We start from the raw sequence: 288,358 nt of genomic DNA on the forward strand, positions 1-288,358 counted from the left end.
TAAGTGTTGTCTTACTCTTTGTAAGCCTGTCCCTAACTCAAGCTTCCCTTCCCCTTTGAGACTCATATCACAAGGCTCTGCAGAGTTATGCTCTCTCTGCTCAGTCAGGCCCAAGCTGTAAAGATCTTTTCTCTGGCAAAGGTTTACATATTGACAGTGACTTGTTCTTCAGCCCATTGTTTGCTCCTGACAGGTCAAACACTGGAAGACATTGGACTGGGAATAAGCATTCTTGAGTGTCACATCCACTATACCACTTATGAGCTGTTTGGGCAATTCACTGAACCTCATTCACATGAATTCAGCTTTCTTAAGTATTTAATATGAACTTTGCTCATGTGCGTCATTCAAGAAGTAATTATTTAGGGCCTACTTAGTCCAGACATGAACTTGGACACTGGAGACACCCATCTAAATGAGGCTTTGTCTCTGCCCTTGAAAGATTTATAGTTTAGAAGGGGAGAGAGGCATTTGAATTGGAAAGTGGAATACAGAGTAGTAAGTATCAAGTGGGAGGAGGCCCCAGTGACCTTCCTGTAAAGTAAACATTCCCTAGCATAACTGATAAAATATATCCCTTGAACTTAAACTCTGGACAAAACAGATACTAATATGAGTCAACTAACATAGACTCAAAACACATGCAAAGCAAAAAGTGAGATTAAAATTCTTTGTGTACAGCTACTAGAAGGCTATCCCATGGATCAATAAAAAATATGAAAAGTTTTGTGGGTGTGTTCAATTTTGGAGTCAGAATTCTTACCATTGATCTGACTATCAAAAAGTTGAATGAGTCCAAAATGTATATAAATAGACACACACACACACACACACACATACACACACACACATGTGTGTATGTGTGTGTGTGGTGTGTGCATGCAGAGTCACATATATAATCTTCTACCACCAATTTACATGCTCCAAATATTGCTGATGTTTCTGAACTTACCATTATAAACTCTTTAAATATACTACATGTCTAAACTATGTAGAGTGGTCAAATATGTTCTTACAGGTTTCCAAGTAGCTCCCTTTCAAAACAAACTAAGTTAGCTTGTATAATCACTATTTCATTAAAGAGAAGTAAATTCTTATAAATCACTTACTTAAACTGATATGCTTTATATTATGAAGTTGCTACATATGAAGATGTCTGAGAAATTTTTATCTTAAAAGGACATATTCAAAGAAAATGTAACTTCTATTCTTTTCTGTAATTGATTTGATCTTGTTTTCCAGCCACTTAATGCTAGATATCAAGAGAGAAGAACATCATATTTTTCAAATAAATATATCCGATTTCTTTGGGTCTGAAAAAATTGTTACACAAGGTTCATATATTTTAGTGGGAATAGTGAAATGTGTAGAAATTAAAGTGGCATGATATCTTGGATCTGCTTTAAAATATTTTTTAAAAGAAAAGAGAACAGAGAATGGGAGAGTAAAGGGACAGCAGAAAAAGAAATAAAGAGCATTTTTGTCACCAAAACACAGGTGTCATGAAATCAAAGCCAAACTAGAAAAGGGAAAAACTCATTTCAATATGGTTATCATTGAACATGTGGATTGGGGTGAGTTCACCTGTACTGGCCGTCTGATTTACAAATATGGTGAGATCAACAAAAGAACCATCATAAAATATGAGGACACTGCTGTAAAAGGGCACCTTCAAATACACCAGGGTCTTGGATAAATTGAAAGCTGAGCATGAGTGTGGTGTCACCATCAACATTACCCTACAGGACTTCGAGATCAGTAAGCATTATGTGACTATTATCAATTCCTCAGGACACAGAAACTTTATCAGAAACTTGATTACAGGCACTCTCCAGGCATGCTGTGCTGTCCTGTTGTTGCTACTGGTGTCGCTGAACTTGAAGCTGGTATCTTTAGGAATGGGCAAGTCCATGCATGTGCCCTTCTGGCTTATACACTGAGTGTGAAACAAAATGATTTCCATTGATCTACCCTACAGGCAGATAGGGAATAAATCATCATGGAAGTCAGCACCTACATTAAAAAAAAAATGGATATAAACCTGACACAATGGCATTTGAACTAATTTTTGGCTGGAATAACAATGTCCTTAAGCTTAATGCTTGCAGGTCTTAGTTCAAAGAATACGAAGTCACTCATAACCATGGTGGTGCTGGGGAACCAGGGTGCTGTAAATTCTGGACTGCATTCTACCATCATCCATTTGCATCTGCCCCTTCCAGGTGCCTATGAAACAGGTGGTATTGCTACTGTAGGGCTGAGTGGACAATGGTGTTTTCAGACACATCATGGTGGTCACCTTTGCTCCAGTCAAGAGCACAACTAAAGTCTATTGAAAGGTATCATGCTGCTCTGAGTGAAACTTTTCCTAGGAATATTGTGGACCCTCATGTCCAGAATGTGTCTTTTAGGGTTGGGCATAGCTTGGTGTTAGTAAATTTACCTAGAATGCACAAGGCCCTGAGTTCTGTACCCAGATCTTCCAAAAGAATAATAATAAAAATAACAACAATAAGTCTTTCAAAGATATTCATTGGTCCATTGTGTGGTACACAATCATAATCCCAGAAACTCAGGAGACTAGAGCAGAAGGATCACAAGTTCAAGGCCAGCCTCAATGATTAAGTGAGGCCCTGTCTCGATATAAAATTAAAAATGGCTGGGGATGGAGCTTAGGGGTAGAGATTCCCTGGGTTCAGTTCTCGGTACCACAAAAGGAAAAAAAAAAACAGTAAAGAAAAAAAAAAGATGCTGTGCAGGATTCCTGGTGACAGCAAAAATGAGCCATCAATAGAAGCTGCTGTCTTCACTGCTTTGGTGATCATCCTACACCATCCAGGCCCAATTTGGGCCGGCTGTAACCCCGTACTTGTTTTTCATGCAGCTTTCGTAGCTTGCAAGTTTCCTGAGCTGAAAGACAAGCTTGATCACTGTTCTGGTAAGAAATTGGAAGATGGCCTTCAGTTCTTCCAACCTGGTGTTATGGCTCTATTTTAGTCAACCATTTCACTATTGTGACTAAAGGACCCAACCAAAACAATTGTAGAGGAGGAAAAGTTTATTTGGAGGCTATGGTCTCAGAGGTCTCAATCCATTGACAGCAAGCTCCATTCCTCGAGGCTTGTTCATGAGGTTAAACATGGCAAAAAAGAGTGTGGCAGAGGGAAAGAGCTCACATGGTGATCAAGAAGCAGAAAGAGAGTCTCCACTTGCCAGACAAAAATGTACCTGCAAGCCATGCCCCCATTCCCACCTCCTCCAGCCACACTCTACCACTGCCGTACCCCTCAGTTAATCCCCATAAGGGGATTAATTCACTGATTGGCTTAAGACTCCTACAACCCAATCATTTCTCCTCTGAACATTCTTGTATTGTCTCACATGTGAGCTTTTGGCAGACACCACATCTAAACCATAACAGGCTCCCAGCAAACAAAGGTATGTTGAGAGTTTCTCTCATTCTCCTCTGGATGGTTTTGCTCTTCGTGATATTAGACAGTTGCAGTGGAAGTCATCAAAACATGGACAAGAAGGCTACTGCAGCTGAAGGAGGAGTTTTTAAATTTGTTCTCAAGTAGAGAACAAACCAATACAAGTTCCAAATATGAAAATCATAAAGGATCCTTTTTTCCTCGAGTCTTTTTATGTAGGTACATAGCTATGTAAATTACAAATAAATACATATTGCCTTCATACCAATTTTCCTTTTAATATGAGGTAGGCTATCTCTGGCTATATTAAATGTTCTTAAAAACCGAAAATAATATTAGACCTGACAAAGGAATTCAAGCTCAATTATTATCCTTATGTGTTTTCTCAAATGAGCAAATTTTCTCTTGCTCAACATGTCTGAATATATGATTTAAAGGCTTCAGAACTAAACAATTTTAATTTACTAAAAATTCTATAGTTAGTGAATATAAACTGTTTCAGTATGACTTCTGTTTCATCCTTAGAAATGATGTATTTTCCTCTAAGTTTAGCAACTGAGAGTATAAAAGTGCCTTTCCTGTTGTGATATAGTTCTTGGTGGTGTGGGTGCATGTTGCCTTTTTTCCTCTATCTTATTTGACTATATCAACAGATCAGGGGTTTGCAAATCTTTCATTTTCTGTGAGCAGCACATTCCAGAGGATTTCTGAAATATTATTCAAGATACACCCAGGAGTCCACTGGTTTAGTGTTTCACAGTCCATCATTCAGTTTCTGAATGTCATCATGATAGTATCTTCAATCCCCTAGATCTGACCCATGTCCACAAATACGGAAACAACTTTCCCTCTGAATGATCTTAAAAATACATTAGATCCATTAGACCCTCAGATGGGTCTTCCCTCTGGATCTATGCAGTCCTTTCTTGATCTTCTGGCAGACGTGATCTTTCTTGGGTTAGTCCCTCTCCACTGTTCTTCCTGCCATTTTTTACTCTGGGAACAGCAGGTTTCTTCTTCCAGTAGCTCAATCTGCAACCTCTAGAGTCAACTTGGACTCTTCTCTTTCTCTCACAACCCACCTCTAGTCCATCAATTTTCCTTTAAATGGAGCCCAAATCTAATCACCACTCACTACCTTTGCTACTCCCAGCTGGGTCTAAGTCAGCATCTTTGTCACATTAGATTTGTTTCACAACAGACTTCATGCTTCCTTCTTGAACACTCTCCTTCCACTCCAAATGCCCACAATAAATCATGTATACCACAGTCAAAGTGACATTGTCAAAATACTTTTCCTTGTGTATGGACCAAACATCTCCCAAGCATTCAGTACAAATCAGGAACCCACTCAAACACTTCATAAATATTAATTCTTTTGATGCTTATTCTAACTCACGGAGAAGGTGCCATGTTCATCCTATTTTACAGGAAAGTAAATAGAGGCATAAAGAAGAGGAAAAAAAATTGCCCGAAGTCACACAGCTAATGGGTCAGGGATCTGAGTCTCAGGCAGTCATAGTCCCCAGGGCTACTCACTCAGATCATGTCATTTCCCTGCCTGGGAACTACCATTGTCTTCCCATCTCACCCAGTGTGAAGGCCAGGGTTCCCACTGCCAGCAAGCACTCTCCCATCTCAGGGTCTTTGCACAACACTCACCATCTGTAGACACGTTTGTCTTGCTTCATTCATCTTGTCTTTCTTCCTTCAGATTCCTGAGCACATACAGCGAGGCAGGCACTGCCGGGCTTCTCAACTCTTGTCTTCTTTTTCTCCAGAGTGCCTATGGCTGCCTAAATATAACATGTGTATTTGTTGTTGGCTTTTTTTCATCTCCTGCCATGTAAGATATAAGCTCCATGTGGCAAGGGCTTTGTCCCTTGTTCCCTGCTGTTTCTCCACTGCCTACAGAGTAGCAGGCACTCATTTACCATCTGCTGGAAAACCGAATAAAGACAAATGAGTAGCAGACATCACTGGGTAGAAGATGGGAAAGAGGAAGTGGGTAATTTGGACTTGACTTTTTACTACCCACCATATTGACCCCAGTGCTATTTAACCTGACATTTTGGCCCTGTGGTTTGCCTTTTGCTTCAATAGCACCCACATAAAAAAAGTGAATCAAAGTACAGAAAATTGGATTGCAATACCATAAATCAATTCTGGATATATAATAATCCTAAAATATTTGAAAAGGATTATTCACAGATTTCTCATGGTTTTAACAAAATTTAAATATAATGCTTTAAATAATGTATAACTAATAATATTAATAGAAACAATAAACATACATATTCTACGTAATGTAATATTTTTTATAGATAAAAACTGACTAAAACATACATATTATTATAGAGTTAATAGCCACAGGAACAGAGCAAATGACAATTATACTTTGTTTGAATAGCCAATAAAAAATAAAACCAACAGTAGGTAAACCTGTACATTTTACTCACTTAAAATACTTGGATAGCTTTTATAGTCCCAAGCACTCTTCAAAGAGATTTTAATAATCTCCAGGGCAGCAGGAGATATCATTCAATGATAAAATTTGGGCTTAGCATGAACCAGGCCCTGAGTTCAATCCCTACTACTAGTAGTAGTAGTAGTAGTAGTAGTAGTAGTAGTAGTAATAATAATAATAAACAATTTCCATGGATTTTCATGAAAGTGACCATAGTTAAAATCATTTTTGAAAAATAAAATAAAAATTTAAAAAATTAAGTGCCAAAAGGATGCTATAGAAGATAGTTGCATGGAGTTTGCTTTTTACATATTGGGTACCCACTGACCTTTCCTGCAACCTTCACCATCTGGTGTGTCATGGTGAAGCCTTCCTCCCTCATCTTTCATAGATACATGGAGTCACACACCACATCTATCCCTAGGCAGGCTGGCAAGTACCATTCCTCTGTATGTTCAAGAAGAAAGGGCAACCACTTACGAATAAGCAGTTAATTCGATCAAAATTTATCAACATGCAGTTCTTAGAAAAATATACAAAAAACAGTGCTCTAATTACAAGATTAGAGCAGCAGGAACTATCTGTAGGGTGGCCAGCCAACATTTTTTGCCTCCATGAATGCTGGCAATATTAATAATAATAATAATAATAATATGATAATAAAACCAACATTCACTGGGAACTCCCAAAATGTCAGCTGCTGTGCTTCTGGTGCATTTTCTCATTTAATCGCCAAATCCTACAAGGTAAGCACCCTGTTGCTTCTTCTACAGAAAAGATAACTGAAGAAAGAGAAAACAACATGTTGGCTGCTCTTAGATCTAGTAAATGTTGGAGCTGGGATGAGAACCTAAGCATTCTGACCAACAGCCCCACATAGAACTACTCCCCTATTTGCTTCCCTTCTGAATTGCACAAGATTCGGAGTTTTTTAGAGCTTTATCTCTGGATATTGAAGGCTTTGGGACAGTATTCCTCAGCGGATCTTGAGCACAAAATAGAATCTGACCTTGGTGGTTTAGCTGTAACTGAAAAGACAACTTGCTCAAAATTTTCTCATAAAGCTTGTTGCCAAGATCATCGAGAACAGCCTGTGCTCTTCCAGATGATGGTGATAAGAAGTCTGATGTTGCTGTGAGCTGCAGTCTTGCCAGGCAGCATGCCTCCTGGAGAGGGGCCTTTCTTCTGGCCTCCAGGAGAGCTGCTACAGCTTCATGGGGAGGGGCCGTTCTGACTACTGGGAAACCAAATCCAAGGGATTCATGCAGCTGGGAGCCCCATCAACAGGAAATGGTCAACAGTTTGCCCTAAAATCCACTCAGTTTACAAAGGAGCTCCACTGAGCTGTGTCTGGAGAAGCAGGCGACAACTCACTTGAAGGCTAAAAGACCCCTTCCATTCTAACTCAGGAGCAACTGAAGAAAAAGGCAGTCTCTGCCCAACGAGGTTGTGCTAAAATTATTCACCTGCACCTGGAAATCCACACTTGCCAAGCCAAAGAAAGTGTAATGTTTATAATGCCCAATATTGAGCTGCAGATCTCTAGTCATCACCTCAAACACACACGCACACTCTCACATAGTCCATGTCTTCCTTGTGTGTCTTCCATGACTTCAAGTCCATTTGCTTGCACCCTTGCACCCTGTATCTCTCCCCCACCCCGCCCCTGCCTCTCCCTCTCCCCCTCCCCCTCCCTCTTCCCCTTCCTTTCCCTCTACCCCTCCCCTCCCTCTCCCCTTCCTCTCCCCCCCCCTTCCCCTCCCTCTCCCTCTCTCCCTCCCCTCCCTCTCTCCCTCCTCCTCCATCCCCTTTGGGTCCTTTCACTACTGGGATGCACCAGGCTTTGTGAAGAGGTGCTCAGGGATCTTATTTCATGTTCTTTATCCTTCCATGGCTGGTCTGCTGTTTTAGCCCCAAGATAATCAAAAGCATACTGGCAGGTCTCTATTTTCCCCTGCCTATGCCCTGGAGCCTTAAAATGACAACAAATCAATTCTTTTCTCTTTGGGAAGCTGGAGGGTAGAAACAGCTAGGCAGGATTTAACTCTTATACCACCATAGGTTCTGTTGATTTTGGCAAAATCTCCATACCTCGTTACCTTCAAGGTTTTATATTCTGATACCATAGCCAAGCTTTTGAACTTTAAAACACATAATCTGTCTCAAGTATTTGGCTTTTAGGGTTTCTGCTTTGGGTATAAATTAAATCAGTTAATCATTCATCAAGCCAATTGATGTCTCCTTTCCAAGCTGTGGCTACCCTCCCTCTCAGAGCAATGCATGAAGAAAATTATATGGTGAGGAAAAGATAAAGTTCAGAGCTGCCCAGCAGAGGAGCAGGAAAGCAAGGCAAGAACTCTGGCATGTATCTCAAAATAGTATTTGCTAAATTTGTTTTTGGGAATGCTGAGTGTTTTCTTCTATTTTGAGGTTGCTCTAGTAACTGTAATAGCTAGATTTATGCAGCATTTACTATGTACCAGCACTTTAGATGACTTTATCATCTTACAACACCATGAGTTGGCACTCTTATTTCCTTTCACAGATAAGGAAAGGGAGTCTTAGAGACTTACTAGTACAGTACCCAAAGGTAAGTAGGTGGTAGAACCAGGCACTACATTAGCCTCTGATTTACAAAGACGAATGATACAAGATGATTGCATTGACTGGAGCAGATCAAGCATTTAGGTGGGTCCTGGCAGCTGACTTGGCTGAAGACTGTGATTGAGGCTTGTACACAAAGGAGGGGCATTGAACTCATAATTAAGAAAGACTTCTTTCATAGATCCACACCTGAGTTGATTTATAAAGGATAAGCAAGAAAGTTAGACAAGGGAAAGAATGAAAAGAAGCAAGAAGGGTATTTCAGTCCCAAGGTAGAGAGCATCAATAAAAGCACAAAGGCAAGCCAAAATGGAAAGGTTTTCTCTTTTGGGACTATTTCTCCAACTATCTACAAGTGACTCAAAAGCTTAACGCCTCATAACAATAGTGATTTTGCTCATGAACCTGAAATTTGGACAGGATTTGGTAAACTAGGTCATCTATGCTTTGGCTGGCATCATCTGGGAGAGCTTTAAGGCTGGGGTAAGAATCCACTGAAAACCCTGTGTGTGTGAGCTGATATTGGTGGCACGCTGAGACCTTAGCTGATCTGTAGCTGATAAACCTACTTCTGGCCTGTCCATGTGGCTTGGGCTTACTCACATCATGGTGGCTGGGTCCCAAGAGTGAGCATCCTGAGAAAGAATAAACCGGGTAAGAGCTATAATACATTTTTGACTTAGCTTTGTATGTCATGAAATGACACTTACACCACGTTCTGTTTGTTTAGATGGCCACAAAATGCCACCCAATTTCAAGGGGAGGAGGAAAGACCTCATGCCCTGAGGAAATATGTCAGTGTTTTAAAAGAGCCTGTGGTAGAACATGGAACTGGAACAATAGTTTTTTGATCATTTTTGAAATATATAACATAACTCTAAACATGAAAAAAACAATATAAAATGCAAAAAGAGCCATTTCTCGTAACTACATTGTCTGTGCTGATCTAGTCACACTATTAGCTGCACGAGATCTTCAATTGACTCTTTCCTCACTAGAAGGTGGTTACCAGCACAAAGCCAAGAAAGGAATGTTGTTCACAAGACTTCAACATGAGTTCAACCTAAACAGTAGGCAAGGTATAGGGAGATGCTTTCATCACTGCACAAAATTCTTTTTGTGCTATCTTGGCCACAAGGCAAACAACACGTTCGTAGTCTATAGCAAAGACTTAACTAGAAATTTCACCCAAAGACATGAATTCGATCCGTAAAATTGAAAGAGTATTTCAGGCTGCCATAGGGACCTCTTTTTCTATACGTTAATGAGCTTTGACCAAGAACCTCTGATGATTTTACAGAGCCATTTCAAGAAAGGTTCTTATTTTTTTTTGTGGAAATATCCTCAGACTAGTTTGAATTCCTTCAGCTTCAATTATCCAGGTATGACAATCATAATTCCATGACATTTCATTGTAACTGACTATAAGATGCTACTGTTTCACCTCCTACAAGGACCAGAATGGGAGTAGCTCAGTGTTGCACATCCTGCTAATGAACACATAGGTGCTTCTCTTGGGCAACTTGAAGCAACATTAACATGATGACAGGAATCCTCTCAGCTAGAGTTATTTTACTTTGAATTTTCAGCTACTTCACCATCTCCCCTCCTCTTCAAGGGATCATCAGAGACACAGAGTAGAAAAGCAATGATTCTCTTCTGTCTCTCATTTCTCTGATGAGAAAGAAGCAATGGAGAGCAAATACAAATGTGAGCCCTGTTACCACAGAAGATGTAGTAGGAGTGATAGAGGTTAATTGATCACATAAATATAGATAACATTGAAAAGGGTAAAGTCCTATGAAAGAAAAGCACCTGATTCTATGAGAATGCTGACTTACATTTGGTGCCCCTTCAGGTTTCAGGAGTTGCATCTTTGGTCAGGAGAGTAGCAGTTGATATGGAACTTTACCAGGTGGAACCTAGTGGGAGGTCCTTTGGTGAACTAAGGGTCCTGCCCTCTCCCCTACAGCCCTGGGTAGTTCTTGAGAGAAAGGTGTTATGAATGCATGACCTGGCTCTACCCAGCCTCTCTCTGACTTCCTCTGCTTAAGCTGTGATCACGCCCTCATGCATGTGTTCCCACCACTGCCATCTTGCCATGATGTGACCCAGGTAAGAGGGCCCTCACCAGAGCTGAGCCACTGCCAGCTCCGTGTCCTTGAACTCCAAAACTGGGAGCTAAAAGCTACTTTTTTTCTCCATAAGTAGCTGTTGTGGTTTGAATATGAGGTGTCCCACAAGATCTCTTGTTAATGCAGGAATATTTAGAGGTAAAATGATAGATGAAGAGAGCCATTATCTAATCAGTCCAATTTAGTTTGAGTTACTGGGCACAAGTAACTGTAAGCAGATGGGGGCATGACTGGAGGAGGCAGGTCACTGGAGGAGTGCTCCCCAAAAGGCACATCTTCTCTGCACCTCTTTACCCTCCTCTCTGCTCTTTACCCTCCTCTCTGCTTCCTGACTCCATCATAAGCTGAGCAGCTTTGCTCTGCTGGGCTTCCCCCATGATGTGCTAACTCACCAAGGCTCAGCAATCTACGGACTGAGACCCCTGAAACTGGAAACCCCAAATACACTTTTCCTCCTCAAAGTTCTTGAGGGTTATTTTGCTCATAGCAATGCAAAAGCTGATTAAAAGAGTATCCTGTTCCAAATATTTCATTATAGTGGCAAAAACGGATTAATAGAGCTCATTATAAAGAAGCTAGCATATACATAGGAAGGGCTTCCCTGCGGAAGTGACAGAGTGTGAGTTCATCTGGGGTCACAGGGAGAGAGGAGAGAGTGGGGAGATTTCTAGACAGAGGATAACATGAGCAAGGGTTGGGAAGCAGGAGGTGACACCATGAACTCAAAGAACTGAAAACAGGAGAGAGGGCACAACACACAAGGTGCTCGGAAGTGTGGCACCTGGCAATCTGGAGGTCCTTGTCCTGAGAACAATAAAGAGCCATCAATGAGTTTTTTCTTTTTTTAAGTACGTCAACTTTTATTGAGAGTTAAAATGATGATTAAGAGAACATTAAGTGAAAAGCTCTTAGTTTGCTAACTGAAACACATAAAGCCTAATTAATACCATCAATTAGTTTTAAGCCTCTAGGTTCCGAAGTTCCTTCCTCCGGGAGCATGAGACTGTCAACTAGAGAACTTTGAGCCAGAGTGGTATCTCTGCTGTGACAGTGTCACTTGGACACTACAGCTGATCTCTCTTTAGCCAGACAGGTTCTCCCTGTCATGATTCCATCTCCAAGACCCTTCCATCTGCCACTAACAGTTAATCATCCCGAAGAGCAATTTCAATCACATCGATGTTCTCAAACACTTTTATAAACAGATCCAGCATAGAAGGTTAGTTTGAATGTTCCCCTGACTTTTGTGGTCCTCTACACTGCCTCCCACTCTTTCTCAGATATATGTCTTCCACTTCATCCAAACTACATTTACATCCACCTCTATCCAAATTCTTAGATGAATTTGATCTTTTCCTACCCTACTCTTACTTTTTCATTAAAACATCAAACAAGTCTCATTCTGTTGAAGATTCTGTGGTCACTGTAGTTTAAATGTGTTTTTCTCTCTTAGACCTTAGGGAGATTTGCAACTTGTCATAAATTAAGGCACTCTAGTGATGTGCTATTACTGCTCATACAGATTTATCTTGCTTGGGGAAAACACAAGTTTCTTGTGGGCAGGAGCCATGAATTTTACTTCTTTTATATCACTTATATCACTTACAGCTGTCAAAGGTAAACTTCAGAGACCAGGACAGAATCATTCATCAGAAACACCCGAGTTAGCAGGAGACTGACCAGTTCTATTTCCTAAGCAACAGTGACATCCAGTGGTTCGATGTTTGCACGGATTCTAACAGTTGAATAAATAAGGCCATTTATAGAGTTGCAGACGATTTAATGAACCCAGATTATTCCCATTAACTATGCTCTCTTATGAAGGGATTTCAAGTGTGGATTTATGTTCTCTGCCACTCCAGTGGCTTACCCACCCTCCTGTGGTCCAACGGTCCACAAACTCCTGCTTGTGCTTCTTGCAAACCACAACTTCCCTTTCCTGTAGGAAGATCACCAGAAGCTTTTGTGGCAATTATGTGACTTTTAACTTTGTGCTTCCTGTGAAGATAGAAGTTTATGGGAATAAATATTTATCTTGGAAATAAAATATGTAATTGAGGAAGAAACTTGAGATGGTAAATATGATAGCCAGAGTAGAAGCTCCTTTCAAAGCCAAATGTGAGAAAAGCAGGGGTGCAGAGGGAGACTCGTGCACTTTGGCATTTGAGGGACTTAGGATTAGATGGCAGCTCTTCCCACTAAAGTCATCACGTGGAATTTATGATAGACTAATATCTCTGGGGCTCGGTTTTCTCATCCTCATTTCAGTGAGGATGATATACAGCTTCCCAGGCTGCTGTGGTAAGAATTGAATAGAACCCGTACAATGAAAGTCTGGCCTGGAGCAGGCCATCAATATAGATTGCTATTATTGTTATTTTACATTTTATTAGAGATAATTAACCACATCTTTCCCATCTGATGTTTTAAAAGGCGAAACCCCTTGTTTTTAAACTTGGAATTGTCACTGTTTCTGCTCCTAATTTAAATTACCTTATCTCTCCTTGTTTCAGATGTTTATGCTGCAAAATAATGAGTTTGGGTAAACCACCTAAAAATCTCTGAAAATGAAATAGGAATTCTAACCTGCTGTAGACCTCAAAATGTGAATAATAAGGAAGGGTTTAGGGCTGGGGATGTGGCTCAAGAGGTAGCGCGCTTGCCTTGCATGCGTGCGACCCGGGTTCAATCCTCAGCACCACATACCAACAAAGATGTTGTGTCCGCCGAGAACTAAAAAATAAATATTAAAAATTCTCTCTCTCTCTCTCTCTCTCTCCTCTCTAACTCTCTCTTTAAAAAAAAAAATAAGGAAGGGTTTAGAAGAACTAGAATAAACTACAAATATCTTTATAGAGCAGCTGTAAAATGAGCTTTTAAATGCAAGAAACCTAGATTTGAGGAAGAAGAAAACAAGGCTAAGAAAAAATAGATAGTAAACAAGTTTACACAAGAAAACCTGTGAAGTGCTGTGTTGATTTGTGTTGCCCCCCTGTGGGTTAAATGTGAATCACAGTCACCCTTTCAAAATGTATATATTACAAAACATCTGAATCTTTTACGTTTTATCCAAAAGCAGGAGCTTGTTTCCAAAGTTTGCCTTTTTTTTCTTTTTAACCTGGAACTTAGCAAGCTTCCTTTTCATAGAAGGAATATTAGATACAGATTAATGTTATTGATGGGTCTCAACTCTATCACTCCACTAATAGCACTACAATAGAGGTAACGAACCATTTTAACAGAATAATATAATTATTCTATGAGAATGTCAAAGAATAATATAATTTGGGGGCTACACAAATTTTGAGATCTTTATTCTAGATTTCAGCTGAGTATAGTGAAATCACCTTCCCCAATATCAGCTCCAACAATAAGATAATGATCCTCTCCCCACCTAAGACAAATTCAGTGGTCTTGCTCTCTTGATGAGTGACATTATAGAAAAAGCAGGGCATGAGGGGGAAGACCTGGATTCTGACTCTCATTTTTTCATTTATTATCCAAGGTTTTAGCCAGATGCAAATTTCAGGAGATTAATAAGTCAACACAAGCCTACCTTATGCTCACATGAATGATCATGGCAGGTTGGTTGCAGCTAAAGTCCAGGTCCTCTTCATTCTGGGATCCAGGCTGAAGAAGCAATTGCTACTGGGGACATGCTAGTCCAATGATGAGATGAAACTAATGGACAGATGAGAAACTCTTAATGCCTCTTGCTTGGCAGTGACACAGGCCTGATGCACACATACTGAGCAGCCAACGCAAGTTACAGGGCCACACAGATGACAATGGCACAATACATACCCTCCGGTCACGGAGAGGGGCTCTAGATAAGGCAGGAGGAGCATCAAGTATTTTGAACAAATAATGAATGATGCCATATTTTGTGAACTTAAGCAGATCATTTAGGATCTCTTAGTTTAAGACTCAGAGATAATCAACCTCTCCAGTCTCAGCTCAGGTCTGCAGTAGAGTCAATTATGATGACTTAGGCCACCTCTCCAGGAGATCCTGTCCTTAGTCTTGTGAAGTACCCTGTGCCTGTATTTTTCAAATGCTCCAGGTTGAAGAGGCTCTCTGCTAAAGTTCTGGTCAATGGTCTTCAAACACGGCCGCATCTCTCATCAACCGAAAAATCTCTTAGAAAATGCCTGTTCTGGGCCTCATCCCAAAGATTTCTGATTCAGCAGAGCTGGGATGATATTCCAGATTCTGTATTTTAAAAAGTTCCCCCAAGAGATTCTGATTCACAACTAAGTAGGGGATCCCTGAACCCTACAGTCCTTTTGGGCAGTGACATTCTACAGCCAAAAGTCAACAACTTCCCTTTTTTTGTAGAGAAGGAGGAATTTTTGTTCCATCGCTTGTGAAATTTTGTTTGAAACTTTCTTATCTATGTCCAAAGCTAGTGAAAATTTCACTGGCTGTAATAGAAGGGAAAAAATAAAATAAAAAACAGGTACTGACTTGCTCAACTTGTTTGAGTAATAATGAAAGTTTGTCCTGCTGGAGAAAGAGTTAGGTGATAGAAAAGTAAAGGGCAAAGATGCTTAAAGTGACTATACCATACAGACCGCAAGTAACAATGACATGGTAATGAGCAAAGCTCCTGTTTATTCTGTGATCATGTGTTTAATGTGAAATACCATTTTGAGTCCTCAGGACAGCTTTATGAAGTAGAATATTGTACCCAGATTAATGATGAAGGAGCCGAGTTCCAGTAAAGTGAAGTCACAGACAGCCAAGAGGTAAAGCAAGATTCAAACTTCCATCTGTCTATCTTTAAAGCCCAAGGTCTCAGCCCAGACATTAATGCCCCCTGTGCTTTCCATGAAGGTCCGTCGTCAAGGTCACAGGAAAAAGAGAAAAGAAAAGGATGATAGTAATGACAGTGTCAGCAGCATTTCACTCTTCACAACAACTCCCAGTTGGCAATATGTCACTGTCTCCTCACCCCCATTGCTGTGACTAAGCCGACTCTGCCCCCTTGCAGACTTCCCTCTCTGCTGTCCTCCCTGCAAAGGCAAAATCTGGATCGATGACCACAAATGTCACCATACTTTGTCACTTCTTGTGCATTCACAGCTCATCTACTAGCTGAAACAAACAATACTCTCATTTAACTAGTAGAGAGACCAAGCAACATAAAAATTCAGGTGATTTGTCTAAATTAGGGCTCCCCAACCTAGATATTATTGGGCTGGATAATTCTTTCTTGTAGGGTTCTGCCCTGTGATACATGAAAGAGCATCTGGGGATTCTGCCCACTAGGTCCACCTTCCCACGCTCTCCGACCCTGCCAATCGTAACAACCAAAAACACCTCCAGACATTGTCAAGTGTCCTCTGAAGGACAAAATAATCCTTGGTTGAGAACTACTAACCTAAAGTGATATATGAACAAGTAGAAAGTGTGATTTTTCTGACTATACACTAGACTGCACACCATTACACCCCTGAAGTCAACCTAGAATCAGCATTTTAAGTGTCCAGGGTCATCTAGGCAATGGTTTGCTGATGAGCAAACCAAAGCCTAGAGAGGTGACTATGTGAGGTGACTATAACAATTTCATGGTTCAAAATTCCTTAAAACTAATTATAAGCATTCCTAAGATTTTTTTTTGAAAAAGTCATGTGGTTGATATTCATCATGTTAGGTACGGGCACATCTTGTCTTGTGGTCACACCTATTATCCATCACATCTCTCAAGAGAATGCTTCTGGAAAATGCCAGTTTTTGAATCATGAATCATTTTCACCCACCTATCCCCAAACTCTTTGTAAAGTCTGTAGAAGTACAGGATTGAGTTATTAAATTAGAACATCAATTTCTATGAATGACCTTTCATAAACTGAGTTATTTTTTTAATCAACTGTTAAATAGACCATTTCATAACAACAAAATAAAACAGCAAAAAAAAAAAACAAGAGACGTTATCCTGTTCCCACCGTCATTGCCATGCTCAGGGAGTGCCTGCCGTGAAAGGTCATCTAGCCACTCTGTGCCCTTAGAATCACTTTTGGCTCTTTGCCAAGGTCAAGATGCGTTCTCTTCATTTTAATATCTAATGTGGTCTTTATGAGCCTTGGAGCAACTTGGGGGCACTTTCCCTCGTTTGCACAGTACCATATACATCCTCAGTGAATCCCACAAATTAGATGACCCATTAATAGTTATTAACTGAAAAGCAGGTGGAAGTTGGGGATCCCTGGTTGAGTTCCAGGATCCCAAGGTCCACCAAGAAGTGTTTAACTCCTCTGGTCAACTGTCAGAGTTCTACCCTGTTTTTGTGCCCAGAAGAACCTGTAGGGGAGCCATCCCAATGCCAAGAGTGCCTTAGGACTTCTGGCAAGTGCCTTCACCCCCCAGAGCTTGGCATCCTCCAGCAGGTAGTGGGAGATGTGGACAGGTGTAACTCCAGCCTCCACGTCTGGCTGTGTCCAAAGCCAGCAGGCTTCTAAGATTTTGTGTTTTACTTAAGCAAGCCTGTGTTGAAATTCTGTCACTTACGAGCTTCAAAAGTCCTAGCTAATACACTCTCCTCGGGAATACTCAATTTCCTTGTTGTTGTTTAAAATATTAAAAAGTTGAAGGGTAAGCTAGGCTGGAAACCTTGTATAAACTACCAGTGCTAAAACATTCCTTGCCATACCACCGCTACCCTTCGTCTTAAAGCCTTACAGTCACTCACAAAAGCTTCTGCGGTTCTAGAAGCCAGACTTCCAAAAAGACATAAAATCTCCCTAGGTATTTCAGGAAGCTAAATGGAAAACCACTGATCTGACCCAATGAGGCCATTTGGAAAATGAGGTAATTCTGTGCTCAAAGAACTTTCCTTCTAGGCATTCTGTGACTTTCCCTCCAGTGTCTGGAGAAAGGATCACTCCTTACCCTGTGATCACTCCTTACCCTACTCAGCCATCTTTTCTCAGGAGTTCTTCAGACAGCTTTAGATCTGTGTGCAAATGTATCTCTTTCATCAAGAAAGCAACAAAACCTCAGCTAAACCCTCATCCCCAGGACTACACTGGCAAACGTTGAGATGCAGCTCTTGTTCTGATTGACACTTAGGTTCCTCCATCCCTGACTCAAGCCATTCCAGTGGTTGGTGCTCCAGGGAGGGAAAAGCAGTTATACTTCTCTTTGGCCACTCACACAGAATTTCAGACCACATGGACTTGGAATGCCAAATGTTGCTACAGAGTTTAATGCTTTCTCCCTCAACATTAAAAGTGTCATGATAATATTGAGTCTGTTAAGTATTTAAAGCTGCTATTTTAGAATGCTCTTGAACTCTTAGAGAAGTGATGGGACATTAACATCTTATTAACATCAGAATAGAGCTGGTATGTAAGAAACCACATCTACACATGCAAAAAGTCAAACTTATGCAAGCTTGTGCCTTGTTTTTTAGTGATAGTAATAAAAAAAAAAATAAAACTTCCCCTGTATTAACTATATTTTTAGTTTTTGTATTTTCTGAGTGTCCTGTAGGGGCTCAGTTCCTGGGAAACAGGTTCAGGATACCAAAACGTGAAAGAAGATGAGAGTCACAGTTGGGATAGTAGACAGACTTTATTCAGAGGCAGCAGCAGCCCCCTGAGTCTTTCCTTAGGCCTTTTTATACGCAGGCCAAACAAAGCAGGCACATTGTCAACAGGTTACATAATTAGGCACCTGCTCACAAGCAAATGTTTATGACTTTGAATACATTTGCTGAATCAGGGTGTTTATGACTTTCACTATGTACTAAAAACATAGCTGGCCAGAAATCTTGGTCAGGGAGCTTAACTGATAGCAACTTGGGCCTGCCCTAAACTGTGGCTTTGACATCTTGGGAACTTGCTGACACTGAAGGGACTGCCTTTACCAGGGTAGGCTAATTCCCAGAGATTGGAAACAACTCACTCCTCAGGAAACACAGCTTTATATTCAAGCCAGGCATTCCAAAGCCCATGTGCTTAACCACCTTCTTAACCAGGTGCTAACCCTATTCCCCTTCTCTAATCACCCAGGGCCAGGTGCCAGACCTCTAGAAACAATCCTATACCTCAGAGCCCACTGAAATTGTTCAGATTAGCCATTCCTACACCTGCTTACTCTGCCTGTCTTGCCTTGCTTTCCTTTTCTTTTCTTTTTTATTTATATATGACAGCGGAATGCATTACGATTCTTATTGCACATATAGAGCACAATTTTTCATATCTCTGGTTGTATACAAAGCGTATTCACACCAATCCATGTCTTCATACATGTACTTGTATAATGATGTTCATCACATCCCACTATCATTTATAATCCCCTGCCTCCTCCCTTCCCCTCCCACCCCTCTGCCCTATCTAGAGTTTGTCTATCTATTCCCCCCAGGCTCCGTCTCCCTATCCCACTATGAATCAGCCCCCTTATATCAGAGAAAACATTCGTCATTTGGTTTTTTTGGGATTGGCTAACTTCACTTAGCACTATCTTCTCTGACTCCATCCATTTACCTGTAAGTGCCATGATTTTATTCTCTTTTATTGCTGAGTAATATTCCATTGTGTATATATGCCACTTTTTTTTATCCATTCATCTATTGAAGGGCATCTAGGTTGGTTCCACAGTTTAGCTTTTTTGAATTGTGCTGCAATAAACATTGATATGGCTATGTCCCTGTAGTATGCTGTTTTTAAGTCCTTTCTTAAGGAAACCACAATAAAGGTTCTTGTCTAAGTTTTCCGCATTTCCTCTGCCTTTAACTAACCACGCAGCTTCCTAGCATAGCTCTATTTCTAAAGATCTTTGAGTATAAACTTCTGTATTCATGACAGTCATTTTGTGTCTGTGTCCCTTACCATACCTACTTATAATAAATACTGGGTTCATTTTAAAATATCCCCTAATCCTATTATTTACTTAGTAAAACAATAGTTTCTATTAGTAAGTATATTACTACTCTAATGTTTTTTTTTTTTTACAATATTGAAAGGTATCCTCAAGACAAAATACATCTTTCTTTAAGTAGCTCTTCAGGAGAGGAGGAAAAAACTCCATTGAGACTTTTTTAAAATGAACCACTTTCATATTCTTGTGGAAAGACTTAGTAATGATTAAAGTTTAATCCATGGTGTGCAGACATCTCTATAATGTTTTAAATACAGACAAAATATGTCAATCAGCTAAGGAACAGTAACTTTCCCTCTTATATATTAGAAATTATTTCAGAAACTCAAATAGGAAGCATTTTGCTTCTAAAAACTTGCTTAATTGCTCAGGTAGATTCAATGGTTCAACCTTAAAATTTATTTACAGAAGACTATTCACAAGCAAAGGACCCCTGCATGTAACTAGCTAATGTTTCCTTACCTGGATGAAATTAATTTTGTGACCAATTATAACTTTTCTTTTAATTGTTTAATTGAGAATAAAGTTGGTGACCTCCGAGTGTACAAAATATGTCTACGAATGCCTGGCTGGCTGGGAGATTTTACACACTATAGCTATATTAATGTAATTCTTCACAATTCATTTTATGAAATAAAAAACATCACAGTCCCTGAAAAGTTATATTTATTTTCCTCTGAGTATAAGAGGAACTTTAATGACAATAGAAAAATCCATGTTTAGAGGCAGAGTGCCTACTACCTTTAGCAATGGATTTCAAGTTCTGATTTCAATAAAATCACTTGCAGAACTTGTTTTTATTTATTTACTTTTTTAAAAATAGAATCTTTGAGATGAGTTTAATGGGATTCTTTTTTTCCAAAGACTTTTCTAAATATTTTTATTTATTTTATTGTGGTGCTGAGGATCGAACGCAGGGCCTCACACATGCGAGGCAAGCACTCTACCACTGAACCACAGCCCCAGCCCCAGAACTTGTTTTTGAAATACGTATCTATGGACAAACTCTCCAGAGATTTTGTTTCAATGGTCTGATGAGGACTCAATAAATTAATATTTTTTCATGCATCTTGATAAAGCTACAAATTAATAACACAGATAAAGAAACAACAGGCCAATTTGACCTATTCTTAAAGACTCACAGATTCTAGCCCTAAAGTAGCTCCTACTTCAGTAGCAGCTTTCTCTAAACCTTGGGCTGACGAAATGAATTTTAAATATATATGTATATAGTATACATGTATACTGACATTTACATATAGACACACACTTAAATATCTATATTTCTATAGCTGTTTATCCATCTGTGATTAATGACCCCTCTTTCCATTCAGATATACATGGATAAAAGTTCAGCTTGGTTACATACTGACTACCCAAGTTGGGGTAAATTAAAAACTGGAATCCAGTTCCTCATCTTTAAGATGGGGCTACTTGCCACTTCATGAAATCATGAAGACAATTGAATGAACAGGTCTATGTGATGTACTTAGTCCAGTCCAAGGAAACAGTAAGGGTCCTGTACTATTAGTAAGGGATGGGGTGGGGCTGGGGAAACCCCTTGATGTGTTACATTTGTGAAGAAATTGCTATACAGTTTCCAGAGCTCTTTCACACACATCATTTCGTTACAATCTCACAATATTCCTTTGAGGTAGATGATACAGGACATTGTTCTAATTTACAATGAGGTTCAGCCTCAGCCTGTGACCATGAGCCTTTGTCCACAAACTCAGTGGGAATAATAAAACCTCAAAGCAGCTGGAAGGGCGAGTGTTTCCTCTGCCTTTGAAATCAAGGAATGTGTGCCCCTAGAATGCTCCCTTAAATTTAGGAGTTTGTGGTGAGTTTCAAGTTTGTAGAAAGGCAGTGGATCACAGTGGCAAAGAGCTCAGATTTTAGAATAAACGACTTTGGCTCTGCTGTTTTAATGGCTGTGTTAACTAGGCAAAGTCACTTGTATCCTCTAAGTCTCAATTGCCTGTAAAAAAAAAAAAAATGGGGCTAATGAATCAGTGATTAATCACTTTATTAAATATTTATTGAAAATTTCATAAATTTTTTTCACAGTGCACAGTCTAAGTGCCCATAGTGGGAGCTGTTATTACCAGTGCTAACTCTAATAAGAATAAAGCAGTGAACTTTTTCCTAATATAAACATATAGCTAATGGATAAAGGATTAGTCACCAAGATAATTACTTACTTTATTAGGAAACAGAGTAAACATGAAGAGACTATGTAGCTAAGCCCAGATCACAAAATGACTCCATGGCAGGGTCAGATTTCTGCCCTGTCTAAGACCCAACCCTTCTCTAGAGATCACTGAGATTCTTTCATTTCACTTGAAAAAAAAAAATTTTTTTTAATTTTCATTTGGGGAATTCCCTTGTACTTTCATGGTTTTGTCCCAAATTCTCATGGGTATGGAAAATTACTTTGTGTTCTTATGTTTAACATTCTGAGTTTCGGTTAAAGATGGCTTTTTGCTGAGTTCAAGGCCCACACAGGTTCCAATTTGAAACCAACCCTCATCTTCTGTGGTTTTGAGTTAGTCTTGGCAGAAAACTTCCAGGGTGGGAGGATTTTTAATGGACTGCTTTAAAGAGATTCTTTAAAGAGTTCATTTAGGCTCAAACCAAAGTAAACTGACCATTCTATTCCCATGGATTTTGAGAGAGACCAGGGTTAGAATTCTGGGGAAATGTGGTAAGTAAAGCCTGCTGAGAATTTGGTTGACAGTGTGGCCCATGAACTGGTGGCAAGATTACAGTGTCACTAAAAGAAACTTTCTCACAAACACTTTTTTTTCCCCCTTTTTGGAACTGGTGGTTGAACCCAGGGCACTTTGTCACTGAGCTACATCCCCAGACCTGGTTCTTTTTCTTATATTCTTATACATAATCTTATATTCTTTTCTTATTTTTTTTTCTTAGTTGTAGACGGACACACTACCTTTGTTTCATTTTATTATTTATTTTATGTGTTGATGAGGATCAAACCCAGTGCCTCACACATGCTAGGTAAGCGCTCTACCACTGAACCAACAACCCCCCAACCCCTGGTTATTTTTCATGTTGAGATAAAGTCTCTTTAAGTTGTCCACGCTGGCTTCCAGCTTGCTATGCTCCTGCCTCAGCCTCCCAACTTACTGAGATTACAGGTATGGGCCACCAAGCCTGGCAAGACTCTTTTAAAACCTCTTATTCCTCTATGCTCCTGTGATTTCAGAGGTGTTTTGAACACAGCACACAAACACACTGAATAAAATTGATATTGTACTGAATATCAGATCATAAAGATAACTTTCTATGTGAAAGCATATCTATATACTCTTACTGAAATGGTAGAAAAAGTTAAAATTCTAAAATAGAATGAAGAGTCTCAATTTTCCACACACTGTCAGCTGATAATAGCTCCTACGGTCACTGCAGTACATCTCTGTCTTAAATAGACATTTATCTGAGATAAGTGGAAGAGAAAAATAGTTACTCTGATATTTTCTCCTCTTCTTCATAGTTTTTATATTTGTTATTGTGTCTGAAAATGTATATAATTGGGGATGTTTTCATCCTCTGGAATATTTGAAGTAGCAAACTTATACTCTGCTCTTAAGTATTTCTCATAATTGTGAAAAATTCCAAATAGAATTTTTTCTTGAATGAACACTCATGGCGCAAATACAGTTTAAAAATTTAAAATAAAGTATTTTTTATTATGGTGAGATAGTTTACTATCATTTAACCAATGAGTCTATGCAAAATAAAATATCTGTTATTATTATATTTTCTTTCTAATTATGTAACAATTATTTTTAACAATTTTTGTAAATAAATGTGGCTAAAGTAACCTGTTCTCTATTTATACTCTATTTTCTATTTATACTCTAATTCATTTGAGCCCTTTTGAATCATTTAAATGCTTTGTATTGAGAATCACTGTACTTCAGCCTTCTCTGTTCCAATAACAGATTTTAACTGACATTAAAATGGTACAACTACTTTGAAAACACTTTGGTAACTTCTTCTCAGTATTTACCCATGAGAAATGAAAATGTGCATTCAACCTGTACTACCATGTTCATTGTGGTACTACTCACAAAAGCCAAGATATGGAATCAATCTAATTGTTCATCAGTGGACAAATGGATAAAGAAAATCTGCTGCATATATACAATGGAATACTATTCAGCCATGAAAAACTTGAAATTCTGCTATTTGTAACAATTTGGATAAACCTACAGGATATTGAGTGAAATAAACCAGGTACAGAAAGAGAAACACTATAAGACCTCAATCATACATAGAATCTAAACATTTGATATCAGAGAAATTAGAAGTAGAATAGTGGTTCCCAGAGACAGGGGAGAGTGGAATGTGGAGTGTAGGGGGGAAGACAGTGAGACAATAATCAGTGGGTACAACTTTACTAGACAGGGAGAATAAATTCAAGAGTTCTATGGGACAAAAAGGTAAAATAATTCACTATATATGTCAAAAGAGAAGAGAGGAATTCAAATGTACTTACTGTAAAGAAATGACAAAATTTAAGGGGATAAATATGCTAATTAAAGTGGCTAGATCATTATCTAATATATATATATGAATCAAAACATCCCACGGTTCCTCATAAATGTCTGTAAGTATGTGTTGATCTAAAAAGAAAAGGAAAAAAAGAACACAATGTACTAAAAAAAAAAAAAAAAAGGTATACAGGAACTGCACATGATTGCAATCACAGAGACCCAGGAGCCCGAGGACAGAGAATCGCAAATTTGAGGAAACCTCAGTAACTTAGCAAGACCCTGTTTCAAAATAAAAAGGTAAAAGGGACTAGAGATATAGCTTAGTGGTAAAGTGCTGGTTTCAATACCCAGAAGTGCCCCCCCAAAAAAAAATTATACAAAAACATTCAGAGTAGCTTTTATTTATAATAGGAAAAAATAGAAATAACCCAAATGTTCAATAATAGATGATTAAACAAAGTTCAGTAATATTTTACATAAAGGGATATTATTCATCACTAGAAAGGAATGGACCGCTAATACATGCATCAACATAGTGAGCAAAACTGCAAGGTAAAAAGAGAATACACACTAGCTGGGCACAGGGGTACACACCTGTAATCCCAGTGGTCAGGGAAGCTGAGGCAGGAGGACCTTGAGTTCAATGCCAGCCTCAGAAAAAGTTGATCTCTGATCTCTCCATACCCAGACACACCTCAGGTCTCCTAAAAAGGTTGGTTCCTTTGATTCTCTTATCCCTCTACTTTGCTCCTGGGGCTACTGCTGTGGCTGGCGCTGGTGGTAGTGGCAGTGAGGCAGGTGATTTATTCGTTATTTTATTTTATTCAATCTCTTCAGTACTGGATATGTTTTTAATGTCCAGTATTAATTCCCAGTAAAGTCTCCTCCTTTTTATACCTTACTCAGAGGTGCCTATCTGCTTTCTTGGTTTCATGCCATAGAAAAGTCAAGAAAGTGACCTCCTGTATTCCAACATCTTGGTCTCCCTCCTTTATGAAATTATTAAAATACCACCCTGTGTATTATTATAAAAAGCAGGGCAGCAGTTGTCTAGCGCTAAGGGTGAAAGGGACTGACTGGAAAAAAATCATAAGAGGAGTCCTAGGATTGATAAAAGTGCTCCATATCTTAAATGTGGTGACAATATGGAAATGCATGCTTTTCCCAAAACTCAGTAAATAATAGCATTAAAATTGATGTATTTTGTAATATACAGTGTACACGATATTTCAAAGGAACTGATACAAAAAATATTTAATTTTTCCTCCTGAAAAATTAGAATACAATCTAATGAAAGTAGAAGAGAGAAAAGGAAAAGAAAAAATAATGAAGCAGGTAAAAGATGGTAAAGACAAAAGTGGACTCATTAAAAATCAAATAGACTTTGCTTAAAAAGCACTCCTAATTGAGACAGAAAAAGAGACAAAGAATAAGTCATCAATGTTAGAGATAGAATGTGTCCTTCATACATTAAAAAGATAAAAATGGTTATTACCAATAATTTTAGGTAATAAAATTGAAAATTTGGAAGGAATGCACAAATTTCTTTTGAAATGCAACTCACCAAAATTGACACAAGAAGAAAAAAAAATTGAAATAGCCAATGTTATTGAAGAGCTATATTCCATAATTGAAACTTCCACAAAACAAGTCCAGACCAACAGGGCTTTATTAATACATTCTTCCCAATATTTAAGAAAGATTGCTCTGCTTTTCTATAATCTATTTCAAGAAGTTTCTTTAAACTTTTTCAATGAAACAGTGAACAATTCCCAATTCTTTTGTGAAACCACTATAATTTGAAAAAAACCTTATAAGAAAAAGACACATAAATCTCTTTCATTAGCAAAAATTATAAACAAAATAATAGAAAATCAAACATAGCCATATGTAAAAAGAATAAATATTTTGACCATGAACAATTTATTGTAGAAATGCAGGAATAAGTTTATACTCCAAATCAATTGCCCTGATGTTAGATGTTAATAATAGGAAACTGGATAAAGGTTGGTCAGAGTCTAAATTAGTATGGCCTTTATGGAAATCAGTATGGAATTCCCTTTTTTAATTTATTTATTTATTTATTTTAATTAGGTATATATGAGAGCAGAATGCATTTTGATTCATTGTACACAATTGCAGCACAACTTTTCATTTCACTTGTTGTACATGATGTAGCTTTGCGCCATGTGTGCCATCATACATGTACCTAGAATAATGTAATCCATCTCATTCCACCATCTTTCCTGCCCCCAGGCCCATTCCCACCCCACCCTCTCCTTTGCCCCATCAAAGTTCCAGTATGGAGGCTCTTCAAAACCCTAAAAACAGAACTACCTACCATATGATTCAGCAATCTCACCACTGGGTATATATTGTAAGGACTTTAAATTAGTATGTCAAGAAGATATCTGCACCCCCCACAATCATTACAGCATTATTCACAATAGCCAAAATAAGGAATCAACCTGAATGTTCATCAATAGATCAATGAATTAAAAAATGTATAAATGAATAGTGAAATGCTGTTCAGCTTTTAAAGAAGGAAATTCTATCATTTGCAACAACATGGATGAATTTGGAGAACATTTTGCTCAATAAAACAAACCAGATGCAGAAAGCCAAAAACCTCATGTCTTCACATATGGAATCTGAAAAAAATAAACTCATAGTAGTAGAATGGTGGTCACCAAAGACTGGCAAGGGCAGGGGATAGGAGGATGGTCAGTGAATACAATGTTGTATTTAGAGAAGAACAAGAAATTCTGGTATTCTGTTACACAGAAGGGTAACTATAGTTAACAATTTTACACTAGATATTTTTTAAAGCTAGAACATAGGATTATGAATATTTTCACTATAAAGAGATGATACTGTTTGAGGAAATAGAAAATATGTTTACCCTGATTTGAACATTACACAATGTGTGTGTGTGTGTGTGTGTGTGTGTGTGTGTATATATATATATATATATATATATATATATATATATATATATATATATTAAAACCTCACATTGGCACTCCCAAAATATGTACAATTTTCATATATTAGTTAAAAATTTCTAAATAAAATAATTCAAATTAGGAAAAAATTAAAAATAGAACAACTATGTGACCCAGAAACCCACTTCTGGGAATACATCCAAAGGAAACTAACGCAGTATCTCTATACAAGAAGACTCTGTACTCCCATGTTCATGGCAGCATTGTTCATAATAGCCAAGATATGGAAACAACCTAAGTGTGTGTCAACAGATGAATGGGCAGAGAAATTGTGGTATGTGTTGATGTAGAGGAACCCTAAGGGCACTATCTTAAGTTAAATTATTTCACTTATATGTAGAACCTAAAAACATCAAACTCAGAAAAGCAGAGCAGAATGGTGGCTGCCAAGGACTGGAAAGTGGAGGAAAGGGAATGAGGTTGGTCAACCTGTACCAACTCTCAGTTATAAGATGAATAAGTCCTACCGTATTTTCTATTTGCTAAGAGAGTGGATCTTAAGTATTCTCAAGACACACACATACATAAAAGGTAACTATGTCAAGTGACGGATGTGTTAACTAACATAATTGTGGTGATCATTTCTTAATGTGTGTGTGTGTGTATGTGTGTGTGTGTGTGGGTCAAATCATCTTGTTGTATATCTTAAACTTATACAATTATGTCTGTCAATTATATATCAATAAAGATAGAAATTAAATCAATGTTATATAAAAATTCAAAAACAAGTACCACATCTGTGGAAGCTAAAAAGTTTACTCTTACAGAAGAAGAGAATAGAATAGTGATCTGTAAAGGCTAGGAAGGGTAGGAAGGAGATGGGGAAGACAGGGTGGATGATAGGTACCAAAATATAGTTAGATAGGAAGAACAAGATCTATAATGTTTTATAGTACATGAAAGTGAGTCACTCCAGTTTTCAACAATTTATTACATATTTCAAAATAAGTAGAAGTTTTTGAAGTTTCCCAACACAACAAAATGCTAATTATCCTGATTTGATCATTATATGCTATATACATATATTGAAGGATCACACTGTATCCTATAAATATGCATAATTATTGTGTCAGTTTAAAAACAAAACTAGATATTCAATTCTTGGAAGGCACATTGCTAGTGGTTAATAGGCTCATATGCCCAGTGGCTACAATATAGGCCAGTTCAGAGAATATCTCCCCTAACGCAGAAACTTCTCCTGCTGCTCTGGAAGTAATACCTTCAACCATGTGTAACATTACTCCCCTGTGCTTTACATAATAGCATTAGATTAATAAACAAGTTCAGATATTCCTTCTGCACAGATGACCACTGCAAGCATATCTCTAAGTTGGCAATTTTCCTGATTATCAATGCCACATTTCCATCTACGTAGTAGATATTTTCACCTTGACGTTAATATCAACCCAAACTAGAATATTTCAACCATATGTCACCTTTTCCCCAAAATGAATTCTCTCTCCTAATTCCCCACTTTTATCTTTGCTATTCTGTTATTCCAAGTTTCTAAAGTTTAATCATTGAACTTTTTACCTTTTATTCTTTCTTGTCCTCTAAATCTATCCTGTCAGCCTTCCCTTAAAATCTCTCTCAGATATGTCCATCTCACTGCTATTAAACTAGACCATAATGAGTCTACTGGAATCCTATCTTTCCTCTTGTTCTTCAGTCTGCCACTAACATCAGGTTAATTATACCAAATACCATTGGCTCTATCTCTCTCATTCTCAGAAATTATAATAGTTGCTCTAAAAACTGGTTCAATGCTTTCTACAATCTGAATTCATCTGTTTCTGCATGAACTGTTCACTCTAAACAGATGAAGCTCATTCTTCTGCTGTGAGATAATTCACCTTGCATTCCTGAAACTATGCCTCCATTCCTCTTCCATGAATTTCCACTTCTTGAAACCTTAACCATCCTTCAAGGATTAATGTGAGAGCCATCCTCATCCGTAGGCAAAACCATTTTAGGTCTTAATGTTCTTGCTCAGTGTTCTCAGAAGCTAGAATAGTCACTCTTTGTACTATTCATCTCATTATTTCATTTCTTGCCAGGTATATTAGTTAGGTTTCTTTAGAGAAACATAACCAATAGAATGTGAAAGGGGTGGTATTTTAAAGATCTGGCTCATGTAATTGTGGCGGCTGACAAGTTGAAACTTGACTTTGAAGGCTAGAAGTCTGGAAATACTAGTCTTAATATCTTGAACTTGAAAGTAGTCTGGAGGCAGTATCTCTCCCTCTCTGGGAGACCTCAGACTTTTTTTGTATTTTATTTAGAGATACAGTCTCACTGCGTTGCTTAGTGCCTCGAGGTGCTAAGTAACTTAGTGAGATCCTGTCTCTAAATAAAATACAAAATAGGGCTGGGAAAGTGGCTCAGTGGTCAAGTGCTCCTGAGTTCAATCTCTGGTACCAAAAAAAAACTTAGAACAACCAAATGATATAGTGATTCTGCTTATAGATATAACAAGAATTAAATATTACTCAGATACTTATATACCAATATTCACTACAGCACTATTCACAATTTCCCAAAAGTAGAAACATCTAACAATAGGTTAATGGATATACAAAAATGTCATATATATATATATACACAGAGAGAGAGAGAGAATATAATTCAGCCTTAGCAAAGAATTAGATTGTGATAAGTGGCTGAACCTTTGAAAATGTGAAGTAAAAAAAGACACAAAAGGACAAATATTGTATAACTCCAGTTACATGAGGTACCTAAAATAGTCAAATTTGTAGGGACAGAAAATATGATAAAGGTTACAAAGGCTGAAACTGATATGAGAAATTACTGTTTAGTGAATACAGAATTTCACCTTGGAATGGTGTAAAATTCTGGACATGAATAGTTGTAATGGCTGCACAACTTTGTGTTTGAACTTAATGCCACTGCATTTTGGACTTAAAATGATTAAAACTCTTAAGTTTCATATTATAAACATTTTGACAAAATTAAGATACTTTTTTAAAAAAATCTTGCATTTCTAGTAATGACCGGTATAATGACTATGCAGGTGACCCTGAGACCATACTGAATAGTAAGACTGTAGCATAGAGAAGAAAAATAAGATGTAAGTTCCTTAAGAAAAAGAAATATAACTTTTAATTGATATAAACTAATAATTGGTATATCATATAACTCAATACTTTCTCAATTCAAGAAGTGAAGAAATATAGGCAAGTAGGATCTGTAATACAAAGCAGAATGTGTTATAGATGTAGGAAAACAACAAAAGTAAATCAGAGAAAGATGATTTTTTTTTCCAGAGAACAGTAATGAAGCAGTAGAATCAGTGCCTTGCAGAAAGTATTTCTCAATAAATATTTGCTGTGCAAATGTCCCATTGACCTATTAAAGGCATCTATTTTACCCATCTTAATTACTAAGTCAGCTAACCAAAAAGATTTTATGGGACTGAACAATAGAAAACTAGCTATAGAGACACTACCAATTTTTGCAAAAAAGAATGTTTATTTGGTTCAGTGCATTTTCTTTGCTGGTGTTGTTTCCCAAGTTCAGTATGATGTGAAGAACACAGTGTGCTTCACGAGGTAATTCATCAGTGGTTATAATCAGATATGACACCGGTGTGATCAGAAACCAAGTTTGGTAAACCACTGTTACAGAAGTACAGTTGGTTCTTTGTTGAAAGAAAAACTATACATGACTTGATGTAAATGAAAAAAAGATCATGCACTTTCCAAGGTAAGTCTTGTTTTGATTTCTTTTTATAAATTTATGTTGTATTGTAGCATTGTTAATTCCTGTAAGATGCAAATGATTGATATTTACCAATTGTTTTATGACTTCTCTATTTTTTCACTTTTCTTACATATATATCAAATTACTGAGATGGTATAATATCAAATAGTAATAAGAAGTACTTCCTTCCAAAAAAGCAAGAATAAACTGATGGGTAATTATTTGTATCATGCCTTCATTCTGGGCGCTGAAAGCATTTCTGATCCACTGAAATCCTTCATTAAGAAGTTTAGTTCTTGAAAACTGAAATCCACATCTTTAGAATCATCTCAGCATAGGGTAATATATGGCCTAACGAGTAAAATCAAGTCATAGACATTTATATACATCCACAACAAACTAATAATGTCTGAACATAATGGTGATTCTAATATAAACCAATATCCTGAAGTATCATCCAAAGGATGAATGTATTATGCATAATACAGTTTTCATGATAATGGATTTTCAAATTATTCTGGTTTGTAACTACCCACATATCATGAGAATTTTTAACTTGCTTATACTTGATGAACAAGAAAGCTCTACTTCCTCAATCTGCTAGTTAACAGAAACTTACAACATCACTTTATTATTTTATAGAGAAAACTAAATCAGAGGTAGCTGCAAGTATTTTGTCAATTACAATCAAATCAGTGGCAGAAGAGGAGTACAATACAACATCCTAGAAAACCACATAGTTTTCACTTTCATTTTTCTCCTTTTATTCCCATGCCAAAAATTTTGTTAACTCGAATCTAAACCAAGAATGAAGTGAAGAAATTAAAAATTTCAATGAAAAATTTCAATTCTTTTAGAGATATACCTAACTAGAGGAAACTGCCTAACCAGAAACATGGGTTAGAGTGAAAGTGTAGGTAGGTCTTAATTCTGAGCAGCTTGCTTTTTCAGAAACTGGTAGGGATGTTAACAATGTTGTATATCAACCAAGAGAAAAAAATTCCCATGGTCATGCTACATTTGACAACATTTTATTTCAGAACAACTAAATTGTAGATAAGATGGCAAATTATCAAAGAACTGAAGAGATGCAAGAAAATTTCCAGAGAAATGGGTAAGCTGTCCTTAAATCCTACAAAAAAAGTGTTAGTGTGCAACTAAAACTACACTTTATTCTTTTCACATCCATAGCAACAGTGTCATAATTTTTTCAAATATACTAATGCTGCTTACATTTTGCAGTACTTTAATATGGTCAGTATTAAAACTGGTTTAATAGTGATTTTAGGACAGGTAGCAGCAACAGAAATAGCAGATTTATTAAGTAAATGTACAGGAAAGATGTCTGCAAATTTTCATTTCAATTTCTACCATCCTTCCTTCCATGGGGTGCATTAATTTTCTACTGAATAGATGTCTGTGTGTGTATATGTATTTATACAATTTTGTGCACACATAACTTATTTATAGATGTAAAATGAAAATAGTTTAAATCTATTTTGTTTTGACTTTCACAATAACAACAGTGTTACAATATATATACAATTATATATTGGATATACAATCTATAAAACTGGAGAGGACTCCTCTATGTCACATGGTTTATTAATGTAGGAAATAGCCCCCCAGAAAGTTCTCCCTGCATACCATTTTCCTAGGGGTCAGAACAACTGCATCAGAAAACTTTTTTTAAATTATTATTTGTTCTTTTTATATATACATGACAGTATAGTGCATTTTGGCATGTTGTACAACATGGTGCATAACTTGTTCTAAGTAGGAACCTATTCTTGTGGTTATACATGATGTGGAATTACCCTGATCATGTATCATATATAAGAATAGAAAAGTTATGTCCAATTAATTCTATAGTCTTTCCTATACCCATCTCCCCCTCCCTTCCCTTTACTCCCCTTTGTGTAATACAATGGACTTCTATTCTTCCCCTCCCCACCCTCCTTTGTTGTGGGTTAGATTTCACATATCAGAAAGATATGGTTTATTAGGACTGGCTTATTTCACTTAGCACAATATTCTCCAGTTTCATTCATTCACCAACACATGCCATAATTTCATTCTTCTTTAAGGCCGAGTAATATTGCATTGTGTATATATGTCACATTTTCTTTATCCATTCATCAGTTGAAAGATACCTATGTTGATTCCACACCTTGGCTATTGTGAATTGAGCTACTATGAACATTGATGTGGCTACAATACTGTAGTATGCTGCTTTTAAATCCTTTGGGTATAAGCCAAGGAGTGGGATAACTGGATCAAATGATGGTGTTAATCCAAGTTTTCTAAGGAATCTCCATATTGTTTTCCATAGTGCTGGCACCAATTTGCAATCCCACCATCAGTGTATGAGTTTGCCTTTTTCCCCCACATCTTTCCCAATATTTATTGTTGCTTATATTCTTTTTTTTAGAGCTCCCTCGTTTGTTTAATTTTAATTTTAATTTTTATTTCTTACATACATGACAATAGTGGAATGCATTACAATCATAATTATCCATTCACAACACCATTTTTCGTAACTCTGTCTATAAAGTATGTTCTCGACAAATTATGCCATTATACATGAGCTCTCTTATTATTATCATCTTTTTTGCATTAAAATTCTTAATACACCTTTATACTACAATTTATCATATCTTTGATTGTATATAAGGTATGTTGACACCAAATTCACATCTTCATACATGTATTTTGTATAATGATGAGAGTCTCCTTCCACCATCCATGCCATTCCCCTTCTCCCTCACTTTCCCTCCCACCCCTATTCCTTATCTAGAGGTAATCTTTCTCTCCTACTCTCCTTCCCAACCTCATTTTGAGTCGCCTCCCCTTATCTCAGAGAAGACATTCGGCATTTGGGTTTTTTTTTTCCAGGGGGGCAGGGGGAGGATTGGCTAATTCACTTAACATAATCTGCTCTAATGCCATCTATTTCCCTGCAAATGCCATTATCTTATTCTTTTTTTATTGCTGAGTAATATTCCATTGTGTATAAATGCCACATTTTTTTATCCATTCATTCACTGAAGGACATCTAGGTTGGCTCCACATTTTAGCTATTGTGAATTGTGCTGCTATAAACATTGATGTGACTGTGTCCCTGTAGTATGCTGTTTTTAGGTCCTTTGGGTATAGTCCCAGAAGAGGAATAGCTGGGTCAAATGGTGGCTTCATTCCCAGCTTTCCAAGAAATCTCCATACTGCTTTCCAAATTGTCTACACCAATTTGCAGTCCCACCAGCAGTGTATGAGTGTACTTTTTTCCCCCGCATCCTCACCAGCACTTGTTGTTGTTTGTCTTCATAATGGCTGCCACTCTTACTGGAGTGAGATGGTATCTTAGCGTAGTTTTAATTTGCATTTCTCTGATTGCTAGAGATGAAGAGCATTTTTTCATATATTTGTTGATTGATTGTATATCCTCTTCTGAGAAATGTCTATTCAGGTCCTTGGTCCATTTATTGATTGGATTTTTTTTTTTTTTGGTGCTTATCTTGTTGAGCTCTTTATATACCCTAGAGATTAGAGCTCTATCTGATGTGTGAGGGGTAAAAATTTGTTCCCAGGATGTAGGCTCCCTGTTCACCTCACATATTATTTCTTTTGCTGAAAAAAAAAATTTTTAGTTTGGATCCATCCCATTTGTTGATTCTTGGTATTAATTCTTGTGCTATAGGTATTTTATTAAGGAAGTTGGGGCCTAGCCCCACGTGATGGAGATTAGGGCCTATTTTTTCTTCTATTAAACACAGAGTGTCATTCTGACTGGAGTGAGATAAAATCTTAGAGTAGTTTTGATTTGCATTTCTCTAATTGCTAGAGATGTTGAACATTTTTTCATGTATTTGTTGATTGACTGTATTTCTTCTTCTGTGAAGTGTCTGTTCAGTTATGGTGCCCATTTATTGATTGTTTTGTTTGTTCTTTTGGTGTTAAATTTTTTGAGTTCTTTATATATCCTGGACATTAATGCTTTACCTGAGGGACCGGTAGTAAAGATTTTCTCCCATTCTATAGGCTCTCTGTTCACATTCTTGATTGTTTCCTTTGCTGAGAAGGAGCTTTTTCACTTGCTACCATCCCATTTATTCATTCTTGATATTTCTTCTTGTGCTTTAGGAGTCTCTTTGAGGAAGTTGTTTTCTAAGCTGACATGATGAAAGGTTGGGTATATTTTTTTCTGTCAGTAAATGCAGGGTCTCTGGTCTAATGCCTAGGTCCTTGATCCACTTTGAGTTGAGTTTTGAGCAGGATGAGAGATAGGGGTTCAAATTCAAATTCTATGATGTATGGATTTCCAGTTTTCCCAGTACCATTTGTTGAAGAGGCTACCTATTCTCCCACATATGTTTATGATGTCTTTATCTCATGTGAGATAACTGTATTTATGTGGGTGTGTCTCTGTGTCTTCTATACTGTTCCATTGGTCTTCATATTTGTGTTTGTGCCAATACCGTGCCATTTTTGTTACTATAATTACTATAGCTCTATACTTAATTTAATGTCTACTGTTGTGATTCCTCCTGCTTCAATTTTCTCCTTAGGGATTGCTTTGGCTATTCTGGGTCTCTTGTTTTTCCGAATAAATTTCATGACTGCTTTTTCTATTTCCATGAAGAATATAATTGGAATTTTAACAGGAGTTGCATTAAATTTATGTAGTGCTTTTGGTAGTATGGCCCTTTTGACAATATTAATTCTGCCTATTCAAGAACGTGCTAGATCATTTCATTTTCTGAGGTCTTCTTTAATTGCTTTCTTTAGTAGTTTGTAGTTTTTCTTGTAAAGTTCTTTCGCCTCTTTTGTTAGATTGATTCCCCAGTATTGTTTTGCTTTTTTTAAGGATATTGTGAATGGGATAGTTATCCTGATTTCTCTTTTAGATGACTTGTCATTGGTGTATAGGAATGCAACTGATTTATGGTTGTTGATTTTATACCCTGATACTTTCCTGAATTCATTTATGAGTCCTAGAAGCTTTCTGGTAGAGTTGTTATTGTCTTCTAAATATAGAATCTTGTCATTGGCAAATAGGGACAGTTTGAGCTCTTCTTTTCCTATTCATGTTCCTGTAATGTCTTTTTTTTTTTCTCATTGCTCTTGCTAGAGTTTCAAGGATTATGGTGATTAGAAGTGGTGAAAGAGATCATCCCTGTTTTACTCAAGTTTTTAGAGGGAATGCTTTCAATTTTTCTGCATTTAGAATGATGTTGGCCTTAAGGTTATCATATATAGCTTTTATAATGTTGAAGTATGTTCCTACTACTCCTAGTTTTTCTAGTGTTGTAAATATGAATGGATGCTGTATTTTGTCAAATGCTTTTTCTGCATCCATTGACATAATCATGTGATTCTTGTCTTTAAGTCTATTGATGTTTATGTTTATTTATTTCCTTACGTTGAATAAATCTTGCATCCCTGAGAAGAACCCTACTTGATCTTGCTGCACTTTTTAATGTTTTCATATGTGATTTGCCAGTATTTAATTAAGAATGCTCATCAGGAATATTGGTCTGAAGTTTTCTTTCCTTGATGTGTCTTTGCCTAGTTTTGGTATCAGGGTGATACTAGCTTCATAGAATGAAGGGTTCCATTCTTTTACTATTTCATGAAATAATTTGAGGCATATTGGTGTTAGTTCTTTTTTGAAGGTCTGGCAAAACTCAGATGAGAATCTATCCGATCCTGGGCTTCTTTTTCTTGGTAGGCTTTTGATGGCATCTGAATTTTACAACTGTCCATTGTAGTATTTCCATTTTCATCACACATTTTAGTAATTTGAGTTTTGTCTCTCTTTCTCTCTTTTAGCTTGGCTGAATGTTCATCTGTTTCATTGATTTTTTTAGAAAACCAATTTTTGTTTTGTTGATTTAAAATTTTTTTTCTTTTGTTTCAATTTCATTGATTTCAGCTCTGATTTTAATTATTTCCTGTCTTCTATTGCTTTTGGTGTTGATTCATTCTTCTTTTTCCAGGGCTTTGAGATGTGAAAGTTTACTTGGTGGCTTTCTATTTTTTCAATGAGTGATCTCAATGCAATGAACTTTCCTCTTAGAACCTCCTTCATAGTTTCCTAGAGATTTTGATATGTTGTGTTACTATTCTCATTTACCTATAAGTTGTTTTTTTTTAAAAAATTTCACCCCTATTTCTTCAGCTCTTCATTGGTCATTCAATGGCAATAGCATATTATTTAGTCTTCATGTGTTAGAGGGGCTTCTACTTTTTATTTTTATTTTATTATTGATTTCTAATTTCACTCCATTATAGTACGATAAAATGCAACATATTATCTCTATTTTTTTTTGTATTTGCTAACAGTTGCTTTGTGGCCTAAGATATGGTCTATTTTAGAGAATGATCCATGTGTTGCTGAGAAAAAAAGTGTATTTGGTCATTCGATGAAATATTCTGTACATATCTGTTAAGTCTAAATTATTAATTGTATTTTTAGTTCTATAGCTTCTATATTTAGTTTTTGTTTTGAAGATCTATCAATTGGTAAGAGAGGTGTGTTGAAGTCACCAAGTATTATTATTGTGATCTATTTGATTCTTGAGATTGTGAGGAGTTTATTTCATGCCTGTAAATGATAGAACTCAGCTTCATTGTTTGGGGCATAAATATTTAAGATTGTTATGTCTTGCTGATATATAGTTCCCTTAAGCAGTATGAAATGACCTTCTTTGTACCTTCTGATTAATTTGAACTTGAAGTCCACTTTATCAGATATGAGGATATAAATCCCTGTTTATTTATGAGATCCATGTGAATGGTAAGTTTTTTCCACATCCTTCAGTCTGTGAATGTATTTGTCTACGAGGTGAGTCTCTTGGAGACAGTATATTTTGGTTTTTGTTTTTAAATTCAATCTGCCAGTCTATGTCTTTTAGTTGAAGAGTCTAAGCCATTTACATACAATGTTTATAATTCCCTGTCATTTTGAATTATTCTTGGTTTTTAATTTAAATTAGTTTCCCTTTTGATTGACTATTCTGTTAGTGTAGTTCCTCCATTTGCTGGTTTTCAGGGTTTTTTTATTTCTTTTTCATGAAATACTTTGTTGATAAATTTTTGTAGTGCAGATCTTCTCATGAATTCTTTTAACTTTTGTTTATTATGGAAGGTTTTTATTTCATCATCAACTCTGAAGCTTAATTTTGCTGTGTGTAGTATTCTTGGTTAGCATTCATTTTCCTGCACAGTTTGCTATATATTATGCCAAAACCGCATAGCTTGAAGGGTCTGGGTTGAAAAATCAACTGAGATCCAAGTTGGTTTCCCTCTAAATGTGGCTTTTTTTATTTTTTATTTTTTGGCAGCCTTTAGATTCTAAACTTATTCTGTATGTTAGGCATTTTCATCATAATGTGCCTTGGTGTGTGTCTATTGATATTTTGTATATTTGAGTCCTATATGCTTCTTGTATTTGATTTTCCATTTCATTCTTAAGGTATGGAAAATTTTCAGATATTATTTCATTAAAAAAATATTCATTCCTTTGTTTGGTATTCTGAACCTTTATCTGTCTCAATAAATCTTAAGTTTGATCTTTTCATATTATCCTATATTTCTTAGAAGTTTCTGTTCATGGTCTCTTAACATCTTTTCTCCAGAGTTAACTTTATTTTGAAGATTATGAATTTGTCTTAATTGTCTGAAACTCTGCCTTCCCACTGGTCTAGTCTGCTGGTGATACTTCCCAATAACTTTTTAATTTGATTTATGGTTTTCTTCATTTCAAGGATTTTTTCTCATTTTTTTTCAGACTCTCTCTTTATTGAGGTGGTATTTCACTTCCTGTGTTTTCTCTTTGATTTCACTCCTTACATTATCCTTTACCTAACAGATTAGTTTAACTGTGAACTTTTTAAACTTCTCTGACACTTTTTTCACGGTGGCATTATGGATTCTCTTTTTGATGTACTTTGGTTTCTTTGGGATGGATTGTTCCCTTGCTTTTTCGTGTTGTTTATGTGTCTACACATCTAAGAGTTGGTTTTGAGGCAGTAGAGTTTCTACACTGTTGACTTATAGTGTCCCTAAAGGTTTCTCATACCTTACAAAGTTTAGGGGGAGACAGATAATAACAACAACTGATGTAAACAACTTATATCATTAGACCAAATAGCCCTTGCTATGAAATCTACAATGTTTATTGTCACAATAACCAAAAATTATATAACCAGTTATTGCCCACAGTAAAAACAAAAAATTTACAAAAGGTTTTACAATTTCAGTTGGTGACCAGAGATTGAACAGAAGTGACATAGGGTGTGATGATTGTGAGGGAGGAAGAGAAAAAAAGAAATAAAAATTTAAAGGAAGAGTGTAAGAACAATAGAGAGTGGATGTTAGCAGAAAAGAGAGAAAGACAAAATCATGGAATTTGCAGGGAAATGGATGGCACTAGAGCAGATTATGCTAAGTGAAGCTAGCCAATCCCTGAAAAACAAATGCCAAATGTCTTCTTTGATATAATGAGAGCAACTAAGAACAGAGCAGGGAGGAAGAGCAGGAGGAAAAGAATAACATTAAACAGAGACATGAGGTGGGAGGGAAAGGGAGAGAAAAGGGTAATTGCATGGAAATGGAAGGAGACCCTCAGGGTTATACAAAATTACATATAAGAGGTTGTGAGGGGAATGGGAAAAAAACAAGGAGAGAAATGAATTACAGTAGATGGGGTAGAGAGAGAAGATGGGAGGGGAGGGGAGGGGGAATAGTAGGGGATAGGAAAGGTAGCAGAATACAACAGTCACTAATATGGCATTATGTAAAAATGTGGATGTGTAACCGATGTGATTCTGCAATCTGTATTTGGGGTAAAAATGGGAGTTCATAACCCACTTGAATCTAATGTATGAAATATGATATGTCAAGAGCTTTGTAATGTTTTGAACAACCAATAAAAAAATAAAAAATAAAAAAAAAGAAAAGAGAGAAAGAGTTGAGGGAAACTGAGAAGTGAGAGAGAAACATATATAAAATAAAAAGTGAAAAAATATTAAAAATAACTACAAAAAGAAATAAAAGATACAAGAATGTAACCAATATATACTAATCAAACACCTTAGTCTTCAAAGTATTGATCCAAAAAAAACCATCTTGAAATAAAATGGTAAAAATGAAAAAAAAATGATATATGAATAAGTATCCAGTTAAAATAGAATTCTTTTAAAAGAAGAGATGAGGTAGTAAAAATGGGTTTGTAGATTCAATAAGTGAATAGGACAAATGCAGAGGCAATGTAGGATATGTTTATAAGGGGAAAGAACAAAAAAAATGGAAGTAAAGGAGTTAGAGGAAGAGAGAGAGAGAGACAAAGAGAGAAAGAGAGAGAGAGAGAGAAGCACACAATAGGTTTAGCTGTTAGAAACAAAGAGAAATAGAAACAAAGGAAAACAGAGTTGTGAAAGAGACAACAGAAAATCAATCCAAAATATACTAATCAAAAATTCTAATCCTCAAAACACAGAGCACAAAAAACAGCTACCTTCAAGAAATGCTAAAACCGATAAAGCAGAAACAAATATGTCTGCGTACAAAGGTCCACCATGGATCAGTCATTAGTCATTCAAACAAAAACAAAAACAGAACAGTCAGTGAGAGTATTTGCCCACTGCCTGTACCAAACTGTCTTTCTGTTTCTCAACTTTTCTTCTCACTGGGATTGTGTGAGGAGCTGTGGAAGATGCTTTAGGCTTCACTTTCTGGGCGTAGCTGCCTTTGTGTTCTGTGAGATGAATTCCTGCAAGTGAAGCTCCCAGTGGCCGGGGTTCAGTCTGGTATGGCCTCAGGTGTTTTATCATGTGGGGAGTTTTTAGCCACTAATGAATCTAGCACTTTAGTATTGTACCTCACTCCTCTCTTTAGGGCACCACCTGTGGGAAGTGGGAGTGGGTCCTTCACTGTTCTGTGGTTCAGGGATACTGCCTTTGTTTGGCTTCTGAAGGACTCTTTCCCAGCTCTGAGCTCAGGCCCTCCACCCTGTTCAGTTTCTCCCTGCCCTTGTTCAATGGAGTAGGGAAGAGGAGGAGCCAGCTTTCTCAGGCCTCTCTGATCTGTATTTCCCTCAGGCAAAATGGTCTCCCCATGCCAGAAATTCTCTGTGCCAGAGATTCTCCTGATGTGCTTGGTTTACTTTAAATCTCACAGTTGGGGTCTGCTGGTCATGTATTGGTTTCATTCCTGAACTCAAGAATCTAAGTTCCCAGTCTGAGTTCCAGACTTATGGAGGTATTAAAATGTTTCCACCTTGGCCTCCCTGTACCCAGCTGGCAGACCATGACTTTCATGCACCAGTTTATTGGACTAAATAGCTTCTGGGTTGGCCCAGGCCAGGCTGCCCCTTCAATCCTGAGATTTCCCATTCCAAGATCTTCCCACCACTTTTTGATCTTTTTCTGACTTTGTGTATTTTCTGTGCTTCAATTCTATTCCTTAGCTCAGCTCCAATTCTATTCCTATAACCTTAGTCTGATATACCCCAAATTTCCCAGTATCCAAGGCTCTCTGTCCAATATTGAGTATCAGTAGATCAATGGAGTGTTTTATTTTGTTTCTTTTTTTTTCTTTTTTTACTCACTTTCCAGAGAAGTAGTTTTCTTGTTGTTTGCGTCCTGAGTCACCCAGTGGTGAGAAAAGCCACTTCCCACTAATCCGCAATCTTGCCTTCAGAAAACTCTTGAAAATAAAGAAAATTTCTCTTTGGAATTGTTGTTGTTGTTCCATAGGGATTTTTTGTTTTATTATTTTATTTTGAATTGGCTAATAATTGTGTATATTTATGAGGTACAGTGGGATGCTTGATACATGTGTACATTGTGGAATTAGTAAATCAGGCTAATATAACTTATCTGTCACTTCACATTCTTATCATTTCATTGTGGCGACAAAGTATAAAATCCTATGTTTTAGCAATTTTGAAGTATATGATATTATTAATTAAAGTCAATATGCTGTGCAAAAGAACATTGAAACTTACTCCTCCTACCTAACTGAAAATATGCTCCTTTTGTTCAGCATCTCTCTTTCCCCAAATTATCCACCTCCTCGGCCTCTGGTAACCACCCTTTTTCTACTCTATACTCTTTTTTTTAAATATTTATTTATTTTTTTTAGTATTTGGCGGATGCAACATCTTTGTCTGTATGTGGTGCTGAGGATCGAACCTGGGCCGCACGCATGTCAGGCAAGCGCGCTACCGCTTGAGCCACATCCCCAGCCCCATACTCTTGAGAGTTTAATTTCTGAGATTTGAAAAGAAATAAGATCATATAATATTTGTCTTTTGGTGCATTTTTTTTAATTTGTTTTTTTTTTCCAGTTGGATAAGTTTTCTTTTTTTTAAAGGCTGAACAGTATCCCATTGTATATTTACATCACGTCATCAATTCATCCATTATTGGGCACTTAGGATGTCCCCCTATCTTGGTTATTATGAGTAATGCTGAAATAAACATGAAAATGCAAACAACTCATCAACATATTGATTTCAATTCCTTTATATATATGTAACTAGTAGAGGGATTGCTGGATCATATAATTCTATTTCTAGTTTTTTAAGGAATCTCCAAATTATTTCCCACAGTGGCTGCACCTGTGACTATATAAAAAAAAATCAAATATTGGGAACATATGAACATAAAAGAACTACATTTCACACCCTGTACTGCTTCAATTTTGGTTGTGTTGCTATTATTATTTTCCAAAGGTAAACTAAACTTTCCCATAACTTTTTGCCATACAGTCTAAGCACCATTACCTCAAAAATTCAAAGCAGATTCTTTAAATTCTATGCCCTAGAGTGATGGTATGAGGGAGAGATGAGGAGAAAAATTTATTTTAGAATTCATTTGTACATTTGAATATTATTTTTGGACTGAAATTATATCATCAGTATGTATTTCACAAGCAGCATTATAACTCTATAGTTGAGTTTAAGCTCTCGGGCTGGGCAGGTTGGCATAGGCCTGTATCCGGGCAACTCCAGGCTAAGGCAGAAAGATTGTAAGTTCAAGACCAGTCTCAGCACCTTAGCAAGAACCTGTCTCAAAAATAAAAATTTAAAAAGGACTGGAGATATGGTTGGGTGGTTTATCACCCCTGGGTTCAATCCCTAATACCAATAAATAGATAGATAGATAGATAGATAGATAGATAGATAGATAGATAAAGGAAGGAAGTTCAAGCTGTGGATTCAGACCTAAGTTTAACCTGGGTGGTTTACTCTGTGACTAGTTTTCCCATTTTTAAAGTAGTCTACTAGCAACTTCATTATGTTTGTTTAGATACAGTGGTGGACTCCTACCCCCACCCCCAAAAAAAGCTAATAGATCAGTGGGAACACAACTGCCACATCTGCCTTCCCACAGAAAACTAGACTGGGAAGTGGGTAATTTTGCTAGTTACCACGAGGAATTGGGGAAGTACATGCCTGATTTCATTTGAATGATAGACAAAGACTAAAGAGGGGATGACTACCATCCAAAAAGAAAGAAAAGAACAAGTGTTGGTGAGGAGGTTGAAAAACTGGAATTTTTATGCACTGTTGGTAGGAATGTTAAATGAAGTAGATGCTGTGGAAAAGTGTGGTGGTTCCTCAAAAATTACTAGAAATACCATAAGGTTTCACAATTATGCTTCTGGGTACATACTCAAAAGACTTGAAAGCAGGGCTGGGGTTGTGGTTCAGTGGTAGAGTGCTTGCCTAACATGCATGAGGCACTGAGTTTGATCGCCAGCACCATATAAAAATAAACAAATAAAATAAAGGTATTGTGTCCATTTGCAACTAAAAAAATATTTAAAAGAAAGAATTGAAAGCAAGGAGTCAAAGAAATACTTGTATGCCTATATTCATAGCAGCATTATTAGCAGTGGCCAAAATATGGAAGAAATCCTAGTGTCCATCAGTTGATGAATGGATCAACAAAATGTGGCATTGTACATGCAATGGAATAGTATTCAGCCTTGAGAACGGGGAAATTTCAACATGATACAATGTGAATGAAAATTGCAGACAATTTGTTAAGTGAATAATTCAAGAATGATCATTGAAAACATTAAGCCAGTTGCAAAAGGAAAACTATTGTATGATTCCACTTATATGAGATAACTATCATAGTCAGGTTCATGGAGACAGAAAGTAGAATGGTGGCTTCCAGGGGCTGGGGAAGGGGACAATACAGAGTAGCTTAATAGATATAGGGTTTCAGTTTTGCAAGAGGAAAAAAGTGTTGTGGATGAAAATGATAATACAACAATGTGAAGATATTCAGTGCTCTGGTTGTACACTTTAAAGTGATTAAGTAGATAAAGTCTGCTGTTATGGTTTGGATGTATGGTATCCCCCAAAACCTAACATGTGAGACAGTGCAAGAAGGTTCAGAGGACAAAAGATTGGGTTGTAAGAGTCTTAACCCAATCAGTGACCTAATTTCCTGATGGGAATTAACTGTTGCGTGGAGTGATAGGTATGGCTGGAGGAAATGGGAACAGGGGCGTGGCTTTGGGTATATACTTGTATCTGGCCAGTGGAGTATCTCTCTCTGCTTCTGGATCATACGTGAGCTGCTTTCCTCTGCTACACTGCTCCTCTATGATGTCCTGCCTCACCTCGAGCCCTGAAGAATGGAGCCATTCTTCTATGGACTAAGACCTCTGAACTGTGAGCCCTCAAATAAACGTTTTCTCCTCTACAGTTGTTCTGGTCTAATTTTTTAGTCAGAGCAGTGAAAAAGCTGACTAAAACATCTGTTATATAGTTTATGTCACAGTTTTTAAAAATTTTACTACAGATGCATGTCTTTGTCTTTATTTCTACTTAATTAACAAAGTTAGAGACAGCCAGTGACGACTTCTTTTCCCAGTGCCTTTTCAAGAAATATTTGTACTCTATTGTTAAATTTGGTTTCGAAACTTCAGTGTTTGTAAGTGTCTAAAGTTACCACCAAGGGCAATATTTGACATTTAGCAAAATGCTAATTGGAAAATTTTGCAAATTATGTTTATACTGTAACTTTTCTATTTTCTAGAACACTACAAGAACAACTTCCTAAAACAAGAAAGCAAGCTGTTGGAGCTATTGAGATAGTAAGTGATATCAAGTAGAAAGTGCACATATCAGAACATTTTAGGGAATTGTCAGTGGTGCAGAGAAGGATTATATCTGGTGGTTTACATCCATTGGTTAGGGGAAAGAAGAGTTTACAGAGGAATTTATCAGAGTGTTAATTCCAATAAGAAAAATATAAACAAATATAAAGTCCCACATTAAAGGATAAGCAAAAATAGCACAATATCTACACATTTATGAAGATGAAGGATTATGAGAGACTTTTAATTTATTTACATTTAAATATTTCCCAATAATCCCACTTTGATATTGTGAGTTGCAGTTATCATCTCAAAAAATGTTATAAATCTTTTTTTAAATAAAAAATAATTATCTTAGTATTTCATAAAGCTTACATATCAGAAAATGTGTCCGCACATTTCTTTGAAATATGTGCAAGGAACATTTTCATGCATACATTCTCAGACATTCCCTTTACCACTCTCATCTCTAGGCCTGGCTGTCAATGTTATTAGAAACATATAGGAAGCTGTTGTTTTTGAAAAGTTAATTTTTTTAAATATGGGAAGTAGCAGAATATGATAACCTTTATCAAGGAGATAGCATACTATTCTGGGGGACAGCAAGGGAGCAATACCCTGTTATCATAGGTAATATTGACTAAAATGCTGCAGAAGCCACTCATAAATCCTGATTAACTATTGCATGAATGAACAGAAAAACACAACATTTTTTTAAACTCCACCCAAAATAAGAATTAAGTTCCTCTTATTGTTGTTCCAATATAATTGCACTACTATGCTTTTTTATATTCCATTTGATCTCTCACTAAGATAAATAATTCATGTTTCCAAATTTTGTTCCCGGTTTGGTTTTGGAATGGTGTTGTAGGAACCAGTACAGAATAGAATATAATGCATTGAATACTTATCTAAGCTTTCAGGCATTTCTTTTTTATTCTAGTCATGCAAATTATTATAGATCCTTATTCACAGGTTAGACACTGTTCTGGTTACAATGAATCCCAGGAACTAAAAAAGTTAGAAATATAATTTCTTACATTTTCACTAATTGGTTTCTGTTTACTGCATCTAGTGGTGACAATGCTGTCATCCTGATGAGACTAGGGAATTAGAAATTCCTCAGTTAACTTTTCATAAACTAAAATATTTTCACTGCAGTCTTTGAAAATATCTTAACCTATTCCAATATTAACTAAGTAGAAAAAAGCTTCTGATTCATGTCCACATCTTAACTGACTTATGCAATCACCTACAGTTTATACAGATTTAAATGCTGTATTTTTTCAAAGAGTTCCTCAAAATCTATTGTAAAGTCTTAATATTGGATTTTGGGTTTGGTTTGGTTTGGTTTATATATAAATGCATGTCCCTGATTTTATAACTTTTTAATTTCAATCAATTTGTAAAGTTGCATTCACTTGCTGGCAAAAGCTCTGGGTTGTGACGTTTGTTTTACAGCCATCACAGTACCTTGCCTTGTTTTCCTCAGTTCCGCTTTGCTGATGGACTGGACATCGTGCTCATGGTCCTGGGAATATTGGCATCACTGGTAAATGGAGCCTGTCTTCCTTTAATGTCTCTGGTTTTAGGAGAAGTGAGTGATCACCTTACTAGTGAATGTCTAGTCCAAACCAACACAAGTGAGTACAAGATTTATTTTTCGGGATTCCTGGGGACCCAAAATCATATAATAAATAAAACAGGAATTGAGCTCATAGTGCAGATTATTGCATTGTAAACAAACTGTATAATATGTACTTAAATCATTTATTCTTCTATATCACTAGATACTAAAGAACCTAATAGTTCTTGCTAAGTTCTCCAGAGAAACACAATCAATAAGTGTGCATGTGTGTAGATACATCTCTGTGTGTATGTATATGTATACAAAGAGAGAGAGATAGGCCAATGTGCATATGTATACATATGTAGCTACTTGGGGCACTTTAATAGACATAGACAAGCTTGGCACTGTAGAGCACACTTCAACAAGGAAATATCAAAGAATACAGTAGATGGGGTAGAGAGAGAAGATGTGAGGGAAGGGGAGGGGGGATAGTAGGGGATAGGAAAGGTAGCAGAATACAACAATTACTAATAGGGCATTATGTAAAATTGTGGATGTGTAACCAACGTGATTCTGCAATCTGCATTTGGGGTAAAATTGGGAGTTCATAACCCACTTCAATCTAATGTATGAAATATGATATGTCAAGAGCTTTGTAATGTTGTGAACACCCAATAAAAAAACCAAAAAAAAAAAGAATATGCAGAAAATTATAGTACAAGAGACAATATCCTCAATAAAGATAAGGGGGAAACCTACCAATTGAGTATACAAAAAAGGTCTCATTCTACTCATTTATAGGCATTTTAAATATTACTCATATTTGTAGGAATCTTTCTGTATGTGTGTGTGTGTGTGTGTGTGTGTGTGTGTAAAGAGAAAGTGATTTTAAGAAATTTACTTACATGATTATGGAGTTAGGCAAGTCTAAAATATGCCAGATACTGGCCAGTCTGAGCCCCAGGAGAGAGCTAGTGCCACAGGTCAAGTCCAAAGGCTTGTTGATGGTGCACAAGAATCCTCTGAAACCCACTATGGTTAGGCTTGTTTTTCTGAAAATTCAAATATTGCTCTATCAGAATTGGTGATTATACCAGGATTTAATCAAAAGTTTGGGCCATTCCATTCCACTTATCAATAAAAAGAAGAAATCAAGAAAGTAAGAATGGTTAAATCTTTCTGGCTACTTGGAGTTATTCAATAGACATGGACTTGTGTGGCACTATAGGGCATAATTCAGACAGGAAGCAGCAAGGAACATGCAAAAACTTACAGTACTATAGACCAATATCTTGATAAAAGATAAGGAGGGAAATTTAGCAATTGAGTGTGCAAAACTCTTTTCATAGCACCCGTAGACATTTGCTCCTATTTCCTGTGCTTGAAGGCATCTTTCATGCACCCTTTCTAGTGTCCTACTTCACAGCCATGTCCTACAAGGTCACATTATTCCTTAAAATGTAAATTCTAGTGATTCTCCTATATACAGTCTCTTTTATCAAGTATATATTATAAATATAAGTAATTTCCTGATTTACTTACATATTTGTCCCCAAAGTCCACACTAGGAAGTATCCTTACAGCTATTTTTAAAAACTGGGGCAAGTAACACATTAAAACCTAAATGTCTTGTAGATACTGGTCTAGCTTTGTGTACTTTTGTCAGTGCCCTATACTAATTTAAGCCTTTTTGTTTCTCACCTAAAGGTTAATAATCTTTCAGTTGTCCACTTTTATTTGAATGAAATACACCCACTGCTTCCATCTCTATATCCATCCAGATGATAGTTGCCTGCCTAATTGTTTAAAAAAATAATAATAAAAGTAAAATTGAGGATATAAATGAAATTAAAATTTTATATTTTAATAATGTAAGCTAAGTTAATTGTCATTTGGAAGGACCCAGTAGTTCACTAAGAAAAATGTATTGATTGCCAACTATATGAATGAGTGAGTGGTAAAACTAGCAACAGAAGGCAGTCACTTGAGGGTGCTCTTTTTGTTAGAGATATTGTATAATTGATTGCCTTACAAGCCTTGGACAGCAATTGGCAATGCATCTCTGACTGATATTGCTTTGGTGAATTTTAGCAAATATCATAATCATAAAAGCAGTTTTGATAAGGATTTATATACATTTGTGATATTATTGGTATATTATAACAGATTATTAAAACCCTTTAATAATAACTTTATTATTTATTAACATTGATTTCCTAGGAGAATAATATGATTATTTTCTCCTACAAATAAAACATGTATAATAACCATCATTCATTGGGTGCTCATTTTGGCGCCAGAGCTGAATTTCTTTACATATTATCTCTATTAATACAATATCCAAAATTAGATTTTGTTATTTTGATGTCATTGTGATACCATTTTAGAAATAATGTTTATTCCATTCATTAGCTCAGTTAAAACTCATTAAAATTTTTTACTAGGTTTTAAAATCTTCACTTCTACCATGTCAATTCTTTTATTTTTGAAAAGCCTGCTTCAAAAATTTTCCTTCCGGGGCTGGAGATGTGGCTCAGCGGTAGCGCGCTCGCCTGGCATGCGTGCAGCCCGGGTTCGATCCTCAGCACCACATACCAACAAAGATGTTGTGTCCGCCGAGAACTAAAAAATAAATATTAAAAAAATTCTCTCTCTCTCTCTCTCTCTCTCTCCTCTCTCACTCTCTCTTTAAAAAAAAAAAAAAAAAAAAAAAAAAAAAAAAAAGAACTTTAGCCATCACTCTTTGTTGGAACATTTAAAAATTTAAAAAAAAAAAAAAATTTTCCTTCCCACAATTCCACAAACAGAATAAGGGAGAAATAATAATTTCCATATAAATAAATTCATAGACATTATTATAGGGAATGGTGTTATGACTATATAAGATATGAAAAGTCATGATGCCTTTATAATGTTGATCATAGAGTTTTAAACACTAAAATTATGGCAGTGAATATTGACCACATTTGTGTTGTTGGTAAAGTCAGGACCATGGTATAACATTATTGTACAATGAATTTTTTACAATATACATGAAGTATTTTCTACTAGAATATTTTACTAGAACTATGTTTTACTAAAAATTTACATGAAAGACTTGTAACTGAAGGATTATTTGAAACATGGGTTTATTATGTGACTATTCTAGTTGTAACCCCACATATTTCAGTGAGTTTCCTTTCAGGATTTTCCATGACTTCTAGTTTTAGAACTTCCACATGAGTTCTGGCTTTTCTTGAACTTTCTAAATCATTTGGGGTGTATCACACTGAATTCTAAATGTATGATCTCAAGTAGGAATAGGGAATTCTGTTACTGTTGCTTTCCTGACTGTTGCCTGATTAGAGGAGTCCTAAAGAATTCTTCCTGAATATGAGCTACATTGTTAGTGTTTCCTTGTATTTTTAGCCATTGCATGAATATTTCTTGAGAGCAGAAATAATTATTTCAACTACTAGTTTGAAGAATAGAAAATAAGATGATCCTAGGCCTGTGTTAGGCATGAAGTCCATTTTCTCTAGAAAGTTCTATGTGTAGTTTGGAGGAATACCTGTGAAACAGTATGGCTAACTGAAAATTACTTTCTTTTATAATTTAAAAAAAAACTTTTTTTACAGCAATTTCTCAGAACTGTACTCAGTTTCAAGAGAAGCTGAATGAAGACGTGACCATGTAAGTCCAAATGGAGTGTTGCTATCATACTGCATGCCCTCTCTGCACACCATTCTATTCCACACCTACAATAAAATATAGTAAAAAAAATTAGTCTGATTATTAATTTTATATAATAGCAATTAAAGTAAATATGTTCTTCTCTTTTGTTTGGTATTTATAACATAATTAGTGAATAATTCTTCCTCTATTTGAAAAGTATGCATATCATATGTGTCTTTGAGAAAATTGTCATCAGTAGAAAAGTTATGACAATTTGCATTTTTATAGCAACTTTGCCTTCTAGAACTGAAGGATCATGTCCTCGAAGATAAAGGACTTGTCTTTCTTTAAAAATAAAAAAAAAAACTATTTTCTTTCAAAGTCTTGTAGGAAATGCTCTTTATATAAATTGAAAAGATTTCTATAAATTTAAAAATTGAAAAGCTATATGCTATAAATAAATAGTTAAAAAAAAAGTAAGGAGTAAGGTTTTGTTCAGACCAATTTTAGAAACTAATTATTTAGGTTATTATAATAAAAATAGTAAAATCTGAATAAAAATAACTTATAAAGACATTCTGTTTTTATTCACATTTATTCACTCTGTCCCATATTGCATTAGTTAGGAAGATGCTTCTTTACTCAGCATGTTTGCTGCCCCGGACCCATGTGGGCAGCTGAACTTAAGGTTGCTCGTGTGAATTTCCAGAGACACCAAATAAAACAGACACACCCTGTACCTCTAAACAAGTTTCAGGATGGCTTCTCCATTCTTGGCCTCAGGCTCCCCAAATGGGAGAGCAAGACAAAGTCATGAGAGACTGATGAGAGAGAACAAGCAAATTCGGAAGTGGGCTTTTATTGGGGGGACACTTGTTCTTAGAAAGTTCCATCCAAAAAAGGCCAGAAGGGGCAAGGTTACAAGGGACAGGTGAGGGTAGTTCAACCCAAGGGGCAACATGCCTACATCTGAAGACACACCTTCAACTTCCTGAACCAGGACACCACCCAGATCACTACAAAATGTAGTGATGGTCAAAGCCTCTTGCTTCAGGATGGAAGGCGCAAGTTATTCAGAGTGGCTCCCTACATATTTCCCCTTCTTTCTTTGAAAAAGAAGGTGATGGGTTACTATTTCGAGTCCCGAAATCACTGTTTTGAAGTCTCACCATCCTGCAATTACAATTCAAGAGAGAATTAGTAGCAAAGAGAACAATATAAGGATATATCATGAAGAATGTTTAAGAATGTTTCCAGGGTTAAAGCCATTCAATTTTCTAAGTATTTGATCAGCTAAAGAAGTAGGACCCAAAAAATCAATCTTACTTTTTGTATATCTTGAATATGATGATGGAGTTTCAAAAGATCCAAAATGTTATTATTATTTTGCCAAATACCCAATAAATGGTTTTTAATCTTCTCCCAATCCCATTGGGAAGCATTGTATTTGGCAGCAGTAACACGCACATATTTATAGCTAGCATGACATTTAAGTCTTTCCTTGAATTTTATAGACACTTTTAGACAGCCAAAGTTCATTACCAATATTTATGACAGTAGCCTCTAAGGCATTTAGCTTCATCTCAATCTTCTCATCAATATTTATTTGATGATGAAGAGCCTTGAAAGTATTCTGAGCCAGATTATTAAGAAAATTTGTGTGTTGAATATTTTGAGATACAGCTGTGACTGTTGAAGCAATAAAGGAAACTAAGGCAACAACTCCCATTATTAAGAGACCAAGAGCACTTTTAGGTCTTCATAGCTGGGCATGTATTTGTTGTAAGACTTGAAAACCAGCATCAGCATATCATGGCTCTGAAATAATATTAGCTGACAATAAGACAAAAGAGGGCTGATAAAGTATCAGCGTTCCTTTCCCTCTATTATATCTGGTGATACAAGTAATTAAATTCGATTTATTACATGTTACAAGATATCTATCATCTTTCCTTTTAACTTTTACATTTCCAGTAATTAAAATGTAAGGAGATTGAACGCAGGCCCATAAGCCATAACAAGAACCTTCTTACAGTTTTTGTCTACAAAGTCTTGTAAAGGTTTGTCAGTAAAATGTAAGAATTCTGAGGCAGCAATTGAGCACCAAACATCTTTCTGAATGCCACCTTCGCTGAAGGTCAAGATGTTACTAACAAATCCTCCAGGAGTCATGGAAGTAACCTTGAGCAATTGCCTTTTGTCAATTTTAGGAGACCAGTCCAAAATATACCCACTATTTCTAGACACCTTATTTTGTACTGGAAAAGTATTTATACAATCTATCTACATAGGAAAGATGTCAATTTCTATCGCAGAATGATTAGGACAATGAGGTATTCATGGACGTTCTGCTGAGATGACTGTTTGGTTATGAGAAAGTCCCATTTTAATAATTGATCTGATACAAGGTTTTGAGTCACCAGGAATTGTACCATTAGTTGATATAGGTCTCCCAACTACTGTCTTTTCCTTAAATGACACTTTTAGACAGACAGCCTGTTGATTGTGGGACCAACACAAGATAATTGAGCACTATAGCCAGAATAATTAAATCCAGTCACATGGTTGGGAGTAACGTGGGTCTTGTAAATAATCCCATCATATATAAGTCATTAGAAATACTGGGATACATTCTCTAGTCCACACTGCTGAGTGTACTAAAGGTGGATCTTGTGTCCAATAAGTTTCTCCCTGATTCCCATTTACCTGACAGCTCAATAGAGCTAATATTGCAGCAAGCATCCTTGTTAAAGATTTTTTTCCTTGCTGTCGAATCATTTGTGCACCTGCAGCATCAATTTCCTCAGATCCTTCCATGAGCGTAGCTTCCTCATTCAATCTCTCTGAGCCCTCTTTCTTCTTCTCTTCCTTCAAGAGTTCCTCTTTTTGAAGGAAGTCAGGTCTGGCATCTCTGGGTCAATCTTCAGTCACTTGAATCTTGGTTCTATGTCCTCCATGCCTGATGGAGGTACCAAAATAGGACGAAAAGCACCTTCTGGGAAAATATAAGCATGACTTCTTCCCCACATAATCACTGGATCTGGTCCTTCCCATTGACAGGTCTGCAAGTCCTTCCACCAAACTCAGCCTAAAGGGCCTGTTGCTATGGAAGACATGTGTCACTCAGCTGCAGTGCAAGCTTCTGAGTCACAATTTAGAAAATTTAAAATGAACAGAGCATGATTAAGGTTATTTTGAAGAGTCCTAGTTCTATCTTCCCCCTTTAGTTCTTGTAATTGTAGCTTAATAGATAAATGAGCTCATTCTACCATGGCTTGACCTTGAGGGTTGTAAGGAAGACCTGTTTCATGGTCAATATGAAACTCTTGGCAAAATTGTTGAAAAGAAGGGCTTACACAAGCCGGTGCATTATCAGTTTTAATCTGTAAAGGACATCCTAATACTGCAAAGGCAGCTAAACAATGAGAAATAACATGTTGAGTATTTTCTTTTGCATGGGCTATAACAAAGATAAATCTAGAATAAGTATCTACAATCACATGTACATAACATTGTTTACCAAATTGAGAAATGTGAGTTACATCCATTTGCCATAATTGATTTGGTTTTAATCCACGGGAATACCCCATGGTAAAGATGGTGTGTGTATAACACATTGGGGGCAGTGACGTACAATTTGACAAGCCTGTTCTTTAGTAATATTAATTTTTTATGTAAACTAGAAGCATTTTGATGATGCAAAGAATATGAAGCTAGTGCACAGTCATACAAAGACATTTTCTGACAAACAGCAACCAATTTATCAATCTTATCATTACCTGATGTTAGAGGCCCTGGAAGATTAGTATGGGCCCATATGTGGCCTATAAAACATGGGTGCTTTCACATTTGTACTGTCCTTTGTGGGATATGAAATAAATTGAATAACTCTTGTGATGATGTATACCCAATAATTGAAGTTTCAATATTTTTTGTAACTCCAACTGCATATAAGCATATTAATGGGCTCATTTGCAAAATCACTTAAAGCACAAATGAGAGCTTGTAGTTCTGCTCCTTGGGCAGAAGCATATGAGGTTTGTATTATCTATGTATGAGCATGACTATAAAAACCTGCTGTACCTGAGCCTGAGCCATCAGTGAATACTGTTAGTGCACCATCTATTGGTTGTGCACGTACAATCCTGGAAATATGAATGGAGTTACCAATGCAAATTGAATAATTTTATCACAATGATAATGACTATCTGACCAGGAAAATTAGCAAAAGCTACTTTCTCAGTATTAGAAGTTTGAAAAAGCCAATCATTCTGTTGAGCAGAAAATGGAATGATTATAATATTAGGTACTGATCCAAATAGCTGTAAAACTCTTGTTCTGCCCTTTATCACTAATTGAGCAATAAAATAATGAAAAGGAGTTAATGACTTCTGAGGAGAGTGGGCTAAATGAATTCACTCAATAACTCCCAATGTCTGCCACATAACCCCTGTAGGGATGTAAGCAGTTGGAAATATTAATAAATATATAGGCTCTTTGGATTAATTCTAGTAAGCTGAGCATTCTTAATAGCAATTTCAACTTTCCTCATAGCTGTTCTTGCTTCTGCTTTGAGCTGATGAGAAGAAGTTGGAGAAGGACCTCCCTGTAATATCTGGAATAAAAGACTTAAATCTGAAGTAGTTAGCTTTAAAGATGGCCTCAGCCAATTAATATCTCCTAATAATTTTTGAAAATCATTAAGGGTGTGCAGCTCCTTGATTCTTATTTGTAAGTTTTGAGGACAGATTGTATGTCCTTCAATCACATAACCTAGATATTGAAAAGGAGATGTCTTGCACCTTCTCAGGTGCAATGCAGAAACCCATTGCTGTGAGTGAAGTCTATAATTGGGCAAAAAAATTTTAAGAGTACATCTGAATTAGCATGAGCTAAAAGTATGTTATCCATAAAATGAATAATATATGCATCATGGAATTTTTCCCTTATAGGTGTGGTAGCCTATGGCATAAAATTTTGACATAGGGTAGGACTGTTACAAATTCCCTGAGGCAACACTTTCCAGCAATATCTTTTAACTGATTCTTTAAAATTAATTGCTGGGACACTCACTAAAGGCAAACTTTTTACAGTCACCTGGGTGAAAAGGTTTAGAGAAAAAAGAATCTTTTAGATCTACTACTATTAAATAATAATCTAAAGGAATAGCTAGCTGTAGGTGAAGAATGCCCAGATTGTAACACTCCTCTATGGGCTCTATAATACGATTAATAACTCTAAGGTCTTGTAATAATCTCCAACTACCAGATTTTTTCTTAATTACAAAGACCGGTGTATTCCAAGGGCTGAGCATAGGCTCTAAATGACCAGCCTGAAGTTATTCCTCAACTAACATGTGGGTTATTTTAAGTTTTTCCCCTCTTAGAGGCCACTAAATAACCCAAATTGGCTCTTCTGTGAGCCAATCAACTTTTTCTGCTGTACTTTGGGTCAGGGAAAAGGTCAGGGGCCCTACCAAAAATTTTGGTTGGGTGCATTAATTAATCTCTGTTGGGAAGATTGGGTTATAGGTAGGTACCCCATCTGTGAATTCCCCTAGGAATAAGTCCTTGATTAAGTCCTTCAAATAACATGATAGAATTTGTAGTTACTAATAATAATCCTAAACTGCTTAAAATATCTCTACCCCATACCGGGCACTCAGAGCAGGTTGAAATATCTGTTCTATGCCTTCTAAAATGGCAGGTGCAATATGTAAAGGCCAGCTTTTAGGCCAAAATCTATAAGATAAAACAGATTTATCTGCCCCAGTATCTTGAAATTTTTTAAGATTTATTTTACCATGCAGCTTTTTGGAGTGCCACCGGCGCAAACTGGGTAAGGTCTCTGCACTACTGTGTGGAGATTAGCAGTCCTGTGCCAAATGCCCAGTCCTACCACAATTGAAACACTGCCCTGGAGAATGACGTCTCTGTGATTGGGGCTGGAGTACCTGGGCTGGGGATGTGGCTCAAGTGGTAGCGCGCTCGCCTGGCGTTCGTGCGCCCAGGGTTCGATCCTCAGCACCACATACCAACAAAGATGTTGTGTCCGCTGAGAACTAAAAAATAAATATTAAAAAAAATTAAAAAAATAAAGCCACAGCGAGCGTAAAACCTTGTGATTGTGTTAGACCAACACCCACACCACAAGAAGCAAATAAATTCAGAAACCGTCCCTTTCTTCCCATGGGGTTGGAGGATGTCCTGACAAACTTTATTGGCATTTTCAAATACTAGCTGTTTGACTATGAACCCAGAGGACTTTGAGTCTCTGATCAATCTGTTCGCTGCCTGGTAACAGGCACACTACGAAATCAGAGAATTGTTCTTCTGATCCCTGTTTAATTTAATCAGATTAAGACTAAATCCAATTTAGACTGATCCCAGGAAGGTATCTCGTGCCACGTCCTTTTGGCACATGCAGTGATCTGATCACAAATGGCTAGATCATAATTTAATTGTCTCCATAGGTCTGCAAATTCCCCAGTTCCCGTTAACATCTCCAAAGGGGCATCGAAGCCTTGCCTTCTGTTCCTCTCTACCTGTTTGGTGCAATAATCAGTCTAGTGAGATCACCAAAGGATATAATCACCCCTGGAAAGGCAAGATTTTGCCATAGAAATCCAGTTATTTGGGGGTAAAGGCTCATGGCATAATGAATCAAGTAGGCTTTGCAGAAAGGGTGAGTTTGGACCATAGCTATAGCAAGAATTTTGAGCTCCTTTAGAGTCTTAAAAGAAACTGCAACGTGCTCGTGGACATGCTGGTTTTGTTTGTTAATCTGCCCAAAGACTGGGAAAAGCTGAAAACATGTAATGTCTTCTCCCACTTCTTGCGCTCTTCTAAGGCCACATTATAGAGGTATTAGCATAGCGACCACCAGTTCAGAGTAATTATTGAACTCCATTCTCCCAGAAAAGAGCATCCAAATTTTAATGGCATGCGCCAGGACAGCTAGATGTAATTTAGCAAAACCCTCCTCCAGGTCTTCCTCATCTTCTGACTGAATCCCCTAAGATTGTGACTTTTTTGTCTGTATCTTCCTGTCCATTTTGTTCCTCTCTATTTTGAATCTGCATCACAGAAATCCTATCAGGGATAGTTTCCACTCTTCAACACACCCCTTAGTGGTCCTCTAAACAGCTGGGTCTGTCTGGCTCAGAGGAAACTGAACTTTTGGTCCTAGATCTTGCCCCAGGCCATCTGTTCCTGGTTTGCAAGTTGCAGACTGATGGAAAATTGACTCCACCCTCAGTCCTGCCACAGAAAGAGAAAACCACTTGGAAGCAGCCTCAGGCCATTTCTCTTGCTCCAAATTCCTAATGGCTCTCTGAAGCCCTTTCAACAGGTGCTTGGGGGACCACTGGTCCTGTTCTAGATCATCAAAAAGACACATTTCTAAAGCAGTCCAGACCTTCTGGGTCCTCTCTATTGTACTTTTAGATAGCTTGACAGAGAGGCAGCCTTTATATAATTTTCTACCTAGCCTCTCCCAAGTACATAAATCTGGTGATTCTTGTTCACAAAACCACGGGCATATTTCACTAATAGTTTTCAGAAATTGAGCCAGCTGGGCTCTACTGACTTGTTTTCCTCTCAGGTTGATTATCGTCTCCAGAATTATTAAATACATTTCATTATCTGAAGACATGGAACTGCCCATGATAATTCTTTAACATCCCTGGCTCTGAAACTGTCTGCTTCCTCTGTGACCCTCCAAAACATGGTTCACTAAATTTCTATAGCTCGCTCTCTCATTCAACCTGTAAATTCACCCCAAGTGGTCCCTGGTTCCAGGCACCACCGACCCATGCGGGCAGCTGAACTTAAGGTCACTCGTGTAAATTTCTAGGGACACCAAATAAAACACAGACACACACTGTACCTTTAAATAAGCTTCAGGACGGCTTCTCCATTCTTAGCCTCAGGCTCCCCAAATGGGAGAGCAAGCGAAAGTCATGAGAGCCTGGTGAGAGAGAGCAAGCATGTTTAGAAGTAGGCTTTTATTGGGGGGGGGGGGCTCTTGTTCTTAGAAAGTTCCATCCAAAAAGGACCAGAAGGGGCAGGGTTACAAGGAACAGGTGAGTGGAGGTCTTTAATATTTTGTGTTAGATTGATTCCCAAATATTTTATTTTCTTTGAGGCTATTGTGAATGGGCTAGTTTTCCTAATTTCTTTTTCAGTTGATTCACCACTGATGTATAAGAATGCTATTGATTTATGGGAGTTGATTTTAAATCCTGCTACTTTGCTGAATTTGTGCTAAAAGTTTTCTGGTGAAGTTTTTTGGGTCTTATAAATATAGAATCATGTCATCAGGCAATAAGTATAGCTTGAGTTCTTCTTTTCTTATTCATATCCCTTTAATTTCTTTCTTCTCTGTAATTGTTCTGGCTATAGTTTCTAGGACTATGTTGCATGGAAGTGGTGAAAGAGGCATCTCTGTCCTGTTCCAGACTTTAGAGGGAAAGCTTTCAATTTTTCTCCATTTAGAAAAATGTTGGCCTTGGTCTTAGCATATATAACTTTTACAATATTGAAGTATATTTCTACTATCCCTAGTTTTTCTAGTGTTTTGAACATGAATGGATGCTGTGTTGTGCCAGATGCTTTCTCTGCATATATTGATGTAATCAGTTGATTCTTGTCTTTAACTTTCTTGATGTGTTGAATTACATTTATTGATTTCCATATGTTGAACCAACCCTGCATCCCTGGGATGAACCCCACTTGATCATGATACACTTATCTTTTAAATATGTTTTTGTACGTGATATGTCAGTATATAATTGAGAATTTTTGCACTTACGTTCATCAGGGATATTCATTTGAAGTTTTCTTTCTTTGATATGTCTTTTTCTGGTTATGGTATCACAGTGATACTAACTTCACAGAATGAGTTTGGAGGGTTTCCTCCTTTTCTATTTCATGGAATAATTTGAGGAGGATTAGTGTTAGTTCTTCTTTGTAGGTCTTGTGGAACTCAGGTGAGAATCCATCCTGTCCTGGACTTTTCATTCTTGGTAGGCTTTTGATGTTATCTTGAATTACATTGCTTGAAATTGATCTGTTTAAATCAATGTCCTCTTGATTCAATTTGAGTAGGTCATATGTCTCCATAAATTTATCGATGTTTTCATGGTTTTCTATTTTATTGGCTATAAATTTTCTAAAATAGGTTCTGATTATGATCTATATTTCAGTACTTTCATTGTGATATTTTCTTTTTTATCATGTATTTTAGTAATTTGAGTTTTTTCTCTCTTTCTCTTTGTTGACTTTTATTGATAATTTTCAAAGATCCAATTTTTTGTTTTGTCAATTTTTTGGATTTTTTTATTTCAATTTCATTGATATCAGCTCTGATTTTAATTATTTCCTGCCTTCTACTGATTTTGGTGTATATTTGTTCTTATTCTAGGGCTTTGCAATGTAATGTTAGGTTACTTATTTGTTTACTTTCTATTCTTTTACTGAATGAGCTCAATGCAGTGAACTTTCCCCTTGGCACAGCCTTCATCAGGTCCCAGAAATTTTTGATATGTTGTATTGCTATTCTCATTAACATCTAAGTATTTTTAAATTTTATCCCTAATTTCTTCTGCTATCCATTCATCATTTAATAGTGTATTATTTAGTCTCCAGGTGTTAGAGTAGCTTTATTTTATCATTGATATTTAATTTTATTGCATTGTGATCTGATAGGATGCAAGATATTATCTCTATTTTTTTTATTTCCTAAGAATTGCTTTGTGGCCTAAGTTATGATCTATTTTAGAGAAGGATCCATGTGCTACTGAGAAGAAAGTGTATTCAGTCACTGGTGGATGAAATATTCTATATATGTCTCTTACGTCTAAATTATTAATTGTATTTTTAGTTATTTAGTGTCTTTATTTAGTTTTTGTTTAGAGGATCTATCCAGTGGTGAGAGAGTAGTGTTAATGTCACCGGGTATTATTGTACTATAGTATAGTTTCTTCTGAAATTGAGAAGGGTTTGTTTGATGTACATAGATGCTCCATTATTTGGGGTATAAATATTTAAGGTTGATATTTCTTTTTGATATATAGTTCCCTTAAACAGAATAAAATGGCCTTAATTTTTCTCTCCTGATAACTTTGGCTTGAAATCCACTTTATCAGATATGAGGATCTAAACCCCTATTTATTTACAAGATCCACGTGAAAGATATGTTTTCACTTATCCTTTTATCTTGAGTCTGTGAATGTCTTTGCCTATGAGGTGAGTCTCTTGGAGACAGCATATTTTTTGGGTCTTGTTTTTAATCCAATCTTCCAGTCTTTTTTGATTGATTAATTTAGGCCATTTACATTCAATGTTTTATTGAGGAATGACTTTTATTCCTTGTCATTTTGAATTATTCTGGTTTTTAATTTGAATTTGTTTCTCCATTAATTTCTTGTTCTTTTAGTGTAGTTCCTCCCTTTGCTGGTTTTCACTTTTATTTTTCATTTCTTCTTCATGAAATGTCTATGAGTATATTTTAAGGCAGGCTGTCTAACTTTTTCTAGATTTTTAATTTTTTTATCATGGAAGGTTTTATTTCATCATAAATTCTGAAGCTTAATTTTGCTGGACATAGTATTCTTGGTTGGCATCTATTTTCTTGCAGAGCTTGGTGTATATTATTTCAAATTCTCCTAACTTGAAGTATATAGGTTGAAAAATCAGCTGAGATCCAAATTGGTCTCCCTCTAAATGTTACTTGTTTTCCTCTGGCAGCCTTTAGAATTTTATTTTTATTCTGTGTGCTAGGCATTTTCATAATAATGTGCCTTGGTGTGAGTCTTTTATAATTTTGTACATTAGGGATCCTGTAAATGTCCTATATTTGATTTTCCATTTCATTCTTTAGGTTTGGAAAATGTTGATATTATTTCATTGGAAAGATTATGCATTCCTTTCATTTGTATCTTGGAGCCTTTATCTATACCAATAAATCTTAAATTTGGCCTTTTCAGGTTATCCCATATTTCTTGTAAGTTCTGTTCATGGTCTTTTAACATCTTCCCTGCATGGTCAAATTTGTTTTCCAGATTATATATTTTATCTTAATTTTCTAAAACTATCTTCTAAGTCATTTAGTTTGTTGATGATGCTTTCAATTGAATTTTTAATTTGTTGTATTGATGCCTTCATTTCAAGGATTTCTGCTTTGTCTTTTTTTAGAATCTCTATCTCTTTACTTATGCAATCTTTTACCTTCTGTATTTTCTCTCCTTGATTTTACTCCTTGTACCATCCTTTAGTTTGTGGATCAGTTTAATTATGTACATTCTAGACCCCTTTTCTGACATTTCTTCCACTGTGGTGTCAATAAATTCTGTTATTGGAGTATTTGATTTGCTTGGGGCAACTTATTTCCTTACTTTTTCATAGTGTTTGTGTGTCTACCCATCTAACAATTTGAACCTGAGGCAAGAGAATTCTACCCTGTAGACTTATAGTGTCCCTGAAGGTTTACAATACCTCACTGTTTCAGAGGAGATAAAAAAAATAACAACAACCAAAAATATATACCATATTAAACCAAATAGTTTCTACTATGTTATCTACATTATTAAATATTACAATAAACATAAATGATATGATCACTTATTGCCTTCGATAAAAACAGCAAGTTTGCAATAGGTTGACAATTTTAAATCATGGGCAGGAAAAGAACAGAAGTGATATAGGATATGATGAATATAAGGGAGAAAGAGAAAAGAGAGGAGTAAAAAAAAGCTGAAGGAAGAATATAAGAGGGAACAATAGAGATTGGCTGTTAGTGGAAGAAAAGAAAGAGAATCAAGGTAAATAGATAAGAGAAAAAATATATAGAAAGTAAAAAAAAAATAAAAATAAAAATGAAAGAACACAAAACAAAACTGAAATATACTAATCAAACATCCTAGTTTTAAAAAACCTGATCTATGAAAAATAAATGGCTTCAAAAAATGCTATAAATGAGAAGAAAACATGAGTATGTATAAATGTCCATGTACTATTAGTCACAATGAAACAAAGATGGGAAAGAGAGAGAGAGAGAGAGAGAGAGAGAGAGAGAGAGAGAGAGAGAGAGAGAGAGAAATCTTGATGAAAAGTTAAAGAATTCTTTCCATTGGAGTTCCAAAGATTCTCAGCTTCTCTTCTCAGAACATTTAGGTGGGGGTATCTGGAGTGTGATGCTCCATCCTCTGGATTGCTTGAGTGGGAGAGGTAACTGGTGGAATTTATGGAGGCAGAATTTAGGCTTAGGTGGGTGCCAGGCTTTTCCCTGAATGCCAATTGGTCTGGAGATTTTAAATCAGCACATCTCCAGGGCCCACTCATTGCCAGTCCACAGTGGAAGACTGTACATAGGGGAGGTCCCCACTGGATCCCCTGGGTTTCACTCTTGTGGTAGACAAGCCAATTCGTAGTCCCCTATGTTACCTGAGCCCCATCCCTCCATTTCCTAGTCTTGGGTTCAGTATCCAGATTCAATCTCTCCTGCCCTTGCACTTCCAAATTCCCAGCCAGATTAGTCTGTCCCAGCCAGTCCTGCAAGCAGGCATAGTGGATAGAGAAGGGTAGAGCCAGGTGGTTTTCCACGACAAGTTGTCCCCTGAATAAACCTCTTTCCATGTTTGATTTTTTCTTGGTCACTTAACATACCTTATGTTGTGCAGTGTGTTTACTGGGTCTGTATCTTGGGCCAAGCTCAGGTTTGCCAGGAATTGGCTCCCTCAGCTTCTGGCCCCCACACCATGACTGCAAAATGGTTCCTTCCTTTGTCCTCCACATATCGCCTGAAGAGATGGTGACTTCTTTCCCACACAAGGATATTGTGCAGGGCGCCTTTCATATTATTCCAGAATGCCCTTGATCTCTGAGGGATCCAAACCCAGAAATGTCTCGGGCCTCCTAAAAATGCAGGTTCCTTTAGTTCCCTTATCCTTCTACTTTTCTCACAGAGGGATCACTCTGGCTGGTACTTCTGGCTTGGCCATGACAGCAGCTGTACTACTGGGAATTTCTTCCTTATTTTATTATATCCAACCTCCTGAGTCCCATTATGCTTTGAATCTCCAATATTAGATTCCAACAAAGTCCCTCCCCTTGCTTTTGTTTTCTGTATGTGAGTATGTGGTGTTGGGGATTGAACCCAGGGCATGTGAGGCAAGCACTCTACCAACTGAGCTATATCCCCAGCCTCCCTTGATTTTGTTGTTGTTGTTGCTAAGAGGCTGCCTGTCTGCTTTCTTGGTTTCATGCCACAGAGTAGCCAGGAAAGCAACCTCCTCTAGTCCACCATCTTGAAAGCCTGCTTTTCATCTTCTTAAAGGTTTTCTTTTGGGACACAAAAGTCTTAAATTTTGATGAATTCTAATTCATCAAGTTTTTCCTTTTTATGGATTTGGTTTTAGATTTAAAAATGCTTTGCCTAACCCAAAGTCATAAAGATTTTCTATTACTTTCTTCTAGAAGTTATACGTACATCTGTGATCCATTTCAAGTTAATTTTTGTGAAAGGTGTGAGGTAAGGGTCTAACTTCATCTTTTTCACATGTGACTATCCAGTTGTTTCAGCACCATTTCTTGAAAAAGATATTCCTTCTCCACCATATTGCCTTGGTACCTTTGCTAAAAATCAACGGTCCAATAAATATAAAGGTTAGTTTCTATTATCTCATTTCTGTTGCCTTTATTAATGTGTATATCATTATGTCAGTACCATACTATTTTGATTACCATACTTTTACAGTTTAAATAAATAAGTAAAATCAGAAAGTAGAAGTCTCCCAACTTTGTTCTTTTTGAAAATTATCCTCGCTCTTCTAAATGAAGGTATCTTACCTTTATTTCTACAGAACTTTTAGAATCACCTTGTCAATGTTGACCAAAAAACTTCTAGGGTTTTTTTTTTCTTTGCAGAATTGCATTGAATTTATAGATCAATTTAGAGAGAATTGTCATTTTGACCATATTCAGTTTTCCAATCCATGAACATAGATGTGTCTCCTCTTTGATTTAGATCTTTTGAAATTTTCACAGTAATGCATTACAGTTTTCAGTACACAAATTTTGTATTTCTTCTTTTTTATTTGACTTTAAACCCAATGTTCTTCTTCACTTTTTATTAAACTTGTACTGCTCTATACTGTCCTTGAACAGTGATTCTTATTAGAAAGTACTTATAGTTGATTCTTATTATTTGCAATAGTTGTGTTCTAACAAACTCACTAGGAACATTGAATTTGCAAATACTAGACATTATTACTCTTTGAAGAAATATAGGTTAGGTCCTGTGAGCCTTTGGTCACATATGTTTCATCAACTAATCAATTAGTAACCTAATTTTATGTATGTCTTTGTTTAAAGACACCTTAGTGATTCAGTGACCTTGAACTCACAGTCAACAGCACTGCAACCCATGCCTGGATGAAGCCTATCTAACACATTTTTTCTCCACAGAGCACCTCACGACCTTCTTGCACTTTGGAACACTAGACAGCACTTCATCCTGATTCTTGGAGTCATTACAAACAGCAAAATCACCAGCAAAAAGCACAAAAATTAGAAAAGCCTGAAAATTGACCTTATTCTTAGAAATAGACCATGAAAGTTATACTTTTTTATAGTAATAGAGCTGAAACAAAAATGCAGAACATTACTCTGTGGACCTCAGCTGGGAAGATGTGCATTGGGCAAATCAATTTTTTTTTTAACTTTAGACTTACCAATTAATTTTAATGCCTAGTACTAAATACATAATCGTCAAATAATAAGCATCAATTTTATTTCTTCTTGTGTCTTGTTTGGTACTTCACTCTCCTAGTTTTCAATCACTCATTGGCCACTTCTCAGTCATTCCTTTGGAGGCTCTTTCTCTTCACCCAAAATTCAGCATGTTTGCAGGGTCCTTGAGATCAATTTTTGGCCCTTTTCTCTTTTTTACATTTCATTACCTTTTTCAAATGTAACTTTCTTTACATTTCATTCTCCCTCTCCTTGGGTAGGTAGTCTCATCCTGGCTCTTTGTTTTATTTTTTATTTTATTTTATTGTTGGGGGAGGGTACCAGGGATTGAACTCAGGAGCATTGGCCACTAAACCACATCCCCAGCCCTATTCTGTATTTTATTTAGATACAGGGTCTCACCGAGTTGCTTAGTGTCTCGCTTTTGCTGAGGCTGGCATTGAACTCATGATCCTCCTGCCTCAGCCTCCGGAGCCATTGAGATTACAGGCATGCACCACCATGCCCAGTGGCTCTTTGTTTTAATAACTGCCTGTAAGCTACTATTTTTCAAATTCTAGTCTAGACCCTTCTCTAGTCCTTCTGACTCCCATTTTCAACTTAATTACCATTTTGAGGTTTAATAGCCATCTCAGACTTGGACACCTCAGGCCCAAGGCCAGCCAGAATTCTTGAATTCTCTCCTCCTTCCTCAGTCTCCTACATCTGTAAATGGCACCCCACTCACCCTGCTGCCCAACCAAAACCTAAGGAGTTATTCCCAGTTTTGCCCCTTTCTTCATTCTTTATATCCTCTATATCAGTAATTATTTTTAGGATGAGTATGTTGAACAAAGAAGTGCTTTATTATTACAATCATAATCTACAGAGCACTAAGAGACTTAAATATCTGTGTCATAGCAAATGAATATAGCAATTCAACATTCAGGGTCAGTAAAATACCTAAAGATTAGACTCCCATGGTGAACAGGACCCTTTGGGCCAGCTGTAACAGATTTTCAAGTTATCTTTCCCCACCAAGGATCTCAGAAGATACTCTAATCAAGGGGAAGCATGTAATGGGGTGCTCTTCAAGCAGCTTAAAAACTTACATCAAGGGGACAGAATGGGAAGAAATTTTTCAAAACTTTTATTGGCAGATAATCATATAAAACAATGGGATTCATTGTGACATATTTGTACGTGTACATAACAGAATTTGGTCAATTTCATTCCCCAGCATCTCCCTTTGCCCTCCCCTTGATCCACAGCCTCTACCTTTTGGCTTTCCTTCTCTTTTCATGAGATCCTCCAGTTTCTTTCTCTTTGTCTCTCTCTCTTTCTCTCTCCAACTTCCACATGTGAGAAACAACATATGACTCTTGACTTTCTCAGTCTTGCTTATTTTGCTTAGCATGATGTTCCCCAGTTCCACCCATTTTACTGCAAATGACAAAATTTTATTCTTCTTTATGATTGAATAAAACTCTGTTGTGTTTCCTTTATGCATTCACCTCTTAAGGGTCACCTAGGCTGGTTTCATCACTTGGCTATTGTAAATTGTGCTGCTATAACCAAGGTATGCTTGTATCACTAGAGTGTCACCAAAGGCAGGAAAAAAGGTTTTTGCGCTAACGGTCTTCTCAGTCATCTTTTTGGCATAGAAGGTTGGCTGATTTGGTTTGAGGGGTCCAATAGCTGACAATTTTTGTTTCTTGGAATAACATGTGAACAATGCACTGTAACTGCAAGCCACATGACATGCTGCATTTATCCAGCCTCAACATTTCACACCACTTTAAACTCCTTCAGTTCCTGGAACATGTTGAACTTGTTTTCTGCCTCACTGTCTCCTGGGAGAGAACTTTTCTCCCTCCCTTGAATGCTTTTCATGCTTTTTATGGCTGACCCCATGTCACATTTTGGATGTCAGCATAATATCACTTCCTCAAAGAAACTTTTCTTAACCACTGTATTTATCTGCATTTAATCTTCCAACCCACATTTACCCACAAATTATTCTATGACCTATCACCCCGCCTATTTCCTTCATGGAACAACTTGAAACTCTTCCTCATTGTATATTATCTGTGTCCTCCCATGAGAATGAGAGGATTCATTATCTTGCTCATGGTTGTATCTCTAGAACCTCATGCATGCTGGGCACCCAGTATGCATCTGTTAAATGACCACATTTTTTATCTGATATTCCACTTGCTATATATTTAGACCGTTTTCATCTTTTCTGTATTATTACAAATACCACAGTGACCTTCCATATAGATTAATTTTTGCACATATTACCTTAGTTAAATTCCTTAAAGTTGAATTTTGGATTTAGCGATACATATATGTTTAACGCTTTTTATCAAATGCTTGTGATTATTAACATTTTCTTTACCCTTCTGTTCCATAGACACCTATTTTAATCACCCCAATGTAACTTTTTTCCATGAAAGTATTAAAAATACTAAAGAAGATAAAAATAGCAAGTAAGTTTTAAGATGCTAATTTCTAATGTAAAAAGAGACAAACATACTCCAGATGTTTTAGCAAGGAAACACAGATTATTCATTACATTCCATGTATATACTTTATTATTTTAAGTTAAATTTTTAGTTATTTTCTAGATCTAATATAAATTCTCTCAAATATTATGACAGATGTCCTTCCTTCCTTCCTTCCTTCCTTCCTTCCTTCCTTCCCTTCCTCCCCTCTCCCTTCTTTCTTTCAGAAGCAAGGAAAACAAGTTATGCTTCAGTCTAACATTTCCAATAATCTTTCTTCAGGTTGACTATGTATTATGTTGGAATAGGAGCTACTGCCTTGATTTTTGGCTACATGCAGATTTCCTTTTGGGTGATAGCTGCAGCACGGCAGACCAAGAGAATTCGAAAACAGTTTTTTCATTCGGTTCTGGCGCAGGACATCGGTTGGTTTGATGGTTGTGACGTCGGGGAACTGAACACTCGCATGACTGAGTAAGAGAATGGACAGATGGATGTGCAGTGCGTCAACTTTGTTTTCACATGTGACATGGACACAACTCAACTATATTTGATTGTTTCAGTGACATCAACAAAATCAGCGATGGCATTGGAGACAAGATTGCTCTGTTGTTTCAAAATATGTCTACTTTTTCCATTGGCCTGGCAATTGGCTTCGTGAAGGGCTGGAAACTGACCCTGGTGACTCTGTCCACATCGCCTCTTATCATGGCTTCGGCAGCAATGTGCTCTCGGGTAAGCAGCATGGCTCGAAGCTGAGGTTTGAACTTAAAGCCTTACTGAGTTGGTCAAAAATGATGTTTCTATTCATTTTCCACAACCCAAACATGAAGGGTGCTGTCATCCACAAATTCTTCTCATTTTGTTCATTGTGGATCACTTTCCTGTCTTCAAAAGTTATCTGACTAAATTGAAGTTTGTTTTAACATCTTACTAACATTAAAAAATATCCCTTGCTATTGTGCAGCCTAGTGAAGCTTCCCAGGATATAGCATGGGGAGGTGTGAGACATTACACACGGGATGCTTAGTTGCTGCTACTAGAGGATCATGAGTTCTGAATTCCCAGATAAATGTGTGCTGCTTTATTTTACTGGGTAGAACCAAAGGAAAAGTTCCAAAAAGGATAAACTCCTAAAACATTTTTTTTTTGTGTCAGCCTCTTCAATCTTATATTTTTAATACACAATTTGAATAAAATTTAAAAGGTCTGCTACTGCCTTTTTTTTTTTGTATTATATAAATGTGTTTCTGTTTTTCAGCGGTGTACACTATTAGATGTTAATCTTGTCTACAGCCTGATTTTGAAACCAGTGCTCTTTGTGAAGTTCAAAAACAAGTATAATCCTACTATCCCTCTCCAAATTGAGCCTTTGGTAATTCTACCAGTGTATATACCCAACCACCAGATTGGAGGGATAGAGCTTTTAATTTTGAAATACTAGTTATTCTCTTGGGGAATCAACTCCATAAGACTTCAGGAGTTTATTTGCTAATATGGAATTAACCAAAAAAAGAATTTTTGGCAATAAAAGTATTCTGTGACTGATTCCTTAAGAATAGGCATGGCTGTTTAGACAACAAATCTATATTTAGTGTGACTTCTAGTGTTAACCTTGTAATCTTGACAAACTCTGTATCCCCATCTTATTTGAAATGAGGATCTCTTGGTGGGAAGATTACTTACAATGTGTTACTATGATCAGAGTTTTCACTGCCCAGGGAAGAGAGATGAGTTAGAAACAGCAGAGGGCAATCTAAGTTTTATAACTGTATGAACTGAAGAGGAAGCAACTGAGGACCTGTGTTCCCCAAATGACTAGAGCTACCAGGGTGGGTGGTTTCTATCTTTTTTCAGTTCAGTTTAATTTGGCAAGCATTTATTAAATACTATGTCCAAGGCTTTGCATGAGGATGTGTTTTCCCCTAAGTGATGTATTATAGAAATAGCTGTCTTTATTCAGTGAACTTGGAAAATAATGAATACTACTCAGCTCATTCTACCCTGAATTTAACAGCCACTCAAGCATGACATACAGAAAATCAGCCCTAGTCTTATAGAATGCACTTTGAAACTGGGTAGATTTGTTAGGAGAGGAGGCAATATTGCAAATTCACAGTTCTGAAGACAGTGTTCCTGCTGTTCCCTTTCACTGAAACTGTTGTGCTGGTTGCTAAACTAGAAAGGATTAATAAGGAAAAAGGCACATCTGTTGTCAAATTTTGAGAAATCAAGTATACCTGCCTACTCATATTAACACTTCTATTCTCCCCTTTTGCTCCAAATATCACCTCTTGGAGTTCAAATACAAAGCATTTCCTGGGCAGCCTACATTATGCAGTACAGTTCCAAAGGACATACCCCACACATATGCAGGATCATGTTCCTCTTTCTGCCACAATCCTGTGACCTGGAAGTCTTGCTTTGTACATAATAGTAATTAATCATACGGAGTCAAATCAGGCTCACCAGTTTCCAGAGTACTCCAAAAGAGCAGTGTCCCTAATATCCTTCTATGAATCAAATCTTTTTAAATTATACCAACATCTAAAATAGTTTTTTTTTAAACCACAGAGAGAAAACAGTGAAGCTCCACTAGTAGACGAAAAATAGACTAGATAGATACTAGATACTCGGCAACTAGATACCTGGTAACGTTAAGCTACCTAGAATTCTGATTCCACCTGAATTAAATGTTTTGCATACTATTACTATCTCAGATCCACTCTTTGTGGTTAATTTATTACAGATGGTCATCTCACTGACCAGTAAGGAATTGAATGCCTATTCCAAAGCTGGGGCTGTAGCAGAAGAAGTCTTGTCATCCATCCGAACAGTCATAGCTTTTGGAGGCCAGGAGAAAGAAATCCAAAGGTCTGACCCTTTAATTATGACAAAATATGCTTGATTTTATTTTCCACAAAGGCTGTTACATTGTGTTTTGTCTTTGTAAGGTATACACAGAATCTAAAAGATGCAAAAGATGTTGGCATCAAAAAGGCTATAGCTTCGAAACTCTCTCTCGGAGCTGTGTACTTCTTTATGAATGGGACCTACGGACTCGCTTTTTGGTATGGAACCTCCTTGATTTTTAGTGGAGAACCTGGTTATACCATCGGGACCATTCTTGCTGTAAGTCTTGTTTGGGAACAAAGGAAAATGACCTTTTCTTACTTCGTATTAAATAAAAATTCCAGTTTGAAGATGAAAATTCCAAGATGTTTTTGATAAACAAGTATTGGTCTTGCTCACAAGATTTGTAGATATTTTCACAGTTTTAAGCTAATGGGATTTATTCATCCAACATGCTTTGGTGTCCTCATGTGCCAAGCATTATGCTTTTGTCTGAATTACCCACTAAGAGGGACGTGGTTTTCTTGGTTAGTCTCTAGGGGCACCTGACCTTTTATGCTTATTGACATAAGATGGCTCTCAACATTCACTAAACGTCCTTCCTCTGGGCATACTCTGTTCATGGGAGTCACCTGCTCTTCCCCTCTCATTTCAATATACAGGAATGTCAAAAACAAACTATTATAAAGCTCTGTTCAACATTGAAATTTTGAGTCTTTTCAATTCCTAGGGGTTATTAATTTTAATTTTTTTCTATTATCCTCTCAAGTTTCAACAAAGAACAATTCAAGATCCACAAACTTTTGTCATAGTGAACCAAATTGTTCTGCTCTACATACTTCAGTTCTCGTTTGGCCTTCCCATTGTGTACAGATTTCTCCCTTTTCAACTACGATCATCTTTTGGATTTGAGACTTTCACACTTAAGACTCTAAGCTCTTTATCTCATATAATGTGAAACGTGAGCATGAATTTGGGGCTAGTCCTTTTTCTTCTAGCTTTCTCATCTGTATGATGGGGAAAATAGCACCTAACTTAGGAGTTTTTTCCTTATTTGGCTTTTTATTCAGAGTTATGTTTGCCTGAAAACAGGCAGCTGACAATGATAAAAGAATTCAAAAAATGGGAGAATGGAAATAGTATACTGTCTCTTATCGAGTGACATCTATTACCACTCCTCCTGTTAAAGCACAGGGGGTGAGCTACAAGGAGAGGAGTGGGACTGGAGACTCACTTTACCTCTTACCCAGAAGACCATGAACAGCCAGAAAGGTTCTGTTAGAAGATGGTGCTGCACAGTTCTCCCAGTAGGTAACCACCACGAAACTATGGGACAATCAAAAGTTGTTCTGTATTAGGAAAGGGCCAAAGATACTTGGATTAAACTTGCATTTCCTGTTTATTTGATCACATCTTCCACTCTGAACCGCTAATTCCTATAATATTTCTCTATGAACCTAAACCGACTGTATACTTCATCCTTTTGTCTGAATAACTGCAGTGTGTAACTATGATTTTTGTGGTTGTTGTTCCTATAGGTGTTCTTTAGTGTAATCCACAGTAGTTACTGCATTGGAGCAGCAGCCCCTCACTTTGAAACCTTCTCTATAGCCAGAGGAGCTGCCTTTAATGTTTTCCAGGTGATTGATAAGGTGAGAGCCCCTTGGTTTGAAAGCTAGCTGTCATTGCTACAGGAAGGAGACCAAAACTCAGGCACATTCATTTCACTAAAGCCAAAGGATGGCGAAATCCACATTAACCAGCTGCCTAATAGAAATAAAGACTGCTTTCAACTCTTTTTTTTATGAGGGGATTGTGTTTTATTGAAACCTCTGTGTCCACATCTAAAGCAGAAAGAAAAACATTGTAAAAGAAAACCATCTTTAAACTATTTTTAGGATATAAAGGGTATTGTCTTATTCCTTTGAAGATTTATAACATTCTCTTTGTTTTTCTAAGAAACCCAGTATAGATAACTTTTCAACAATTGGGTATAAACCTGAATGCATAGAAGGAACTGTGGAATTTAAAAATGTTTCTTTCAATTATCCATCAAGACCATCTGTCAAGGTAAGTTAAATGAAGTAGTATTCTACCATTTTATGATAATATCTTCTTTTGAGGTTATTTAGGATAATTTTGACTGATTTTGGCTACTTTGCTTACAGACTTGAGTAGGCAGACAGATAAGTTGTGGACAAATAACTCAGAATGACTATATTTTTCAGGCTCTTTATTCTATAGATAACTGATAATATATATATATATATATATATATATATTTTTTTTTTTTTTTTTTTTTTTTTTTTTTTTTCCAACTCCCTAGATTTCCTCCACTCTGGATTTGGGAGCACACCAGAATGCCTTGGGTTGATGGTGCCACCTACTGGTAGTCCCTGAACATCATCCCCTCCCCCCCCATCCTACCCCTCCCCCCCACTGCCAGCATAGTAACTCACTTTAACCTTACAATTTCTAATTTGGGACACTATGCACCTCTTGTGCCTTCTCTTTATCCCTTTCCCAGGGCTTTTGCTGCATTAGCTGAGCCTCCAGTAATTTATACGTACACACAAGTATGTGTGTTTGTGTGTGTGTGCTTGCACACACACACACACACACATTTCTTTACAAATGATGAGATCAGCAATAGAGTCTAAGAAAAAAATCCCATTATTTGGGCTGAATATATTATAGTTTGCAAGCATAGGTAGGTGAGGGCTACTCAACATGATTACCATTGTCATTTGGAGAGGGTTATAATCGTGAGGCTGCTCTCACGTTGTGGTCTCTGGGACACTAAACACTGGAAGCCTGGGGCTGGGGCTGCACTCAGTGATAAAGCACTTGCCTCACAATATGAGGTTCGATCCTCAGCACCACATAAAAGTAAATAAATAAAGATATTGTGTCCATACAACTAAAAAGAAAAAAAAAGCAATACTGGGAGTGAACCCCAGTCATTGAGAAAAAAATTTAAATGCTGCCCCATGTTAAAATGTCCACCTGTGATCCATCACCAGAGAGGGACAGTTTCTAATGGTGAAATCTCATTTGTGGGAGTTGCTGAGGAGCCTTGCCAGTTGTTCTATGGAATATTCTTTACAATAACATTAAGTATATTCTAAGGAAGAACTTCCTTAGCAAATTTAAAAAGGTATCTGGCAAGATTTCATTGACTTTTTGCAAATTAAAATTTTTACTAACTGGGTAGTCATGAACTTCATATAAGATATTTTAGCTCACTATGGGAACAGTTTGATGTGGTCACTGATATCCTATGAGTACTCTTAACTTAGATCTCTTCTTTATATAGAGGGATAATGAGAAATTCTTCTATTTTCCAAAACTATGTGGATTATTGTTATGCATGCACATGAAACAAACATAAGGTCTAAATTTGTTTTTAAGTGCCATAGAAGAATTTGCTTTCTGTTCATAATTACACATTAAATTTCTGAAAGCAAGTACATTATATTCTAGCTTTTTATAACTTTATGATTTTCTCCCATATGTTCCAATAGATTCTGAAAGGTCTGAATCTCAAAATTAAGTCTGGAGAGACAGTAGCCTTGGTTGGCCCCAGCGGCAGTGGGAAGAGCACAGCAGTCCGGCTTCTGCAGAGGTTATATGATCCTGGTGATGGCTTTGTAAGTTTAGGTTTCTAGGAGAACCACCCACAGTTCATATGACAGGACAGGAAAGTGCCACCAGCACACACAGCTGACAGCAATGTCAGCTTTCAGTTTTCAACCAGAGAACTGAGAGAGAAGCCATGCTGTTTTCCTTCTGTGTATTTATTCATTCCACAAATATTTATTTAGTGCCTGCTATGTGTCAGGCATTGTTCTAGGCTCTAAGAATTCCTTCAGGAACAAAACAGATAAGATTCTCTGCTTTCAGAGAGTTCACATTCTAATGACTAGACACAGATAACAAAATATGTAAATTATGTCATATGTTAAAAGTGAATAGATGTTTTATAACAAAATATGTAAATTATGTCATATGTTAAAAGTGAATAGATGTTTTATAACAAAATATGTAAATTATGTCATATGTTAAAAGTGAATAGATGTTTTAGAGAAACATAACAGAGCTGTTTGTAGTGCCCAGAACTTATCAAGAATTTCATCATGGAAGAATGATGTCCATAGACATCCTCACTTTCTTTGTTTTATATACCTGTAATGTTGCACTTAACTTTCTCATCCTTATAAATGGCTCAGAGAATGAGACTACAATAATCCCAAATGAGTAATTCTTCATGCTTCTATTCAAACTTTCAATTGTTATTTTTTAAAAATCTATTATACTGAAGCCTGATTTTACTTTAATTTTACTTCTTAGTCTTTGCAGTGTCTTCAATCCATGTGTCTATGATACTATTTACTAAACAGATTACTAGGAGAGCATTCATGTATAGTGCAGATGTAGAGAATATCCACTTGTGGACAGAGCACCAGGTTGGTGAGAAACACAGATATGATCTCATATCTGGGCTTCTGTCACTGGAATATGTGGAGTAATGCAAGCATGTGTGGGGAAGACAGGGTTCATTTACTGTTGTTTATAGCAGTGAATAGAAGACATATTTGTATTTTATGGTTAAGTGAGACATTAAAGAGAAGTAAAGAAGGCGATTTCCTAAAAGAAAAGTCTCATCAGTCTTAAAACAACCAAATTGATGTCCATTACCAGAGTCTACTTAATAACATCAGTGGCACTCAGAGTATGTATCTTATTAATACCTAATTTGTGGATTTTTGAACAAAAATATCCAAGTAGCTTGGCAAGATTTTAAGCCAGTTTTTTGAACTTTTGTTGGTTCCCATCAACCAGGAAAAAAAAAAGTCTATTGAAAATATGTATGTCATAAATATTTCATCAAAATTTAGTTATAATCTTTGATTCCTAAAATACACTACTTCTCAGTTTGTATTTCACACTAGGAGGGAAAACTAAAAACCAATACTGCCCAAGGCGACATAACATGGTTCAATCTTTGGACTGCAGATCACGGTGGATGCGAATGACCTCAGAGCCCTAAATGTGCGCCATTACCGAGAGCACATCGGAGTGGTCAGCCAGGAGCCTGTGCTGTTTGGAACCACCATTGGGAACAATATTAGGTATGGACGAGACGGTGTGACTGACAAAGAGATTGAGAAAGCAGCAAAGGAAGCAAATGCTTATGACTTCATCATGGAGTTTCCTAATGTAAGTATGCATTGCCTGTGTCCTCAGGGTGGGGTGACAGCACTGCAGGACTCCTGAATAAGATATGAAACCATAACTTCCAAAGAATAGTGGGAGTATGGTAAGGAAATATCTGTAGAGAGAAGTGCCTGGTATGTCACAAGGAAGAAATGAATCACAGGATGACCAGTTTGAGGAGAGTCATATTTAGTTCTTATTGGTTCTCACTGAAAATGGAAGGAAAAAAGAGACGAAAATGTGTTAAATTATAGCAAAGAAGAATGAAACAAAAATCATCAGCTCAAACTGAGAAAAACATGTATCTGTGAAAATGTTGATTTGTGAGGCCATCTTGTGGCTGAGACAGGGACTGTCGCACATGCCATGTTCAGGTTGGTTCTCAGTGCAGAAGGGAGACTCGTCACTTTCAAAAGCTCAGGAAGCTAATGTGGAATAAGAAATGTGAAATCATGTGTATATATATATATAACAAATTTAAAATTTTTGCTAATAGAACATATCTGATCCCAGTGGATATTCATAATTGTCAGAGTTATAAATCTTTTATTTACATTACCTAAAGTTTTAGTTTATCAGTTTTACCTTTTGCTGTGTGAAATATAAAAGAATGATATTTGAAATTAAAATATGTATAAAATTTCATTGTTCCAGAAAATCACATAGGAAAAATTTCCTTTTAATGGACCTATTTTACCAATCACACTCAACGGATATTAATAATTTTCTTTGGATTTTTAAATAAAAAATTTCATTATGCCAATAATTGCCTCTTACCCCCTTATAAGTATTTTTCCAAAAGAAATGAAAGCATAACCACAAAAATATCTTTTATATGAATATTCATAATAACTTTATTTGTAATAGTTAAAAATTGGAAACAAGCAGCTGAATGTCTAAACAAACTGTTTCCAAATGAAATACAAGTATTCTAAGTGAAGTCTGAACTTCAGAAAAACAACTTTTTTTTTTTTAGTATAAGTATGTACCATATATAGGACACACTTAGGTTGAAAATAAAATTAGTTGTTTTTCTGAAGTTCAGATTTAACTGAGCTCTGTGAGATTATTTTGCATGTTTTCATTTTATTTTACTAAATCCAGCAATGCAAGGTAGATTCACATTGAGTGGAACACTACTCAGTAAATGGAAGCAAACTTTTGACAGATCATAGATGAATCTCCAAAACGTTTTTCTAGAAACAGGAAGCCAGCTCCCATAGAGTATATACTGTATGAGTCCACTAATAGGAAGTTCTAGAATCAGTAAAATTGATTTATAGTGATAAAAATCCAATCAGAACAGGGCTGGGGGATATAGAGTGCTTGCCTCATATGCACAAGGCTCTGGGTTCAATCCCCAGCACTACAAAACAAAACAAAACAAAACAAAACAAAAAACTCCAATCAGTACTCCGGAGGCAGGTCTCAGACTGGAGAGAAATGGAGCATGAGAAAACTTTCCAGATAACAGCTGTGTTTTATCTCTTTATTGAGGTGGTAGTAATATGGGTGTACTCATTTGTCAAAATTCATAGACCTGTTATCCTTAAAGTAAGTGCATTTTATTGTGTATAAACTTTTCTATGATAAAGTTTATATTTAAAAAAAAACATATGAAGCCTCTAGAAATTAAAGGTTTAGAAAGAATCCTTAACTTTGTATCCTTGAAAAAATAAACTTTGCATCAGGGATGTCAACAACAGAAGATTATCAACACTGCTTTATTGGTTCTACAGGTTTATCTAACCATAAATATGTAACACTATCTTCTTTGTTCAAGATGCAATTACCAAGAATAAAATATTTTAAAAGACAGAAAAAGTCTCCCAAGACTGAGAAAAGTTTTAGGGAAAAATTGGCTTTTGCAATAATCTTTTTTTTATACTCTTTTTCATAATATCCAGAAAGGAAATTGAAAATAACATCAAGTTGCTCATAAGCATTTCAAATGATACTTACATATGTGCATTTAAAGCATTCTAAGAAAGTGTAAAAGAAATTTGAAAATTAGCTCCAATTATTAATTTTTCTAAAGCCCATGTTTGTCGTGTGTTCTGTTTTAGTCCTGAGTATTTCTTATCCTCTTTTCACCAGACTCCACCTTTTTTATTGTTGTTTGTTTTTACAAGGAAAAAAAAAATCAAAGGTTGAAATCAGCCAGCCTAAAGTAGTGCTTAATCTGGTATTAAAACACAACTGTGCCTGTCATTTCCTATTCTAAAGTTATTCTGCCTTCTACTTCTGTGCTTTTTTTTTTTTTTTTTGGTATGTCTATTTCATAGAAATTTAACACATTGGTAGGAGAAAAAGGAGCCCAGATGAGTGGAGGACAGAAACAGAGAATCGCGATTGCTCGAGCTTTAGTTCGAAACCCTAAAATTCTGATCTTAGATGAGGCTACATCTGCCCTGGATACAGAAAGTGAATCGATTGTTCAAGCTGCACTGGAGAAAGTAAGTGAACAGAAGCATTGCTTATTTCATATTCCTGGTTCACTGTTGATCTTAAGTACAAGAAAGTGCACATCTGTGGTGGATTACTAAATTCAGAGCTCTTCTTAAGATTTGGATGCAAGGTATGATTTGGAGGGAGAAGTAAATGCTACAGGTGTTGCTAAGTATACATACACACATGGATGTATACACACACACACACACACACACACACACACACGCTGATATGCCGTCATCCCCTTAATCCCTCCATTCCAATGAGTATGTACTTTGTAATTCCCCATAGTCACCCCCACACCACCATCAATCACAACAGTCCATACACACCAGTGCGATTCTCTGCTTTGACCACTTTTCTTCTTTAGAACAGCCCTAGATTAACATGATTAGTACAATTTCACATGGAGTGAAAAGCACTGACCTTGACCCACTCTCCTCCAGCAGTCCCAGCCCTCACACCGCACACTGACCTCTGGCTCACCACAGATGCACAAACTGAAAGCCTCAGTGCAGCGGTGGTCCTGCACCAAATTACACTGCAGCTGGAGGGCAGTTGAAAAATCTCTGCGTGGCCAAATGCTCCTTTAAATCATGGTCTTCAGATCCCTCAGAAGGCTAATGGCACATTCTATTTTACACTTGCTTGGAAATGTAATAAGTGTTTTTCTCTAAGAATATAGCAGGCTTCTCTTTCAATGCTGACTTTATGGGTTAAGAAATGGCAGCCAGAATGCCTACTGCTTATTAAAAAAATCTATTAGTTACTATTATTTACTCACCAATGAGGTTAGAGGGTTTTGCCCTCCTTTTCCTACCATGATGACAGTCCACATGTTGCTTATATGATATGGAAATCCATGTTTATTGCAGACACTTTGCCAGTTGAGGACATCTTGGTAGAAAAGCAATAAGGGCCAGGCTGAAGCTTTATTCATTTATTTATACTTAATAACTAGGACAGGGGTCTCTATTTGATAAATTGTTTTTAATACCAGTGATGTTTGGATAATTAGGGCTTGAATGTACTAAAGAATAATTACACTTAACATACCTGTCTCTTAATTTACATAAGATATTTTTAAATGAAATAGATGCTCTAGCAGTTTTGAGATTAAATGTTGTGCCCATTGTCTTTTCATCTGTTAGTCACTTCAGGCAATGAAAACAATTTCAGACTTTTAAAATAAATGGTTGCTTGACAACATGATAAATTAATAAATATTCTTTTTTTAGTGGCTGAAGTAAAATCTCTGTCCTAAGAGAAAGAAGGATGTAAACCATTTGGAAACTGTGATTCCAATTACATAAAATAGATGTATGTACTTGTGAACAAACATGATGGCAACGTATATATAAACAGTCAAGAATTGCTTAACAATGGGGGTATGTTCTAAGAAATGTGACATTAGGTGATTTCATCCTGTGGGAGCATCATAGAGAGTATAGTTGGTATAACCTGCTACCCACCTGGGCTATATGATATAGTATGTTGCTTCTTGGCTATGAACATGTACAACATAACTGTGCTGAAAATTGTGGCCATTGTAACATAATGTATATCTAAACATAGAAAAGTACAGTAAAAGCTATGATATAAAAAAATTTTAAGTGGTACACCTGTATAGGGCACTTACCATGAATGAAGGTTGCAGTGGGTGACTTTGCTCTGGGTGAATCTGAGAGTGAGCAGGGAGTGAATAAGAAGGCCCAGGACACTATGCACACTGCTGGAGACGTTATGAACACTATGCACTTAGGCTTTACTACATTTATATTTAAAACCTTTCTTAAACAATAAATTAACACGAGCTTACTGTAGCTTCCACTTTATAAACTTGAATTTTTTTAACTTTCTACTTTGGTAATAACAGTCAGCTTAAAAACACAAACACAGGGCACAGCTGTACAAAAATATTTTCTCTTCATATTCTTATTGTATAAGCTCTTTTTCATTTAATTTTTTTTTTACTTTTTAAACTTTTTGTTCAGAACTAAGACACAAACACACACGTTGACCGAGGCCTCTGTGTGGTCAATATTCCCAATGTCACTGTCTTACACCTGTGCACTCGCCCTGGAAGTCTTCAGGGGCAGCAACAAATGGAACTGCCATCTCCCATGACAATAGAGCTTCTTCCAGAATCTCTCTTGAAGAAACTACCTGACCATTTAATAGTTAACTTTTTTTCTATAAGTAGAAAAGTAGCCTTTCAAATAATGATTAAAAAAAATAGAGTTAGGTTCACTTATGAACCAGTAACAATCAATCACTCATTATCACATATTGTATGTTGTACATACCTGTGTGAGCTTTGCTTTGGTACAACTGGCAGCCTAGTAGACATGTTAACACCAGCATCACAAAAGAACACATGAGTAATACTTTGCACTGTGACATTACAGTGGCTGCAACATCACTTGGGGACGAGAATTTTTCAGCTCCATTATAACCTTATGGGACCACCATCATATATTCATCATGTTTTTGACCAAAACTTCTTTATGTGGAACATGTTGGTGTGGGAGAATTATGGAAGAATTTGATTCATTTTTAAAAAATTATTTTTAAATAATTATGTAAATATTAATTTACATATATTTAAATATAAATTTTAAATAATTATTTTTTTAATTATGTATTGTTTTTCAGTTCTTCAAGGGGGATATTAAATCAGTGCTGTAGTGATGGGTGTAGAACTGTTTTATGTAGGGACTTTCTGGCCTTTTGTGAGGCAAAGAGCAAGGATAAGCAATGGGATAAAAGGCAACATTTGGAATTGGATTGATTATATACCCCAATTTAGTGGAAAATGGCTTATGGCTGAGGGGAGAGATCAAGTGCAGGCACAGAGATCAAAGCTCTAGTGCCACCAGCATCCTCTCCACCTGCTGCTGTGGAAGTTGTGGAGACTCGACCTTGGAGAAGTCTCTGCCTAGAAAGGACAAGGCATCTAGCAGATCTCATTTCTGCTTATCTAAGAGCCCCCAGACCCTGCTACTGATTCAGCCTAGCTCACAACAGGTAGCAGAATTTTGCAGCTCTAAATGCCATCCAAGCCACCAAACAAGAAAGCAAATACAGTGAAATGCATCCCTTCTCCCAAGTGAAGGCTACAGCACCTTCCTCCACAGCCTCACATAGCCTCCCATCCCAGTCCCCTCATTACCCCAGTACCTTTCATTTATCTGAAGTTCTAGAACCAGTGAAACTCATCAATGGCTATGAAAATAAAATTAGTAATTTCTTAACACTAAGGTGAGCTTGAAGGAACTATTGCTCTTGTCCTTGATCAGATTTTAACAGTAGCTAATTCCTGGCTTTAGCCTCTCTTTAGTCTAGTCCCTGCACAGCAGCCTTGTATTGCTGTTACCTTGTAAATTTGATGATGTCACACTTCTATTGGAATGCTCCAGTGGCTCCTCAATTCACTCTAAGTAAAAGCCAAATTCCTTATATTAAACTACAACGCTCTGTGGAGTTGTGTCCTTCTGGAACTCTACTTCCCTTCACCCTCCCTCACTTAGGCTGCTCCTTAGACACGCCATGTTTCATTGGCTGACACACTCTGTTATTTGGTTACTATCTCTCCTCTGGAATGTAAACTCTTTGGTGGCAAAGGCTTTGCCTGATTATCTTCAGCACCCCCACCCCCAGCAGTGGAGCAAGACCAGGCACTTAATAGACAGCTAAGAAATGCTAGTTGCATGGATTTTGGATGAATGTGATACAGGATAATTTTGAGACCTGAAGTGTTCTTTTCTGGACTTCTTGATTTAGGATTAATGAAAACTAGTTTTACATGGTTAATCTTATTCAAGGAAAGATCTAGGATTTGTAGATAAGGATTTATGCCACAGGGAAAGAGCTACTGCTCTGCGATTAGTTTGGACCTGACATGCCAGTACTCAGGTTTCCAAGCCATCCCTTACCCTGGCTCCTGGGTTGATGGCATAGCAGTGAGCATTTGCAGTTCCCTGGGGAAGTCACATTGCTCTTGTGATAAAAAAGCCTAGGAAAACCCTTTGAAATATTAAATGCAGTATATAAATCTAAGGAATGTTATTATTAAGGAATGTTCAGCTTTCAAATCAGTGCAGAACCTCTAAAAAAGACTGTTTGCTAATTATGAGGGAAAGAATTTCACCAGTTTTATTATTTGAATAGACAAAGTTGCTTTGTTGCCATCCTCAGGGACATCTTTGCACATCCTCATGGGCACATGTACACATCTCTGTACATGTGCATCTATGATACAACCTATTTTTGGTCTTCCTCCAAGCCCTCTTACATTATATGGGTACTACTTAGAGAGCTGAAAAATAGGGGAATTGCATTAGACTGTGGCCTATTTTATTAAATTAAGCTCCAAGAAGTAGTTAACAAAAGTCAAAGTGAAGCCAGAGTCATTTTTACCCATACACCACACACACACACACACACACACACACACACACACACACAGGTGTGTCTGGTCTGCATCAGCTAAATATCTTACTCTGTATTTATATATGGAATTGGAAGTTTTTAAAATTTATTTTTAGTCATTAGTAGCAACACTTCAATAATTGGAAACAGAAAGGGGATTTCTGCAAGGGGGTTTTCTTGACTGGAACTTAGCCAGAAGAGCAAAGGTAACACACAAAATACCTCACTCTAAAAACCTCATGGGACATTTTGGAAGCCTGCTTAATCAAGCTCACATTTGTAAGGCTTGGTGTTAAACATTAAGCCACTTGCTTCTTTTAGGGTAGTAGTTCTCCGCTTTGATAAATCAAGTTCCATAAAGAGTTGCATTTAAAAAGGAAAAAATAAAACAGTGTAATTCTTTAGCAAAAATGTATACATACACATGTACAAGATTTATTTGTAATAATGAAAGATTCAGAGAAACCCTGAAGCCATTCATGGGTCATTATTTTAGACATAAAAAAGATAATAGAGTGCATAAGAACTCTGGAGATATTTATTCTCCTATTTAACAGAGCACACTCTGAGGAAGCAAGAGGTTAATTCACAGCTGGGCAGTACTGAAGCCAAAGCCAGACCCTAGACAGTGGGCTTCTACCTCATTCATGTAACCACCATACTACCTTGCCTCAAGTTTACACATCTGCTAGACATCATAGTCAAGACGGAATCCATATTAGGCTTTCTATAAAAAACAGAATTACCATATGATACAGCAATTCCACATCTGGGCATATGCCACAAGTACCTGAAAGCAGGATCTCAAAGAAATTGTGTTCACAGTAGCATCATTCACAACAGCTAAAAGATAAGAACAACCCTAATGTCTGTCAACAGATGATAAACAAAACATGGTAGAGACATACACTAGAATAGCACCAGTCTTCAAAAGGAATGAAAACTGATACATGCTACAACAATCGTGCCCACTGAAGACATTACATTAAGCAAAATACACCAGAGACAAAAGGACAAACATTGCATGATGTCACTCATATGAAGACCTAAAATAGTTAGATTAACAGAGACAGAAGTAGGCCAATGGTTACCAGGGGTGGAAGAGAAAGAAACATTGGGAGTTACTGTTTAAAGGGTACAGTAACAGTTTCAATTATGGAATGATGATTCAATTATGGGATAGTAGTGATGGTTGCACAATAATGAACATACTTGTGCATGAAATTGAACTTTTAAAACAAAGTTATAAATTTTATGAAATGTATATTTTACTCCCAAAAGAATAGTAATCTAGACCTGAGTATAAAAGAATAATTTTTAAAAACTTAAAAATAGGGGCTGGGGTTGTGGCTCAGCGGTAGAGCGCTCACCTAGCATGCATGAGGCACTGGGTTTGATCCTCAGCACCACATAAAAATAAAAAATAAAGATACTGTGTCCACCTAAAACTAAAAAAAAAAAAAAATTAAAATTAAAAAAAAAACTAAAAAATCAAAGAATAGTGAAACAGAGGAATTTGACCTCTCAAGTTCAGAAAGACCCAGGAAAGAGAAACCCATGCTTCAAACCATAATCCAAACTGAAGCTCCTTTATGAGTTTATAATAGCCTTACTTTGTCCCTGAAAGTTGTTTATTTTGGTCCTATTGTATATGTAACTAGTGTATTTCTCTTTCATAAATGAATTTAAATCACTCCTACTTCGAAAAACATTTCAAAGTCTTTTTTTATTGGTTGTTCTAAACATTACAAAGCTCTTGACATATCATATTTCATACATTAGATTCAAGTGGGTTATGAACTCCCAATTTTACCCCAAATACAGATTGCAGAATCACATCGGTTTCGCATCCACATTTTTATATAATGCCCTATTAGTAACTGTTGTATTCTGCTACCTGTCTTTAAAGTCTTTCAGAAAGGCTTTTAAGTATTTAAAAAAGAATGTTTTTCCATTGTATGGATGATAAGTATCTTAGTAACTTCCGTGTATTTAACTTATTCCTAAACCCCACCCTCCCCAACAAATAAAGAAAATACCTATATGATATATTGATTTACTAATTGTTACCAAATGAGATATCTGTATTGTTTAGCCTTCTGGGCTACATGTATAGCATCCTTTCCTTTTGCAAGAAAGACAATTTATTATTATAGCATTTTCTCTTCTGGCCTGCCATTTACTTCATAATTTTTGTTGTTGTTGCTGCTTTAAATTTTCAACAAATACTTAAATTAGGCATTTTTAATAAAGTACTAAAAGTCAATAAGTAGTCTTATATTATCTCCAGTTGTTAATGTGTTTGTTAACTTATTTAGAAGTAAGAATGAAGAGATTCTAGGCTATAAAAAGAAAGCATTTCACTATCGAATATTATTCCATGTTCCTAATTAGATAAGAACAATGATTCTTAACATTTTTTAGCTAAGAGGCCTTAAGCTGAGCACACAGATATTCACATAAGTAGATTCCTTCAAGTAGAAAGGAAGGGGTCAAGAAGGAGTTGAGTCACTTATTAAATATGGCTTCTAAGTGCCAATACTTTGCTCTTTGTCTTTCTTTTGACAAAGGAGAAAGCATTCTCAGACAGGTGATATGGCTTGACAGCAATCACACATTGTTGAGCCTGGGAACCAGTGTTGACCCAGAATTCTAACCCAGTTGGCTTTCAACATCCCAGGGAGGTAGTTAAGAAATCAAAAAGCCTGGGTTTTCCTTTTAACTACCCCTAATGACCTTCTTATAAGAGATGGTCAGTTAAAATTTGATAGTCTAAAGGAGAGGAAAATGTAAGAGTAGTGGGATGTTTTAGACTTTATTCTCTGAGCACCAGGAAACTAGGGTGGTTTCCAAGGCCTCTCAAAGAGGAGAGAAGGTAGGGAAATGAGGAAGACAAGCAGGCAGGGCTTCTCCCAACTCAACTGGCAGTTCAAACAAAGCTATAACCCAATTGTGTGGCTGCTTTAAAAAAAAAAAAATCAAGTTCCCACATTAACTTTCATTTGTCAAAAAGATTTTGAAGCATAAAAAGAAAAATGTTAAGACTACAGGACCATATCACAGAGGGAGTGTCACAGATGGGCCCCAGTGCAACTGAGGCAACCTCCCAGGAGCCAGTGAGAGGAACTTGTGTTCTCACAGATTTTCCACACCATACTTGCCACCAGGACACCAGAACTCTCTGTTTATGGGCTTTACCAGAGTATGGTAGGGCTGCTAATTCACCCAGGAGTCAAGTAAAAGCAGGCCTTCTGAAAGGCAGGAGGTTTTGTATTATTCTTTCTTTTCCTATTACCCACCTTTAGTCAAAGTTTGTGACCACCACTGGTTCTCACCAACTATTATCCTCAAATCCTTTATCTGTTCCAGCAATTCTGTGAGGGATGTTTTAAAGCACCTTCTATTCCAAAGTCCAAGCCAATTACCTGGTGATTTATGGCTGGGTGTGGAATTTTGAAGTCATCTTAACAAAGCTGGCAAAGTGTGAGGTAGAAGCCTATCCTCCTGTTGACCTTTGTTTGGCCAAATACCTAATTGTTTGGCTTCTGGCTTTGCATAATCAGTGAAATAGAAGAGGAGACACTAGAAAACTCTTTCAAAATTGTAGTAGCAACAAAGACATTGAAAATCTACCACACCTTCTTTGAAGCATGTAGAAAAACGGAAGAACAACTCACATTACCTCACCTGTCTTTTCTGTAGTTCTGGCTAAAAAACAAAGTATCAGCTCAGATTTTCTTGATCAGTTTTTCCGGTGGCCTTGACTGCCATAATCTTTCTTATGTTTTAAGTCTGAAATTACTGTTGAATTCTTTTTCGTCTTCACTGTGACTAATATTTCAGTTTTAGGTAACATTGATGATAGGGGAGAGATGTGTTTTTCTAGTGCGTTTTATACTACAATACTTGTAGGTCCACTTTATAAGCCTTTGATGTGTCATTTTGTCTCTTTAAAATTGTTAGCTATTTCTGTGATTTGCTTGATATATACAGATGATATATACAGATATTATAATAAATTAAGTCATAACAAAACACCGACTTTAGCCAACCATTTATAGTTTAGACCAGGAGCCTGGCAGAGTCAAAATGATACACATGGGCAAGAGCAGATGATCAAAGCCTGCTGGAGCTCTAATGGTATCAAATCAGAACTTAAATGGTTTCCTCCATCCTCCATTTTCAGGTGTCATATACAATCGTTCACTTTTGCACAATAGATAAACCTGCTTCCTATGGAATGCTAAAAGGTAAAGACAAAATGAGAAGAGATGTGTATTAAAATACTTGTAACATGGACCCTCTACAAGGAAGGAAGCTGTATTATACCATACACCTCCGTCCTGAAACCTTGTGATTCTGATTCTGTGAAGCAATGTGTGTATTCAATTTTCAGACCTTTTCTAGGTGCAGCCTCTTAACTATTTGATCTTAAAACAGTCTGTCAGCATCCTTAGAGTATGTTGTGTTGTATGTTCCCTTTTATATTTTTAAACTAAATTCCATACACATTCATTTGATTTTAGAAATATTTGATAGTATTGTAAAATCAATGAGGTTTTTTTTGTTGTGTGTGTGTGTAACCTCATATAGGTTCATCAATAAAGTCTGAGATCTGTTAGCTTGTAAAAAAGAATATTTGTTACCCCAAGGGAATGTAATTGACCAAATGGGAGGGGCTTAGGCCAGCAGCCAGGACACCTGTTTTCAGACTATTGTGGTCACCTTTCTAATGCATACCTGCTCAACAATAGTATTCTTACATTCCCTTTTAAAGGGTTATAGGCAAGTCCCAGAGTCCCCAAGACCCAGAATAGAATTCATACTTGAAGTTCCAGAAGAAAAATGAGCTTAGTATAGGCAATATGTCTTATAACTAAAACATAAGTACATCAGACAAACTAAATTGACAGGTTCTACAAAACATGTGACTAGTATTCCTTGAAACTATTATGTTCCTCAAAAAGTAGGGAGATCTGAGAAACTGCCACAGCCAAGAGGAGGCTTAGAAGACATGATGACTCAGTGGAACATGACATTCTTTGAGGATCCTAGAACCGAAGAAGCATACTGGATAAAAGATAGTAGAGGACTTCACATAAGCATGGGGTTTAGATAGTAATGATGTACCCATACTGCTTCAATATTTGTGGCAAATGCATTATTTATTAGCACAGGGGATGATATATTTGCAGAGTATGTGGAAGATATCTATAGTATCTTTGCAATTTTTCTGCAAATATAAAACTATTCTAAAATAAAACTTTTATTTTAAAAAACTAGTTTCATTTTTACCAATTTTTGTTCTATCATTTATAAAGATGCTTCTACATTAGCAGGCTTAGAATTAACAGATAAAATTAAATGAGAGACAGGGAAAAAAAACAAAAGGCAAATACCAAATACCCTCAAATACCCAAATACCCTCATCTACTAATTCATTTAATAAAATTTCTCTATGTTTGGCAATATAAAAAATAAAGGATACAGTAAATTTTTGATGGTCACTATAATTCTCTGCTGAAGATGTATGTTGCATAAAATTGCTAAAGAAATTTGAATATGCTAATAAGTAAGTGCTAATTAATAATATTTTAATGTGTTTATTGTCAGACCTTCATGAAGTTAAGAAAAAGAAATTCTCCTACAGATAATGCTACATCAGAGTTGCCCTAATCCACTTGATTATTTTGTCTGAGGGGCATTCATTAAAATGTCTCGGCATCATTCAGAATTTCTGCTGAACATAAAAAATGACCAACCAGTGTGCTGTATACAATATATTATTTTGCTTGACTTTTTTTTCTTAACAGCATTTTTTGTTGTTATTGCTTAAATAACCTAAACTTAACTGCATATTAAAACATACAACTGAAAAAGGGACATATATGCACACCTGTGAAACCATCAGCATAATCAAGATTGTCAACCATGTTTTTTAGATGTTTGTGTAACCACTCCATCTGGACCCTCCCCCACCCTCTTCTGACATTCTTCTGACATTTGGCAACCACTGATTTGCTTACCCTCACAAAAGATTAGTTTGGATTCTCTAGAACTTTATAGAAATATAGTCATACAGTATGTATTCCATTCTGCCTGGTTTCTTTCACTCAGCCTAATGTTTTTGAGACTCATTTGTGTTGTAGAATCCATCAATAATTTCTTTTTTTATTGGTGAATAGTGCTCCATTGTGTGGATATACCACAGTTGGTATACATAATTGCTCTTTAATTTTTTTGCTCCAGAAACACATATTTCAATGTTTTATAATTGTACTTACATGACTCCATCTCCCAGTTTTCCTGAGAAAGTTTCAGTCTGCCTGGATTGTCCCACTCAAGAGTGTCTTATTTTGAATGATACTTTAAGATGATCCTCTTAATATAAATCAAACATATCAGAATATGCCTTTCTTAAAATAATAAAATGCTACAAAATAATAGTATAAATCTTCAATTATAATGATGTAACTACTTTCAGTTTTTCATAATAACATCTATTTATTGCTCATATGCACACGTTACCCATAGGAAGAAAACCTATTAAAAATAAAACATGCTTTTTCAACTTTTTTTTAGCTTTCTTGCCTTTAAGCAAAAGTGCAATACATACATATTAAATAATTGGGGAAATTAATAAAAAGATAATCCATAGATACAATAATTACATATAGGCACCATTAATATTTTGATATATTTCTGTATAGGTATATTCTTTATATGGATACAGTTTTAAACATAATTAAAACAAGATGCATAATTTTTTTCTTATATTTTTCCATATAGCATTATATCATAAGTTTTCCACTATCATTCAATTTTTTGTTGTTTTTGTTGTCGTTGTTTTGGTTTTGGTACTGGGGATTAAACTCAGGAGCACTCAACCACTGAGCCACATCCCCAGCCCTATTTAGTATTTTATTTGTATCAGGGTCTCACTGAATTGCTAAGCACCTCGCTGTTGCTGGGGCTGGCTTTGAACTCACAATCTTTCTGACTCAGCCTCCCTAGCAGCTGGGATTACAGGTGTGCACCACTGTGCCCAGCTATCATTCAGTTTTAATAACTAATATTTTGAGAAGTTTTCCTCTCTTATAGATTTGGAACAGAAGATTTATTTTTAAAAGTACTCACTACTTCATTAAGTATACCTGCTCCAACAGAGAGATCTTTACAGAGAGTAACTAAACTCTCAACATTCTAGTGCCAATCCTTCCAGTGACTGGCTGAGGCTTTGAACAAACTTTTTCATTTTCTGAGTTCCAGTCCTTGTCTTTAACAGATAAGAATGAGAAGAGTGAGATAGAAATAGTATGAATAGTTATAGTAACTATCATGTTGAGTCCCTACAAATTTGTAGTGTGCATATAGAGTGCTCAAAAAATTTGTAAAATGTGCAAAGCATTTAGGAAAAAATACATTATCTTGGGAGTAAGGGGTTAAGAATAGAAGTTCACTGGATTAGACAAAGAGGGGTAAAGGGAATGAGGGGATGGGAATAGGAAAGACAGTAGAATGAACTGGACATAACTTTTCCTATGTTTACATACGAATACACAACCAGTGAAACTCCATATTATGTTCAACCACAAAAAATGGGAAATTGTATTCTATATATGTATAATATATCAAAATACACTGTACTATTGTGTATATCTAAAAAATCAAAAAAGTTTAAAAGAAATTTTTAAAAAGAAAAAAAGATGCATTCTCTCAAAAGTGGCCAAAGTCATCAGGTGGAGGAAACAGTCAAGCTAAAATATGTAAATTGATAATCTCAATATCTATTTTGCATTCATGCAGTGATAGACAAACAGAAGAGCAGAATAGTATACAAAATATAAAAATATAAAATACTGGTTGATGAGCAGTGGAGAAAGGATGGTCTTCCCAAAATTTGCTGCTGGGACACTTGTTTAATTACATAAGGGAAAATGTATATTGACTCCTATTTGATATCACACAAAAAACTCAACTCCAGGTAGATCTAACTATAAGAGGCAAAGTATTAAATATTGTAAGGTAAAACAGAAAAACACCTGTGTGGTTTTTTTCAAGATTTTTAAAACAAGACTCCAAAGGCATAAATTGTAAAACAGAAGTTGATAAATTGGACTTCCTTAAAACTTTAAAATTCTGTTCATCAAAAGACACCATTAGGGGCAGGGGATATAGCTCAGTTGGTAGAGTGCTTGCCTCGAACACACAAGGCCATGGGTTCAATCCCCAGCGCGCACACACACAAAAAGACACCATTAGGCCGGGTGTGATGGGGCATGCCTGTAATCCCAAGCCAAGGCAAGAGGATGGCAAGTTCAAAGCCAGCCTCAGCAATTTAGTGAGGTCCTAAGCAACTTAGTAAGACCCTGTCTCAAAATTTTAAAAAAATTAAAAAGAGCTCAGGATGTGGCTCAGTGTTTAAGCTCCCCTGGGTTCAATCCTTCGTATCAAAAAAAAAAAAAAAAAGGAGAGAGAGAGAGACACCATTAAGAGAGTGAAAAGGCAACCACTTAAGCAGATTGTAATACATAGTACTTGACAAAGTCCTCATAGCTAGAATACATAAACAGTTCTTGAAAATTGACAAGAATAGTTCCAGTAGAAAGATGAGCAAAAATAAAGAAATAAATAAAATGGACAGTTCATAAGAGAGAATATTCAAGGTTTCAATAATGACATGAAAAGTTGTTCTTCATTAGTCATCAAGGAAATGAAAATAAAAGCCACCATATGACCATATTCATTTATCAGGCAGAGAAAGTACCACTGTTGGTGAGAATATAGTGCAACCTGACTCTCCTGCACATGGGGTTTTGTAGAGGGGACAACCATTGAAAAGCTGGCAGAGGCTAGTGAGACAGAGCATGTGCACACCTGGTGGTGCAGAGCTAGTAGAACTGTATACGTATGCTCACTAAGTAAGCATGTGCAAGAATCTATATGTAATAGAAAAACCCTGAAGCCTACCATCCCGACTACCAGTAGAATGTAAAAACTGTGGTGTATTCACACAGTGGACTGCTGAGTGACAAGAATGAACCATCTGCCACTACATGCAACAAAATGCAGGAATCTCAAAATAATGCTATTTAGCTGGGGGCTGGGGCTTTGTGGTAGAGCGCTTGCCCAGTGTGTGTGAGGCAGCACCAAATAAAAATAAAATAATAAAATAAAAATATTGTGCCCACCTATAACTAAAAAGTAAATATTTTTTAAAAAGAATAGTATTGAACAAAATATACTCTGACCCAGAATAGTATTTTGCTGTGTAATTCCATATATGTAAAAAAAATATCAATCTGATCTATGCTCTTTGAAGAAGGATAGTGGTTACCCTTGGTGGGCAAGTAGTGATGGTGACTTGAGAGGCATGAGGATGACTTCTGGGTACAGGCAATGATCCATTTCTCCACCTGGTTATTCTAATCTGCATTCAGTTTGAAAACGCACTGACTATACTTTAATAATATGTGTACTTTTCCATATGTTAATGATCTTATCCAAAAATAAAGATTCTTTTCTATTAAAATAATACTGCAAAAAGAAGTTTTCTTCACTATTGCAGAGGTTACATCTACTCATTTTATATTTATTTTCTATGCTTTCTGTTGTATAGGCAAGCAAAGGTCGCACTACAATTGTGGTAGCACACCGACTTTCAACTGTTCGAAGTGCAGATCTGATTGTGACTCTAAAGGATGGGATGGTGGTGGAAAAAGGAACCCATGCTGAGCTCATGGCACAACAAGGTCTATACTATTCACTTGCAATGTCACAGGTAATGTTTGCACGGCATGACGTTATATCAGCAGGTTTTCTTAGTCCAAAATTATAATCTTAAGGCTTAAAATTTAGCTTCAGAGGCAAGATGTAAAATTGTTCCTGCAGATGTTTCAAGCTGTAGAAATTAGAAACAAGATAGATGGGGAGAGAGAAAGGGAACTATATTGTCCATAGAAGGTTTTCCTGGAAGAGTCCTTGAAGATCAGAACGTGGGAGACGAAGGAGGAGAAATCCAAGTAGTTGGGACAGCAGAATGGGGACAAAAAGAAGCTTAATGTACAACTAAAACAGAAAGAAGATCAGCCTTCCCTTCATAAAGACAAGTATTGGGAGAAAAAGGGAAAAGAGTTAGATAATGAGGATCAGATCGTAGAAGATCTTGGAGCCAGGCAGAAGGGTTGAGATTTAATATGTAGAAAGCATCTAACACAATGCCTCACACATAGTGGACATTCAATAAATATCTACTGAATAAGAGATCACTCACAAATCCGTACTATGTGTATACCACACCCTCACAGGTAGACTAGAGAGCTCAATTGGGCATTCAAAACAAGGTATTCTAACGTTGGAGGCAAATGGCAAGTTCTCTTTTTTTTTTTTTTTTTTGCCAGGGGTGTAACTTGGGATTGAACTCAGGGGCACTTAACCACTGAGCCTCATCCCCAGCCCTATTTTGTATTTTATTTAGAGACAGGATCTCACTGATTTGTTTAGTGCCTTGAATTTGCTAAGGCTGAGCTTAGAATTCTTGAACCTCCTACCTCAGTCTCTGGAGCTGCTGGGCAAATTCTCATTCTTTAGGGTCCAAGTTTCTGCATTCTATGAGATCCATCCTACTTACACACTTCATTAGGACACATGAATGCAAATGAGAGCGATTAGGCCCTAACCATTGCCTTCACTCCAACCCAGCTGTTTCTTCTTAGCCTGGAAGGCAGTCTTTTTCCAGAGGGTCTCCTATAGATAAGTAGTTTCAATCTTTTTCTGTTCATTTTACTTCTTCAATTGTCTGGTCATCTCTTTGATGTCAATATTATTATTATACAAAATTAAAAATTTAGGAATTTCTGAGCCTCTCTGTCTTCATCAAATTTATATCTTCATTGAAATCCTACCTTTCTCACTATGCGAAAATATTTTTGAATGTGGTTTATGAAGGAATGAGAGCAAGACAAAAGATTAAAAATGTAATCTTACATTGATTTAAAACTACCTGATTCTGATTTTATTTCATATTACTCCATATTTTTTGTTTCCTTTAAAAATGAAAGTGAGGTATTATTTGATAGTTTAATTAGCATGATATTAACTCCATAGATGAATTAACTTATAAAGTTGTTAAGTTCAGTATTTTCAAACCAATGTAAGTAGCACTAGAAGGAAATAAGTGAGGTCACAGTAATCCTATTTTGAGATTTGAAAAAACTATTATACTCAGATCTTTCACTGGAGAACCACATCTTTTTTTTTCATCATAATTAAACTAAAAATCCATTATGAGGACTGGAGTTTAAAAGTTTCACAATATAAAAAAACAGATGATAAGTTTGTATTATAAATATGTAAAAGTTTTTAACACCTTGTTCAAAATGGATTGGTATTCTCCAATTACCTAAAATTATATCCATTTTAAATGATCATTTTAAATCTTAATGTTCAATAAACAACTATTAATATTCTGCACATTGTAGAATAAACATAACATATATGATATCTACATAAGCAGCTCAGCTTTAAACTCTGGATAGGCTTACTTGTCAGGCTTCCTTGTGGTGTCAAAATAAGTGAAGTTATAAGAATTCATGACAATCACAAGAATTGCAAAGTCGGTGCTGCTAAGAGAAATCTGAGAAGCAGTGTAGCTAAGTAAAGATCATGAGCTCTGGAGTCACAGCAGGTGATTCTGTCTCCTTACAGTTTTAGGACCAGAAACAAGTTGTTTAAATTCCCTGTGCTTTAAGGACTCAGTAGGTAGAGTGCTTGTCTTGGATGCCCATGGCCCTGGGTTTAATCCCCAGTGCCACACACACACACACAAAATTTCCTGTGCTTTAATTTTCTAATCTCTTCACATGGGGAAAATAATAGTAAACTACAAACTGTTGGTGAATTATTATATTAAGCTAAGAATCATTGTTGGCAGAGTAAATGATATTACATTGTATCACTTGCATTAGCATTATCCAAACTTTTCAGAAAAGTTAAAACCTTGGAGATTAATGTTATAATTATTTATCAAGACTGTACCTGATAATAAACAGACATATTTCTTTAGTGAGATTCTATGTGAAAATGAAGTAAAACAGAGAATTATACACACCAAACTTACTGTCATCATTATTACATTGTCTAGCAGCCTTCTCAGAAAAAAATGAATTGTCTTTGACCTATTAAACATCTTCTTAGAAAAATTTATTGTGAGAAGGAGTCAAAGTTTTACTCTTTAAACTTGTCAGTCACAAGCAGGTAACTCCTGGGGGACAGGGAAACCCAAATAAATATTTCTTTCATAGTAGAGAAATTTATAGAAAAGAAAGTGAGAGATAAGGGAATGTCTGATTCAAGGTGTTAATGGTAGGGCTGAGGTTGTGGCTCAGAGGTAGAGCACTCGCCTAGCCTGCATGAGGCACTGGATTCGATCCTCAGCACCACATAAAAATAAGATAAAGGTATATGTCCACCTACAACCAAGAAATATTTTTTTTAAAAAAAAGACGTTAATGATAGCAAGATTGTTTTAGGGTTCACTGCACATTTATGTAACTGCTCAACAGTTGTTAAGCTTGTCAACAAATTAGAGGCCCTGGAGAGTCTCCATGGGCACACTCTCCAGTGCCCTAAATCCACCCACATCTTTCCATCTCCACATGGTGATCTGAGCTGCTGTATTCTAACTTCTGTCCTGTCCTCCTCCCACCTCTTCAGGGGGGAGTTGCAAATCTATTTACATCACAATCAGATGAACAAGAGACTAAGTAGATCAGTCATTTCACTAAAACTGGTCTCATTTCTCCGAATTGCAAGAAAAAGAAAAAAGACCTAGAGCGATTGACTTAGAACTTCATTCTAATTTACAATTTCAACAGTTCCTTGAAAGTTAATTTGATTTCTTTGCATTGTCTTATTCTTATGCAGCCAGCACCTTAATTTTGCTCTGTGGTCAACTTGGAATTGGAAACAGCAGAGCCTGGAAAGCTTGTATCTCCTAAGATAGCTCTCAGGCCCTGGACAGCCACACAAACAAGGGGCTAATTAGATAAATTGATAAGCTCCAGAAAAGGCCTAGAAGAAGAGCTTAGAAAGTATATCATCTGTCTCAAGAAGCTACTTTTACTAAAATCTGTTGCTGCCAGTGGCATAATTGTTTTGGACTAAGACATTGTTTTCTCCAGTGAATTTATACATGTCTTTGGAAAAGGCACAACAAGCTTTTGTCAATCACTAACATTTGAGTATGAATTAGACTTATTAGCTCTCAAGTCTGGAAATGGTTGAGCAAGAACTGCATAAGAATATTCCAGTTTTAATAGGAAAAGCAGTAAGTTTTAAAGAGATACTTAATAAAATTCCATTGAATTTTTAAGATATCATTCTAATGATAATCTGAATATTCTTCATTTAAGGACATTAAAAAAGTCGATGAAGAGATGGAGTCAATGACATACTCTACTGAAAGAAACACCAGCCCTGCTACTCTGTGTGCTGTGAACAGCATCAAGTCAGACTCTGATGATAAGTGTGAGGAATCCATCCAATCTAAAGAGGTAATGATTCAACTACCAACAGTTGGTTCCACATTCTCCACTTTTGACTTTAGCCTTTTATGAAATTTAGAACTTATTTACAATAAAACATCACTTTAAGTTCACAAAATGTGTCCTTCCTAAACTTCCTGTAGTATTGCTAATGAGACTGTGTAGATGACAGAGGTCCTTGTTGAAGGGGCAAAAAGTCTCTGTTAGGTTCGTTTTTTCCTAAGAGGCAGACCATGGGTTAAACAGTGCCTTGGGAAGTGTGGTGCACACACCAGCAGCAATGCTGAAGATTAATGTGTGAGTCCCCTAAGGACATGAATGCACGTCACTTCCCCAATGTAGATAAGCCCCAGCATATACTGTCCAGCTCTCCAGTCCCAAGGCACAGCCCAAGGAGCCTTGCTCACATGGACAGGGAGGCTGGTTCCCAAGCTTACGTTCCCTCTTCCCAGCCCCAGGCTCATCAGAGCCATAGACCATCCTGCTTTGACCCTCCTTGCAGCTTATAAAACCTAGGACCTCTCTTTAGTCTCTATGCAACCTCAAGTCTCATTTCTCTCCCTTGATTCAGCCTCCTTCCTCTTTGACCACCACTCATCTTGGGCTTCAGCTGCCACTCTGAATGTTCTCCATAGCATCTTGCCATAAACATCATTCCTTCTGGATTTCACCTCAACCCATTCCCCAAGCCCCAGCCCTCCCCCACCCCCAGTGGAGCTCCATTAGCCTCTGTGGGTTGCTTTTCAGGTGTAACCTCCCACCCTGCAGGCCCTCACCCCAGCCCCTTGGTGTTGGATTCAGAATCCTTAACTCCAGCTTCCGGTCCTCCAGCACCTATTCTGGACCCCCTATTGCCTCCCACTCTGGAACTCCCTTGTTCTCCTTGAAGCTGACAGATAATTCAGATTGGACCCCCGTAGGGGTTTCCACTGTCTTCCTGCCCACTCTTTTCAGTTTTATCTGTCAATTATCTGCCTGAATTCCCTGGGATTATCTGCCCAAATTTCTTCTTCTTCCCTTCTCTGGCCCTGCTGATCTATTACTTTTAATTTTAGATACAACTCATTCCTTTTTGGTATGTGGTCTTCATAGCCTACCTATGTATGCTTTTTTTCCCCCTTTTCTACTAGCTTTTTTTAAAAAAAATCATTTAAATAAACAAAAACAATATTTCTCAATTTTTAATTCTAGTCTTGTTATAGTTAAAGTTTCACCCCAGGGATTCATAAACTGACTTTCAGACCACTCATGTATAATCGAATCAAGCCTTTATTGAAGCACACTAGTGGCAGCTGACCAGAACATAAAGCTGTTCCCCTGATCAGCCCCGAAGAATTGCAAGGGGGCTCCTTATAAGCCTGAAAACCGCAAAAGGCATTTTCGGGGGTCTAGCCAATGCAAGCAAGCCAGGTTACACAAGCAGGAGAGTGCAGTCAAGAAGAGGGAAGCCTAACCAATCACAGTTAGCCCAATCACCCCAGTTACAGAAACAGAGCCCCGTTCCCCTAGTTATAGAAACAATGTCACATTAGGTGGTTCCATTTTCTTAAAGGTTTCTAGGAAAAGAACATATTTCCCCAGTCATGACCCTTCCGCTTGGCATGGTTGTTTTACATAATGGAGTCATAAAACAAAATGGAGTCACACTTGCTTTTACTATCACAGTCTTCCTTCTTCATTCCCTTTTAACCCAGGGTAGAATTTTTAACTGATGATAGAATTCAGAGGCCATTAATCTGAATGTGTTAAAAAAAAAAAAAATTCCCACTAATCCTTAAGAGAAGTTTAATATTTACCTTAATTATTAATACAAACAACAAAGTACAATAATATTACTAGTACCTATGATATCACCAGTAAATATCACAGAAATTTCCATAGCAGGCCTCTTACCCAAAAGAGTAAAATTGACAATATCTGGCATTCAATCAAAAATCACCAAACAAAAAAGCATGAATATACTATTAGAAATTAAAAGAAAAATCAATAAATAGAAATATTAAAATAAATAGAAATAGACTCCAAAATGATACATTTTGTAGAATTAATGGAGACACTGAAACAGTTATTATAACTATATTTCATTTGACCATATTTCTGCAAAGGAAAGGAGAAAGAATACCAAAAACACTTTAAGAAGTAAAGGTAAAAAAATTTCCAAATTTGACGAAAAATAGACATAGCGTGTTCATTTATAACTAAAAACAAATTTTAAATAAAAATAAAAAATAAATTCAGAACTTTTATGAATAGTTTGGTCGCAGTGACACACCTATAATCCCAGGGGCTTGGGTGGCTGAGGCAAGAGGATCCAGAGTTCAAAGCTGGCCTCAGCATTTTAGCAAGGCACCAAGCAACTCAGTGAGTCCCTATCTCTACATAAAATACAAAATAGGGCTGGGGATGTGGCTCAGTTCTTGAGTGCCCCTGAGTTCAATCCCCAGTACCAAAAGAATAATAAATAAATAAATAAATAAATAAATAAATAAATAAATAAATTGATACATTGAATAATCTTGTATCTATTAAAACAAAATTAAATTTATGGTTAAAAATCTTTTCCATGAAAAAACTCAAGGCCCTGGTGGCTTTACTAATGAATCCTAATGAACAGAAAGTTGAGAATGTTGGTCTATAAGACTGACATTATCATTTTGTTATTAAAATTAGACAACTTAAAAGATAAGAAAATTATTGCTATACCCCCCCATGAACATATAAGAATTCATAACAAAATTCAATGTTTAATTCAACAGTGTATAAAAGGAATAATACATCACCAAATAGAGTTTTTATGAATAGTTTGAGGTTTAATATTCAGAAATTAATATACTAAAAAAGAAAAATCATTTCAATAAATGTAGAAAACCCATTGACAAAATGCACCATCTATTCCTGATAGCTCTTGGCAAATGAGGAATTGATACACTGTACTTTTTATTTTTTCCTTTGGCAGTACAGGGGATGCCAAAGAAAAAAATAAAAAGGGGATGCAACCTGTACTGTTTAGGCAGGTGCTCTACCACTGAGCTACATCCCCAACCACTGTAAACTTTGTTTTTTGACTTTATAAAATTCTTGTCTCTCTCTTTAGAAAATGCCTATTTTCTATTTTTTATGTCAGATTATCTTAAAACATGCTACAATCTGTAATATATTTAGGTAGCACAGCATCTTTCATGATTTTACAGAAATGTTTCATTTGAGGTTTGTATTATTTTATTCTTCTCTATCTTGATTTCACTCTTTCAGTGATACCCTTTTTTTTTAACCTGTGCTTGTATATTATGTCAGAGGCAAAAGGACTTTGTCTTTACATGATCTATGTAATGCAGATTTTTCTGTAGAAGCAAGACAACCCTTCGGTATATCCTGTCCTATAATTCACTGGTATTATGTCCTGGAACATGCTAATTCTTAGTTTCATCACAAAATACGGTGATTTTGTAAAACATTTAGCTCTATGTTTAGTACTTGATAAAAAGCTGCTTAAAATTTCACATAGTCTCTTGGACAGTCACCTAACATAAGTTGAATCATCATTATGATGAGCCTCAGAAAACTTTGGAAGGAAAAATTATACATACATACATACATACATATTTTTAAAATTTTTTTAAAACAAGTGTTAAGGATTGTGCCAAAGGTTCAGAAAAATTCTACTCTGCTGTCTAGTATATTTCATATGTTACATTATAGATCTGTTTGTAATTGGCTAACTTCTCTAGGTTTACTTTTACTCTCAAACTGATTTTTTTAACCTAGGTATTTTATATATATATATATATAATTAAGCAACCTAATATAATTGTGACTTCACCATTCTGAAAACAGACTTTAAAGGCTTCAAGAATTTTAAAAGTTCTATTGTCCAAACAACAGTTTGCAGCATAGATGCCAGACTCAGATAAACTGTTTATTATATTCTTTCCTAAGGAATTCTCTGGTTATTAGGTTCGTAAATATCACTTTATAAGCGAATGTCATGAGGAAGTTTTAACTCATGAAACAGTAGTTCACTGCCTACTTCTTAGGGAAAATAATTTAAATAAATTCACTACACATCCTAGACAACATAAGGAGAGATCATCATCGTGGTGTCATTTATCCTCTGACAACTCCCTGCATGGATCCCAGGAGGGATTGGGAAACACCTGAGTGGTTGGCATTGTGCTTCCTCTGCAGAAAACCCAGGATGTGATGTCATGTAATCCTTCCTCTCCAGCAACCTCAGCAACAGCAATGTCTGCTAACCTTGATTGGGTGCTAATGCTGAGCTAATTTTAATTCTAAAAACAATCCTATAAGATAGGAACAGATACCATCACCTTTGGAAAGATAAGACACAGAAACTTGGCAAGTTCAAGCAGTGTTTGAAACTTGGCAAGTTCAAGTTCAGTGCTTGGACACTGCCACATTCTGCTTGTAAATAGGAAGCAAGTTTTGAGCTGAGGTATTAAAAAAATTTGTTTTGTAAATAAATGATGGAATTGAAAGACTTTCAAGCTTAAATCCTAATAAAACTTTTACCTTCTGTACTTCCTCTGTTTATTTCCAACCTAGACTTGGTCTCATCCTAGAGTAGAATATTAAATCTAGTTTAACAAGAGTAAAGAAAAATAGGCCTATTATTTTTCCTGTGGTTCTCAGTTACCACAACATGTGAGTTAATTGATACTTTCTTAACAATAACAATGAGTGACATACCAAAAAGTGACATTGCATAAATAATCACCTTTGGGTGAGACTCCTTTGTGTTTTGTGATCATCCTTAATAATATAGGCAGTGAAATTTTTCTAAGAGAAGTACTATTTCTACCCTGCTGTCTAGTATATTTCATATGTTATACTATAGATCTGTTTGTGATTGGCTAACTTTTCTAGGTTTAATTTTACTCTCAAACTGATTTTTTTTAACCTAGGTATTTTATTTCTAGACGAGTCTTCCTGAAGTGTCTCTATTGAAAATTTTTAAATTAAACAAATCCGAATGGATTTTTGTGATTCTGGGGACACTGGCTTCTGTTCTAAATGGAACTGTTCATCCGATATTTTCCATCATCTTTGCTAAAATCATAACTGTAAGTAAAACTCATTTGCTGATATCTTTTAACAATTTAAATGAAGTGTAGTGTGGTAGAACAAACTCGTTGGACCCTGATCTGTAAGGGGGAAAGTGAAGGACTCAGGGGGGGTCACCCCTGGGTTGGTAGTGAGTGGGGGGGTTCTGGAAGGAAAGTGCACTAATTTTGACTCCAGTGTTGTATGAGCATTCTAAAGCACTGAAGTAGTAAAGCAGACGAATGCAGCTCCCTCTTTTCAACTAGTCAAAAAAATGGGCCATTGATAATTTGTTTTTGTTTTGTTTTACAATGGCAATTTTTTAATATCAGCCAGCTCATAATAAGAAATAAGAGTTGGGACCTTGAATGCTTGTTTGAAGGTTCTAGCAGGAGAGCATAGCTCAGTGATTGAGCTCTTACCTAGCACGTGTGAGGTACTGCGTTCAGTTTTTGGCACTGTACATAAATAAATAAAACAACAGTGCATTGTAAAGATATTTTTAAAAATTTTTTAAAAGAGTTAAGGATCGTGCCAAAAATTCAAAAAAATTAGTTGGTTCAATGATGTTACTAGATCCCTGTTAAGTTCGTTGGTTCAAAGATGTTATTAGATCCATGTTAAGTCCTCATTGTCCCTGGTTGCACCACTATATTTCACTAACATAAATGCCAATATAAGTATAATTGCTAACTTTAAGAACCATTTCCAGGGGCACACCTAAGGGCCTCATATCTAGGTACTTTAGGAACAGAGGAATATTAAGTAACCTGAGTTATTAAAGTGATTGGAAATAATCATTGAAACAAACTCGTGATTTAATTGAAAATACACTGTAATAATAATAGCAGAGAGAAGACTCACTTACCTGATGTCACACTTCCATAGTTTACAAGAGAGAATTATAAGTAAAATTTTTTTATCATTTGTATTAAATGCAGGACAGTGGTAGAATATGGCACTTTCTCTTCCCAGAATTGGGAGGTCTTTGTTATATGTTGTAATTCATTTAGAATAATCATGACAATATATAGATTATTTTTTCCTGTTTCTTTTATATTTTCTTCTAAATTCCTGATGCAGATTCTATTTCTTTTCAGATGTTTGAAGGTAATAATAAAACCACATTGAAGAACAATGCAGAAACCTATTCCATGATATTCTTCATTCTGGGCATTATTTCCTTTGTCAGTTTCTTCATGCAGGTAAACTTTTAATAAATGATCCTGAGCAGTTTTATTTTTTGATGTTGTTATTTGAGTTACAAATACAATAGCTAAATGTTACAGAGACATAGAAAAGAGAATTAAAAATAAATGTAGATTTTCTTTTTGTTTTCCAGGGATTGTTTTATGGCAGAGTAGGGGAAATTTTAACCATGAGATTAAGACATTTGGCATTCAAAGCCATGTTATATCAGGTCAGTGTATTTAATTGAATTTGTATTTTATTTGAAATCTATTATAAAATGTCTCAATTCTTAACTCCTTCTCAGGCAATTTCTGAACATCGTCTTTCCTTTAGGTCATTTAAATGGATGCTTTTTGTTGTTCTGAGGAGCAAAAATCTGACATCAGAATTCATTCAGTGCTGGGCGCAGTGGGGCACAGCTGTAATCCCAGCAGCCAGAAGGCTGAGACAGGAGGATCTAGAGTTCAAAACTAGCCTCTGCAAAAGCAAAGCTCTGAGTAACTCAGTGACACCCTGTTTCTAAATAAAATACAAAATAGGGCTGGGGATGTGGCACAGTAGGCAAGTGCCCCTCAGTTGTTCAATCCCTGGTACCAAAAAGAAAAGGAAAAAAAAGAATTCATATAGTATATTTTCCTAATAAAAGCAAGTCCAAAAATTGTGATGTTTGAAAGTAAGACTTAAGGAAACGAGGACTGAGCTTTCAGTCCCAATCCTTGCATTCAACTTAACAAGTCTCTATTTATGCATGATTGTGGTGCTCCAGGATGAGAATGGAAGACCAAATTAAAACTGAAAAGCAAGAGCCACAATAGACTGGGAACATGCTTGAAAGGAAGGAGTTTGATAATTTGTCCAGCTCTCATCCATTGGCCAGTTTTAGTGTTTTTACTCCACACTTGTTAAAACAGCCAGTCTCCCTGCCCTCCTGGAAAGAGTCCTGAACTCAGATACCATCAGTGAGAATGGCAGGTCTGCCTGCCTCACACAGATGATCAGTTGCACCTGCAAAATAACTAAAACTAGGTGGATCAAGTAGTAATCTTGAAAAGTGAGTCTTGGGGGCAAATGGCAGGAATGTCTCAGACTGGCACCTCTAAAATTCTTTCATGAGGCTGAGGTGTATTGGGTTACCCTGAAAGCCAGTAATCATCTGGAGCCCTTTGCCTCACTTTCTGTCACCAAAGCTCACCGAGCAGGAGCAAATAGCTTCCTGCCAGGGTAATAATTTCTTTTCAGAAATAGAGTTACTGTCACTCCAACTGAGTTGTCAAAACCAGTTTCTTTTTTTTTTTTTTTCCCCCTCCATCTTGTGACTTTTAGAAGTGCTCCTCTAAGGCCTGCCACATAACAGAATTCTGTAGTCTTTGTGCTCTTGGGGAACTGCAGGATGTTACAGTGAAGTGACCTGGAGGCTTCTGAGAGCAATGTGATGCTCTGAAGCAAAGGATGACCTAATCCCCTTGGCTCAAAAAGGTCCTGTGTCAGATGTTTTGCTCCAAATTTGGAGAAACTCCTTGATCTAGAAAAAGAAAATCTACTTGAGGGATTACGAAGTCCTTCATTGCCTGCATGCATCTCTCATGCTAAATATGTAATACCTTTCATTAAACCTTTTTGTTCTTACTTCATGTCTTCATCTTTTAATTTAACTGATAATAATATTTTGCACTTGAGAGTTTCCACTTTTTTTTAACCTTTATTTTATTTGTTTGTTTTTATGTAGTATAAGGGATCTAACACAGTGCCTCACACCTGTTGGGCAAGTGCTCTACCGCTGAGCCACAACCCTAGCACCATTCTGCTAAGTTTTTGTCTTGGTGAATTTATGGTTTTCCCTGTTTGAGTGTATTTTCTCTGTTTGAGTGTATTTACTTTATATTTCTAGGAATTTTTTTAAATGTTTCCTGAATGTCTAGCTACTTTTATGCAAAAGATTATAAATTTTATTTTTTTCCAAAGCATACCTTGAACTTCACCTTTTTTTCACAGAAAGCTTGTAGTGGAAGAATCTTAAGGCCGTGAACCAGTTTAACCAGTAGAACTGTTGTTAATCTAATAGTTTGGTGGTTAATATTGGACATGAATCCTTTGTCTAGCATTAGCTATGTGAACATCAGTGCAGTAATCTTGTCGAATAAAGAAAGCTTTGCCCATAAGAATGTTCTAACCTACAAGCCATAAACTCTTTTAATCCATAAACTCTTTTGATACGACACACACAGAAACCCTGTGCTGTCTAACACATATTATTAAATTCAACTCTGTCCCTTTCAGTACATTATTTATTTTCCATCATCATCCCTCAGCATTCTTTTTGCTTTGTATATTGGCTTTGTAAATTGGAGGAAAAGTTGTAGTTTAGTTAGCCTTTTCCCCTGTAAGTATCTTCACAGTTTTGCTCTGTCCATTGTGATATGTGTTTTTACCTAGCTTTTGTCACCTGGTTTTGTCCTACGATAAGATTCTGTGAGGTGTGTAAGGCATGCTAAGGCTTGCAGTGCTTTTTATAACCATTTTGAAATCTCATGTGAGATAGAGGTATTCATAGAATCAGGTGTGGTTGTTTTGTAGGTATGAAGTCTGTATTTTATGTGATTACTTAAGATCCTTCCCAGTTGAAAAGAATATTTAATTGTTACTGACTTCCATGCTTGTAAATAATTTATTGTTCATGTTTTTCAAAGCTATGCTCATGGTATGGCAGGATCTAGACTGGGATTGTGCTTTCAAAGAGGCTACTGGGCAGTGTGGATTGTGATCTCCAGAGGACATCCTTTGAGCATCTAAGATCCTAAATTCCTGGGACACCTTCCCAATGCAATAACTCAGAGTGGTCCTACCATGCTGGGGTTGTACCCACCCAGGTTCCTGCCATATTCCTCCACAGGAGTTTTCTTCTAACAATTCCATGCATAGCCTTCAATCTGTGAGGTTTTTGTTTTCTTAATTGTCAGTAATGTGCAACCTGAGCCTCAGAGCCCTGGCTGTGTTGCAGTAAGCCAATAGTTTGGGGGTTTTTTGTTTGTTTTGTTTTGTTTTGTTTTCTCTCTCTCTCTCTCTCTCTCTCTCTCTCTCTCTCTCTCTCTTTACTTACTAAAATTAAACTATTTTTTCAGATACAATCTCCATATGGTTTTAATCCACAAGAGATACAAGTGGATTGACTTGTGGGAGGAAACATTCAATTGCTAATAAAAGGAAATCAAAATTCCTCAGGATGAGAAGTACTAAGAAGTGCTGCCTTTGAAAATGACATTGTTTCTTGCATTATGTTTTTATTGTTTGCATTTTTGACCTGTCTCTTTTAGATTGCATGCTTCTTAGCTACAGGAGTTTCACAGCCTTCTGCTTCTCGACAGTACCTAGCACATGTAAGATCTAGGGAGTAGTATGTCAGGTAAAATCTTGCCCATGTGGATCCTAAAGAAAAGAGATAGACTTACTATCAATAGACAGTTTAGGTAAAAAAGATATGAAAGTATTTCTAAATTGTGTTATGCATTGATTTTCTAGTTAAATAGAATCTGCCCTCCACAGAGTATTTTGTGGAGTAAAATTACGTGATGTCTCCAAATGGCCAGTTTTAACATCATTTATTATGCAATATTATAACATGGTAATGAGTCCAAGCTGTGGACTTAAGTTTTTCAGTTTATATCTATTTTTTTTTTTAATTTTTTTTTTTATTTTTTTTTATTTTTTTTTTTTTATTTTTTTATTATTGGTCGTTCATAACATTATCAGTTTATATCTAAATACAGATCTTTATAAAGTAAGAAGCACACATCAGTTGATCACCAGTACTTATTTAAGTACCAGTGTGTGAGGAGGCGGGTCAATGCCTTCTAAGTTACAACAGCAAAATCATAAATTAGCAAAGAATGTTTTTGATAAACTTAAGCACATTTCCTGTTTCTCTAGGATATTGCCTGGTTTGATGACAAGGAAAATAGCACAGGAGCCTTGACAACAACATTAGCCATAGATATCGCACAAATCCAAGGGGTAGGTATATTGTTTTTATTTTTAAATGGTGTATTATGTGGTGTGCACATGGGTACCTGCACACATGTCTTTGCCTGTATGCGAGCTGGGCTGAGATGACCCATGTCATCAGGAGGACTGGTCAGTCTCCTGAATAGCAGGGAGTTCCTAATGAGATGTGGGGAAGCCTTTTAGATTTGTGTATGTTTAACCAAAAATAAAGAAGCTTTAGCACATGAAATAGGACAACTGGAGGACTAAAGAAGATAGCAAGAATTAATTTGAGAAAAGAACTCAGAATTAAATAGTAAGAAAAGATAATAAAATGAAAGAAAAATATCCTCACTTAAGAAAAAGGACAAAAGTTTTGTTTCCTTACCCCAGACAATAATTCTTATTTAAAGTAATATCTAACAATTTATATTCACGCATGCCTCTGGAGATGATTCTGTGCTAGCTGTTATACAGACCAGTTCTGTGTAAGCAACATGTTTATGTATCACAATCAAAATCATTAACACAATGGCCAGCATAATATATGTAAAGCTAGTGCTTAAATAAGTGTGCGGAGTAGGCTAATCTTCAAGGGATAAAGAACTTATTAAGTTTCTTTCAGTTACTTTAATACAATTAATTTTTATATAACAAGTAAGATTCTTACTCTGAGAAAAAGAGCACAAAACAACATCTCTAACTTTTGAGATAAAGTACTCAATCTCTTTGTTAAAACAAGGACGTCTGCAGAGTTATATGCTTTCCTTTTTCCTTATGCATGTGGAAAAAAAAAAAGAAAGAAAGAAAGAAAGTAGTCCACCTCTCAACAACAAGGTTTTAAACTATTAGAAATACTAAGATGTCAATTACAGCTTTTTTTTTTTGTACCAGGTACATGCCCATCTCTTTTTATATTTTATTTAGAAACAGGGTCTCACTGAGTTGCTTATGGTCTCACTAAGTTGCCGAGTCTGGCTTTGAACTCACAATCCACAATCCTCCTGCCTCAGCCTCCTAAATCACTGGGATTACAGGCGTGTGCCACCATGCCCAGCTGTAATTACAGCATTATGAATAGAGCATCAGATTGTTACCTAAGACAACTCATCAGAATTGCATGGGTTTTTTTTTTTTGAGATTTTCACAAAAGATGCCAACTATTACAATTTTTCTAACTTTTGCAAGACCTCTGTTCAATATATATCACCAAGGATAGATTTACATGTTGGAGGCTAGAACAAGTTAGTTACAATTGCAGATGTCCTCACCCATCCATTTTAGGTTGAGAAAACTAATTTCATGTTGAGAGAGAGATGGAGAGAAAAGATGGCAGCTGCATCTCTTTCTGAGATTCTTTCTGTTCATTTTGAAGGCAAGGCTCTAGAGTTTCATCAGATAATATTTAAATTTTTAACAGAGGCTGAGGAGCTTGGCATAAATGGAAAAAAAAATGAAGGGTGAAATTTTGCTTAGTAGAAAAATAATAAGGGCAATCTGCTATCAGGTCCTCTCTCGCCCTGTGAGAGTTCTGTTTCTGTTTCTATTCTTAAATAAATCCTTCTCCTTTCAAAAAAACAAAATAATGAATATAGAATTTATTTACACAACACAATAGATTTATACTTGTGCATTTAGAATTCCATGATTTACAACTCTGCACTGAAATATCAATCCTTATTATTCCATTTCAATCCGAATTTCATCTAATTTGCTATTTTTTCTTTACTGTACTCTTTTTCTTTTACTACCTTTTTGGGAATCTTTTGATTGAAACAGGCATTCATACTAGCAGTTATAGATTATAAGTGAAACACCTCTTTTAACAAGTATTTGCTTCACTAAAAAGCCAAATGAATACTGAAAGGCCAACATTACTGCCCTTACATTCATTAATTATTTCTAATATAGTATTGTCTCTGATTGAGAAAAATTAATGATATTACTTTCCTGACTTTTTTTTTTTTTTTTTTTTACTAAAGATCATACCTAGGAGTACTCTACCACTGAATTAAACCCACAGCCTTTTTATTTATTTATTTACTTACTTACTTACTTATTTACTTATTTATTTATTTTTGACAGGGTCTCATAACTTGCTGAGACTAGCTTCAAACTTGTGATTCTCCTATTGCAGCCTCCCAAGTCACTGGGGTTACAGACGTGTGCCTCCATTCCTGGCTGCTTGACTTTTTATAAGTATCTTATTAACACCAAATGATCTTTTGAAACTTTCTTGTTGCAGTTAGGAAATGCTGATATCCTAATAACTTCTGGACAAGTAAAATCATTGTCACTAACTCAAAAGTAATAGCTAAAAAATAATGATTGGAATTCTGATGGAAGAATTTGAACTTGCTGAATTTAATCATAAAATGACCAAAAAAGGTTTCTAAGGGTGAGACTGTGTCTATTAGTAAAGTTATGTAATTCATATAAACCTTGAAGAGTTTTTTTTTTTTAATCAAACAAAGAAGTATTTACCAATCCTATTTGTCTACCAGTTCCTTTTTCTCAAAGATGCTTTAGACAAGAAATGAGTCAGGAAATAACTTGGGGTTATACTTTCTATTATATCAACTTAATTAAACCATACTTCATCTTAGTTTTTTTTTTTTTTTTTTGTAACCAGGGATTGAACCCAGGGGGACTTAACCATGGAGCCATATCCCCTTTTTATGTTTTATTTAGAGACAGGGTCTAGCTAAATTGCTCTGTACCTCACTAAGTTGCTGAGTCTGGCTTTAAACTTGCCATCCTCCTGACTCAGCCTCCCAAGCCAGTGGGATTACAGGCATGTGCCTCCACGGCCTGCATCTTAGTTTCTTTACCATGTAATTTCAATTACATTTTGTCTTATCAAATGTAAGAGAGTGAATATTCATAAGTTAGCTCCAAACATTGATACATCTCAGTCTGAAACCTTTATTGGCCAAAAATATATGTCTCGGGATTTTTTTAGAAGCTCTGATACTTTGAGAGTCATGATAAAAACATGTTAATGAACACAATCCTAGAAGAGTTGAATGAATATAACCAATCTGACTGGTATGGTTTTAGCCCAAGGTAGTGACTTATTGCCAGTACATCTGTCAACACACTGTTTACAGTGTAATAGGTAGTTTTAATAAAGGTATAAAACCATTTTAGATTCTTTTGGAGACTAGATTTTACAAAATTACAAGGTATTATTATTTCTGCATATTTTAGTAACCCTCCCATCAACCAAAAGTCTTACCTCATTTTTGTCCACAAGAAAGTGTGTTGTTGACACCACAGTGTAAACTTTATTTACAACTGACAGACCCCATGCTAGTGCCAAGAACTTCTCATCAGAGCTATAATTATATTGCCCCAAGAAATAATAAAAATTTATTTCATTTATTAATTCCAAAAGCCCAACAAGCTGATTAGTTAGAACTAGAATATTATTACTAGACAATGATGACCTCATTCCTTAACTCAACTTTTGACATGGGAAATGTACAAAACAGCTTGATATTACTTTTGATTCAAACAATGTTAGTTATTCATTGAAATGACTTTACTACAGTATAAAGTTGATATATAATTAGTTTTGCCCTGCAGTTTGAGATTGAGTAAATTAAGAAAAATTATCAAGTCTACAGCAAAAGCTATATCTAAAGTCATGAAAATGCCTGATATATTCGATTGTTTTCCATAAAATGCATGCTGATGGATAATAACAATGAATAACTGTAAGCTTTAAATATTTCACATCTTCACAAGATTTTGTAAATTCGTCCAACTGATTCTTTTTTCTGTTCACAAATATTTTCACCACCATCAGTTATAATGCATCTTAACAGATTCCACTTTGGGCTGCATTGACTTAATTTTTTCTTAAGTTCTTTGAAAGTGTTCTCATCTGTAGTTATCCCACGGAGACTATTCATGGCACCTAACTGTTCAGTCACTTAAAACTCCACAGTGGTTCTCAAAAAAACAAAAACCAACACTGAGCAAAATCATTACAATCTATCAACTTATCCTGAGCTAGAAAAACCACTCAAGATAATCTACCTTACTTTTTAATTATTGACGTTGCTCTCCCTGTCTTCATTGAGAATAAATTTTCACCAAATGGCTAGTAGTCTTAAATACAAGTCATGCATTCTGAACATACTTCTTCCCATTATAATCAAACATGATTTAATTAACTCATTTCCTGAAAATGATGTTCTTTACTTGGCTGGTAAATGAGTCATACAGAAAATTACTTTGGTTTCAGTCTCATTATCACATTTTAATTTTGTGAAGAAATTCTGCTAATAGATTCTATTTTAAATTTTCTAATTTTCCTGAATCTTGTTTTCTTATGAACTGGGAATATTATAATAAATGGTCAGTCTGGTAAGGTTTGTATATTTTGTTAGTTTTCATCACTACATAGTGTCACTACATATAAAGTAAAATGTTTGTAATTAGAATACAAAACTAGGGGCTGAAGTTGTAGCTCAGTGGTAGAGCGTTCCCCTGGCATGTGTGAGGTCCTGGGTTTGATCCTCAGTACCACATGTAACTAAATAATTAAATAAATAAATAAATAAATAAAAGATCTAAGGACAATTAAAAAAAAATTTTTTTTTAAATGAAAAGCTGTTCGCAGTGCACCATGCCTTAAAAACATTACATTTGAAGTGCACTTTGTCTTTCTTGTTTTAAGATGATGGATATACAATGGTAATTTTAAAAACTAGGATAAAATGTCACAATATAGCAGTACAAGAGGTGCTTAACATGCTATCAAATTATAATCACATCATTGAATTTCTAGCATGTTGAACAAGCAGTGCAATGTGATGAGGGGGCACATATGATTATCTTGCATCTATTGAACTCTATTATTGAAACCTAAGACTGCCAAAAAAACAAAAAGTAAACAAAACAAGATAGTATTCTAATAAAACTTTATTTTTAGACATAGGAATTTGCATTTATACATCTACCACATAATGCAGTATATTTTTCTCTCATTTTTTTCCCAGTCATTTAAATATATAAAAAACCTTCTTACCTTGTGAGCAATATAATAATATGTAATCAAATGTGGACTGCAACCCATGTTGTTTTGACCTGTACAATAAAAAAAAAATCCACAAAAGATTTCAAATGGTATTTTACACAGAAATCCAAATGGACAATACCCTTATATATTTATTCTATTTTGTGTCTTTGCATTTAGAGTGTGATTCTTATAGGCAACCTATAAGTTGCTTTTAATTGGGTTATTCAGCCCATTTTCATTTTTCTGTGATTATTAATATTAGGCTTAAATGTTTCATTTTGCTATTTTCTGCCACATTTGTTCTTTTTACAGTTTTCCTATTTTTCGGCCTTCTTCTGGATTAAAATTCTTTATTATTCTGATCTCTCTCTCTCACTCTCTCTCTCTCTCTCTCTTTCTCTCTCTCTGGAAAGGGAGGTGATATTACTAGTTGAGGATCTTTGCTTTATTATTTTAGTGGTTACAGAGTGTTAATAGTATACATCTTTCACTTATCACAGTCTACCTCCAAATATCAATCTATAGTTTTTTGAGTTGTTTTATATATGACAGTGGAATGCATTCAATTCAATTCACAATAGCAAAACTGTGGAACCAACCTAGACGCCCTTCAATAGATGAAAGGATAAAAAAAATGTGGCACATATACTCAATCTATAGTTTAAGAAACTTCCACTGGGTATGGTACCACATATCTGTAATCCCAGCTCCTATGAAGGTTGACAAAAGAAGATCCTAGGTTGAAGTTCAGCCTATACAATTTAGAGAGACCCTGTCTCAAAATAAAGTAATAACAATTTTTTTAAAACACTGGGGATGTAGCTTTTGATAGAGTTCTTGCCTGGCATGCCTGAGGCTCTGGGTTTAATCCCCAGAACTGAAAGAAAAAGAAAAGAAATTGACAATAGTGTACCTCCCTTTTATCTCAATATTTTGCTATTATTATCATACAGTTCCTTTCTACATATGTACTACACATCATATGTAGAATAAATACTCATAAACAAAAATGGAAGAAAGTCAAATGTTTAAGAGTATTTATTGATCAACTCTACATCATGATCATTTTTATTTGTCACTTGTCTCCTAAAGAACTTCAAATAAATAGTTATATATTGACTCACATAGTTAACTTTTCTGGTCTCTTCATTACATGTTCTAGATAAATATTTCTATTGTTATCATTTGCCGTCTGCCTCCAGGTCTTCTTTCACATTTTTTGTAGTTCAGGTCTGATGGTGAGTAATTATTTTGGCTTTGGTATGCCTGCAAAGTCTTTATTTAACCTCCATTTTTAAAATACATTTCCACGGACTACAAAATATGATGTTGACAGATGTATTTATTCATAGATTTAAAACATTGCTGTACATTCTTCTTCTCCCTATTCTTTTGTCAATAAACTATCTGTAATTATCTGTCTTTTTTTCCCCTCTATATATTTTTTGGTTGCTTTTAATGCTTTTCTTTTTTGCTGACTTTGAAATTGTGATGGACTTTCATATAGTTTCTTACTTCTTATGCTTGAAGTTCACGATTATCTTGGATTTATTAACTTGTGGATTTCACTGTTTGGAAAATTTATTGGTCATTAATTATTCAATTTTTTTGCTCTTGCCCTAGTCTCTCACCTCTCTCTTCAGGGACTCCAATTATACATGTATTAAACTGCATAAAAGTTGTGCCATATCTCATGAATGCATTAATAACATGTTCATTGCAGCTTTAATAGCAAAATAATAATAATAAATTATTTGCCTACATACCATGCATGAGGTTCTGGGTTCTACCCCCTTCATGGGAATAAAAACAAAAATGGAAGAAAGTCAAATGTTTAAGAATATTTATTGATCAAGAAAAAACTTGTAGTATAATGTAAAGCAATAAAAACGGAATACACAACTGCGTACAAACAATAATCCTAATCTGATGTCAGTATATGAAGAGTGTTAATTTTAACATTATTTAAGCTTTTTCTAATGATCATGTTTTCATGGTAAGAACAAAACATTTATTTTTGGGGGGTAGGGGGACAGAGTACCAGGGATTGAACTCAGGGGCACCTAACCACTGAGCCACATCCCTAGACCCATTTTGTATTTAATTTAGAGACAGGGTCTCACTGAGTTGATTTGTGCCTTGCCATTGCTGAGGCTGGCTCTGAACGTGCCATCCTCCTGCCTCAGCCTCCTGAGCTTCTGGAATTGCAGGCGTATGCCACTGTGCCTGGCCAAAACATGTATTTTTAAATGTAGTCTATTATAACTGTGTTTCTAGGTAAATAAATAGGGGTTCTCATTTTTCCATCCCAGCACTAAGTGTCATGTGTCCCAATAAAATAAGATTCATAGTCAGGCATGATGGTGCATGCCTATAATCCCAGCTACTCAGGAGACTGAGGCTGGAGGATCCCAAGTTCAATACCACCTCAGCAATTCAGCAAGGCCCTAAGCAACGTAGTGAAACTCTGTCTCAAAATAAAAAGGGCTAGAGATCTAGCTCAGTGGTGGCCCTGCTGGGTGTACTCTTCAGTACCAAAATAATAATTACTATTTTAAAAATTTGAAAATTAAAAAAAATCAATACAATTAATAAAACGTAGTTCTTATAAAAACAAATCTGCTTATTTGAAGTTTTTTTCTAGAACATCTTTTATCTTACCTCATACTATGATGTTTCTATCCTTTTCTATCCTTTACACATTTACTTAGACTAATTTATAGAGACCAAAAAGGGAAATAAGAAATGTCATATCTAATATGTACACTTTAATGAATATATTTAATTTTTCAATTGGACACTACTATGATGAAGTAGCTAAGAGTACTAGCCCTCCATCAAAGTGGAAGAAGGGGAAGAGCTGGGTTTTGGAGCCCAGCCATGGTTTGCTGGGCATCCATGTGTCACCACAGCCCATTACAGGGATGAGCAGAGCCAGAGCAAAGTCAGAACGATATTTTGCAGGGGAGTGGCCAGGGCCAGATTGGTTGAACACAGAGAGATTAATCACACAGATGAATCTATTAAAGAAAATGGAAACCAGATTTTTCACTTGTGAAAAGGAGGTAACAAATTATGGAAATGGAGAAAACTGAAATTAACCTGTAGCCTTGGACTGAAATCACAGTTATTGAATAATTGATAGTTAAATATTGTATTTGTTTTTCAGATTTGATTTTTTTAAGGTAAGATAGGTTACTTAGTCATGGAGGAAAAACAGTTTGTTGATGAAAACCTTTATACATTTATACATTTCAACATAAATAGAGAAGAAAATATAAATATAAATGTGTGCATGCATCCATCCATGCACATTTACATAACTTCACAGTCCTGCCCAAAAATAATGAGCATAATTAGTTTCATATTTTGACAGCTAAATAACATCTCCACTAAAAGGAGTCAGAGGTATATTGAGAAATTATTGATTCCAGGGGTAGGGCAGAGGTAGTGCAAGATGAATCTGAAAAATCAGTCTATGTCAGAAAATAAGAACATATACAAAGATTGATAAAGACATGTCAAAAGACAACAAAACTGACTTGAGAGCACTTGTGGTTACATCCTGGGACAATTTCTATATCAAAATGAGACTTAGTTGGGGGTGATGGCTCCTATCTGTAACCCCATGTCCTGGGAGACTGAGGCAGGAGGATCATAAGTTCAAGGCCAGCCTGGCCAATTTAGCAAGACCCTCAGCAACTTAGTGAGACCCTGTCTCAAAATAAAAAAAAAGACTTATCAGAGAGAACATTTGGCCTTTGCATGGAAAAAATGGAGGAACTTTTATTGGGCAAAGGGGAGGGAGGGATGGGAAGGGTGCATGGGGGCAGAAAAGATGGTGGCATGAGATGGATATCACTACCCTAGGTACACGCAAGACTGCACATATGGTGTGACGCTACATCGTGTACAACCAGAGAAATTAAAAGCTGTGCTGCAGTTGTGTACAATGAATCAAAATGCATTCTGCTGTCATATACACCTAATTAAAATTAATTAATTAATTAATAATTTAAAAACTTAAAAGAAAAAATAAAAAGGACTAGGGATGTACTCAGTGATTAAGTGCCTGTGGGTTCAATCCCCAGTTAAAAAAAAAAAAAGAAGAAAGAAAGAGAAAGAGAGACTTACAAACCACTTGACAAAAATAAGAAACCATACTAAGAACCCAGTTTATACTACAAAATAAATAAAGTTTAATGAGAAATTGAATATTAGTATAGCTCCAAAGAAACTCACCTCAAAACACTAACAAAGAAAAAATAGCTTCACAATGGAGAAACATAGAAGACACCATTTAATTAATTATATAAGTAAACACTACCAGAATAGGACCTATCAAAGTTGCATGCCACTTGATGAGATGCAATGAGAAGAATACAGAATCACTCCTGTGTTATGAATGCCAAAAATTCATCATCTGAATCTAATCATGAGGAAATAGAGGATAGGCACAAATTGAGAGACAGTCAACCAAATAACTGGCCTATAATCTTCAAAAAATTGAAAGTCATGAACATCAAGGTAAGAAATGTGGAACTATGCCAAATTGAAATGGGCTAAAGAGACATAATTTCTAAATGGAGTTTGCAATTCTGAACTGGATATCCTTTTGCTATAAAAGGATATCATGATTTAGATAACTGACAAGACTTGAATGAAGTCTTAGGGTTTCATGGCAATCATGTATCAAATATTAATTTTATGATTTTGATTAAGAGAGAGAATGCTTTTGGTCATAAGAAATCATCCCTGAGTATGCAAAGGACAATAGGATTTGAGGTCAGCCCTTAATCTCAAATGATTTCAAAGAACAAAGAGTTCTTTATCTTTCGTTAGAAATCAAAGACCGAGGGCAAGTTATTTTGTCTTTCTATCTCAGTTTCTCATTTACATTGCAGGCATAGTAATTAATTGCAGGCATAATGACAGTATCTATCTCCTAGCATTGTTATAAGATTGTTATAAGGGATGGGGATGTAATTTGTCAGTGGTACAGCATTTGCCTCACATACATGAGGCCCTAAGTTCAATCCCCAGTACTGCAACAAAAACTAAAAAGAGATTGTTATAAGACCGTGAAGGGGCTGGGGATGTGGCTCAAACAGTAGCGCACTCGCCTGGCATGCGTGCGGCCCGGGTTCGATCCTCAGCACCACATACCAACAAAGATGTTGTGTCCGCCGAGAACTAAAAAAATAAATATTAAAAATTCTCTCTCTCTCTCTCTCTCTCTCTCTGTCCTCTCCTCTCTCACTCTCTCTTTGAATAAATAAATAAATAAATAAATAAATAAATAAATAAATAAATAAAAGACAGTGAAGGTGAAGTGCTTATTTTCTGCTCAGTAAGTGTTGGCTGTTCTTTGAGCACCTTTACATATTAGCTACAATAATAGTATGAAAATTATGGTGACTGACATTCTCATTTCTTCCTATTTTGGCCTCTTTCAATCTGCTTTCCCTTCTGCTCTCCTTTCCTCTCCATGTTGGCCTTTCCATATCAACTCTTGCCTCTTCAACACAAAGCACTGTACTCCAAAGAATATTCAGTGTGAACCCAGATGGCTTAAGTTATAGTTCCTTGAATGATTATCATATCTTCACTGAGAGAATTTATAAATGAAAAAACAAATGTACTAAAAGTATACAAGATCTTAAGAAGAATGAAATTATGGCATTTGGCAGTAGATGGATGGAATTGGAGAATATTATATGACATGAAATAAGTAAAATAAGCCAATCCCAAAAAAACAAAGGCTGAATGTTTTCTCTGATATGCAGATGCTAGTTTTCACAATGGAGAGCAGGGAGAACAGAGTACTTTGGACTAGACAGAGGGGAGTGAAGAGAGGGAAGCGGGTATGGAAGTAGGAATGACAATAGAATGAATCAGACATTATTACCCTGTGTGCAAATATGATTACACAACCTGTATAACTTTACATCATGTACAACCAGAAGAATGAGAAGTTGTACTTCATTTATGTATGGTGTGTCAAAATGCATTATATTGTCATGTATAACTAATTAGAACAAATAAAATTTTTTTAAAAATTCAAGATCTTATTTTTATAGATTCCATAAAGCAAAAATTTTTATTAAGAAAAAAATTAATTATTTACCTTAGACTATTACTAAAGATAAATTAAATTCAATTTTAGTGAATATATAAGCTAAAATATAACATTCTCTTTCTTTTTATTCTTCATGAAATGGAATATATAAAACACTCAAAGAATTCATACATAATTCAAACCATCTTTTCCAAACCCTTAAAATTTAAATACACATCTGTTTTGCATGTAGTAAAACTGCTACTTTCATGTTACTAATTATTAAGATATTTATTGTCCAATAACATTCCCAATACACGGGACCACAGCTTTATACATAGTGAACAGTGAAAAATGCTTAGCTAAAGATTGGTTTTTTTTGTGGTTGTTGTTAATTTTTTTTTTTTTTTTTTGGAACAGCAGCTGTGATTCTGATACTTTCAAACATCAACCTTCTCTGTAAGAGTTTCTAAGTTAGGATTTAGAGGTAGGGTGGGAGTGTATGTGTGTACACACTGTGTAGATCTCACGGACAAGTCCTGTAACTCCAAGTTTCAATAAATACACTTAACTCAGATTGAAGTACAAAATTCTGCAGAACTATTTAAAGAAAGATCTCAAATGAAGCATCAGAAGTGTCTTCCTCTAAGCAGGTCATAGTTTTGGATAGCCTGCTTCTTTCATGCTTTTAGACATTGTTCTATACTGTGGTCCACTACACTGAAAGCTAGTTCATGTGGGGTCTCAATATTGGAAATGAGGCAGAAAATAAAACATGATTCCTAAGTTAAGAGCATTTAAAAATGTCTTATTTAATATCTGAGTATAAATTCAAAGTATAAATCTAAGTATAAATCCTAAAAAATAAATAATACAGCCTTCCTTATTTTGCAGGAAATGCTAAGAGGAAATCTTATAAGTTTAAAGCTGACTGACTTTTTTTCCCCAAAATATGTCTAATTCTAGGCAACAAGTTCAAGGGTTGGTGTCTTAATGCAAAATGCAACCAACATGGGATTGTCCGTTATCATTTCCCTTGTATATGGATGGGAGATGACACTCTTGATTCTGAGCATTGCTCCAGTACTTGCTCTAACTGGAATGATTGAAACCGCAGTAGTGACTGGATTTGCAAACAAGGATAAGCAAGAACTTAAGCGTGCAGGAAAGGTAAAATGAAGGCTCTTATTACCAGTATAACATTTAAAAATAATAATCAGAGCTCCCATCTTTATAATATATCAACCTCATCTTTTAGGAATCTGTAAAGTGGTATGTGGTAGGTATGTGTGTATACATGCACACTCATACATATAGATAGATATACACACACACACAGAGACCAGACCAGTATAGAACAGGATATAGACAGGGCATGGTGATAGGGTCCATTACAGCACAGGATCTGGAGTCAAATTGGCTGAGTTAGAATTCACTTTATGTCACTAAAACATATGTGATATGAGCATGTTATGTGAACCTTTGTGACCTTTTGTTTTCTCCCTTGTAAATGGGAATAATAATAGTATCCACTTACAGATTTGTGTATCACACAAAATAGCATTAGTATATGGAAAACATTTAGAATAGTGGCTGCAAGACAGGAAGCACATAATGACAAAGGACATTATTAAGTACCCCCTCTTTCCCTCAGTGGTAAGCAAAACATTACTTTCCCAGTCTACCTTTAGATAACCCTGGCAGTAGGCAGTAATGGTTTTTTGTTGTTGTGTTTTGTTGTTGTTGTTGTTGTTGTTGTTGTTGTTGTTGTTTTGGTGTTAGGGGTTTTGTGAGGTTTTGTTAGTTTGGGGCTTTTAAAATTTATTTTCGATGCCTTCTATCCTGCTCTTCTTGGCTTTCATCTTGGAAAAAATCCAAAAGCTGAGTTTCATGACAGCCTTTCAGAAGCTGTATCATGAAGATACTGAGTCTTCTCTAAGCCACATATTCCAGGGCTTAGGCTATTCCTCTCATGGTCTGGATACACAGGTAACCGTAATCATTTACCACAGTGGTGAACATCTTCTGAATATAAAAATGATTTAGACATCTTTATGGTCAATATCACAGAGACTGGAACAAGGCTGGAACAGTATAAAGACCACGAATGAGCAGGAATGCTGAGCACATGAGTGAGCTAATCTGTTGTGCCTGACCCTTGAACCTCTCCACTTTTCTTGTACTAGATAAGGACCCTGGAATGTCAGCTGAGTTATGCAGACTCAACTACTTACCAAATAATTGCCTCAGAGGCAGTAAGCAGTTATTTAGCCTAAATGGTATGATTTAGAAGTTGCACAAGTTCTAAATTCATGAAACATTAATTAGATTGTCCTCATCTTATTTTTTTGTACCATGAGCTTTAGTTACATATCCCCTTGACTTTTCTTTTGTATCATTAGAGTAACCTCAATCTATACCACCAATAACACCAAATAGTCAATCTGAGTTCTTTCCCTATAGCTTTCAGTAAGTAGTTTACCAAAGACAAATTTAGAATATAGACCAATAAAACATATTGGTTCTTCTTTAATTATGTGTATAGATTTGAATAGGTCGTCAAACATTTTATTTTTCATACTTAAAATGGCTTTATGTTTAAAGGGTACAGTATTTTCTAGGTGTCTGTAAGGATCTTTCTCTCTTTGTCAAAATTAATCACAAAGGCTTTTCGTTGTTGTTCATGTATTTTCCCCCTCAAAGGAAATTTCAGCATTCGTATCTATCTTCCTTTGCATGCTACACAATGTGTTTTTAAAAAGCACTCTTTGCATTCATTTTGAAATCAATGAGAATTTTAAACAACTCAACATCAAAATTGAAAGCAGAATCCGGGTGTCCTAACCACAATTTAGAAATCTGGTTCTCTCCTGCAATCCAAATTGTCCTTCAAATAATGCTGGGTGAGGCTGGGGATGTAGCTCAGTTGGTAGCATGCTTGCCTAGCATGCACAAGATCCTGGGTTTGGTCCCCAGCATCACAAAATAAATAAATAATGCTGGGTATTTACCTGTCACACAACCTACAGAACCTACAGAGCCAGTCTAGGAGAAAATAGGAAGTTTCTCTTTCTAGCCAGTCTGTGTTTTCATGTTCAAACAGTTCTAAGCCAAAAGCCTCCTATGTTTGAGATCCCATGCTATTACACATTCTTTTTGAAAACTCTATAAATATGGGAAAGCATTAATTATATTTGTATTCGATATCTTTTTAAATTCACAGACATGAAAATGAGAAATGGCTTTATCTTATAAATAATTGTATAGCCACATCACATGATACTATTATGAAATGTTCCGGAGTCCTTTTTAGTTGTTATTTGCATTTCTGTTCTAAAATAAAACAATTATTTCTTTGATTCTCTCTGCTATCTTTTACTTGAATTGTTTTAAAATTTATAAGAAACCCCTTTGCATATGAACATAAAGCTCACTAATGTTATATTCCCCAGCCCATGGAACCAATTTAAACTGATATTCAATAAAGACTTGAAGAAGCTAAACTTGGTACACTAAATATTTTTTTAAAAATTTGTGCTTAAGCTTATTATCTGAAATGTAATTTTTGGATCTTATTTTTGGAGATGGAGGGAGGAAGGTAAGAATACTTGACAGAAAATCTTATTGACCCGATATACTTATAATGTCCCCAGTGTACGTGACTAGAATTCACTACCAAGAAAAGTATAAGCATTACTAACTTTATGTCCTTATTGTATTGTCCTATTTTATAAGATAGCAATTGAAGCTGTGGAGAACATACATACTATAGTGTCATTAACAAGAGAGAAAGCCTTTGAGCAAACATATGAGGAGACTCTTCAGACCCAACACAGGTGACTATCCCGACGCTGTTGACTGTGCTATCCTGTAACATCAGTGCTTCCCAATACTCTGGCAGTTTGCCTGGCAATCCACCTGCTCTAGAATCTTTCCTGAGAGTGGCCTATCATAATTTCTCACACAACTTTACTAAGAAGACATGAAGAAAACTCAAGGGCAAACACAATTAAAAATAAACATTTTAGGTCTTCCATGTCACTGAAGTATACACATCTGTCTTATTATCCAGAAAAAAAGACTCCAGGAAGTAACGTATTCAAGAAAGAAAGAGTGTACATCCCTTTACTTTAAATCTCTAGGATAGTTTATGTTTTAAAACAAATGTATAGGGCTGGGGTTGTGACTCAAGTGGTAGAGCACTTGCCTAGCATGTGTGAGGTGCTGGGTTCGATTCTCAGCACCACATATAAACAAAAAAAATAAAATAAAGGTCCATCAACAACTAAAAAAAATTTTCTAAAAATGTATTTACAGCAAAACCTGTTTATTAAACTACCCCCCCTTATCACACTGGCTTAGCGACACTCTGATTGCTTTATACACTTCTGCACTTGTGCCTGTGGTTGGTATCACCCTTTAATTGCCTCTATGTATTCTATTAAAGCAAGATTGTTGTAGATAATTAGAGAATATTTATTCATTTCTCTAAACTAAATTTCTTTACTATCCTTTCACAGACTTTATCCATTCATTTGGAAGTAAATGAAGACATCTTTGTTAAACCATAGAGTATATCACTATAGAGAAAATCATTTATCTCATGTCTTCTCTATAATAATTCTCAGTAGTAAAAAGAAAATCTCATTTATTTAATACTTAAAATACATATCCACTAAATGATAACGTTTCAAAGTGCTATATTCATTATGTTACATGTATTAAGTTGATCCAACTATAACTCATGCACCATTGTTTGGTAAATCATGCATTTCAGAAATACCTTGAAGAAAGGACAGATCATAGGAAGCTGTTATGCATTCAGCCATGCCTTTGTGTATTTTGCCTATGCAGCAGCATTTAGATTTGGAGCCTATTTATTTCAAACTGGACGAATGACACCAGAGGGCATGTTCATGTAAGTTGTGCATATACAAAAACCCTGTAAGTGGGTCATATTAACCAAAGGTATCTAGTTTATACAGAGAATTGTCATTTAAATCACATATGTGGGCAAGGTGTGCTTAGAAAACTTAAATATATACATATGTATATATATATATATATATATATGTGTGTGTGTGTGTGTGTGTGTGTGTGTGTATGTAAATATATATGTATATATATGTTTGATTTTTAACTGGTAGAAAATTACTGTGCATATTATAAGTTTATGGGGTACAATGTAATATTTTAATATACGTTCATAATGTGGAATTAAATCAAGCTATTTTTGTTGCTTAATAGCTGTAAAAGTATTAAACTTTCTTTAAATATTTAATGGTAAGTGGGGGGATTGGGGTTGTGGCTCAGCAGTAGAGTGCTTGCCTAGCATGTGCAGGGCACTGGGTTCAATCCTCAGCATCACATAAAAATAAATAAATAAATAAAGGTATCATGTCCAACTACACCTGAAAGAAAAATTTTTTTTAAAAAATTAATGGTAAAATACTGATACCTATATAATACTAATAATCTAAATTGAATCCCCAAATGAATCACTCACAGATTTTATTTTCTAGAATGTGGGAATGCAGGAACAACATATGTCTTCATGATATCCACTCCTCAGGGAATTTGCAAGACTTTATGGAATTCCCAGAATAAAGATATCTTAATAATATTAAGTATGACTACAAATCAGTAAGGCTGAGTTCTTTGCTAAGTAAACATTTCAGAAAACAAAGCATATAAATGAGTGTTCCCCTTCAGAAAAGTCACAGTTGGGAGTTAATCATGATTGCCAGTGAGGCTTTCTTTCACAACACATTGGTTGAAGGTGATAGTTTAGAATTTGGTTCACCAAGTTATGAATTTCTTTACTTCATAGAAATAACCTAAATACAACTAACTGAAATCATAAATTCCAACTTTTAGTGTTCATTCTGAGTTTCCTATGTCTAAAATGTCAGAAATAGGAAGCTCAGAATGAACGCTCCAATTTGATGGCTAATTTTATTATAAATGTCATCATTAAACCCTTAGAGCTAAAGAAAATCCCCATACAATATTTGACTCAAAAAGTGGCATTATGCTTTTTCAAAAAGCTCACTGAAACATGTGCATCCAAGCAAGAATCAGCTTCTTCTGAATGATGACTTGGGAGATTATACCTTTCCCAAAAGGCTGCCACTTAGAAAATACCTGGGAACACCTCTCTGGGTGCTACCTCTCATGTCTCAGGATGTTCCTTTGAATACCTTCATTGGTGGCACATGTTTGCGTTTGTGGTCATGTTCCATTTGAAGAAACGGCCTGAGCTTGTTTGAAGCCAAATAATTTCAGAAAAACTTGGAATCAGTTTTACTTTCTAATCACATGAAAATATTTTCACTTATTAAGTGCAGACTAAGATTCCCAGGAAGTTTCTTTACTAGGCACTGATAAGAAAACAATCCACAGTTCACCAATCCAGTTTTCCTGCATCTTACCTAATGATGAGGTAAGATTAAGCAGTTTAGCAGAAAACAGTACTTAGCAGTTTCCTGAAGGGAGATTTTCTTGTACAATGGGATATCTGTATTTAAAATCTCAACAGAAAAACACAGGGTCCCTGTTCTACTTTGTTCTCCTAGCCTCTGAAACAATGGGCAGTGTTGCCCGTGTGAACCTATAAACAATTATGGCATGTAGCCCCGGGCTTCATTCTGATTACATAGGCTAATTAGTCAGATTAAGAAGAAGCCAAATCTGGCATCACATAAATTAATTTATTCAGTTCATAGGCCCCCATTTCATCAACAGAATTCCCTTGGTCGTAATGTCGTGCAGGCACTCCCAAGCTTATAAAAGTTTGATTATAAACCAATTGCTTGAAACTCAGAAAATGCCCTAGTGTTGCTCTAAATTTTCATACCTTCTCACATCCCCAGGGAACCATTCTTTCAGCACAACTGGTCTTGGGGACTAGAAAGCAAGCCAGTTAAACAGTCACAGCAATATAGGATGTCATGTGATTTTATAAACTCTCACAGAAGATGTTCAAGTCTTCTCTTCAAGTTCTCTGTCATTATGCTCTCTTTGCTTTATAATCACGTATCTTCAGAAAGAAAAGAAAAATCCTTCCCTTAAGGCCCCTCCTACCTATCTCCAAGGTCTTTGCTGTCCTTTGCAGCTAGATCCCAAATGATTGCTTGTTCTCGCTCTGGACACCTTCTCATCTCTAATCTCTCCTAAACTGCTTCTGGACAAGACTTATTTCCCACCACGTTACTAGAAAGACTCATGGCCAAGGTCATCACTGGCTTCAACTCCACTTCAGCCCTCAGGGGCATTTCATGAATCTTTCCTGAAACACTTTTCTTTCCAGGCTTCACTCCTTGCCTTACTGGCTCCTGTTCTCTGTTGGGCTCCTTCGTATTGAAGGGTGGAGAGTTCTCAGAACTTTCATCCATACGTTCTCATTGATGGTCTCACCCAGTCTGACAGTTTACCACAAAAGTCCCAGTAACTTTCTTCTCTTGTAGTTCCATCTCTGACCCTGTCCCTGAACATTAAACTCTTATCCAACTACTTTCTAGACACCCCCACATGGACGTCTAAAAATATCTTAATGTGTCCCAAGCAGAATTAAATTTTTTTAAACCACAAAACCAATGTATTGATTCATTAAAATAGTGTCATGACTTTCAATTAAAGTTTGAATAAATCAAAATTCCTTTCTGTGACCTAAAAGCCCCACATGATGGGGCTTCTGCCTTCCTTCCAACCTCATCTATCACTGTCCCTTTTGTGAAATACATAGCAGCCCCACACTGTCCCTGGAACTCCCCACCTCAGTGTCTTTGCACTTTGCAGGCTCTTCTGTTTACCTGAACGATCACTCCCCAGATCTGTGCCAGGCCTCTTTATTACCAAGCTTCCACTCCCACATCTGCTCCTCAGAGAGGCTTTCACTGATGAACCAAAGTGGTCCCTGTACCATTCCCTCCTCATCTTTCCCATTATTATGGTTTTTTAATAGCACATCACAATTTGAGATTGTCTTTTTTGCTTCTGTATTTCTTGTGGTCTTAGACTATCTTATTATTAAGGATATTTCCATAAATCACACAACAAGCGGTAGACACAGCACATATTAAATATTTATTAAATGAATAAGGGAATCAGAAATAAAGGGAGAAGGCTGGGGGTATAGCTCAGTGGCAGAGTACTTGCCTGGCATGCTTGAAGCCCTGGGTTTGATCCCGAGCAACAAAAAATAAAATAAGGAAAGTAGAAATATGCCTCCAGGATCAACTTGACACTGCTCCTGTGTTTCACAGATTTAAATTGTTTTTTTTTTTCCCTTTCTGTATCCATACATCTAACATCAGGTGTGTGAGCAGGAAGACTGATCCTACAATTATTTACATAAAAATATGATGTGTATAACTGGGAATCTCCTTCTTCTTGCACTGAAATTTGTCTGCATTAAAACTAAGCAGAGAGGGGCTGCAGATGTGGCTCAAGCGGTAGTGCACTCGCCTGGCATGCGTGCGGCCCAGGTTCAAACCTCAGCACCACATACAAACAAAGATGTTGTGATTTAAAATCATTAAAAATGATGTTTAATTTTTTAAAAATATTTATAAAAATAAATATTTTTAAAAAATTAAAAATAAATAAAATAAATAAAACTAAGCAGAGAATATTCTTAATTCAAAAATGATTCAATCTCAAAATCATGCCAATGACTTTCTTTTTAAATTTTTTTATTTTGTAAATGATCCATAAAACTTATGCATATTAATGTTATAGTACATGTATGCTTTGCATAATGTTTAAATTAGGTTAAATATACTCATCTCCAATATTTTCCATTCGTTTATGGCAAAAAACTTCAAAATTCTTTCTTCTAGCTTTTTAAAATTTACAGCACATTACTGTCACCCTAGTATGCAACAGCACAGAACTTCTTTCTCTAACTATAACTCAGTGCCCATTGATCAATATTTCCCTGTCTCTCCCCCTTCCCCACCTACTCCCCCATCCTCTAGTAACCAGGTTTGTCCCAGATACCCTGGTGATGTGTTTTCCAGAAAGAAACAGGAGAATACCTAAAACAAGTAGTCTGTCCCCACAATCTTCTCCCTGGAGCCAAGGTAGACCAGGTGCATCCTCTACAGTGACTGGCCTGTGGTCAGGTGCTGTGTGATTCTACCTGGTTCTGGTAGAGTCACCATGAGTGGACCAGCCTCAGCCATCTCTGGGCCAGCAATGCCACCAAGCTATGTCACATGTGACCTCATAGCCCACCAAGACCAGCATAACACTGGAGTGAGACCTGACTATTGCTGAAGTGGACTAATGGCCCAAGCCTGCAGCAGTTAGTCATAGGTGATGGTGGCCAGAGCAGAAATCCAATGAACCAGTGCAGATGTCTTCCCCGTCACTGGAGCTATCTCAGACATTCTCTTCACAGGCAGGCCTGATAGTGGGAGCTGATGGGATCTGCCCACTGTTAATATTTACCAGCCCAGCACTAAGTTTCTTGGCAAAGTTTTGTGCTCATACCCTGTTCTATCCCCAGTAAGTGGGATCTTTACCACTCTATGCTGCCTGAGTTTGGGTAGTTTTGGTAAAGGCAGTCTCGTGGCCACCCAGGCTGAGACTAAGCTGGGTCATACCTGAATCTCACAGCCCTAAGGACATGCACAGTTTTAAAGGTGACAGAGGACCACACCACAGCTGGCAGTGATGCAGGTCAAAACACAAGCTTGTCCCACGGAAGGGCAGGTGCCTGGCCATTGGGTAACAGGGAAATTCTAGAGCTTTGTCTATGAGGACAAGCCTAGTGTTAGTTGTGCTGCCTGAGGTTAGGGAACAGGTGGTAGAGAGAGTCCCTTACCATCAAGGTTGACATTAAACTGGGTTGCACTGAGTCTTATGCTGCAGGACCCTATACATTCACAGGAGGGCAGGTATACCCCAGGGCCCACTCCAAGGCTGGAAATAATGCAGACCAAAACTCAAATCTTTCTCACCAGCGCAAAGATCTGCCTAATGTCATGGCCAGTCTAGATCCCATAACAGGCTAGTCTAGAGCTGGCCTGCCTACAGGGCCTTCAGTTTCTACTGGATACTTGGTCTCACCACAGCAGACCTGGCACTGGGCTTCAAGACAAAATCCTATGCTAGTTTTCATTCCCTGCCTCCCAGCAGGTAGAATCCTGTGGCCCAGCCACCCAAGGTTGGAGGAGAGTTGGTGACAGTAGGCACTTGGTCTATCAGTTGTAGCAGCTCAGTCACACACATTAGCCTAGGGGTAGGGCCATGCTTGGCCTCGTGGAGTTGAGGCAGAGGTGATACAGTCAGCTGTATCCTTCCTGTCTTCATTAATAATATTTTCATTTTATTAGGTGGTCTCTCACCTGATTTTCTTAGCTCTTGTGAAGTTAGTTTGGTACATGAGCTATACAACTTGATGTTTCTGTGGGAAGAGATCCTCTGGCAAGAGGATCTTAGCCACCATATTCCTCCACAGCCAATCTATTTCATGCCAGCAAGCAAGGCCAAAGAGAATGTTTCCTGAAAGGGGACTCTCAAGACTCCAGCCATTCCATTGCCCACAATAATCACTATCAATTAAACCTTTGCTCAGTACCAAGGATTTCTCATGCATTGCCTGCTTAATCTTTTAAACTACTCTATGAAATATAATTATTCCTACTTTGCAGACGCGGTGGCACATACTTGTAATCCCAGCAGTTTGGGAGGTTAAGACAAGAGAATTGCAAGTTCAAAGCCAACCTCAGCAACTATGAGGCACTATGTAACTCAATGAGACACTGTTTCTAAATTAAATACAAAATAGGGCTGGAGATGTGGCTCAGTAATCAAGTACCCCCCAATCCCCGGTACCAAAAAGAAAAATTAAGACTCAAGACTAAACTTGCTCAAAGCCACATAATCAGCAAGTAGCAAAGAACAAATTCAAGTTCACGCCAGTCTTTGTTTAGTATGTATTTATTATTATTTAATATGTATTACTATTACTAATGCTTAGACAAATCTTCAAAGAATATTTCCACACACACATAAAAATTTTTTTTTCAGTAGTCCTTTCTTAGTTTTACAAATATTTGAATATCCAGATCTGGGCTTATTCTTAACAAAAATGAAACAGATGGCTTGCTTAGATTATTCTGTAGCCCGGAAATATAGGAGATTAAAAAGGCCTCAATACAACGTGTCCCCCAATGAGCGCGCGCGCACACACACACACACACACACACACACATACACACACGCTGGCCTACTATACTTCTTTTAATTAAATTCATTGAAAAGGTCATCTTCTAAAGACATAAGCATTTTAGCTGTCAGAACATATGTAGGACAATTAACATAAGAATAATTATTCATGAATTATATCCCAAGGGAAGGAAGAAACAGAGTTGTCTGAGCTACAGCAGCTAGTATCGCTGTTTTTTGTTTTGTTTTGTTTTGTTTTTTAGTTTCATTCAAAAAGCCTTCAGAGTAACAATGTCCATACTATTATATTATGGACACAAAAAGTTTCTCTGGGAAATAAGGGTACGGCACCATGTATAATGGAATAGATGAAATTTGTTTTCAACACCAAATCTTTTTTCTTCTTAGACACCTTATGACCTTTTCCATCATGAATGTACAAAAGCATCCTTTAGACAAACTGTGTTATACCTGGCCTAGAAGATTCTGTGATTTCCAGATTCAGAATGAAATATAACTTCTTTTCTAATCAACCAATTGAATTGGAAGAGGTTTACAAAAAAAAAAATTCCTTCCTACTAGAATTCTAGTAGGATTTTACATAATTCTTTGTAAATAAAAGTATCTTTGTGCCGTTCTCCAAATAAATGGTTTCCCAACTCACGAATCAAGAAATTGGTAAAAAAAAAAAAAAAAAAAAAATAGTGGATGCTTGGCGCTCACACCACAAAGTCTGATTCACAGTTCTGACATAAGGCATTTAAGCAAACATCCCATATCATTCCAAGGCATAAGATCTGAGGTTCACATTTAAAGAAATATGAACAAGCCATGTGTGACGGCACACACCTATAGTCTCAGCAGCTAAGGCAGGAGGATCCCAAGTTTGAAGCCAGCCTGAACAACCTAGGGAGACCCTGTCTCAGAACAAAAGAGGCTGGAGATGTAGATCAGTGCTAGAACACTTGCCTAACATGCATGAGGCCCTGGATTTAATCACCTATATTGTGGTTTGCTAAAGAAAAATAAAAGGGGGAAGTCATATTTTAGTTTATTGTTAAAAATAAAGATTTTTCTCAATACACTGTAAATGTGTTTTTAAGGTTTATACCTCTATAGAGGCATGGGATATACTATCTCTCTTTCAGAAATGACAGTGTATCTTAGAAAAGAGTGACACAGGGGGCTGGAGTGGTGCTATGAGCACTTGCCTAGCATGTGGGTTCAATCTTCAGCATCCAGCATCATATATAAATAAATAAAATAAATGTATTGTGTCCTTCCTTAACTTAGAAAAAAAAATAGGTGACACACACCGAAATTTTAACATCAGAATCTCTCTTAATTGTGCTCATATTAGATTATCAGAATGTCTGTTTAGAGAAAGATCCTCAAAAGAAAAAAAAAGTCAACATGCATGTCTTAAGATAAAAGTGGTCTCTGTTTACCTTCATTATTGATTATTGTAGAAGTTTCTCTGAAATGAGCATTTACATAAGGTGATAACATTTTTAATCTACAGCCTTGAAGCTAGGGATTAGGCAATTAGAAAATCTCTTGTCTAGGTTCCCATATCCATGTGTGAAGCAAAACACATTACCTCTCCTTTGCTTAAATTGGCAACATTGGATTTATTACTTTGCTATAAATGTTCAGTTTTAAAAATACAAAATACTTTTATTTTCTCCTATTCCATTTTATATTGGTGCTATCAGGCAGGACTCTGACTTGCCTTTTGCAATGTAGTTCAGCAAGTACTGGTGCCCAGCGTAGGTTTCTGTAACTCTCCAAACCCTATTTGGTGGCCTTCCTCTACTTCTGTGAGTTATGTCCTCTTTGCTACACATATTGGCAAGAAGCTAAGTAGAGCAAACACATAAGAGAAAATCAAAACATGACAGTAGGTACAGACAGACCATGTGTTTCTGGCCCACTCCTCCTAGAATCTAAATGCAGTTCTTGAGAGAAAATAATATTGGAATTTTGTTATTAAATGTGGTTATCAGTCAAAAGAGCAACATAAGTGAGTTTCCAATAAATGTTAACAGGTGTTTGACATCTTGAAATACTAAGGCATGGAAAGAAGCACGCTGGACCTCCACCACTATCTTTGCTCTTGTAGGCCATGTAGCATGAAAGAACTGTGCATGTCATCATCACTATTAGGAAAGCAGACCTAGTTAGCTAAAGCAAAGAAAATAGTAAAGGCTTCTTGTCCTGTTCACTACCATGGCAGCCCAGCTCCTGCCTGGCGCTCCTCAGAGGTCTTCAGAAAGACAGGAGAACAAAATGGAGGCCAGATCTACCACCAAAGGGATCTAAGTAGAGAAACCAAAGGAGAATAGTTGCCTAGGACCTATGAAGATCCCAAGATGGGGACTACATGCCAGGAAAGGTCATTGGGTCAGCTTTTCACTGGAAGGAGCACTTAGTAGGAAGACACACAGCAAGGAGGCTTGTGTTCCAGCCTAAGACTGGCATGACTGAGGTCCTGGGCCAATTGCATAGTTTTTCTGAGCTGGAGTTTCCTTATTTGTTCAGTGATATGAGTTTTTGCTCTAATTATCTCCTGCATGATCAAATGGTATCATGTATATAAAAATATCTCATAAGATCCAAAGTACCAGATAACCTCAGGGGCTTATTTTTTTTCCACCCATCTCTTTTGGAACGGACTTTCCACAGAAGAGGATCTCTGAGCTTGTATGGATGGAGGGGGAAAAAGAGAATGAGCATGGGAATCATTTAAAGACCACTTCTGGGAGGAAAGATAGTCTGCCTTCCAATCCATGAGAGAAAAACTTACTGAGTGGCAACTTCAAAAGCTGTGATTTGATCGGCTATGTTAATATTTCTACTAAAGTGTGAAGGCTTATTTTGTAACAGAAGGTGTCTCATTGATTCTCATTCCATGAGAGGAATAATAAAGAAACTTACATTTGCTGAGCACTCATGTTCCAGGCTCTGTACTAAGCACTGTACATTATTTATGTATTTAATTGTCTTAATAACTCTATAACAACCTTATAAGATGTAGATATTCATATCATCTGTTTGCCAAAAGAAAACAGGAGCGTGGAGAAGTTAAACTCCCTAGGTCACACAGATAGTAAATGAACAGTGGAGATTGGATGTAATCTCAATGATCTGGCTTCAGAGCCACTAAACTTTCTCTTAGGATAAGTCACCAAAGGCCTACAAACTGGATATGGGGGTAGGGTTCAGGGAATACAAATCTATTGGAACTCATAACTATGCAGCTTATTCCTGGGTCAATTATGTTAAAATTAGGATTTTTCATTTCTATACTTTTTTTTATGTTGTTCCTATCCCAAGGATTTTTATAAAATTCCAGTTTTATCTTAACAGTAAAGATAGGTGACAGGATTTCACCCATTGCTCAGACAGGTTTGAAAGGTTCAACATAGTGAGGATGAGTGACCATGCTCAAGTTAGAGAACCCGTATCACCAGGGAAGACAGGTGGAGCATCTGAAGATGCTGGGCTGCTCTTAACCAGACCTCTTCCTTCTCTCAACCCTGTGCCAACCCAAAGGCGGTTATTCAGTGCCAGATAAGTATAAATTCTAGGTAATATTTCTTCTTCCATGATAAAATTAGCTTATGAAAGTTTCAAAAGTTAAATTTCAAGTTTAATTCCTGTTTGACTTATTTACTTCAAGAGTTAGTTCAATGTGCAAATCATTTCTGAACTGTAGAATATTTCTTATAAACTTATTCATAGGTGTGAAGGGGACACATAAGAAATTATAGATTAATATTAAATGTATTATTAGTGACTTTAAAATATTTGCCAACCTGGTGAATTTGTCCTTGTTTTTATCCACAATGGGCAGAATGCCTGCAGGCCCACAGGGGCATGGAGAGCTGGCCTGTGCATTTCTCTGGGGGTGAGGTGGCTCTCAACTCAGATGCTCCAGGAGTTTAAGCCAGATTGGAAGACCCTGTTAAACTCTGTTATGGTGTTTGGCATTAGTTGCTGTATGATAAACATCTGTTGAGCGGGAAAGAATTTCAGTGTAGCTCACTCTAATTGAGTCTGTCTAGGTTAGGACAGGTTCTGTAGCAAACCAGGTTTCGAGCTGCATGGCTCTTGGCCTGCCTTTATACGGAGTCCATTTGGGGGAAAAGAGTAAAGATTAGTATCCCTGACTCAACCCCCAGATAGTAAATCCATCACCACACAGTTCACCCTCCCCCTCTAGGCTCCTCATGGCCTCCATAACATCAGCACCCACCCCTCTAGACCTCCCTCAGTACGTACACGATAAAGGCAATGGCAGGGCTTTTGCAGGTGCTGTTCCTTCTCTACTGAAACCTCTTCCCCATCCTTTGGGTCATTTACCTTCCACAGGCACAAGGGCTAGATTGAAGCCTCCACCCTCACAATTATGTATTTAGATGAATGAATGAATGAATGAATGAATGAATAAAAATAAAGATACTGTGTCCATCTACAACTAAAAAATTTTAAAAAACTCTTGAGTTACTTAACTTTGATGTTTACAACTAGGTATCAAGCATTTTGAATGGCATTTTGAGATCTAAACAATTTCTATAAATATTAGCACTAAAAATGCCTTACCATCATAGCATTATTGACTATATTAATTTTAGCTTCAGACATACTAGTAAACTGGTGGCTTTTATGTTTTATGCTGTGTTTGATCTTTATAAAACCAACAAGATTCAGGATCTAAGGTCCAGGTTACCGAGAGATTACAACACCCAACCCTTGGTAGATACTGAGTGAGAAATTGAAAAGGGAGGAAAAATTCACTAAGGTATATACACTGAGGGAGAAATTCACTAATAGCCCAGACATGTTTACCTTGCTGGAATCCAGCACAGCAAACAAGCAACTGGGTTCAGTAATGTCCTTTTATTGTCTAATGTTGAAATATTGCCAGTGAGTCTTGTCGAGCTTTAGCTGAATTATTCTTTTAGTAGTTTCTGGAATGCATTGTTTTTCATTCCAGATGTGTATTTTCATATCTAAAATGAAATAGAAGATACGAGGAAAATATTTAACTGGAGTCACATTATATGGCATAACTGAATATTCTGTATGCTTCCAAATATGACTTTCCTGCTTACCATTTTATAGTAAGCAAATTTTGAAATTGAGATCATCATCTATAGCAAACCTCCAACCATTGATAAGATATATCTTAGTCAGGTTTTGATTGGGAGACCTAAGAAAGTACAACCCCCATGATTTGTTCTTTAAATAGTGTAACACATCAGGCAGATAGTCATTGAGTTTCAGTGATCAGTTCTCACTACATGATATGCAAAACAAGAAAAAACCTACATCATATCTACTGTGTCAACTCTGATCTCACAACTGGAGACATTCTTCCTTTTGTCAGTTGAATTCTCTGTCAAATCTCCAAGCAAGCAAGCCTTACATTAGGGTAGCTAAGAAGTTTTCCAATCAGTTGGGATCTTTGATCTGTGTCTCTAACCAGAAGAGACATTTTAAAATTACCCAAGCTGCAAAGGTTATTTTGGCATACCGAGCACATGGCAGAAAAAAAGATACCTGTTGGTCCTTTGGCATTCATGGTACTATGTAGTCATAGTACTGGAGTCCTGTGCCTGCTTTTTCCTTTGTTTTTGGAGTTCTATTGTCTTAAGATGGACCTAAGATTCAAATGCTTTATCTTTTGGCAGAGTTTTCACTGCAATTGCCTACGGAGCTATCGCCATGGGAGAGACACTTGTTTTGGCACCTGAATATTCCAAGGCCAAATCTGGAGCTGCTCATCTGTTTGCCTTGTTGGAAAAGAAACCAACCATAGACAGTCACAGCCAAAAAGGGAAAAAGCCAGTAAGCACAACTATGATTTTAAGTGTCTACTTATTATATGAAGGCATTTGTTAACTTTGCAAAAGGTAGTTAACAGTAACTTAAGGAGTTAAAAGTTTGTGTAAAATAATTTTATCATGGGGCTGGGGATGTGGCTTAGGTGGTAGCGCGCTCGCCTGGCATGCGTGCGGCCCGGGTTCAATCCTCAGCACCACATACAAACAAAGATGTTGTGTCCGCCGAAAACTAAAAAATAAATATTAAAAATTCTCTCTCTCTCTCTCTCTCTCTCTCTCTCTCTCTCTCTCTCTTCTTAAAAAAAACAATTTTATCATTACAAAGGGGGAAAGGAGTCTTGTCTTAGGTTTTTTTTAAATCTACTACTAAAATATATTCTTGTGTTAAAAATAGGTGGTTTTACAAGAATCAACAAATGGGACTTACTTAAACTAAAAAGTTTTTTCTCAGCAAGAGAAACAATAAGAGAGGTAAATAGGGAGCCTAAATCCTGGGAACAAATTTTTACTCCTCACACTTCAGATAGAGCCCTAATACCCAGAGTATACAAAGAACTCAAAAAATTAGACAATAAGATAACAAATAACCCAATCAACAAATGGGCCAAGGACCTGAATAGACATTTCTCAGAGGAGGATATACAATCAATCAACAAGTACATGAAAAAATGCTCACCATCTCTAGCAGTCAGAGAAATGCAAATTAAAACCACCCTAAGATACCATCTCACTCCAGTAAGATTGGCAGCCCCTATGAAGTCAAACAACAACAAATGATGGCGAGGATGTGAAGAAAAGGGTACTCTTGTACATTGCTGGTGGGACTGCAAATTGGTGCGGCCAATTTGGAAAGCAGTATGGAGATTCCTGGGAAAGCTGGGAATGGAACCACCATTTGACCCTGCTATTGCCCTTCTCGGACTATTCCCTGAAGACCTTAAAAGAGCATGCTACAGGGATACTGCCACATCGATGTTCATAGCAGCACAATTCACAATAGCTAGACTGTGGAACCAACCCAGATGCCCTTCAATAGATGAATGGATAAAAAAAAATGTGGCATTTATACACCATGGAATATTACGCAGCACTAAAAAATGAGAAAATCATGGAATTTGCAGGGAAATGGATGGCACTAGAGCAGATTATGCTTAGTGAAGCTAGCCAATTCCTAAAAAACAAATACCAAATGTCTTCTTTGATATAATGAGAGCAACTATGAACAGAGCAGGGAGGAAGAGCAGGAAGAAAAGATTAACATTAAACAGAGACATGAGATGGGAGGGAAAGAGAGAGAAAAGGGAAATTGCATGGAAATGAAGGGAGACCCTCATTGCTATACAAAATTACATATAAGAGGTTGTGAGGGGAATGGGAAAATAAACAAGGAGAGAAATGAATTACAGTAGATGGGGTAGAGAGAGAAGATGGGAGGGAAGGGGAGGGGGGATAGTAGGGGATAGGAAAGGTAGCAGAATACAACAATTACTAATAGGGCATTATGTAAAATTGTGGATGTGTAACTGACGTGATTCTGCACTCTGCATTTGGGGTAAAATTGGGAGTTCATAACCCACTTCAATCTAATGTATGAAATATGATATGTCAAGAGCTTTGTAATGTTGTGAACAACCAATAAAAAAAAATAGGTGGTTTTAGTTTATTTGCCTAATGCCATGAGAATGTTCTTATTTAGACAGCAACAGTGTTAGTCTTGGATGAAGATTTGTATTAGACTTTATTCATTTTTTTTCCTCTAACAATATGTGCAAAGTAAATAGTGTCCTATGGTTTCAGGTTCCATGGGAAGTAAACCTACAAACATAGGTGGACAAAAAAGGAACTATCCAGGTGCAGTGGTGCACACCTATAATCTCAGCTACTCAGGAGGCTGAGGCAGGAGCTTTGCAATTTCAAAGCCAGCCTGAGCAACTTAATGATGGCCTACACAACTTATTAAAACCCTGCCTCAATTTTTTTAAAAATTGTTAAAGGGCTGGGAACGTAGCTCAGTGGTAGTCCTCCCAAATTCGATCTCTGATTACCACCATCAAGAGAAAATAAAAGGAACCACTACACAAAAATTTAGCCAAAAACTCTAAATGTCTGTGAATATTAGAAGGGAGATAATAGAAACTTAAATAAATCTAAAATAAACCCACCAATAATAATCTTTTATGACAAATATATATTCCTTAAGACCTTTCTAGACATTTTAAATTCATAGATAGGAATTGCCAAGGAATAGCCAATTATAGATATATATTTAAAAGAAATTTTTCGTTTAAACCTATCTCTCTCTAGAATTTTAATAGTAGATGTATTTGCAAGACACTTTTAAAACAATACAGTATCACTTAAATTACATAATTATCATAAGGAATGCCCATTGTTACTAAGAGAAATAAAAGGATCTTGAAATTCTAAAAAATAGAAAGCTCAAAGATAGACCACAGTTAAAATAAAATTTCATGCTTGTGTTTTGGAAAGTAAAGTACCCAGAAAGCTTTTTTTTTTCAATCTTAGGATGTATATGTATAATAGTATTAATACTCTTGTTTCTTTCTAAAATTACGATAGAGGAATTGAGTATCTCACAAATATATTTTATTATGGAACTATATGCTTGGCATAGGATGTATACATTTTTCTTCTAAAGATTATAAAATTAACTTATTATCTTATTTAATCTTTTTTTCAACATGTAAATACTAAATATCATTTCCTCTGCTTTTCAAAATTAAAATCCGGTCAAACAAAACTAGAAAATATTGATAAGTGCTGAAGGTGAGTGATAGTCATCTGAAAGACCATTATATTCTTCTCTCTACTTTTATATATGATTGAAATTTAACATAACAAATACAATTTAAAATAGTAAGAATACATTCTTTTTAATATTTATTTTTTAGTTGTAATTGGGCATAATACTTTTATTTATTTATTTTTATGTGGTGCTGAGGATCGAACCCAAGGCCTCACACTTGCTAGGCAAGCGCTCTAAAGCTGAGCCACAGCTGCAACCCCAGAATGCATTCTTTAGAGTATTACAGTCTAGGAGATTATAGAATGTCTCTGGATGCCTTTCCCAAAGTCATCAGAGCATACAGAGAAGCAATTGCACTCTGTTTTTCTGAATTTATTTTTAACTTTTTTTGTAGATAATATTTGTATGTTGTACAGGCAAAATGGAAAACAGTGAACAAGCTAAAATTAAACTATATTACTCTGCACTTACATTTTGGCATATGTCATTCCAGATATTTTCATCTCCTGCTAGAACTCCTGATCATGTTAACTTTTCATTATATTGATAACCAGATAATATAATGTATATTTTGATGGTCCAGCATGGTACCACATGCTGGACTCACAATTTGCTAAACCTGACTGTTAAAGCTGATTGTAAGAATCCATGTGAAAGTCCAACTATCACTACCACCCCAACACACCATATCCACATACACCTTCTTAGTTTATGTTTACACTAACAGCAAAAGTTTATAGTACTTAAAGTAGAATCAGGGAGGGGGCATGCTGGGGATGTAGCTTAGAGGTAGAGCTCTTGCTTTGCATGTGTAAAGGCCTAGGTTCAATCTTCAGCAACCCACCCACAAAAAGCAACTGGGTTCCGGAAGCATGAAGTTCAAAAGAACCCCAAATCTCATACACCAAAAATATAAAGGGAAAGTTAATGATCAGTTTACTGATAGTTCCAGAGATTATTTTAAGACATCCTTATTATATTTAATATTGGCTTACATACAAATTATCAATCGCTAAAGAGATTGAAACATAGATAACTAAACTTTTAGACAAGTGTCTCTGACTATTGATCAACTGAAAAGTGTCTCTGTCTAATGATCAACTGAAAATAAAGAGAGGGCTGAGGTTGTAGCTCAGTTGGTAGTTTGCCTTGCATGTGTGAGGCACTGGATTCGATCCTCAGCACCACATAAATACAAATTTAAAAAATAAAATTATTTTTAAAAAAAGAAAATGAAGAGAAATTCAAAATATTGTATGTATTATATGTATGTAAATACAATCTACATATTGTAAAACCTAGCCCAATTTACAAAATAATACTTATAGTTTATGAAGACCTAGCTCTTTGGATTAGCAGTAAAGTTCTATAAAGCACACATCAAATTTAAAGAAAGATGTATTTATTCAGAGCATCTGACCAAACAGCTAATCTGCAGAATGGATTGTTGTTTGAATAGCCAAACTGAAGGAAGCTAGTGCTTTTTAGAAGTTCAGTGAATTCCAGTGGTGAAGAGTACAAGAAATATGGGCATAAAAATATAAACAAGGGCTAGGGATGTAGCTCAGCGGTAGAGTGCTTGCTTAGTATGCATGTGGCCTCAAGTTCAAACTCTTGCACTGCAAGAAAAAGAAACATATATAACACCACACACACACACACACACACACACACACACGCACGTGAAAGAAACCAGCATTTGTTTAGGAGGTCCACAGAGATGAATGTGATGTTTAAAATTTAACTGCACACTTTTCAGGAAATGCTTAGCCAATGTGCTACCATGTGTTAGAACCTTTCTAAGTCACCCTTCCAAAATTCCTTTCATAGGACACATGTGAGGGGAACTTAGAGTTTCGAGAAGTCTCCTTCTTCTATCCATGTCGCCCAGATGTTTTCATCCTTCGCGGCTTATCCCTCAGCATTGAGAAAGGGAAGACAGTAGCATTCGTTGGGAGCAGCGGCTGTGGGAAAAGTACTTCTGTTCAACTTCTGCAGCGATTTTATGACCCTGTGAGAGGACAAGTGGTAAGACTGCACTTAAATACGCCTAATCTGGGGCTTACCACTACTATTCTTCAACATTCACTTGGGCTTAAGCATCTTTACTAGTTTGGGTATGGCAAACAATGCAGAAGTTAAAAAATAATCATAATCTCTAGCCCAACAAGACTTAACTAAGAAAACAAAGCAAATCAATAACAGAAAGGATGGTTAGGACTTTGAAGTTAAATACAATGACCTAAAGATTCTTCAAACCATTCTGGCAACAGAATTTTGGTCTTAAAAGTCATGGAATTCTTTTAGAATATGGGTGTGGAGAACAAGTCTCATGTCCACATCAAGCTTCTTTATTCTGCTCTGGTTTAAAACAGAGATAATAGTTTCCTTGACCTCCTTGGTCAGGCTTTGCTGTTCTTGCTGGCCATCCCCATCTCCCAGCCCTCAAAAACTTAGGCAAGATTAAGGCTCATTTGAATCTGCATTTTTATATTGTAGACCCTGATCTCAAAAAGATGGAACCTCTTCCTCCTAGGCTTACTTTTCTTACCTTGCACTTATCTTACTACACCTTATGTAGGTTATATTCTAGATTTCCATGACCTCTCTGCCACAACCACTACTTCTTCCTCTCTCTCTCTCTCTCTCTCTCTCTCTCTCTCTCTCTCTCTCTCTCTTACACACACACACACACACACACACACACACACACACAGCTTCCTATCCTGCCTCTCCCTTCTACAAAACACCGTTCGTTCCTAAATTCCCAATATATATTTGCAAAATGTAGTTTTCCAAAAAGGACTCCCTCCAACCAGGTTATCAGTGACCTATTTGGACATAGTATAGCATACTCACTCCCTGAAACCCTCTAATGGTCTCCCACTGCAGTGAAAATAAACCAGAGTCTAACATAGTAGTCAAAGTTTTTTATGATCTAGCCTCTGCCTCCCTCTCCCAGCTCCTTTATATCCCTCATGGTGGACTCTTTGTCAATATATTCTTTAAACACACCTGTGAGCCTTTCTTCTAGAATGATCTCGCTCTAACTTCCTTGCTGGCTACTTCTCGCCATCATGTCCCAATTCTTCATCCTTTCCTGCTTCCCTTCATTTCCCCTGTCCACACCCTCTTCACAGCCTCAGTCCTGTCCTGTTACCCTGTCTTCCTGGTACTTTTATTTTCTGAGTGTATTAAGTAATTTGTTCATGTGTGGTCGGTCGGTTGGTTGGTTGGTTCTACCTCTCTGCTAGAATATGAGCTGTAGGAAGGCAAGAACTTCAACTTACATGATTTCCCTGAAGAATCCCCATCACATAATAGGCATGTTATGATGATAGTATATATCCATGTGAATACACATGGCTATGTACAGAATGGCACGTCTCTACATGAGGGTTGCTGAATCAGTCTACACCCACTCTCTCACTGGGCATCAAAGGGGTCCTGTTGAGGTGGAGGAAGACATAAGTCATTTTCCATCTGACTTCAGGACAGAGCACCAGGGTTTACTCCAGACCCCGGTATCTCTCTGCAATATGTGGCCAATTCTAGAAATGTCAGGAAAGTTTGGAGTTGTCATTTCAGTGAGTTATAGGTTTGCTTCTTATACAGCATATGATTTATGAGCCTTCCAAGGTAACCTTATTCTTTGAAATAGCTTGAATTCCTACCTTTCTTGTTATGATTTGTATATGTTTGAATACGGTGAAACGTAACATGATACTGTTGTCAGAGCTTAACATGCCTTTCTCCATTCTGCTTTTGGCAGCTATTTGATGGTGTAGATGCAAAAGAGTTGAATGTACAGTGGCTCCGTTCCCAAATAGCTATCGTGTCTCAAGAGCCTGTGCTCTTCAACTGTAGCATCGCTGAGAACATCGCCTATGGTGATAACAGCCGCGTTGTATCATTAGATGAGATAAAAGAAGTTGCAAATGCAGCAAATATCCATTCTTTCATTGAAGGTCTCCCTGAGGTAAGAAAATAGCTCAGATTTTGAATTACCAAACTGCCAAGGAGGCCTACATAGTTATCAGGCTTTAGTGTTTACTTTATGCAGTCCTTGAATTATACAACTTATTTATTGCCAGCATCTAACATAAAAGTTAGATTAAAAACACACAAAAAAGCAAAGCTTGAGATTTTCATATGACTATTTTTCCCAAGGCCCAAATATATTTATAGTCACAGAATAACCTTTCACATTTTGATTCTTCACCTTCTATCCACCTACACCCTGCCTTGTCCACACTGCTGTCACCCTCCTCTGGACCATAGCAGGACCTTTATACTCTGTCTTCCAATCTTGTTCCTTTCCTTTATAACTTTTCTTCTTTACAGCAATCAGAGGGATTTTTTGGGGGGTGGAATACCAGGGATTGAACCCAGGGGTCCTTAACCACTGAGCTACATCTCCAGCCAGGTTTTCTTTGATTTGTTCTATTTGTGGTTTTTTTGGGTTTTTTTAAGAGAGAGAGAATTTTTTTAATATTTATTTTTTAGCTTTCAGCGGACACAACATCTTTGCCTGTATGTGGTGCTGAGGATCGAACCCGGGCCGCACACATGCCAGGAGAGCGCGCCACCGCTTGAGCCACATCCCCAGCCCGATATTTTATTTATTTATTTTTATGTGATGCTGAGGATTGAACCCAGGGCCTCACACGTGCTTTCGAGCACTCTACCGCTGAGCCACGACCCCAGCTTTTTTTTTTTTTTTTTTTTTTTTTTTTGAGACAGGGTTTTGCCAAGTTGCTGGGGATGGCTTTGAAATCGCAACCCGCCTGCCTCAGCCTCCCTCCGGAGCTGCTGAGATTTCAGGTGTGTGCCACCATGCCTGTCCAGAAGGATGCTTTAAAAGCATCAAATATATCATGTCCCAACCCAGCTTACAATTACCATGCAGCATCCCTTGGTATTTATAAGGAAGCCCATGTGCCTTGTGTGGCTGGTGATGCCTCCATAGTCTGGCCCTCTCATCTCCAGCCTTCGCATCTGCTCAATCTGCTGCAGCCATGCTGGTCTCTTCTCTGTCTCATGAACACACCAGCTGGTCTCCTGCCTCAGGACATTTGCATTTGCTGTTTTTTCAGCCTATACCTACCTTCTTCTGACCTTTTGCACAGTAGCTCCTTAACTTTCAGGAATCAGATTTGCAGATCCTTCCCTGGATACCCTATTTAAAATAGTCCCCTCTGCTCCTATCCCCTGTCACATTGTCTTCAGGGCACTTATCACATTACCTGGAGTGCGTTTTTACTTGTTTAGTGCCCCCCCCAAGACTACAGTATAAGATCCTTGCCTGCCATCTTTGTCACCTTGATCCCCTTTAACTCTGCATTGACTCTGACAGCTGCCACAAAGTCTCAGAAAAGGAAAACCTTTTGGTTGACTGTAGAGAAGGCTTTGGTACAATAGGCACCGAAAGTGCACAGAGACAGGTCATCATAACTTCAAATGCTTATGAGATTTGAGCCTTTATATCTATACACACAAATAAAATAAAAATAGAAATACCTACTTCTAAGTAGAAATAAGGGCTTACAATGCCATTTCTAACAAAGTGTTTATCTAATACACCTTAAAAGGAAATAAGAGTTGAACAATCAGCAGATCAAACTATGAGTCTAGACCCCTGCTGTTTGGCAGAGGCTGATGGGCTCATAGCCTGACTTTCCTGCTGCTAGCCCTTCCCTCAGCCCCTCCTCTCCACCCTAAGTGAGCCGACAGCCAGAAACAGGCCACTGGTGATGCGACCTCTGAACTGTGGAACGGTTCCGCAGTACTAAACATTTTGGAATGATTCACATATTTTTCATCAATGGTGTAATCCCATGATGTCTTTCAGTGGCAATTCCCTTTGTAACCAAGGCACTTTGCATGGTTAATTGACAGTCAGATTGTTATCCACAGAACCCAGACAGTTCAATTTACGAACAGTAAAAGTGCAATACATTTTATATTTGCACCATTTGGCTTTTATTCTTAAATTGTTTATCTTTCATTCTTCTCATGGCCCTATTTCTCAAATTTACCTAAAGCTACACTCTGTAAAGATTTATTGTGCTAACTTTTTACAATAGACTAAAAAAACTAAGAAAACTAAGAAAGATGTTCTTTCCTTAAAAAGAATAGCTTATTTCTCACTCTAGTTTACCTTTTTATCATTTTTTTCTCCCAAATCATGTAGAACTATGAGAAAATCTGATACCAAAATAAAATCATTTAAAAATTTAAATCAGAGGATTTAGAAAAACTATATGTTATAAAATGTAGGCTAGTGTTCTGCATAGGACAAGGCTGCCCTCTTATGTTGAGTTGGCTTCAGAGAAGGAAGAAGGGAAAGCAGCCATTCATTTACCCAGCACTTTTTGTGTGTGTGTGTGGTGTTGGGGATTGAATCCGGAGCCTTGTGCATGCAAGGCAAGCACTCTACCAACTGAGCTACTGCCCTATCCCTACGTAGCACTTCTATAAACAAAGAACTAAGCTAAATTTTCACCATGATGCAGGAAGGATGATGTAACCACTCTACAGATAAAGAAGTTCAAGTAAGTTCCCTGAAGTTGAACATAAAGTCAGCATTTGGGCCTGGATTCTTTGTGATGTGCCGCAGTCTGGATGGGCACAAAATCACGAGCCACTCAAGCAGGAACAAACTTTATTTTTGAAACTGCCGCCAATGCCCCATACGCTCCCGGGAAGATTGCCGACCGACCCACGCGGTGTTCTCCCCGACCCCCACAGGAAGCCCCTCCCTCCTCTGGAATTCCCTCCTACCGCACTTCCCCAACCAATGGGAACTCTCCAGGAGTCCGGTAGCAGGCCCAGGTGGACAGCAGGAGTCCAATATCCATATGAATGTAGATCTTAACATAATCATATCATCTCTGGCTTGCTGGCATCACCTTTCAGCCATGCATCGTATTACTTGACTGTGGCTTTTAGCAGTGATGTACTGGAGGGAAGTAGAGAAATGACATTTATAGTAGTTCTAAGGTTTCAGAGGTGGGAACCCAGGTGCCCAGGGTTGCTCCTTGAATCAGAAGGGCTCTCCAGAACGACCAACACAGCTGGAAGCTTGCCAGGTATAACATATACCAACATGTTACAGCTCTGATCTAGGTATTTGGGGAAGAAAAATAAAAGTGAACTTTGTGCTGGGTGTGGTAGCGCACAACCGTAACCCCAGCAGGTCGGGAGGCTGAGAAAGGAGCATCTCGAATTCAAAGCCAGCCTCAGCAATGGCAAGGTGCTTAGCAACTCAGTGAGACCGTGTCTCTAAATAAAATGCAAAATAGGGCTGGGGATGCGGCTCAGTGGTCGAGTGCCCCTGAGTTGAAACCCCAGTGCAAAAAAAAAAAAAAAAAAAAAAAAAAAAAAGTCAACTTTGTGATTTGTTGCACTTCTTTCAGATACGATTAATTTCCTAAACCAAATAAATGGAGCTTAGCATCCTTGCCAAATATAAGGCCACAGTTTCAAAAGGTTGATGGAAGAAGAAAGTCTTCACACATGGCACATAAAGGCACATCGATCTTGGGTTGGGTTGTAGTCTAGTGATAGAATGCTTCCTAACATGCTGGCCCTGGTTCAATCCAAGCACTGGAGAAAAAAAAGATATTAATATTTTTTTTTAAATATTTATTTTTTAGTTTTCGGCGGACACAACATCTTTGTATGTGGTGCTGAGGATCGAACCCTGGCCGCACGCATGCCAGGCAAGCGCGCTACCACTTGAGCCACATCCCCAGCCCCAAAGATATTAATCTTAATCCTCTCTATCAGTTATTTAGCAAACTGAAGTGGTTACCACACTTCTGCTTTGTGAGGATTTATTTTACTTTTACTTTTACCTCAGACTCATGGATTGCTCTGCCATGTCCTGTTCACTCAAAATGTGTATTTCCTGCCGTCATTACCCCTTCCCAACACTTATGCCTTTTATTCACTCAACACATAGCTACTGAGCCTTGTTCTTTGCAAACCATAATGAAACCATCTTTCATTCAGAGAAAATAACCAAGACCAATAAAATATAGTCCTGCATGGTTGAGATGAACCCAGATCAACACATAGACCGATTATCTTAATGCATGAAGACTGCAAGCAAACTAATGTCTGGGCTCAGAGGGCAGAAGGATCATCTCTGGCTGGAGGTTCAGAAGGGAACTTTAGAGGCTTTAAAGGTGACCTGAATAGAATTTCTGTAGTCAAAGATATTGCAGGGCCTTCTCTATAATGAGGCAATAGGCATGGTCCGAGCAAAAACATGGATACAGAAAATACTAAAGTATTCACAGAATAATAAGTGGTCAAACTAGGAGTAGACTATATAGAGTATAATATTTGATGAGCATGTTAAGGTACAGCTGGGCACTCCAATAGCAAGCAAGGAAATTTTAACCTTGAGAATCACTAAGTAGATTTTTGAACAGGGAGATGTTTGGAACTGGACACTGGAATTACTTTTCTAGCAGCAATGTAAATGATGATGTGAATGAGAGAGACAGGAAGTTTGAGAGATTAGTTAGGAGCTATTTCCAGAATTTAAAGGATTGTAAAAGTGAAATTGCCAGGGCTTGGCTCAAGACTATGAAAAGTGAACAAAGAAATAGATACTAGCTGGGGCAGCCTGCCGGGATCAAACACAATGTAATGGTGAGAGTACAAAGGAGGAAACCACATGAAGGAGTTTGCTGTGGACTGAGTCTTTAAGATTGAGTAGGAGTTCACCAGGCAGAGAGGGGCACAGCCATCCTTAGCAGAAAACAAACACACAGAAAATGTACCTGTGTAAAGTGTTGAAGGTGTTAGGGAGAAATTTTTAAATCACAGAACATAAGGAGAAGAGTCAAGAAGTGAGAAGGGACCAACACATGTGCAAGGACTAAATGTAAAGATCCTATGTGCCAAGCTAAAAAGCTTGGAATTCGTGTTATTGAAAAGAGGAAGCTACTAGACATTTTTAGAGAGGAAAATGACATGACCGTATTTTGAAGACAAAAGAGCTGGCTGTTGAGGGCTGGGAATATAGTTACGTTGGTAGAGTGCTTTTCTTGCATGCACAAGGCCATGGGTTCAATCCCCAGCACCAGAAGAAGAACTGGCTGTTGAGACTTCTGTCTGCTCATCCAAAATTCCAGAGGAAGGCAGGGACTGGCATTAAAATAGCAAGTCTGAATGCTGCTCAGGATTTCCTTACAACAGCCTTTCTGACAGGCATGCAGACACCCATCTTCTTACCCCAGTTCCAAATTTCTAAAGCTCTTAACTGCCTGCTGACAGTCCTGGAGAAGTCACAGAGGAGACAGCTAAAAGCTGTCCTCTGTAGAACATTCAATTCAGAAAAGAACTTTTACTGGGCTTTGGTCATTAGTTGCTATAAAGCAAGAAGCTGTGCACTTCAAATTGAAAAGTAGATTTCGAGGTGAAGTAGACATACTTGTTATAAGGTTCTATCACCAGTTCCCTTCTCCACACAACACTTGCAGACAGGCGGATGTGGGGGGAAAGGTGACTCACGTGAACCACACGTGAATCACGCTGCATCTTCTTGGAGACACTGCCCCAGGATTCACCTTTGGAAGGTTACACACTTGGATTTGCTTTCTCATTTCTCATTGAGCGCCTCCATTCACACGTTCTTGTCTGGGTACCAGTGGTAAATATTTCTTAGGCAACTGTCAGGAGCTACTAGAAAATAGTGTGAAGTCTTTAGGGAAGGAAAGTCAATGGGACAATCTAGAGAGCAAGAACCTGCTGACCCCAACTGAATGACCAATCATGATTTAAGGGACCACAGTGGTTTCAGGATAGGAATGAAATTTCCCTGGCCCTTCCATGGAAAGAAAAACCAGAGAAAACGGGTAGTAGTAAGCAGGGGAACTATGAAAAAGCTGTGAAGTGCCCAATGTCATCCTGAGCACCTGGTGGCCTGAAAAGGTAAAGAGACTGTTTCAAGATGCGTAACAGATTTCCAGGAAGAGTGTCATATACCCCTGAGAACTGCATCCTGGCATCAGAGGGAAATGCCCACAGAAATAATGCAGGAGCCGACATGAAGGAACCCTGTGATTCCCTTATTGTTTTTAAATACTTTGAATCATCCAGGCACAGTGGCACACACATGTAATCACAGTGGCTCAGGAGGCTGAGACAGGAGGATTGCAAGTTCAAGACCAGCCTAAGCAACTTAGCGAGGCCCTAAGCAACTTAGCAAGACCCTATCTCAAAATTAAAAACCCCAGAAGACTGGGGATGTGTCTTCAGTGGCTTAGTGCCCCTGGATTACATCTCCATTTACCGAAATAAATAAATAAATACTTTGAATCATTTTGACCTGAAAGTAGAAGTTAATATAACTTATTAAAAAGCAGTTTGTGTGTACTGGGAACTTATTTTTGCCAATCATTTTTTTATGCTTTAATTTGAAAAATTCCTATGTAGAAACATAATGGCAAAGTTCTGCTATTAAGGATCCGATTAGATATGTAAATGAGATGATAGTGTTTACTAATCATTTAGTATTTATTTGCAACAAAACCCAAGAACAGATCTCAGCACTTGTTGGGACACCAATTTTTAAGAGCAGCAAAATTTGAAATATTTAGACCATTCTTGCCCACAGAAGCCATGCTGATTTAAATAACCAATCCTTCCTTTCTTAACTGCGTGTAACAGAAATACAACACACAAGTTGGACTGAAAGGACTACAGCTTTCTGGAGGCCAGAAACAAAGACTAGCCATTGCAAGGGCTCTTCTCCGAAAACCAAAAATTTTATTGTTGGATGAGGCCACTTCAGCCCTTGATAATGAGAGTGAAAAGGTAACTTCCTCTTCCTTCATCTCAAACATTAACACCAAATATGAACATTGGTATCACAGAAGACACCAGGGACAGTTAAAAAAAAAAAAAAAAGGCCTGATTGTAATTCTAACTAAGACTTTGTTCTTTGCAAAAAGCTCAGTAGGTGGTAGGGATGTGGGAGAGAGCTGGGAAAGATGGCATTTCATGTTCTGGAAAGGTTTTCTCACTAGAATTGTTCTCATTATCTGAACAATTTTTTGAAATATTTCTCCAATAAAGAAAAGAGTCCAAGAAAAAATTATTTTCTATTTTGTTACTACTCCAGTGATGCCAAACATATTAATAATCACATGAAATAAATATTCTGCACTATAGTATCAGACCTATTATTTTACTTTCTCCAGACAATTAGCTTGGTTGGAGGAGAAAACAAGGAAACAAAGGCAATATGACAATACACCTACACAGCAAACTCCTCCAGATAGCTAATTTTGCTATGTCCTTGTCCCCCGAATAATAGGCACTTACATAGTAAATGAACATTGATTAGATGAATAGTTGTTAATATCTATCAAGTGTTTATTATGTGCAGTTATCTCAGTTCTCTCAACAACTTTATGAATTCACTTCTTTTGTTAGAAGGTCCATTTTCCAGATAGCACTTTAAAGTTGAGAAGAGTTAAGTGACTTCCCTATATTTTAATAGAGGGTATTTAAGAGCCCAGGCAGTTACATCACACATGCTGGCTATTTATACATAATTATCATTTTTGATTCCCAAAGAATGTGTTATGAAAGAAGAAACAACTTTGGAATCAAACATATATGCTTGTAATCCTGGATTCATCAGTTACAATCACTGTGACCCTGGTCAAGTGACCTAGAATCTTCAAACCACAGTTAACTTATCTGAAAAATGAAAATACATGGACCTTACAGGTCATTGCAAGGATTCAATGAGATATCCAACATTGGAACATTTTATCATGTTCCAGGTATTGGTTTTCACCCTCCACTCCCATTTCTTCTACACAGTATTAGAATCTCAATCAGCTGAGAGAAAATGAGCTAAATGTGAGAGGTAGCTCTGCTGAGGTATGGAAACACTACTCCTGGCTTTGAGTTTAGAACCATTGACTCACATACATGGCCATTTCATTTTCATTCATCATCACACATACTTTGTCAACTGAAAGTCTTACTAAATGTACCTATCTATAATTCTTTGTTCTAGATTGCTATTGAGTATGGTGAAAATTGCACAAAGCAGAATAGTTCCTTTTGGGATAAGCAAATAAAACAAAGAACATTGTTAGGGGTTGCCTTAATTGATTTGACTTAGGCAAGCTCATTAACTTCTAGCTCAAACTGGTGATCACAGGTCACTGTCTCTTCCAGGTGGTTCATCACAGGTCACTGTCTCTTCCAGGTGGTTCAGCAAGCCCTTGATAAAGCCCGGAGAGGGAGGACATGTCTAGTGGTGGCTCACAGACTCTCTACTATACAGAATGCAGATCTGATAGTGGTTCTGCACAATGGAAAAATAAAGGAATGGGGAACTCATCAGGAGCTCCTAAGAAATCGAGACATATACTTTAAATTAGTAAATGCACAGTCAGTGCATTGATGCTGTTGATTTAGAACTCTTTTGATCTTTTTGTAATGCAAAATAAATAAATAAAAGTATATGTAGCCATTATTTGATGTGCTTTGACCTTTTGTTGTTGTTGTTGTTGCATATATCAATAACTAGAATCATGCTACTCAAGTACAGACATGTTCTAAATTCACACATCTTCCCCTCAGATTTTTAAAAGGAAACAAAAATTTGCTAAATTCATACAAGCGAGATAATTCCTGTATCCTTCACTTGATTTATACAAATGTTCTAGTCCATATGCATAAAGCAGTTTTCTGCAAAGTAAATCTATTTTTCCATCAACTTCTACTATAAAATTGGAAATATGTTTTTTGGGGATATCATCCAGTTTACTAGGTTGAAAGGTTGTAGAAAAGACAGTGAGATATAGTTCAACCTATGGAATTGCAGGGGGAGTGTCTTTAATTTAGACTGCCAAGGGTTTTGAGTCCACTACTTGGGAAGCTGAGATAAGAAGATCACTTGAGCCCAAGAATTTAAGGCCAGGCAAGACTCCAACAAGCTGGGCACAGAAACACAGGCCTGAAATTTCAGGTACCAGGGAGGCTGAAGCAGGAAGCTCACAAGTTCAAGGTCAGCCTCAGCAATATAGTGAGACCCTGTCTTAAAATAAAAAAGGGTTGGGGATGTGGTTCAGTGGGTAAGCATCTAGGATTCAATCCCTGGTACCAAGAATGAAAAAAAAAAGAAGAGAGAACACACACAAAGACTCAACCTTAAAATATATATATGGAACTGGGGATGTAGCTCAGTTGTTAGAGTGCTTGCCTCATACACACAAGGCCCTGTGTTCAATCCCCAGCACACAAAAAAATAAAATAACATACATATAAAGAGAGGGGAGGAAGGAAAGAAGGCAATGAATGGTACTTTAGCACATTTAAATATAAATTTTAAATTATTCATTAAAGCTCTTATATATATAAGTATATATTAGGTTTATAACACACAACTTGGTATTAACTTAAGGGCTTTAAGCAAAGTATGCCAGATTTTTCAGGGCACCAAATCAATAGACTTAAGATGTGTTATCTTCTTATAGGGCCTTGGATATAGTAAATATTTAATAAATACTACGTGTATCAGTTTGAAAAGACAGAAAGCATAGCAGGTGTGTATTACTGACACTAAAATGACAAGCACCTATTTACTAAAATGATGACCTAGTGGGTGATGACTTCTGCTTCAATAATAACATTTTACCATCTCCTGTTATACATTCTCTCAGTCATTGGCAACCCATTCATTTATTTTTATTCAAGGTTACTTCAAGTCCATTGTCTTTCCATTCCAAGGGCAAATTTTTATTAAATTAATTCTTAACTAATTTTAGCCATCACCACTGAGCATAAGTTCATTTAATTATTTAATTTTGTGATAATTAGGTAACTGAGTATACAATGTCTAATTTCTCTCAGATTCCTGTGGCTTTATTCCCACAGGACTTTTAGCTACACTAAGGTATTTTTCCCTAGACTCAAAGGCTTCCAGTCTAAGGAAAATATGAATAGTTTTGCCAATTATGGTTCACAGCTTACTTCTGATGATGATCATAATCCAAATTTGCCTGAGCATCCTTGCCCTGTTTTTCCTCTACATGTGGGCTTGGATATAGTTACAAAAGGAGAAACAAGAAGAATGAAACCAATTTTAAAAAAAAGGTAATTCAGAAAATCCAAAGGACAATGACAGCAACTATCTATGTACAGAGGTGGAACTCTATCCCAGACATCTGTAATTGTTCCTGTTACAGTGCTCTCATCTGCCACCATATTTTATCCTTTGATCCACCTTTCCTTCCTATGAAAGAAGGCCATTCAGTGGTTCTTAAAATAATTGATACACCAATGAGTGTGTACCATTGGAATAGAAACAATTTAACAGGATAAAATATGGCAAAGAGGTCAGTGCAAAAATAAGGGGTCACACCTGTTTATAACTAACCCAGCCAGCCTGTTTATCCTGCCACTCCTTAAAACAAGCTGTGTGTGCTCTCAGGTAAAATCAACTTAAGTTGTGAATAAACTGGTATGCTGACTGCTGGCTGGGTCAGTTTCATAGGAGGCACAGTATGTCACATGTTCTGCATGTGAACTATTTTGTGAAGCATTTTCTATGTTGGTGTCAGCTTTTGCATTCATTGTTTTTGCTCTGAGCTCTTATCCCAAGAGGGTTTGTAAAGTAGAATCAGACTGATTGGAGAAATTCAGTCTTAACAGTCAAGGGAGAAAACTGAGAAAATTGGAAATGGGGGAATGGGAATAGAAAGTTTGGTATACGCAGTAGACTTCAAATTCATATTTATCTCCCTATAATTAATAATAATTACTAGCAATTTATAAATTCCTTGAAAAGGCATAATTCTAAAAAATGGATCAACCAACATCTTTACACGGTACCTCAAATACCTTTTCTCCTTTTGATAAAACCACATTGATAAATCCTGTATTAATTTCCTATTACTGCTGTAATAAATTACCACAAATTCAGTGACTCGAAACAACAAAATTTATTATCTCCTGGGAACTGAAGACAGGGATATTCTACCACTGACCTACATCCCCAGCCCTTTTTGTTTCTTATTTTGAGACAGGATCTTCCTGAGTTGCTGAGGGTGACCTAGAACATGTGATCCTCCTGGCTCAGTCTCCCTAGTAGCTGGGATTACAGCCTAGTGCCAACACACCCAGCACAAGTTCATCATCCTTACAGTTCTGGAAGTCAAAAGTCTAAAATCTGTCTCTAAGCTCAAACCAAAGACTTTGGTCCTTCTCTAGGCCAAAATCTGTTCCTTCTTCTTGAAGTTTCTGAAAGAAAGTTGCTTCATGACCTTTGTTTCCTTAATCCCATTTCAATCTCCTTCTATCTCTCCACCTCCTCTATCACTCTTTTGTGACCACATTGGGCCTATGTGGATGATCCAATATAATATTCCTATCTGAAGACTTTTAATCTTAATCACATCTGCAAAGTCTCCCTACCCCTGCTCCCTGAAAGGTAACATCTTTGCAAAGAAGGAGCATGTGGACATTTTGGAGAGATCGTTTCTTGGCATGCCACAGATATTTAAACTTTTATTCCATGTAGAAGAAAAGTCAAAATTTTCACAGATTTTCACTGAGGAAAAAAAAGAAAGAAAAGAAAAAAACTCAGAGAACACTGAAAACATAGTCCAATGTCCTCATTACATGCAAACATAGCAGAAGGTCATAAACCTTGCCTCCAAACCTTGTGCTATTTCCGTTGGAATAAGCTACCCACTCTCATTGCTGTGCCAGTAATGTAAATATGTTTGCCTTTTTTCTTTTCACTTTTGCAATTAGATTCCTCCATTGTTGCTATGTCCTTTTATCCCAAGACTAGAAGTACTAAATAGAAGTTTATACTAAGTTCTATTGTTTAGCATTTTTATTTTCTACTAAACAATTTTATGTGCTATCATATTTAATACTATAAATATATGAGCTTTCATTTACTACTAACCCAGTACTTTGAATTTTTTAAAATCCTATTACTTCTAATGGTGACTATATGTTTTTACATAATTTTTCATAAACATAGAATAAGCATTCTGCGTGTGTGTGTGTGTGTGTGTGTGTGTGTGTGTAATGCTGGGGATTGAACCCATGGCCTTGTGCATGCAAGGCAAGCACTCTATCAACCGAGCTATATCCTCAGTCCATGGATAAGCATTCTATACATATTATCTCATTTAGTTCTGACATAAACTCTATGATGATAAATATTTATAGTTCGCTTTCTGAAAAACCAGACTCTTAAGGAGATGAACTTGTTAGAGTTGGACTATGGGATTCCACCCTCATCTTTCCAATGCCAAAGCCTACAGTCTTGATGGAAACAGGAATACTTCTGTCTACTGTTTATTGAGGCAAGATGGCTAGTGTAGTCATAGCTCACAGGAGCACACCAGGTCAATGTGAGGGTCAAATCAAATTTTGGCAGCAGCAACATGGTCTAATTAAATGAATGATGCACACCCTAAAATCCTCTACCTAGATCAAGACTGAATTCAGCTGAAGGCATGAGATCTGTTTTACTGTAGTGTTTACTTTTATGTATTATTATTGGGGATTCAGACCCTTTTTACATAAGCAAATTTATAGAAATATGTGAATACAAGCTAAGAAAAATGTAGAAAGAGGTGCATTTCTTAGAGAAAAGCAGAGTATCTCTATAATGCCTATAGAAATATTTTGAGAAGCAATGTCAATGTAATTGAATTTGTTGGGCATGTTTTCTTAGTGACTTATTCTTAATTATCAGGACTCAATTTAATCCTGCTCTCTTCTTTTTACACTCTGAGTATATCTGCTTAAAGAAGATTTTTGTTCATTGAGAATTCAGAAAGTAGAAGTTAGACAACTGGGTGCTAAAAACTATAAATGATTACATTATTAGGCTAAGGGGAAGACGGACTGACAATCCGATCAGTTTTGGTAGATATAAATAATAGAACGCTATTATTTATAAACCAAGTCAAAGCTGCTGTTGAATGGAGGTATTCTATTTAATCATCAATTTTGACTACATTACAGTAATATAATATATGGCTAAAAGAGTTTTGGCCCACTTGAAAGTCAAGAAAAGATTGTAGTAAAAAGGTTTAAGTTATTAAATTACCAGAAAATTCTAGATAATTGTGAGGGGGAAAACAAGAGAGGGAGGAAAGGAAAAAACAAGGATGAAGGAAGAAAAGGAAGGAAGGAAGGAAGGAAGGAAATTTTAAAATACTCAAACAGGATACTGGAACAGTGGTGCACACCTGTTAAGCTCCTTGGGAAGCTTAGGCAGGAGGAGCACAAGTTCAAGGCCTGTATGAGGACTCAGTGAGCCTCTGTCTCAAAAAATAAACAAATTAAAAGGACTGGGATGTAGCTCAGTGATAGAGCACTTGCCCAGCATTTTTGAAGCCCCAAATTCAATCCCTTGCACTAGAAAAGAAAATATTCAGACAATAAAGAGTGTAATACATTCTAGCAATCAGCTTAGGATTGGAAGGAAAATATATTTCCATCATTAAATCCTCAGATAATGGGGCTGGGGATGTGGCTCAAGCGGTAGCGCGCTCGCCTGGCATGCGTACGGCCCGGTTCGATCCTCAGCACCACATACCAACAAAGACGTTGTGTCCGCAGAGAACTGAAACATAATAAATATTTAAAAAAAAAAAAATTCATTTAAATCCTCAGATAACATAAAAAGGAGAAAAAACTTTTTCATGGGACTGAGGCCCTAGCTCAGTGGTAGAGCACCTGCCTCGCATGTGTGAGACCCTAGGTTCAATCCTCAGCACCACATAAAAATAAATAAATAAAGATTAAAAAAAGGGCTGGGGAGGGGATGTGGCTCAAGCGGTAGAGCGCTAGCCTGGCATGCGTGGGGCCTGGGTACGATCCTCAGCACCACAAACAAAGATGTTGTGTCCGCCGAAAGCTAAAAAATAAATATTAAAAAATTCTCCTCTCTCTCTCTCTCTCTCTCTCTCTCTCTCTCTCTCTCTCTCTCTTGCTCTCTCTCTCTCTTTAAAAAAAAGAAAAAAAATTTTCAAAATCCCAAATCCCCACTTCAGAGAGAATTGTACCTTAGGTGCACTAAGCTAAGAGCCCTCTGAGAAGAGAGAGGGTAACAAATGACAAATTAGCCAAAAAGGAAAGCCTGCCTGCCTCTCAAAGGATGGCCTGCAAAGAGGCCAGATGAAAACAGGAGCCAGGTGGGTGGGGTACTGGAGACACAGAGGGAGATTGGTATGACTCCCATGGGTGAGGCAAGAGAAAACTTCCAAAGTAATAAAGAAAATGCATTTTTATTAACAGTTTTGGGAAATTCACATGAATACTGAGAAATGCAGAGAGAATTATATAGAAAAAAAATGTTCCTGGTGCTTAAGAGTAGTAATAAGACCAATCATATAAAATAAACTACAACTAAGTTCACATTCATTGAGTACTCATCTATCAGACTTAGTGGAATGGGTGGGACTTATAAGCATAAACTAATTTTTCAAATCTTACCAAAGTCTGAAAATGAGGTACAGAGTAATTAAGGAGACTGCCCAAGGTCAAACACCAAAGAAATGACAGAGGGAGGATTCAATCCAGAATATCACTGCACAGCCTATATCCCATGAGCCCATTTCCCTCCACTGGGCAGGTACTTGACTAATTTGCATTCTCTTTAGGCTGCAAACATAAAAAGGTATATGGTTCCTCCTTGGTTAACATTTTTGGTGTAAAGCTGGATTCTTTTCTTTACTGCCTACCCACACTCTGAAAAAACTCTCATACACAACCCCACTGTAAACTGGAGGAGTTCAAAATATAGCAGCTCCAGCAATAGCACGTTTTCCCTGCAACTCTTCAGTCTCCCCATCTCCAACACACACAGTCACAAGTGCAGAGGGGATTAGCCCCTGGGATCTACATAGATCATCTTTCACTGCTGAATCATCCCTGCTATCTCTATTTTCAGGGTGTTTATCCTAACTCTTTTGTTTCATCTGCATCCCACTTGCTGATACATCATTCCTAACTCTTTGGTTAAGGGGGAAAAAAAAAGATCTTGATAGCTGTACCATGCAAGAACCAATGCAAATTTACAATGCCATAATGAAGAAGGGTGCAGGGAGAAAAAATTGATCATATGTCTGAAATGGGAAAAACAACACACAGCCCATGGGTTTTTACCTTATGGTATCTTTTTGCATTTCTAGTTACTTCTTCTGTGAAAATTCGAATCATCACCAAAAAATCCTGTGTGTCCCTTATAAGAGTTAATCCTTCACTTTTTCCATGTTAATTTTTATCAAGGTAGATTACAGACCCAAAGATACAGGACACTTTCTTTTATTTACCCAAGTACATTCTTCTACAATGTGTCACAGTTTAGTAGTGAAGCACATAAACTAAGGACCTAACAGCTCACTCTGGATCTGATATGCATCTGACAAAGTAGTGAGGAGCATATTTTTAAGAACAGGTTCACACCCTATTTCATAGTCTCAAAGGAGTTTGTGAATTAAAAACAGAAGAGGAAGAGGAATAAGAAGAAAGTCGAGCAGCACTATTCTAGACCAAATAAAAAATGCATTTCCAAAATCAATCACTTTATATAGAGCATGTTTGAATAAGACTTTTAAACTTGAGCAGAGACTGAGTAATTAATAAAGTCCAGAGAGTGTTCTCTTGCAATGCAGTCTTAAAAGACACAGACTCTCTTACCTCTATATTTTAGTCTTTTTTCAGTGTATTGTGTTCTGAATTTTTTGTTTTGTTAAAACAAGCAAGAACTGTCACTTTTCTAAAAAAAAAAAAAAAAAAAACAAAAAAAAACTATCTAGCACCTTCAGTGAGCTCTTTTAGTTTGTTTTGTTCTGCACAACAGAATATTTAAATTTACTTAATAGCCAATAACTTTAAAAGCACAAACTAAACTCTGTACCCTTGTAATATTTTAGACAAAAACAGCACTTAGGGGCTAAGGATGTGACTCAGTGGTAGAGTGCTCGCTTAGCATGTGTGAGGAACTGGATTTGATCCCCAGCATCACATAAAAATGAAATAAAGATATTGTGTGTCCACCTATAACTAAAAAATAAATATAAAAAAAACAGCACTTAGTTTTGGGTAAATACATTTACACTCAGAGACCAAAGTGAAAGTTACTTGAACACAGCATTTAAAATTAAAATACTGTTATCCCTACATATTGTTAATTTTCAAATAGTTAATTTTAGAGTCATAGGGGTAGAATGCTGGGGTGATCTTATGTGTGTGTTTTTTTTCAAGTGATGAATTTTTTTCCTTAAAAAAAATAACATAAGTAATGTTTTACTTTTCTTTTACAATTGCAAGTAAGTTCTCAAATTATGACTGTGATTCATGATCATGCTCAAGGCTTATTTTTAACAATCCAAATAAAGTACTAACCGTTCAGTATTTGCTGATTTGATTTTTATTGGGTTGTTATTTGTTTTATTTTGTTGCTTTTTGGTACTTGAGAATAAAGCCAGGGGTGTTTGCCCTTTTTATTTTGTGACACAGTCTCTAAGTTGTTTAGGGCCTGATAAATTGCTCAGACTAGGACTCAAATTTGTAATCCTCCTACCTCAGACTCCAAAGTTGCTGGGATTAGGGGTATTTGCCACTGCACCTGGTTTATTTTGAGACAGAGTATCACCAAATTGATGAGACTGGCTTCAAATTTAGGATCCTCCTGCCTCAGCTGCTGAATCTCTGGGATTACAGACATGCACCACCATGTGCAGCTAATTTTTATTTATTTGTTTGTTTGTTGTTTATTTATGTATTTATTTATTTTGGTGCTGGGGATTGAACCCAGGGGTGATTACCTACTGAGCCACATCTCCAGCCATTTTTTATGTTTTATTTGGAGACAGGGTCTCCATGAGTTGCTTAGGGCCTCACTAAATTGCTTAGACTGGCCTCGAACTTATACTCCTCTTGCCTCAGCCTCCTAACTAGGATGATTTTTATTTTTTTAACAAAAGCAAATATATCATCAAAAACATCACTGTAAGATAAATTTGTTCTACTACAGCTGAGGCCCTATTGGAAGTTATCTATATCCAATCTACTAACATCTCCTTCCCTTCTCTCTACCCAACAGCAAAGATTTAGGACTCTTCATTGGTTTTATTTAAGCAGTTTATTCAACAGCTCATGAATATGTCACCTTGGTATTACAGAACTTCATTTTGCTAAAGAATAACTTTAAATTATGCAGTTATATAAGAAACCTAAATCGAATGTGGTGGTGCACACCTGTAATCCCAGCCCCAAGGGAGGCTGACACAGGAGGATCACCAGCTGAAAGCCAGCCTGAACAATTTAGCTAGGCCATAAGCAACTTAGCAAGAACTTGGGTTCAAAAAAAAAAAAAAGAAAGAAAGAAAGAAAGAAACAAAGAAAAAAGCCTAAAAGATTTATAATTCATTAATGAGTTACATAGACCTGATTCTACGCTAGGACACTATTTCTCCAATAATTGTAAAATATCAGAATTTTTAAATAGATATTCTTGTCCAATTATAATAGCTGATTCAAATTAGAGCCATGAATGAATGAATTCTCTTTAAATGTAGATTTTATAGCTTAATATAGCTACATGTACATGTATGAATATGTAACAACAAATCCTATCATTACATATAAGTACAATGCACCAATAAAAAAAAGTGGGGAAAAAAAGTTCAGATATGTTCAATTGAATCTGTGTTCCAGTACCAAGTAACAGTACAAAGCAACACTCACTCTTCATTGGGAAATACAACAAAAACACAAGTTTTTTGGTGGAAAAAAAAAAGAGCATAAATCAAATTATATTCCACCCACTTATCATAATTAATCTCGGATGGTTCGGGGAAATTAACTTTCCAGTCCCAATTTAAGGCAATTGTGTGTGTGTGTGCACAGAGGCTTGAAGGGAGTTCCTGCTTTCAGATCCAGCACCTCCTTTCCCTAGAAGGTACACCATTGGCCCAGATCTTATGCCTCACTTTGAATTCTGGTGCACCCATTCTCCAAAGGGCATAAAGTGGAGGGACAATTCATGCAGGAAGACATTAAAATGGCAGTTAAAAACAAGAAAAGGAGTTTAAGAATTTAAAATTTGCTACGTAAAACAACAATAAGATACACTTATTTCTTATTAAAGCAATATATATATATATATATATATGTATACACACACACACATACACACACACACACATACACACACACACACACATTAATTTCCAAATGTGGTGTTGCTTGCCTATTATCCCATAAACTTGGTAGGCTGAGGCAGGAGGATCACAAGTTTGAGGCTAGCCTCAACAACTTAATGAAGACCTAAACAACTTAGGGAGACCCTGTCTCAAAAAAAAAAAAAAAAAAAAAAAAAAAAGGGCTGGAGGCAAGACACAGTGGTGCATGCCTATAATCCCAGCTGCTTGGAAGGCTGAGGCAGGAGGATCACAAGTTCAGAAGCCAGCCTCAACGATTTATCAAGGGCCTAAGTAACTCAGTGAAACTCTGTCTCAAAATAAAATATAGAAAAGTGCTGGGGATGTTGTTCAGTGGTTAGGGAGCCCCTGGGCTCAATCCTTGGTACAAAAAATCCAAGGTTCAAGGATCGGTGAGGTTCAAGGCTGATTGTCTCAGCCATTGTTTGTTGGAGTATAAATTGCTATCCCCTTACTGGAGAGTAACCTGGTCATCTCTATTTAGGGCCTTTAAAAATGTTCTTGTACCTTAGAAATTCCTGCTCTTCTAGTACCCTAAGGAAATAATCAGGACAACAACAGGTCATATATAAAGGTTCAGTGCAGTACTGTGTATAATAGCAATCACTTGAGAAAAATTAAATGCCCAATACTGAGGGAACAGGTTATATTCTGATGTATGCATTTAATATAGTATTTTTAGCCATTGAAGTTTATGTTTACAAAGAATTTTTGACATAAGAGAAATTCATTTTAATATTAATGGGGGGAAAAGCAGGCTATAATCTCACACGTATATGTAAGAAAAAAAATCACCTGAAAAAAATACTATAATGATGCAATTGTTGTATACAAAGAATAAGATTAAGCCAATTTGGTGTCCTGCACTAACTCACAATTTCTTGGATTTTTCGGTAAGCTTTTCATTGTCTCCAAAAAATGAAGTTTAAGACTTGTATCGAGGCCTAGGAATATACCATGGTGATAGAGTACTTACTAGCATGCATGAAGCCCTGAGTAGAAACCCAACATCAGAAAAAAATAATTAAAATTCATTGAAATATAAAATTATTGAATTAGGATGGAGGCAGTCATATGATTAAAGAAACCTGTACTTACATATGAATGTCTCCCTTAGAATGCACAGAGGTCATTATATTTTTTAAATATTTATTAATCCAAATGAATATCTAATTGGTTTTATAAAACAAAGTAAGGAGGTGGGCGGATAGGAGGGTGGCAGTAAGGAAATGTGGGAGTCTTTATACAACTGACCTTCCCAGGGAGTGCTACTAGCAAGTTGTTCTTTAGAATAGGATTTCCTAAATTTCCCATCCTCTAGGTTCTTCCGCCCTCTCTCAGTAATTTCTGATAAAAGCAGAACCTACGGAGTGGCTCTCTTGAAGCCTGGATCCAAAATATACCCCCGTTTATGGGTAAAAGGTTGCTTGTGTTTTCTTCCTGATTTGTCTGGTTGACATACCTGGTCTGTTAATATTGTTTTTATTTATTCTGTATGGTCTATGGGAAGGCAAGAGGGATAAACCTTGGATGGCAAGGTCCTAACAATAATTAACAGACAGAAAACTATTCAAAAAATCATATTAATAGTACAAATGAAGCAAAGGAGAACAAACTGTTACATAATGGGTTGCTTTTTTGAGAAAATACCATGAACATATGCATGGGAATATTACTAGTATTTACACAGAAGGAAAAAAATCTTCAAGGAATAGAGAACTTTACCTTTTCATTATTTAATTACAATTCATGGAATACCTAGCTGGTGAATATGGTATGTAGTACTACTGCTACAACTTCTAGAAATAAAGTCCACATTTGTGCAAGTGAGAGCAATTCAACCAAGGAGTGGGTGGAAGGTACAGGGGAACAGAATAGGCAGGAATAAAACTTAAATGCATGGTTAAAATTGCATGAATCTAATGAATAGAAATTCAATGTATATTTTTAAATATCTCCGTTTTTACAGCATTCGTATTAGAAAGAAGTGTGGAGCTTCAGATCAATAAGAATCAACATATTCTTTACTCAGAAGCTAGGTATATTTTCTTAGCAATGTTAGATACCAGTGTTCTAAATGTATAAGAATAGCCCAAAATGAAATACACATACAAAAAATAAAAAACTGAAGAGTTATAGGAAAATCAATTTATATGTCCACCCCCCCAGTAGTGAACAGATCATAACTTCTTCATGCCCTGCATTTCCCTTTTAAAACAATACAGAATACTACCCTTAGCATTTTCATGAACAGATGCCACTTTGTTGTTCTACAGACTTGTTTTTTTAAGTTTGGTTCTGATAGATACAAGTCTATTTAAAAAAAAAAGAAAGAAAGAAAAGAAAAATCAGGACATTCATTTAAATTTGGATTTCAAAAAACAAATCATTTTTAGTATAAAAATGGCTTAATTATTGCATGAGGCATCCTCAATACTGAAAAAGAATTTTTTTTCTAAAATTCAAATATAATTTTGTACATTCTGTATTTTAGCTGGCAGCCTTAGATATGATGAAAATATATTATAAATAAGGAATATTTTCCTTTATGCTGAAACTCCTTATAATCTTACTTAAATAAGACAAAAACATATGCAAATGTATTACTCCATGGAGTGCAGAAGATACTTACCTGTGCTAGAAAAGAGATTCAACAATTAAGTTTGGATTTTTTGTTTGCATTTAATTTTTGTTTTTTGCAGCACAGGGGATTATTTTTTGTTTTTGTTTTACTTTGAGGCAGGGTCTCCCTGAGTAGCCTTGGCCTTGAACTTGCTATCCTCTTGCCTCAGCCTCTAAGGTAGCTGGGATTACAGGTATGTGCCACCATGTCCCACCAACTATTAGGCTACAAAGCTTTCTATACTATAACAAGCTCAGTTCCTTAACAAAAATATCCTAAAAATTAAGTTGAAACATATGGGGGAAATCAATCAAATCATTAGATTATTTATTTTTTGTCACTACGATATTAAGAAAAATAATGAGTAAATTAGTCATTTTAAATTACAGAATTAGAAATAGGAGCCAACAACACACACCTGTAATCCCAGGTACTTGCAATGCTGATGCAGGAAGACTGCAAGTTTGAAGCCAGCCTCAGCAAATGAGCGAGACCCTGTCTCAAAAAACAAAAAGAGTTGGGAGCGACAGTGGTAAAGTGCCCCAGGTTGAATCCCAGAACCTAAGTAAATAAATGTGTGTTTAAAAAAAAAAAAAATAGGTATAGGCTACAAACAGAATATTACTAAAAATCTATTGTGACAACTTGAAATGAAACTATTAAATATTTAAAAGTGACTGATGTTTTCATTACATGAAATAAAAATGTAAAACTGAACTAAATGTTTTCTGAGATTTTAGTTGACTATAAAAGAAACAAAAATTTCCCATTGTAAGAAACTATATCTTAAAGATACATACCTGAGAATATTTTTCAACTTATTAATTTAATATATAGACCAGTTGGTGGGGTGTGGTGGGGGGTGTATATGTGTGTGTGTGTGTGTGTGTGGGTGTGGGTGTACATACATACATAGAGAGAGAGAGAGGGGAATGATTTTTAAAGTTACATTCTAAAACTAATTAATGGAAAATGCTAAATTTTTTGCCTTTATTTCTTCATTGAAATAAAAATAACCTACATAAATACTGATTTCTTAAGTTTGACAAATATATCATCACAATATCAGATGTTAACAACAGGGAAAATCACATGAACTCTATTTACTATTTTTATAACTATTTTATAAACCTAAAATCCTAAAATAAAAATTTAATTTAAATAAAGTATTAAAAAAATAAAAACCAAGTCATTGCTTTTGGACACAAAATAATAAAAGTAGTTCAAAACCACTTCACAATAAATACCATTTCTCTACATCAGGGATTTGTTATTTCTCTTGTGTGAAATAAACAACACATTGTCTTCAAAGCAGGTAGAATTTTAAGAATGGAAAACTTCACTAAATCTGATTTTCCAGGCTATACCTACTAAAGCACAAGTAAGTAATATGTCACTAAGCAATGTACTTCATTTAATAATTAGTATATTATATCATATGCTTTCTACAAAATGAATGTAGTGAAAGAATATACAATGTTCTATTGCCAAAATATTTAGAAGGTTGTCTTACTGTTGTCTTCATTACTAGTACAACATTCATTTGTGACAGTCACTAAAATATGCCCATATTGAGGACATAGGAAGTGTAATATATGAATACCTTACCCATACTTAAACACTGCAATTTTGAATCAAATATCATTATTGATCAGAAGAAAGAATACAAGACTTAATTTGCCTCAAAAAGTACAAAATCTATTCTTATCACCTAGAAGAACTTCATTTTCTTCAACTTTGGGGGGGAAAAAAGTCATAAGAAAGATTATTGTCCCTAAATGATGACTTCATGTATCTGTAGACAAATTGTCACAAATTCCACTGAAGTACATATAACTCCATAATTGTCACAAATTCCATTTAAGAATGTATAACTCCCTAATATTTTAAAAGCATCACTAAATCATGGGAATATCTTTTAAATACATTTCCACCTGCCACTAGGTTCCCCCTCCCTTACAGAGGCCATTGTTCATAAATTGAATGGGGAAAGAACCTGCTTAGGGTGGGGAAAAAAAAAAAAACACAACAACAAAATAAGGGATAGGTGTGTAAGAGAGAAATGAAGCATTGATCAGCATACAAGGAATACAAAACTTCCTGAAAGGATGGGAAACCTGATGACAGGGTACCCACATAATTAGGGGCATTAAATTGGGTGCAAAATTGGGCAGTGCAAATCCTTTATTTTCAGTTGAACTAGACAATCACTTGAACTCTGAGTGGAGGGAAGAAAAACATCTACTTTCTTTCTTCTATTTCAGTGCTTAAAATGGAATGGCTAAAAATCTTAAAGCTGGAAGGGTTGGTTCCCCCAAAGATGTAAAGATAACCCAAGGTGAATTATGGAGGGTTTTTCAACACTAGCACAGAGTTCAGGGTGAAATGAGCATAATGTAAATCAGCTCATTGTTTGGGCCCTTTTAAATTAGTTGCCAAGAGAGGAGTGAAAACTTGATAAGCAGGCTCCAGTTTCTATGTGTTGGTTTAGAAATCTTAAAGCTTGTGGGAGCTCAATTCATTTAAGGGAAGAAATTTAAAGGGAAAAAAAGTAAACAAGGAAAAAGCTATGCAATGAAGCACTGATGGAGAATAAAGAATTTTCTTTAAAAAACAAAACAATAAAGAGTTCCATTGTGCTTTTAAATTACAAATTCAGGGTTTTGTTTTGTTTTTGTTTTTGTTTTGTTTTTTGTTTGTTTGTTTGTTTGTTTTGAAGGTTAAGAGTCTGATTTCTTTCTTTCTGAGTATCAAAGTGCTGGGACCCATTTACAAATTCAAACTTTTGATGCTGTTTCTCATCTAGCTCGGGAGAAAATTAACTGTAAATTGAAACCTCCTAAAATCAAGTCCACATTTTGTAATAGGTGGCTATTTTGCATGAAGTATTCAAGTCACTTTTCTTTTTAACCTTTCCCCATGAAAAGTCTATTTCTAAACTGCACCGGTTCAGAAATTAGTTGGATAAAGAACTCTTCAAATATTATGCCTGCAGAAGCTCCGGGTCCTGACCCTTTTTTTCAGGAATCAAGCAAAAAAGCACTAGTCCACTAAAAGAAGTCAAGAAAAGTAGCCCACCTAAGTCCAGGTATGTGGAGGTAAATTCCAGGTAGTGCCTCTGCCTTTTTCCAGGAAAATGTGACCTAGCTCTCATCAGTGTATTTGTCTTGATTTACTATCAAAGTACTTTTTTACCATCAAAAACAGGATGTTTAAGTATTAATTTTAAAAGCATTTTTAAACCGCGAATAAAACGTAAACAACAACAAAAAAAAAAAAAAAAAAAAAAAACCAAGAACGTGCTTTTCAGGGGCAAGCAATGTGAGAGTAGGAAAGGACTAGATCTTCTGCATTGAGATTTGAAAGACACTTGTGGCTTACTTGCAAAGCTTCATTTAACATTGAGCATACGAGGGAAATTCTGTTCCTGGTGACAGCGCAGTGGGAATTCCCACTCCAACAATCCATGAAATGTTACTGCATAATTATTCACCTTCTGAGGCCCATTAGAACTTATCAGCAGAGAAAGAAATTTAATTTAAACTCACCCCTCTGTGCTAAAGAATGACTGGGACATGAGATCAAAGCACGAAACTCTGTCCTTCAGTGGTTTGCAACACCTAGATACAATAGGGTGAGAGAACGCGGCATTCCAGCGCTTCCCGGCTTTCCGGACCCTGGAGCGAGGGGGTGGGGTGGGAGCTCCCATCACCAGCTGGTTTGAGGGAGGAAGGTGGTGGCGGCTCCGGAGGTGGACGTGTCAATTATATCCTGGATCTCCTGGCGGCCAAATTGCTCCTACCCTTGGCTTCAGGGGCTTTTCGTGCGAGATCCACACGGTAGACTACCCATTTCCTTCCCCACATAGGTAATCCGCTCAGCAGAGCTCTAGTTTTTCATCACAGGAGGGACGTGGCTGGAACCCAGTAATGCACAGGTGTTCGTCCCAGGAAACTCGATTATTGTAAGTGCTTAAGATTTATGCTGCCTCCTACACAGAGCGCTTTAAAGATATATAGAAGTTCGTGCTAGCCATCAATAATCGCCAGCTTTAATGCTTGGCGTTATCTCAAGGATGCAAAGTGGAATCCGAGGGTACAGCCTGAGCTATGAGCTTCCAAGACCAGAAGGCCTAAGATCTAGAAGTATGTGGGTGGGGAGTGCAATTCTACAAACAGCCAGCTCCTTTCCTGAGACAACCTGGGAAGCGGCAGGTACATTCTCCAAGTAAAAATCTTTAAAGGGAGCATAGTGCTCTTTTCTGAGGGGTTGATCTATCCTCATGTCCTTTCATGTCACCAAAATACAACCTGGAGAATATTGTTCATGCTCCCCAAATATCTAGCATGCCCAAAAGATCAGAAGGAAGAGCAGAGGGGAAAGGAAGCCCACCTTTCGGTGCAGTTCACTAAAGAAAAGTTTAGTTCTGCTCAACAGGTATCCTGATTCAATATATACCTATCAAATTCCTTCCCACCCCCCACACCCGCAGGTAGTCACTGGGGTGGCCTTTAAATTTTTCTTTGACTCCTGAAATCAAAAAGTTTTCACAGCCAGTCAGATTCAATTTTTGCTCTCTTTATAATAACAGCGTGAGAAAGGGTGCTTACGTTTCTCTATTGAGTCTAGCAAAACTCACAATAAAATGACAAGAATAAAACATCCCACCTGTGGAGGACACTGCACTTTTTCGAAAGCTGCGGGGAAGAGAAGGCTGGTGTGAGTGACTACAAAGCACTTTGGTTAAGAGAAGTGCCCAGGAGGTGAATGGGAGTAGGCAGTCGAAGAGAAATCTACAAGTTTGGGAAGAATGACCTCGGCCTGTCTGCAACACAGCAGGTTCCGGTGGCCGCGGCAGGACACAGCTTGGGGAGCTCCACCTAGGGATAAGGAGAGAGGCACTGAGGCCCTAAGCGCTGGGACAGCTAGTGGCAATAGGAGGTTGCTAATAATTTGGAGAATAGGGTAAGGGACAGGAATCCTTCGCCCTCGTCGTTCCCAGCTTCATTAGAGGGCTCAGAGATGAACGCGGGTGAGCTTCACCAAGGCGACTTTAAGCCTGGGTTTGCCTAAGGTCAGGCACACCAGGAATGGCAGGCCGGGTTGAGACAGTGTAGCCCAGGCGCGAAGCGCTCGCTGCAGGGCGGGCACGGAGCACAGGGTGGCGCTCTCTGTCCACGTAGCGGGCGGACGCGGCTGTAGCGCCTTTGTGTGCACAGAGATGTGCGGGGGACCGCTGACGCCTACAATCGGAGGGGCGGGTGGGTCCCAGCCTGGGCCGGGGCTCGCCGAAGACCTTAGACCGCTGCCCACCTTCAGATACTACCCTCCAGCGGGGAATGAGGCTCACCAGCCCGGACCCCTTCCGGCAATATTTCCAGGATCTGAGAGCCCCGGTTACGTCCAGGAGGGTATAAAACAGGACGTAGCTTTTAGAAAGGCCGGGAAATCCTCTTCAGTTCCAAACCTCCCCCTGATTTCATTTAAAAAGAGAAGAGAAAAACTATAAGCAGGCTGGACCTTAGCAAAGACCCCTGCGGGAATCTGAGGGCGCCTCCAGCCCTCTCTCCCTCTCAGCAAGAAGATATTAAGGAGCAAAGTTGGGGAGTGCGCTTAAAACAAGATGAACTTGAAAGCATGGCTTTAGAACAACAATAAAAAGCGGCAGGCTGCAGCGAGCGCTATATCTCTGGTTCTAGGTCACCCCAGGACCTCCTGTCTGTCCCCAGAGCTCTTGGAGTCCCAACTGCCCTTAGAAACCAAAGCAAAATGTACAAGGCTTCTTTCCCGCCGCCAGGAGACTCCACAGAAAATTAAATTAAATTAAACACGCGCCCAGGGACTAAAGAAAATAGATCCCCCCTCTCCCCTGCCGCAGCAAATCAACACTATTGCTCATAGCAAGTGCAGCGAATCTAAAGAGATAGCCACTGACGCGCGTCCTCTTCAACCATAGCGGCTGGTGTCCAAGAGGGGCAAGGAATTAGCGGCTTTCCTTTAATCCGGAAGCAGGAAATAAGGAGGACACAAGGAAGTTCTGCATCTTATATTTTTTTTTAAACAACAACAACAATTGCACATCGAGCAAACTCTTCAAAAGATATCACTCAGAACAACAGCCCTAACTTAAAACAAGTTCAGCATTACTTTTCTGATTCCTGAAAAAAAACACCATTTTCTTGAAACACAGTGATAGAATTAATCTATTGGGCCATTCCTTTTAGGGAGGGAGGGAGGAAGGAAGAATGGGAAAGGGGAGGAACAATTGTAGAAACCCAAGAGAGAAAGAGAGGGGTTGGGGCAGGGAGAGGGAGATTGATACTACCCGGGGTTATTTTAGTAATGAAGGGAGAAATAATGCCTGTTTGGACACAATCATCAAAAATCAATAGGAAAATTAAAAAACACAGCTTATTCAAAATACCTGAATCAATACCCCCCTTGAGTCTTATTTTTATGAAAAATTGAATAAAATGTAGCCATTCTTTTATTTTTTTCTCTACTATCTTAAGCAACCAGAAAATAATCAAATTTATACTTTTCTTTCCCTGTAGATCCCTGCCTAAATTTGTCAGTCAAAAATATCATCTGACCTTTGAGCTAATCCTCTAAAATTAAAAAAAAAAAAGTATTTATTTTAAATAAATTCCTCTACAGGCCTTCCATAACATTCCATTCAATAATCCCACCAAAAGATGGGGAGGGGAGTGAAAATATTAATGGTAGAACTACTAATATGCTCACACAGGAATCCAGTCTCATCACCTGCATGCCTTTAATTTTTAATTTTATCATTTCCTCCCCAAGGGAAGTCCACTTGAGAAGTGATTCCAAGACTGGGAATAAGAGGAGTGGAAAGAAAGAAAACCCATCCAGGAATTCTTTCCAGTGTCAGGTGATATAGGAGAGTAATATTTGTTTAAGCTTCTAGCATAAAATATTTTAGCTGATCCAACCTCACCAAATCACAGTCATATATCTAAGTGACTTAAACCATCCAAAAAGAGGGGTGAAGAGCAAGAAAGGGGGGAGGGGAGAGAAAGGGAAAGAAAGAAACCAGGATAGGAAAGAAACACTCAAGTTTGGGGAAGAGATGAGGATATAGAAAGTTTGGATTGAGCTGTTCAGCCCTCTTCCAGTATCTGGAAGATGGGCTGATACTTGCTGGCCATTGGGTCAACAGCTAGTTTGGCTCTACCTTGATCAATGCAAGACTGGAAGCTTGTTCTTTGGTTCAAACTGAGACCCAGATTTCAGCTTCATCTGAGTGAGCCTCCAGTCATTGCTAAGTGCTTTATCTCAGACAAAGCAGGAAGGGCAGAAAATGAATTTTGTACTTCATCTCTGTCCTTCCCAAAGGATGTTCATTCCCCAAAGAGTAATTGTGCTCACCTGCAGAAAACTAATCTAGAAATGCTACTCACTAACCATTAAAAGAAACTGAAGTAAAGCTGGAAGGGTGTGAAGCCAAAGGAAGAAGTGAAAATTTGCACATCTATACAACAGCCAAAAAAAAAAAAAAAAGAATCAGTCCCCTTTAACCACCCCAAAGAAATCTTCTTCTAAACAAATCTTTCCTTGCCATCACCCACCTGAGAGCAAATACAGGTTCTACATGTAATGCAACTGAGATTATAAATGTACCAAGCAGCTTTCCTCTTACCTGACACTACATTTAACTCCTTCAGAACGGTTCTTTCCGAATCCCTCAGCACTGCAACTTTCAATAAAAAAGAAAAACACTTAAACTGTGTTCTGCATGTTATTCCTAGGAAGAAAGTGACAGAAAGAGACTTTTTATTTTTTAATCACCATAATTTATAGCTATAGTATACCAAAGAATCAGAGCTTACTTATTTGTCTTAAAACCATAATGATTGGAGGCCTCAAACATCTGCAGACAGCAGGATTAAGACTGCATTGTTCAAAAACATATTTAACTACAAACCTCTAATTGGTTTCTTTTTTTCTGGAATTCATAATATTCATGGCACTTTGTATTTTCATGGTTTCTATGTATTCTAACCACTTTAAAAACAATTTCAGTGGAAACTTTCACTTCATGATGTATATACCAAGACTGAACTTAGTATGGGAGAATGCAAACAGAAAGAAAGAAGCTAAACTTATTAGAATCTGAACACACTAACTTTTTATTCAATTTGATTCAAAATAATAATATTAATCTAATAGTGAAATAGTTTGATATAACATCAATCAACATTTAAAGTATTTTATGTTTCAAAGTATGGCTCAAGAAACACCCATTGCTTAAATGCACTTAGACATAACAAGACAATATTTTTTATTGGCATCATTGACACCTTTGAACAATAGCCTAGTAAATAGATTAAGGTTTAACCTTCCTTTTCTTTGGTGGCTGTTTAGAGACTTTAAAAGCACAGATAACTCATTTCAACAGGAACCTACTACTGATATTTACCTCTACATAATCTTTAGCTAAGACATGGAATGCCAAAAACAAGCTTTTGTTAGCTTGACCTCCTCCACCTTCTAACAACAAAAGTTATCCCCAAACCCATGTTTTTATTTTAGAAGTATTGATCTTCCAATGTAAGGCTTGGCCTTTTAAATACTAAATGCAATCAATGGCCAACAAGCTGATTTCTTCTGGAGACTTACAAGGAAGCAGAATAGGGAAAATTTTTTCTGAACTGTCTGGTGACTTACTACAAACTTTAAGAGGTAAGTAAATCCTGATGCTATGAGCTAAATCTGGTAAATAATTAATTACATTTCTTAGACTCTATAATCTTTATCTTGGTAAATAGAGAAAAGACAGCTTTGCCAAATAGATCTTTCCATCTAATATCTTAAAGGCAATTATTTAAATATTACCACAAAACAGGGTCATATTTTGTTTAAATTAGACATTTAAACTGAAGATAAAATGCATATGTCCATAGTTTAAAAAGGGGGAAAAAATACAAATTAACTGGCCTAGTCTTTTATGAGTTTATTAATACCATTTAAAATATTACAAATAAATCAATTACATTTCATGCATTTAAAATGCAAGTCTAAAATGTTCCAGAGAAAGGCTTTTCATTTCAATGTGAAATATCCAAATTATTTCAACATTACAATGAGCAATTAGTTTGCAGAATCTGCAAACATTTAAATGTAGTGTCAGGAGTGTTTATTAACAGTGAACAATATTACCTTCAGGAAATACACAAAGGCCAAGGTTAGTCGAGTTTCACTTGGACAATTTATTTAATACATGGGTTTTGGCAGACCCAGTTATTATGAAATATAGGAGAACTCTCACTTTAACTATGCCTGAACTGCCAGCAAATGCAAATAAGTACATGCTCCATTAAATTAAATGTCATCCAACATTTATCAAATATTGTCTTAGTTACAGTTTGATACCTATCTAAATTCATATTCGAGCAAAACTAGGCCCCGAAAGTGCGTTTGTGGCTCTGCACCTCCAGAAGTGAGTTCAAAAATCCTGCAGCTCATGAGAACTGCCACAATAACTCTTAATATTTTCTTGTGACAAAAAAAAAAATCAAGTTTACTTCAATATATTTTCAAATATTTACTGGAAGTAATGTACAAGAAAAAAATACTATACAAAATCGTCTCTTGGACAACTGCACCTCACACCCTTACAATGGTGGAGTTATATTTAATTGGTAACTAATCTAGAACGATTCTCCAGTTGTACAAACCATTAGGTTCAGATATATTTTACAAAGGTTTTTTTTTTTTTTTCCTATTTCCCTCTTTTGGCATTTAACCTACAGCCTCATCTGAAATAAGTGATACCTTCTTCACTTGTTTATAAGTTTAAATCACACCAAAAAAAGTTTAACCCTAAAATCTTCAAGGAATTGCAAGAATTTACAGGAATGGGTACTATACAAATTGACCGCTGTACTAACAACAAAAAAAAAAAAAGATGGAGATTATGCTCGGGAGTGGTGAAAACGAGGTAGAAAAGGACAAACACGAAGAGAGTTAATCTGGTCTCACCGGAAAAGGGATATTTTTGCATAAGAAAAAGACACCTACCCTCACCCCCACCCCCACCCCATAAGTTAAGTTAATGTGATCAAAATAACTTTGGGATCAATTATTAGCACAGTTTTGAGAGAAACACGCGCTCACTGATAAGGGGAAAAAACTAGAAGTGAAACAAAGTGGAAGGCTGCTTTCTTCCCCCTTACTTTTATAGTATTTTTTTTTTTTAATGACAAAAAGAATAAAGAAGGCTGTTGCAGCGATTCGCCAAGACTACCCTTTGCTGAAACTTGCCTTGGTTCCACCTCAGGGAACAAAGAGAAAGAGGCAGGGCTGACGCTGGAAAAGCTAAAATCTGCAAACTCTTGGGTCTAGGTGCTGCCAGACCCGCACCCCACCGAGCTTCGACCACCTGCGCCGGGCGCTCTGCGGGAGCAGCAGCCCAGCTGGGCCCTCTTTAGCAGAGACGCCCAGAACTGCGGTTCTGGAACCAAGTCGCTGCCATGGCTGAGATTCCCTGCCCGGCCTCCTGCCTCACCCTTCCCACCTCTCCAACTCAAGCTTGCTCAGCCTAGTTGTTCCCGCCAGCGCGGAAGCTCGAGGTCTCCCAGGCACTACATTCGTCCAGATCTAACTTAAGCGTCCGCTGCCCTCTAAAAGTTAGGGCAACCTGGGATGGAGGAGGGAAGCGAAGGGGCATAGGTTCGAGCTGCACTTGAAAGCCAGGGCCTGGGATATCGATGCGTATTACTTACATGTCCATATCCCTTCACAAAGTTAAGTCAGAGGAAAGAGAGAGACAGGACACACAGAAAGAGAGCGAGCGAAAGAGAGCGCGCAGGGTGCAGTGGAGAGAGGCTGGAGTCGAGGCCAGGACAGACAAGGACCAAGCGGTCCCAAGTAGGAGGAAGTGGGGGAGAGGTGCGGGGCGAGCTGTGTCACTCTAGGCCGTTGCGGTGCCCGGGCTCAGGGGGCTGCAGCAGCTCCGGGGAGTGGCAGGGCGGACTGCCTGCCGCGCTGTGCTCGCTGTCGGTGTCGCTTCCCTTCTTGCCACCGCTGCCCGACCCCGCAGAGCCGCCGCCGCCGCCGCCGCTGTGCGTCTTCACGTGCTTGCTGAGGTGGTCGCTACGCATGAAGCGTTTGTTGCAGACCGGGCAGGCGAAGCGCTTCTCGCCGGTGTGGGTCCGCAGGTGCCGCTGCAGCTCGTCGGAGCGCGTGAAGCGCTTACCGCAGAAGAGCCAGTTGCACACGAAGGGCCGTTCGCCCGTGTGCCAGCGCAGGTGCGCCTTGAGGTGCGACGTCTTACCGTACACCTTCCCGCAGCCTGGGATGTGGCAGCTGTGCAGGCCCTTGCGACGCAAGCTTGCCCCGGCTGGCCCCAGCCGCTCTGCCTCCTGGCAGTTGGGGCAGTCGCAAGTGGCTCGGCCAGAGTAGCGGCGGGCGGAGGAACGCGGGGAGCCCCCCAGTGGCGCCGACGGCCCAGCGCTGAGCATGGAGCTCCCGGCGCCCGCCAGCGGAGATGGGGCCGAGTCCGGGTAGGAGCCCGGCAGAACTGGCTTGAAGCCGTCCATGAGGTGCTGCCCCGCGGGGCTGAGCAGGTGCGAGGAGGCGCCGCTGCTGAAGGCCGAGTGACTCAGGCCTGAGTAATCCGAGTTGTAGCCTCCGAGCGGCGAATGCAGCGAGGTCTGGAGCCCCCCGGCTGCGGGGTGCAGCGAGCCCGGCAGCGCCGCCGCACCGTTCGGGTTCTGCACGTCGATCCAGCCTGCGCCTACGTCCCACCAGCTGGAGGCGCCGGCAGAGCCCACGTCGCCCGCGGCCCCCAGGCCGGGGTGCGAGGGCTTAAACCACGACTCGTATGGGTGCGCCATGCCCACGCGCGGGTAGATACCCTGCAGTCCGTCCACCGAGGTGTGCACCTTGGAGATGAACACCGGTTGGTGGGAGCCGTCCTGCGAGTGTGCTGAGGAGCCTCCGCCGCCACCCCCGCCGCCGCCGCCGCTGCCCCCTGAGACGCCGGGGGCCTGGAACACAGAGTAGTCGTTGGCGAAGGGCGAGCTGGAGGCGGCGGCCGCGGCAGCAGCAGCGGCGGCCGCGGCGCTGCTGGAGGTGAGGGAGAAGGCGCTGGAGCCCGGCGAGCCGCCGCAGCTGAATGAGTCGGACACCAGGGCCGCGGCCGCCGCCGCCGCCGCCGCGGCCGCCGCGGCAGCCGAAGACGTGCCGCCGTTCCTGGAGGCCCCAGACACTCCGAAGCTTGAGAGACTGGAACCCACTACGTTGCAGCTGCCGGAAGAAGAGGATGAGGATCTTTTCCAAGGGTGGAAGCCTTTGCCGAAGGAAGAAGTGCTGTCCGAGAGGGAGGAGGGAGACGGGCTGGGGCTGCCGATCTTATTACAGGTAGCTGCAAGCATGGCCAGAGGAGTGGATCCCAACCTCGGTTCTTCCTGCAAGGAGAGGAGAAGGATGGGGGAGGGGTGGTGGGCAAAGGGTCGGTGGGGGAGGGAGGGAAGATATCTGCATTAGTCCTCTGGTGGCTTCCAAAACGCCCCACTGCACCCCATCTCTCGCTGCAGTGCGCAGCCACCAACTCACCTGGCACCCCCAACAGCCCCGGCGCCCGGCTGCTTCCTACTCTACAGGAGGGGACAAGTTTGGCTGCCGGCGTCTGATTCGGGAGCAAGGCGCCACGCTACAGAAGAGTTTGTCAAGTATTCTCACCTAAAACAACACTCTTGTGCACACAGGCCCCAGACACTTTGAAACAAACAAGCAAAAAGTCCAAATTGGGGACGAAGGAAGTTTCCTTTGCCGAGATGCCTGGGGAAAAAACCATTGGATTGCTTTTAAGAGCGTTTCCCCTGCAATCCAGAGAGAGTTTTGAAAATACTGTTCCGGTCCCCCCAAACCCATGCTGGGTTGCTTCTCCCAGACCCAAAGAGGTCAAACTGTAAGGGCTCACAAGCTCTTCTTTTTTTCTTTTATTTTTAAAAGTAAATATTAGTAAATATAATTAGTAAAATAAGACGAGTTCAACATACCTGCAAGACAAGGCGGGCTGAGGAATTTTTTAAGGGAAAGGGGAGACTGCAATTTGCCCAAGAAGAAAAACTTGCTCTCTTTACCCCCGAAATCGTCGCATGTAAAATGGGATGCGCACAGGACTCCCGGGCCGGGAGCGGCCAGGCGCTGCGAGATGGCTTGTCTAAAATGCCCTTCGAACCTTTTCCTGTGCTGAAAAAAGTGACTCGGCCCCCCTCTCCCCCTCTTTCTTTTCTCCAAACTCACTTGTATTTAAAGAGGGGGGGGAGCTCTCAATAGAGAGACTGATAGCCCGTGGCCTGGCCGGGGCGACTTTAACCCCCTCCAATCGGCAATAAAAGGAAACTAATTAAACCAGCAAGAGAAAATCCTGAGACTCACCCCTAGAAGTGAAGTTGCCATCACACAAAAGTGCCCTCCTCCTCTCAGAGGATCTTTTTTATATTGATAAATCAGAGGCAGTGTTTTTTTTAGAGGTGTGCAATACAATGATCAGTTCCGCCCATTCCACCACAATTGTAGCTCCCTCTCCGGCTTTGAAGTGCCGCGGAGGCGCGGCCAGCCAATCTGCGGCCTCGCCGGGCCGCGCCGCGCGCGCGCCGTGAGGTCATCGGCGCCGCCGCCGGCCACGGCGGGCGCGGGGGGGGGGGCGCGGTGAGCAGGAGGGGGCGGGGGTGACTGCGCGTGTTATAAAGTGTGTGTGTGTGTGTGTCTGTGTGTGTGTGTGTAACACTGTAACGGCGAGTATGACCAAGCCGAGGAGAGGACAGTGCAAAGATGGGGCGGGGGACTGTGACATTGTGATAAGATGGGGAAAACAATAGGTAGGGCAGAAAAAAAAGGTGTTGTATATGACAGTGTAACTGCGTGTGCGACAAAGGGGGTGCGTAGAGGGACTGAGCTGGAGAGTGGTGAGGGAAGAGTGCGAGTGAACTGTCTTGTAACTGAGCCCGACAGACCTAGAGAGTGAGAAGGGACTGAGTGGCAGAGTGGAGGGAGGGGGAGAGGTGTGTGAGTGTGTTTGGTGTGGGTGGAGAAGGAGGGGTGCGAATGTGTGCGTTTGTGAGAGAAGGGAGGGGGTATATGTGTTCGTGCGTGTGTGTCTGTGTGTGTGTGTGTGTGTGTGTGTGTGTATGCGCGCGCGCGCGCGCACTAAAGCTGGGGGTGGGGAATAGGAACTAGACAATAAAGTGTACGTGCGTAAGAGAGATTGGGAGAGTGAAACTGCGAAGTTGAGTGAGACTGAGTAAATAATAGTCTCCAACGCTACCACTGTTACCAACTTCCTCTGGCTCCTTAAACATTTCTTCTTCTTCTTCTTCTTCTTCTCCTTCGTTTTCCCTCCTTACTATTTTGGACTCCGTCACTATATATACGTGTATTTAAAAAAAAAAAATCTTAATACTTATCTTTCCCTTCCCGGCTCTCCAGCTAAACTTAAAAAAGTTTGGAAGGCTGAGGGGTATTTTTAGGGGTGAGATGAGGCGTGTGCGCCCCTGAGCCCACGAGTTGTTCCTTTGATGTGGTGGCTTCCCCCAACTCCCCTCCCTGAGGTGGGATTCTGCTTTGGAAGTGCACGACTCTAGGGGAGGAGGTGTGTTTGTCCCGTGGGGTTGAGTAAATTTCAATACAAAAGGATTCGATAGGGGGGGGCAAGAAAGGGGATTGGGGGGGGGTGGGGTGTAGAGGAACCTTTAACAGAATTTTGGAATTTTCACATGAAATCCCCTGCCTCCTCCTGAGGGGTGGAGGTGGAGATTTTGACTGAAATTTGTGGGTTTAATTTATGTAACCATAGAGACAAGCTTCTGACAAATCTTTGTCCACATTTATGGAGGCATCTGTGTTAGATAATGTTTGAGCCAGAGATCTAGGAGTGTGTTTATGTCATATGTACAGTTGGTTCAAATTTGGTAGTATTTAGTCTCTTATTTGGTATTTGTGTTATTATTTGCCTTCAAAAATGCCATTCCAACTTTCCTGCCACCACAAGGGAATTTCTTAAAGCATAGACAACCCAATACCAGTTAGCAAAAAGTCTGGAGCCTTTGCAGCCCTATTGAATGTTCATGTTTTGAAAAACCACAGTAATTCATAGTTTTAAGCAGTTGGGAATGCTCTCAGACATCTTATTTTAAGGTGGAATTGATTAGAATGTGACTAGCTGGGAGAGCTGTTCTGTTTTGACTGGAGGAACGTTGTTTTTTTATTGTTGTCGAACCTTCCTCAAGTGGATCACAGCTTCTGGAGATGTCAGAAAATCCTCCTGGGGTTTACTGAACTCCAAAGTCAGTTTCTGTAAAAAAAGATTGCACCGAGCAGAGTTGAGACTGATGTTTGCAGTGTGAGAGTTTGTATTTCTGACCCCTTTTTAACATGTGGGGATATTGACTGTACATCATATCTATTGATTAAGGGGATAAGGTACACTCTCATACTTTGAAGTAAGTGTGAACTAAATTAATGAACTGCTTTCTTTCTCTGAAGGCTGACGCTTACCATAAATGTCGTGTTTCTCCCTGCAAGCCGCTCTGAATGATTTTAGCGTGTTGAGAAGGCGTGACAGGCCAGCCCAGAAGGAGGAAGGGGTGGGGGAAGGAGGGAACTTCGTTTAACAAATAAAAGAGAATTAACTTCATTGCTTTGGTCTCCTTCTATAATGATATTCATTTTAAGGACCTAATATACAGTTGTTTAAATTTGAGGTTTAATTCTAATCAATACCATTAACCTCAAAGGTGGAGGGGGAAAAAGCTTGAAGGAAGACTCCCTTCTATTTTATCTTTTTATCCTCCTATCTTCTGGAAGGAAGAGAGGGAGGACTATTAAAAGTTAAATGCTAATTCTGAGAGTAAACAGAGGCGTTAACCACTGTTTCCTCAAAAATGCCAGGAATTAGAAAAACTCAGCATCGTGTGACTACAATTTTTAGCTACCTAATTGTAAGATTATTCATTCGTATAAATTAACTTTAGAATCATGTCATTCTTTCAGTGATAATGAATCATATAACATTGGTGTGGATTTAGTTTCTCTTGGCTTACTGCTTGTGGGTATTTTCAAAGGCTTGTATGTGCAGCTTTCTTCATTAGAAATAATTATTTGTGTGTATATTCCATTTACTCCCATTATAAAAGTGAGGTGTTTATTTTATTTCATAGTAACATTAGCCAAAGGTTTTTTTTTCCCCTATTACTACTCCCTTTCTGCCCCCCCCCCAAAAGAAGTGGTTAGTGTTTGTGTCATAAGGTATAAGGCATCAGAGTTCAAAAGGAAAAACAAAGAGAATGCTATAATTGACCAAAAATCAAAACCATCCTCACTTCGCATCTAGTTTAAATGAAACTGGTCTTAATGACAGCGCTTTCTCCACTTTATAGCAGTGACCCTACCCTGCTTGAATCTGTCCCACATGAGAGAACAACTGTAGTCTGTGGCAGATCTAACTAACCTGGCTAAGCAGTTCAGGGTAGAGTTTATTTTACCTTTTATGATATTGATCATTACTCCTGAATATTATACCATAATAATGTTTAGATATTTGGAGAAAGAAGGGGAATAAAGATAGGAAGGAAGTACAGGCTTTCTAACATCAATTAAAAGTTTCCCCTATCACATATGAAGTTTAATGTGCTGGCAGAGAGAGGGGTAGATGGATATTCTGCTGTTTCTTGCAAACCTGTGAGATCCACTATCAATAAAGCTAAAATCTATTAGCATTCTGTATGCATCTGCAGCATAAATTTCATTTGAATTTCAAATTTAATAAACCAGGAGGTTTTTAATCATCCCTGGTTTTATTTGTTTGATATTAACATGCTTATTGACCGGGTCTGGTGACCAGTTTGATCATTACAGGACAGCAAAAAGTTAATTAAAACGACCACAGCCCCTTAATCATATCATCTGTCTCATCCATGTCGCTCTCTTTATTACCGGTGATGATGGATAGTCTCCCAGATTAATTTCTCTGTTTCTTCGATTTGGACAACAGCTTTTGGGACCTAATTTACATCCTGGGAACAACTTGCTCAAGTATATCTAACACCTTGCAGCTACAATATACATCAACATCTCCTTAGATGGAGCGGAGAAAGGGAGCTTTTTTGCAGGCGGGTTTTGAAGAGTAATCAATGCTCGGATCTGGAGCTCTTACGCTTACACAACCAAAGAAACAGAAGGTCCTAAAAGCAAATTAAAGGCCTCGATCCCTGCTTTTCCTTTGGGGGGGCGGAGGGGTGGGCGAGTAAAATATGCCTCTGCTGCTTGGTCAGTAGATTAAAATGTGTAGATACAGCGACAAGTAAATAAAGCCATTTGTAACCATTAAATACAATTAGGCATTTATAGTGGAAGACATCAAAGTTATTCAGGCTTTCAAGTGTCCGACAACGCGTCTACACACCAAATACAGTTTTGAACGTAAGCGTGATCGGGTATATATAAGGTGGTTTAAAAAAAAAAAAAAAACACCTAATGGCCGGGAAATACACATGAACTATGGTGCGTACCTCTGTTGGGTACTTATAATCCCGCTCTCAGCTTCTGGGTTTCTGGAGTGTGGATAGGGACACGCAAGAAGACCTGCATGTGACCGCCGCCCGCCGAGTGAACGATACAAGCGGTGCGTCCCTGGCAGGAGCCTCTCCCAAGATGGGAAGACTGTCCCCAACCCCTGACCACCGCGCTAGGGATATGTCGGCTACTAAATAAGGCATGAAGAGAGACAGCTAGAGAGCCGAGCGCCGCCGCCGGCTGCGGGGAAGAGCGGGCTGAGACAGGTTGAGGGGTTTCCTCGTTGGGAGCTCTCTGGTCAAAGTTACTTTCCTATTGCGGGGAGGGGGGAAACCCTGGCCAGCCCTGGACCTGTGGATTCCTGAGAGGTGCCCCTCTATGATCCATCCCTGCTTTCGGGTGGCTTTACTAAGTTGCCTAACATTTCCTGGGAAGGGAGGTAATAAAAGCCCCTCGCTGGTGGCAGATTGTTGAGCCGTAGGTGGGAAGGGATCAGTAGGCTAGAGCTCAGAAAGGGCTGTATTTTCCTGATTGGAAAATGGGAACTTCCACACTGAACAATGGCCCCTATTAGTGAGGTTATTGGGTTTCAAACTGTCCAGCCACATTTACAGCCGAGTCCTTACTTTCCTGGTACTGCTTAATTGGATGCATTTGTTGACCACAGGGAAGCAATAGTGACTCTTGATCTACTTGCCTAGGAGCTCCTTGTGAGTGTACAGAACTACCTTGGTGACTCTTAAGAAATGAGAGCGACTACTGCTTTTCTTTTTTTCTTAATTGACTCAATTTTTTTCTTCCATTTCTCCTTAATATTTACTTTTTTTTTCTTCTCTGCAACTTAAAGATGTCCAAAAGTTAGGGACAGTTTAATTAAAAGAGATTTACCTATCTAGCTTAGGATATTGGCAGCTTTGGTTTCCTTTAGCTCTAGCACTCTAATTGCAAATATTTAGAAGACAAGGAGGAATTTCCCCATATATATTTTTATATAAAATTATCTTAGCACCTACGTTAAGTTCAAAGATAGAAAATGTGATGATATTTACCAAAATAGATATTTGAAATCTCCAATCTATGTGTGTAGCCTATATTAAAGGAAGAAAGCAAAACACATTTTCCTATTTATTATCTACATGTATAATCACATCTTCATACTATGTTAACATGGCCTTGTGCTAGTTTTACAAGCAGGAATATACTCCATGATATATTTCATATTCATCTCTCTGCCAGTCCATAGATGAAATTGATAATTCTACAGCACTTCATCATGTAAATGAAGGAAAGAGAGTTTGCTCATTTGGGGTGAGTGGTGTGTATGTGTGTTCGTGTGCAAGGCAAGAGAGAAAAAGAGAAGCTGAGACATTCAGATGAGTGTGTCTGATTTTTTTCTAGAATAGATTTATTTCAGCTGTTTTCTTTTGATATTATATATTACTTTCTCACAGCTAATGTGCAGAGTTAAAAACTACTAAATTCTTATCCTCAACACTATTGATTTCTTTTCATTCTGTTCTGTTACTAGAGGAGGTAATGCTCCCAGATTACCCAGTCGGCTCCTCCAGACGGTTGACAATTGCAGTTGCAGTTTCGGGAAGATAAATGTTACTTTGGGAATTGTGTTTAATTACAAATAATCTAGGAGCTGCTCCAGGTCTCTGGGTTTAACCACACATGTGTTCAAATCATTGTACAAGGTTTACAAATGGGTGATATTTGTGAAAGGGGATAGGATTCACTTTCTAAAGCCAGGGGACAAACTAGGATGCACTCACTTGGGGTTTGTGATTAGATCCTTAGTGATAACACAGATCAAAATAACAACCATCAAAAAGAAGTGTGGGACTCAGAGTACATGAAAGTCTAAAAAACAGTGTTCACTGGAGTTTACTTCCAGGTCAACTTTATTAAAATGAAAACCTGAAAATAAGCCATTCTTTGAATTTTTAAAATCCCTTTCATAAATCCATCTGTGTATGGAATATTTTTGCTCATATGCGTGGATTTTCTTTACACCTTTTTTCCTGCAGGAAGTTTTGCGGATTTACCCCGAAATAGATTAATGTTTATTTTTTTTACAGTTCCTCTTGTAATTCAACTGCTACCTTTGTGTGTATGTGTGTGATTCTTTGCTTATATGGCAGCTCAATTAGTGTTGTTTGTGTGTGTGTGCTCGTTTTTTCTAATAGTCTTATTAACAAGAAAAAAGGTGGCGAACAGGTTATTCTCTTAACCTGACCTGGCTGTAAGAGTAAGATGAGCAGCACTGAACAGATGTCCCCATTTAAGCCGTTCTTTTCCCACATGCCTGCTGGAGATTGCAGGCGCGCAGGAAGCTCGCTTCAAACCTGGCCCATTTCAGGCCATAATGGCCACGTTATTTCGGCCCAGTGAACACGAACAAAATCGCGTGCTTTAGAATCATTCGACTCTGAGTCCAGGAAAAGCAGGGGGTGTGGTGGCAGTGGGGGTGGCTAGGGAGGGGTGTATGTGGAGGGGGGCGATTTCATCTCGGATCGCAGGAAGAGAACTTGCTCAAAAGAATTTTTCCCCTGCAAATATGGTATAATTTACAGCGCAACTTAATAATCCGAGGGGCAATGCAAAAGCCCTTTGCGTTGTAAACCGCTTCTAATTACCTGCCAGAGCAATTAGCTGACTATCACGAAGAAATTAGATCGCTCAATGTAGCATAAATAATGCGAATAATTTTGTAAGAAGAATGGAAAGCGAGACCTGGTGTTTCTTTATAAGGAAATAACACCTCGTACTGTACGAGCCCTCCATGAACACATATTAATGTCTAGGCATGCATGGCAATGAGTCCGAGCAGGAGCCCTCTGGCTGCGGTTCAGCACTTTTTCCGTTTACGTATGCGGGGTGAAAGTCGGCTTCCAGGCGTTCGATCTCCAGCCTTCCAGCTCACAGTAATTAACGCATAGAGACTTCAATGGGAAAACCTGTTTTCCAGATGATTTTTACAATGCAGCTTTATGTCTCATTTGGCAGTTTAAATAGCTGGAGTTGTTTTCTGGCTTCATCTCTACTATCATCTGTTGAGCATATTTTGCTTAGAATATTGAATCCCAACCAAAACTTAGGTGCAGGCTTTAGATGACTTTTTATTTTCTTAAGAAGTGGGGCTATCAAGCAACCACAATGGAGAACACTAAGGCAAAGAATTCTTGTGAGGATGTGCAAGTGCTAGCAGATATCTGTTTTTCTAAATGAATTTGCCAAGCATATTGAAATGGGTTTTTTGTGTGTGCTTCACTTTATTTCTTTTTAATTTAAAATCTACCCTAATCATGTATTAAATTTAGCTCATTTCTCTTGACTGGTGTTTTCTATATAAAAGTTCAAATGGTGAGTTCACACATTTCTTGGCAAAGCAAGTCAAGGGTAAAGCTAAAACCCAATTTTGGAGGAAAGCTGACAGTGCAATAAGATGTCTGAGAACATCATCGAGCCCTTTGAAATTTACTAGGTTTGTAAATTACCAGTGGGAATACATCTTCAAAACCTGTTTGGAAAAAGTATGTGGGCCAACACCTACCTGTCCCCCCCAACCCACACACACCAGGAGAAGCTGTTGCCCGCAACTCTACAGCTTTTTGATGCCGCCAAGGGAAGGGAGTCAAGAGCCCCCTTTTTTCTTGGTAATCTAGGTAGGTCATACATTTGGCTTAAATTGAATCAGCCAGGAGAACTTCCCTGGAAATCGAACTGTACTGTACGTCAGTGTTGGTCGCAGCAGCGGGTGCGGTACGAATTCGGGCTTTGCTTAGTGCTTGGTAGCTATCCGGGTGAATTCCGCCTCTCACAGCTGTAAGAGTCTGGAGCTGGTGCCCCCGCTCCCGCCCCCCCCCCCCCCGCCCTGCTCCCAACTCATCCCAAAACATTGAAAGCTGAACCCCGGGACATTATTTTTTAAAAAACATTTTTCTCGACTGACTTCAATGAGTTTTGCAGGACTTCACAATGATCTTGGCCCGACTGGCAGCACCCGCCCAGTTTTTTCTCCCTATGAAAACTTCGACGGCTTTGCTCATGGCTGGACAGTTCTAGACACAAACTGAGAGAATCCAGGTGATTAAACTCGTCAATCTAGGCTACAAATAGGGTTACTTGTGCGTGTGGCCTCATGTGTAAGCAGTCATCTACCCTTAAGAGGTAATAGCCACCTTAGGCTCATTCCCACCAGAGTTTAGGGCTACTAGGATGAGAGGGAGCAGGGCATATGTCCACAAAAAGGGGGACCCACTTGGCAGAAACCACCTCCACTTTAGAAAGTGTGAGAAATAAAATACCCACATACACTGCCAGAAACCTTTAATGTGCTGTGCTAATCACTGGGATTAAGGGTTTCCACATTCCTCATTACCAAGCCCCCTCTTCCAATTCCAGACAAAAACTCCCATCTAGATAGAACAAGAAACAGATTTTTTATTTAAGGCTTGACAAGTCTCAACACCGGTATTCTGCATAGGTTACTTTTTAAGGGGAAATAAAACATTCTTGCTTATGAATTCTGGAAAAGTAATAAATGTTCAGATAATTTCCCACAATATCAATAGAACATTCCAACTTGCTGAATTGTTTCAAAGCTTCATTTTCCAGGAACATTTTGCATAACCTCCTTCACCAATTGGATATGAAGATTCTTCATTTTGAATGACCCTGCAGGCCACCAAGAGTCTGCCTGCCCCATATTAATACAAAACTAGAACCAGGAGTGCAGGTTTTAGAGCTGGGAGAGAGGATGGAATTTTTCTTCTTGCAGTGTCTGCACTTAACCCCCCAGGAGACAATGTCATTCCTCTTTTCCTCTCCTTTGTCTTTATTGAAATGAACCTCTTGCTCTTTTTTTTCTGTTTTTTCCCCCTTTTTGTTGGGGGGGGGCGTTCCTCAAGGCAAAAGGATTACATTGATTATTGTCATGTTTGTAATTGCTTTAAAAATGTTTTTCAGTGGGGCCTCATAGGCAAACACATGGTCTTTGATCAACACTGAAGAAAGCAAACATTGGAAGAACCCAAACCCACAACTTTAGAGTCTACACTTGGCATTTATGACCCTGAAATGGAATGTCCATTACCTTCAAAAGGGCAGCTATTAAGAACAGAAAGATCTCGAATTTTTCTGTAGATGGTGCTTCTGAAGTATCCTAATCTGGACATGAGGTTCCCCCTCCCTCTTCATAAAATTGGAAAAAACAGTTGTGGTCAAATGAAAAGATTTTAACTAATACTGTCTAATGCCAATTTATTTGAAGCTCTATAGATAAAATGTGGGAAGAGCTAATAAATCCCCTATGATAACTTTTTCCTTTGGTTCCGTAAATCCTCTAGGCTTCGATAACAAAAGAAAAAAAAGTGATTTCTATAATTTTGGCACACTTACTAAATGGAACTCTAAGAACTCTAAGTAGATAATTTAGGGTCAAAGTCAAATTAAAAGATGCTTTGGGGGTTGATTGCCCCCCCCCAAAAAAAAACACCTGCACTATTTTTTTATTGATTTTGATTGGTATTACATAATTAAAAAGTATCCTGCTGTATTTGTGTTTTAATTGACATTTGCACATTTAACTAAAAATAGGTTAATTAATAGTATTTAAAACTTCAAAATAAGCCTTGGAGGTTAACAAATAATTTTATTAGGTGATTTGCCAGTTGATTTATCAACCAAACTCAAAAACACTTTCTTAACTTAAGCTCCCATAATCAGAATTTCCTTCCGCTTCGCTTCCTCATTCAAGATTTGGGAACAGAAATTCTGAAATGGTTAGAAATGGGAGGGTAAATTGTAGGTTTAGAAGTCTGCGGGAGGAAATTACAACCCGAGGCTGACTTTAAAAAGGCCTGGTGCGCCCCAGTTCATAGCCCAGTTGGAAGGGAGAAACTTGAGGACAGAGTGTATCAAAATCACTTAACACATCAGCTCTACCACGCTTCTCTCAGGGGCAGGGCCCACCGAAGCCGCTGCGGATACAAGGAACAACGAGGAGCGGCGCTTTCCCGCGGTTAATCGTCCAGAGAACTTCACCAGGGGACCCGCTTTCGATTTCATGTATACGAGGTTGTTTTGCCATACGGACTCACCAATGATCTGGTAACCCCGTTTCCATGCTATAACCATCTAAGATAGTAGACGAGAGACTGGCCACGGAAAACGCAAGGCAAACGCCAAGAGATGGGGAAGTGACAGCTAGCCTCCCGCATCACATCTACCCTCAGTGGTGGCAACCAATCAGTTCCCTGGAACTGAAGCTCTGCAAGAAGACATTCAGCCTAATACTCTATCTTAAGAGGAACTAGAATAAAATGTGGGGAGTGGGCCACTTTCCCCACCAGTCGCGATCGGAAAGGCCTGAATGACTGCGGTCTGCATCGCAGTCAGAGCGAAGAGTGGCAGTTCTAGACAGGACCGTCGGGTTTCCGGTAGTCTTTCCGGAGCCTGGAGTGGGGATCTCCTTCCACAGAGCCACAGATAGTTTCCCTACCCAGCAGTCACAATATTTGCACTCCCCTTTCTTCCCCGCTCGCCAACCCCTCCCTTTCCTTCCTCTTCCTCCTCACCTCCCACCCCTATTCTCACCCACCGCGGGCAGGACAGCCGCGCGCCCCATGGCACTTCTGGACCCCAGCGCAGGTCGCCCGCCGGGGGGCACACGCGTCCCCGCCCGCCCGCGCGGCCCAGGCAGAGGCGGCCCCGGATGCGGGAGGCGGAGGCGCGGGCGCCAGGCTCCGCCACGGCCCGGCCCAGCCCCGCCCCGCCCCACCCTCTGGCCCTCCCCTCCGCTTAGCCGAGCTCTCCCGCCGAGCTCCGCCACTGGCCCCGCACTCCGCCTGGCCTCCGAGGATCCCCGGCCTTATCGGCCGCACCAGCTCCCGCCAAGGGGGAGGCACCACCCCGCCCCGGGGCGGTTGTTTCGCGCGGCCTCCAGCGTCCTCCACAAAAGCCCCTTTCCTGCAGACCCGGCAGGACTGGAGTCGGGTGCGCGGCGGCTCCCCACCCCAGCACTCAGCCGCCCGCCCCGCTCCTCCTCCTTCCCTCCCCTGTCCCTCCCCCTCCCCCCCCCCCAGGGTTCGCACACCCCGCGGGCGGGAAGGTGCCGCCCTCGGGGCGGACAAAGGGGCAGGCGGGGCGGGAGGGGGCTGTGGCCGGCACGCGCTCACGCGGGAGGGGCCCGCCGCGCCCCAGGCCGCAGACCTGACACCTGCTGTGCAGCCTGCGCGGCCTGGGGCGGAGGGAAGCGGGCAGTGGGCGTGGGGGTGCGAGTGCAGGGGCGTGTGTGCGGAGGGGGTCGCGGACCGGTCAGGCAACCAGGGACCTACACCACCCGGGCAATTGCAGAACCTGCTGCTTCGATAGCCTCTCCCTCGGGTCTTGATTGGACTTTAAAGCTCTTTTAGAAAATTTATATTCTCGGTTTTCTGTCAGCAGTTATATATAGGACTCACCCAAAGGGCTAGTAACACCGCACATTGCTCGGCCCAACCCCAGAGTTTCTCTTTAAGTCGGTCTGGGGGGGAAAGGGGTCTGGTCATTTGCATTTCTAACAAGTTCCGGGGTGAGGGTGATGCAGCAGAACCGGGTACCACCCTGAGATTCACTGTTGTGTTATGCATTCCTTACAATCCTTTTACTGAAGCTGTGAAGAGAGGACCTCCCACAGGGATTTTTTTTTTTTTAACTTCTTTGGAAGATAAGTTCTACATTCAATAGGAACAGAATTTTCTCTCCAGAAGCTCTAAGTTTGATGAAATGCTGGCGATAAGTCCCATGCTACTGATGCTGGAGCAAACAAGGCTGTAGAGAAGAGGACCAGAGAAAGTCAAAGTCCAACTTGTTATTTCCCTTCCTAAAAGAGCCAGAACCAGGGTGTTGGGTCTCACCTCCTGGGAACAAATACCAAAGAAGTAACTCCCTTTTGACTTAATGACAATATCTTGCCTTCTCTGTAAACCTTTAAAAATTTTCCAACCCTATCACCTGCATATATTTTATGCTTTTATAGCTCACAAAAGGAACTAGAAGATTTAGAAACAATAGAACTAAATGACAGAAAAGAGATTTAAATGGAACTTTTAAAAAAGCCACAATTTTACAATTGAAAAATTCTCTTGATGTTAAAAAAAAATACATACTTAAGAATATAATTAACTTTATCAATTTAAATTCACCCCTGTCCTCTCAAGTCTGATTCCTCTAAAAAATCGTTTGAAAATCCAATGGCAAAATATATCTTGGCATTTCAATCCAGTGAGAGTTGAGGAAAACTACCCCAAAAGACTCACTAAACTTTTCTTATCCCCAGTGGGCGGTGTTAATCATGTACTTTCAGCCTCGTAGTTTTCATTGTCAAATACTTGGGTTCTCTCAAAGGGAAGAAAGTTGGGGACTTGAATTCACTGTTTTTTTAAGAGGAGATTAAACACAAAATCGATTTAATGGAGCATCTGTAATCTTAAATACAAGAAGTCAAGAGCTAAAGCTATAATAGAAAGGTTAGCTTTCCTCCATTGTTCCCGCAATCTAACTCATATTTTTGGAACTTAATTATCAATGAAAGCTACCACATCAATGCAATACAGTATAGGCAAATTACAAGACCTTTTTACTTCTCCCAACTGGGTTTAAATTGCAAATCTTAACACTGAACAGTGTGCTTTTGGCATTGAATATTCAATACAGTGAAATGTGTTTTAAGTGAACCACCCAAGGGCCCAGGAACATTTGCTTAATAATGATACTTTGCAATTCTATAGGGCCTTTCAGGCAAGGATCTCAAGTGGAATGCTCTTTAACTATACCCTGCATGGGAAACCTTGGGAATATTTTTAAAGTGCTCACTTAAGGCCTATTGGAAAGAATCTTTTAGTATAGATTTCACAGTATGGTTTTAAGAAATGAGGTACTGCAGAATTTTCAGTTTCAGGCATATCATATTCATGGGGGTTTGATGGATACTGAATATTTATTAGTTATTTTATGTGAAAACTAAAATGTACATTTCCCTCAACTTTTTATTTTGAAAAATTTCAAACCTACAGAAAAGTTGCAATAATGGTACAACAAAACATTTAATTTAAAAAGAACACTTATATTCCTTTAGGTTCACCAGTTGTTAACATTTTGTTACAATTGCTTAGGTTTTCTCTACATAGACAGACATGGATCTATTATATATGGCTAGATGTAAGGTTTTGTTTTGTTTTGTTTTTTCTTATTCAGGCACATACACATACTTCTCTTCCCATCCATTTAAAATGATCATTGCACTTCCTCTTAAATACTGACCCTGACCAAAGAATATTTTCCTATATAATCATAGTGCCAATATAAAGAATACATAACCATTATCCAATATACAGATTATTGTTGTACTTTTATACCATTTTAGTGACTTTATTTTTTTTATTTTTTAAATTATTTTTAGTTATGTGCATGACATTATAGTGACTTTATTTTTGTGTTCAGACTGTCTATAAATTTCTTTTTTTTAAAAGAGAGAGAGAGAGAGAGAGAGAGAGAGAGAGAGAGAGAAAATTTTTTTAATATTTATTTTTCAGTACTTGGCGGACACAACATCTTTGTATGTGGTGCTGAGGATTGAACCCGGCCACAGGCATGCCAGGCCATCGCGCTACCGCTTGAGCCACACCCCCAGCCCTGTCTATAAATTTCATCAGGGTGGTTCATGAACTCAGGAATAGGAATAATAGAAACAATTCTAAAATACCATTCTATAACAGGCCTCTTGGGATTTTGGATCCTGAGATTTTGATTAAAAAATCGCTATGTAATCAAATTTCAAGATCAACCATTTTGACATGCTTATGCAATATAAACAGAACAATTGTATTTCAATCCAAACTTTTAGAAAATCAATCTGCTTTTACCTTAATTAATATTTGATCTGAAGTATCAGGATGATTGTCCTAATTATCCACTTCATTTTGTTATCTAGTGTAGACTTGACCAAAGTAAAAATAGCATCAGCAGTTAGGTACTTTGAGAAGTGTCTATAGACAATTTACATAAATTTAGCCAAAACTACAATTAATTGGTATAATTATGAATGTCTAGACTTATCCTTTATGGGTAGGTAGAAGTAAGGCCTCTCATTTTTCCCATGGTAACTCTCCTCTAGCATTAAAGATCCATATTTTTCCTGTGTTGAATATTTTTACATGTTTAATTTTAAAATATTCTCATGTTTTTATAATACAGACATGTTAATTAAAAGTAATTAGGCAAAGACTATCAAGTACATCTTCTTGTCTCTTACAAGTCCTTGAATTATTATATAACTTAATGTGTGATTTATCCCACTTTTGGAAAAGTATGTAATTACATATTTACCTCTATAGTGATAGTGCCTTGCACTTAATATTCACTCATTAGCATTATTCTCTTTTCCATAAAAAGTCAACATCTAACTGCATGAAATATCTGGAGCTTAAAATCATCTTATAAATAAATGTAGATGAATTTTTGCAGTTTGTTAGGTGTGAAATTCATACAGCTTTTTGTAAAAATTAATGGGAACATTAAATTTTATACGTATAATTACTTCCTTGGTCAGAGTCACTGTTATTTTGATTATTTTAAATATAATTTAATGTTTTATTCTTCTGTGGTGCATCTTTTTAAATATGAGTTTCTCATTATTTCAGTAGTCTATCTGTTAAAGCTATTTTTCAAGGCAAAGCAAAAATGTTGTCAGTAGTGTTAACCTTATAAAATAACTGTAGCATGAATTGGTTTAACAGAATTTAAGCTTTAAGAATGTGCAATCTAATTTAGTGAGACCCTGTCTCTAAATAAAATACAAAAAAGGGCTGGGGATATGGTGTAGTGGTCTGAATGCCCCTGAGTTCAACTGCTGGTACCAAAAAACCCCCCCCAAAAACAAAAAGTGCAATCTATACTGTACATTTAGGTTATAATACATGTTTGTAATTTATAATGTAATAATATATTGTAATGTATAATATAATACGTGCTTTTTAAAAATAATATATATTTTTTAGTTTTATTTATTTAATATCTTTATTTTACATTTACAGGTGCTGAGGATCGAACCCAGTGCCTCAGGCATGCTAGGCGAGTACTCTACCACTGAGCCACAATCTCAGCACCTATAATACATGCTTTTTGATAACTACTAATGGCTATTGTCTCTGTTCCTTAGAAATTTGCCATCACTGATTAACTGAAAGAAATTAATATACTTCTAAATAAAATTGATAGGCTTTCTAATACATTTGGAGAAGCTCTGTATTATAATAAAACAGGCACCAATTTATAAACTTGTAAAACTGGCTTCTGTTTCTAATTTCACTGATTTTCTGTGTTAGAGAGGTGATGTATCACTGTAATCCATCTGAGCCTCAGTTTTCCTGTTTATAAAATAGGGATATTACTGCTTTGTTAACTCTGAAAGAGTCTCTGAGGGCCCAATTAGATAATACACATGAATTGTCCTACTTATTGAGCACTGACATATAAGCAATAGATGCCTGATTTTGAGACTTTCACTGTCCAAGGGTAGAAGAGCAAAAAACTACAGAAAGTCACTATCACAACATATGGTAAAGATTGGAATATGTATTCAGTGAGTTTGTTCAAATCATTATGGACTTACAGAAAGACAACACCAAGTGTCTTTGGTGCACTGTAAGAATATACATGTAACAAATATGGAACATTTTGAATATTAAAATATTGCCTTTTCAGATCTTAGATGGGTAAACCTAAGACAAACCTAGAGCAGTTCTTATTTGAAATATGTGTTAAAAATATGGGCAAAACAACAGCTTGCAACATATACTTATTGAAGTATAAATAGAATTAAAAGGTAGTTTTAAGAGTTTGGGAAAATCCGTTTGTGGTTCTGCTTGGATCATATTCTGAGAACTACTCAGTAAGTACTGCCTTGTACCAATTTCTTACATATAAAAAAGACAGCTGGCTTTGAAAAAAAAATTATTGAAGAAAATGGGACTCTGAGACTGTCACCCTCTTTTGTTTGTTGGGGACAAGGTCCTGCCCACTTTGGGGCACTGGCTCTACATCTGTCACTCCATTCACCAGTGAATCTCAGTCAGGACACTACAGCTGTCCTGTTCTTTTCAACGTTTTCTGGGGTGGAAGAGATGGGACAACTGGCTGGCTGACTGGTCAAGGCTTCACATATTCAGCAAGTCTGTACAAGCACTATCATGTAATTGTATTGTTCTCCTCTTTGTTTGTCAAGCAAAACTTTTCCGTTTAAAAGGTCATTGGAATGTTTATTTTACTATGTGTCCCTATTTAATTATTCTACTTTGAATTATATTTGTTAATAAAACAATGGTGTCAAATTGTTAGCCATAATTTATGTCCGGGTGTGCACATGTGTGCATTTGCATAGTCAGAAGGAGTCAGTAAATGGAAGCAGGCAGGAGAATCCAGTTGGAAGGTTCCGACTAGGTTTTCTTCCAAATAAAGACTAATCTGTTGACTTCCCAAATAAGACTTGTAGACATAAGCAGAGTCTTTTGTGTTTAGAAGTAGCAGATTCTACTAATTCAGTATTAATGGCTTGGATCTGTCACAGGAACTTGAATGTAGAAAAATCAAATGGTCTTTCTATTGGTTGGTGACTAGACTGGTTCTAGCCAAACTTTCCAGCTTTGATTTGGAATTGGTGGAGATAAGATTCTCTGGCCTTTTTTTTTTTTTTAAACTGGGTATGGTGTTAAATAAGTGTATGTGTGTATGTGTGTGTGTGTGTGTTTGAATTTGTCTTAAACCACTGAAGTAGTTCTGATGGAAAAGTACTACAGTCATTCTAATTTCCAACTCCAGAAATTTAGGTCACTCCACACGTGGTTTAGGAATTGAATTCAGAGCCACCAAACAACAATCCACAACCCTACAAAAACATGCAAAACACAAATTATGGAAGAAACATAATTCTGAAAGTATTTTCCATTTAGAAATTCAAATCTTTTTTTTTTTTAATTTAAGTGAATTTTACCAAATAATGCTATGTACACCTGCTTACCTCAGGAAACTTTGTAACATGAATAATGAAAAATATAAGATTTCTGCACAATCATACTCCCCCATACACATGTAGCTAAAATTCATGCTAAATAAAACACTAAATAAGAAAGAAAAAATGCAGGGCTGGGAATGTTGCTCTGTGGAAAAGTGTTTGGGTAGCACACATGAAGCCTTTGGTTCAATTACCAACTTTGCAAATAAATAAATAAATAAATAAACAAACAAACAAATAAATAAATAAATGTAAAGACTTTATTAAACCCTTTGGTTACTTGGAAGATCATTGTATCAGCTATTATCACTGTACCTTTAGAACAAGATTGAGTAATTAAACCTATACCCAGCTGCATCTATATTGGAATATAGATAAATAATTCTCAATTTTGACTGTTTTGTTTTTTTCTTTGAAGTTGTTCTTATTCTAAACTGTTAGGTATCGCACAGTAGAGTGAAAAAAGAAAAAGAGAAAAATCTTTAATTACACCATTATGTTTTACCCAAATGCTCAGGAAACATTGTAATAAAGCATCTCCAAAGAGCTATCTGGTCAGGGCTGGGGATGTGGCTCAAGCGGTAGCGCGATTGCCTGGCATGCTGGGGCCGGGGTTTGATCCTCAGCACCACATACAAAAACAAAGATGTTGTGTCCGCCGAAAACTGAAAAATAAACATTAAAAATTCTTTCTCTCTCTCTCCCTCACTCTCTCTTAAAAAAAAAAAAAAAAAAAAAAAAGAGCTATCTGGTCATCACTACTCAATTGCCATAGACTCAAATGCATAATTTTGATGCATGGCTGTCAAGTGCTTTGGCTTCGCCTTTCAGTCTCAGTAGTTCCTAACATTGGCCATAACTTCATACTCTTTTGACAAGGTTTTGGAACTCCTGATGTCTGGAACTCTCTCAGAGATTGATTTAATTGGCCTGGTATGTGCCTGGGCATTGCGAGGTTTGAAAACTCAGGAGAGTTTTGTTTGTTCGGTTTGTTTGTTTAATTTTTACAATTGTAGGTGGACAGCATGAGTTTATTTTTTTGTGGTGCTAAGGATGAAACCCAGTGACTCTCATGTGCTAGGCAAGCGATCTGCCACTGAGCTGCATCCCTAGCCCTTCCAAAGAGTTTTGAGGGATGATTCAAACCTGCAGCTGAAGTGGAGAACCATAGGTGCAAGGATGTGCTGTTTGTAGTGTGCTTAATAGTTTATGACTTTCTTGGCAGCTCCTCTCCAGGTCTTCCCTGCAGGTCTTCAGCAAAGGTGACAATCTCAAATATTTGTATGAGAGCAACAGGTAAGATACATGAGTCAATGGCCTCATCTCTATATAAAGGGAGCAGCTCCCACTAGACTCTTGCCAAAAGACTGCAGGTACATTGTGATGTATTCTAATTCTTTACAAATAACTGATTTTCTCTCTCTCCCTCTCTCTCTCTCTCTCCCTCTCTCTCTTTCTCTCTCTCTCTCTCTCTCTCTCTCTCTCTCTCTCTCTCTCTCTCTCTCTCTCTCCCAATTCAAATTGTTTTCAAAACCTGGTTGGACAGACACATGCTTTGTAGGTCACTACCTGATGTGGCCCACTTCCTTCACCAAACCACCATTTTTCATGTCACCTTTTCCTCCACCACCTACATGTTGTGTTGTAACTTTCTTATGAAATTTCTTTCAAGAGAATTGATAATGTATAAACTACAGAGAATCCATGGATAAAAGTGTAGTGCCAAGGGTCAAAGTAGGGGATGATCCCAAAGGGATGCATAGTCATGGTTAAAATGTATGGAAGCCCACTCTAGTGGAGGCTTTGCTGTGGAGCCCGGATTCCCTTTCAGGATGGAAAGACTTTGGGGAAGTTTTCTGGGAAGTTCACAGCTTTCTCCAGCTGTCACAGCTGACAGCTTTCTCCAGGAATCAGACCCAAGTTCATGCATCCTTCACAAAGACAGCCTATATATAGTGACTGCGGATACAGAGGATAAAGGCCCACCCTGTGCACCAACTCTCAGCTCCCTAATCATCCCAACTTTAGAGATTGTGTGAGACTGTGAGGTCAGCTGAGACTTTTTATGACTACATTTTACTTAACTTCTCCCTTTGCTCAATCCTGCTTTCTTCCCTTAAAGATGTGGATTCTGAAAGTACTCCTCAGGGCTCTACTTGCATGACATTCTGTTTCAGGGTCTGGTTTCTGGGGAACTGAACCTACAATATTGATGAACCAGACATTGATAGTTAGAACCCCAAAATAGGAGAGAAGCCCTGAAAGTTGGTTGGATAGAGCTGTATTTTGGTAGAAAGAGATCTAGACTTGAATTTTGCAGCTCAGAGTCCAAATTTTCACTCTGTTACTTATAAGTGGCTATGTGGCCTTAGAAATGCCTCTTAACAATCTTTGTACCACAATTTTGTCATCAGTAAAGTGGCCAGGGGTGACATATGTGAAAGTGTACTGTATGTTAATATTGTATAAAAATAAGGTCAAATGACTTACTGGCATCATGCACTGGATGCCAGAAATATTGAAAGGGTCCAATAATTTTTGCACAGGTATCATTTGGGAATATTATTAGAGTACCTGCTTCATAACGAGGTCTTTTGACTCTGAAAATTCTCCCAATCAATGTCAGGCCTGCTAGTTTACTCATGTATAAGTAGATATAGAAGCCATCTCTTGCAAAGATCTTGTCTGTTTCTGGAATCTAGTTCATCATTGTTTCCTTGCATTCACTGCCCTGTAATTTCCCCGTAAAAATATGCTTTCTCGCTAGGCATGGTGATGTATGTCTATAATCCCAGTGGCTCTGGAGGCTGAGGCAGGAGGATCATGAGTTTAAAGCCAGCCCTGGCAACTCAGCAAGACCCTGTGTCTAAATAAAATACAGAAAAGGGCTGGGGGTATTTCTCAGTGGTTAAGTGCCTCTGGATTTAATCCCTGGTATCATGATTTTTCTTTTGATTATGACTGGAGTAAAGATATATTTATTTATTTATTTGTCATTTAGTAAATTACCCAAACTTAGAAGATTTAAACAATGCATGTATTATCTCACTGTTTCTATTCTATCTAGGATGACTTACCTGGGTCTTACTAACTGAAATCAAAACATTAGCTGGCTGGTGATCTCATCTGCAGGCTCAACTAGGGAAAGAATCCACTTCTGAGATTGTCATTGAGGTTGTTAGTAGAACTCACTTCTTTGCTGTCTGTCAGTTATATGCTGCCTTAAGCCCCTAGAGGCTGCCAATAGTCTATGCCATATCTCTGCTTACTACATCAAACCAGAAAAAAAAAAAAAGCATGTAAAGCAAATGTGTTGCCAATATGGAGTCTTATATAATATACTGTTACCCTAGGAGTGATTCTCATCCCCTTTCATTAGAAGCAAATCATAGATCATGCCCACATTCAAGGGCATGAATATCAAGAGGCAGGGATCACAGGGATCACCCTACAGTTTGTCCACCACGGAAGGTGTCCTCATATATTCTAACTGGATATGAAATCCATAATAAAATTGTTAAAAGCCCAATGTCCTTACATAGTAGACCTCACATTGGCTGTACATATTAGGAACCTGTGAACAAGGTAAAGAGTACTCAATAACACTAGAAGACAAACTCAATACAGCCCCAAGAATGGTTGGAGTTGAACATTGCCTATTATATACCCAAAATCGGAGAGAAGAAATGTGGCCAGAACTTACAATAGCAGGTAATACTGGCAAGAAGGCATTATAAGTGATCATTCAGACAGAACACAGATTATGGATCTTGTACTAAGTTATGGACTTCAGCAAGAAAAACAAAAACTCACAATGCTGGCCTTGCAGTTAGATCACACTAGTCAACAAAATGAAGGGAAAACAACTCCATAAACATTGTGGTTGTAGTCATTTCAAACAAGGGGAAATGGACAAGAGACACCTTGAGGAGAAAGACAATAAACACAGTCATAACCTGGTTCCTAGGACAACTGTGATTATGGTCATTTGGCTCAACAATTGTAACAATTATGGTTACAATTATTACTGAACACACAGTACTTGGTGACAAGACAAGTGTGAAGTCTCTTCTGTTGGTGCTGTAACCCTGTAGTAAATTTTTAAAGAAGAAAAAGTTATTTATCTTATTCTGGATCATGAAAAAGAAGGAAGAAAATAATATTATTACATTACATATCATATAGCCAAGAAGGTGTTTCTTCCCATGCTTCCCATACATTGAATTCTTCTCAGTAGATTTGTTTTTACCCTTCCTTTCCCTTTTTTTTTCTTTTTCTATGACTACAGAAATATCTAGATTTATGCATTGGTTGTTTTAAAATTAAGTGGTAAACTAAACTTGCTAATTAATGTTAAATATCACACTGTCAAATAGATATCATTATGTAGTTAATTTTTTCATATGTAATATAAAGGATAATGTATTTTAAAAATTGCATTAAATTTATTTCCATATAAATTAAAAATGGGACTGAAATAAAGCTGGATTTAATACCCTTTAGTGTAGACTGTCTTTTCTTATATAATTATCTTAATATCCCAGCTGATCAAGGTGGCACACAGCTGTAATCCCAGCAACTTTGGGTGCTAAGGCAGGAGAATTGCAAGTTTAAGGCCAGCACTCACAACTTAGTCTCTATTTCAAAAATTTAAAAAATGGAAAATGGCAAGGGATATAGCTTAGGGGTAGAAAACTCCTGAATTTATCCCCATTAACACACACACACACACACACACACACACACACACACCCCTTAATGTCCTGAAATATCTCCATTTGTGTTATTTAGCTATGTAATCTAAAACAATCTAGTCAACTGTTTTTGTTTGTTTGGTTGTTTGTTTTGGTTATTTTTGTTGTTGTTGTTTTTTGCTTATTTGTTTTGGTATTGGGGATTTAACCCAGGGCGCTTAACCAATGAGTCACATTCCCAGCCCTTTTTATTTTTTATTTTGAGATAGGGTTTCTCTAAGTTGCATAGGTCCCAAGTTTCTTGGGATCTCACTAAGTTGCTGAGGCTGGCTTTGAAATTGTGATCCTCTTGCCTCAGCCTCCTGAGTTGCTGGGATTACAAGCATGCACTACCACATCTGGCATATCTAGTCAACTCCTAAAGACCATTTACATTATTTTTTCAAAATAATTACTTACCTATAATAATTTGATACTTCTTAAAAATAGTTATTTTAGTACCTTTTCTTCTTACCATTTTCCCACACTATTTACCTATCGATAGTTATCATTAGGGGAAAAAGGCAACTTGAATTTATCTCCATTGTTTATCATGGGGCATTAATTCTTTCTCAAACTTTCACCTGTAGAAAGTAAAAGCTTTTCTTTACATTGAAAATTCCTACCTTTTGTCTCATCTTGATGTGACTAGCTTTTTTTTTTTTTTTAAAAAAAACTTACTTTTTTTTTTATCTTGCTGTGTTTTTGTTGTTCTTTTAGATGGGGTCTTGCTATGTTGCCCAAGTTAGTCTCAAACTCCTGGGCTCAAGTGACTCTCCCACCTCACGCGCTCCCATGTAACTGGCACTACAGGCATTGTACCACCATACCCAGTTTTCTGTATTTTTTTTTTTGTACTGCAGATTGAATTTGGGGGCACTCAACCATCAACCACTGAGCCACATCCCCAGTCCTATTTTGTATTTTATTTAGAGACAGGGTCTCACTGAGTTGCTTAGTGCCTTGCTTTTGCTGAGGCGGGCTTTGAATTTATGATCCTCCTGTCTCAGCCTCCTAAGCCATTGGGTTTATAAGCATGGACCACCATGCCCTGCTCCACCATACCCAGTTTTAATTTTTTACTTCTTTATATTTTTATTTAAAAGCTGGGTCATTACATATTGTTTTGACCAAAAATAAAATGTAAAACTATTCAATGGTTTCTGCTCTACTTCTTAGATTGGAGGAAACAGCCACAGATGGCAACAACAGCTTTATATATTGAAGGAAAAATGTGTATTGGAAAGAATAAAGTTGACTGGTATTTGCTTTTACCCAAACATATTCAAATCCTTTATGTAGACTCTGAAAAATCACATGAAATTGCTTTGTCTTCAACCTTAGCCAACTGCAGGGCAAGGGAAAGGTTTGTAACTGTAGAGCAAGCAGCCATATGGTCAAATTATATACATAATCCATTTAGTTAGATACCAACTGTTGGTGATACTTTTAAATTGTAGCTGTAGTTGCTACCCTTTTATAAAAAAAATCAGTAAAGGCAAGGAGTCTAATCCCATTATCAAAGGCTATCTCAATGTAAACAGACTCAGAAGAACATGTAATGTAGGGACTTCTAGTTAAATACAGCAGATTGAACACATGTGCTTTCCTGTCTCCTCTCCAGAAACCTATCAAGTTATAATGAAAGAATACGAGAGGGCAAAATGGAGCCAGAAAGTAGACCAAGAAATACGTAGTCATGGGAAACAGGAAACAGAATCCAACCAAAGAGAATTGGAATAAAAGAATGAAAAATAGGCAGTAGCTCCACAGAAAGTGACCAAAGTGAAACAGGAGGCTTTGGGATGGAAAACTTCAACAAGTAAAATGCAGAAGTAATAGAGTATTTGATGTGAATACACTTTTAGAGAAATTGATGAGCATCGTGTTATAGTATTTGGGGGAAAATAGCTGTAAGTACGTAGAAAACTAAACCCACATAAGAAAATGGGTAACTACAGGATGAAATGAGAGAGGGAACATAATTCAAAATATACCACTTCAATCAGTAGTAAACAATATAAATTAAGTCATAATACAGTAAATATTACTTATTGATTTAAATAGATTCTTTTTTTGGGGGGTACTGGGGAGTGAACTTAGGGTGCTTAACCACTGAGCCACATCCCCAGCCCTTTTTTATATTTTATTTAGAGACAGGGTCTCACTGAGTTGCTGAGGCTGGCTTTGAACTCAGGATCCTTCTACCTCAGCATCCAGAGCCGCTGGGATTGTGTGCATCACCGTGCCTGGTGAAAATTTTGATATAACTAAGTGGGATGGATAGGGAGACAAATGTGGTTTTTTTTTTTTTTTTTTTTTTTTTTTTTTTGAAGGTGAGGTGGTTTAAGAAAGTGCAATCATCATCAATTCCATGATAGAAAATCAATAGGTTATATATAAAAAAATTATACATCTGTGTGTTTGTGTGTGTGTGTTGAAAAAATGTACTTAATTACTGGGGAAAAAATGAACTGAAAATGGCTCTCTGGGCTATAGAATTTGGTGGGAATATTGAAAGAAGTAATGGTCTGATGGATAACTTACTAACAGTAATTGATTTTTATGCACATGTATTATGTAGTTAAAAATTTAATTGGTAGAGTGCTTGCCTAGCTAAAACCAAAACAAAACCTAAATTTATTTTTAAAACATTCTGCCTATAATTCCAGCAACTGAGGACGTTGAGACAGGAGGATTGCAATTTCATGTCAAACCTTTACAACTTAGGGAGACACTGTCTCAAAATAAAAAATAAGGACTGATGATGTAATTCAGTGGTAGAGCACTCTGGGTTCAAGTAGATCCCTTCCCTAAAAAGTAAAGGTTAAAAAAAAAAAAAAAGTCCTTTTTTTTTTTTTTTTTTTTTTTTGAGACAGGGTCTTGTTATGTTGCCAAGACTGGCCTTGAACACCTGAGCTTAAGTAATCCTCCTGCCTCAGCCTCATAAGTAGCTGGGACTGTAGGCTTGTGCTGGTTCTTTAAGAAATTCTTTAAAAAATAAGTCTGGGGTTGTAGCTCAATGGTAGAATGCTTGCCTACCATGCATGAGGCACTGGGTTTGATCCTCAGCATCACATAAAAGTAAAAGTATTGTGTCTATGTACAACTAAAATACATACACACAAAATAATGAAAAAAGAGAATTTTAAATAAATAATTATGTGGTTTGAAGACACTCCTTCAGAATAGTTTTACTTCCAACATGGTTAACATGTATGCTGTGATTTTTTTAGGGGGGGCTAGAATTTGCTCAGGTTTGAACCAGGATGTGCATGCTAAGCAAGTACTCTACCACTGAACAACACGACCAGCCTGTATAAACATTTTAAAGCTTTCCAGATCAAAATGTTTATTTCAGATGGTTTCTCTTGAGAATGCTGGAACTTAGAAGCTTAGTCCTATGGGGTCAGAGATCCTATCAAACAAAACTCACCAATAAAAAATTATAACAACAAAGGAAAAAATTTGCATGTTATGTTTTAATTCTACCTCTTTGATTTCTTAGCAGCAAAGTGCAATGCAATTCACATTCCTGGATTTTAATAAGCTCCACTACTTGTGGTTATGTGATGGTGGGCCAATAGTTTAGCTTCCCTAAGCATTGGTTTCTTCTCTCCAATGATACAATAGAGTAGTTGTGGGGATGAAAGAAAAGAAAATATATTAGTAAAATATTTGGTACACTATTACCAATAGTAAAATATTGTTGTACTAATTTATCCTTACTTTTTTAATTCCTAAAAAATAGGTTATTCATTTACAGCTCCATTAATATAAATTGTCTTCTACCACTGTGTAGTTAATGGTTTTTAACATGCCTATTAGATCATTATCTCTAGCTACATCTATTTTTATAAACAAATGAATTATGGGTCATTATCATGCTGTACAACTGAACTAATTTTTATAAGTATCTTAATTATATATTATGCAAGAACAGGTAACTAGTTTCTGATCTTCTGTGGGCATAAATTTACTTTTAACTGTATAGCACTTCTACATGTCAAGGCTAAGTGTGTGTATGTGTGTGTGTTCATATACATATAAAGCTTGATTCAACCTTTGGTGAAGATGGTAAATTATTCTAATGTATTTGGCAGATGAGAAAATGCACATAGTTTATATAGTTTATGTCTTTAAAAGGCATTTCATTCTGTTCTAGTAATAAACATTGTCTTAGTTTATTTTAACTTCATTTTAGCCCTATCTTAAGTGTAGCTGAATAGATAATAAGATAATGCTTTAAAACTTTGAACTTGCACTCAGAGATAACATCATATCTCAAGTAGATGGCGTTTTTGAATATTAAACAGCTTTAGGGTTTGATTGATTTGATAACTACATGGTCGGTCTGACTTTTTTCCATTGGTTTGCATTGGTTTATTTGACAGACTGCTCATGTGACAGGCACACTGCATGGTATTGGGCATTCACAGACAGATATGGTCTTGCTCTCAATGCCAGTGGGGATCCATCTGTTCTTATGCACTGGCAGCACAATGTGATTGAGGACATGATTGCAGGTGTTGAGAAAGCTTTCTAAAAACACTTGGATGTGCCTAGGCTCAGGCCTGGTTTAGGCCAAACATCTAAGACTGTCCAGGAACAAAGATCCTCTCATCTAAAACTTTCTTTCCTCTCTCCAAGAGATCACCCCAGGAAGATTGCCTCGCTGCTCTTTTACAAAACTTTCCTCACAAAAAAGGGCAATGACATGTTCTCAGCCTCCCTAGCTGCAGTCCTCCTGGGACCTCTTATTATCTTTAGGTTCCTCCACTACATGGACAATGCAGGGCTCCATAAACTATGGGGTTCTAGTCTGAGAAACTCATTGTGAGTTGAAATACTGTTAAGTCGAAATGCATTTAAGCCCAGTGCCGCAGACTGGATGGGCTCTGAGAAATATGAATTTCATGAATAATTTGTGCAACCTCACACTACCTCTCCCCTCCCCACCTCCGCATTTCAGTAATTCTGCATACTGGAAGAAAATCCGATCTCCTTCAGGATCCCATCATAACCCTTCATTAGCTTGTTTGTCCTGCTCTGGCCTGTCCACTGTCTTCATGAATTCCTGATACTAGAAAGCCATAGGGGGTGAGGGAGGGTATAGGTGACTCTAAGAACTGACTCATTCCTGAAGTGGAAAGTTGATGGCAGTATGTATTGGCTAAGGGTGCATCATGGTCATGTTGTACAAGTGACTTACTCCTCCAGTGGTATTTCTTTATCTGAAAAAGGGCAATATAATAGTATCAGTGTTGTATAGCTGTTCTGAGGATTAGATAACAGGAACCATAACAAATACCTAAAACAAAATATATGGGACCTAGTAAGTGTTCTGAGTGCTTCTAATCATTTGTTGTTCCTTTTCTGAAAACTAAATATTGGACATAAGAGAGAGAGACCATTAATAGTCAAAATACCTAGTTCTTTGGGGCTGGGATTGTGGCTCAGTGGTAGAGCATTCACCTAGCGTGGGTGAGGCACTGGGTTAGGTCCTCGGCACTACCAAAAGATAAATAAATAAAGGTATTTTGTCCATGAGCAACCAAAACGTATTTAAAAAAAAAAAAAGCTAGTTCTTTTCACAACTATTTATTTATTTATTTATTTATTTATGTAACTAGTGTGGCACTTGGAAAATCATATAGACTTCAATCCTAGGAATAGTGGTATTGGCAACGCAAAACATCTTCTATTTGCATATAAATATCCTCATTCAGCCTGACTGAATACCTTTCTCATTTATAATGAAGTGGCAAAAACCACAACAATCAAATTCTGAGACATAGACACTAGATTAAATTGACTGAGCATATCTTAGAATCAAAAAGCGATTTTTCAAAAAATTCAGCCTGAACCCAGTGTATAATCTTTCCCCTGTTTTGATTTACTGGCAGATTCCTGGCTATGATTTTATAATCCCAGTGAAATAATTCATAAGACCTCTGGAACAGAATCGAGGAAGTTCTTGTCTCATGCAGTGACACAGACGCAGTGTCGATCTATTTCCACTATATCATCTATCTTTTGTTGAGAGACCAGTAAGTTGAATTTATAAAATGACCTAAAGAAGTCAATGAACATTGTGGTTCTGCATTAACCACAATATTGTCACTTCAAATGGAATGTACAAGTTCCTCACAATCCACTTTCACCCTTGTATGCCCTTAAAGCAGCAGGAAGTCCGTGAAGAGGTCAGTTAAATGGCTGTTGATGTTGACTTAGATTCTTTGTGCTATGCTCTGAACATTGAACTTGAAATGATTGGGGGAAAAAAATCAAATCATTTAAAAAGCTGAGAACATTTATTCTGCAATTGTTCATTTTTAAATTTAAAATAATGAATTTACTAATTTATTATTTATTCTTTGAAAAAATATCACTTGAATATCAATCTTACTATCAGTTTAGAAAATCTTATCATAAGATTTTTCCTCGTCTTAAATACATTTTTATTATTTTTTAATTTTTAGTTTTTTTTTGGCACTCAGCCACTGAGCCACATCCCTAGCCCTATTTTGTATTTTATTTAGAGACAGGGTCTCACTGAGTTGCTTAGTACCTTGCCATTGCTGAGGCTGGCTTTGAGGTGATTCTCCTGTCTCAGCCTCCTGAGCCTCCAGATTACAGGTGTGTGCCACCCTGCTTGGCTTAGATACATTTTTATATTTTTTTTAACTTTGTTCCTTTATCTCTCTATTGTGTTTTTGTATTTGGTTTTTTTTTTTTTTTTTTTTTTTTTTTTTTTGGTGGGGATTAAAGCCAGGGATGCTTAACCACTAAGCCACATCCCTATTTTTTTTTTTTTTTAATTTCAGGACAGGGTCTTGGAAAGCTATTTAGGACCTCACTAAGTTCATGAGGCTGGCATTTAACTTGTGATACTCTTACTTGAGCCTCCCCAGCTGCTAGTATTATAGGAGTGTGCCACCTTGCCTGGCAATCTCCTTATAGTTGAAACATGAATCTATAAAACTGTTGAAGAACTAAAAACATAATATGAGTCAGAGGACGTATTGGTGCAGCTGATTTTCATGAAGTTTACAATACCTCAGCTAATGCATGTAATAAATAACTTATTTTTTTAAAAAAAAGATATTCTATAATTCTTTACTCCTATATTTGATTTCTGGAGGGATGATAAATAACCTCACTGGGGTATAACTGGAAAAAGAATTATTTTGCATGACTGAATGAAGTTCATTTTTACAGAGCATGAGAGAAATAATAAATTGAATTAAAGAGACTACTAAGATTGTCCTCAATATTAACACTTTATATTATTTTTACATAATATTTAGTTACATTATAAGAATCTAAGATGTATGAGGTGATTGCTGGTTAGGGATCTACTCTGTTCTAGCAGTGTAGCTGAGAAAAAGTCAGAGGCAGAGTTTAAATTAGGCATCCTCAAATTTGCCAAACAAAGTGAACAGGAAAAACGTTTTGCTTAAGTGAAGATGAAGCTTTTATTGAAAATGAGGGAGTACAAGTAGAATTTGTGGAAGTTGACCAAAGAACCAAAGCTGGAGGTCCTAGGATGATCCATTACCCAGTTTTCATCTCCAGGAGGATGTGTAGGGAGGTATGTGGAGAGCATGGCAGCTGCAGAGATCAGCTCCACAGACACCATCACCACCAGAGCAGCACGCTGAGGTCATTGTGTTATGGCTTCAGCAAGAATGTGGAACAGCCTTAGCTTTGCCCTTACAAGTTTGCAGCATTTCTTCTAGGAGAGTTGGCCTCACACTGAACATCTGTCTGGTGAGAGCTTTAATGCAACACTTCTAGCCCTTGAGCTGAATAGAAAAGTATCATCACTGGATAAGACTTTCAAAATCTGATTCCCTTAATATGGAGCTACATACATAAGACTCTTGAATTGTAGGCCAGGGTGAGTGCAGTGGTAGAGTGCTCACCTAGCATGTGTAAGACTCTGAGTTTGATTTCCAGCAATGAAAAAAAAAAGATGAAAATAAATTGTGGGTACATGAAAACACATGAGTCAGCTGGGGTGATGATACATACCTGTAATTCCAGCAACTCAGGAGGCCAAGGCAGGAGGCTCACAAATTTAAGGCCAGCCTCAGCAATTTGAGGTCAGCCTGAACAATTTGCTGAGACTCTCAAAATAAAAGATACAATGGACTGGGGATGTAGCTCAGTGATTAAATGAGCTTCCATTCTATCCCAAGTGCAGCTAAATAAATTAATAAGTAATAAACAAACAAATAAATTAAAAAATCTAAATCAAATCAAGCCAAAACAACAACAAAACACATGCAGCAGAGCATAAGGGCACTTACTGAGTGCCCTTCTATGTTAGATGGTTTCACAGAAAGGGCAAGGCTTTGGTAGGCTATAAGCCTGAAAGAGGTAGAATTTGGACAGAGCAGATATCCATGGGGGTGGAGTATTGTGGTCATTAGACCATTCATAACTTATGTTGCCTTGTAGTGGAGCATGCTAATAATCCCAGGTACTGGCCTATGCTCTAGTCATCTAGTCTCTTGTTAGTAGCATCCTATACATTCTTTAACACCCTGCATATTAACAGAATTGGTAGCTCACACCTGTAATCCTAGCAATTCAGGAGGCTGAGGCAGGAGCATCACAACTTTGAGGCCAGTTTTGTCAGTTTAGCAAGACTCTCAGCAACTTGAAAGACCCTGTCTCAAACAGCAGAATATTAGAGTGTTTTCCTAGCATGTATGAGGCCCTGGGTTCAATCCACAGTACTACAAAGACGAAGAGGAAGAAAAAAAGTCCAAGTCCCAAGTCTCTTCTGAGACTCAAGGCAAATTCTTGACTGTGAGCCCCTTGGGGTAAAAATCAAAAGCAAGTTGCATACATTCAATATACAGTGGCACAGAGGAAACATTCTCAATTCAAAAGGAAGAAATAGGACATAGGAAGAAGGTATTGGACCAAAAAGAACTGAAAGCAAACTAGGAAAACAGGTCCTATAAAACTCTGTGTATGGCATCTAGGGTAGATACATGGTGGTGAGATGTTTCCTTCAAAGGGTTTGAACATCCTGTCCCTTTGGCTTTGCTGGCTGCAGAGCCCATTGCCTCCCTTTTAGCTGTTTCTCTCTGCAGCCAGCATGTTTTCTCAGCAGACATTCCATGTTACTAGCATCTGTAATTCTTGGGGTCTCCATTTCAGTTTTGACTTTACCTTTATAGCTTTATTCATTGCCCTCTTTATGGCAGCCTACAGGATTCTGACCTTGCTACACTTTGCCCAGACTCCTGGACCTTTTTTTTTTTTTTTAAATCTTGGTGAAAGCCACTAAGACCCCTTAACTCCAGCATACTTTATTCCTGCAGAATCAGCACCACATGAGTGATGCTAAGATCTGCTGATAGTTTGAGCAATATCAGGAATCCCTGAAACCATGGTTGCAGAAGTTCCTGAATTACTGCACTGCTGGGCATTGTGGAATAGCTAACTAGGCTCTGCTCAGTGATCCAGGTACCCACCACAATAGTTTCTCAAAAAATTTTTCTTCCACACAGTTGAGCCTGCAATGGGTTTGATCTTATAAATTCCTGAGATGCCCTCAAGCCATCCTCTCATCTTCTCTGTGCAAAGTACTAAGCATCTTTGCAGTGGCTATAATCTCTTTAACAGCTATAACTTCCACGGCCTCAGTTTTACATGAACTCTTCTGGCCAAATTGCAAGTTTTAAAAATCTTTTATCTCTTCTTTATGCTCCAAATTCTCATAGTAAAACTGGATAAAAGCTGCAAAACAAAACAAAACAAAATATATGCTATTGACTGAAGGTGTGCTGCCTTAAAATTTCCTCCACCAGAACAATTATTCCATCACCTTTAAATTCAGCCTCACACGAAGATTCAGGACATGCATAAAATGCAGAAAAGTTCTTCGCCAGAATGTAACATAAATGGCTTCTACTTCAGTTCCCCATGGAGTACTTGTTCCCCTCTGAAACCTCATGGACAAAGTCTTTATCTACATTACTCTTGGCATTCTGCTCTTCTGAGTTCCCACCAGAATTTCCCATGAAGCTCTGCCCACAACACTCTAAGGCTTCTCTAACCTGCATCTCCAAACTGTTTCAAACTCTTCCTACAACCAGTTCCAAAGCCTTCTAAACCATATGGCCAGTTTAGTCACAACAATGACCCCAAACTTGATACCAATTCCTGTGTTAGTCAGCTTTTCATCACTGTTACCAAAATACCTAATGTTAAGGTTTGGAGGTGAGGTGCCCTCCTAAAGCTCAAGGGTGAGACAATGCAAGAAGGTTTAGAGAAGAAATGATTGGGGTGTGAGAGTTTTAACCCAGTTAGTAAATTAATAGCCTTATTGGGATTAACTGAGTAGTAACTGAAGGCTGGTAGGGTGTGGCTGGAGGAGGTGGGACATTGGGGCCATATTTTGGGGGAACATATTTTGTATCTGGCAAGTGGAGTCTCCCTCTCTTTCTGATCATCATGTGAGCTGTTTCCCTCCACTATACTCCTTTATCATGATGTTCTCCCTTACCTTGAGTCCCCAGGAATGGAACCTGCTGTCCATGGACTGAAACCTCTGAAACCATTAGCCTCCAAATAAACTTTTCCTCCCCTAAAATTGTTCTGGTTGGGTTCTTTTAGTCACAGCAGTGAGAAAGATGACTAATACACCTCCCAAGTACAACCTAAAGGAGGAAAAGTTTACTGGAGCTCAGGATTTCAGAGTTATCAGTCCTTAGATCATCAACTTCATTGCTCTGGGCCCAAGGTGATGAGAACATCATGGCTAAAGGGTTCAGGGGAGGAAAGCTGCTCACCTCATAGCAGCCAGGAAGCAGAGAGAGAGGGGGGGAGGAAGGGCTCAAAAAGCAGATAAACTCTTCCAGGGCACACTCTCAGTGACACACCTCCTCCAGCCACACCCTACCTTCCTACAGATACCCTCTAGTCAGTCCATTCAAACTAGAATAGGTATTGACTAGGATGAAGCTTTCAATTCCCAGTCCTTTCACCTCTAAAAATTCCTGCATTAACCCAGGATCTTGGGGGGAACACCTTATATCCAAACCATAGCAAATTATTTTTACCTTTTTGTTATTGTAATACTGCTGCAATGAGCATTTTCATATATAGTATAGTGAGGATGCATATTTTCATTTCTTTTGGGTATGTGCCTAAGCCTCTTTTCTAGGTGTTCAGTGATCAAATAGCTTTCTGCACACGTAAGATAAGGTACTTCTGCAAGTTTTGAGGGTTACTCCCCTGAGTCCCTGGTCCCAAACCTGCCAGGTTAAGTGAAAATTCTATTCAAACTTCAACTATTTCCTTTATACATTTACTCAATAAATGTTTATTCATTCTCAACTATGTGTCAAGCACTGTGCTATGTGCTAGGGAAGCCCTACACTCTTAGTCTGCCACTCTCTTATTATGTAACATTGGGCAAATGATCAAATTCTACGAATGTTTCCTAACTCATGAAACAGATATATTTTCTACCTCATGAAATTGTGAAATATGAAAATATTCTAAAATGTATGTTACTAATTATTCTTTTAAAATTTTTAAAAATTTGTTTTAATTAGTTTTACATGACAGTAGAATGTATTTATGTACTTTGATATATCATACCTAGATAGGGTATGATTTATCATTTTTCTTTTTTTAAATATTTATTTTTATTTACTTTTATGTGGTGCTGAGGATCAAACCCAGCATCTCACACATGCTAGGTGAATGTTCAACCACTGAGCCACAACCTCAGCCCTAATTTATCATTTTTCTAATGGTACTAATTATTCTTTTTAAAAATTCCCTTTTCTATGAGTCAGAGTAGGGTGTAAAAAAGAGGGTCAGATTATCTGGGCTGGCCACTTGCAAAGCCAAGGTTTTGGGGAAGAATAAATGGGTCAATGCATGTACAATATTTGAAATCGTGTATGTCACATAATAAATGCTTGGTTAATGTGGTTATTATTACAGATAGTTCTTTGTCTGCAGTTTCCACAGCCAAGGATTCAAGCAACTGCAAATGGAAACATTTTTAGGGAAAAAAATTGTGTCTGAACTTCACTTGTACAGACTTTTTTCCTTTTCATTATTTCCTAAACAATGCACTCTATCAACTACTTATATAGCACTTACATTGTATTGGTAATTTAAAGATGACTTTAAAAGGACATGAGGATTTGTGATGATTATATAAAAATACAATGCTGCTTTATAAAAAGGGCTGGAGCAACTGTGGATTTTGATATTGAATTGTGGGGGGTGATCTTGAAACTAAGAGACAAGTGTATCTACTGAGAGACAAATGTATCTATAAGACTATTTATAGACTTATTTTAGAATCATCCTATTTTTAAAATTTCAAATAATTTTATTTTTACATAAATCATCCTCTGCTTAAAAAATCTGTAGTACACTCCCTCTTCCTGGGATTTACAAGCAGATAATACAAGTAAATAAAGCTTTCACAAATAGGAGAAAATCCTAGTAAATAAGTAGCCTTACAAACTTGTCAGGTCACAAAATCAAAGTTGTCATTTTTTGAAAAGCCAACAATAAATGAAGGAGATTGAAAATTACCACTTACTAAGTGCATGAATATCAGATATGAAATATAAAATGTGCTTTACATCTTTCCAAGCTACTCTCTAGATAAATGAAGTGGTCATCAAAAAACTCCTAAGATTGAATGTTTAACTCTGGAAACACTTGTCGAATGTTAATTTTTCATGGGCTGGGGTATAGTTCAGAGGTCGAGTATGTGCTTAGCATACATGAGGCCTGGACTTGATCCCCAGCACCCCCAAATTTTTACCATTTTCAGATAAAGTCCAAATCTCCTTAATATATAAAATACTATCGACAAATTATTACCTTTCTTTCTTGTTTTCATTTAATGAACTTTGAATTGCTCAAAATGATCAAAATTCACTTGTTACCATTACTAAAACACATGGTTTTATAGATGTTTAACTTACTTATTTCACAATAATCATGGCTGGATAGCATCACGGACATGTGGACTTTGCCCCACAAAGCAGTGATAAGCTATATTAATAACTCCTTACCTTTGTCCTCATAAATACATGACAGTCTCTATTTTGAGAAAATCTTCCAGCTTCAAGGAAAATATTCTGGTTCAAGGTAAACTAATATAACAGACGGGTGCTGATTATAATGGTTCAAAGAACATGGATGTTCATTTTCTCACTTGTACCACTGGAGAATATAGTCTGGGACAGCTTGGCTCCCTGGCCTTATTCAAGGACTCAGGTACTTTCTATCATCTTGCACAAGCATCCCCTTGGGCACTATCATCATCAGCAAGGTCTAAGTGGAATTGTCCTCTCCCTAGTTTCCTTCAACTGGAAAGAAAACAAGAGGACATGATGAAACAGGCCCAGTGTCCTATGAGTCAGGCCAAGTAGTGGAATTTATCCCTTTTCCTCACATTCTATAGCTATACCTTTCCCCAAGGGTGATGGGAAATGTGATCTAGCTCGGGAGCCATGTGCCCAGGAAAATAAGGGAAATACATATTGGTAGACTGCTAGCTATTTCCATCAAATGCATTATTTTGTTGATTTGCAGAATTATATCTTCAAGATAAACAATTTGTTATTTCAATAAGCTTTTTTCCTGCACTGCTTCACAGCAATTTAAAACCTGCTTTCATATTCTGTGGGATTGCTATTTTATCATGCAATGTGGAAAGCAAAACTCATGCTTGGGAGTCAAGTACTCACCTATTTGGGCTGAGTTTTCTCACACAAAGCCAGATAGCCAGGAGTCTTTTGAATGAAGAATACTTTTTTCCTCAGGGGCCAAAGATGAATACTTACTATTTGAGGATATCAAAGAAGCTATAATAAATGTAAAAGCACTTGGGAAAGTGAAAAGCTTTCTATAAATGCAAGATTGTTATTATTACAGTATTATTATCACATAAGTGTTACTGTTCTATTCTTCATAGGGTGTTATGTGTATTGGCTCAACCAGGAGTTGGGTTCCATTTAAAGATACTTTGTTCTTTATCTTCCAGTTCACTTTCCCACTCTGTCCTAGAGAGCTCCAAGCTAACATGGTGAGAAATATAACAGATTTGGTCACAGAAATAAATAATGTAGTAAAACTCTGTTTTAGTTATGGTAATTATTTTCTGTAGTTATGCATTTCTAGCTTCTTGTCTGGAACTCATAAAATTTCCTCCAATATTAATATACTAATTCTCACAAATCCCATTTATTTCTTAAAATTCATTCAGTGCAGGTAAAATCACTAAAATGTATCTTTGTTATCTAAGCTTCTTATAAATGTTTGTAATATTCTTTGGAGACAGTAGCTCCCAATTTGGCCACAATAATTCTTAATTCCATTGTATAGATAACCAGGACAAAATTAATTTTCTTGGGGGCTGGGGCTGAGTCTCAGTGGTTGAGCACTTGCCTCGAATGGGTGAGGCACTGGGTTTGATCCTCAGCATCACATAAAAATAAATAAATAAATAAAATAAAGATACTGTGTCCATCTATAACTAAAAAAAAAGGGGGGGGGATTTACTTGTCCTGTGATGTGTGAGAAGTCTAGGAGATGAGACCATACCTGTAAACAATGTGCTTCCTCTTACAAACAGAAGGAAAAAAAAAAACATTTTTTTCTTGAAGTATACTCTGTCATCACTGAATCGATGTGATCATCATCAAACAATAGTCCTTTCTTATAATTGCCTATGATTTTCATTTTTGTAGTATTTGTGTGAAATTTTCTCTCAATCTAAAGGAAAATGATGAATGGAAAAGGTGCTTCACCATAATAATAGTATAAGAATGATTGAGGAAATATGATAATACTAAGGAAAGTGGATAATTTAATTTATTCAAATTGGGTAATCCTTACGCACCAGAAGCCAGGAAGCATGAGAAACCCTTATCCTCAATGAGCTCAAGTTCTAACCTTAAAAAAAATAAGTCCTGCTGTTCAGATGTATAGAAAAAGTTGGGTTTACCTGTCATGGAAAAAATGCATTACTTTTAAAAAGCACCTCCCAGCCTAGATCTTTCTCCAGTTAATTTTGTACACCACTCCCATTGTTTTTAGACTATTTGTGCTCTACAAATGTCTCTTCTTTCAAAAGTAAGCCCATTTGGGGATTATGGTAATCTTTGTTCCTGATTAAAATTTCTCTGCCCTGTGCTTTGTATTTTACCTTTCACAGTAGCTTAATGCACATTCTATGGTTGTGCGATTAACCCTGAATATGGAATCTTAGAGCAGGTTTCATAGAAGCCTCATTTGAACATAAAGCACGTCTTTTTGTTTCGTTTACAATTCCTGCAATCGCATTGATTTACCTCTTAGTTTTGTTCGTTGAGCAAAGAATTTTCTTTTGCGTTTCTTTCTTTCTTTCTTTCTTTCCTTCCTTCCTTCTTTCTTTCTTTCTTTAATTGGTCTTTTCTGGTGGGTGATTTTGTGGATTTTTTAATCAGAGTACTGATCAGTGATTCATAAAACTGATTTTCTTTTCCTCTCACAATTAAAATAAGCAGTGACATTTAGCCATCCACAAATGCTGGCCCTACTGTCCATAGTGTTAAGATAACTGATTAGTTCCGCAGTCCTGCGCAACACCTCCCAGCATTCACCTATAATGGGCCATAAACTTGAAAGCCCCTAGGCCTCTTTCTTGGTCCCTGGGTGAGGTTTGCAAAGTGGAGGAGGGGCGCCAAGAGGGGAGGTGGGGGGGATGAGTGAGAAACACTGACGGAATGGGGGGGGGGTGGTGGGAAAAAAGAACTTAAGAGGATTATAACAAGAAAGGAAGCATTTGGAGTCCTGGGAGGTGATGCCAGTCAGGATCTCTGAATTGCTAAGAAAAGAGAAAATTTCCCCTTCCATATGTAGGCCTGGAGCTGCGAATTTCTTTTTCCTTCTCATATCCGTTTCCACCTTTCTTGGCTGGAGGCGTCGGTCCTGCCTGCGGGGAAAGAAGGGACCTGGCCGGCTTCTCCTGAGAAGGAGGTTTCTGAAAGAGTGTCTTTGAGTTTTCTTATGAGGTAGGAAGGAGCAATTGGAAGAGGTATGTATGAGTTTTTGCCACACAAGCTGTTGACATCCGAAAACCAACTGCAGGCCAACGGGACTCGAGTGGAACGTAGCAAATGACTATTCAACTGTGCTTTTTCGATTTAGGGCATTCTAAGAAGAGCTTTTCCACAAAAGTCTTAAACTTTCTGGAGGAAGGTCAGGGAATACTGGTCATTTGCATAGAAATATGAGTCTTGAAATATGTTTGGTCATATTAGATAATGTAGGTCATTAGTAATCACATTTCTTTCTTTTTTTTTTTTCCCTCATGAGCCTATTTCCAGAGCCTAGACTTTCAATAACAGATTGGGGAAACATATTCAAAATTCAAGATCTGTATAATTGCTGATCGTAGAGGTGAGAACTTCTTCTTTTTCTTTTCTTTCTTTCTTTTTTTCTTTTCTTTCTTTCTCTCTTTCTTTTCTTTTCTTTTTTGTAGTAACAACGGGAAAAATTTACTTAAGTATTCTTTTATACTAAATACTTTATGGAAGCCAGTTTACAAAGACTTATGGTATTTTAATGTTCTCCAAAATCATTTTTGAGGGACTGAGGCAGCAGTAGAAGCAGCATTTTGGGTTTGGGTGGAATGTCACTAGAAGCCTGCAAACTAAAGAAATTCACAGGTGAGGGGGGTTGTTATTTGAAACCCTCACATCTATTGGTGTTTTGTCTACATGACATGAGCAACTAAGTAGAGTATATGCTTGAGAAACTGCCCTGTGGTTGTGAAAGTCCTGTGACTGCATTAACTAGTGAAAGTGGCCAAGGAAGACATTTCCTCCTTTATATTCTGCTTTTTTCCAATCCCAAAGGAGTCTGCTCAAAGAACACTACTTCTGAAGGAGGAGAATCATGTAGCTCTACTTCCTGTGTCACCCTGAAATGAATGCTTTGTGGGAGGATAACGTGGCAGCAAATCTGCCTTCCACAGCAGGTGAACCTCATACCTTTCAGAGAGTGGAGTTCCCAGGAAAAAAAAAAACAAGACTTAAAGTTGTTGTTATTATTATTATGTGGTGCTAGGGATCAAATGCAGGGCCTTGGACATGCTCAGCAAGTGCTCTATCTCTGAGCCCCACAAGGTGAAATTTCTTTTTTGCAATATCGGTGTCTGAGTTACACACCCATCTGCCCCATCCCCCATTTTTAGATGTGGATGGACACAATACCTTTATTTTGTTTATTTATTTTTATGTGGTGCTGAGGATCAAACCCAGTACCTCATACATGGGAGGCAAGCACTCTACCGCTGAGCCACCATCCCAGCTCCCCTTTTTATTTTATTGTTGAAACAGGGTCTCACTAAGTTGCCAAGGCTGGCCTCCAATTTGCAATTCTTGTCTCTCTGCCTCTCTTTAGCACTGGGATGTCAAGCATGTGACACCATGTGGTTAGGAGATAAAATTTCTTAAGAACAGTATTCAGCATGCTTTCTTTATCTGGCTCTGACTACAGAAGGTTAGGCTGAGATATACCTTAAGGCAGAGCCCCCAAAGTCATTGAATGGGATAGACTCCTTCAGGTTACAAAAGGACCATGATCCACACAAAGGCTAGCATATCTTGCTGAATAGTAACCTAAGAAAATGGATTGGTTCATCATTAATGCACCACTCTGTCCTTTAAAACTGATTTGATCAAAGGCATGATGGTGTAGATTCAGGTAGATGCTTGACTACAAATTTATCAGCTTGGTTGAATACCTGATAGAAATAACAGGCCATTATTATCATTGGGTTGTAGTCAATTGGCTCCCAAAGCTGAGTGCTGCAGTTGAGATTGGAGATTGAACTAGGAACACTTTAAGCCCTTCTGATAATGTTGCCAGCCTACTGCCTTTACCATTTTGTCTTGTAGGATTTCTTTCATCCTTGCCATCTTCTTTCTGTTCCTTAAATAGGCCAGGAGCAATGATGCCCCAAGTCCTTGCACCAATTGTTTACATTTCTCCCAGATTCTCCTGTGTATGACTTGTTCCATCTATCAATAAGTCTCAACTGTATGGTCACCTTCTCAGGGCGATCTTCGGGACCTAGAGTAACATTCTCCTCATACCTCACCCATTATTTATTTATTTAGGTACTGGGGATTGAACTCAGGGGCATTCGACCACTGAGCCACATCCTCAGCCCTATTTTGTATTTTACTTAGGGTCTCACTGAGTTGCTTAGTGCCTTGCTGTTGCTGAGGCTGTTTTTCAATTCGTAATCCTCCTGCCTCAAGCTCCCAAGCTGCTGGAATCATGGACCTGACTCACCTCATTATTATCAAATAATTCTGTTTTGTTTTCTTCATAGAATTTATCACTATTTCAAATTATCTCTACTAGCTTTCATTTTTCTCCCTTTTTCTTTGATGATATTCCTTACTAGGATGCACTCCATGAGTGCTGGACCTTACTTATGACTATGCCCATAGCACACTGTACAATATCTGGCACTTAGCAGGAACCTGATAAATATTTGTTTAAAGATTCTCATTCCAATTGTACTCTGGGCTGACACCCATCTTTACTTTTTTTTTTTTTAAAGAGAGAGAGAGAGAAAATTTTTTAATGTTTATTTTTTAGTTTTTGGTGGACACTACATCTTTATTTTATTTTTATGTGGTGCTGAGGATCGAACCCAGCGCCCCGCGCATACCAGGCGAGCGTGCCACTGCTTGAGCCACATCACCAGCCCCCATCTTTACTTTTCTCAGGCTCCTACAAGCTCAGGCCAGCTATTTTGCAGACCTATCTGAAGTTAATCAGAGGTGTTAACAACCTTAAATTCACACTCCAGAAAGGGTCACTAGCCGAGCCTTAGGTTTTACAGGCCCCTCTCTGATCAAGAGAGTTGTATAGACTGCTCAGAGATCTGAGACCTGGAATCCTGTATCCTTGAATGACCTTGAGACCCTGCAGTGATGCTAGGTCACAGTTTTGCTCTCCTTTATTAGTCATGGTTTTCAGGACTGTGCTGCTGTTTTTTTTTTTTTTTTTCCTTGTCTGTCATCTCTTCAGCACTGAAAAGGAAGAACCTGCCCTTGGCAAGGATCCTGTTCCACATGGACAAAATGCCTAAATGACAACCATCTGCCATCTATTGGCTCTCTTTCCTTCTTAGCTTCTCTGCTCCCCTATCCAAGTTAATTACTACTTGACAGTTCAGAAAGTATGGGGAAGGCAATGCTATTACACCTCCCTGAGGAGGATTGCTTGCCTTTTGAGGGAAGAAAAACATAGTAGCTAGTGAGTAGCTTCAGCAAGGCTTGAAGTTCTTTCTTTGCTATTTGTGTAAGCATTTCCTTACATAGTTTATTTCTAATGTAGCAAATCCATGCACTTGATCCAATCAGAGATGTCTGACAAATCGACAGTGGAATTTCTGATTTCACATTTCTGGTTCTCTTCTTGTTTACTTTTTATTTATGTTTGTTCATTAAACAATTTAAATGTAGTATTTCTAATACCTTCCCTAAAACCCAACTTCTTGATACCAAGTCCTTTATGAACTGTGTGAACAAGCTGCTTTAGTCTCTGGTGACAACAGGTGAGGGATCAGAGAGTGAATTTATGTATTCTCCAGCTCCCTTCCTGGGAGGTTGGTAGGAGGCCAACTGTTCCTGCCATAGGGACTTTGTAATAGGTGCTGTGAACCTCCTCTAGCTCTTGCTCCTTCAGCCCTAGAAGTGGCCCCATTGTTTCTAAGCCCTGGGGTGCTCTACCCATGGTTTGTCTTTCCCTCTTCACACACCTTTGTGAATGATCCCTTTATTAAGTTTTCCCAATGATCTGTTTAAGTGTATCATTCTTTTTCTGCTAAGACACTAAATATATGGGACATGAATTAGGGTGAAAGCACTAACAACACATGGGGTATGGAACAAAGCACAAACATTTAGAAGAAACCAGGAGACACGCTCCAGAACCTAGGACTGCATAGAAATTCTTAGTTATGACACCAAAAGCACAATCCCTCAAACATAAAAAAATGAACAAATGGTGCTTCCTCAATATTAAGAATTTTTCATCAATGAAGGATCCTGTTAAGATGAAAAGAGAAGCTTCAGACTGAAAACCAACATTTGTAAACCATTTACAAACCACGTATCTGATAAAGAGCTCTCAAAAACTTAACAGTAAACAAAGTACATAATCCAGTTAGAAGTATAATGGCTAAAAAGAAAAGAAGATAGGGATAACACCAAATACTGGCAAGGGTGCAGAGAAACTGGACCACTCATACTTTGCTGGTAGGATTCTAAAATGGTGCAATCCTCTGAGAATAGTTTGGCAGGACAATATTCAAAGCAGCTTTAGTTGTAATAGCAAGTCTTGGAAACAACCCAGATGTTCTTCATGTGTGAATTAATGATGAAACAAACTGTGCTTTCCGTCATGGAATACTACTCAGCAACAAAAAGGAATCAGTTATTGATAAAGATGCAACAAGTTGGAGGGATTTCAAGGCAAATTGTTCCGAGTGTAAAAAGTTTACAAACAAAAGATTACGTATTGGATTAATCTATTTATATAATATTCTCCAAATGATAAACTTTAAAGATGGAGAACAGATTAGTGGTTTCCAGGGGGATAAGAACAGTGGTTGGAGGGAGAAGGAGGGATCCAACTATAAAATGTTACCATGAGGGATCCTTGTGGTAATGAAACAGATCAGTACTTTAATTCTAGTGGTAGTTACACCCCTTCCTATGATAAAATTGTATAGAATCACATACAGACACACATGAACAAGAACCTGGCAAAACAGGCAAAATCTGATAACAGTGTACATTGTACCAATGTTAACTTCCTAGTTTTGATATTATTATGTAAGGTGCTATTTTGGCTATTTTGTAACTTTTTATGATTCTGTAATTATTATTATTATTTTTTTTTTTAGCTTTTGGGGATTGAACCCAGGGCCTTGTGCTAGGCAAGTGATGAGCTATATCATCAGCCTGATTTTAAAATTCTTCTTCTTATTATTTTTATTTTTTTTATTTTTATTTTTTTTTGGTCTCAGGTTCTGCTTAAATTCTTAAACAGTATTTTCCATAATTTTACTGCCATTATATAAAAATTCCTGAACAATGTTTATAAAGACCTTTAAAAATTTCCTTAGGGCTGGGGATGTGGCTCAAGCGGTAGCGCGCTCGCCTGGCATGCGTCCGGCCTGGGTTCGATCCTCAGCACCACATACCAACAAAGATGTTGTGTCCGCCGAGAACTAAAAAATAAATATTAAAATTCTCTCTCTCTCTCTCTCTCTCTCTCTCTCTCTCTCTCTCTCTCCTCTCTCACTCTCTCTTAAAAAAATTTTTTTTTCCTTAAAAGGTATTCCCAAAGCCTGGGGTGCATGCTTTGCCTGTACTATCAGACAAAGGAAAGATTCTATAGCGCTTGATACTATAGTGCTTTCTAAAGGATGTGACATATCTTTTTGCCATCGTTTCTTAATCTTCTAGAGACACATGAATAATTTTTTCTTTTTTTTATGCCCACATTTTATTTGACCCATCCAAGTTATAAATAAGTGTTTCCTGAATGTGTAAATGAAATTCAAAACTTATCAAAGAGTTACCATGTTGTCATTTCATGGATTAAGAAGATTTTATGGCATAGTGGAAAGAACACTTGGGTTTGGATTTAGGGGCACCTAGATCATCTCTCTGTATGACATTAGGTAAGTTACAATCAGTGTCTCACTTTCCTTACTAATAAATTCTAGGTCATGGTTTGCTGGAAGGATGAATGAGATCTTGACTATTGTAAAGTACTTACCTTAGGACTAGAGTTGGTGGACAGACTGGAAGATCACAGTGAACGATACTGATAGAGATTGCATTTAGGACTTCTCAAACCTGGTTCCGTTCTTTATTCTGTAGATTTTTTTTCCGTACTTAATAATTTACTCTTAACATTTTTAAGAGCTGGCCTGAAAGAGCTCACTGAAGACAGTGAGTGTAGTTTTCTGCAACATGACACAAAGAGTACCAGAGCAAAATTATATCTGTCACAGATGAACATACTCTATTTATGTGTCATAGTAATCTATTCATTGGTTTATGGACCCAAAATTCTCCAAGGGGACTCACAAATCCCCATAATGTTTCTGTGTGCCAGATTTTTCATTTGGAGCTCTGATTTAGTTGACAGATGTGTAAAAATCACATATAGCCAAATGCCTCCTTCATCAGTACAAAGCCACTAATGCTAAAGACTGGTTATTCCCGCTGAGATGCCCTGGAACTCCACCCAGACCACACTCCTCAAATCTCACACTAGACCTTAATGTTAATTTATGCTAATGCCAATGTTTTGCTCCCCAATGCCCTGTTTTTAAATTCTGTGCCCTTTTCTAATAAGACCACTAACTTACAGGAAGAGCTCTTCTTTGAGTAAGTCAAAGTAGATGAATAGCTACATTCAATTCCTGAAGGGTTAGTAGCTAACGCCATTTGGGAGATTCATACAGAAATCATATTGGGAGCTTTCTTTAGAATAATAAATTATAAAATCTTACAACATAAGCATTAGGCCCAAGATGTAGCACAGGGGTGGAGTGCTTGCCTAGCACATGCAAGGCTCTGAGTTTAATCCCCAGCACTGAAAAAAAAAAAAAAAAAAAGTCAATTGTTAAATTTTGAGCCCCGAACCAAATCATTTTACTAATAAAGAAGCAGATTTATGTGGAAGTAAATTGTCCTTCCCAAGTCTTCCTGAAAGCAACTGGTAGAGCTAGAATTTAAACCTAGGCATCTTCTGATTACCCTAATTTGAGTGTTCTTCTGGCTATTACTATATTTAAAAATATATATTAACTGTGTATGAGTAACAGTTCTGGTAAGCACAGAAACTATATTAATGCCTTTTATATTAAGAAGTAGACAAACTCTTATGTTTTGTTTTAGATTTAATGATGATGACAATGGTCCCTTAATAGAATAGTTAGGTCATAGAGAAAAGCAAAACTGCATATTTTGCTCTTTCTGCTTTTTTGACCTTTGAATAATTTCAGGGAATTTTCTTTTCTCTTTTTTTTTTTTTCTTTTCAACCATGGGGAGAAAAAGTCCCAAACACAATGCTAATATGAAAAAGTTTATTAGCTTGATTTTTTGCAAATGTTATTATTATTCTTAATATATGTTAGTTTTTTTTTAGATAGAAGAGAGAAAGAGAGAATTTTTTAATATTTATTTTTCAGTTTTCGGTGGACACAACATCTGTATTTTATTTTTATGTGGTGCTGAGGATCGAACCCAGTGCCCTGCACGTGCCAGGCAAGTGCTTTATCACTTGAGCCACATCCCCAGCCTAATATGATAGTTTTTTAAAACAACAAGGACAAATAAAAATGGTTTGAATTTGTAGTGTTGGTGCATGCACTGGTATCAAAATATCAAAATGTTTCAGCTTGCATATCAGAGAGCTCTAGACTTAGAGTAGAGCTGTGATGTTTATAAATGAATCTTCCAGTCATTTTTTTTTTCTTTTTTTGCAGTACTTGGGATTGAATGCAGGGGTGCCCTACCACTGAGCCCTTTTAATTTTTTATTTTGATAGGGTCTCAATAAGTTTCCCAGATTGTCTTTGAACCTGTGATCCTTCTACTTCAGCCTTCTGAATAACTGAGATTACAGGCATGCACCACCATGTCTGGCTTCCAGTTAACTTTTCTTTTCTTTTTTTTTTTAAAGAGAGAGAGAGAGAGAGATAGAGAGAGAGAGAATTTTTAATATTTATTTTCTAGTTCTCGGCAGACACAACATCTTTGTTGGTATGTGGTGCTGAGGATCGAACCCGGGCCACGCCAGACGGGCGCGCTACTGCCGGAGCCACATCCCCAGCCCCCTCCAGTTAACTTTTCAAATAATACTTTCGGGGTTAAAAAAATCTATTACTTCCAAAGCTATGTTGATAATGTAAATGAGATAAGCATTCAGGAATAAGGCAATAGAGAAGAGAGGGGACCACGGCAAATTGTAGGGCACACATTCTGTCCACAGGGAGAGGTCCATATTCAATTGAGGACTGTGATGTCACATGGGAATGCAAGTTCAGAATTATGTTTCCCTAGTTCTTTTTTTTCTTAAGGAGTTTGTAGTATTTTTAAGTGTTGGCAACTAATTTTGATTTTTAAAAAAATGTTTAGATGGAAGTAAATACATCTGTCATGGTTTGTAGGTTTTTAGTTTCTGACCTTTGATCTACAGCATGTAATTCTTTCTATGAAATTCAGCTGTGACAAGTACAGGGCAACTGAACTGAGTGACAGCAGATGCTGAATGGTCCTCGGCCACGCTTAGTTCTTAACATTCCTCTACATAACTACAGGATTGAAATTCAGGGTTTAGGAAAATGACATAATCCTGCAAACCGTGGGCCTCAAGATCTCTAAGGAAACTGCACGGCATCCTTGAAGCCAAATGAATCCTAAATTTGGAAGCTGAGCTAAACCCTGATAGATTTGGAGGGCCCTCTGTGGTCCAGCAAATCCACAGAATTTCAAGACAAAAATCATTTGAAGCCACTTCTTTTTGGAATGTTTTTTTCACATCATTGTGAGAAACAACTGAAGCAACCTATTGTTATCCTGCTGGTACTTTCCCACCTCCTGGAGACATTCTGATTCCGTATGTTGGGATGAGCATGGGTTTAAGGTCCTGGGAGTAATTCACATGCCAAGTGTATTGTCAGAATGACTGCCTAAGGCCATTACTTTGATTCACACCCAGGGAGTGCTCAAGAAATTTATTATCAAGTCTGAAGAACATATTAGAACTAACATTTTCTTGGTCCAAAAATTATAATGAAATTAAACTTGACTATTATTAATATTCTGTATATAAGGTGCTCATGTGATTCATAGGACATGTTATCCTTCAAATAGAAGGGACCTTCTTAATAGAAGGGGTTGAACTTCTCTTAAGAGAACAACACAGCTTACATGTGACCATACAGGGAATCTATGGATTATTAAATAATAGAATATTCCCAATGTTTGTTAAGAAATGAAAATCTCTTGTGCCTTACAATCTCTTTGTCCCTAAATACAATGGATTATTTAGGTACAAAACACTTTGAGGAGTCGTCACATTAAAAACAAATAATGCATATTTCTTTTCTGTAATACAAGATTCCAAGTTTGCTGACCTTTTCTAAGTGATGTGAGTGGAATACTTCTTAGTAGAACACACATACTCACTCACTCTGTACTCAAAGAATAGCAGCAAGCTTCACAAAAAGAGAAGTTACCCCCCACCCTGCTTTTTAAGGGAGCATTTTAAACCAAATAATAGAAAGTATTTCCATTGTTATATGACTTTGTAGAAAAGTAAGGAAATCACTTACTTTGGCACACACACACAAAAAATCTGCCAACAGAATCTAAAAATCTGTTTTTAAATCTTCCAAATTGAGAGTTTCCATGTGTTTGAACACATTTGTGATTAGTTTTTAACAACTGTTAGATGTTAGAGAAAAATGGAAATCTATTGGCTGTATTTCACCAATTTCATCATAGTTTTGAGTGAGATTTAAAAAATGAGCTTTGTGGGCTGTGAATGGAACTCAGTGTTTGCCTAGGATATGTGATACCGAGGTTCAATCCTCAGCCCTGCAAACAAACAACAAACAAACAAAAATTTGCTCCATAATTTAGAAAGTTCAGCCAAAAGGTATTTTTTTTTCCATTTGAGAATGACATGTTTATGAGAAATCATATAATTTTAAGATGTCAAAAAATTAGAAGCAGGCCTTCAAATCCTGTCACAAAGTGTTAAACCAAAATTTATGAGGCTATTGAAACACATTATATTAATAATTTAGTCAATATTATGCACACACACATAAACACACACATAGACATTTTTTTTTTTTGCACTACTAAGGATTGAATACAGGGGTGCTTGACCACTGAGCTATATTCCAAGCCCTTTTAAAACATTTTTTATTTTAAGATAATTCTTGCTACGGTGTCTAGGCTGGCTTTGAACTTGTAATGCTTCTGCTTCAGCCTCCTGAGTTGCTGGGATTTTAGGCATTTGCTACCACACCTCGTTGAATGTACTTTTAATAAAATACCATTGCCTAAAAACGTTTAAGAATACTTTGTGCTTCATTATTTTATTCTATAGATTTCCCTGTTTTTACATTTCTGAATAAGTCATCTTCTCTGATCTAGAATTGATGTTTATATCTCAAAAACATTTAACAAAATAATGAATAACCTGAAAAATCTCCCCGTCCCCTCCAGTCTGAAACTGTGGGAAGCATTACCAAGGAGAAGCTAAGCTTCATCCAGCAGAATTTTTGGTGTTTCCTGGTCATTGTAGCCTTCAGGAAGGAAATCCACTTCAGTGTCTCCTTGTTGCCCTCTAGAAAGCAGAGGGAGCATTCAGCCTAAGCACTTTTCACCCATACAGTGTGTGATAAATTCATTTTTTTTTTAAAGAGAGAGTGATAGAGGGAGAGAGAGAGAGAATTTTTTAATATTTATTTATTAGTTTTCGGCAGACACAACATCTTTGTTTGTATGTGGTGCTGAGGATCGAACCCGGGCCGCACGCATGCCAGACGAGCGCGCTACCGCTTGAGCCACATCCCCAGCCCGATAAATTCATTTTTAACAGTGGTACACACTTGTAGGTTAAAGTGTGCTTTAGGAAGTAGGATGAAATCTTGCTGAATTGTGCTCAATCCTTTATTATGCTTTAGGCCTTTTATTCCAGTTTGCTATTGGAGAATTTCACTATGAGCAAAAACTCTAGTAAAATTTAGTTATTGTTCATTTTTTTTGTGTGTGGGCATCAGGGATTGAACTCAGGGGTACTGGATCACTGAGCCACATCCCCAGCCCTATTTTGTATTTTACTTAGAGACAGGGTCTCACTGAGTTGCTTAGTGCCTTGCTTTAGCTGAGGCTGGCTTTGAACTCATGATCCTCCTGCCTCTGCTTCCTGAGCTGCTGGGATTACAGGTGTGCACCACCATGCCCAGCCTATCAGCAACTTTTATCATGAAGAATGCTATAGAATACTTTCCATACAGTGGAAAGCACTGCAGGTGGCCCTGTAGTCTCTGAATGCTAACCTTCTTTCTTCTATCAGGAATTTTCCTTTGATATTAGAAATGCCATAAAATCAGAAACCACAAAAGCTAACCTAACTCCGGTGAAATATGCGATCTTTGTAACATATTATAAGATGCAATGTAAATAAAAAGAAATACCCTTAGAAAATAGTTCCCATTGACACTTTAGTACTTTTGTGATTTTCTGTAATAAATTTAAACAGGTGCTATAGTTCACATTATACCTCTTTTAAGATGCAGTTGCCCACAGTATTATCATGTTATCGACTGGGATGTGTTAAATCATTATTATTTACACCTTTCTGCCTTCTCTCCCGATACCTCTATCCTTTTTTTACATTCTTTAAAGAGGCCAGGTAATCCCAGGAACATTTTTATTACTTTGGTTTGTGGAGGGGTCTCACTGGTAAAGGTACACATTGGAGGCATTTCTTCAAAGAAAACAGGGACCAAAAAAAAAAAAAAAAAACACCAAGGAAATCAGAGTTTTAGGAGAAAAGAGAAGATTCTGGTGACAAGGAAGTGGGGGAGGTAGAATATGAGGGATTTCAAAGGAAAGAGATTGGGGTAGGAGGGAAATTATTTCAAAGATGTGTTGTGTCCTCTATTATATAACTCCTCTCTTGGCTTTCTCACAAAAACTCTAGTAAAATTTAGTTGTTGTTCAATGCTTTAAGATTCTGGTTGTAAGTATGAGGTGACTTTAAGATATCATTAGAAATGAAAACAGTGAAAACCTTTTTATTTATTTATTTAATTAGGTAGTGCATTTTGATTCATTGTACACGATTACAGCACAGCTTTTCATTTCTCTGGCTATACACAATGTGACACACCCTATGTACAGTCTAACATGTATCTAGGGTAATGATGTCCACCTCATGAGTGGAAACCTTTTTAAAGTTTTGTTTAAAATAAGCAGTGCTGTGCTAACAGGTAGAATGTGATTGGTTGGTTGGTCTGCTCTGAGAGGATAGGAAGGAATACTAATACTTTATCATGGATATCACTTATAATATTCTGTGCATTATGATAATAAAAACAGATTATATATCTATATCTATGTATAGACATAGATGTGTGTGTGTGTACATATGGAGGGGCTGGGGATGGAATCCAGGGCCTCACACATGCTAGGCAAATGATCTACCACTGAGCTACATCTCCAGTCCTTTTTATTTTATTTTGACATAGGATGCTCCTAAATTTCTCAGGCTGGCCTTGAACTTGTGATCCTCCTACCCCAGCCTCCCCCATAGCTGGGAAGCTATAGACGTGCACCACTGAATACAGTAAATAGCTTTAATTTAAAATAAGGCAAATGTAGCTACTTCACTCAGAATCTTACTGCTCTTTCTAAAGATTAAAAAACATTGCAGATAATCCCAGTGATTTGGGAGGCTGAGGCAGAAGGACCTTGAGTTCAAAGTCAACCTCAGCAATTTAGCGAGGCTCTAAGCAGCGTAGTGAGACCCTGTCTCAAGATAAAAAATAAAAAAGGCTGAGAATGTGGAATGTGGCTCTGTGATGAAGCACCCCTGGATTCAATCTCCAGTACACCCCCCCCCACTCCAAAAAAAAAAAAAAAAGAGAGAGAGAAAGAGAAAAAAAAATTACAGGTACCTATGTGGCCAATGCACTTCAAAGTCTCTGGCAACTTTGGTTCTAATCTTTAGTGCTTCTCTTTGTCCTCATAGATCTCTTGGTGGTTCCTGAAATTGGGAATATGGAGAATGAATTTCTGCCATCCTCTAGGAGCTGAAATTGCTCTGTACAATTTCTGATCACAAGTAAAGGGGTCACAATAGGATTTTGGCTTGCTGATGTTTGTTCTTTCCTCCTTGGATTTTTCTTTTTCTCATTTTATGTCTAACTGTCCTTTCTTGCTGGCTTTTATTTTCATACCTAAAACAGTGGATTGTCAGAGAATAGACCAGACATAATGGGACATAGAGCACCCGGTGGCAAACATCCTGGTTCCTTTTTTCCTCATTGCCGGTCAAACTCAATTTTAAAGTTTCAATCACGTTTTGTTTTTGTGGGGTCATCAAAAGGAAGAGTCAGTAAAAAGAACACGTGGAACCATGAGTAAGCAAGGACACTACCATGGAAATAATGAAACGGAGCCCATAAAAGTTGTATTAGTCATTCATCTCTAGCGTGCTGTCTTCTCCTTCGCCATGTCTATGCTTGTGGAGTATTTACAGTGAGATTAGAAATCTTAGTAGCTTGCTTGTTTTGATGTAAGCTTAGGTTTCCTCACTGCAGTAGGTAACTGTTGCCTTTCTAAATCCAGAGTTCTGCCAATACTTGTGTTGCTACAGCTGCAAGTTGGAAGGGGGAGGGGGGAGGGTGACTGATGACTCCACCCAAATGCCAAATGCCTTCCTTGTGTGGACTCTTGGGTCTCTTGTGCCTTGTTTGCTTCTCTACCCATTCTCACTCACTGCTAGAGAGCCCTTGGTCATTGGTAGTGTGCCCTTGTCTTCCCACAGGATTTCACTGAACTTAAGTATGTGTGGGCCTTCTCAGGTGGGTGTGGATAGTGGCCTGAAGCTTGTGCACGGGTTGCCAAGAGGCGGCACACCCTCTTTCCTCTTTCATGCCAAACTTGGGCTGTGTCATTTTTGACCGCATGTAAACAACTGTGATCCATAGCTAGAACAGAGACTGTCAAAGCCAGATAGTAAATACTTCTGTAAAATTTCTGTAAAAGCCAGATAGTAAATACTTCAGGCTTTGCAGGCAGTGTACTTTCTGCCGCAGCTATTCAACTTGGCCACTGACACACAGAAGCAGTTATAGATTCCATGCAAACATACCAGTGCAGTGTGTTCAAATAAAACTTATGTATGGACCCAGATTTTAATTTCATATAACTTTCACGTGTCACAAAGTAGTATATTCCTTTTAATTTTTCCCAATTATTTTAAAAGCAAAAAAAAAAGTTCTTAGCTTGTAAGCTTTGCAAAAACAAGAGGGTGGGCTGGATTTGGTTTGGGGGCTATCCTTTGCTGATCATGAACTAGCATATTATTTTTGCTATGGCACACTACAAATGTAGTGGTTTAAAGCAACCATTTACTTATTAGGCTTGCTGTTTGTTGGGGGGTAGCCTGAGTGGGCTTAGCTGGTTGACAAGGTTCATCTGTGCATCTATGATTAGTTGTTGGGCACTCAATTTTTTGCACTTCTGGGGGTTGGTTGGTTATTGGCTGGGGCAACAGAGGTGACTGGGCCAGGCGTCTGTTATCATCCAGCAGGCTAGCCGGTGCTTGTCCTCATGGTCATTCGAAGGTGCCAAAGAGGCAAACCTCAATGTAGGAGCAGTTTTCTAGGTTCCACTACTATTTTGTTGCAGTTTGTTTCTTTAGTGGAAACAAGTCACATGGCCAACTTCAGAGGACAGGAAATGACTAAGGGCATTGACACAAGTAGGTGTGAACCATTAGGGTTCTATTACTGCCACATCTTACCACAGAAGACCTCTGGCCCTAATGATTTATATCCTTTCTACCTGCAAAATATACTTCCTCCCTTCCAACCCTCCTAAATATCATCCAGCCACAGCATCATGCTCAAGGTTCAGTATCTCTTGTTCAAACTTATATCTAGAAATGACTTTTGGATGTAGGGCCTCTTGATCCAGTTGTGTTAAGAAGACAAGTTGTAACACGCAGTGTGATTAAACAAGAACATGAGAATTACAACAGACACTACCATTTAAATGGGGAAGAATGGGAGATACATAGCATTCACTTGTTTATAGAAATTCTGATATCCAGCCAGGCAGATGTTTCCAGAAGCTTAGATTTTAAGGTGAGGAAATTTTCCTTTATTGGGATGAGATTCTGCCACCTGGGAGTGTTTTTCCAGTCCCTTGTTTTCTACTATTCTCTGGGTTTGTCTTAGTTCTCAATTCTGCCCTCGGAGAAATGGCCTGTGAATGCCACTAAATATCTTCTTCAGCCTCCATTCCTGTAGAAAGTTAGAGGCCCACAGACCTCTTTGTGATGTGAACATTTCAGTCCAAGATGGTGATGCTTTATTTCCATACTATTGATTTCAACATTTCAAGAGCTTCCTATGAAGCTCATCTAGATGCTAGAAGCCACATCCACATTTTTTTTTTTTTTTTTGACTGGGGATTGAACCCAGGGGCACTTTATCACTGAGCTATATCCCAGTCCTTTTTACTTTTTTATTTTGAGACAGTGTCTTGCTAAATCTGGCCTCAAACTTACCATCTCCTGCCTCATCCTCCTGAGTTCCTGGGATTACCAGTTTGTACCACTGCCCCTGGCCACAGCCACAGTTCTTATTGATAAGGTCTACTTTGCTTTGATGCGTCAGTCTCCTAGAAAAAAACAAGCTTACGTTTCTTAAACATCATTTTTATCTGGGAACGACTATTATGTATTACCTTAAAACTTTTAGAGTTCTTAAAGGAGTTTGCAGTGACACTATGATTTGACCTTGACCCTGATGCCATTTCTTAATGTTACAATTTTTTACTGACTAGGGAGTTTGGCTGTAGGAACAATGTGTGTGTGTGTGTGTGTGTGTGTGTGTGTTTTGAATATTATTTTAGTGTAGCAATCTACACTAAAATACCTTTATTTTATTTATTTTTTATGTGGTGCTGAGGATCAAATGCAGCACCTCACGCATGCTAGGCAGGCACTCTACATCTGAGCCACAATCCCAGCCCAGGAACAACGTATTTTTTTCCAGTGTCTTCTGACCCTCATTGTTCTTCAAAGGCCTAACTCAGGTCACTTACTACTATTGCCGCCTCTGCAAACAATTTGCTCATCTTTTTTTTTTTTTCTTCATGTTTTTTTTTGCTAGTGTCCACCAGTCACCTGATTCCAAAGTCAAAATGCCATATTTTTGGTTTTAACTACAGAATCACTCCATTTCTGGGTAGCAACTTCTCTTATTAGTTTTCTATTGTTAAAATATAAGGCATCCTCCAACTCAGTTTAAAACTATCATTTGTGTATGTGGGTTGGAAAATTGGGGCCGGGCTCTGCAGAGTGGAACTTCCACTAGCCTTGGTTGGGATGGTTCATGTATCTGTGGCTTTTAACACTTGGTGGAAAGACTGTGTGTCAGGATTTGGCTGGCTGTTAAAAGGGGCAACAAGGAACCTGGCACAGTATCTTCAGTTGTCAAGCTGACTAGCCAGGGGTGACTCCCACAGTGGAGATGGCCAGGGTTCCAAACAACCAGAGAGGACAAGCCCCAACATACAAATACTTTTGAAGTCTCTTTCTGTAGCATTTTCTAGTGTTATAAGCAAGTAACAAGTCATATGGCTAAATCCAGATAAGCATCAGTGTGGGAGGGGAATTATCCAGTGAAGGGAGGCCATGGGTTTGGAGAGGTGTGAACAAAGTTGGAGCCATTAATACAACAATCTACTGGGTTTACATTAAATAGAGCAGACTATAATCCGACACATAGAAAGCCTGCCAAGTTTCCAGAGTTGGACCAACAAAAGGGCTGCCAGCTTGCTTTAAAAAAAAAAAGCACTAAGTTTGCTCAAATTGCAAATTTAGAGTGATTGGTTATACAACTGGCTGATATAAACATGGGACATCCAAATTGTGACTTGAAATTTGGTAGATGGAATTTATTGGATTATCAGGATGACATAAATTTCTACATGTGCTTTTGAAGACTGAGCTGTTAAAAAAGCAAGGGAATGGAAAGAAAAATATTTCTGAGGTCAGGCAGACAGAGCGAAAAATAGAAAAAATAAATAATAAAATAATATTTAACATGTGTAGGGTGTTGTTAATGTAATGGACACTAGTAGCTTTTCATGAACTGTGTAATTTATCTCCCTTAAAAATTAAAAAAGTTGGGTTTCTCAAAAAAATTAAAAAGAGAACTACTGTGTAAAAATGAAAAAAAATTTTTAAAAGTTACCGGTTGTGGTGATGCACGCCTGTAATTCCAGAAGTTCAGGAGTCTAAGGCAGGAGGATTGCAAGTTCAAAGCCAGCCTTGGCAACTTAGCAAGACCCTGTCTCTAAATAAAATTCAAAAAAAGGCTTGGAGATGCATCTCAGTGGTTAAATGCCCCTGGATTCAATACCTGGTACAAAAAAAATTTGAAAAATTTAAAAAGTTATTATTTATTAAAAATTAAAAGAATTAAGAATTTTTTTCTAGATCTAGGAAACATAGTATCTGCCTAGTATAATGTGAAATGTTTTTTTAAAAAAAATTTTTTAGTTATAGGTGGTCACAATAACTTTATTTTGTTTATATTTTTCCTAAGTGTGCTGAGGATCAAACCCAGTGCTTCACGCGTACTAGGTGAGTGCTCTACCACTGAGCCATAACCCCAGCCTGTGAAACTTTTTATACTGTAGTATGTCCAAGGATTAGGGGGATCGCTTATCAAGCATTACTGGTTAGAGGTTGGAGTTTAGTAGAAAAGTATTTTGGGATCTACTAGTCATTTGTCCATTTATACCTGTGCACACATGGCTGTTTGGGGAAGTTTTCATCTTTATAATGATGATGGATCACACTGAAGCTCACCTCCTTCCCTATTAGGTAAAACACCCTGCTACCATAATTAGCTCTTGCGAAGGGAGAGCATATTCTGATTCCCTTTGCATATTTCTCACCCATCCTTTATTAATCCAAAATGTAAAAGAAGAAAATGAGTGAGATTTTTTTCCTAGAAAAAATATTTGCTTCTCATAATTAAGGCAATTTATAAGGATTCATAGGAAAGTTAGCCAAGAAATGACAATAGCTTTGCAGAGAAGAGTGAAGAATCAGGATTAGTGAAGGTGGTTTTCTTTGGAAACCAAGAGTGAGGATGAAAAATGAAACATACCCAGGAATATGTTAATGACTTCTCCCTAAATGTACAGGAAATAATAATGTTAAAATTTTCTGAAATACACAATGAGAGTTGAGAATGAGAAACAGATAGGTGAGGGTGAAAGAAGTTTGGGAAGACATAAAATGATAAATCAAATATTATTTTTATATTGAAATTCCTTGTTTTGAAAGAAGTAATGTCTTCCATGAGAGGAAATTTTTTTTTTAATAAGTTGAAGCTGAGCTATAAATGAGAAAAACACATTTGAAAAATGTCTCGGAATTCAAGTTTGTCACTTTCAGAAATACTCTGTAACCATGGCAAAAGTAGATGAAAAATGTTGGCAGTTAGAATGTACCGTAATTTAAACTTATAGACATATATTCTAGGCCAAATTGGAAATTCTTGAATCTTTGCAGAAAAGCAAGCACACATGAAAATATTTAGTACTGACAATATAGTTCAATGTTGAAGAAAAGGTAACAAATCCACTAAGTTACAGGATGCTTGATTTTTCAACCTTGACTTCTTCAAGAATCTTTGTTTCTGTGTCATGATTTGCAGAAATTATTATTTTTCATCTTGAAAAATTTGAAACTTATATAAAATAGTAATAGAACATGTTATAAAACAATGAGCATCTATTTTCATTTCAACTAGGTTTTCCAGTTGCCAATGTTTTCTCACAGTTGCTTTATCTCTCTATGAGCTGTCCCCATTATCTACCCATCTACCAACATACCTATCCCTGTATATCTATATACCTTCACCTGTACATTTAGGTAGAGTTCTCTAGAGGAATAGAACCAATAAAATTCATATATAATTATAAGAGGGGATTTATTAGATTGGCTTACACAATCAGAGGCTGAATGGTCCCACAGTAGCCATCTGCAGACTGGCGAGCTGGGGAAAACCACTAGCTGCTCAGTCCAAGAAGCTGGGGGCCTCAGAGAAAAAGGACCAGCCAGGGCTAGAGTGGTGGCTCAGAGGTAGAGTGCACATGTGAGGCACCACATACAAATAAATAAATTAAATAAAGGTCCATCAATGACTAAAAAATATTTAAAAAAAAAAAAAAAACAGAAAAAAAGAAAAAGGACCAGCCTGAGGCTGAAGTCCTGGAAGGTCCCTAGAGGGTCATGGATGTGAGTCCCTGTTCTTAGCCTGAAGAACCTGGAGTCTGATGTTCACAGGCCGTGGCCACAGCAAAAGCACAACTGCTCAATAAGAATTTAGTTTGTGTGTGTGTGCCTGCGCTTGCTTACCTCCTCTTCTGCTTTTTTGTTCCATGCAGGATCCCAGCCTTTGGGATGGTGCTGCCCACATTCAGCATGTGTCTTCCCTCCTTGGTTGGCACACCCACATGCCAATCATCTCTGGAAACACTCTCAAAGACATCCAGAGACGTTTACTTTACCCATTTTCTAGGCATCTCTCAATCCAGTCAAGCTGACAACCAAGGTTAACCATCACAATTTCTAAATATCTGTAGTGTATGTACTCTGACAGTTTCATGCATAACAGCTTAATCATGAAATGTGGAATTTTAACATTACTACAATGCAAGTTACCTAATGTATGGTTCATATTCAAAATTTTCCAGTTATTCCAATAATGTCCTTTAGAGAAAAACAAGAAAACTGCCCAGGCATCAATCCAGAATTACATACTGTTTTTAATGTTCTGTCTCTAAAGTCTTTAATCTGGAAAGTTCTTCAATCTTTCTGTTTTCCATGATGTTTTGAAAAGAACAGACCATTTGTTTCATGTATCAGCCCTTAAATTTGTGTTTGACTTTTTCCTCATGATTAGATTTAGGTTGTTCCTTTTTGTCAGGAGTGCTATCTTCATGGTGAGGTAAATCCTTTTCAGTGTATCATGTCAAGTGGTGCACGATGCCAGTTGATCCTGTTTTTTTTTTTTTGTGTGTGTGTGTGTGTATGGGGGGGTACTGGGGATTGGACTCAGGGGCACTTGACCACTGAGCCTCACCCCCAGACCTATTTTGTATTTTATTTGTAGACAGGGTCTCACTGAGTTGCTTAGTGCCACACCATTGCTAAGGCTGGCTTTGAACTTGTGATCCTCCTGCCTCAGCCTCCCGAGCAACTGGGATTACAGGCATACACCACCGCACCGGGCTTTACTACTTTCTTGAGGAGGTGACTGCTATTGTCTTTGCTTAAAAGGTAGCATTTCCTTTATTAATTCTATGTAATAGATGAGATCCTGTTCCCAACCGAATTTAGCCAAGTAGTTATTGCACTGATTGATAATTATTGCCTAAATTGTTTATAACTATTAGCTGCCAAATGTTGAATTTTAGAAATTTTGGTCAGGCAGAAATTGTAACCAGTGAATTATTTTAAAAAGTGTATAATAGTTTATCAGGGAGATTTGATACATCTACAGATAACAAAAAAGGCAAAATATTATTTCAGGTGATTAATCTGGAAAGATCAAAGAAAGAATACACTCACTGAAGAACAAAGCTCTTGCCACAAATAATCTGACTTTTTCATCAAGCAGCAGGATGGTAATAAGTTAAGTCTATGAAGTGAAATGTGTGCATCAACCATTCCTCCTGCATAATGTTAAACTGCTTTGCATTTATACACAATCATGCACTGTAATAATCAGGAAAATGTTTGGACTGTACAAGAATAAAAGAGCTTAGTACCGAGTACAATAGAAGAGAAAAAAGAAAACAAGGGTTCCATCTAAGGAATTTAAGATTAGTAAATGTTTTTGTAAAATTTCTAAAGCGAATGATAAATTATAGTACTAATATTACTAGTTTTTCTTTCCCCATTTCTGGCTAATTTTATTAATATACTATAGCTTAAGATGATTCTCAGTTGCATCTAGTGAATTTAAAAAGGAACAACCCTGCAATAAAGTATCTATCATGTCTTGCTGAATAAAATGTGTATTTTGTGCAATCTGAGATTGAAGGCTTTCTAAGCCTCTCAGAGTTTTAAATCAGACAACCCCCCACTTCTTGCAGACACTTGCTTATTTGTCACTTTGAATTTGATTTATCTCAAGCAGGAGCTAAAACTGTATTAGAATCTTCTGTTAAGCATGTAAAATTCCATATATAGAGAGGCAGGAAGTTAAACATCTCTAATGAAAGACAGCTGTGTTCTCATTGGAAACAAAAATAGGGTAGAGAGAGATTTGTTTTTGTGAAGAATGATATGAAAAGTATGAGAACCAGGTGTCTTCTTTTTCCTGTACAATATGGTGGTGATATAGAAGGCAATGAAAATATTTTTAATGATTTTTTAAAGACCATGTAAAGCAACCATTGAATCTATGTGTTCAGTTATGATCAATTTAGTGATGGATTGAAAAGTCAGTGAATTCACTAGTGCCCTCCGCTTTATTCATTACTTCATTATGTTACATTTTTTTCCCTTTATGTTTGCCTGTACCTGAGAACAACTCAGCATATAAAGCTATCCAAAATGGATGATTTATAATAATAATGGTTGCTGTATAGTTTTTTAGATTTTTTTGTGGCCTCCTGATATTTTTGGTTTGCTCCTCAAGAGTAAATTTCTCATTTAAAAAGTTTTGTTGAGAATTTGAAGGTGCTATGATTAGGGATTTTTAAAATTTGTTCTTCTTGGATATACGTGACAGATGGATTTTGACATATTATACATACATTGAGTACAACTTCCCATTCTTCTGCTTGCACAGATGTGGAGTTACACTGATTGTGTATTCATATATGAACATAGGAAAGTTATGTCCAATTAATTCTATTATCTTTCCTATTTCCATTACCTCTCCCTTCCCTTCATCCCCCTTTGTGTAATCCAGTGGAATTGTATTCCCCCCACCTTGTTGTGGATTTTTTAGCTTTGAAAATATGTAACCAAAGGGAATTGACCATTTACACTAAAGAAATGTAAAATATTGAATTACATATTTTGTAAATTTTTGTTCATGTTTATTCAGCAATGTATGTGAAAGGAAACAGAATATCTGATAATATCACATTAAGAAATGTAAGCCTTAATTAAGGCTGCATTATTTGACTAGAGCTTAGTCTTTGGAATTCTGTTGGGTTTATCTGATTATGGTGACGCACTGAAATTCTAGGATTCAATCACTCATTTATTCATCTAGAACATATATTAGATGAGACCTACATGTGTTAGGTGTTTAAGAAATGTTCATTATATTTTATTTATACACACATTCCCATGCTGCTAACATGGAAATCCTCACAGACTAAGAAATTTAAATTGTTTCCATGTTCAGTATAGTTTCATGCATTTCATAAATATTTGAAGATATTCTGAGCCTTGCACTGTGCCAGACTCTAGCAATAAATCTGTGGATAAGAGAGGTGGATTCTCAGTTTCCAAGAAGTTTGCCTGCTTGTTTATTTATTTGTTTATTTATTTGAAGCAGAGACAGAAAATAAATAAGAAGAGGCCAACAAAATGATTACATATTCACACCTGTAATCCCAACAGCTCGGGAGGCTGAGGCAGGAGAATCGCAAATTCAAAGCAAGCCTCAGAAAAAGCCAGATGCTCAGAAACTCAGTGAAACCCCATCTGTACATAAAATACAAAATAGGGCTGGGGATGTGGCTCAGTGGTCTAGTGGCTCTGAGTTCAATCCCTGATACCAAAAAAGAAAAAAAAAAATGCATATTCTGACAAGTACCATGAAGGAAAAGTGCCCAGAGTGATTGGTCTTAGAGTGTGTGTATGCCTGTGTCGTGTATCTGTGTATCTGTTTTCTGTGTGGAGCTGAAGAGGGTGTTTATTTGTGTGTGGATGTTGTAAGTTGGGTGAACAGGAAGTTGGTGGTCTCTCTAGGAGAGCATGCTCCTGACCTGAGGAAAGAGAAGAAGCCACATAAAAAGGCATGGAACATGGGTCCAGAAACAGTCCTCTGGGTTGAATATGACTCATTATTTTACATTTAAAAAACCAAATACTCATCTAGTCCTCCTGAAGCACCCAAAGCTTAAATTATTTGGCAAAGTTGCAGCAGCCTGGATCAGAATCAGGGATGGCTGCTACTCTTTAAACAGAGTAGATAAAATATGTAGAGAAATATAAGCTGAAAAAAATCATGTGGATGTTGAGGGAAAGGAATTGGAGGCTTAGAAAAACAAATCTCTTCCACCTTTCCATTTTCCATTTCATCTAAACTCAGTGAAGAGTTTAAAATTGAATATAGGTAAGTTGACTAAAGAACTGTAATTCTGAGTCATCAACAGCATATTTGAAAGGAACAACACAGCCAATGCTGGCAGCTCCTATTTTCCAGATTAGAAATTAACTGCTATGTTGTCAGTATGAAATGCTGTGTTTTATTATTGAAAAGGCAGCTCTATTAGCTTCTTTGGGCCCAAGGGTCCATTTATTTAATTACTTCTTCCAGGACACTAAATGGATCCCTAGTGACCAGGCCAAATTATTACACCTTAGAAGGTGAGCAAGGCATTCAATTTGATGGATAGTAGATTTTATGTACTTTTCTTTCATTATGTACTTATTTATTTTTAAACAAAGTTCTTGTATAAAGAAATAGGGAAATCCACTTTCTTTTCATCTCTGCTGCTTTTGAAAATTTTAATAAAATTATAATAGGAGGAATAAAAGACTTGTTTTATATTTTTATTTTAGAGCTCAAAATTGAATAGATTTTTTTTTCCAGTGTTGGGGATCAAACCCTGGGTCTTACACATACTTGGCAAGCGTTTCACCACTGAAATACATCCCCAGTTCTTAATAGACATGTTAAAGGAGAAGATTTAAAATCAGAGGAGGATAAATAAGTCAAAATAATTTTTATTATGTTTAAAACAAAGTATGGAAGAATAGAGTGATTTTGATCATTATAAGAATGTAAAAATATAAGAATTGTTTTGTAAAAATGATTTGCCTTAATGTTAACAAAGTTAATACTAAAATCTCAATGGAGTCAATAGCAAGAAAGGAAAAAATAAAAGTTAAGGAATCTAATCACATAAATAAAGGTCATGGGTAAATATCAAATTAGGAAAAATTTGGACTGGGGATGTAGCTCAGATGTAGAGAACTTCTTTAGCATGTGTGAGGCCCTGGATTCAATCTCCAGTACTAAAAAAAGAGGAAAAAAAAATTAGGAAAAATTATTTATCTTACAGGTACTTTATTGTACTAGCAGATAGCCTTTTGACTTTTTTTTTTTACATTCTTATGAGTATGCTTGATTTTTAAGCTTTGCTAACCCACCATTGAACAGTTCTTACTGATGGATTATGAATTATATCCTCTAATTTTCAGTTCTTAATTTAGCATTCTGTAAGTAGTAACAATCCTAATCCTTTATAATAAGCTTTTGTTGCTACTCATTTTAGTTGCTTCAGATAAAAATATGCAGTGTTTTATAGCATCTTTTCTTCAGAGAAATGAAAGCCTTTTCTGACAGTATCAATTTTCAGACCTTTCCTGTAAAGCAGTAGGAAGGTATTCACCATTTTTTTCTATTGGGGGAAAATGATAAACAGGTAAATCTTGAGAACCAAGCTCTTTAAAGTTAATTCATAGACTAATAGGGATAAGTGAGAACAAAAATTCTAAGTTTTCACTCTTGGGATCCACTATTTTACCTTCTAGAATTTGCCTTGTTGGTATTAATTATATAGCAAATTGACATAACTTGTACTTCTTAAATACAACAATTTAGGTGGCATCTAAATTCTATTTGATTTTTTTTCCTCTAGTGCTCCTTCCCAATGGTGGAATAAAAGTGATGGATAATATTGTTTATGATTGATCCCTGATTTTGGAAATAGATCTGGTGGAAAGCTTAAACCTAAAACTTCTTAAGAGTATGATCTTGGTACTTACTCTGCTTAACCTGCAAACAAAAAGACAATATATATCCATGTCATATAATACCTATGTCACAAATATTTTTAAGGAAATAAAACCAAATATTAGCTGTAATGTTCCTATGGTTTGCCTAGCACATTGGAAATGCTCAGTAAAGATCAATTCATATTATACTCAGTAGACAATTTATTGTTACTCTCTTATGGACCATTCAGCAATAGGATTTAAACTTCAGCTTAAATTGTTTAAATATGTACTTTGCTATTGTTTTTGGACTTACACAAAAATAAAGTTATTGGCTAGCCCTCCCCCGGCTTTTAAAACAATAGGGCAATATGTTAAATTACATATATATATATGTATATATATTCAATTTTTATTCTTTTTTAAAAAATTATTTTAGTTGAAGATGGGCACAATACCTTTATTCTTATTTTGTTTTTATTTTTATGTGGTGCCGGGGATTGAACCTAGCACCTCATGCATGCTAGGCAAGTGCTCTACCACTGAGCCACAACCCTGGCCCCTCAATTTTTTTATTCTTTCAGTTTTTAATTAGTGGAGATTCGTGAGGTTTCATCTTTGTAGAAAAAAGTTTTGTGCTTTTATTAGTATATTCAAAGAATCTAAGTTTTGTAGTTGAAAAATCTCTTTTATTTTCTATCTTGGCACAATAAATATTTTAACTACTCAGTATTGGTATAACATCCAGATATTAGAACATTATGTATTGTAACTTGATGCTTGGTAGGTCTCAAGTTAAAAACCAAATTTCAGCCCAGCTGGTGGCATATGCCTGTAATCCCAGCAACTCTGAGGCAGGAGATTGCTAATTCAAAGCCACCCTCAGCAATGGTGAGGCGTTAAGCAACTCAGCAAGATCTTGTCTCTAAAGAAAGCATAAAATAGGGCTGGGGATGTGGCTCAGTGGTTGAGTGCCCCAGAGTTCAATCCCTGGTACCAAAAAAAAAAAAATATGATTCAAGTGAAATGGTCTTTAACACTTATAGTTTTAAATATTGGAGTCAAGCAGAGAGCCTTAAGCTAAGTGACTAAAATTGACGTGTCATCTTGAAAAGTCATATTGGAGGATTTTTAAAATGTTGGGAGGAAAGTACATTCCAGTACTGGAGAAGATATTAATGTTTTGCTTGTAATAATATAGTATTAAAAAACTGGACTAATTCACATTCTGCTGTCATTGAAACAAACTACATATTTGTTGAGTTGGTTTATTATCATGTTTTTTGTAATTGAATTCCCTTATTTTATGGATACTAGTCTTTACTATCCTGTTTAAATCATTATCTGGGCTTCAGGAAGACACTTCAGTGGTTTGTATCTTTCAAATACAGCTTGTTTGTTTTGTAACAGAACTTATTTTTGGTGGTTCCTGTGTGGGGTATGTGCATCAACTATCAGGAGACTTGTTCTCTTTGGAGATGTGATATTGAAGTGAGATCTGAAAATTGAGAATTTAATGAGCTCAGGAGGGAGGAAAAGAGCAATTCAGGCTGAGAGAATAGAATGTGCAATGACCTGAGGCAGGAAAACTTGGCACATTCAAGGATATGGATGAACATCAGGAGTGTTGGAGTCCTTGATCAGGCCAAGTCATGAACCAGACTATTTCCTGGGCTCTGGAAAGCACAATTTGGCTCATGTGTAGTCCTGGCTGGCTCCAAAGTAAACAACTCTTCCTCTTCCAGTTTGCATAAGGCCCTGTTTCACAACATGGATCACAGGAATTTCTGCTCTTAAGGGATTTCTTAGACTAAATGGCATATGAGCCTCAGCAGAATGACTTTGTCTCCCTAAAAAACTTCCATCACTGCTATATTTTCTATTTAGATGAACAGGGATTTGAGGCAGAGAATGACAATTAAGTGACAGCACTATAAACAGGTCATCGATGCGGCTCTAGGCCTTCTTCCTTTTGCATAAAGATGAGAAGACATCTCTCTTCAGGATAGCAGCTGAGCTTTAGAGTCAATTGACAAATTCAGTTTTTTATTTCAGTCTTCTAAAATATTGCCAACCAACCCAGTCACAGTGTTGAACAGAGGCAGAAATGGTCTAGGGTCTGAGCATATGGGTGAAATCAAGTAGAAATTACCCATGTCCCAAACGGGAAGTTGAGATTCTATTACAGGACATTTATCTCCTTTACAATAAAGAAATGCAACTCCAACTCCAATTCAAGAAATTTACAGAAGTTAGTTAGAGATTCTAGATTATGAGTCCCAGAAAAATCTTAAACAGAATAAAGTCTCATTTTATAGATAGGCAGTCCCAAGGAGATTAACTGACTCTTTTTTTTTTTTTTTTTTTTGATACTGGGAATTGAATCCAGAGGAGGTTCCACAGAGGTACATCCCTAGTCAATTTTATTTTTTATTTTGAGACAGGGTCTTGCTGAGTTGCTGAAGGTGGCCTGAAACTTGCAATTCTCCTGCCTCAGCCTCTGGAGTTGCCAGAAATACAGGAGTGCACTATGGTACTCAGGCCCTTAACTGACTCTTCATCTATGAAAAGAGATTAAATAATTTGCCTGGGACCACACAGGTGGTCAGAGATGAGCTGATTCCAAAATCAAGTGTTCTAATTTCCAATTCAGTGCCTTTTCTTCTTCAACTCCAAATAATCAAATTCTTTTTTTTTTTTTTTGCGGGGGTACCAAGGATTGAATTCAGGGGCACTCAACCACAGAGCCACATCCCCAGCTCTATTTTGTATTTTATTTAGAGACAGGGTCTCACTGAGTTGCTTAGCACCTCACTTTTACTGAAGCTGGCTTTGAACTCACGATCCTCCTGCTCAGCCTCCTGAGACATTGGGATTACAGGTGTGCGCCACCATGCCTGGCTTCAAATTCTTAAACAAACATTAAAAAAGGAAAAAGTTATTAGGCATAAACAAAGTGGTTGATAAGGTTGTATCTTGTCTAGGATACCTTCTTGATGTAAACACCAAAACACAATTTATAGACATCAATACCAATTTCCAAATTGTGAACACTGGCCACAACACATTAACATGAATATTTTCTGATAAAATAGAGCAGTGTGTATATTTTGTGGTCAGATCTATATCTTTTTTCCCTTTCCTCTTCCCCCACATCCTGTTCACATTATGTGCCTTTTGGGTCATTAACATTCTCTTTCCTTTCAGAGGGAATCAGATTCTGGCACTGTTTACCCTATGTTGAATCTTATCCTTGTTTTTTTTTTTTTTTTAATTTGGATCTAGGCAGTTGGGCTCTTTGTCTCGTGAATTCAAGGAATAAAATCCATGGACACAGGATGAGAGCAAAGTAACAGGATTTATTAGAGTAATAAAAAGAAAGAAAGCAGAGCTCTGAAAGGGAGGGACCTAAAGAGAGGGGTGCCAATGAGATCTGTTGTCTGGGGGTTTTAAAGGCATAGCTGATGTTCCAGCACAGGTGATTAAGGAATGCCAATGTGGACCAATTGAGCTCTCTAAGCTCTGAGTTAAATAAGCCAATTGGAAGTGCATAATTTCAAAATAAGCTTTATTTACATGATTAAGAGGATAGGTCTCACCTGGTGGTTTTTCTTTCTTAAATTTTTATTTGTTTTAGTTATACATGACAGTAGAATGCATTTATGCACTTTGATATATTGTACATAGATGGGATATAATTTCTCATTTTTCTGAGTGTACATGTTGCAGAATCATATTAGTCATACAGTAACATATATACATACAGTAAAAATGTCTGTTTCATTCTACTATCTTTCATATCACTATATCCCTTCCCCTCCCTTTCCATCACTTCCCTCTACCTAATCTAAGTTAATACTATTCTTCCCTAGTGCCCGCCCCCCAACTTTATTGTGAATTAGCATCCACATATTAGATAAAACATTTGGCCTTTGGTTTTGTGGGATTGGCTTATTTTGCCTAGCATGATATTCTCCATCTCTAACCATTTACTGGCAAATGCCATAATTTCACTCTTCTTTAAAGCTGAGTAACATTCTATTGAGTATAAATACACCACATTTTCTTTATCCATTCATCTATTGAGGGACACTGAGTTCCATAGTCTAGCTATTGTGAATTGAGCTACTATAAACATTGGTGTGGCTGCGTCACTATAGTATGTTGATTTTAAGTCCTTTGGGTATAAATCAAGGAGTGGGACAGCTAGGTCAAATGGTCATTCCACTCCCAGTTTTCTGAGGAATCTCCATACTGCTTTCCATAGTGGTTGCACCAATTTGCAGTCCCACCAGGAATGTATGAGTCTATCTTTTCCCCACATCCTCGCCAACATTTATTGTTGCCTGTATTCTTGATGATTGCCATTCTGACTGGAGTGAGATGAAATCTTAGAGTAGTTTTGATTTGCATTTCTCTAATTGCTAGAGATGTTGGACACTTTTGCATATGTTTGTTGATCAGTTGTATTTCTTCTTCTGTGAAGTGTGTCTGTTCGGTTTCTTCGTCCATTTATTGATGGGGTTATTTGTTTCTTTTAGAAAGAGGGACCATTTCAGGGAAGGGTCTGCTTGTGATCTGCCATTGCTAGGGGGTAAGGGCAAGGGTGAGTAAGGAAGGGCTGTTTGTGGTAGGAGCTGTGAGGAACAGAGACAAATATTCTGCCTCAGAAACAGTTAATGTTGGCAGGGAGCAGTGGGTCACAGGATGTTATTCAGACCCTCTGTCTCCTCTGATGTTGCCATGATGTCCCCCTACCCTCCTGTCCATCTCCAAAGGCCTTTGTCCAATCAGTTTATGGGAGATCTCTCTTCCTGCCTTACCACTACAGAAGTCAGGGATGTTATGAACTCTCAAAATAAAACCCTACACCTGAAAATCCCACAGTCTACTAGAAAGAGAATTGGCCGAGTAGAAGTATGTTAGAGTAATGGATCATCATGTTTATATAAAGACAGTGATTTAATTATGTTCTTTGTCTACTGTTATCTTTAAAATTTAGGAAATTGACTAGCCATCAATTAAGTTTAGCAAACCAATAAATTTGAGATAAAGGACGGAAATTGAAATGAGACGTCTTTTATTTAGCAATCTATCGTCAGATTTATCCCATTATGTGGTCATTGTGTGTGCAGTTTTAATGAAGAGAAGGAATCATTCACTTCCCAAATAGTCATGGTGGGAAGATCTGCCTGTTTCTCCTCAAGTACATGGAGGATGTGGCTTGGGCACACTAGGGTGATTGAGGGGATTTGCTTCAAAGTGAGTGTCAATCCTAAATTTCTTCCTTCTCTTGTTTCTGTCCAGGGTAGAAAGACTATTAGAAAAAGTAAAACAAACACAGCAATAAAATGTTCACATATATGATATCAATTAATATTTCATAATATCACATGGCAAATTTACACTTTGGCTAAATGCAAATCTTTACACATCTCAGTGTCTTCAGCATATTTTATGCAAATAGTCGTTAAGAATAAAAATTCTAATTTCAAATGAAGAAAATTCATGACATGCATCTTGGGTTGTGGTTTAATCACTGTATACCCAGGAAGGTATCGACAGTTGTCCCGTGGAAGCTATTAAAGTTGCTGTCCAAGGTTAAATGAAATTGCAGTTTATCAGAGCAGCATTGAGAAAATAAGGGAATCTGTTCATGGCTCTTGATTAATGCCAAGCGTGATCAACACAAGGGGGTTCATTAAGCTATACATCATGTGGGTAATTTAACATGTCATTGTGCCTGCTGTCTGCTTTGACTGTGCACAGGCCCGAGTTTCAAAGTTGTGTATCTGATGCTCCTGAGTTCTATACAGAAGATCCTTTTTACTTCTTTTGCTGTGCATTTTCCATTATGAATGTTCACCTTTTTTTTGGTGGGGGAGGGGCGCTTTTCATACAAATTAAAATTTTGGGTCCAAAAATAAATCTTGAATTTATTTATCTTAAATCTTAGTGCATTCTCCTTACACTATGGATAGTAAAATTTGTTTGGAAATTCTTCCTCTTTTGAATTTCCCCTAAACATATATATCTCTTAAAGTCTGAAGTGAAACAGAAAAAAACTATTGAAATAATTAACTTAATCTATGTAGATCTTTCATATTATTTTTAGTTTACATATTATGGTTAAAATATAACAATTTATATTTTCAAGAATACCTTCTCCTCACCCTTTCTTCAGTGTTTTTATTACTCTGCTTGAATAGGATCCATTTTTAAGGTTGATCAAGTTTGGGAAAATATTAACTGCAAAACTCTGACTTGAGGTAGATTATTAGTAATTTTATTATGTATTAGAATGCCATTTAAAAATAATTGTTATTGCAAAAATTTCCATGTCCTTTAGGAGAATATGCCAGACATGAAAAACGACATCATACTTTGTGTTTACATGTTTTAGAGACTTCGTTTTCCATGGTCTTATTTTTTCTAGACATAATCAAGCCTTTATCTAGAACTATAAGAGCTATGATTTAAGGGTCTAGTTTTACTTAGGGGTTTTTTTCATTAGTTTGCCTTACAAAATTAAGCTTGCTAATATTATTACAATTGAATGGAGTTTGACAACTTATTAAGGAAATAAAATATTTCCATGTGAAAGACTAAAGAGATGTGATTTATCATTCCACCTTATTTATTTATTTGTTATCTAATACATGGAATTCAATACAATCATGCTTTATCACTATCACTTAAAGTAGGCTCTCTCTTAGTCACAGAAGATTTATGAGATGCAATGAACTAGAGGACAAGATCTTAGCCGTAATATCAGTGTCTTTGCAAGGGAAGACACGAAGAGGGAAATATGACTATGTTGCACATAATCTTAAAGTGAAATTTGGCTGCAGGAATCTAATGAGTAGGTTCCACATGGTGCTTCTTTCAGAATTCTGAGAGCACATGTCAAACAGGAATCTGGACAGAGCCCTAAAACCTCCTACAATGTCACAATATGACAATTGTATAATTTTCTAATGTTTGGATTTATATGTCTAAAGTCATATTAAATAGCAAACTTTGCTGGGCATGGTAGTACATGCCTGTAGTCCCAGTGATTTGGAAGGCTGAGATAGGAGGATGGCAAGTTTGAGGCTAGTATTGGCAACTTAAGGAGATCTTCAGCAACTTAGCTAGACCCTGTCTTAAAAAAAAAAAAAAAAAAAAAAAAGTCTGGGGATGTATCTCACTAGTAAAGCACCCCTGGTTTTAATCATCAATATCAATGTAAAAAAATCAAAAACTTTAAGAATTTGTTTAAAAATTATGAACACCCACATGATCCTGAAATGCTTTGAAGTCCCCCAAAATAATTATTCCAGAAAAATATTTCATAGGATTTAAATGCACATATAAGAGAAATTTTGTTCATCACTGATGTACGAAATATTGAGCTGTTTTCTAGGGAATGATAAACTTGCTGCCATCTACCATTCTCTGTAGGAGTTTGAAATGCCATTTAAAAGCCAGTAAGAGCAGGTGCTAGCTTTTAAAGCACACCTGAAAAATTGAATGCTATTTTAATATCTGTCTTTTAAAAAAAAAGTGTTGTGATTGTTCTATCTACAATACCCTCAAAGTAAACTGTTGGATTATTTAAATTGAGTGTTTGAAAATTTATTTTAATTAGGCCCAAGACAAAATTAGAATGGAATGTAGTGAATACCAAGTATTTTCAAAAGCAACACCATAAAAATTGTTCTCTTTCCTGGTATGTAAAATAGGGAAGATGTGTTTCATGTGTCATTTTTAGTCACAACTCCCAACCATTTATTCAAACTATGTGATGGGTCTCCCCTGAAAAATACCATACTACAAAGGTCATTTATATAGTCAAGGTAGTCAAGGTCCTCTCCTTGAATGCTTTTTTTTTTTAAGGGCACTATATTGTGTTCTGCAGCTATTAATTGCCGAGGGGTTATTTACAAGACAATAATTAATTATACCTCTGGGGAACTCAAGAGTCAACATGAATCAAAGCAGGCTTGGTGAGGATCATGGAAGTCTCACATAATTAAGCAGGGCACTGGAGACCAATTGTTTATAGAATGATTTTGCTGGGGCTAATTGACACTAATTATTTAATCTGATTTTCTTCTTCCTAGTTATTCTTCTACAGAGTCGCTGCTTACTGCTAATGATGCACCGGGAACTGTCAAGGTGCTGTGTGCCTCCTCTCAGTGTGTTCAGCCTTCCCTACAAGAAACTGGTATTAATGTTGATAATTGATTTTTTTCCTAGCATGCTACAGAATGTTATAGAAAACAAATCACAGAAATGACCAATGGTAAAATTATGTATTAGGCAGTAACTTGTATTGGTGCTTACCACCTCCCATTTTCACTTAAAATGAGGTTTACTTCACTTAAAATGTATGCACAATGAACTAATAATTCCTACTTTATTTTTATGCATGAGATGAAGACGAGAGTATAATTGAAAAGAAAAAGGGCAAGTGGATGAAGCTGCCCAAATAAAATGAAATATCCCCATGGAGCAGAGAGCAAAACTTAGGGAACAAATCACATGGCAAACATGCCGCGATTTAGGCCCAAGATCTGTTGTGGTAGATGAAAACCTGGGAAATATGGCAGTCAGTTAAAAGCATGTTCCATGAATTATATTTGATGGTACCAAGTGTCTCCATAGTCTCTGCTTATGGATTGCCCCCTCCTCTCAATATATTGCTGTGACAGTATTCACCATAGTGATAATCAAAGATGGGTATTAATTGACTGATAAGGATTTTGATTAATGACTTTCTTAATTCTCCACCATATCCAAGATTCAGGTTCTAAGTAAACTTCTGGCTAAGAAATTAGGAAAAATGGATTCTCTGGCATGAAGAACAGTAGGTGGGCTTTCTTTCTTTCTCTTTGCTTTGATTTGCTTTACTTTGCCCCTCCCCTCCCTCCCTTTCTACCTTCCTCCCTTTCTACCTCCCTCCTTCCCTCCCTCCCTCCCTCCCTTTCTTTCTTTCATCCTGCCATCTACTTTGCCCTCTCTGTGAACACCTCACATCCCTCCCCAGAAACATCTTAAGCTAGTTTGTACTAGTCTCTTTTCTAAATCATTCTCTCCTCCCCCTTTATTTTCTTTTTCTGCCACTAAAGTGAAATGTTCTAGAATTTACCCCCCATACCCTCATTCTCCCAGGGGCAGGTCATGGAGGTTGATTTTAAAGTGTTACTTCCCCATAACATTGTCACTTCTGGATTTTATCAACATTTTGCTTCTTGTAGAAATCCCTGAAGAAGTTAATGCACTAGGGACTTAGACATTGCCATAGTGGGCTTTCCATCACTGTAAGGAAATATCTGAGATAATCTGCTTATAAAAAGAAAGGGTTTATTTTTGTTCACAGTTTTGGAGGTTTCAGACTGTGGTTGGTTAGTCCTATTGCATTTGGGCTCATGGTGAAGCAGCACATCATGGTGGAAATGTGTGTAAGAGCAAAACCACTCAGCTCTTGGCCAGGAAGGAAAAGAAAGGAAGAATAGGAAGGGACCAGATCTCAAAATACTTTATTTTTTTTGTTCTGATTAGCTACATGTGACAGTAGAATGCATTTTGACACATCATGCATAAATGGAGTATAACTTCTCATTCTTCTGTTTGCACATGATGTAGAATTACACAAATGGTATGATCATATTTGCACATAGGGTCATAATGTCTGATTCATTATTATCCTTCCTACTTCTATTCCCCCTTCCTTCCCTTCAGCCCCTCTGTCTAATCCAAAGTACCCCTATCCTTCCTTAGCCACCCACCCCTTTATTGTGAATTAGCACCTGCAAATCAGAGAAAACATTTGGTTTTTGGTTCTTTGGGATTGGCTTATTTCACTTAGCATGATATTCTCCAGCTCCATTCATTTACCAGCAAATGCTATAATTTCATTCATCCTTAATGCTGAGTAATATTCCATTGTGCATATGTACCACATTTTATTTTCCATTCATCTGATGAAGGGCACTTAGGTTGGTTCTATAGTTTAGCTATTGAACATTGAACTGCTACAAACATTGATGCAGCTGCATCACTGTAGTATGCTGATTTTATGTCCTTTGACTTAAACCTAGGAGTGGAATAACTGGGTCAAATGCTGGTTCCATTCCAAGTTTTCTAAGGAATCTCCATACTGCTTTCCATAGCGGTTGCACCAATTTGCAGTCCCACCAGGAATGTAGGAGTCCTACCCTTTTCTCCACATCCTTGCCAACATTTATTGTTACTTGTGTTCTTGATGATTGCCATTCTGACTGGAAAAAGATGAAATCTTAGAGTAATTTTGATTTGCACTTCTCTAATTGCTAGAGATGTTGAACACTTTTTTGCATATATTTGTTGATCAATTGTATTTCTTATTCTGTGAAGTATCTGTTCAGTTTCTTAGCCCATCAAAATACCCTTTGAGGACATACCCCAGTGACCCAAAGACCTGCCATTAGGCTTCACTTCTTAAAGTTTCCCCCACCTCACAATAGTGCAACATGGGGACCAAGCCTCCAACTCTTGGGCCTCTGAGGGACACTCTAAGTCATGGTAGACATGGAAAGAAAAATCTCAGGATCTTGTGACAAATGCATATGGCAGACTGGAGAGTTCATAATGGAAGGACAATTACCCATCTTGCGAAGTGAAGGATATTGGTTAAAGCATCCTAGGAAGTTGGGGTGTCATCTCCTCTACTTGCACCAGAGAATTTAATAAGCATCACTTATATAGCTAAATCGGTCAGAGGTTAGGTGGTTTGCTTTTTAGAAGACACTGTGAGATGTATTAATTGCCCTGACTTTATGTCAGACATTCTTCTAAAAGTTTTACATTCTTAACTAAATTAATCTTCCCAACAATTACATAAAGGTGAATTTTATGTATGTATATATTTATCCCCATTTTAGAGGTGAGGATGAGGCTTTGAGGTTAATTAACTTGACCAAGATCATATAAGTGTTAATACTGAAATTGAGACTCAAGCTCAGGTGGCCTGGCTTCAAAGCTGGATTCTCAACTGTGGTATCTTGAAGGGGACTCCTGAGATTTTTATTCCCAATGTCTTTGGTCAGTACCATTCATTAATTCTGTCTTCTCATTTGAATCACTTGGATAGATTTTTAAAAGGTGACCATGAAAGGTAACTTCTGGGGAGTGGCACCCAGGCACAAGTTCCTTTTCAAAGGCTCCCCGGCAGATTCTAGTGTGCAACCAGGTAGATAACTCCCCCACAGTGGGAGTTACTGTCTACTTGCTTCTTCCTGGTGCCTATTATGGATAGTTTCTAAAAATTCTAAAGGCATGCTAACAGTCCTGCAGGATGCAGGTCCTCTGCTGACTCCGGGTCTCTATATTTCTGAATTGATCAAAATTTTTATAAAGATCATCTCAGTTCAGACCCAGATAGAGAGCTTCTGAGATATCTAGTCCAATTTTCCACTGGTGTAATTTTGCCAACCTGCTGACCCTGGGATCTGGGTTGTATTCACTTCTATATGCAATTGTTCTCCAGCACATTCCAGTCTTTTAATGCACACATATACTTTGCAAGTTCATGGAGAAACCTTAGGATGAGATGGTTAAAGACAAGTAAATTTAAGCCCTCATAGCTTGGTTTCTTTATTGGAAGTAACTTTTTTTTTTTTTTTTTTTTTTTTTTGTGGTGCTGGGGATTGAACCCAGGGCCTTGTGCATATGAATGTAAATAACTTCAAAAAAATAAAAGAAATCCACAGCCAGGCACACTGGCACACCTCTGTATTCCAAGCTATTCAGGAGACTGAGGCAGGCCAATCATAAATTTGAGGTTAGACTGGGCAATTTAGCAAGACCCTGACTTAAAATAAAAAATAAAAAGGGCTAGAGATATAACCTGATGGTAAAGCATGTGCCTGGCATGTGTGAGCCTTTCTTTCAATCCTCAACACCACAAAACAACAACAACAACAAATGCACAATTGCTGGGTGTGGTGGTGTACACCTGTAATCCCAGTGGCTCAGGAGGCTGCGGCAGGAGGATTGTGAGTTCAAAGCCAGCCTCAGCACCAGCAAGGCCCTAAGCAATTCAGTGAGAGCCTGTCTCTAAATAAAATATAAAAAAGGGCTGTGACTGTGGCTCAGTGTTCAATCCTTGCGGCCAAAACAACATCTACCACTACTACCACCAAAAAACCAACAAATCATATCATATCCAATATAATTTCAAAAATTCTTTTTTAATATTAATAGTCAAATTGTGTCAAAAATGTCTTTTTGGAATGGTTTGTCAGTTTTCTGGGTCTTTTATCAGGATTCAGATAAAGTCTATGCATTTCATTTGACTGATGTTACTCTTTTTTTTTTAAGAGAAAGAGAGAGAGAGATTTTTTTAATATTTATTTTTTAGTTTTTGGAGGACACAACATCTTTGTTTGTATGTGGTGCTGAGGATCGAACCCGGGCCGCACGCATGCCAGGCGAGCGCGCTACCGCTTGAGCCACATTCCCAGCCCGACTGATGTGACTTTACTATATCTTTTGATGCACAATAACTTTTCCCTCCTTATTATGTTATTTATTTGTAGAAGAAATTAGGGGCCATTTCTCCCAAAGAATACTCCAGATTTTAGATTAAGCTGATTATATTCTCCTGTCATCTAACATGCTCTTGATTGACTATTTTACTGTATTGCATGTAAGAAGGGCCTTGATTGCATATGGATTTTGATGTTTTGCAAGCACACTTTTTAAGTATGTGTACTTCCTATGTAGCATAGTAGGAAGTACATAATGCAGGTTTTTAGTGGGTTAAGACTCGCCAGTTCCAGTGTTGTCATCCTGAATTCTCTATTATCAATTCCCCACCAACCTGTTACCTAAGGATGTGTAGCCATTGGATAGTTGGTGAGATCAGTTATTTCATTGGGGATTGCAAAATGGTGATATTTTACTTTAATTCCATTCCTTCTGTATTAATTAGCCAGATTTCTTCCCAGAATGAATAACTTTTACTTAACAACTACTTACTCCAAATCAGTTTCTACTGAAATCCCACTAAAAAGTCTGACTTTTTGCCTACTAATTTTGAACAAATAATTTTGATGCCCTAGTAACTTTTAAATTTTTATGTATTGTTTATTTGCTATACTGGAGATTGAACCCAGAACTCACTCACACATGCTGGGAAAGCACTCTCCTACTGAGCTACCTCCCCAGATCTTTTTATTTTTTATTTTGGGCCTTGCTAAGTTGCTGAGGCTGGCCTTGAATTTTCTATCCTCCTGCCTCAGGCTCCCTAGAAGCTGGGATTATAGCATGCATCACTGCAACCAGCTCCTAAAAGACATTTTTGAGAGTAATTTAAATTAGTGTTTTCAAAAGAAGATGTATATGTGGTGGATATATAGACATTTAAGTTGAAAATCCATTTGCCTTATTTCCCTGTAAGATAATTTAAGAAAACACCAATGTAAGAATAATCATTCACATTTTCTCCCTCTTAAGATTTTTATTCTTGATTTAAATATAATAAATGCTCATCTTATAAAATATAGATTAGATATAAAGTGAAAAAAAGAATAAAATCTTTCTCTTTCTATACCACTGGGATAAACACTATTAATATTTTGATGCATTTCTTTCTGGGATTTTCCTAAGTATAAAATAAGAATTCATATAATTCAAGATATGGTTGAAATTGTGCTGCATATGTTTTTTTTTTTATATCTGGCTTTTTCTTCACTTGTCATTATGCTTAAGCATTTCAAAACCACATCATTAAAAATGTTCTTAATGTTAATACTTTCATAGTGTTCCATCATACAGGAACTGCAAAATTTGTATGATCATTCTTCTGTTGTCTGTCAATTATGCTCTTTACAATGTTTAAAAGTATAAATCATTGTTCACATTGGGATAATTTCCTCAAGCTTTATTCTCAGCACAGAAATTAGGAAGGACCAACTGACTCTGTTTTTTTTTTTTTTTTTTTTTTGTCTGTTACCCTCACTCTCCTAAGGATGGTCAAGTCAATCAGGAAATGCAGGAGAAAAAACTTGCTGTAATTTCAGTCACGACACAGAGGCTGCCTGTCAAGAACAATTGACAGCAGTTAATAAGAGTATCCCTCAGCATGAGCAGATTGAGTCCTGCCAGGTTCCCAGAGGACTCAGCATGGAGTAATGCATGGACAATGGGCAGAAGATCGAGCTCTTGTCTCAGCTTGTGGGTCATCTACCTGTGTGACTCCACAATAGTAACATCCTGAGTTCACTGTTCCCTAGTGTAAAATATGAGGGAATTGTATTATATTTACTAAGATTCCTTCTAGTCTTTAAACCCTCTGCTTTTGTGCTAGGAAGTTTAGGGTGGCCCCATGGGTTCAAAGGACATCACCTAAAGATGTAACTGATTAGATTTCTGTTGCCAGCATGCCACTAAAACCGTGCTTTATTTGTTAATGAGAACAGCACAGTTTTACTTGTTTTTTGGCTCAGTCTTTGCTGTTTTAGTTCACACAGATTGTGCTTGAAAAAGTACCAAGTTACCTGGAAGCCTTGTTCTGGGGCTATCTCTCATCTTCTGGCAAGTTCTTTCAGCTCTCTATATTGCACTCCTCAAGAAAAGTTCTAGAGATAATTATCCAAAAGCCTCAGCTCACTCATAACCTCCCATCTGCTCCACAGTTGTGTGATGTCAGCTCTCTACTAATGCCCACTCATCAAACCTCTGTCATTCATCCTCTGATAAATGATATGCAATAGACAAAGATCTACATCCAGAAGTTCAAAATGTCCTTTGAAGTGCAAGGTAGAGAAATGTAGTATTAACTTGCCATTGGTCTTTGGCCTAAGCTAAAGGTCTACAGAGTGGCAATCATGGACAACCTATCATGTGACTGTGACCCTGGGGATCTGCCAATAAACTCTCTTCTAAGAGCAAGAGCAGTACTTACAGGGCTATCTACACTCATTCTCAAGTAGAAAGAGATGGCTGCTGAAAGATCTCACAGCAAAGTTTGTAATGCTGCGGTGTTTTCAAGTTTAGGCATACATCAGAACTGTCTGTTGAGATAGTTCACTAGGCCCCAGAGTTTCTGATTTAGTAGGTCTATGATTGACATTTCTCTCAAGTTCTCTGATGATGATGCTGGTCCAGAAATCACATATGGAGGATCACCGGCTTCCTGGGTTGGAAACAATCTTTACTGTAACCACATTCAACCTCCATTTGAATGGAAAGGTGTTCTGGCAAATAGATGTAAAGCAACATTTGTCAAGAGAGCTGAAGGTTGGTGCCTTCAGGGATATTCTAGGGAGACTAATGCAGGGAGAGTTCAAGTGGAGGTACAGAAAGTGGAGAAGCTAGAAAACTGTAACTAAAGGGGGTCCTTGAGGAATTTGGCTTTTGGGAGACGCAATAACTAAGCCAAAGGGGAAAAAAAACAGCAGGATAAGAGGCCAAACCGACAGTAGCAACAGCTTTTTACAGAATACCAACCCAAAGGTCAGTTGTACACTAACTTAGTCCAATGTCAGATCCTATCAATTTATACTTTTCTCAGCTAATAATCACCATCTACAGTTTTCTCTTAAAATATGAATAATAGTGATAGATTACTAATGGAGTAGGCTATTGTTGCATATTGGCTTTCAGTAAAATGTCTCTTTTTCTTTGCATTTTTTTCAGATAAAATTTTCTTTCACATTTAAATGATCTCTAGCTTAAAATACCTGCCACTTACAGAAGGAGTTCAATATACCACAGCACCCAGAAATATGGGTGGGAGCTATTCTGCTTTATAGCTATTGTCTCCTAGAGACACTCCCTCTTGTCCAAGTTTCAGCCAGATAATCAATGAAGAGCAAACCAGGATCAATTTTAATTGATTGCTCAGGGTTTTTAATAATTTGCATTCTTCCCTAATGCTTGACAGAATAACTACTAGAGTCTGATGCCCTGTAATTTTAACTCTCATTCTTAATGCATTTTACTGTACAGCTGCACTATTTCACCTACGAAGAGCACATTGCCCTGATGGTGTGTCAGAGGAGATATGGGAACAGAAAAAGGGAGAATGTGACAAAATTGTGCCTACATTTGTACACACACAACACACACACACACACACACACACACATACACACACACTTTAGTTGCCATAATTTTGGCCATAATGTCTATCACTGGTAGTAAAATGTTATACAGGGAATAAAACTTTGGAAATATTAAATTAGTACTTTTCCTCCTTAATTTATCTTCACAGACTTCTATGTCTAAATTTATGTCATGGGATTAATTGCCCAAAGCGAAAGAGAGCAGCATTAGGGATAGTCTTGAATATTAGGTTTGGATACCAGAGAACATTGGAAATCTCTGGCAAATGGGCAGACAGTGGTGGTTGCTTGCCCAACGATGATTTCTACTTTCTAACTCTCAGAATCCAGAGTTGGGAGCATCCATTGTGCCCTGCCTTGTGAGTGTCTAAGTCATGCTAGCCCAAAATGACTAAAAAAATTCCCCAGAGTAACTATATAAATCAGTGGTTCTGCAATCTTGATGATATATTAAATGTATTTGAAGAGCTTAAAAATATACCGAAAACTAGCATTTATCCCTCTAAATTCTAACCTAATCAGTCTAGAGTGACACAGAGCATTGGTATTTATAAAACCTCAACAACATGTATGGATGAGAATCATTGATGTAAATCTGTGAAGCCACCATATTTCAAAACAAATTGGACGATATTTGATCCCCTTCAAACTTCTGTTATAAGACTATTTATAGACAATAGAAAAAATAATATGACTATTATGACAATAACATTGGGGAACCTCCAACAACATATCATCTTAAAATGAGACCAGTACTTACAAGGCTATCCACACTGTATTAATAAAAGGACTTTCCCCCTGTACCTCTGAGACTAGGTATGAGCGAACATGTGGGCCATCCTAAATAATATCCTTTTTTTTTTTCCTTCTCTTTTTTTGGTACTGAGGATCCAATCCAATGGTATTTAACAACTGAGCCACATCCTCAGCCATTTTTTATTTTCTACTTTGAGACAGGGCTGCTGAGGCTTGCCTCAAGCTTGTGATCCTCCTGCCTCAGCCTCCCAGATCAATAATATCCATTTTTGAGACCTGTTATAGATATTTTCCATGTACTCTCATTAAATTTCTAGAATATTACAGAAAAGTTGAGTTAGGAATCCTACTTTCTAGAGGACAAAATTGAGATTGGTAGGTACTAAGGTTTGAATTTGTCCCTCAAGTTTTATGTGTTGGAAACTTAATCCTTGAATTCATATGTAGATGGTATTTAGAATAGAAACTTTGGGGATATAATTAGGATTAGATGAGATCATGAGGGTAGGGTCTCCATGATGGGATTAGTGGGGCCTGATAAGAAGAGGGAGACACACCTGAGTGTCTTACCATGTGATTGATACCTTCCACCCTGTTACAACTTGGCAATAAGGCCCTCACCAGATGCCCTTCCTTGACTTCAGGCTTCCCTACCTCCAGAACAGCAACAGATCTCTTTGTAAATCACCCCATCTGTGTTATTCTACCATTGTAACACAAAACAGACCAAGACATCAGGGACATGCTGGAGTCATACCCAGATTTCTTGGGCTTCAGTAGAGTCTATAATCTTTCTACTATATTGCGCAGCTTTTCAAATACTGTCTCTTTTCATCCCCTTCCTAGTAGCAGATAGCCTGTTTAAATAGGGCAAAGCCAAGTTATAAATGGGAACTTTTGACTCCTATTCTAATGCTCCAACTCCTAAATTTAAAACTCATTCTAGTCATGAGCCAGCCTTACTGGAGTACTTTTTGAAAAATCAGGACTTTGTCTCCTAGTTCAAGTTCTCAAACCCAAGTCTTTCAGCTCCCAGGAGCCCATCAATGCCTCTTATCCTAGGAGAATGATGGTGATTGCCATCAGCTTCTCCATGTCCATTTTAGAAGCTGGTTTGTCTTCTGGAAATGTTTGCCATGGCGCATCAGGAATCAAATTCATCAGTACACTGTGTTTCTATCCACTTTGGGATGCAAATGATCAGGGCTGGTTGTCCACATCTAGCAGGTTGATTGGATAAAAATTAGATTTTAGCCTTAATGAAATATTTCTTGGAATAAATTGTAACTGTTTGAGCGTCTAGCAAGAAGACCCATGACATTCCACAGCCAATTGTGTTCAACGTTTGAATTCCTCTTTTACCACTAGTGGCCTAAATTCCCTAACTCATTTGTTATCATTAGTATTTTGCTTAGCTGTCAACCAAATCTTCTTTGCCTCTAATTGTGGTATATTTCCTGGGGGGGGGGGGAAATTCTAAAATCAATATTCACTGAGTTGATTTATTTTGTTTCTGATAATTCTCTTACTTTACTCATTTTTCAGTTCATTGAATCTAAGCTGTTGAATTCTATTAAGAAGGCCCATTTTCAAAATGACCAAAGTACTTGTGAAAAATATGACTGTTAACTTTCTGGATAATATAGTACCTCAATTCACATTGGTTTGCACTCACTGAACACACCACATTTTTATTGTGTAAATATGACAGAGGGATATCGATCTCTTCCCTTAAGTGCTTAATCAAACTCTATTAATACTGCTGATCATAAACTACCTATCAGAAAGGTATGACTGAAATGTTTACATCTACGAATCAAACTTAAATGCAATAATTTATCATGAGACTTATTTATTATTTATTTATTTTTGTATTGGGGCCTACTGGGAATTCATCCTAGATTTTTTTCGTGCCATGTTATCAACTTGTATTTTGGCTTTGTCTAAATCTATGTAAAGTATGCTGATTTATTAGAATGCTCCGTCTACAGTAAACTGATAATTGGATGCTCTTGAAAGAATGAGTTTCATTGATCTAGTCAATGACCACAGATATTACTGAAGTAAACCTCTTAGCAGTGCTGGGGCGTATTTTTGGCCACGATCAATGTTTCTGAATCTGCTCTAGTATTTTTTTTTTGTTTTATTTTGTTTTACACGATCTGCATTGATTTAAATTTGAAGCCAATGTAATGTGCTGAATTCATCTTGAGACAAAGTTTCATTACTTCTTTTGTAATTAAAACTTAAAAAAAATTCTATTATAGGTTAAAAATCTTCCCTGACAGTCTTTGAAAATAATCTTCTTGTCTATTTGTACTTATATCATTATGTGACAGCAGTAGACATAAGTGAAAAATTAAAGATATTACCCTTAAAATAACTGACTTACGTTTCTTTCTTTTTTACTTTTTTTTTTTTAAAAACATTGTAAGTATCTATGTTGGTTACCTATGAAGAAATTCTGAATTCTCTAAGGACAGAAGGTCAAGTTCAAACTGTTCCAGAATTTTCTGTATGTCTGTGAGTATAAAGTGACAAATGATATGCTTAGGGATGGATAAGGAACCAGATCTTGACTCAGAGCCCTGGGGAATCAGCTTTACATACAGAGTAGCTGGCTTTCATGCAACTCCATTTCCTATAAGTTCAGAGGGAATAATTGGAAACTGATTCTAAACTAAATGTAGTTTGCTTATCAATATTCTGATTTTATATATCATGGGAAAATGTGACATTTACAGGTTAACGGTATTTGTTAAAATCATAACACAAAGATGAATAGCATATAAACTACAATAAATAATTGCAGCATATGTATGCATGGTTAGAGTAGACGTTACTTGAGAAAGTTTGATTTTATTGTTACCCATTTTAATGTCTATGACAAAGTTAAATTTTTCTCTGGGTATAAAGATAATAAGGGCTACCACATTTATTTGATTTTTTTTTTAAACAAGTATAAGTAGGCAGTGAATGGCTATGCATGTGCATGATACAAAATCCAAAAGGTAGCAAAAGGATTTGATGTAAAAACTTGAGACAAAGTTTCATTACTTCTCTTGTAATTAAAACTTAAAAAAATCATATTATAGGTTAAAAATCTTCCCTGACAGTCTTTGAAAATAATCTTTTTGAATGATCCTTATAGCCAGTAACACATCACCTGAAGATCACTGGCGGATTGCAGCAATAAAGATGCTATATTTACAGTACATATTAATTGTATTATATGATACATAATAAAGACAAATATTGCCTACCGACCTAAGTACCCTATAGGAATCTCTGGGATGTAGGGGTCTCAAGCCAGAAAGGAGGACTTATCTGATTTTCCCTTCTGCTTTAAATATGAAGTATTAGGCCATGAAGACCCTCCTTGGAGGCAACTAGTTATATGTTTCTTGTATACTCTTCTAAAGGCACATTCAAGGCATTTGCAAATATACATATATGTATATAACATGTATGTATGTGTGTATACACACATGCCGGCACCCACACATACATGTGTGTACAAATGGTAGCATGTTATACAGTGTTATCCAGGTGTTTGATTTTTTTCACTTAATAATGCTTTTTTGAAGAGTCTTTCATATCATTATGGACAGGGTTGTCTCACATTTTAAAGAAAATCTGCACATTCTGTGATGTATTATAATGTATTTAATTAGTCTTCTATCAATGGATATTTAGATCATTTCCATTTCCAATCCTTTGCTATATTGAATAATGTTTTAGTGAATACCTTTTTACATAGATTATTTCTTACATATTTAAGTATATCTGTAGGATATACTCATGAGTGGAATTATTGGGTTAAAGGGCATATTTAATTAAAATTTTGACAAGCATTGCTCACATGATATTTGAACACTCAACAATTGGTGTGACACAGGTTCCAATGGATAAGAAGAATGGAAGGCAGCTATAGACAACAGGTGAATGCTAAATATAAGAACATTGCCAAATAAAATACTTTATATAAGGATGGGTACCATGCTTTTCCATTATTATTCCCATTTAAAGAATTTGCTAAATCTGAATGGTTTTTGAATGATCCTTATAGCCAGAACACATTACCTGGAGACCACTGGTGGATTTCAGCAATAAAGATGCTATCTGCTTTTCCCCAAATAGAAGGCAAGTGTTACATGGGCAGAAACGTTTTTCTCCAACAATTATCTTCAATACCTAGAAAAATGCCTAGTGGTAATGGCAAGATGTTTCTCTACTGATTAAACAAATGAATCCTTAGCTGAAAAAGAGGAAGATTCAAAAATCTTCCCTACCAGGACAGGGAAATTTTGAGAATGTTTGCATAGTAACAATTTTCATGTAACACTTATTTTCTCTTTCCTAATATTTGGAGATTGGTCACTTATTAAAGATGTATCTTAAAGTCAATATTATTGGAAGAAAACCTTGATTTTACTATTAGGTCTTTAAATTTAGCTTCTTGAGGTAGATTGTCTATGTTTGAATATTCTTAGACCATGATTATTGCTAAAATTTGCACATTTTGTAATGCGGTAATTGTATTTAGCTAGCTGTCTTTTGTTTTGGAGGGCTGGGGTGTAGATACTTGCGAATGTAGAATTTAACACCTGAAGTAGTAATTATGTGTACTTAGAAATTACAGGGTAGGAATTGGAAATTGGAATGGAAAAGGCAGGTTATAGAAAATAATATGCAATATATAGATTTATGTGTTGAGAACTGTGGGGACACATAGCAAAAATTGCTTGTGATACCTTCAAATAAAGTTGCTAACTTTCTTAATTCTCTCCCGCCTCCCTTCCACCTCCAATTCATGAGAAACAATGAGGCGAAGACATGGAACAAGATGATGGTTCCAAAACACCATAATATTAACTCTGAATTCAGTGCTGCCTTGTACATTTAGATTGTCTGGGAAAAGCAAGATCTAGAAATATGGTTTCATATGTAAAACAACATATTCACAACAAATGGAACTATTTGGACTTTTTCAACCTTTTCCCCATATCAATGTAATTGTGTATTACAAAAACAGGAATGTGAGATGATTGAAAAAAAAAAAATACAGCCCAGAATTCCACATGAACAAGAAATAGCTAGATGTAGCAGGTGCATCTGCATGAAAAGGAAAACACTGCTTTGTTGATAAGGCTGAGGTGGGGGGATCTCAGCAAAGGCAACAAGTGGTCAGCCCTTGGCAAAGTGTTGAACTTCATAAGGGAAAGGGATTGAGTGTGAGTTATTAAATACTGCCCATGATATCCTGCCTGGATTCCATTAAGCCCCAGGCTAAAGGGTGAACAGTTAATTTCATAGCTGTACTAAATAGTTATATCGCATATCAGTCAAGGTGATATATGCTTCTAAATCCCTTGGAAAGCACCCAAGGGCAGAGGCCAGAAATCATTATAAGCTTGACTAGGAAATTGTTAATAAAGTGGGTCATGGAACTTTTTTTTTTTCAATGCCAAGAAAATAATGTAATAATGGGATTGTGTCTTTCCCCGTTTCCTTTGAAAATGTTGTTAGTGTTAGGATCTATTCAATCAAAGGATTTAGGAATAATCTAACAAAGAAAGTTTCTGTGTTTTACATTCAGTACTTATTAAAGTGGACACCCACTGAGCTGTGTTATCAGATTAAAATTTCTATGAGTCCAAAGGGAGTAAGAGAGAGAAAAAGAGAGAGGGGAGTTTATTTGGCTTTGTAAAGATCTTTATAGAAGGAAAACTGACAATTACCAAATTCTTATTCAAGGATAGTAAATGGGAAGATTTTCAGTTTGAAAATTGAATGTAGACAGATCATAATGGAAGAATGCTTAATAGATACGGCTTTAGCATTTTACAAAGAGCACCCACTTTTAATATGCAATTAAGCATATTGGAAAAGCTATTGAAAATAAAGCATAGTTCCACATTGTTAAAGAAATGAGGCCTGCAAGCAATATTCACAATTAACATCAGGTTAGTTCATCATCTCCTGATTTACAGTGATTTAACAATGTAGCATGGTGCACATTTTTCAAAATCCAATTGCTAATCTATTTCAGGTCAAAATGAATTGGAACACTATTAGAACTTCATTTGGTTGTTCTGACCTAAACTGAATATATATGTTCCTCTGCTTTCAAGGCTGTCTTCCTCCTGGATGCTACACCATGCTTCTAGAACGGTTTTCATGGAAGATTGTGCCTCACTGCCTCCTACCCGTTTATTCCAGGAAAAGCATAATTCCCTTTGAAGTAAAAGGAAGGTCTGCATGTGAAATAAATAGGGAGTTTCCCTGTGGAGATGGTGGAATAAAGAGGGACCCACATGATTCTATCCCTAGTCCTTTCTGTGTTCTTTTTCTCCTACCCCAAAGCTTCCTAATGGGTTACTTTTCTACAACTTTCTCTGTTCCCCCGAGTGATGCAATAAATCAGATTTTCATCTCCTCAACAGGAAAGACACCAATCAAGGGGAAATGTGGCAGTTTCTAAGAATTCTCTGATTTTTTTTTCATAAAGTATTGAAAAATACTGAATTCCCCATGTACACAGTTTGGTAAAGATGCAGTCTTGTTGACTGGTGGACGAAGCTGATGAGTAGGATACTGCATACAAATTTGGCTTAATTCTTTCAACTTAAGACTATTGGCTTGTGTAGTGCTCCCACATACAAATACCAAAAGTTGGATGGTTTAAAAAATAAAAGTGATTTTTTTTCACAGTTCTGGAGGTTAAAAGAGCAAAACTAAGGTATCAGTAGCTCCAAGTTCCCTCCAATTCCTCCAGAGGAAGATCCTTCCTTGCCTCTTCCAATTTCTGGTGGCCCCAGGCATTCTTTGGCTTGTGACAATGTAACTCCAGTCTCTACTCCATATTCTGATGGCCTTCTTCCCTCCTGTGTCTGCTCTTATAGAAACACCAGTCACATTAGATTAGGGCCTACTTTAATTCAGTATGACTTCATCTTGATTTGATTAAAATTGAAGTCCTATTTTTTCTAGTCAGGTCACATTTATTAGCACAGGAGTTAAGCCTTTAAAAATTTTAACAAAACACATTCATTTATTCTTTTGTCCAGTCATTTATCGAATAACAATTTGATGTAAGGCACTATGTATACAATAGTGAGGAGAAAAGCAGAAGGAAATATCTCTTGCTTTCAAGGAGCATACAGTCTCAAGATAAAACCCAGAAAATGTGTCAACATATAACTGAAAGATACATTGTAATTTCCTCACCTTATTAACTATTTTATTTATGCTTTTAATATTCACTAAATTTCAAAGATAGAACATATATTTGTTTATCTGTTATTTTATTTTATAGTTGTTACTTACTAGTACTTATTATAGGTTATTGAATCCTTAAGAATAGAGATCTTAAAAAATATTTCCTACAGGCTTTATCATAATAAGTGCATTTTAAGAATTGCTCGTGATTTTGTTATTAAAAGTCAAGCAATTTTAACTTTGGGAAACCCTCTAATTGAATCCTCCAACTACATAGGTGAGACGCTTTAGGGAATAAAATACTAGAAAGAACTGTGATAATATTGTTGCCAGGTTCATTAGCCAGTTTGGTGGAAACTGGACTCGAATCTAGTTTTTCTGGGTTATTTAATTATAAAATATTTTATTCAATAATTATTCACTGGACAAATTGGCATACTTTAGAGAGCTTTGCCAACAGGTAAACGTGTTCTTGAATTTAAAGGTATTTCCTAGCTGCATAGTCTTTGCCAATTTCTTCATTCCTCTGAGCCTTGGTTATGTCACAGGTGAACTGGGGATTAAAAACAATACATTCCTCTAGGGTTTTTATGAGGATTAAATAAGATAAGAAATTTAAAGTAGTTGGCATGTGATAAATTCAAGACCAACAGCCTTCAGTTGTGTGGATAGCCTGTTTTCAACATGGCCACCATACTCCAGAGAAGAGAGCCAGGAGGTGAAAGGCAGGACCTGAGGTGGACTCAGCATATTCTCCGGACTTCTCTGAGAAACGATTGGACACTGTGCTTTCATCTTCAAACTAAAAGAGCTCAACTGGTTCTTGCCTACTCCACAGGGAAGAGGCAGAGTCTTGCCTATACACCATAACAAACTCAGATGACTAATTTGAACATTAAAAAGAAAAAATGTGTCTTTTTTATACTTTTTTTATTTTTCAAGAGGGTGAGTTGGGTCCTACTGATTACAGAATGATTGCTTCTTCATTTCCTGTAGCAGTGGTTTATTCTAGCACCTTCCACCACATGGAAAGAGCACATGACCACTCTCCAGCGAGTGAAAAGTAAGTGTAAGAAGAGTTTCTTAAAACTGACATGATAGCCCCTCCCCCAGTGCCTGCAAGCTAGGCGAACCTGCAACCCACGGGCGGGTCAGGTCCAGCAACCAGCGGAGTCACAGAACAGCTACAAGCGCCTGCAGGGAATGTGGACAGGACCCACCAGTAGGACAGGGCCGGCGGCCTGCTGAGGGGCAGGCCCGTCCCCTCCCCAAGTGTCTGCAATGTAGGTGGGACTGTGACCACAGGCAGATCGGGCAGAGCGGCCTGCTGAGGGGTGGAACCGGCCCCTCCCCCAGTGCCTGCAAGCTAGGCGAACCTGCAACCCACGGGCGGATCAGGTCCAGCAACCAGCGGAGTCACAGAACAGCTACAGGCGCCTGCAGGGAATGTGGACAGGACCCACCAGTAGGACAGGACCGGCGGCCTGCTGAGGGGCAGGCCCGTCCCCTCCCCCAGTGTCTGCAAGGTAGGCGGGACTGTGACCACCGGCAGATCGGGCCGAGCGGCCTGCTGAGGGGCGGAACCGCCCCCCCCAATGCCTGCAAGCTAGGCAAACCTGCGACCCATCGGGAGGTTAGGCCCAGCAACCTGCGGAGTGACAGAGGTGCCCCTCGCGCCTGCTGGGTAGGCGGACCTTTGACCGACCAGCAGAGCAGACCTAGGGCCTGCCAGCGTGGTAGAAGGATCACACCAATTGGAGGAGGATCACAGCCACTACCTGCCCTGCAAGGGTGGTTTTTCAACTATACAAGAGCAATATAAATAAATAGAGGGAAAATTTCAAAAACACAACAGTTTCACCAAGCAGAAAGAAACGCCAGCAGTATGAAAAGACAAGGAAAGAAAGGACCACAAGCAATGCAGGTCAACTCAACTTTAGAAGAGGTAATAGGTGCAACAGATGGAATGTCAGATAGAGAGGTCAGGATATACATGCTTCAGATGATCTGGAGTCTCAAGGAAGACATGAGACACCAAAATCAGACAATGAAAGATCACATTGACAAACAAATCCAGGAAGTAAAAGATCAATTTCACAGGGAGATAGAGGTAATAAAAAACAAACAAATAGAAATCCTAGAAATGCAGGAAACAATAAACCAACTTAAAAACTCAATTGAGAATACTACCAGCAGAGTAGATCACTTAGAAGAGAGAACATCAGACAATGAAGACAAAGTATTTCAACTGGAAAAGAACATAGACAGCTCAGCAAGTCTGCTAAGAAACCATGAGCAGAACATCCAAGAATTATGGGACAACATCAAAAGACCAAATTTAAGAGTCATTGGGATACAGGAAGGCACAGAGCTCAATACCAAAGGAATAAACAGTCTATTCAGTGAAATAATACGAGAAAACTTCCCAGACTTGAAGAATGAGACAGAATCCCAAATCCTAGAAGCCTACAGGACGCCGAACGTGCAAAATCATAAGAGATCCACACCTAGACACATTATAATGAAGATGTCCAACATACAGAATAAGGAGAGAATTTTAAAAGCTGCAAGAGAAAGAAAGCAGATTACATTTAGGGGTAAACCAATCAGGATAACAGCTGATCTCTCAACACAGACTCTGAAAGCTAGAAGATCCTGGAATAACATATTTCAAACACTGAAAGAAAATGGGTTCCAACCAAGAATCATGTATCCGGCGAAATTAAGCTTCAGGATAGAAGATGAAATTAAAACCTTCCATGATAAACAAAAGTTAAAAGAATTCGCAGCTAGAAAACCATCTCTTCAAAAAATCCTTGGCAAAACACTACAGGAAGAGGAAATGGAAAATAACATTGAAAACCAACAAGGGGAGGTAGGACAGTAAAGGGGGGAAAGTAGTCAAAGAGGATAATAAATCAGATTTAGTAACATCAATAAACAAATATGGCTAGAAGAACAAACCATATCTCAATAATAACCCTAAATGTTAATGGCTTAAACTCACCAATTAAGAGACACAGGCTAGTAGAATGGATCACAAAACAAGACCCAACAATATGCTGCCTACAGGAGACACATCTGATAGGAAAAGATATTCATAGACTGAAGGTGAAAGGTTGGGAAAAATCATACCACTCATATGGACTGCGGAAACAAGCAGGAGTGTCCATACTCATATCTAATAAAATAGATTTCAAGCCAAAGTTAATCAAAAGGGATAAAGAAGGACACTTCATACTGCTCAAGGGAACCATACACCAACAAGACATAACAATCATAAATATATATGCCCCAAATAATGGTGAAGCTGTGTTCATCAAGCAAACTCTTCTCAAGTTCAAGAGTCTAATAGACCACCATACAATAATCATGGGAGACTTCAACACACCTCTCTCACCACTGGACAGATCTACCAAACAAAAGTTAAATAAGGAAACTATAGAACTCAATAACACAATTAACAACCTAGACTTAATTGACATATATAGACTATACCACCCAACATCAAGTAGTTACACTTTTTTCTCAGCAGCACATGGAACCTTCTCAAAAATAGACCATATATTATGTCACAGGGCAACTCTTAAACAATATAAAGGGGTAGAGATAATACCATGCATCTTATCTGATCATAATGGAATGAAACTGAAAATCAATGATAAAAGAAGGAAGGAAAAATCAAGCACTTGGAGAATGAACAATAGGTTGCTTAATGATCAATGGGTTTTAGAAGACATCAAGGAGGAAATTAAAAACTTCCTAGAGTTAAATGAAAACACAGACACAACATATCGGAATCTATGGGACACATTGAAAGCAGTTCTAAGAGGAAAATTCATTGCTTGGAGTTCATTCCTCAAAAAAAGAAAAAACCAACAAATAAATGATCTCATACTTCATCTCAAAATCCTAGAAAAAGAAGAGCAAAACAACAGCAAAAGAAGTAGAAGGCAAGAAATAATTAAAAACAGAGCTGAAATTAATGAAATCGAAACAAAAGAAACAATTGAAAAAATTGACAAAACTAAAAGTTGGTTCTTTGAAAAAATAAATAAAATTGACAGACCCTTAGCCATGCTAACGAAGAGAAGAAGAGAACCCAAATTACTAGCATACGAGATGAAAAAGGCAATATCACAACAGACACTTCAGAAATACAGAAGATAATCAGAAATTATTTTGAATCCTTATACTCCAATAAAATAGAAGATAGTGAAGGCATAGATAAATTCCTTAAGTCTTATGATCTGCCCAGATGAGTCAAGAGGATATAGACAACCTAAACAGACCAATAACAATAGAGGAAATAGAAGAAGACCAATAACAATAGAGGAATAGAAGAAGATAATCAAAAGATTACCAACTAAGAAAAGCCCAGGACCGGATGGGTATACAGCAGAGTTTTATAAAACCTTTAAAGAGGAACTAACACCAATACTTTTCAAGCTATTTCAGGAAATAGAAAAAGAGGGAGAACTTCCAAATTCATTCTATGAGGCCAACATCACCCTGATCCCGAAACCAGACAAAGACACTTCAAAGAAAGAAAACTACAGACCAATATCTCTAATGAACCTTGATGCAAAAATCCTCAATAAAATTCTGGCGAATCGGATTCAAATACATATCAAAAAAATTATACACCATGATCAAGTAGGATTCATCCATGGGATGCAAGGCTGGTTCAATATATGGAAATCAATAAATGTTATTCACCACATCAATAGACTTAAAAATAAGAACCATATGATCATCTCGATAGATGCAGAAAAAGTATTCAACAAAGTACAGCATCCCTTTATGTTCAAAACTCTAGAAAAATTAGGGATAACTGGATCATACCTCAACATTGTAAAAGCAATCTATGATAAGCCACAGGCCAGCATCATTCTGAATAGAGAAAAATTGAAGGCATTCCCTCTAAGATCTGGTACAAGACAGGGATGCCCTCTCTAACCACTTCTGTTCAACATAGTCCTCGAAACACCGGCCAGAGCAATTAGACAGACGAAAGAAATTAAAGGCATAAAAATAGGAAAAGAAGAACTTAAATTATCACTATTTGCAGATGATATGATTCTATACCTAGCAGACCCAAAAGGGTCTACAAAGAAGCTATTAGAGCTAATAAATGAATTCAGCAAAGTGGCAGGATATAAGATCAACACCCATAAATCAAAGGCATTCCTGTATATCAGCGACAAACCCTCTGAAACGGAAATGAGGACAACTACTCCATTCACAATATCCCCCCAAAAAATAAAATACTTGGGAATCAACCTAACAAAAGAGGTGAAAGATTTATACAATGAAAATTACAGAACCCTAAAGAAAGATATAGAAGAAGACCTTAGAAGATGGAAAAATATACCCTGCTCATGGATAGGCAGAACTAACATCATCAAAATGGCGATATTACCAAAAGTTCTCTATAAGTTCAATGCAATGCCAATCAAAATCCCAACAGCATTTCTTGTAGAAATAGATAAAAGAATCATGAAATTCATATGGAATAATAAAAGACCCAGAATAGCAAAAACAATACTAAGCAGGAAGTGTGAATCAGGCGGTATAGTGATACCAGACTTCAAACTATACTACAGAGCAATAGTAACAAAAACAGCATGGCACTGGTACCAAAACAGGCGGGTGGACCAATGGTACAGAATAGAGGACACAGTAACCAATCCACAAAACTACAACTATCTTATATTTGATAAAGGGGCTAAAAGCATGCAATGGAGGAAGGATAGCATCTTCAACAAATGGTGCTGGGAAAACTGGAAATCCATTTGCATCAAAATGAATCTGAATCCCTATCTCTCGCCATCCACAAAAGTTAACTCAAAATGGATCAAGGAGCTTGATATTAAATCAGAGACACGGCATCTGATAGAAGAAAAAGTTGGTTATGATCTACATACTGTGGGATCAGGCTCCAAATTCCTCAATAGGACACCCATAGCTCAAGAGTTAACAAATAGAATCAACAAATGGACTTACTGAAACTAAAAAGTTTTTTCTCAGCAAAAGAAACAATAAGAGAGATAAACAGGGAGTCTACATCCTGGGAACAAATCTTTACTCCACACACTTCAGATAGAGCCCTAATAACCAGAATATATAAAGAACTCAAAGAATTAGACAATAAGATAGCAAATAACCCAATCAATAAATTGGCCAAGGACCTGAACAGACACTTCTCAGAGGAGGACATACAATCAATCAATAAGTACATGAAAAAATGCTCACCATCTCTAGCAGTCAGAGAAATGCAAATCAGAACTACCCTAAGATACCATCTCACTCCAGTAAGATTGGCAGCCATTAGGAAGTCAAACAACAATAAGTGCTGGAGAGGATGCGGGGAAAAGGGCACTCTTGTTCATTGCTGGTGGGACTGCAAACTGGTGCAGCCAATTTGGAAAGCAGTATGGAGATTTCTTGGAAAGCTGGGAATGGAACCACCATTTGACCCAGCTATCCCCCTTCTAGGTCTATTCCCTAAAGACCTAATAAGAGCATGCTACAGGGACACTGCTACATCGATGTTCATAGCAGCACAATTCACGATAGCAAGATTGTGGAATCAGCCTAGATGCCCTTCAATAGATGAATGGATAAAAAAAATGTGGCATCTATACACAATGGAGTATTACTCTGCACTAAAAAATGACAAAATCATAGAATTTGGAGGGAAATGGATGGCATTAGAGCAGATTATGCTAAGTGAAGCTAGTCAATCTTTAAAAAGCAAATACCAAATGACTCCTTTGATATAAGGGGAGGAAACAAGGACAGGGTAGGGACGAAGAGCTTGAGAAGAAGATTTACATTAACAGGGTTGAGAGGTGGGAGGGAAAGGAAGTGAGAAGGGAAATCGCATGGAAATGGAAGGCGATCCTCAGGGTTATACAAAATGACATATAAGAGGAAAGGAGGGGTAAGACAAGACAATACAAATGGAAGAAATGATTTACAGTAGAAGGGGTAGAGAGAGAAAAGGGGAGGGAAGGGGAGGGGAGGGGAGGGGGGATAGTAGAGAATAGGACAGACAGCAGAATACATCAGACACTAGAAAGGCATTATGTCAATCAATGGAAGGGAAACTGATGTGATACAGCAATCTGTATATGGGGTAAAATTGGGAGTTCATAACCCACTTGAATCAAACTGTGAAATATGATGTATTAAGAACTATGTAACGTTTTGAACGACCAACAATAAAAAAAAAACTGACATGATAACATTATCATTCTTTCTTTTCACTGAAAACTTTCATTATCTTATACTTTTAATCTTGGCAATTGTTTACTGTTTTCTAAATAAAGAGCACCTGGAAAATAGAAGTGTAGATGCATTTATGTTTAACAGCACCAGATTAGTGAAGCCTAATTTGCTAATAGGGTTTGACTGTGAGAAATCAGAGAGGATATATTTGTTAAGTGAAATAATAATTTTTATTCCATTATCTTTTTTTGTACTGATCACCTAACCACATTGATGGCTATTTATGAGAGGGGCAATATTTTTATTAAATGTATATGTAACCAAATGTGCCTAAATAAGTAGGTTATATTCACGTAATGGAATACAGAGTACTCTGAGACCTATCTACATTGGAATACTAAAAAGCTATTGACATGCTTCAGTTTCTAAACTAAAGTGTTGAGTGAAAATTTTTAATGAGATTTATTATTAAAGCAAAAATTTAAAATGCTACTTCTCTTTAATGAATGCATTCTAATTTAGGAAAAATATTCTGTGTTTAAAAGACGTAAATGGTAGAGATGCTCATCAACTTCAGGATGGCAGCTCCCGCCAGGGATGAAGGGAATTGAATTAAAGAGAGCAAAAAGAAGGTTTCAATATACTTTTTCATATTAAAAAAAAAACATGAATTAAAAACCATCTTAAAATGTAATTAGTAGTAATAGCTTTTAGAACAGGGGAAAAAGGTGTTTAGATTAGAGTGTTAAAGCTGTTTTCTGTGTAATTTAGATGAGTGCTGCTCAGCAGACCTTCCTGTGATGATGGAAATATTGTGTCCCTGTAATGCCACTCAGGCAGCAAGTAGCCATGTGTGGCTACTGAGCACTTGAAACGTGGCTAGTGTAAGTGCCAAACAGAAATTCACAGTTTATCTTAATTAATTTAAATGGTAATGTGGCCAGTGGCTACTATATTCAACAGTCTAGCTTTAGACCCTGAAGACCATTCTAAATCTTCCTTTTAACTCCAATTTGGGAATATCCCAAGTCATTGTTCTTCAATTATGAAATGTTAATGTAAAGAGTTGAAGAAAATGAAATAATCTCTTGGAAATAACCTTTAGAATGGCAAAGGGCAGCTGAAAGTGTTTGGGACGTTGGGGGAAGGTAAGAAAAGAAACCTCCTGTGTTTACATTTGTGAACTGGAATGAGCAGAAAGGTCACCATACTGTTCCATTGGATGTCTATAGAAAAAGAAGAATCAAAAGCTCTCAAGTACTCATGGGGGGTACTTTGAATTTGGAAACAGATTTGATAACTGAAGACTTAATTTCCCCAGTGACTCAACTGATACAGAAGGTTTTATCTTTTTTTCAGAAAATTAAGAGTAAATTGGCTAGCTCAATAGACTTACTCACTCGGGTTAGATAAGTATTTGCTGTGTTTATTAAGTTGTTTATGTAGTATAATAATACAAGTGATTTAATGAAGATAAGACTTCAGATAAATGTCAACACACTCCCACTTTGCAGCTGGTCCATTTCAAGCAGTTAAAATAAATTAAAAGATAAAACACCACTCACAAAAAAATTGATCATTGTCCAAGGGAAACATTTAACATGGAAAGAAATCTTCTACTTTCAGTGCACAAAGACATATGCATATGTGTAGGAGCTGAACCTTTCTGAAATCTAGAGATTTTTTTACCTGGAAGGAGGGAGACAGGAAGCTATGTTTTGCAGTGTTTGTCATAATGAGATATAACTAAAAAGTACTTATAGTTTGTAGACAAGTATTAATGACCAGTGCTATTTATAGTGCAAATAATGGGGATTTTTGAATGAATCAGAAATGCTATTAATGCTGTTATTTATTTTTACATATATCAAGGCATAACTTGTGAAAACTTACTAAGCTATAAAATGTAGATGCTGTCATTAGAATTTAAATAACATAAAATGGATCTTTGTTCAGCCTTCTGTGTTTATGTTGCTTTAGAAAAAAAATGTTACGAGGTTGGGGTTGTGGATCAGCGGTACAGTGCTCCCCTAGCATGTGTGAGGCGCTGGATTCGATCCTCAGCACCACATAAAAAAATAAATAAAATAAAGGTATGTGTCCAACTACAACTAAAAAAAAAAAAAAATTACATGTTTACTTGTAGTTTCTCCAGGATACAATCTGACATTTGAAATATTGTAATATGATGATAACAGAGGAAGAAGATGTGTCTTTATGGTGGTAAAATCATTGTTTCAGTCACGTTATCTTCAAGATAATGGGAGAGATGAGCCTTCCATCTGTTTTCCTGTCAAAATACCCGGCATGTCTCTACTATTTTACTATGCTCTTATATATTTTTTTTCATCAAAGGTCTGTGTCACAGTACTTGGCATATAGTACTTGCTCAAAAGCATGTTTAAATTACTGTTCTGTTTAGAAATGGTAGCCCAGTAAGCCCATGGTGAGCTATTGGTAAGTTCTAAGCCATGGAACTTTCTTACAAAACACCAAGATTGCTGTCACACAATAGGAAGTGTTAGGTTGAAGCATAAAACATGATGCTAATGATGTTAAGTTCTTGGTTTGATCAGTAAAAAATTATTTGTCGTCGTTCTGGATTAGCTGTGTGTCTTCTTGAACATTGTATGGAATATTTATATAATGCATGAGATGTTTTTCATGCTTGACACAAACTAACACTGGACATTTGCCATTTTATATATATGGGATGAGATGTCTACCTGCCCTATAACCTGAGAAACTGACCTTTGTATCCAGGTGTGGTTGTTTAACGACCACAGTTTCCTCTAATCCCTGTATTCACGCCCTTTTTCATCATGATTTTGCTATTTCTTTCATCCATAAGGGGGGTCTCATTCTCAAGACCTTGAATCTGAATTGATCTTGGGACTTGTTTCACCAATAAAATTCGGCACATATGACATTGAATAAATTCAAGGGGAAAAGACTTAAACTGCAGGTGTGTCTTCACATTCTTGGAATGCTATCCCAAGACCTCCACATGAAGAAACTTGCTTATTGGACAATAAGACATTAGGCAAACTGAGGCTTCCCAGTCCACAGCACAAAGTATCAGGCATGGGAATGAGACTACCTTGGACTTTCCAGCTCATCTGGATGTTCAGCTAAGTGCCACCACATGAATGAACCCAGGCAAAACCAGCAGGGAAATTGTTTTAATCCATCATGTTTTGTAGTAGTTCATTGTGGAACAAAGGGTGACTAAGACACAGAGGAAACAGATTTTGTTTTGTTTCTCAGTGAAATAGTTGAGAGAGCACATGGAAAATAAAGAACAGAGTTCCATTATTAGATAGATCCTTTTGGGTTTTGGAGGAATCTTAATTCCCTGCTTTTGCAAATAACACATGTAACTTAGTGGTGAATGACAGATATTTTAATTGGTGCAGTGTTTAAATCTAAAAGCAAATTACATGATTAATGTCTATACTTTGTCCATTCTGTTCATGCAAATATATTTTTATGCAATGTATTTTTAGGGGTAGAAATTAGACTTACTTTCTTTGAGAATTATGAGAATTAAGTCACTGGATGAATGATAATAACAGTGATCACAATTTCCAAAGACTCTATACACAGGAATGACCCATCTCAGTCTCCCAACTTTTATATAATCACAAGAAGGTAAATGTCTGTGAAGTGTTTGAAATAAATACGTGCCTATACACACGTCTGTCTCGTCATTGTTACATGATTGTTTGGGATGTGGTAGGTATTGTTTCAGATTGCTTTGAGTATTCAAACGAAATTTAAACATTTTCTCCAAGCAAAAAAAAGTTTAGAAAAGAAAAAATATATATGGAGAAAAGACAAGGAAGTAGTATGAAAAACCACTCCTCAGGGCACCCTTGCTCTGGGACTACAACATAAAGAAAGGTTAAAAGTTGACTGTGAACTTTAAGCAGTTTTAAAGTATGTTCATATGAATCAATATCTCTCCCAATATCGTAACACTGCAAAATTTCAGCAAGAGTAAGTATCTTTTCACCAAGTTGTAGGCAACTGAAAATGTTTCTCAATAAGATATTTTCTAATCTCTGCTCAGAGAAATAATAATCTTATAAAAATATAGTGTTTAGAAGGTTGGAAGAAAGAGCAGAAGATTGCAAATCCAGGTACAAGAAGTCTACTGGCTGTTAGAAAGTTCAGAAAGTCAATAAATGAAGCTAAATATTAGTCTTCTAAACTCATTTTTCTGGTAAGATAAATAGGGTCTTTTTACCTTAACTTCTCATTTGACAGTATTCCGGCACATGTCTTGGCTATTAATACACTTGGGTAGCCTCAGGGAGACTTTCAAAAAGTGGTTCTTAAGACACTGATATTCTTGTCTCTAGACTCATGAGTCATTTGGACACAAGCATTGAATTTAAGAGGTAGTCACTTCCTCACCGTTGAGAAGCTGGTAGAAAAAACACAATCACTCTATTGAAGATTCAATAAACAGTCTTTCATTTTCAAAACAGGTTCTCACAACAACATTCTAAAATCTTTCGTGACTGGGTTTTTTTTAGGGATAATGCAATAATATGATTTAAATTTGTTCCTAGATGTGTGACGCTAGTCCTCATTGTGTCTCATTTCCAAAATTAAAAGACAGTGAAGTAAAACATAGAGCTGCTCCAGGTATTCCACATAAGGAAAAGAGAAGATATTTTTCTCACGAGGAAAAGGACCTTATTCACTTTTTTCTACATCAAGATTTCTGTGGCAATGAAGTTATTTCGTTGGGAATTTGTCAGCAGGAGGATTCTAGCATCACTTATTTAAAAACATGTATAATTTTTGCACAGTTCTGGAAATTTCTGAGTTGTTCTTTAGTTTTGGTGTAGTTACAGACATTTAGCTGATCCTGAGGTGGGGAGTTATATTTTTTAAACATATGGGCCCAGTCCTGCTTCTCTTCAAAAGGGTGTGTGCAAGTGTGCATACACACAGGTGGGCGTGTGCATGTGGACAAGGTGAGCCTTAGATATCTGGTTCTTTGTATTGATAATTTGTTAAAATTGTACATATTATATATCCACTATGTGTGACATGCTAGAGATGCTCAAGGAAGCACCATCTTGCTCCCTGCTATGAGTTGGAAGTTTGTCCCCCAGGGCTTCTTATGCTGTGAGCTTGGTCCCCAGTGTTAAGGTGTTGGGGAGAAGCAGAACCTTTAGGAAGTGGGACCCAGTGGAAGGAGGTTAAGTCAGTGAAATTCTTAGAAGGAATTAATGTAGTTCTCTTATAACCCTGTTTAGTTCCCAAGGGAGAATTTTTAAAGAAAGAATGAACCTGATGCTGAATCTCTGGCTTCCTTTCTTGCCAGGTGAAGTCTTCTATCTGTAGACCCATTATTGTGATGCCAGCTCCTATCAGGCCTTCATCAGAGGATGAACAGACGAGGCTAACTGATACTGGACTTTGAGCCCCCAAAACTTCATAAAATACTCAACCTCAGGTATTTTGTTACAGAAACAGAAAATAGACTATTACAACCCCCAAGGAGCTTATGACGAAGTGGATTTATATCAAGTTCTTGTCTTTTACATTAAGATATTTTATCCTTAATAGTGCCCCCAGGGCTGGGGATGTGGCTCAAGCGGTAGCGCGCTCACCTGGCATGCGTGCGGCCCGGGTTGGATCCTCAGCACCACATACCAACAAAGATGTTGTGTCCGCCGAGAACTAAAAAATAAATATTGAAAATTCTCTCGCTCTCTCTCCTTCTCTCTCTCCTCTCTCACTCTCTCTTAAAAAAAAAAAAAAAACAGTGCCCCTAATTTTTGAAGAGTCACTACATATAAAAGTAACTTGCTTATGTGGAACTATATCAACCTGTCTGATTTTTATGCTGTTGGTACTTAGCTTCTTTTGGTAGAAAAAAATGTTATTGTAGAAAACAGTATTTAATGAATGAACAATGAGAATATAATATTCTATTAAAATAGTATGTAATTTCTGCATGTTACTTTTAAATGGGTTTTCGTTTATATCAAGGTAGGCAATAGGAAAATTATTTTAAAAGTTTTTTGAAACAAATGAGAGAAAATTACATGAAGTCTCTAATATTATCATTAGGGGGGAAAAAAACATTTAGGCACAGAACTGTTGAATTTTAATTAGCTTTTTATTTCTTATTGTAATGACCCCTGTTTTGTGCCATGGATTTTGTGCTAGGTGGTTAAGTGACTTGAAAAATAATTTTGTGGTAATATAATAGTTTTGTTTAAACTATGTTATACAAAAATGTGCTAGGCAATGTTCAATTTAATGAAATATACTTTATGGGTGAAAGACTCCATGTAATATCCTAAGGTGCCTTAGTCAAATTTATGATAGTCAATTCATAGGCAGGCACAATATTACCTAATTAGCAACCTTGGCTTTATGAATCAATTGCATTATGGTATTTTTGGATTTCAACATCTCTTGTGGTCAATCATCTTTAAACACTCAGTGCTCAAATGCAATTTCAAATGAGGGAGCCAGAATCATTGAATGGCATAGATGCTTGGCCAGTTGTTTTATGATGCTGGTTATTGAGAAAGTTAATAGGTCTCTGTTGATGGCGATCATATATTTCTAACAATACTATCATCAAATTAAATATAATGGAAGTTAGCTGATATGTTTAAAATATTATTTGGGAGTAATTTTCAGATGAATAAAAGTAAAATTGAAGAAAAGTAAAGTATTTCAATGCCTTTTCTTTCTTTCTTTTTAACTAATCATCTTGTGTTTTTTCTCAAAATATTTATGGAATGTGGTAAAGAAAATATCACATTTTATTCAATAGAAAGGTGGGCCAGGCCCAATGTCATTCTGTCCAGAATAATTGTACAAATTTATTTTGAAAAATAAATTAAGATCAAAGTCAAGATAGTAGAAAGGTGCAATGAAGGTGGAGGACAGGTTTGAACCCAGAAGTGCTCTACCACTGAGCTATATCCCCAGCTCTTTTTATTTTTTATTTTGAGACAGGGTCTCACTTAGTTGCCCAGGCTGGCCTTGGACTTGAAATCCTCCAGCTTCAGTCTCCCAACTCTCTGAAATTATAGGTGTATGCCTTGGTCAACAAAGACTTTTATATAGAATAGCTCACTATCAAATTCACTATCAATTTAACAGCCATATCATCTAAAATCTGCATACTGACTTTTCAATTTATCTGATGTTTAGAACTGAATCCTTTGTTGAATTGCTTTGTAACTGAGTGCACGCACTCTCTCTCTCTCTCTGCCTGTCTCTGTCTTTCTCTTTCTCTCTCTGTTCCCTTCTCTCATTTCCTCTCCCTCTCCTCTCCATTTCGATAGTATTCTTAGAAAGTATAAATTACGGGGACTCAAAAACCAAAATATAATTTGTCTGGGTAATTCTGATAAACATCATGACCTCTATAATTTATGGACCTGTTTTATACACTTGGGGCACCTTATTTTATGTCATATCTAGGTATCTATATCGATACAGTCATGCTTATTTAGTAACAGTATATGTTCTGAGAAATATGCCACTGGGTAATTGCATTGTTCTACAAGCATCCTAGGGTGTACTTACACAAATGAAACCAGTTCTGATGTTACTGAGTCAAATAATCCTAGGAGATCACTGTTGTACATAAGGCCTGTTATTGACTAAAATATTATTGTGTAGTGCATGACTACAGAGAGTTATACACACACATTTATATACAAGTGTAGAGTTGTATATAGGAATCTCTATACATACACTCTGTAGGTATAAACAGATCCATCTATAGAGAGGTCTATATCTATTAAATCTATTTATACTTATAGATCATACATACATATACACATATGACAGAAAGATAAACCCATGTATATGCATACCATGCTTTCAATATTTTAAGCATTTTTTTAAGGTCTAAAGACACTTTACAAAATTTGCTTTTAAGGAGTTCTATTTAGGTGAGCTAAATATATACAGGAATTTTTCTAGTATATCATTTTATAGAACTTATTTAGAATTCTGGATCATTTTTAAAAATAAATAATTAAAATGAATGACTAAATTCAAGGAAAGTTCTTATAGGCCAGAAACAAGGAGAAGGTGAGAATGCTAAGAGTTGAGCAAGCATTGAAACCAGTCTGCTCTGAGATATTTGTTGATCCCTGGAGGCCAAGAGTTTGGATTACATCTGTAGAGGGACAGGAGGCAAAGTTTGAGGCCAGAGCAGTATTGAAGCTATGTTAGTCAGATTTTAGTTACTATAACATACCACCTGAGATAATCAACTTAAAAGGTGGAATTTTTGCCTCACAGTTTTGGAGGTTTCAGTTCATAATCACTTGGCCCTGTTCCTCTGGGCCTGTGGTATCACAGTATATCATGGTGGAAGAGTGCCAGAGGAGGCCTGTTCACCTCTTGGTGGCTGGGAAACAAAGAGAGAGACAAGAAATGGCTGGGATCCCAACATCCCTTACAAGGGCACACCCCCAATAACCTAACTTCCTTCCATTAGAGCCCACCTCTAGAGGTTCTGCCACCTAACAATAGTGCCGCAGGAGGGGACAAGCCTTTGGTGAAATCCAAACTACAGTGCAGGGTTTGATTGGGGACTGGTTAAAAAAGAACAGCAAAAGTGTTTTCCCCCAAGGGAGAGAACACTGAGAACTACTCTGCCCCGCTCTGATGGACAGCTTCACATCTGGTAGGCTTGGCTCTTGGGAAGCAGTGGCATGAGATCAACAGTGAAGAGTTTAAGGTATTTCTTCCTTGCTGTCTCCCTGGTGTGGATTTCACCTGTGGCTGTCCTTCCACACCTACCTTTCTTGCTAATGGCTCCTTCCAACAGGGCTCCAGCTTCACTGGGTTCCAGAGGCACTCTTTCTTCTTTTTAACCCTTTAGGCCTAGAGGTAGCAACACCTTTCCCATACCTTCTCGACTGGGTTTATCAACAGGTCTTGTGGTACTTTAACCCTACCAGGGCCTCTCTCTTCTACCAGAATCCTGATACCCCAAATAATGGTGAGAGATTATGATGAGCAATTCCTAAGCACATACCATAGTCAAACTCTTACACATAAGTTCTATGTGTCTCAACAGAAATATATCCATGACAGGGCCATCTGTCATAGCAAAACACAAATAAGCAAAAAAGGGCATGAAACAACCTAACTGTGCATCAACAATAGGGTGGGACAAGTATTGTGGTAAAAGAACAAAATGGAACACTGAAAAGGGGTAAGAATAGATGAGCAGCAGCTATACAGAATGGCACGTATATACTTCATAAAGTGTTGAGTGAAAAGAAAAAAGTCACATTAGACTGCCTATACAGCATGATTTCAGAACTGAACACCATATTGTTTGGCATGATAAACATAAAGAAGGGAAAGGCATTAATCAAACAGTACTCAGGATAGTGGTTGCCTGGTTTGGGAAGAGTAAGATGGAAATCCAAGAGGTGCCCAGAAGAGTCTTCAAGGATCCTGGTAAGCTCTGTTTACCAGGTGGTGGGAACATGGCTGCTTTGTTATTGTTTAACTGAATTTTAAAATTAGGTATATTATTTTTATGTGTATAACTTTTCAAAATTCAAATTGTTTCAGAATATTAAAGGGGGCCTGGGATTTCAACTGAAACAGCATGCAGCAGGCTAAAAGATGGCCCATCAAAGATGTTCATGCCCTGATTTCCCTGCCACTCATGAATATGTTGCCTTACATGATGAAAGGGACTTGCTGATGTAACTAAAAATGCCTGCAATGGGAAGATCATTGTGGATTATCTGGATGGAGTCAATGTATTCACAAGTCGCCTTCTACTAGGGAGGCAGGAAGAAGAGATGGTACAATGAATATAGAGGCTGAAATGATTAGCTCTAAAGATGGAAAAAGGGTCCCTGAGCTAAAGAATGCAGGCAGTCTTCAGTTGGAAAAGACAGGAGATAAGTTCTCCTCTGGAGCCTTTCGAAAGCATGCAGTGTGACTCAGGGGTAGCATGCTTGCCTAGCATGCGTGAGGCTGTGGGTTTGATCCTCAGCACTGATTTTTTTTGTTTGTTTTTAAGTTACATTACTGACAACTTGAGTTTCACCCATAAAACTCATTTTAAGCTTCTGAATCCCAGACTGTAAGATTATAAATTTTTGTTGTTTGAAACCACTGAGGTTTTGGAAACTTGTTACAATAATATTAGATAAATTGGCTTTAAGAGAAATAGTTTTAAGTGGGGTTCTTACACCTGTCAGAATCCCTAGAAGACAGGGAAAGACATTTGTACTTAGATTAGAAAATTGAAATTTCTGTTTACAATATTACATTTATAAGGTATGATTGATTCCTGTAACTCATTTGGAGGACAAATTCTTTTTTGTATGTGTGTTTGGGAATTGAACCCAGGGCCCTGTGTATGCGAGGCAAGCACTCTACCAACTGAGCTACATCCCCAGCCCAGACACATTCTATTTTGTGCATTCAGAACACAAAGCTTGAACTTTAGTACTATGATCACATGACTTTTAGGTTATATTAATCTAAAATGTGCAGCCTCATCACAAATTTATTTTTTCCCGAAAATAATACTGTACTAAATTGTTGACTAGGACTTCAAGTTTTTATCCTTTGGAATTTAAAAAATTTTCCCAAAGCAGGTATTGTTAATTGGGAAAACTGAACCCCAAGATTTGGTTTTGCACCCAACTTGTTAAAGCACATAACAGTGAAAGAGACTGAGACAAAAATGCGAAATAAAAAAAAAAGAGTTGAAAATGTAAGTATTCACACTTTAGTCTCTGATCCAGATTACAGTAGCTCATTACTTTTAGTGAATATCTTCTTAATTAGCTTCTTTCCAAAACATATAAGACCATGGACAATACCCAGACATCTGTCTAGCAATTTTAATATATTGATACAAAAACATGTCAAGCTACTTTTTAAATCACTTTTCAAGTGGAAGTCATGATACAGAAGACTGACTGCTGATACACACTCCCTAAATTAAAGTTCTTACCAGGATGTTTCTTTAGGAAGCCCCAGGAAAACAAGAGAGGGAATATAAATGAAAGAAGAGCAGAACATTTCTTATTCCTTTGCCTCTGCACACAGAATTGTTCTATAGCATGCTGAGACTTCTGCTTGGATCATCCCATGAGCATGCCATGAGACTACTGCAAGGAAAGGGCTCATAGGTTAAAGTAACAGATATGTGCTGAAATATCAATGCTACTTAATCTTGAGAAATATAGATAATCATTTCATCAGAGACAAAGTATAATTCTCAGATACAAAAGAGCTTGTCATTAGTTAAAACTTCTTGGGGTTCTAGCAAGCAGTGATATATATGATTAGCATTATGATCTTCTGTACCAAGATAACGTTATCTCCCAAACCTAAAAATGTAATCCAGGCCACAGAGCCTACTATTCCGTCTGTGGGCATCTTAATATTCAGATGAGCATAATATTCATGTGGAAAAGTAAGACAGTTTCAGAAAGGGGTCAAGTGTGAAACTCAAGGTGAAGTTATCTTTTTAATATTAACAAATTCTTTTTGAGGGACTTCTGAAGAGGAAAGCTGTGGGTATTTCATAACAGACTATCTCCTTTGCTATCCTATTTAGTATGCTTTTACTATCCTTTTGGTATTCTTTGCTATCCTATTTAGTATGCTTTTACTATCTATGCAATTGTCAAATTGAACCATAAAAATAAGCAGTTAGTCAGAAAGTCAAATTTGGTTTTCTATTATGCAATAACAAAGATGTGCATACCACATATAGACCCTGCTCACACATATCTCCTTGACCATCAGCAGATTTGAAAGATGATCTAGAATGTAGTTGGAATCTATCCAACAATAGACAATTATTGTATGACTGTGTGTTGGGGTCAGGAGCTGAAGTGGGGTCTGCATATATGCAGGTGTTTCTGGAGGAGGGTAACAGGCTGCCTTTATATAAGTGCTGTGCACTGAGAAATACCTGCTCAGTGTATTTTAACTATTCCCTGCTTGTCCTTGATACTCTAGATTCTGGGCACTTTATGATAATATGTTTATTATCATAAAATATATGTATGTAGATATGTGAGTTTTACAGTCTATGTACCATTTTGACATAGTGGAATAAGACCACAAGAGATCATTCTAACTTTCATATGAATGACAAACTCATAAAGAGAGCCTTTTAAAATATTAAATTAAAAAAACAAACTTCAGATACCTCTTGCAATCTATTTTCTTAGGGCAACAACCTTTGTCATTCTAGATTCTTACAAATGGCCTTCAAGCCATGTGGAGCCACTTTTTAAAAGCAGGTTAACCTAACCTCATTGTATTTCTTCTCCATTCTCTTGGCTAGTGTACTTTGCTGGAAGTGCTGTGGGTTCCACACAGCTTTGTTGGTGTGGTATCCAAGCCATGACACTTTCTTCCCTCTGGCTAGTGGGGAGGAGAGAAGAAGAATTATGTTTCAGCCTTGCCTCTCCACTCCTATTGATTTGTGCTGGTATCATATTGACTTTTATCACAATAGCACTGAATTGCTGATTCATATTCTGCTTGTGGCCATCCACTAGCTCTCTTTCTATTTTATTTGTTCATGTTTGCTTTTCTCTATTATGTAGTTGTGGTTTCTGATCATTTTTCTAGCATATATTACTCTGTAGTTGCCCTATTATTTTTTAGCCATTCCTGATGATCAAGCGTTAATGTCTTCTTAAGCAAAATGTAGGCCTATTTTATAAAGCACTCGCTGTTATCTCTTTGGATCTTTACATACTGATCGAAACACAGAGCTTATTTTGCAAAGCTTTTTTTTTTTTTTTAAAAAAAAGGCATAACATCTGATTACACGTGTGTGTAAACTATCACCATTCATAGAACGCTATGTACATGTAGTGATTGCATAGTAGATGCTGAATAAATATTTATTGATAATTAATGACCACAGACTGTTGTACACAGAAGCCGTTCCAAGAGCTTGCAGGAAACAGTGATTTTTTTTTTTAAAGAGTGCTTTGCCCTGTCTTTCTTCGCTGTTTACATTTAAACAATAAGGATAAAAAAACTACAAGCCAGAGGGCTTCTGTTGTTCTCAGTGAATAACTGAAATGGTGTTTTGGTAGCACCCTCGCAAGGTTTGTGGAAATTAACTTCACACCAGGAACTCCGTATTGAAATAGATTGTTTGAGAATAATTCTTCTCTTTGAGAAGGGTGAGGGATTAATCTGCAGAAATGTTCATGCTAGAGCTGTGCATGTGTTGAAATTTGTCAGGGAGAAGATAAATGGGCCCTCCTTGAAAAGTAAATCGCACCATGGCTAATCCCTTGGGAAAGCTGGAGAATTGTTATGGTAGCAAAAGCAGCCCCGAGAAAGGATGCTCCACTGCTGTTTGCTTCAGAAGGAGAAAGATGGGGAGAAGACAGGAACACAAAATGAGAGCCAAGCGTGTGCGGCTCTGAAATACGTTTATTCAAACACAGATGCAGGATGTAATTATGTCTGTATTTAGAATTCTTATCTTTGGAGAATCATTCATGCACTTTAAAATGAGAAATACAGTTAGGGCTGATATGAAAAATATATAACAGCAGTGTTTCCGGGCACTGACCAATCAGAAGAGATGTCAGGGCAGGTACTTGGGCCAGGTCTTGAAGCTGCCTCATCCAAATGCCAGGTATTAACCCTTCAGTTGCATTTTCAAGAGAAGGTGGGGAGAGCTCACAAGGCCAATCAGGAGGCTCAGAACAGTGCCTACTTTCTATGTTTGCAAGATATTAATAATTTGAAAAAGTATGGTTGTTCTGGGGTGTCTCATCTGCCCATCAGCCTTCATTCTAATAGGAGATTATCTGGTATTATGAAAAGAAACAATTATTGAAGGAAATAATGTAGATTTTCTCAAAGAGATGATACATATCAGAGAAAAAGTTATGAAATGTCCATGAAACTGAATATACTCAAGGTTTCCATGTTTAGTAAAACAAATAAAAGAAAGAATGGAAATGACCCAAAAATGTCAAATGAATTTGAATATTAGATGAACAAATAATTATTTTTAAAAAATTTATAAGTATGATGAAAGCAATATTTAGGACAGACTTATAGTAAAATATTTTTCCTTGTTTATCTGATATCCAAATTTAACCTGGAGTCATGCATTTTATTTGGCAGCCCTACATAAAATAAGTACAAAATGTTTCTGAATTCTCCTGAAAGAATTAAATGAAAGAGAAGAGAAGGTACGTTCAGGAAACCCAGCACATGGAGATACCTGAGTATATTGACAGGCAGCTGCTCTGGAATTCCAATGACGTGGCAAGAGATGTTGACCATAGAATTATATAATAACAGGATACAAAGGTTGCACATAATCAAAAGGCTTTTGAAATTTAAGATGGCAGTCACATTTAAAAGCGTTGCATTTCCTAATGAGGAAAAGTTAATTCGGTTGTCATCAAACAACATCAGTCAAGTGCCAGTCTAAGTGAGACACTGTGCAAGGTATCTTAGAAGTGAGAGAACATAGCTGGTGGATAGATAGCCTTTGTCAGCCTGTAATCTAGACATCTGCACCTGAAATGGAATCATGAAGGGGACAACTAAAAAAAAATGTTGATTGACGATCCATAGTGTGCATCATTTATGTTAAATGAGGATGAGAAAATTATGTCTGATTTATAGAAGAAGGTTTTGTAAATCTTTTTTTTTTTCTTTGTTGTATTGGGCATCAAACCCAGGGCCTTGTGCATGCTAGGCAAGTTCTCAACACCGAGTTCATACCTAGCCCTGAAAATCACTTTAAAATGTAGCTTTATTACATTCAAATGTTGGCATACATAACTGCTCAGTAGGCTTACCAATGTATGCAATAGAGTAGTTTCTCAACTTCAGAAATATTGACATTTCATTCTGAAAAATTCTTGTTGCCAGAGGCTGTCCTGTGCATTGTTGGATGTTTAGCAGTATCCCAGGCTTTTTCTCATTAAATTCCACTTTCATGCTCTCGGGCCATGACACTCTGATGTTTCCTGGGAAGAGGGACAAAAGTGCCATGAGTTGAGAATTATCAGTCTTGGTAACTGCAGGAGGGAGATTCCCCAGCAATGTGTGTGTGAGTGAAATCTCTTTAGACTCACAAATGGGTCCATGAAAGTTAGTTTCAAACATCAGCAATGTCTAGAAATTCCCATATTAATCACCACCATGAATATCAAAACTAGTGACACTTGGCCACACCCCAGAGATGCTGGTTTAATTGGCCTGGAGTAAGGCCTGGGCAACTTGACATTTTAAAAATGCTCTGAGTGATTCATTCTTTAGAATTATGGTCTTCAAAACTTAGGGAGCATTGGTATCACCTGGAAGGTTTGTAAATGCAAACTGTGGAATGCCAATATTCCTGCTCCAGTAGGGCTCAGGTATGGCTGATGTTGTTGGTTCCTGGACCACACTTGGGAACCACTTTTAGAGACACACTCCGGACCTCTCTTATCCCCTTCCTTTCTGTCTCCCCAAGGGAGGAAGCACTACCAACTGGGATCCCATGGATTGGTGAGCAGTAGAAGCAGGTCCCTGTTGTTCCATCCCTTTGAAGCCCATCTACATTTCTCTCCTGCAGGCTGAGTTCTTCCAGCTGATCTCTACAGTAGCACATGGTCATGATTCTGCCTAAATTCTTGACAGCAATACAGGAATCCAGTTGTGCTCAGCATCTTAATATTTGTTTTCTAGAGATGGATCAGTAACAAAGTTGCCAATTTGATAAAGGAATTTCCATCTGCCAGACTCCCTTCTCTGTCTCTTAGTTGGTTATGACCATGGATGGGAAAGGGCAATACTTAATTGGATGGTTCCCCCTACGAAACAAGTCCTAATTCAGTTACTTGGTTTTCTGTCTTTTCTAGCATTGGAGAGGGAAGTGAAGAATCAGAGGACACACAAATAATTAAAGTGCTTAAAATGTTGGAAAGCAGAAGTCTTGGGCTTTTGCTTTGTGGCAATGTTAAGATATAAAATGAAAACAAATAAATCCTTTGAGAATTTTCTAGAATGACCCATCAATATCAAGTCTGAGTTTGCTGTGCTTTCCCACGCTCCCCCAGCTGTGTTTGTAGACCACTTTCTCTCAATTTTGACAGCTGGAATTCTAGCTAGTACTTGCATCCCTAACTCATTTTCTCGGTAATATTCCTCAGATTTTTTTTTTCTCCACTATAGCTTGCCTGGCAATAAGTCCAATTAATCAGGTTAAACCCTGGCTTAGGAGAGGGTCATGGGAGCCCACTGATATTTGTTCACAGAACGCAGCAGTAGTCTTTAAGGGAATTGCCTGCTAAAGTGCTATACGTATTACAGCCACACATAAATATTCATATATTCATTGATGATGGATTGCATGAATAGAATAATGGACAAAGGTGGTTAGGGGAGCTAGTCTATTAGAAAAATTTAAAATACAACCCTTCTGTCCTACAAGTAGAACTTGAAAATTGCTGTGCCAAGGATATTTCTCATTCCCCACCTTGTCATTCTATGCAAATTCTGAGGGACCCAAGGGGATGATAACCCTGCCTCCCCACAAAGACCGATGTTCAGTTTTGTTCTCTTTTTCAATGAAAGAGCCCTAAAGGTGAATCACAACACACACACAGCAGAGTTTGAAAAATGGTGGAGTATATGGTTAGCCATTTCGATTAGGTCTCAGCTCCAAGGAAATAAACTCGGTGCTTCTTTTACAGTTTAAATGAAGTATACATTTATCATAAATATGGAATAATTGTGGCTGGTAATAATGAATTGTCTAAGCTCAGGATTTCTATTTCTATGAGCATTTCCTTCTTCTGCTTATATTAAATCCACTTATGTATTTCTGGAAGTTTGTCTGGATTTCTAAATGGCTCAAATTCTAACTCCAGGTACGTCCCTCTTCCCAGTTTTCAAGAAAAATGGCTGTTAAGCCTGTTCTCCAAGCTCTGCCCAAACTCAATCCTGCACCCACCTGTTCTTGCTAGCTGGATGCAGTTGTTGTTACCACACTTGCTGCCAGTTTTCTTCTTTCTAGATAACCTGATGTTTAAATCCATTCCCTCTGTTGCAAGGTGCTCAGCTGTTTGACCTTTAGGCGACTGTGTGGGTCTGGGTCCTCTAGAGAAATAGAATGAGAACTGAGAGAAAGAGCGAGGAAAGAGATTTACTATCAAGAATTGGCTCAGCTGGGTACAGTGGTGTGCACCTGTAATCCCAGCAACTCTGGAGGCTAAGGCTGGAAGATTACAAGTTTGAAGCCAGCCTCAGCAACTTAATGATCCTCTCTCAAATAAAAAAAATAAAATGGACTAGGGATGTGGCTCAGTGGTAAAGTGCTCTTAGGTTCAATCCCTAGTACCAAAAGAAAAAAAAAAATTTTCTTACATGAGGACATTGAGGAGCCAAACATCTGTTGTCAGTCAGTTAGAAAGTTAAAAACCAGAAGAGCTGGTGATATATTTTCTGGCCCAAGTCCAATGGTCAAAGAAGCAGGAGAGACAATGGTGTAAGTTTGAAAGGCAGGAGTTTGAGTTTGAAAGGCAGGAGAAGAACAATGTCTCAACTATAAGAGAGAGAGAGAATTCTTTCATACTCAGCCTTTTATTCTATTCAGGCCCTTAACTAATTGGATGAGGGACACTACAATGGGGAGGGCAATCTGTTTTACTTAAATCTAACAATTCAAATGTGAATTCATCCTTCCTTAAACACTCTCACAGACATACCCTGAAATAATGTTTAGTTAAATATCTGGGTACCCCATAGCCCAGTCAAGTTGACACATTAAAATTAACCTTTGAACTAGTGTGCTTTTCTTTTAACCCCTCAAATATCTCCATAATCCTTTTAACACATGAGGATGAACATTGGCCACAGCATGTAATGACAGTTGGACCTAATTCAGAAGCAGGAATGATTGCTTCCCAACATTGAAGAGGCAGGTCCCTGTTAATATGACCTGTAACCAGGGCAGGATGTTGTGAGCATGGCAAGAAAAACCATTCTTGTTTGTCACCCTGCTTACCATAAAAGCTGCCCAATCAGTCTTCTTTCAAACCTCTGAAAACCTAAGTATTCGCCCTTCAATTCTAGATGACCTCAAGAGATCTGAATGTTTCAAATGTGGATCTAGGATCTGGTTCCACATTTGTATCATTACAAATGATACAGCAGCTACTCTTCATTGAATATCTCAGGACCAGGTATTTTACAAAACTATCTCAGTGCCTTTGTCATCCTACATGCTTGATATTTATAAATCCATTGTCATTTAAGTACTCATACAATTAAGTAACTTACTTGGATGGTTAAGGTAGTTAACCAAATGATGGTTTTAGAGGTATACCCTGTCTGGACTTCAAGGCCTGCTGTATTTTATTGCCTTCATAGTCCCAGACTTGTCAAAATAAGAGCAAATTCATCAAGTGGCCTAGGTTTGGCCAGTTCTATCAAAAAACCTTGGATTATAAGGACTATGATGATGATCATATTAGGTAATAAGGAACTGCTCCAAATTCTAGCTCAGGATCATAAACAGAGTCAGTCTCCAGGGATAAAAATGTCTAATTGATCTTGGCATCTACAACATCTGACAAAGTATCTTATGTACCATAGAAAATCAAGAGATATTACCTGATTGATTGATTGAGGGACCAGTGTTCATCTATTTCTCCCATGCTCCCCCTCCTTACCTCACTATGACTCAGCCTTCCTATATCAGAAAAAATATTCGGCATTTGGTTTTTTGGGATTGGCTAACTTCATTTAGCATTATCTTCTCTAACTCCATCCATTTACCTGCAAATGCCATGATTTTATTCTCTTTTGTTGCTGAGTAATACTCCATTGTGTGTATATGCCACATTTGTTTTATTCATTCATCTATTGAAGGGGATCTAGTTTGCTTCCACAGTTTAGCTATTGTGAATTGTGTTGCTGTAAACATTGATGTACTGTGTCCCTGTAGTATGCTGTTTTTAAGTCATTTGGGTTTAGACCAGGGAGAGGGATAGCTGGATCAAAAGGTGGTTCCATTTCCAATTTTCCAAGAA

At 37.4% G+C, this 288,358-nt stretch overlaps 2 protein-coding genes across 2 annotated transcripts; one reads left to right on the forward strand and one right to left on the reverse strand.

Moving 5' to 3' along the window:
• The first annotated feature begins 31,829 nt into the window (after positions 1-31,829).
• On the forward strand, positions 31,830-150,470 carry Abcb5 (ATP binding cassette subfamily B member 5). Its single transcript, XM_026408509.2, has 28 exons — positions 31,830-31,882; positions 44,829-44,886; positions 46,382-46,532; positions 50,077-50,131; positions 67,632-67,823; positions 67,913-68,084; positions 70,099-70,223; positions 70,304-70,481; positions 71,741-71,854; positions 72,162-72,272; positions 73,727-73,852; positions 75,219-75,422; positions 77,705-77,875; positions 91,921-92,082; positions 95,714-95,854; positions 100,783-100,926; positions 102,007-102,111; positions 102,249-102,326; positions 106,022-106,105; positions 118,129-118,332; positions 120,898-120,998; positions 121,940-122,080; positions 134,034-134,190; positions 138,784-138,981; positions 140,726-140,932; positions 147,640-147,786; positions 149,198-149,386; positions 150,429-150,470. The coding sequence occupies exons 1-28, from the start codon at positions 31,830-31,832 to the stop codon at positions 150,468-150,470; spliced, it is 3,810 nt and encodes a 1,269-aa protein (XP_026264294.2).
• A 22,278-nt stretch (positions 150,471-172,748) lies between these two features.
• Sp8 (Sp8 transcription factor) lies at positions 172,749-175,248 on the reverse strand. Its single transcript, XM_026408841.2, has 2 exons — positions 175,228-175,248; positions 172,749-174,251 (listed from the first exon to the last, which is right to left on the reverse strand). The coding sequence occupies exons 1-2, from the start codon at positions 175,246-175,248 to the stop codon at positions 172,749-172,751; spliced, it is 1,524 nt and encodes a 507-aa protein (XP_026264626.1).
• Between the last annotated feature and the right edge of the window lie 113,110 nt (positions 175,249-288,358).

This window comes from Urocitellus parryii, chromosome 3 (genome assembly GCF_045843805.1).
Source record: "Urocitellus parryii isolate mUroPar1 chromosome 3, mUroPar1.hap1, whole genome shotgun sequence".
Classification (NCBI taxonomy): Eukaryota; Metazoa; Chordata; class Mammalia; order Rodentia; family Sciuridae; genus Urocitellus; species Urocitellus parryii.

What these genes read in the sequence shown, in the direction of transcription:
- Abcb5 (XM_026408509.2), top strand. Translation starts at nt 31,830, where the DNA reads ATGGCAAATTATCAAAGAACTGAAGAGATGCAAGAAAATTTCCAGAGA. An exon ending in CTGAACACTCGCATGACTGA is followed by an intron (nt 67,824 to 67,912) that starts GTAAGAGAATGG and finishes TGATTGTTTCAG; the next exon opens with TGACATCAACAAAATCAGCG. An exon ending in AATCCATCCAATCTAAAGAG is followed by an intron (nt 95,855 to 100,782) that starts GTAATGATTCAA and finishes TTTTATTTCTAG; the next exon opens with ACGAGTCTTCCTGAAGTGTC.
- Sp8 (XM_026408841.2), bottom strand. Translation starts at nt 175,248, where the DNA reads ATGGCAACTTCACTTCTAGGG. An exon ending in TGGCAACTTCACTTCTAGGG is followed by an intron (nt 174,252 to 175,227) that starts GTGAGTCTCAGG and finishes CTCTCCTTGCAG; the next exon opens with GAAGAACCGAGGTTGGGATC.